General features: G+C 32.1%; 15 protein-coding genes and 1 long non-coding RNA gene across 32 annotated transcripts; 8 read left to right on the top strand and 8 right to left on the bottom strand.

Annotated features, from left to right (window-relative positions):
- Positions 1-1980: 1980 nt before the first annotated feature.
- On the top strand, positions 1981-16825 carry LOC126836447 (mucin-12). 3 transcript variants are annotated; one of them, XM_050569845.1, is made up of 8 exons: positions 1981-2405; positions 12784-14752; positions 14832-15144; positions 15217-15293; positions 15359-15552; positions 15617-15780; positions 15840-16121; positions 16373-16825. In XM_050569845.1, exons 1-8 carry the CDS (start codon positions 2348-2350, stop codon positions 16619-16621), a joined length of 3306 nt encoding a protein of 1101 aa, XP_050425802.1. In that variant the 5' UTR covers positions 1981-2347; the 3' UTR covers positions 16622-16825. The 3 variants fall into 3 exon arrangements, with proteins under 3 accessions (XP_050425802.1, XP_050425801.1, XP_050425800.1); XM_050569844.1 differs by having other exon boundaries at positions 16370-16825; XM_050569843.1 differs by having other exon boundaries at positions 1982-2405; positions 16352-16825.
- Positions 16826-25129: 8304 nt separating this feature from the next.
- LOC126836606 (uncharacterized) lies at positions 25130-29870 on the top strand. The gene is made up of 3 exons (XM_050570164.1): positions 25130-25275; positions 28020-28141; positions 28210-29870. The coding sequence occupies exons 2-3, from the start codon at positions 28030-28032 to the stop codon at positions 29556-29558; spliced, it is 1461 nt and encodes a 486-aa protein (XP_050426121.1). The 5' UTR covers positions 25130-25275; positions 28020-28029; the 3' UTR covers positions 29559-29870.
- A 3189-nt stretch (positions 29871-33059) lies between these two features.
- Positions 33060-34262, top strand: LOC126837180 (uncharacterized). The gene has a single exon (XM_050571006.1). It carries the CDS (start codon positions 33060-33062, stop codon positions 34260-34262), a length of 1203 nt encoding a protein of 400 aa, XP_050426963.1.
- Positions 34263-34838: 576 nt separating this feature from the next.
- LOC126837178 (uncharacterized) lies at positions 34839-38117 on the bottom strand. Its single transcript, XM_050571005.1, has 3 exons — positions 37888-38117; positions 36533-37664; positions 34839-34916 (listed from the first exon to the last, which is right to left on the bottom strand). The coding sequence occupies exons 1-3, from the start codon at positions 37905-37907 to the stop codon at positions 34839-34841; spliced, it is 1230 nt and encodes a 409-aa protein (XP_050426962.1). The 5' UTR covers positions 37908-38117.
- Positions 38118-41551: 3434 nt separating this feature from the next.
- On the bottom strand, positions 41552-46324 carry LOC126836492 (cyclic AMP-dependent transcription factor ATF-7). Of its 2 annotated transcripts, XM_050569965.1 has the most exons (10): positions 46088-46321; positions 45220-45283; positions 44712-44845; positions 44576-44651; positions 44395-44506; positions 44127-44208; positions 43643-43726; positions 43516-43569; positions 43316-43395; positions 41554-42559 (listed from the first exon to the last, which is right to left on the bottom strand). In XM_050569965.1, the coding sequence occupies exons 2-10, from the start codon at positions 45227-45229 to the stop codon at positions 42379-42381; spliced, it is 813 nt and encodes a 270-aa protein (XP_050425922.1). In that variant the 5' UTR covers positions 45230-45283; positions 46088-46321; the 3' UTR covers positions 41554-42378. The 2 variants fall into 2 exon arrangements, with proteins under 2 accessions (XP_050425923.1, XP_050425922.1); XM_050569966.1 differs by lacking the exon at positions 43516-43569 and having other exon boundaries at positions 41552-42559; positions 46088-46324.
- A 244-nt stretch (positions 46325-46568) lies between these two features.
- LOC126836493 (uncharacterized) lies at positions 46569-47349 on the top strand. Its single transcript, XM_050569967.1, has 2 exons — positions 46569-46882; positions 46963-47349. The coding sequence occupies exons 1-2, from the start codon at positions 46744-46746 to the stop codon at positions 47211-47213; spliced, it is 390 nt and encodes a 129-aa protein (XP_050425924.1). The 5' UTR covers positions 46569-46743; the 3' UTR covers positions 47214-47349.
- Positions 47350-52250: 4901 nt separating this feature from the next.
- On the top strand, positions 52251-73880 carry LOC126837254 (rhophilin-2). Its single transcript, XM_050571092.1, has 13 exons — positions 52251-52666; positions 59034-59149; positions 59320-59448; positions 64032-64107; positions 68123-68200; positions 68272-68396; positions 68925-69183; positions 69754-69852; positions 69946-70225; positions 71039-71251; positions 71583-71866; positions 72765-72917; positions 73496-73880. The coding sequence occupies exons 1-13, from the start codon at positions 52619-52621 to the stop codon at positions 73625-73627; spliced, it is 1992 nt and encodes a 663-aa protein (XP_050427049.1). The 5' UTR covers positions 52251-52618; the 3' UTR covers positions 73628-73880.
- On the bottom strand, positions 73511-84373 carry LOC126837253 (Ca(2+)/calmodulin-responsive adenylate cyclase). 2 transcript variants are annotated; one of them, XM_050571090.1, is made up of 24 exons: positions 84138-84373; positions 83431-84050; positions 82641-82790; positions 82163-82521; positions 81904-82062; positions 81638-81782; positions 81375-81554; positions 80397-80582; positions 80185-80334; positions 79955-80086; positions 79324-79592; positions 79127-79247; positions 78940-79059; positions 78711-78869; positions 78402-78621; positions 78185-78309; positions 77926-78097; positions 77694-77846; positions 77032-77197; positions 75223-75951; positions 75005-75149; positions 74659-74845; positions 74368-74581; positions 73511-74288 (listed from the first exon to the last, which is right to left on the bottom strand). In XM_050571090.1, the coding sequence occupies exons 2-24, from the start codon at positions 84016-84018 to the stop codon at positions 74114-74116; spliced, it is 5004 nt and encodes a 1667-aa protein (XP_050427047.1). In that variant the 5' UTR covers positions 84019-84050; positions 84138-84373; the 3' UTR covers positions 73511-74113. The 2 variants fall into 2 exon arrangements, with proteins under 2 accessions (XP_050427047.1, XP_050427048.1); XM_050571091.1 differs by having other exon boundaries at positions 73512-74288; positions 75223-75948.
- Positions 84374-92927: 8554 nt separating this feature from the next.
- LOC126836437 (sorting nexin-9) lies at positions 92928-99037 on the top strand. Of its 3 annotated transcripts, none has more exons than XM_050569818.1 (11): positions 92928-93299; positions 94742-94903; positions 94985-95083; positions 95289-95412; positions 95557-95816; positions 96049-96167; positions 96729-96959; positions 97082-97263; positions 97408-97580; positions 97697-97900; positions 98544-99037. In XM_050569818.1, exons 1-11 carry the CDS (start codon positions 93294-93296, stop codon positions 98583-98585), a joined length of 1602 nt encoding a protein of 533 aa, XP_050425775.1. In that variant the 5' UTR covers positions 92928-93293; the 3' UTR covers positions 98586-99037. The 3 variants fall into 3 exon arrangements, with proteins under 3 accessions (XP_050425775.1, XP_050425773.1, XP_050425776.1); XM_050569816.1 differs by having other exon boundaries at positions 92931-93299; positions 96049-96163; positions 96725-96959; positions 98544-99036; XM_050569819.1 differs by lacking the exon at positions 92928-93299 and adding an exon at positions 93585-93654 and having other exon boundaries at positions 96049-96163; positions 96725-96959.
- Positions 99038-100674: 1637 nt separating this feature from the next.
- On the bottom strand, positions 100675-135613 carry LOC126837093 (uncharacterized). 4 transcript variants are annotated; one of them, XR_007685446.1, is made up of 3 exons: positions 101475-135613; positions 101008-101139; positions 100675-100944 (listed from the first exon to the last, which is right to left on the bottom strand). It is a non-coding gene; the product is annotated as an uncharacterized LOC126837093 (long non-coding RNA). The 4 variants fall into 4 exon arrangements; XR_007685447.1 differs by having other exon boundaries at positions 102334-135613; XR_007685448.1 differs by having other exon boundaries at positions 103193-135613.
- A 6432-nt stretch (positions 135614-142045) lies between these two features.
- LOC126837092 (coiled-coil domain-containing protein 22) lies at positions 142046-151075 on the bottom strand. 5 transcript variants are annotated; one of them, XR_007685444.1, is made up of 14 exons: positions 150843-151075; positions 150482-150773; positions 148749-148920; positions 146567-146696; positions 146346-146501; positions 145544-145698; positions 145294-145470; positions 144978-145211; positions 144764-144903; positions 144506-144671; positions 144304-144438; positions 143129-143315; positions 142914-142964; positions 142048-142782 (listed from the first exon to the last, which is right to left on the bottom strand). XR_007685444.1 is itself a non-coding variant. In XM_050570887.1 (11 exons), the coding sequence occupies exons 1-11, from the start codon at positions 150529-150531 to the stop codon at positions 143190-143192; spliced, it is 1641 nt and encodes a 546-aa protein (XP_050426844.1). In that variant the 5' UTR covers positions 150532-151075; the 3' UTR covers positions 142999-143189. The 5 variants fall into 5 exon arrangements, 1 of the variants encoding a protein (XP_050426844.1); XR_007685443.1 differs by having other exon boundaries at positions 142047-142829; positions 150482-151075; XR_007685442.1 differs by having other exon boundaries at positions 150482-151075.
- A 1234-nt stretch (positions 151076-152309) lies between these two features.
- On the top strand, positions 152310-164152 carry LOC126837089 (ankyrin repeat domain-containing protein 50). Of its 2 annotated transcripts, none has more exons than XM_050570882.1 (17): positions 152310-152683; positions 154625-155400; positions 155521-155784; positions 155862-156142; positions 156410-156653; positions 156774-157031; positions 157382-157471; positions 157640-158046; positions 159105-159331; positions 159457-159703; positions 159791-159974; positions 160090-160306; positions 160390-160560; positions 160635-160879; positions 160950-161103; positions 161164-161257; positions 161319-164152. In XM_050570882.1, exons 2-17 carry the CDS (start codon positions 154729-154731, stop codon positions 161491-161493), a joined length of 3930 nt encoding a protein of 1309 aa, XP_050426839.1. In that variant the 5' UTR covers positions 152310-152683; positions 154625-154728; the 3' UTR covers positions 161494-164152. The 2 variants fall into 2 exon arrangements, with proteins under 2 accessions (XP_050426839.1, XP_050426840.1); XM_050570883.1 differs by lacking the exon at positions 152310-152683 and adding an exon at positions 152694-152893.
- Positions 163839-170528, bottom strand: LOC126837091 (dynamin-1-like protein). Of its 2 annotated transcripts, none has more exons than XM_050570885.1 (13): positions 170349-170528; positions 170082-170236; positions 168634-168778; positions 168299-168507; positions 168015-168225; positions 167846-167946; positions 167631-167777; positions 167379-167542; positions 166949-167315; positions 166342-166518; positions 166043-166265; positions 165746-165957; positions 163839-165150 (listed from the first exon to the last, which is right to left on the bottom strand). In XM_050570885.1, the coding sequence occupies exons 2-13, from the start codon at positions 170181-170183 to the stop codon at positions 165094-165096; spliced, it is 2115 nt and encodes a 704-aa protein (XP_050426842.1). In that variant the 5' UTR covers positions 170184-170236; positions 170349-170528; the 3' UTR covers positions 163839-165093. The 2 variants fall into 2 exon arrangements, with proteins under 2 accessions (XP_050426842.1, XP_050426841.1); XM_050570884.1 differs by having other exon boundaries at positions 170082-170225.
- A 2858-nt stretch (positions 170529-173386) lies between these two features.
- Positions 173387-174784, bottom strand: LOC126837177 (early endosome antigen 1-like). The gene has a single exon (XM_050571004.1). It carries the CDS (start codon positions 174782-174784, stop codon positions 173387-173389), a length of 1398 nt encoding a protein of 465 aa, XP_050426961.1.
- Positions 174785-187343: 12559 nt separating this feature from the next.
- Positions 187344-207900, top strand: LOC126837263 (protein PALS2). The gene is made up of 12 exons (XM_050571104.1): positions 187344-187657; positions 192077-192198; positions 203372-203521; positions 203861-204028; positions 204110-204343; positions 204432-204530; positions 204626-204784; positions 205360-205570; positions 205645-205847; positions 205926-206057; positions 206140-206214; positions 206808-207900. The coding sequence occupies exons 1-12, from the start codon at positions 187570-187572 to the stop codon at positions 206982-206984; spliced, it is 1818 nt and encodes a 605-aa protein (XP_050427061.1). The 5' UTR covers positions 187344-187569; the 3' UTR covers positions 206985-207900.
- LOC126837262 (calcium permeable stress-gated cation channel 1-like) lies at positions 197707-218113 on the bottom strand. Of its 2 annotated transcripts, XM_050571102.1 has the most exons (16): positions 217431-218113; positions 215271-215428; positions 215108-215190; positions 214906-215046; positions 214235-214426; positions 213979-214164; positions 213806-213886; positions 213520-213697; positions 213208-213422; positions 212978-213125; positions 212718-212911; positions 212466-212654; positions 211961-212097; positions 211608-211888; positions 211313-211540; positions 197707-197948 (listed from the first exon to the last, which is right to left on the bottom strand). In XM_050571102.1, the coding sequence occupies exons 2-16, from the start codon at positions 215409-215411 to the stop codon at positions 197871-197873; spliced, it is 2472 nt and encodes an 823-aa protein (XP_050427059.1). In that variant the 5' UTR covers positions 215412-215428; positions 217431-218113; the 3' UTR covers positions 197707-197870. The 2 variants fall into 2 exon arrangements, with proteins under 2 accessions (XP_050427059.1, XP_050427060.1); XM_050571103.1 differs by lacking the exon at positions 197707-197948 and having other exon boundaries at positions 211076-211540; positions 217431-218111.
- Between the last annotated feature and the right edge of the window lie 5671 nt (positions 218114-223784).

Raw genomic sequence — 223784 nt, 5'->3', positions numbered from 1 at the left:
TATTATTACAATATAAAGCTGTGTATCTAAGTAAATGTTCTGATAAAAATTTAAAAAAAAAAAAAGTTTATCTTCGACTAAAAATGTATGTCAGATTCCTATTTTTTGGATTTTAACAAATCCGAAATCAAAAAGCAATTCATTTTGTTGGTATTGTGTTTCATTTTTTTATTTCCATAAAAAATATTTAAATTAGATACACAGCTTTATATTGTAATAATATTTTATACTTATACGGTTTTTAAGCGACTTAAATAGCGGTTTTTTTGTAAAAATCCGGATTTTCGGATTCCCATCACTAATTTAGACACAGCACTTGGGCATGCTGTTGCTTATTATATGTAATTCTTATTTGTATCCTATATGTAGGTATTTTTTTAATAATACACTGCTGGTCTTATAATTTTTTTCTTGGCCTTAAAGTGTAGTTTTTGATGAACTTTCTTGTCTTTTAATAAGTTAGCCAACTAGTTTTTGGTACGTTTGGTATTTGTTTTTTAAAGTTTTTTCAGCTTAATCTGAATTTGGAACTAAACATTTTTCTAGCACGTATAGTGTTATTTATTTAGTCGTCTCCGAAGTTGTAAAAAATCGGTTTTATTGTATTTTCAGTGTGTTCTGTACATTTGAATAATTGTCTAAAATGTTGTTCCAAATCGAAGGCATATTTTTGTAAGACAACGAAATCAATGGATTAAAATTGTTTTAAGTCCTTTGAGCTTTCACGGTTCTTATTTATCCTTAATTATTTTATACCTGGGTATGGGCAAACATTTTTTTTCAGGTATTGTAAAATTAAATATGTACACCTATTATTACTTTAAAAAAAACCAATGATTTTCATTGGAATCATTTAAAATGAAGTTAAATAATATTGTTTGAAAAATATTTCGCTTAGTTTTTTCGATTTTAAAATTTTAAGGGGTTTTTTTAAGTATGTAATACATTTTTTTTAAATTATTGTAGATGATCGTAGAATATTGTAGACCTTTATTAATATACTATTATTGACCTTAAGGCGTACTATCGTCTGATCGTGGGCAAATTATCTATTGTATTTATAAATTTAATTTGTCAAAAAGTGCCTTGCTTTTTTTTTTATAACAATAAAATCCAAAATTTTAAATAGTTTTTTATTTATATTTTGTTAACTATAATTATCTATAAAAAAATATAATTTTACAACACACATATAATTTGCATTTTGTTTAAGAAAAATCAACGTTTTTAAAGAAATAAAAATGATCAAATGTTTAGCATACAATCTAATCCGAATGTGTAAAAATATGTCAAATGGTCAAACGGTATGCTAACAAACATTTAGAGAAGAAATTAATCAAATATTACATGCATCACGTAAATCTAATACCTATCCAAAAATGTGTGAAATATTAAAAACAATTGTTTTGACTTCAAACGAGATTACATATTTTGAAGTTTGAACACTTTGTTTTTCAATGTTACTCAATAATTTTGCAGCAAATAGTACGCAACTAAAAAAAAATAGTGCCCACTTTTTTAAAAATGCATATCTCGTAAACGGGTTGAGATAAAAATAAATCAAGGAAAGCTTCTGTAATAATAATAAAAATGTTCAGAAAATCTGAGATGCGAAAGGCCAATGGGGTACGATTTGCCATGGAAAAAGCTGTTGTACAGGGCAAAAGATATCTCGGAACTGTGACAGCGAGAAACGATACGTGCCGCAAGTGACAGAAGCCGCGCACGACATATCGGCCATCGACCCGCCGTGGTCGGTACGCCGTACGGTACTACGGTAAGTCTTGTTCTGTCGCGGAGGAACGGCTGGCGATGGCGTGCCCGAAAGATCCGGTTCGCCCCCACCACGGCGGCGGAGACCACGACACCTGACTCGCGGAGTTGCACAACCTCCTACCAGTTGACGGCCGACAACAAAGACACGGCCAAAGTGCGGAGGAGGAGGAGATTGGTGTTACGCAATGCAGCGGTCACCACGTCGCCGACGACCGACAACGCCGTTCACCGTCGCAACAACGCTTAGCAGTCCGCCACACGAACAACCGCAACGCAGACGCTTTACCTGAGCTTGATAGCTCGTCGTCCACAGGCACCGCGACTTCAACCGGACCGGTGTCTTCACAAGTACCCGCAGTGTGTCTAGTCCACAGAGTATTCCCCGGTTACAGCGTCAACGGCCGAGCAGAGTACACACTATCACGACGACTCGGTGACTCATCGTCCAAAATCGAGGTTCTCGAACGATGACCGCAGTGACCGGCCGTCGCCGCGGCCCGGACGACGCCACATCATCGACACGGTGACGCGGGTCACCTCGGTGAAGACCATCGGGACAACAGCAACGGCCATGAGAACGGCAGCGGTGGTGCTGCTGGCCGTATCTTCGTTGTTGGCGACCACCCTAGGTAAGCGGCAACGCGCCTTTTACATTACTCATTATTATTAATAGCAATAATATTATATTGTGCATTATTGGTAATATCGTCTTATTATCGCCGTACAACCCCCAGCCGACGGCTGTAGGTCGGCCTTACCACGCACAAACCCGGCTCGTCAAACGTGTACGCGACGTCCTTGACGGCGGAGGCGGCCGCGACATACCATTCACCCGTTCTGCCGTTGCGGCAGCGGCAACGTTGCCGGTTCTGCCATCAAACGACATAATACTAATACTTATAATAACAACAATAACAACAACAACAACATATTTTCTCTAAACGCCAGATTTCACTTTCTCTCTGTCGGCTCGCTCATAAAAGCCGTACTGGAATTGGTAATACACATAGGTACAATACAATAACAAATAATAAATCATATAATATTTGCGAGTGCCCGTATCGTGTCGTGTATGCAATCTAATACGCGGACAATAAGCAATAACGTTTTTTTGATGTCTGCGTTGACGGCTTAACTCGGAAAAATTAACCGGCTGTTACGTGCCGAATAATATGTGTACCTGTACCTATTCCATAATAATGATAATAATAATACATTTAACGCACTTACGTTACCTATCGAGTAACCGTGGAAAATGCGACGGATATTACGCGGATTTCCCGCTGCGTCCGCAATACTATATACTAAAATGTAATAATCTTAATAGTAACAATATCTCATAATAATAATAATAATAATAATGTCATTGCACTGCCCCGGGCGGGTTACGTTTTCGGGCAAACGCTTTATTGCGGCTCGCGTGTGGGCTACGACGGCCACACGCGCGAGGCATGCTCCCCTCGGCGTATAGACATGGGTCGCCGGATAATTACAATTATTTATTTTCTTTATTTGTGATCTCGTTTTCGCTAATTTTCAATAAGTATCCCGGTGTCACGTGGCGATATTAAAATCCAGCTATTATCAAGTCGCGCATCATCGTAGCGTCTATTGTTTTCGGTAGAACAAAACCTCACAAAATGCCGTTTAATAACCCTAACCGCCCGTCGGTTGTTGACGTGAAAAACAAATTACCAAACACACATAGGTACAATATACCGCCGGTTCACCGCGGGGTTGCGGCCCGCATAAGCGACGATTTAGCCTCTATCTCAGCCACACTTAAGTTTTCGGTTTAATACATTTTGTAACTTCGGCGGTACCTGTAATTAGAGCATTCAGCTTTTACATCTTCTTCGACTTAACGCCATATTTTTGAGAAAGAAATCTCTTGATTCGAGGTACGTACGTTATTCCACAGTAGATCAAAATTTCTCTATAAATCTCTCTTACCTGGTATACCTATCACTCTCTCCCCCTACGACTAAGTATTTCAACCAAATTATCCCAATCAAGTCTGTCTTTTTTTCTGTTAACTTGTTTTATGTTTATTTTTGCTCTATCTAACCTTGTCACTCCTAACATTCATGCCAGCATTTCCATTTCAGCTACTTCCATTTTCATTCCATCTCTCTTATTAAATGTTAAACAAGCACATCGACTGGTTTTTAGAAATTGCCATTCATTATAAATTCCACATAACACGTCAGTGGTGGCTTATCGTACTTGATGCTAATCGCTACATCTTTTTCGCGGTTTTTCTATCCTCTTAACTCTTGCATAATTGATCCAAAACATTTAAATTTCTCAACATAATTTTACCACTTTCTCTCCGAGCGCAATTGCCAACAGGTTCTCTAATCTCCTCTTTCTGATAAATTCGGTATGTACACATATTATTGTAATTTTATTAAAGTACAAAGGTGTTTGAAAAACGAGAGCGCTAAAAGAATAATGAATAGCAATCAATAGTTGAAATTTAGACAGTTTCGATTAAGTAGAGTTCGTAAGTAGATACACTTTCAACCATTTTTTTTTTGTCACAGGCCTATAAAATCATCACATCTATAACCCTCTCCTTTATTATATAATATCCTCAAAACCTGGTTTGATGAGCGAAACAACGGCGCTGTTGACAAATACCGAACGACATAACATTGTTATCTCATTCCTCACCAATTGTATGGTGTATCCCAAACGTGTAACATCTAAAAAGCCATAATGTATTCAAGCGTTACATAGGCCTGTATCCTGGCACTCAACTGGGTAATTTTTGGCATAGCCGGAAATCAGGGAAAGGTTCGTGATGGTTATTACTCTCTTAAATAGTCCTCTTCAACAAAAATCGGTTGAAAAAAATTCAGTTTAGCTCCAAGTGACTTTTTAAAATCTTTTAAATATTTAAGATAATTTAATTACTCTAAGCAACCCCACCCCCCGCCACCATGATCCCTCTTCACGATCCTAGAACAGGTACTGCGGCTTATGTAGAATGTAATACCTGTAGGTGCATTTGTAATTTTCAAGTAAACCGCATTGGCTGGATAAATGCATAAGGCACAAAGAATCCGGTCGGGTCGAGGATGATTACATTATATTATTTGTATCATAAATCGCTACTAACGTTCGGATTAGTTTTAAATGGGAAAATATATCGTTATCGTTGAGTCACGCAGTATGCGATGCCATTAGAGACCTTGTGCCATAGTCAACTAATATTTTATATTATGATTGTAATAACTGTTATGAGTCTCCCGAGTGTGTTTGATTTTTTAATGTAGGTTTGAATAAGATAAAGTGTTGATGACTGCAACTGTATTACAGAAAACCACTAGAATCTGGCATTGTGAAATATAGAAAACCGGTGAATCACAAATTTTTTTCTTTGCTGTTTTTACATTGTTAGGGAAAGAGGAGCTCAGTTCTCTAGCAAGAAACATTATTCAGAAACTGTTTTATATCTTTAGTTTAATGACAAAACTCGGAACTCTAAATTAAATTAGCCAAAATAAACGATAAGGTTAGGTGTTGTAAATTTAACCAAATTATCTATATTTTTTTCGGACAACACCTAATTATTTACTATCTCTAATTATAGGACTATCATACTTATACACCTTTGTAATAACTATTTTTTCTGACTAAATAGGCTCGAGTCATGATTTTAAAGGTCCGGGAAGACGGAATGGGTTTATATAATGACTATCTGTAGATGTCCACTGTCATAGTAGTTGTACAGCTTTTTTTGTAAATTATTAAATACCGATACCAATGGCACCGTTAGGGAGCTGCATCAGAGAGTAGGAAAAAATATATTCTAGTAAATCAGTCATAACAGAGAAATTATTGATAGGTATTGAGGGGGTTTTTGCTTTTAAAAATTTTTAACTTTTATGTAGCAAAAATTGTTTTCCGGCTTACTCGCGATGGCTTTCGAGTTTCTTCGACGATTTTTGGTACTCGATGAAAATAACACGATTAAAATGATTTTGACACGCTAAAATTAAACTGGAATCAACTCTATGTAATTGTATTAATCATAGCTTGTTGGTGTAGTTATTAGTGTTTGCTTGATAGTTAAACGGCGTCACTAAACGCTGACAAGTACAACAATATTTAATCAGTGTCAAAGCTCAAAACTTAATTATTATCCGAGTCGCACTGATTAGTGCAAACTAAAAGGTCGCGCGTTTTGCGAATTTGCTCGTGGAAATGTAATTTGCACGTTACTTTAGTTTACTTATTCGGACCCGACTAAGTCAATTATTAATGACAAACACGTTAATTAGAGCAGACGGACCGTGCAAAAGCCATGTACATTTCTGCCGGCGTTTTCTCGCAGGACTGTCTTTCACCGAGAACGACATTGGTAATTATTATTAATTTTTATTTTTTTATTTAAACGTTTTATGTTTGTCTCGTTCGAGTCGGCTGACTTTCCAGTGAAACATTTTGGCGGTGAAAACCGTCGTGTCGCGTTTAGGAATGCGTGGCGAGAGGTCTCGCACGGCGGCATAACAACAACTCTTCGGCGGTTTCTAATCTAGAGGTAATAACTGCTGCTGTTGGTGTAGCTGATGCTTGTAGTACCAATGTTGTACCTGTATAGTTTCTCTGCGGTCGCCCATACGGAATATCATTATCAGTCCACACGACTGCCGTGTCTCGGGCCTGAATAATAATAATAATTCACGATTATAATACTATTACAATACGTTGTGTTATTCACGCTAGAAAACATTATATACCTGTATTTAGCTGCGCACACACACGGGTTATAATATTATGCATACCACCGTCCATGGTGATATCATAATAATAATAATAATAACAGTAATATATGGCTGGTATTTTTTATACACCTTACCTCCAAAAAACGGTATAATGTGTGTATACAGCTACACCCGCGGAGTCGTTTAACGGGTGAGGTGGTCGGCACGATTTTTATAAGATATACGAAATATATTGTACGAAAAATATTATTGTTGTGTAAAAAATTTAATCTATTTCCCATAGAAAACGCGCCCAAGCTAAAAAAAAAAAAAACACTTAAGGAATTCGCACGATATTGACGTGTAATTCGGCCGCTGCCGCTCGAAGGCCGCACAAGCAGACGACTTTCACTTGGTGGCTGTAGTGGCCGCCAACAGTCGACAACAATTATTATAGTAGTGAAGTGTATAATATATATAATATTATATATAATAATTATATTATGTACAATAAAGCGGGCACGGCGGTATAGTAATTATATATCCATTAAATGTAGGTCGCCGTTCACGAATTTGTTATTATATATATATATTTTTTTTTTAATGCGACCAAACGGGCATGCAATGGCCACGGCCGATCTAGAAGGATGAACAGTAATAATAATCTTGGCCAAAAAAAAGTGAAAAAGTGTACTTAGGCTATAGTCAAGAACATATTATTAACGATCGTCCGCACCAGCTATACACTTAAACTGTGTAAAGCAAACGTTTTACGATATATTGCGAAGCTAAACTTAATTTTAAGTATAATATTGATGCAATCGAACGTTAAGATTTTTTTTTTACCTTTTTAATTTTTTTTTTAACTAAAAGACTGTTCAAGTATAAGAAAATTACAGTCATACACTGAAATGGGTTTTCTGAATCGCTGTACTTAAAAACATCTCACATACAGTAAATTCACAATATATCAGTAAATACGGCCTGTTATAATAAATATATGTATATATACAATACAGGACATGGTGTGACACAGTGGTTACCTCACTTGGTATCTAAGGTCAATAGCTGTTGACCACCCGGGATTTTTAACAGCGGCCCATGTCATGTTCTCACCGCACATGTGTTACGCCTACACAAACCTAACCTAACCTGTCAGGTCCTTAATACTAAACACGTGCACAAAAAAAAGAAAAAAAACTTTCTTCTTCCAGGATGTAGTAGGAGGTTCCGTACCTAATGTTAGACATCGTTTGATATTCATCAACAATACACAAACGGATTTCGGAATTCTAGTAGTGACAGTGAAAACTATAAAGAATAGTTTTTGTTTAATTTGTTGTATGCTTTCATTATTTACATTAGTTATTAAGTCGCAACAATCGTATTCACCATATGATATTTTGACGTTACAATTTTGTCTTCCTAAAAATATTTTTTAAAAAAAAAACACTTTTATTTATTATTAGTTACAACGTATACTGTATATTCACATACCAGTCTTTAAATCTCTGAATCAATCTCGTTTAATTTTTGTAAAGCTCTCGATAGTAAAGTTGTAATGAACTTTGAATAAACAATTTAGTTTTAGATTTCATTTAAATTACCTCATATAAAATGTAATTTTATTAAATTTCAAAAAGGATTCTGACTTAATTTCAATTTTTTTTTCTCGTAAAAAACGGCTAGGCTTTTTCAACTTTATAACACACGAGTTACATTTCTCGAGCAGTTTCAGGCATATTATTGTTCAATAAAAACAGATGTATTCACATAAAACCAACAACTAGATTTTATACTCCACGTAAGAACGTCGAGGTTTTTTTTTTACTCGAGAACATTTAATTTATGATAACTGCTTTTCAATTCAAAACGTCGTCGAATAAGTTAAAGACCTTGTATAATTGTAAATATTTCATATCAAACAGTCTTGTGTCGCATACGGTCGATTACAAGGACTAATCATTTCATAAACGTCTTAAATATTGCACGATTGTAGTTTGGCAAGATTCAATGACCGGAAAATAGGTATAATTGACCCAAACGCTCGGTTAGAGCTCCTGGCTCGAAATGATCGGACGAATGAATTAATACTAGTTTAAAGCTGTCTTGTAATACTTAAGCTTTTTAAAATATTAAACGAACCAAAAATTCATATAATCCCCTACGGCCGCTCACGTAATAGTCGACGGTATTGGTTTTATAAGATTATTAAAATGTATTTGCCAAGTTTCTGGTTTCTAATTTTGCATTATCCGATATGCAAATAAACGTTTGAGGAAGTCGAGTGCAGAAAAAAACAAAGTACAAAATCCTTTTCATAGTTTTTTTTTTATAACTAGTTGTATAACTCCGGCGAATGGTTGTTAAATATTTTTTTCCTAGCTTCTATGGTTAAATTAATTATCGATTAATTACTCAACGCGAGTATACATAACGTTTTCGGATTGTCTTTGTTCAATTAAGATTATTATAATAATATATGCGTTGACCAGCCCGGTTGATCTCCTATCGATGCGGTTCGTTGGATGCAAACGATTAAAAAGCGTGTAATGCAATTATTCGTGTGGTTTTATTTTTTATTGTCTTGACCGATTACTCTCGTTGGGTTTTTTTATTTCTCCGGCTAGGTTAATTAGCATGCGATCTGACAAAAACCATAGACCACTGCCGTCTAAATTGCGGAGGAGCGATAAAACGCTGTTGTATTATATTATAGCTGTTATGTAACAATACACGTTGTGTCACAGGATTAGGCATACAGTGTCTAAACTCGCAGTACCTCGGGCAAAATCTTTAATGGGTCCGGTCGATATGTACAGCTGATATCATTGTCGAAGCCCTAACCGACCGCATGTTTGGGTTGGCCGAGATAACGTTGAGTGTGTACTTAAAAACCTATACTATATAGGTCGCCTGAGGGGGCTTTTATGATAAAACTGAAAATTAGTTTGTCACTACAGCAACTGATAAAGTCCAATACAGACTAGTGTGTTGATTGGACGACTGTAGACAACAATGTCAAAACATTACCAATATGCACCTAAAATTATAATTGGTACTATATTGTTGATAATATCACGTAGAAAGTGTTATGCAAATGATTACAAATCAATTGACGTCCGACCAGATAATAATATTTTAATAATATATCTATGTATATACCTGTTACGATACATGTATAGGTAATGTTAATATTATGCCGAAGACAAAATGTATAACGAGCTCTTATTATGCAGGCAGAAGCTTTGATAATTTGTCAATTTTGAACGTGCCCCGAGCTCTAGTTATTATACGCATTGTTGACGTCACAACAATTCATTTTTTAACTGATAGCCAACTACAGATGACAAAAGATTATATTGTTACCAATAACAGTGAATCGAAACTTATGTAACGTTTCTAGTTTTAAAAAACCTCTAATTGTATCACACATGCGGGGCTGACCCCATCTTATGCTATATGCAATACACAAAGCCATTGTCTACCTCTTACACACTGTACGTATAGTACACAATATATTATACTCTGTAATCTAAACTATTATATTTATAATTTTAACGACGTTTTTAAGTAATTTTTGATTAAAAAATTTAGCAACTGGCGGAAAAATGTTGCAATAGCCCGTCAGCTTGTTATTACATTGATCAAGTTATTACCCTAGCCAATAAATTTCTTGTTTAGCACCATTATAAACAGAGTTTGGGTCAAGCACAAAATGGTATTCAATTACTCGTTTTAAAAAATACACGTATATTTTCCGTTAAAGGTTTCAAAATAAAAAAGGCTAATTTTTTTACTTCAAATCTGGTTGTTACGTTTATTATTGAACGAGTTTGCCAGAAACCGAAAATTCCAATCAATAAAAATTCACCGTTCAAAAAAGTACAGGTAATCATTTATATACCAGTTAGTCTAAAAATGAGAAATAAATAAAAAACGGTTTAGTCAAATTATTTTTCTTGATTTCGGAAGGTGTGACTTTAAACTTATGACTATATAAAGTTCTTTCAATGATTGATTTGTTTTTCTATATTCTATGTAGACAAATAAATCGGTGTAGTTAGTGGTTTAACAATGAACCTGAGAAAAAATATATAATTTTAAAACCAATACTTTCTCGGTTCCAAAGGTGTAACGAGGACTAAATTATTGTTTTTATTTAAAGAGCATTTCCTCTTTAATGTACACACAGTTGAAGTTCATTGATTTTGATAAACAATCTATAATAACATATTTATCTACATAGGTTTTTACTGAGGATAAAACAATTATTGTAAAAGATAATTAATGTTAGTTTAAAATTATGAAAATATAGTCAAAATATAGTGCAAAATGTCTCAAAAATAATTTATAGAGGTAAAATAGTGTTGTAGAATATTCTAAACCGATTAAAAATAATTGAAGTGGCGGTACCCAAAAGAGTACAAGTAATATTTTATTATTTTCGGATAAACAAAAACCGTTCATATCAAATTATAAAATAACGTAATTAATTTTGTTTCTTTAAAAGGTTATTATGAATAGGAAAATACATAAAATAAGAATACAAAATATTTATAAAATTTAAATTGACAAATATTTTGTTAAACAAAAAGAGTAAAAATAAACTTGATCGTATACTAAAAAATAAATGAAAAATAAGTTTATTAATACATGATTTATACTCATATAGTCATATATTATACTTATATTTTATATTTACTTTCTGAATAATTAATGAGATATTATTTTTACGTATTATAGAGTTGTAATAATACTAATTTTATAGTAGAATTTAAAAACAATTTTAGAAAATAAATTCACTTTACCCTTTTGGTTTTTTTACTAATACAATACTTGTTAGTAAGAACAACTAAACTACATAATAATTGTACTTACAAAATCATACTATGATGTATGAACCTAAGAATTTTGAAATACATTTATACTAATTTGGTTAAATCCAATGGTAATGAACTATATTATTTTTTATAATTAAGTGATGAAATGAATAAATTTAATTTTTAAATGATGTATAAAAATAGATAGATATGACTTCTATATCACAATAACTACTCGAAAATGATTACAAATAAACCAATGTTGTTTAGCTATTTAAAAAAATTAAATTTATATTTATAGCATCTTACGAGATACAAATAAACATTTTCAATGCAAATTGTAATAATCGTTGATTGTTTTATTAAAATATAGAATACACAAATTCTTCTTATAATATGTTATAGGACACCCTATAGTCCCCTGTTGATCTTATATAGAACATAGAGATAAAAATAAGTTTCATTGACGAATATTTTAGTATTTAAAAAAAATAAGCTTTTTAAAAGTTGAAAAATAAATTATTTAAATAGACCTCTATGCTATATTTATACATGAGTTTACAAATTATACATTAATGTTAAGCTTTATTTAAAAATGATGTATAGACATACACTAAAACTTGATAAATACTGATATAGATATCATTTAATTATTATTAAATTTATTTATTTCACATTATTTGTTATATTATAAAAGTATTTTTAAAATAATAACATTGCAAAAAGTCATTTCAGTGGGGTCGGGAAAAGACCTGTAGACAGATCTATAGGAATTATTATAGCTGAAAGGGGGAAAATCACTTTTAAATAAACGCTTCGGTGCGAATGTGTGGTCTAATAAGTTGAAAAATGTTTAAATTTGTTGTGTGTTGTTCTCGATTTTAAAAGTAAAGGGATGAGATTTTTTAATTTCTGGCCCAATATTGTTCTCTACAAGCACGATTTCTGATTTATAGAGTTACTACTTACTACACGAAGAATTCGGTTCAGCGAAGATATCTTGGGTACAGACACAAAAATATAAAAATAAAAGCACATCATTTTAAATACAATACCCTCTCAGCTCCGCATCGAAGGTAAAATTTCCTAACAAATTTGGAACTAATTCGACTATTTTTAAATAAGTTATAGAGCATCGTAATTTGACGTTGAAAAATGTGTACATTTTTTGGATGTTTTTCCCGATTTTGAAGGGGCAGAGGTGAATTTTTTTATATGTTTGTTCCAATAAAGTACCTTACAGGTACGCTTTCTGATCTATAGAAATAATACTAATACAAAGAAAAAAAAATAATAAAACCAAATCATTGTAAAAACAAGATCTTCTCAGCTACGTAATATTTTAATATTAAATTATTAATCAGCTAAATAATATTTTAGTTACATTTTTTAAACTATTATAACCAAAAAAACATTTCCTCTGAATATTGTCAACATTTGCTATATTAAACCTCGGTTCACCTTGTCCACAGGTCAACAACAGCGAGGCGGTTCAATCGTCGGATCGTGGCCATCGACATCCAGTGATGATTACACGGACGAGTCAGAGTTATTTTCTCAGCCCCAACAGACTTTCGTCACCAACTCTGGGCCGTTCCGACATCAGTATTTGTTGCAGCAACAACCACAACTGTCCACCGCGGTGTCTACCGCATCTGCGCCGTTCCAACAACAGGAACAGCAGGACGACCGGCAGAGGCAACAACGACAACAGTTTACCGGATTCTTTCCCGAGCAGCAACCTCAGTTCCAACAGTCAACCCGCTTTTTGAGGCCCTCGGCGCAGACCGCCTCACCCGGATGGCGATGGCAACCGGCTGGCCCCGAAATTGTCGAAAACCAATCGGCGGAACAGCTTGGCAGTGGCCGTAGACAGCAACAGCAACCGCAACAACAGCCTCTGGTCGGCTTTACGGCTCTCGTGCGGCACGATGAGCCGGCTCCGGCGGTGACCACTCACCGGCCGCAACAACCGTGGAGAAATGCGGCTTCCTCGACGTCCGGACCGTCGAACACCAACTGGAGACCGACCACGTTTAGTCCACCGATCGCCCATCGGTTTACTACCGTGACCAACATTAGATCCACGCCAGCTGCCGCACAACCTTCCCGACCAGGTAGATTACAAGCGTCGTCCACTTCGGTCGAAGAACAGTTTCCGACAAGACCGTCTCAACAGCAACAACCACCGCGACGCAGACGACCCAACGATAGCGTCCAATCGACACAACCTCCGGTCACTACATTGAGACCGTCACGTGCTCGAAGCCAGGTCCACCCGGTATCCACTAACAGGCCCACCACGACCACTACTAAACGACCAACACAATCGGTGCCCCTAGACACAGACTACGAGTACGTGTATGAGATTGATGACGACTCTACTACCGAAAGCACGGCTACTACAAGTCGTAGCACAACAGCAGCACCGTCGAGGAAACCTCCGACGTTGGCCGAAAAGAAAAAGATCAACGGACCGTCTACAGAGAGCGGACGGACGGTAACCGTCGTGCAGAGTAGCCGATCGTCAGTTTCGTCGTCTGTGCCAAAACAGTCAACTACGATCACCACTACTACAGCGTCACCCGCGACGGCTGAAAGTATAGTCGATAAACTTGACAGAGTACAATCTGGACTTGCCGACGGCGTTTTGTTAAACCGATTATATCAACAACAACACGAAGTTGACGCTTCAACGGTCGCCACGTCCACTACTACTAGCACTACCACTGCCCTTCCAATAACGACTTCTTCTACTACTACTACCACTACTACCCCGTCTACTACAACGACCACAACAACCACAACTACATTACCACCGCCAAAGAGCACTACGCGAAGAAACGATGACGACGACGATGATGACGATGATGGAGGAAGCGATGATGATAGTGGTACTAAGTTTGTCCGCAAGTTTGTGCCATCCAAGCCCCGAACGTCGACCGCCGGTATCACAGGTAGCACGACCGCTAAGCCCGCTAAAAAGAAGAGTTTACTTGACTCCGTCATCTTCAACGAAGAACCGTTGTCGGCCGGTCTCCTTCCGCCCGGTTTCGACGTCCGTCCAGCTCCGGCCTATAGAGCTAAGGCTACCACGACCACCACCAGCACTACTACGGCGACACCGTCTACGGCCGCAGTGACTACGGAAAAAGCAATTAAGATCAAATTTGTTGACGCGGCCGAAGCTTTGCCGCCAGGCTTGCTACCTCCGGGTTACAAGCCACTAGAAGAAGAACCAGAGAAAGAGTCTAGCGCATCGACCAGTACCACCACTACCACTACAACAACGACCACGACAGTCGCGCCATCGACGACAGCAGTTAGCAGTGGAGTAGTTTTCCCCGGCGGACCAGCCACCAGGAAGCCGCTCCCTCCGCCGAAGAAGCATGGTGCTCCGCAACCCGCAGCGGTCGCCATCCAAAAAGGCTGGCCAGTCAGGTGAGAAAATCAATACAGTCGAATATCGTTAATTTTTTTTATTTTATTGATAAGTAACATTAACGCTCAATATTTGCAGGGCAACGACAGAATTTTCGGGATGGCCATCTTCAGCGCCCACGGAAGAAGCAAGTACCACCGCCACGGTCACTTCTAGTACCACCACGACTGCGGCCACAACTACTACCACAACGACCACGACTACGACGACCCCGCGACCGCAGTCGACGACGCCGGGCGTGTGCCGTGGAGGTGAGGTCGAAAACAACGGTAAAACTGGCTGCGAGCTTGTCGGCACAGTGAGACTAACAGCAGGGACTCAATGGTCTCCAGATCTGTGGGATCACAACTCGCCTGGTTGGAGACGCCTAGCGCGAGACGTTGAAGCACAGGTATGTACTCTACGCTTAACGTACTCAAATTATCAATATTATTCTTAAATCGTTTACTGTTTTGCGTTACAGTTGGACTCCGCGTACGCCGCGTCACCGGCGTTAGGACGGTGGTACCGTCAAAATGGAGTGACCGTCGACTCATTCAGGTATACAAACGAACTACACGACTTGTTTAGTATTCATAGTAATCATGTAATATTTTTCATGACAGTCCTGGCGGCGGTGCCGATGAGGGAAGCGTGCTCGTCGACTATTTTGTCAAACTGGACACGGGCGGCAGAGGCGAGGTGAGCACGGCCGAGCTGCGGCGCATGCTGAATGAGGCATTGGCGACTAACGGCGGAGAAGGCGATTCTCTTAAGTTGGGCACGTTCGCAATAGATCCGGCAAGGACGGACTTTGTCGGTAAGTAGAACTATGAGGTGCATTATAATTTCAACAACCCTAATTTGGTTGTATTCCGACGTAGTGTTGCCGCCGGGTAGTGGCGGATTTGGTGGATCAGCCGGAGCCGGAGGCAATAGCGAGGATCCCACCACCGCGTCGTGGCTACCCCGATGGGCGGCCGCTGTGGCCGTAGTGGGTGCATTGGCCACCGGTCTGTCAGCTCTGGTATACTTTGGAGTTCATGTGGTATGTGCAACGTGACAACATACCTACGGTGTTATTTCTAATATTTATTTTGTCTACAGCTTGTTGGCCGCAGAAACCGCCGGGCTACCGGCAAGAAACAGGTCGACGACGACGGATGGCGGCACCACGGTACCATGGGCACCGGGTACACGGGTACCACTAAAACGGCAGGTAGAGCTCCTGCACCACTGCCAGCCCCGCAACACAGGCCACCGCCGTACAATTACGGGTATGACGATTTCGACGACGGTGACACAGTAACGCTGGACGCCGATGATCTATTGGACGACGACGACCACCCCAACATCCGCGGATGGGAAGCAGTGTCCACCCAGAAAAAGGTAAAACAATACCCAAGTGCACAATATCGTAGTGACGGGATAAAGGTCTTGTGTCTAAAATTGATCAAAATAATATTAATTAAAAAACAAAACATTAGGTTTATCGCGTGAGGCTTAACGAAACCTCGTCTTACTCTATAATTCAAAATAATTGTCGTTTAAAAGAGCCCCTTTTATCCAAGCCCCTCATTATTGTTATTATATTATAATATGTAATTAATTTACTAAAGCTCGGTGCAAATTACCAGCAGTACCGAAGTGGTGGAGGAGGAGGATACGGAGGAGGAAACGGAGGATACGACAGCTGGAGGTCAGTGGTTGCACCGCCGATGACCGTGGCTCCTGCGCCGCCACCGCCGGCCTACGGCTATGAGACTGGCACCAGCTCTAGGTACTACAGATCGGACCCTTACCATCATCACCAACAGTCCCAGCGGTACGAAGGCACTAGTAGAAAACCGCCATACCAGAGTACTGCCGACTATGACACAGACTTCTAGTGGCCACGGACAATACAAACCGCTCACACTACCTTTATTTTTAAATTATAAATAATTATACCCCCACGTTTTTATACCATATTTTTTATTATTATTATTATCATTAATGATTTATAATTTTTTTTTAATATTACTTTTAGTCGTTTATATATATATATATATTATACAATTACATATTAAGTATATTATATTACTCGTTTTTTACATTGCTTTTAAACCTTCTTAAGTCCTACAAGAATAATGGATTATTAGTAGTGTAACTATATCAGCTAATCACTAACCAGTGCAGCATGATCTCTTTTCTATAAAACCACTTATGACTAATAAGTTATACATGTATGAACTTAAACACGTTCACTGCGATTGCGAGAATGGAAATGTTTTATGTCATGGGTTTGACATGTTTAAGAGGCGTATTTGAAAGTTTAAGATATCATAACATTTTGTTCTCTACTACTTTTCATCAAAGCAATAATGTTAGAAAGTAACAATACAAAAAATTATTATTTTTATTGGTTATAATATTATATGGAGAACCTTTTCAACAAAAAAAAACTCAATGAAATAGAACCTTATCGAAGTGAATTCTTCAAAATATACGGTTCGTGATAGAAACTTTAAATACCGAAGATTACCTCTATAGATTGTATTGTTTCTGTGTCAAATTTTAGCTTAACAACAATAATTGACAAAAAGTTTTTTTTCGAAACATTACTATATAGCAAATTTGTATTTTCAGGTTACAATCACGTGTCTAAATACATAATAATAACATGTTCTTAATGTTTTTATTTAAATAAGTATTCTGCCTATGGCGTTCTTTAGTTTTCTCAACATTCTCTAAATTGATATACCAACATACGTACTACTGCTTATTGGAGTTTTTGTCTAGCTGACATGGTCTTCTACTCTATTTATATCTTATAGGTACCTATCTACTACTATTATACTATACCCTAATATGCCTACCCTATAAATGTGGGTTAAGCAACTGAAAGCTCAATACTTCTGTATCTTTGTTTAAAATTTTTAACCACTTTTCCTTGGCCTATCTTAACCTTATTATTATTAATTTTAATTACAATAATGTATCGCTCTTCATTTTCAACATAATTAAATTTTGATTAATGAATATTACATTGATAAAAATTCACCCAGGTGTAATATGAAAAAACCTATTTGAATTTATATGCATGCATATGATTATTAGCTTATGATTTGGCAAATCTAATGATTTTAATTTGTAATATTTATTTTTATCGCATTTCATAAATTTTAAAATTATTGTTCTCATTATAGTATAGTTTAAGTTCTAGTGCAAGAAAAAATGTATTTCAGTATTAATGGATTTATTAATAGTTCAATATTTATTTAAATTATTTTTTTTTTTTGGATTCGTTCATAAGTCTATAAGTTTAAATTAAATTACTAAATTATTATACTCTATTCAACTAAAAAACATAGTTAGTGGTAATATATCGCAATATATAACACGGATGTCGTGGTCTATTAGCGTGGCCACTGTCTTTATCTCTTATCTTGTTTAGAGTATATTATAGTTCGGTCAAAATAGACAAGAAAACGGCAAAGTATGGGAAAAATTACCGAAAGCTGAATTTTGTTACACAAATAGATTGTACCTAACCAATGAACATACTAAACAAATCTTGACGCCCACCCCTTATGTATAGTCTCCCATCCCTCATAAGGGTTATATTGATCTTCCCACCGTTTCACTTATAACTCGTCGACCGTTTATTTTCGACTAAAATGTATAAAACCAAAATGAATGGCCGTCAAATTTAACATCAATAAATAAATAATGAATTGGATATGCGTATTCCTATGAAATATGTAAAAAAAAGCCAGAGCACTAATGAGTAGTGGGGAGAGGTCTACAGGAATTATTATAACTGAAAGTGATAAAATTACTTTCAAATAAACGCGTTCATGCGAATGATGAATGATGAAAGATGGTTGAAATACAAATATCGACAAAAGAATTGTAATGACTATAATTTGCTTGAAATTGTAATTTTTGTATTAGAGTTAGTTTTGGTTAGCGATAGAGTAAGTTGCTATAAAAACTATGTACTACAAAGAGACTGAAATGGACTCATTTACCGCTGATTTCACATTCGAAGAGCTTAGATCCAACACCTGGCATTTAAACGGTAGACGTTTGCACTTAACTTAAGATACTAAAAGAAAACCGTCTTCCGATAGAAAAGTGGAAGAAATTAAACGTATTCGACCTTCTAAAACCTGTGAAAGACCCAAGCGACCCGAAAAACTTCCGAACCCTACCCTTACTTAGCCAAATGTATAAGTTCTTAGAAAGACTGCTGCTAAATAGAATTATGCTAACAAAACATAATTTGCTGATCATTGGATAGTGATCCATTATCCATATTGAAATTTATGATGGGAGGAAGGGTGAAGTATAGTATTATTTTTCAGTCAACAGCAAATTATTCTTATTCTAAAAAGTGAATTAAATATATTGGTTAACATTTAAGTTTCATAAGTTGATATCGCTATTGAAATGACTAAAAAAGGTAAATATTTGGCAGTTGTATAATATTGTACAATAACATAAATGAAAGTTTTAAAAAATTGTAATTATTTTCCGAAAAAATAAATGTCTAATCCTTAATGAATTACCTTGTATATCGACATTATCGTTTTTTAATTTTAGTTTTTATATGCTAGTATAGTTTCAACACAGTTATTGTTTGAAATATTTTATTATTTTATTTTATTTTAGCTATTTACATTTTTTTTTATTATAAAACTATGAAAAACACTTTAAATTTTACTTTGAACAACACGTTGATCATTATTATAATTCAAGAATTAAAATTAATAGTGAGTACATTGACTCAAGGCCGACCAAAAGTATAAAACCCAATTAGAAAATTGAAAGAGGTAATTTCGATTTCCTCAAGTGTTGTAGGCGATGACAAAATTAATTGTTACAAAGCCCAAGAAGTGGGTTTTCAAACTATGATATAATTTATGGACATTTCAATGAGGTCAAGCTAAGGCGAATGAATCAAGTTGTAACTTTAGAAAGTGCTAAAAAAACAACAATCCCGATTAGACATGATGTTATTCCAATAAATCCATTATTACTTTTCCAGAGAATAATGCTGTAAGTGAAGACAGGTGAAGAAATAAAGGCATATTTTGAAATATAAATTGTCACCTATTATACTATCATTGATCGACTAATCAGGTTATATGAAAGAAACAACAATATCAATTTGTATACAATGTGTTCCGAATTACTTAGAGTTCTTACGATGTCCTGGATGAAACTGAGTTTAATTTTATGATAAAGAATGACAGTGGCGTTATTGCCCTCGACGTTTTTGGTATTTTCATACTAGAGATCATTTATTTTATCACACATTATTAAACATTTTTAAGAGGCAGTATTAGCTCATGCTCAAATTAAATTTAGGTAGAGCAACTTACCAGGTAGTAGTAAACATAGGTTTCCAATCTGGACTATAAATTATTTGCTTATTTTTCGCTATTCTACCAAAATATATTATTATACTAGTTTTGAAATGGAAGGATTGTCTGTGTGACATTGTTATAACATACTATGACAAATTTAGAGCTAGGCACCTTATTTTACCTATTAAGTTATTTAGAGATAGAAATAAAATACAATAAAAAAAAAAGCTTCGATGCGAATCTGTAGATAATGGACCCCACTTGGGTAATTTCTCACCGTTCTAGTTTGGACTGTTCTGGTTTTTACTATACTTGGTTTTACTGATCTAGTTTTTATTACTTCACTTTTTTTCATAACTAGCTCTTTTATATAAAATATTATTTATTATGCCGATTTTTTTCTTCTATTATTATTATTATTTTCTGTATAAGTATTTAGACTGTTTTGATTTTGAAATATACTTGGTTCAAACTGAGCTAAGTTTTATCTGTATTCAAATACATTTTAACCTACGTATGCTAGGTTTAACTTGTAGTTTATGTTAAATGCTTTTACTATCTGTACTTTAAGATTTATTGACTGCTTTGACTATTTTTTTTATTGCTTCCTGAGCTAGTTTATTAGTTATTACTGTTATTTTTAACGGTTTTGAATATTATAAATATAAAATATCTAAAGAAATGAATTTAAGATGTTAGGTTACCGTAATAAATTCTTAAACATTACTGTGGTTTGATTTGTTATATTATTGTACTTTTAAAAATAAAAATTCTAACCATATTTGTTGATAAATTTTAAATATTGTTTTACCTTATTATTAATTAGATTCGTTCCTAGTAAAACGTATATTTAAGATATAAGGTAGGACGAGGATGGCTAGTAAAAGGAGTCTACATATATAGGCATAATATTATCATCTTTCACCCAGGTTCTTTTTTATCCATAGCTATATTGAATAGTAAAATTGATTAATTTTCCCAAAATAATGATATAACTTAATAATATAAGAAAAATTATTATAATATTGATTTTGCAACCTTAAATTTTATTAATTTTTTGACGTCCATGTCCATGTCCACGTCAGTTTTTTGTTTGATACATACAAAGTACTGATAACCATCAGTTCATAAAAAATAATATGTATGTTAATATTTTGGTTTGGATGCGGTTATTCAATTTTCAGTGATTGGACGATTACACTCTCCACTTCCTGCTTATCTATGTACATGCATACATGCATTTTTTAATAATCGTTTCCAGTTATTACAGCACAGTCATTGTCGTGTTAGATCATTCACCCTATACCTAACTTAAATTGTTTTTGTAACCAAACTATAAACATAATGACCTGTGCATAGAAACGGTGTTCTATCTAAAATCAAATTAAAGTTATAATAAAAAACAAAATTTTATTATATTTACAGTTATCTATTGTGGTTTTGAAAAATGGTGCAAACTATATGGAGCAACTTGTTAATTTGCACAATCTCATGATTATTTACTAGAGTGTTTTAATAGAGATTAAGGCGCTCTAGGTATTATTTACTAAATTACTACCTATTAGTATAATAGGAAAAAAGTTGTTTAATATTTATTTTGTTATTAACTTAATTTATTTTTTGCTTACTCTTAAAAATAACGCTACAGGTTATTTATAATGAAATAAATATTACAACACTCGATTGTCAGACGCATTAGCGACTACAAGGTGATAATTTGATCGTGAACCACTCAATATATGATAGGGCTTAATAAGAAATTTAATTTGTGTTTTTGTAGAATGTAATATCAATTTTTGACATTTTTTTTTTGTTTTTACCCCTTACCCACTTTAGTTTTTTGATAGCAGCTTTTAAAACTTAAATGGTAACGCATACATTGGGAAGGGAATTGCGGTTGGGAAGTGCACGCAGATAAAAATAATACTACACTCCACCTTCCTCCTGCCCTAAACTTGAAACTTTAATTACTTCAAAAATAGTTAGCTAAAACTGGTTATCGACCTGTCAACATTTTTAGTACATTTTTCTCAATTTAAAAAGTTAATAAAATGTATGCGTTACCTTTTAAGTTTTAAAAACTGCTATTAAAAAAATTAAGTTGGAAGGGGGTAAAAAAAAAAAAATTGATAACACATAATCTAAAAAATTATGAAATAAAGTTTAATTTCTTATTAAACCCTATGAAATATTGAGTGGTTCACGATAAAACGATGTATATGTAATTATTACTTTTTAATTATAATTTTTGAGTTAGATCAGTAGTTATACTTGAGAAATTAGGGACTATATTAGAAATGAAAAGTTAGTTTCTTCATAGGCTATATTCATAATGAAAACCGTAGCACAATTTATTAACATAAATAAACAAGGTTATGTCTTTAAACTACCAAATTGACTCAATTTATGTATTTAAAAAAATACAACCCGTCTAATGCCTCATCGAAGGCCTAAAAAATCCCCTCTCATACTGATAAACATTTTTTTAATTCGTATAAATATGTCTAAACCTAATAATTACTAATGTTGTAGCTATATAAAAATTGCAAAATTATATTTTAAAGGAAGAATGTTACAATATAATATTTTACAACTTTTTATGCTTATCGCCTAGTGTTATAACTTATTAAACTATACTTATTTATCTCAAAATGACAATATTTACATGTACACCTATATCCCGTATATAATAATAATTAAAAAATAAAATAAGTTTAACATGCTAAATACATTCCAACAAATGTATCTAACATATCAATGCTATCATAAAATGATCAATTGAATATTTTAAATATATTTTGAGTTTAGAGAAAGTTGTTAAATGTTTTTTCTTGTCAAAAACAATTTTATTTGTAGGCTTAAAAGTATTCTATCAGCGAAACCTCGATGGCTCATTTTTATTTATTATACCCTTATAGCACCGGGAATTGGGAAGCTAATGGGAAATTTTCGTGAACATCTCAAAATAAAATAGGAAACCAACAGGACTACACCAAGTATGGAAATGTATATGGAAAAGTAGTCCTATCAGCTATAGTAATATAAAGTAATATAGACCATATTATATTATGTTTTAAAGTTCAATTTGAAGAGAAAATAGTAACTACTGACTGATGTTACGTTGGGCATATCAACGAATAACGAGAAATAACTGTATTATTATATTTAGATTTAAAGCATAAAATATATCAGATTTTTATGACACAATTTATTTTCACAAAACAAAAACATACAATGCAAAAAAAAAAATATATAATGACAATAAAAATTGATGCATCACAATTTGTCACAAGTTCCTCTAATCTGATTATCTGGTGGTCGGAAACGATTGTACGGTTACACCGACCGTCTGCCTGGGGGACAATTCCGGTACTTGGGCCAAACAATGAGGGCATCTGCTTCATCATAATCATAGGCATACTCTATTATTTTTCTCGTTGTCGTTGTTTTTTAATGTTAATAATATTATTATTATTATTATTACTATCGTCGTTATAACGCACAGCCAGCGCTCAAACAATGAATATTAAAATACATATTATTCCACCGTCGGACGACGGTGCTATGAAGAAATCTCACTCCGCGGTCTGATAACCATCGTGCAATAGCTTCGCGCATCGCACAGTATATTACTGGCCGAGCCGTTGTCCTACTAATAGTATTTAGACAGGGCCAGCAGTAGACGTCCAGGAGTAGTGGCACTTTGTGCAGGTATAGTTGTAGTATTTTGCAGCTAATAAGGTTGCGATGGGGCAAGTGCGAGCACGCCAGGTAATTAGCGCGTGACCGACAACAACATCAGTAATTATCGAAACGGAGAGATAATTTTGGGTCCGCGTGAAAAGTGGACGATGCATTACTATAAGTTGATTAGGCCATGCTAGAGTTTTCATAATCGTAGTCTGAATTCCCAGTAGTAGTAGACGTGTTACAATATTTAAACACAGCAGCAGCAATAAAAAAAAAAAAACGATCGAGCTCTGCTTGATTTTCAGCCGATTAGGTACGCCTCGCCCGAATCATACACTAAACAGTATAAAAACTTCGAATCTAAATAAGTACACGGAGTCACAAATTGTAGCAAACATCCCTCGACCCGAGATTGTGCACAAAAAAGCACATCAGTATTTACCTAATCTAACGGCCAGGGACGAAGCGGCACTTGACCGTGGGTTATATTTAAAGCTTTAAAATGAGTGTCATTAACATTCTCAACACCATGATAAAGAACCATTTCATTATCAGGTGACGAGTTCTTGAAATCGATAAAGTATTTTTGTAAAGTGCTGTTTTGAAGATGGAAATGGGAGAGCTTTACTATTTGATTAAAGCGTTCAATTTTTTGTTAGGAAAGATGTAAAACTTATACACGAAAATTTCACACTACGGTTATGTATTTTGAGTATACGTCTACATGAAATCAATTAAAAGCCAATTTAATAACAATAATGTATACTAGTAATTGTAAAAAAGCTTTTATGCTAAAAATAACGCTTTACAGGAGATCCTTGACATCACAAAGTTAACCTTACCGTGTAAAGTTTAATAAACTCGCAAGTGTATGTGCTGAGGCCATGTAAGTACAAAACAAAATATAAAATGTGACTCTTGTCCAACTGACTTTATCCAAGTCGCCGTCATCAGCCCATTGCGATTGTTAGGCATTATGGCCCAATGGGAAAGACATTATGAGAAATGATCAACGCAGTTAGGTAATGCATGCGAGTGGTAATCTGAGTGGCGGAAAAGTCCATTGAGGTAACCGAAAGGCGACCGAGGAGTTTCGCGTTTGCATTGTGCGCGGTCTAGGTCCGGAAAACTACCTAGGACGAAGAGGACGGACATCCTTCGACGTGCCGCCTTCGTGACGACACCGGACACAATGCATGTGCGTAAAACAATAAACGAGGATGCGACAAACAATGGTACAGTGTCATGTGTATGCGCTCGAGTTCACTGGACCGCCTCGTTTTCACTACCAATGGTTGGTTTTTTTTTTCAAAAACGATTATCGTTTATCGTGCAATTACTATCTCCAAACGACTCGGCACGCGCCCCGCAACCTAGAACATTCTACATGCCGTTACGACCGCGATACAATATAATATTACAGTGTTGGCGTTCAGTCAGATCACCGTAGAGCAGAGACCGGACAACACTAAAAAATAGTGCTTAAAATAAACAATCAGGTACGTAACTATTATACTTTTTTATTAGTTTTTTTTTTTTTGCTTTTTTTTTTAGTGAAACTATATTTTAAATGAAAAAAGGAATGTAAGCCGTCAAAACATGTTCAACGAAATGTCCGTTTTACACCTAACTATTATGCCAATAAATAATCTATACCATATATTATGTAAATACAATTATATGGTTATAAGAATTGAGGCGTTTATTTCATCTTCTTTTAAAAAATTTACCAATTTTTGTGCCGAGTCGTTTATTATAAGGTCAGTCGTGTTAACTAATTTTAAACGAATGGATGAACTCACGAGTGGGGCGAATGTAAACGCTAAAATTTTAAAAGCAATAATTTTAATTCAAACCTAACGTTACATACATTTTTAATTTTCGGATATACTTTAATCCGTAAACTAAATGTTTTTGCAAGAGATAATTTTTAAGAGATATTGATAGTCACCAAAATTCGTTTACGCCATAGTATAACACAAAACTGCTTACACCAAGCAATTTGTTGATAGATCTGGAATAAAGGAATGATATATTATAACGCAAATGTATACATAACATGTTGTACATATTACGTTGCTATATTATTCTTTGTGTGCAAAACTCGTCCCGGATGTTTATGGGATGAAATTTTCAGTAGATTAATAGCGGCCGACACATGTTTTTTTTAGTACAGCGACTTGGTTAGATTAGGTCAGAATAAAATATATCAGTTAAATTGGTAAATTTTAATTAAGTTGTGTACCCTAAGACCTAAATGATTTAAATGACATGAAGGATGACAGACAATACTGTCGTATTGTAAAAAAATACATTTTTTTCTTAAAAAGCATAATATTAAAATTAATTTTAAATATTATATTTGCTTTTTTGTTTGTCATACTTACTCTCACTGATTTACAAGTAACATTTCTTATACTCGTGTACACCACGGGTGTAGCATATTAAAAATGCTACAAATACATTATTACAAAATATCTATTAACTAATGCACTACAAAAATCGACTTGATTTGTGTTATTTTGCTCTGAGATCAATTGCATTTCTTCTTGAAAAAATGCACCATTTTTCTCGTGTTCTAACCATTAATATTCTTAATACAAGTCTAGTAAAGAAAATTAATGGTGTGTTTCATTTTAAAAGTAATCTTTGAAATAATTCTCTGGGCGACTTCTTATTTTTGCACATTATTCTCTTCTTACCGACTATATTTTTTTTTTTTTTACTGGAAGCCTAACAAAAGTTAAAACAAAACAGGCATAATGAAATCTCGATAAGTATCAAACTATAAAATATTTTACTATTTTATACTATTTATTAAAATGTTGGAACATGGTGTTGTGATGTAGATACTATTATCGTAATGGGTTAGTTTAGTACTAAAAAGAAAAATCCACTGAAGTCATAATTATTAAAATCAGTATCACAATAACGGTTTATCCGGTTTTGATTTGCGATGAACTGGTAGGTGTTTAAAGTGGGAAGCCGGATAGGTTGAGAGCAAAACATAACCATTTAGAAATTTGGATTCAAATCGATAACGTTCATTTCGTTAAAAGTTTATAATGAGCTGAGTAGGTAGTGGTTGTAATGTGAAAAAAATCCATTGCACATTATATACTATGTAGTATAACATAATTGAATATCCGATAATGTGGGTTCGCGCACTTGCTAATTTTCGTCCATCCATTAATATCATCTTTACTTAATAATTTAAATTTCTTTAATCGACTGCACTGTTTTACATTCTCCTCTTCACTTCACCGACCCGAAATGTAGTTGTCATCAAGTGTTGTACTGTGTTGACACAGCTACATCTCTTTCCTTTTGAGCTTTGACCATAGTGCGAAGCGGCTTTGTATTATTTGGAAAGCTTTTTGATGCCCATAATGGAAAAGTATAGGTAAACCTTCTGATAAACCATCTCAGGTGTTTATAGGCCGAGTGAATATTATATTATGATATGTTACATAATTATGTTGAGAGCCGAATCGTTTTAGTTTGTTGCTTTAAAGCAACCAATTTATAGTTAAATTACTGTATTTTCTATAGGCCGTTAAGGCATTACCTTCCATAACATAAACCTATTCTACTCGGGTAATATATGTTTACCATCTTACTTTGTATAATAAACATAAGTTAGATAAAATTGTACAATAACCATTAATATTATAAAGTCGCCGATCATTGTTCTAAATAATTTTTCGTCCACCTCTAAACACAATGTATATAACCGCGATTGTATATTACCGTAGAAATTTACTTCAATTGTTAACGTTAACGTTTATATTTACCATTTAATTCAGTACTTACATTAAATAAATATTTAACAATTTTTTTTATGCAGAACTGGACTACTTTTTAGTGTGGTATCCGTAATTTTAAGTCATAAAACGTAAGTTAGATTGGCGGTCTAATATACTTGCTTTAATGAATCTTCTAGACGAAGATGTTGTACTTTTTTTTTTTAACAGTGAACTTGTATAATACAATATAATATATATTATTATTTTAATTAAAGAATCAAAAACATTTTTTTCTAGTTGGGTTTTGACCAACTTGGCTACATTCTTACACATTATTATTTATTTTAATTATTAGTTATATTATAATAAAACCATTTTTAAAATTTGACTTTAATGCTTTATAAATATTCAGAAAACTCTTTTTTACAAGCTGTATTATATTAAAGAGTAGGTCACTGCTTAGATGACTTCATTATACATAATATTATGATTTGTAGGCGTACATGAATGGCTTTGATAGGAAAACTTTGGACGTATCTTTTGGCCATGTCACTTCCGGCTGCCACGGACCGCTGGATCGCCGAGGCCGTTGTACTCAAGCGTACCGAGACCACAACAAGTACGTACACGGTACGAAGCTCTATGCTAGAAACGCCGGACTAACCTCTTTGAATTGTTTGTTTGTAGTGCTACCAGCGAATGTTGGAGAATCTAGAATAACGGGACAATCGTCGGCAGTGGCAGCCGATCATCGGTGTGCGGCTCGTGTACAAGAAGCGTTGGCTGCTGTCATGGACTCGGCGGGTAACCGGAGACATACGGGACAAGGACAAGGAGCGGCCGGACCGCCGGTTATGGATCTATCTGGGTATGCGCTACACCAGCGACTCAGGGCTGCGGGAGGTGCCGAGATGTACGTGACGGGACTACGGGCCAAAGTAATGGACGGTGGAGGCCTGTGGGCACGGGTGGATCCATCGGCTGGTTGTCGGTACCGGCCAGACATTGGCATCTTGGAAGCCCGGATGCGGTTCGGAAGGCCGTTACAGGTCACAGGTACCGTACGTATAGTGCATCCGGACGGCAGGCGGATCGGCAACGGTATCGATGGACCAACGGCGGGCTGTGACATGGCGGTGAGGCTGAGACCCGGCGGCCGTCGAATGGGACTCGGGTTCACCGCAGCACCGGTCGGCGGAGGCGGTGGTGTGCAAGGCAACAATCGACTCGGTTCCAGTAGCACAGCAGGTACCATGACTATACGGACGACAGCGGCGTTTGTAGACGATGCTGCCGAAGACGACCCTGGCGACGATCTAGGTACAGCCGCAACAGACGATGGGTCTGGGATGCCTATGTTGAGCGTACACGCGTACAACTGCGTCGGCATGGGACACGGTGGCAGGGAACAGATGCAAGTGGCGGCCACGGATGATGGCGACCGCTATCAGCATATACTAGATGGCAGCGAAGAGTTGTTGTCGTCCAACGAAGATGAAGACCGCTTCGGCATAGACGTTGGATTCAATTCGGCGGAAGATGACCACTATTCAGCTGAGGCGGACAGCGGTCGTGGCAATCGAGGAAAACCGGTAAGTCCACCGAAGCAGCCCCCACAGGCTACGACGCCTCCTCCACAGGTGTCGACCGAGTCGCCGCCAAAGGGCACTGCGGGCTTTGTAACGGTCGGCGCAGGACTGGGCGGCCCAGAACCGCGCCTGCGACACGTACAGATAAACCGACCACGACCTTTGCTGCCGGCTCAACAACACTTTCAACAACAACAACAACAATATCCTCAACACGTCCCACAAATACATCAAATACATCAATTACCACAACCTCAACAGCCCCAGCAACAGCAACTTTACAATCAACCTACACCTATGGCCGACGACCGTCTTATGATGGAAATGGAAGAGGCGTTTGTAAAAGGCGTACGTCGCCTGTTAGCCAGGCACTTGGAACGGGCTGTCCAACCAGCTCTGAGGGACTCGCTTATGAGGCGTATGGGATACGCTGCTTCTTATGGATAGGCTCATAAACAACCAATACCCATGTAGTGGGTGTATAATCAAACATGATTTCGACATGACTTCAAATTGGCAAAGGTCTAAATGAACGAAATAATGTATATTTTATAAGCCAGTCGACAAAATAGTCATTTTGTATTAAACGCCACATTTCAAAAATACATAAATATATTATTTATACTGTACGTAAATTATTTTTAGCTTCGATGCGTAGCTAAAAAAATATTGTTTTTTAATAATGTTAATATTATTATTACTCCTTTTGTCAGTGGTAATTCATATATTTCAGATTACTTGCCTACTAGGAGTTGTAGACACATTTTCATTGTAATGTCTCGTATTATATTGTTGTAATTTCAAAATAATACATTATTAAAATATTTTTTTATAAGTGAAATATTGTTGTGTTAGTTGTAGCTACAAGAACTGAGTACTACCCAAAATAATTGTATAAAACAAAAAAAAATATCGCAGTTTGTAAATATAAATAAACAAGCTTTGACTATAGTTAAGTACTACAAAAAGCAGAAGAGTTTATAAAAAATGAATTATATTTCGAAAAAAGACCACTCTTGTTGAAAAAGACAAGAGTGGGTGTACTACAGATTTAACACCTATAGTGTAACTCAGTAACCACATTTGTTCACTTTGTAAATCCAAAATAACTGCTCATTCTTTATAGAATTTATTAAGTCCCCCAAAACTAACTTAGTTTTTTATTACATATATTGCCTTAAATTATTAATTTATTAATGTATTTATGTAAAATGTATTACATAAATCAGTTTTAAACAACCTCACTCAATTTTTTGCATAGTTGTTTTTTATACATTTTCTTCAGCTTGAACTATTTCAATAGAATGTGCTGTGTATGACTTTGTTACAACCACAATTAAACCTAACCTAACCACAACGTCGGTAACGTCGTTTAAAAATTGCTGGTCGCATTATCTCCAAGGTAACATATAAGCTCGAGAAATCTAAATTAAATAATTTGTTTACACAATTAATTAAACTTGATACTAAAACATATAACACATTATAACAAATTAACACAAAATTACTAAATATTTAAGCAAATAGCTAAATAATGACCGAAATCCAAGAAGAGTTAAATTGCAAACTAAACAAAGCCGAAAACCGTATCAGGGAATTGGAGCATATGATCTGCGACTACGACAAAGTTAAAGCCGATAAACAATTTCTGGAAACTAAAATGAAACAAATAAATGCGTGGGTAGACTGGGTTAGCCGTAAACAGGGGGAACGTATGAATGAACTCGTACAAGTAACACAAGAAGGTGTTTTCTGTGAATTGGAATCGCATAAGCAACTAGTATGCATTAGTCAGAAGGAAAACGTCGGGCTTCAGAATGAACTGACAAACTTCGAAGTTAAGTGCCAGGAACAAGATAACGTTATCGTGGTGTTGAAAAACTCCATTTCAGATATTAAAAAAGAAACGTGTAGGCTTACTGAGAGGATAGCGGATCTAGTCGAGAACAGCCAACAAATGTGTACAAGAACGGAACGGGCAGACAAATCGTTACAGAAAGCCATGGCGGAAAACAAAGCCGAGCGCGTTGAAACCGAAAAGAAAATCGGCCAAGCCGAAGCGCAAAACATGTGTTTGAAGTCTTCGTTAACGGAACTGGGCGAAAAAAAGAAAAACACTATTGGCAAATTACAGGATGAATTGACCGAAATCTGGTGCCAGCTGGACGCGAAAGGCGAAAAAGAAACCGAAGCGATCAAATTGTTGGAAGAACGTCAACGGAAATTTGATGCGCAGGCCGTGGAAATGGACCGCCTGAACAGAATGATGGACGAGCTCCGGGACTCGAGTTCACAGGAGAAAAGCAAGGCCGACGAGGAGATCAAGGAACTTAAAGCCCAAGTCGAGAAATGCAGCGACGAGCTGATGGCGATCAACCGTCAGTATTGTGACGCGCACACCGAAGGGGAAAGGCTCAAGGGACAGGTGGACGCCCAATCCATGGTGATTAAACGGTTGGAATTGACGATGGCTCAACAGCGACAGGCGGCCAAGTGCTTGGTGCAGTCAGCAAAGTTGGCAGCCCAAAAGTACGCGATCGAACGGGAAGACCTCACTGACCAATTGAACCAGCGTGACAAGCAGATAAGGTGGATGATGCAAGAGATGTGCGAGTTGAAACGTGTGGTCCAAGAAGGTTCGCAGCGAGTGAAACGTCTGCAAATGCAACTAGCCGAGTTCAAGTGTTCAGCTATCCAGGACGCGTGCGAACAAGCAGACTCCTTCATGACTGTGCTGATCAAGTATGCGGAGGAGCTGAAGGACGACGAAGAATTGTCTTGTGACACTAGAGACAGTGGATATTGTGCGGCAACAGAAACTGATAGCAATCGAGATTTGGATTATGCGGCTTATACCATGAAAGCGCAAATGGAAGAATTCAACGAGACGTTCGGCGAAATTAACACACTAATGAAAACGAAATTCGATTAACACGTCCTTTGGAACTGTATCGCCTAAACCGTCCGTCACATGTTTGTGATAATCGTCATTGGGTGATCTGTGTCTATCATAGGCCATCTCTGATTCTGTACACTAATTTTTCTTCTTCGATCAATATTACCACATCAAAAGTGTACTAAAATACTTTTAAAATAGATCTTATATTGTTATATTGTTACTGGACACGCGAGTATATTTAAACCGTACCACATATTTTAATAGTAGAATAAAATATTGCAAATATAAAAGTTTGCTGCATTTTTAAGCTTTACTTTATTGAATTCTTAATATTTTGCCTTATTCATTTTTCAAAATTTGTACATTAATATGTATAATTAATTTATTGAGTATCTATTCAAAATCACTTGCAGACATTTAGCATGTTAAAATGTTTGTACAATTTGCTATTCGTAAAACGTATAGCTGTACTGCATTCTAATTTTTTATTTTTATTATTAGAGTATTCGAGAATTACCATAAAAACAATTACTTGTCTAAAGTGAATCTAATAACTTGTCGAAACACAAAACTAAATTTATTTTATTTATTTATTTATTCATAATAATATGGCGATTACAATATTATTTATCTCGATCGACTAAAAAAAGCTTGGTTGAAATACAAGCATACTCGAGTATCTCCATAGAAATTACATTATAATAAAACAGATTTGCGGTTATCTTAGGTTGTATTTTGATCTTTAGAAATATACTGGCCAATTACCTATTGCCATAATAACCGATGTTGGCCAAATAGACCAGTCGTTTGGGGCCGGCTCAGTCGGTAGGAGTAGCCACAAAATAGTGTTAAATGTGCAATGAAACAAATATATAACAGCCGGCAAACCGGTAGATAAATATATACAGTTCTACATAGATTGATTTTGTATAATACATACATGTATACCAAACAGTTATTTTAAAATATAAGTCTGTGTAGTGACAGAATACAATATTATTTGAGTTTTTATTCGTCTCCGGCGTTTGGTATACTACTTGACCCAAAAAATGTCCAATATCATGTACAACAAGACCAACCATGCCAAATACGTCCACGAGTACTACAATAAACTGAGCAAAGAACCGGACAGATTAATCGACAACTACAGCAACGAGTCGACCTTCCTGCACGGAAATGTATACGATGGCCAGATGAACGCAGTGATCGGTCGAGAAAACGTCCAGAGACGCCTGGCCGAGCTCGACTACCGGGGCTGCGAGGTGAACATACACATGCTCGATATGCAGCAGCTCGACGATCAGTGGTGCATGGTCGGCAGGGTGTTCGGCGACATCGTCAAAGCGAACGCGTCCAAGAGCAATTTTTCGCATTCGTTAATGTTCCGGCTGAGCGTGGACAACGAGTTCATCATCATTAATGACTTAATGATCAGCTATTACTTCACGCAGCAGAACGACGCCACCGTCAAGCAGTTGACGGCGGCCACGGACGACCGGTGGACCGTTGAGCGATGGCTGCGCAGTGGCGACGAGGGTCCCTCTGAGGGTGGTGGCGGAGGCGGCAATGGCAGCAAGGCGGGCGTGAAATCGCCATCGGCGTTGCGTATCTTCGGCGACTCGTGTCCGCCAATCAGCCACCAGCTGTACATATCCAACATACCGTCTGGCACCAAGTACAACGAGCTGAAAAAGTTCTTCGAGCAACACGGCCCGCTGTACAGTTTGCGCATCATGAAGATCAACAAGAATTTCGGGTTCATCACTTACGCGGACGAAAGCTCGGCCAAGGAGGTACTCAACAACCGGCCCATATCGTTTTCGGCCGAGGACGGTGTGTGGCTGACGGTCAAAGAAAAAAGATCCCGGTCGGACAACTACAAAAAACTCAAGATCAACCTGCCCGAGAGTCATCAGCTGTTCATCGGCGATATACCGGACAACGTAACCGTCGAAGACCTGCGCGCATTTTTCGGCACATACGGCACGATCGTGTGCGCTCGCATATTACGCTACTCCAAGGCAGACGTGCCGCAGAGCACGCACGGGTTCGTCACATTCCATACCCGGGAATCGGCTAATCGAGTATTGAACATGACGCCGATCTGGTATCCCGACACCGATGGCGTCCTGCTGTCCGTCATGGAAAAGCGCATAGTGCCAAAGGCGGCCGCCGTCACCTGCAACAAGCATCCAAGGAGCCAACCGGGTGGTGATCACGTCGACCACGACGACATTACCGGAGACGTTTAAACGCAAAATGGAGGCAAAATAAGTTCTTAACGTCAAAAATTACTGCTACGCGTTTTAAAAAATAAATGATAAAAAATATGAGGTGTTCTATGCAGAACGTTTTCGTTGCTAACCCGAAATAAACACTTTGTTTGTAACCATGGTAACCACGGTACTCGAGCGAATGGTAGGTGATGATTAAAGGAACAGGCCGATTCTGGGGACGCTATTAAACATTGGAACTGAATCTGGGACTGGGACCCTTGAGTAAGAAGGGGACATAACCAATATAATGTAACGTACATAATATGTAGATCCAAAAAAGCCGAGTTAGACAATGTTTAAGCTTTACAATATCTGGAGAACCGACTTTTTTTTTTCTTTGTAATTATTTTACTCAGCCCTGGCAAACTAAATCCCAGGCAACGCCGGTTCCGGACAGCTTGTATTTTCATAAAAAACAAACAATTTAGGATATAATATTATGTTTAATTAATTGAATAACAAAAAAATATTTCATATTATCTACAAATTATATATACATTACAATTTTAAATCAAATTAATAATAACTCTTTGGCGTCTTCAGTGAAAAAATTCATGAGGTTTTGGGCGTCTTTTTGTTTTTTGGCTTGATTACATATTTTGTGCTATTCTGTGTATTGAGCTGTGGTTCCTAAAAATAATGAAATGTTTTTACTTATTATAGCATTAGTTCTTAGTTATAAATATTTATGAACTATAGATATTTTTATTAATACATTGGTAGGAAATGGGTTTCTAAATAAAACAATTAAATTTATAAAACAAAAAACAGTTAGGGTTTTATGAAATGAGTTACGTATAACAATTATTGGTCCATAAGACGTATTAAACAGGTTTATGAAACTTAATAAAAGCATATTTTATTTTCTAGTATGAATTAAAAAATTGATAAAATTCAAATAAAGTACTTACGTATAATACAAGTAAGTAAGTTTAACATCAATCGAGCTTGTCTCTTCGATGTCATAATATCAGTAGGTACACATTAAAATAATAACGTAAAATATAATAAATAAAAATGAATAAATTATTTCACTACATCAGAAATTTAACAATATATCCGTAGCATTTTGAACCACTTTATCTGTTTATTATATTAAGAGGATTCGCGGTAAAATGTATTGTATAGTACCTATATTGTCATCATTTAAATATAAATTTAATAAAATACAATTTTAATTTTTTCTTTAAATAAATGGAAATAATATGTTTTATATAAAGCAAATAGGCCTCCTTTACAATTTGTACATGAAATGACACGTTTTAAAGCAAAAGCGGAAATAATACGTTTTGGTAAAAAAAAACTAAATTCCCTATACTTAGTTAACAGGAAATGATACCTTTTTTGTTTAAATGAAAATATAACGTAACTCGTTTTTGTAAAAAAATAGCTATAATACGTTTTACATAGAAACACACACACATATATATAATACATACAGCCAAACATACATATTGTATATAATATATAGATATATGTAAATTGTAAATACACATAGTTATTTTTCAAAATTGGCAATATTTGTTATTAACAGTTATTTTATTAATAACAATTATTATTTTACTAAAATTATTTTTATTTTTATTTTTATACTGCTAGTAAAATAAAATAAGAGTTAAGGAAAAAATTGATCCTCCCAAATACGCCACTGTGCACTGTGGTTTTTATCGTTTATAAAGAAAAACAGTATCCTGATAAATATAATTATACAGGCACGCAGAGCGTACCATTATTGCAGCATACTGGTACGACAGAAACACTATTCACCGCGACATGATGCTGCTCACAATACTAGAAGTCAAGAAGTTTGCCCAAAAATACGTGATAAGACTGAAGCTCCACATCAACCCAGCTACACTACTGTTGGATAATTCCTATAGATAGCTGAAGGTGACTCCTTCGCACCTGTGTTCGGTATACTTGTATTGATAAAGATATGTTTTTCTGTCGTTTTAATAAAAAAAAAACATAGGCAATATAATGTATTAAATTAAAAAACCATAATATTTATCATAGTAAACCAACATTACCAAAGTCAACAAAAATGAAGAATATGAGCCTGAAAAAAGATGATATAAATGATGTGTTGTGAGACAGGTCAATAATTAATTTGTTTCATAGTATGATGTTATAAAACAATTATATGGCATGTACAATTATTTTTTTTTAATTATTTTTCCAATAGATATTTTAAAATTTTGTAAAGAATTTGCAAAAATATACTGTATAACTTTGCCACAATCAACCAGCTTCGAATTGAAAGATGTTTCCAACGTCTGCTGCTCGGCATCCCGTTTGTGACTTTTTAGTATAACTTTGCTACAATCAACCACCTTCGAATTGGTAGGTGTTTTCGACGTCTGCTGCTTGGCATCCTGTTTGTGACTTTTTAGTATATCTTTGCTATAATCAACCAGCTTCGAATAGTTGGAAGGTGTTTCCGATGTCTGCTGCTCGGCATCCCGTTTGTGACTTTTTAATTTATCTTTGCTACAATCAACCACCTTCGAATTGGTAGGTGTTTCCGACGTCTGCTGCTTGGCATCCTGTTTGTGACTTTTTAGTATATCTTTGCTACAATCAACCAGCTTCGAATTGGAAGGTGTTTCCGACGTCTGCTGCTCGGCATCCCGTTTGTGACTTTTTTCGTGGTTATCCTCTCGGTCAATCTCTTTACTGTCCTTCTTGTTAACTTTTTTCCGTTTATTCTTAGCGTTCTTGTTAGACTTCCTCCTCAGTGTCATTTTTCTTTCGGATTCCTCTGACGACGGAGATTCAACGCCCGTCTTATATCTTTTGGGCTTTGGTTGTTCTGGCGGAGTCGTTTTATCACTCGGCCGACTCTGAACTTTCGCATCTACATCACTCAAAGGACACTGTGACTTCTTTACTCTGTCGTGTTTAAAGTCCAAAGATTTCAAGCGATATTTCTTTGCACACGCATGTGTGATTTGGAAATAATTAATCGGTCCGCCTTCTATGACTCGGTGAGAAAAATCATAAGCGACATTGTACGTCGGAGTGGCCAGGCCAGCGTAGCCGCCTATAGTTTCCATGAATAATGCGTTCGCTTTATTTACCCACGAGTCCAACGCGTTGTTGATTATCTCGTAAATGGGTGCCCCACTACAGGGTGGTTTAGGTTTTTTAGTTTTCTCGACTACCGTACCGCACTGCTGTTCCATGCCAAACTTGGGGGTAGCTCTAGACTTGAACATGGGCAGATTCCGCACAGACTGACGCAAGGATTTGGGATTGTACAGACTGGGCTTCCTCGGACAAAAAACCGTCGGTGGTTTTTTAAAAGAACTGTAGCGTAGCTGAACCTTTGTCGGATACAAACAGTTTCGGTTCAGGGACATCGCCATCTTGGTTACACTGCAAATACACAAGCAAGTTTATTGTACAACTAATTTAGGGACTAAACGAACGTGCAATCGGTGACTTCGTTCACTAGACATAGCCTAGTATTTAGAACTGGACTTTTAAGGAAATTCCAAAGTCATCGAAAATTGGCAGGCGGCAAAATCACCAACCGGTTCGTTTAGCCTCGACCATAAAACAATCTAACAACGTTTCAAACAAAGAACGCGTGTTTTACCTTTGTTGAATTTTCAACATTGTCAACCGCTCGATGCATTTATCGGTGACTCGAAGTCTCTTAAAATTTTGTGGAAACTTAAATTATCAGCTGAGTGTATTAGGCGTTCATGTAATTTTGTTTTGTAGGTATCTCGTTTCGATGGAAAAATATTAAAATTATTCAGCCAGTATAGCGTTTTAGTTGCTATAACTGTATTATGTACTATAATTTGTTCATAGTAAAATGACCAGTACATTTATTTTTTTGCCAAATTCATTGATTGGCCTCAACTCACACTCTATTGACCCTAAATCCACGCTTTGTAGTGTAATTGAGAGAGTGTGACCAGTTTGTGTTAGATGTATTTTCTTTAATACTTGATAAATATTAAAAAAAATGTAAAAGAAAACGTGATACGAGGATGACCTTAAAATACTTTCTTTAATATTTCTAAAAATATTACAATTTATAATAATGAACAGCTAAAGGTAAATAGATAACTAAATTGTGAACTTTTTTTCACTAAGCACACAGATAAATTTACTTTCTTTAAAGTAGGGGGAGGCTAACCCACCAATTTAGCGTTTAGCTCCTTAATTACTTGACGAGTATATAACACCTAAAACGTATTTCTTATAAACGTAAACTTTAAATTTTGTAAAATGTTATATTGATCTTGTAAAAAACACTATTTTTAGTTTCGATGAGATAGGTATGAGTTTTATTATGATTTTTTGTTTAAAGTAACGATTAGGGGCATAATAAATGTATAGTTAATTAACTAAATAAATAGTTAGGCTAATCAAACGTATGTAGTTGGTTTAACTATAATGAACTTTAATTATGAACAGTTGGCGGTAATCAGTTACTAGCTTTCAAAATGCATTAGCTAAGAAATCGATATATATATATATTAATCTCCGAGGAAACTCATTAGCTACAGTGTTTATTGTGAGTGCCAACAATTTTTATTTTTATAAAATTAATTAATTTATAATTAACCTGTATCAAAATTCGTGAGTAAAATAATATAAAATGACCGGAAAACGGGTACAAGAGATTTTATGGAGTCAGCTGGTGGAGGGCGAAACTAGAATACGGGAGCTGGAGAATAAGTTATGCGATTATGACGACGTAGTGGCCGAGAGGGATTACTTAAAGAAAAAAGAATCTTCCGTTGGCTCCTGGATGAAATCGATCATTGAAAAACAAAAAATGCTTTTCGATGAGTTGATATCGAGTTACGACGAACTGTGTGGTAAATACCAAGCGCAGCAAGAGCAAATTCAAAAAGGTCGGAACGAAAACGACTGTTTGAGATGCGAGTTGGCAGATCTGAGCAACCGATGTCAAATACAAGAACACATTATCATCGAGTTGGAAACCGCCAAGTCGGATCTTGAAGCCGAAACGTGTAAACTGCGTAAAAACGTGACGGAAGCGGTGGAACAGAGCAAACAGCTGCGCGTCAAGTTGAACCAAGAGACGGTTGCACTAGAAGGTAACGCCCGGCAATTGGCCATGGTACAGAGGGAAGTGGCTGATAAGAAAGCCAAACGAGAAGAAATCGAAAACAAAATCGCCGAGGCCCAGGAGAAGAATGCGAGTTTGAGGTCTGCAATGACAGAGTTGAAAATAGCCACAGATAATACCATTGTCAAGTTACAAACGGATCTGACTGGTCTGCAGTGCCAGTTGAACGCAAGAACGGCGGACTTATCCGAAGCAAAAAAGACGCTGGAAGAACGACAACAGAAATTGGACGCTCAGACCGACCGGGTGGCCAAGATGAAGAAAACGATCGAAGAGCTTCGCGAGGAGCACACGCAAGAGAAGTGCAAGATCAATGACGAGGTGTACAGTCTAAAGGTCGAACTCGATGCGACCGGCAAAGAACTGATAATGGTCAACAAACAGCTTTGCGACGCGCAGGACAATGGCGAAAAACTCAAGTGTCAAGTAGACGAGCAAGTGAAAGAGGTAAGGCGGTTGGAATCGACGTTGGCTCAACAACGACAAGACGCTCAGAAGTGCATGCAAACTGTGGAGTTGGCAGCACAGAAGCACGCGGCCGAACGGGAACAGCTTGTTAACGAACTGAATCTCAGGGATAAGACTATAGGATCGATTACACAAGATATCTGCGACCTAAAACGAACGGTCGAGGAACGTTCGAGGCAGATAAGACTTCTGAAATCGCAGTTGGCCGATTTCAAATGTTCTGCTACCCAAAAAGTTAGTGAAATTTTAAACACTATTGTGCCAAACAAGTGTGCAGAAGAACTGACCGAAAAGAAACAAGCTATGTGCAATAGCCAAAACGAGGGCGATTGCGTACAGTTAGAAATCGACGAGTCCCAATTTAAAGCAGTGGCCGATTCTCTAAAAGAACATCTCGACAACTTTGACGAGTCGTTAAACGAAATGAAAAAAATGTTGAATATCAATTGCAACTAAATCAATTCATTCATTATTTTCGCTTTTATTTCACTGTACTCTTCGTACAGGGAATAATGTATGATTATCTTCTTTAAATTTCGTTCTGAAATTTTCGTGAATTACTGAAAATTGTAACTGGTCGACAATAAATTTTGAGTCTTTATTTTTACAGTTTAAAATTTCGGGCGGGACAAAGAAATAGAGTTAAGTGGATTGCGTGCGCTCTGATTTTTTGACGTTTTAGACAAAAAGCCAAACAAACTTTCGATTACTTAGGATGGTCCAATTTCAAATTTGTAATGATATGCGAGTTCTTTGGATACTTATGTAGGAAACAGATTTTTGATTTTTTGCTTTTTTATGTAAAAAAAAACATATTGTATTTTATTTTTAAATAAAAATCTGCTTCCCTAAATAACATACCTAGTAAATTAGCCAAAGAACTGAAAACTCTTTAAAACATTTAAATTGGACCATCCTATGTAGCCGAAATTTTGTCTGGCTTTTTGTCTAAAATAAACCAAAATGACCTTTACTCATAGATAAAATTATTTAAACTAAAAATGATATCTTAAAGCTTATACAAATTATTCGGTAAATTAATTGACATGGTCGAAATATATTAAATCCTCATTTTTCTTAAATGTGGCCTATACAAAATGTTTAAAAACAGACCGCATGCAATCCCTTTAAGAGGGCCCCGCACCGGTGATTTTCAGTGGTAAAAACATGTTTACGCCAACTGAAAATAACTTGCTTAATTTTGGTTTTAGAGTAAAAGCACCCATTATAAAATTAAAAGAGAACAATATTTCGGAGGGCAAGACGGTGCGTTTTTGAAAAAAAATTCATTTTTTTAAAAAGTTACAGTCATTTAAAAATATTAAAATAGTCGTTATTTCTAAACCAAGAATTGAATATACCATAACCTAGTATCTTACTTAACAGAGCCCGATCCTTATCGATCACCTACCATTGGCAGTTTGCTTTAAACTTTAGATCATAATAAACTATGGTAGAGTATTCTGTATAAAGCCTCCAGCATCTTCGAGGTTAATAAGGTATATAAAAATAAAAATTTAATCTGTGTAATAAATAATTATGACAACATTACCGTTATAAATAATGAATAATAAATTATGTTTGACATTTTTTTTGTGTTTATTTAATTTTTATTTCTGCAATATGTTGCAATGTAGAACAATAAGCATAATAGATGTACAATTTACAAATTGCAGATTGATAAAGCAAAGAGGCCCCAGTGGAGGATCTTCAACAGAATAAATTAATATTATTTTCACTTTTTTTATATTAAACTAACAGGTCACGACAACACCACCTTATTTTTTGAGGGTTGCCAGGAATATTTATTGATGATTCAGTAATTTCAGTCACAGAAGAAATGTATAGGTCTTTGTTCATAGAACGATTAAAATATAATATGGGGCTTTACAAATAGTACGTTGGAGACTTTGACAGTTCCCAACAACTATATTCTGTATAATCAGATGTGTCTTAACAGTAATTTTTGAGTAACAGGTTGGTAGATAGTTTTATATGTTTCTATGTTAGTAGTTAATATAAAGGCTAATATAGGGTCAGAATTACTGGCTATTATTGCAGTTTTAAAGATTACAGTTCTTACCCTGTGCCAGACGCTATCGAAGACTTAGCAGAATCGAGAAAGGCAACAGTGCAGTATAGCTTTTCATCTAAAGCAAAATAAATATTTTACCTTTTGGAATGGTTGTTACGAAAACCAAATACAGAGTTGGGCAATATTTTGTGTCATAGACTATTGATAAGTTTAAAACTAGGATGTCAATAAAATGTTGACTACAAATTATAAAAATAAAATAACCATTCTGTTTTGTACAATTTAAAAAAAAAGTAAAACTGATTTAGATAAAAATACATTTATATCTTAAAACAATTGTAGGTAACATTAAAAAAAAGAAATGGCTATGTAAAAGCTTTGGTATAAAAAAATGAGCTTTGTGTGTTCAAATACACTTTGAATTGTAATAATTTGTCAACAAAAACAACATTTTTAAACAAAATAAAAATAACTTATCTAATTTTTTTAGTTAACAGGCCTGGAGGTATTTTGACTGAAATATTTTCGTGTTTCGTGATGATATCAAGCAATATATTTTGTAGCAAGATATTTTGACGTGTAAGTTTTTGATTATCCAAAATGAGTTGCTCAATTTTCTCTTTACGTTTTTGTCTACATCTTTTTGCTGCTGATCTAAAGAAAAAAATATGTAATGTTTATTATTATTAATGTCATTTACATAGTTTTAAATAAATAATATTTTAAATGGTAAAAAACAAACAGAGCTAAAGTACATTTTTTCCAAAAACTAATACTTCATTTTACATAATAAATATAAAAAATGAATATATTTCCTTTTTTCATCCCTCCAAAAAATATATAAATCTCATGGTTTATTATATAATAGTAACACTTAAAGAAGAAACTTTAAAATACATTTTTTTTTATAAAGAGCAAATTTAATTTCTCATTTTTGTACAAATCTAACATACTTTTAAACAAAAGGGACAAGAATAAGCTTTATGTGTTATGCATTAAAAAATAAATAAAATTGTTATTAACAAAAATTTGTAACGACTTAAATTTGAACACATATTCTAAACAAAGGGCTAAATATGAATGGTTTTGATAACATAATATACTAAATGTAGGACAAAAAAACAATGTAATTCATCAAGAGAAAGTCATATTTTAACTTGGAATAGAGGATGGAGGAATTTAAATTAAACAAATTAGTATTGATTTTAATTCTTAAAAATTTAAACAAAAAAGTGGAAAAGATCCGTCATCCCTCACTGAAGCAACACACAAATGGCCTGTCCCGTATGTACAAATATGTTATACTTATATATATTTACAGTCCTGATTTATTACATTAACATTTACTGTCTCAGACAACACTGTAATTTATCATTTCAGGTATGTCATATCATACCTGAAATTACATACCTATTTCTTTCTAGCAACATTTGTTTTTGAGCGTCCATAACAGTTGAAGAGCCAGATTCTATAAAGGTTTTGCTGGATTCCTATTTAGAAAAAAAACACGCATTAATATAAAATTATTAAATTTTTTAACATTTCTATGTTATTAATTAAAAAAAAACATCTAATTTGTTTGTAATGTAAGTAGGTATTTACCGACTTACTTTTAAACTTGTAATTGTATTCCCATGTTTTTTTATGAGATTTTGTTTTAACGCCTTAAACATTATTATTATAGTTATTTTACATTATTAGTTTTATAATACTGGTACATAATTCCAAAATATTTACCTGTTTCACAGCAACTACATTATTTGATGGTATGCTGGCTATATTGGAGGCTAGTTGAGTTTCTGGAACTACCATAGGTAAAATCTATAACAATAAATTGTTTTTGTTATAATAAAAGAATATAATACCACAAATTAGCAAGTAGTCTTAACAATTCTCAACAATTTCAAACAACATTATGGGTTTACAGCAAAGATCTTCAAAATACTAGAGTATTCGACTTATATTAAATTTTTAAACTAAGTTATTATTTTAGATGTTATTATATAAATAAAGCCCAAGAAGTATTATGAAACGCCATTAATCTACTTTTAGGGATTACTAATTTTAAATTTAATGAAGGATTTTACAGTTTCTAACATTTTTTAACAAAACATTTCTATAACTTAATTCTTTTTCGAAAATCGTGTTAGAATCTAACAAACCGATTAAGTATTTGTAATGGAAATATGTACTTATGAATTAAATATTTATAACTTCTTACTTTTGGCAATGTGATGATTGGTACCAATGGTGGAGGAGTATTTCCATGAGCTACTGAAATATTTTCCACAAACCTCGAAGGACTAAATAATTATAGTTAAATACTATTATAAACATAATCCGTTTCGATTGGGCATATTATAAAATTAAGAATACATTGATCCGTAACTGGTACAGTGCGGTTTCAGAAAACGCTCAATGTAAATTTATATGAGGCTTCTTATTACTGTATCAGGAATGGGCTAAGTTAAACAAAATGCAATACTCACTCAATAGGATGTATAACATTAAAATTCGGAACAATGTCAACAGGTTTTTTCTCTAGTAATAGAGACTCATCAGTATGATTCCCCAGGCTAAGATTTTTGAAACTTATCCTTCCTGGAAATAAATATTGGAAAATCATGCCAAAATTAATACAGCTAAATAACTGTAAAGAGTTTTTATTACCTTTCAATGCAGATGTGATAGGCACAATGAAGGGTGTGTTCAGTTCACTACTATTTGAACTTGAAGTTTTAACCCTCTAAAGATAAACATTTATTTATAACAGGACACATTGTTCACTATTTTTTTTAATACTTACATAACCAACTATTTCATCACACTCAACTGCTTTTTTGAATGTTTCATCAAACGGGTTAACTTTTTGCAACTCTTGAAATAAACCAACATCTTCACAGTGTTTGATAAAAGTGTTAGGGGTTGGCATTTGATCTTCTATAAACAAAAAAGTGTTAAATTAAATACATGAATATAATTAACAGTTAATGGAACCCTGCATTTATATAGTCTTTATGTAATTGCAATAATAGGCAAGTACTACTGTCAATTAACAATTATATGTTATTATAAATGAATAAATATATTACACTAGAAAAAACTTAAGCAACTTATGGATATATGTAATAAAATAATATTAAAAACCCTTTACCATAAAAGTTATATATTTCGGCAAATATGACGTATTTCTCAGTCTGTCGTGAGCGCTGAAAATGACAACATTGTTGCCAAAATACGTCATTATATACGCGGAGAGTATATAATTTTTATGGTTGAGGGTTTTTAAGTATATTACAGTTATATTATCTTACCAAAAGCCATTTTAATGAATTAACTGATACCACTCAATTGGAAATACTTTTGTTTGTCATCTATCTGTAACAATATGTATAATGTAACAATCAAATTTTTTAAAACTAAAATATAAGTTAAAATAATATTATGTTTATAATATAATATTTATGTACATAAAAATATTAAGTGTTAACATATATTTAACATAATATATGTTTAAGACAATTATATATTGATGAATGTATCATCCTAACCATATTTTTTTCTTTCAATTTAATGTTGTATATATATTTTTTGTTTTGATATCCAGTCAATGATTTATAGTCAATATAATAAATTATTTATTATCTTCATAAAATGTAAAACATATTATTGAATTAGTTATTAACTTATAAATTTACTTTATATTTTTTGTTTTATTTATTTATTTAGGTACTTATTTTTTTTTAATACTTAATTATTATGTTTTTATACTATTTTTAAATCTGTAAAAAAAACATTGCAACAGACGTTGCTAGTTAGTATACAATATTATATGTGCAAGTAAATTTTACTCATCTTTATGATTGTTTTATTTTATGGCTATCATGTAATTCCAGAAACAACTAATAAGCATTTTAAAAATGATCATATTACTTTAAATATTTGTCATATAACGTTTAATTATTCCTATACAAAAATATTTATTGCCTAACTTTAACTTGCACAAAATGTGCTGCAATTTGTGAATTTCTAGTTTCAGATTAGTGGTCAGCCTAAACAAAATTATTTATTAATAAACAATGGATAAAAAAGAATTCAATATCCAATAAAATATATTATATAATTGAGTTCAGTTACCTAGAACATACTATTCTCTTAAGTTAATATTTATTATTTACTTACATATTTTGTTTTAATACAAATTAACACTTCGAGACATTTTAACGCGAGTAAGCCGAATGGCAAAATACTAGTTAATTACGAAAAAAATGTCTTAAATATGAATTACCAATAATAACTAAACACCATTAAACATAAAGAACTTGCACAAAAAAATAATAAACACGACATGATTGAAAATAAAATAAAATAAAATAATAAAATACCTACACCTTCTAAAATCTTTAATCTAATGTAATAATTTGCCAACTTTCGTATTTTGTTTCGTAAAAATTATTATCACAGATCTCTGAACATCATTTTTGATAACATCAACTCTTACTTTTATGTTTCTTCCAAGAGTCTACAATTTACCATAGACGTTATAAGATTAAGAAATTGCAATTTAAAAACGTTGGTTTCTTCCAAGAATAAAGGTGATTGTATTATTTTTTGGCGGTAAATTTACTGCAATAATATTTGATAACCATACTATCCAACTCTCTAGTGATATCACTCAAGTATCAAATGTGAACTAAACAATCATAACTAATAAGTATTAATTTTAATTCTCATTTAAACAAAATATTACTGTAAAACGCTTTGAACATTACTGTCGAAGGCATTTGTTTTTACTTTTCAGATTTTTATTAACCGATTAAAGTAATTATTTATTGACAATGAATTTTGTTGTTCCTTCAGAATTAGAAAATATTTCGGAGGACCAACTTCACTTTTTGCCATGCAAAATACACACTAAAAGTCGTGCGAACGTCACTAACTACTTCCGACCTTACAATCCGAAAAATAAAAACTCTGGTTTGTTTTATAATATCATATTAATATAATGTAATCACATTACAACTGTTATGATATATTTTGTATTATCTATTCCACAGATAATGTGGACATCACTTATTGCTCGTTTCGTGGAAAGCCATTAATCGGTACCCAATTAGAAATTCCGAATGGCTACAAGGGCGTGTTCTGTGAGATAGCTCAAAGTGATCATGAAGAAAAACAGACTTTGACTGCCAAATGTAGTTTTGAAAAATTAACATACTGGAATTGGGACAAAGAACCAACAAAAGAAGATAATTTTTTATCAGCATTAGATTGGATCGGTATTTCTGAAGCATTACATAACTAATATTTTAATTTTATAACCAGTTACTACTGGCTTTAGGTTTTTTTAATGCTTAGTTCATATTTTTTTTCTTAATCAATGAGGTTATTTCAATAATTTTTAATATGTAACAGATAAAACAAAATATATAAATTTGTATACCTATGTAAATATTTTGTACTTTTCATTATATAATTAGTCACCAAAATGTTGTATAAGCTATTGGTTGTTAATTTTTCTATTTCTATTAATTGTAGTATACATATTTTTAGATAAGCAAACTATAACATTTGCACACACACTATCTAAGTTACCCTGACTAGCCTGACATAGGGCATACTTTAGGTGTTTCAAAATATGTCTGGCCAGCAAACTTCTAATCTTTAGGGATTACACCACAACCATCTAGTACTAACCCACACTTGTATTATAATTAACCAGCGACTCCTAGTTCAACTATTTTTTATCTATATATAATTGTTAAACTTAAAAGATTAAGGACTTCCAGAGATTATCCAATTAAGAAATAATAGAGGCTGTCCTAGTGACTGTATTCAGATGTAGTGTGTAGACTGTAAAACAATTAATACAATTTACAAAACTATATACTTAAACACTTACAAAAATAAACGTAACTTTATAAAACACGCTATACCCAACAGATTATAAGTCTTAAGTAGTAACCCTGATATAATATTTTCGGCGTCCTTTAATAACATGATATTGGTTAAGAAAAATATTAGTTTGAATATCCATTTTTCAAAAATCCAAAGGAACATCATTTTGAATTATTATAAATTTTAATTAATAAATAATTTCTACTATAATAAATAGGTTAATCTTTTTTAATAAAGATATGTGGCCGAGTCAGTAAGGATGCAGTGTGTTTATGCTCACTGTCACCGGCTAGACACTTGGTTACAGGCGCTCCATTTTCTGATCGAGAAATCGACCAGTGAAAATGAGCCGCCATCCTCATCTCTGGCGATGGCCTGACAATCCGTCACAGATAGCGAATTCGTCTAGAAACCGTCTCATGATCGCAGCGTTAGGCCACCAAAGCTTGATAAGCTTACATGATGATGAATCTTATATGATCTGTAAAATTATTTAACAATTGTTACCATTTAGTATTTTATGGTATTGTTAAAAATATTAATTACAAATTCCTGCTATATTAAATTTCCTTAGGGACCTATATTGTGTATATTAAATATTAGCTATCACTAGTTTATTCATTTGAAAATCAACAAAAATTAAAATACCAAAAACATCTTACCTAAAATTTGTATTAATAATAATCCAACTGATACATGCATTAGTTTTAACAAATTCTGTAAGGTTACCTATATGAAAATTAATATGTTGAATTTAAGGAGGCCAAATGTTGAAATTTATTTATTATGTTACTAAGTGTTCTTCACTGATTATTCAAACGATAATAGTAAAATAAGCTCAACTCGAAGTAGTAGGAGATCTGAAACATATTTGTCTAGATGTACCTAAGTATTGTACTTGATACGGACCCTTATAATTATTAATGAGAGAAAATTTAATCAGATTATTATAACTAATTGGTACCGGTATCTAATATAATATATACAATGCTCGAAAGTAAACCCTAAAAAATAATTGGTAACAATCCAACTGGTGACCAATTTACTTGTATAGGTACAGTTATTGGATAATCGTGAAAGTGGAATGTTGAATGGGAACGCTAATGTCCATTAGTGTGTAAAATTATAATACATGTTTGATTATACCGCATTCTATAGAATATAACATAGCCTATTCGTCTTATTTACATGTATTTGTTTTAGTATATCCAATATACTTTTCTTTTTTTTAACTGCAACGCAGAGCAAAGATTTGGATTAAAGTCGTGTGTGTATTCTTAATGATATATCCGTGACACTTTTCTCCTTTGATACAACCTGTTATCATTGGGTTGTTTCAGATCTTTCCATCATAAATTAGTTAACAATTTCAAATTTAAAGAAGAAAATAAACTCAAAAATCATTTTAGTAAACAAGACGTATTGAAACATCAGTGAACAAGTATTTTAAAATAAATTTTTTTAGCCTGAAGTCAATCTTTGAAAATCTACTAGAACCCAAAAATACCTTGTCATCGATTAGCTCAAGGTTCAGCTTTGATCATAGGTGTGAAGAAAATGCTGATTGGGAAAAGAGAAAATTGATAATCTCTAAATAACTGATAAAAACATTTTCATAATTCAATGTTTTAAGCTTTAGCTAAAGAAAAAAGAAATAACGATTTCTCGACCACCTTAAAAATGTTTGATGTTATTAAAAATAAAATATTTTAACATTTTGTAAATAACATTTAAAAAAAGTTTAAACTAACATGAAGATGCTTAATGTTACCTAAAATTGTTTTATTTGATTGTATTACAAATAAATACTAAACAAAAAGTATTTAAATATATTTTGTAGAATGAGGTACCTATTCAAATACTTTACTCAACACTACTGTTTACTGCGCTGTTACAAGTTGAATGTTATTTAAAAAAATACGATCTGACTTTTAGTATCATTTTTTAATTCGTTTTACCTATTATGATCATAAACTTTCAGTAGTATTTAAAATCATTGAGCTGATATTTTACTTTTCAGTACTTACTACTTTTAGTATCTATGCGCCTAACACGTATAATAGGTAGGTTTCCCAGTTGATATTAACTGTTTCATGTTTGTATATTATAATTTCCATGGAAAATATTGTATAAGTACACAGAGCTCTGTTATGAACGCTTTATGTTTACCAAACATCTACAAATTAATCTACACACGAACGCAAAAGTTGTACTCAATGCGCCAAAATAAGACCAAAACAAATCATTCAAACGAGCAACATTTGTCGGATCCGTACCTACCTGCGGCTTATCTAGGAATAGGTATAAACATAATTTTGAAAAAATGATATTAGGGCTCATAGCGTTTGCAATGGAAATGGCCCTCATGATGTTTGAACCTTTGTATCGGACGTACAAAATCATCAAGTTGGGCACGGCGCCACCGCCAGAAGACAGCCGAGCACTGTTCATCCATTGGTCTGTGTACGCGCTATTTCGGGCTGTCGACTGGTTGCTCAGCCCCATGCCTTTGTTCGGTTTGCTCAAGATCGGTGCCATCGTATGGCTTCGGAACGGCGACGGTGCCGAAATGGTGTACAATTCGTTTATTCAACCTATTTTCACGCAAAACCAGCCGGCCATCGACATGTGGTTGGAACGGTGGGACAAAGCCAAAAATACGGTTACCGCCATAGGGTCCAACTAGACCACTAATTAATAAAATAATATTTGATTTAAAAAAAAACATTTAATAAAGTTGTTCCGGTGGTTGTTCATTAATGAACACTTGCCTACGTATTTACTATTCACAGTTCATTTATTTAATAATCATTCTGATTGTGAGCTGTTAGAAACGTAGTTGGTCAATTACAATTTCCTATGGGCAACTATAGTCGAGTTAATTTGTTTAAACAAAAGCAATTTAGTTAAAACCTAAGTTTAGTTCATTGTCTTATTTCAAAATTTATTTTATACTTATTACCAAATTTTTATTTAAATTTCCAATGTTTTTGCTAACAATAACCAAAATTACAAAATAAAAAATCATACTGAAATTCCATTCTTGTTGTATTTCATAAATTTATATTTTACAAGTCTTTAGAATTTCATTCAGAATTTTACCTAACCTGGTTTTTCTATGAAATAATTGTCTTAAATAAAGTTTCAGTAATATTATATACTACTTACTATAATACTATATGTGTACTTCCTATATTTCATAAAAGTTACATAATATTACATAGGTATAGCAAATATGTAAGTTGATATTTTACTTTTTCAAGTTACTCTCTAAAACTACCATTTGAATAAATATTCCTTACACAAACAATATAAATTAATTTTCAATAAAAATGTATTATAAATTATACTAAAGAGTTTGGAAAAATAATTTTAGTTAAAACAAATATTTTATAGAAAAAAAAATACTGTATCATAAAATTCTGTAGATTTATGTGGCTGTACGTATTTAATTTTATGCTTAGTTTCTTTGGCACTAAACGTTTTCGAGGGTAAGAATCATGTTGAGAAAAATTAAATTAAAATCTTATGGTTTGAGTGAATATAAAAACTAAGATAAGACAATTTTCTACATTTTTATTTTTAAAATCAGTATTATACCGCTGTTATTAATTGTTTATTATTTACCCTTACCTATCTTACGTGTAAAAAGTAGTATTTCTATTAAATACCAACTTAAAAATAAAATAATTAAATAGGTAATTTCGAAAACCGTGTATACCGATCCCGCTGTCAGCAAGGGGGCAAATTCCCATCCTGCCCTCCTCCCCCCGCCAAATGACGCCACTAGTCTAGACTATTTGAAAAATTCCTACTTCAAGACCAGCCACTGGGCCACAGGCTTCTGATCTATTATAGTGTTATACATAATATTTTCAAAAAACAGCCTACTGCCTAACCCGTGCCTGTTAACGTTGGTTTTAGGAACGGACGTACGCCACTAACAATTGATATTCGCTTCGTTAAAACATTGCTATTTTGTAATAATCGGGCAGCTGGCTTTTTGGTAATTTTTAAAAGAGGACGAACCGCTGCGGTTCACACCCAGGAAATATCGAGTGGACACTTTATGATGGCTTCAAATATACGTAGTAGGCCGTAGCAGTCGATGAATTACGTTGCTGTAATTTTTGGATCATTCATAAGTGTAATATGCAGAATAGGTATACTACCTGTTAGACGGCCACAAGCAGAGCAAGTATACCGCCTCCTCTTGTATTATGTGTGTACAGGTATTCGCTTCCCGTGTACCTACCTCGCCCGCGAGTGTACCCATATAGGTAGTGTCGAGAGGCGGTGGCGGAACCGCTTTTTAGGTTTTACACATGGCATGACGTCTACCTATATAGTGATACACCTGTACTGTATAATGGTACTTAATACCGACGACAGAGAGCAGGTGCATTTGGGCTGGTTCTCACGGGTAAACGCGCGCCGCGCAACACAATCTCTTCGGATACCAACCTGAATACTATCTTGGCTGGCGAAGGCAGGCCGAACGCTAGACAGTAACCTTAGTAATGCAGTATCACGCGAGCTGTGAATACGCATCATTGCCGCGGTGAGGTCTTCCGATTAAACGTTGGTTTTGTCTTAAACATTAATAATAATTATTCGCGTAAAACGTTCAACTAAACCGACTGTTTTACCGCAACGACAAAAAAATACTATGCGCTGTTGCGAAATTGTCGGCTCCATAGTGAATTTTACGTTTTAATCAAGTGCCTCTTTTTGCGCAATAACCTATGCAGACCCTCGTGTAAGACCGCCGGAAGTATCTAATTAGAAAACAATACAAGCATAAAAACCATTATGGCTCACACCGCCGTGCTAAGATCTCAAAACCGAGCAATCTCGAAGGTATGGCATTTAACGTTTTTATTTGATTTTCATTTAAAAAAAATTTACATTATACTATACTTTTGTATGTACATACTTGACCGGAGGAGTAGAGCCGATAGTATAGGCCGGTTAGGTTTTTCATTGTTTATGTTGGTAGGAAGTGGCTGCGGCTGTGGCGGCGACGGCGGCGGCCACGGCACATAATTATCATCGTGAAGACGGAATAAAAAAATTATATATATATATGTATAGGTATAGTACCTATAATATACTTGAATAGGTGCCTGAAGTAGGTAGGTACGGACCGTTACAGTTACTTACTTATTTTTTTCATCCTCCACTCCGAATAATAATAATAATATATTTTAAATAGCCGCGACATTATAACACCAATATTTGTTGTTACTCATATTACTATTACCTATTGATATACATCCGCAATGTATACGAATGATAAAAAAATATTTATCATATATATTATATTGTATATATTACATTATATACAGCGTTAAATCGCCCAAAATGCTTTCACGTCAGCATCCGTTTAATTGGACGGCGTCGTTAAACAATGTGCATCGATGACCCAAATCGGTCGACAACTCTGGTGTTTGCACGCTTGACCGCCAAATAATAATAACAATGCACTTAAAATACTATCAAAACGCGTATAAATTGATCATAAAAATGTTTTTAATGTAGTTTTGGTTGTCTGTACAAGTCCCAAAGTTTTCGTTAGGCTTGGTTGACGCTAGCTAATAGATATCTATACTTACTAATCGGCTAGGTAGGTATCTGCGGTATGTAATCATAATTAACATGTGTTACGAAAGACAATAATGATATTACTTTTATTACATACAGGATATACCTAAATTACAATGTATTATTATTATTAGGTATTATAATAATATGCGATACGGATTATTAATCGTGGGGTGCGAGCCCAAGCGTTTCGACACAGCGTTACAAAATCTTGTCTAAAGCTAATTTTAAAAATATACATTTAAGTACGGCCAACGTAATCGTTTTTATAAAAACCAAGCGAATATTACCTATTACATAGGTACCTATTTATAATATTATTGATGCGCCAGCTGATGCCGATGCTGTACACATAAGCAGGTCAAGCAATATCGAATTATTACCAGCCCGTCCGCGGTTATCTAGCAATTTAGGCGGTGTTTGATTTCCCGTGACTAACACATAGATATGCACTGTAGTAATATTATTTTAATTTTACACTTGTACTCCCAAATTTATATAGGTTAACTGTTAAGCGGTCTCTCTGGCAAGGAGCGGCGATTAAGAAATTTTATTTTCAAATTAAATCGTTTAGTTAGTTATATGTAATAAAAGTGAAAACCGCCCGACCCTAGGAGAATCCCAAAATTACAACTTATGTTATGTTGCAGCAGCTATTGCGTTTCATTTCAGAAAAACTAAAAGTCGAAAGACTCGAAATTGTGTTGATACTTCCATAATTTATAGTAGCGTAAGTAGGAAAAAACCCGATAGGAGCTGGGGTGTTTAAGTCTCTGACTGTGTGTACATTTGTGGCTTGGTTCACAAAAGGCTAATACCACTTTTTGTCGAAAATAAGTTGAACAACTAAAAATATAAATTTAATTACCCTTTACAGTGTATACAAAAATAACACTCCTTGGACAAAAAATAAAACGAGTTGTACTAATTTTTTTTTTACGACATTAACACAGAACCTAACAAAATATAAAAACTTTAAATCACATTTGCCAAAAGGACAGAGATTGGCTTACTTTCAACCAAATTGTAGAAATATATTATTTATTATATATTTTAATCTTTTTTGAAGTTCGCACTCATGTTTTAACATTTCTTGTATTTAAAGATTGACCTCATACGAGGTCATGGCCTTGCCTACTGGGAAAGTGATGGCGATTTTTAATCATTAAAAAAAGTTAAAACTTTTCATCTTATAATTAATAAATGATATAATATCGTATTATTAATAATAAATTCATTTTGTATACGTAGTACAATGATTTTTATTCAAAATTTTTTGAAACAAAATTGTCCAACCAAATTAACTTTAAAACAGACTTCCCTTGTTCAATGCATTTTAAACAGACAAAAATAATCAAAAACTATTAAAACTTGTCTATAAATATAGTTTGTTTTTACTCTTTATTCTAATTCATTATTATGCAAACGCAATTTTAATGTTTCTCTAAATTTAATATTTTATCATTTAAAGAAAGTAAAATCAGTATTAAATACCTAATAAAATATTTCTTAGGAGGCTTATACAAATTGTAGGGAGGCTAAACTCTCCGAATGCTTCTTCTAATTTTGTCTATCGATTCCAAACTAAGTATGTGAAATGTAATTTCAGTTTTCGACAACTAAATTAAAAAAACTCGTTTTAGTGTGTTTACTTACATATGAAATAAAAACACGTTTAAAAACATTCTCATTATGCTGTTGTAGATTTTTAATATGTTAATTAAGCGACCAAAGACAAACACGTTTATTATTTTGCTAATATTAATTTAAGAAACCAAAATGTAGTAAACTTAACTCGAGGTTTTAAAAAAACCAATTTCTCAGTTACCAGTGTAGGTCTACAAAATAATACGTATTCCCCCTGTCGTCACACTTATATTCTATAGATGTGTTGACATAGTTAAAGCAGTTTGTACATACCTATATATCAGAGCCGTTTGGTGGCCGCGGAGAGTGAAATGTCCAGCGAATGGCAAGTGTATTCATGTGAAATTTTATTGACCAGACCATGCAACGAATACAAAATGGTCCATTAATATTACGGTCTTTGTAGGTTAAGAAATGATTTTAGGCAATTACAAATAGCCGGCGATCCTGTATTGTGTACCTAGGCTCGATCTATTATGTGTACCTACTCTTCTAGAAAATCGAGCGCGTCAAAGTGGCTATTATTGAACAGATTCAGCCAGTAGGGCGGCCGTTTAGGTAAATGATTCTACTGTAACATCTCTATGCATTCTAAATTTTTGTATGGTGTATAAGCTTAGACCTCAAAAATATTGTCTAAACAAAAATATCTATGTGTATTTTGGTTATAATTAAATTATAATGCTCTTCGATCGTAATACTCGTTTAATACTTAATTAATACAAGTATCGTTATTCGTGAAGCACGTTTCAGTCAACAACACCTTATAATAATATAATAATAATAATATATTCACATAATATACGTACAAGATGATAATTATTATTATACTGTGCTACGATTTAGACTATTTGTTTGATTTTAATTGTTTACTCCCGTGTAAAGTAGTCAATCGTGTTTGCTTACAAAAACACGTTAATATGTAAAGTAATTCTACCGCAGATATTGATTACGGGCTAATTTTGCATTGGACACTCAAATTTCCAAAACAATTTTACTGAGAAGGTATCGGTTTTAATTATTATGCGTTTTAATATGTTTGTTATGACTCGATCACGATAATATTTTCTAACTGCTGGACCATTATGCTGAATTAATCTGAATAATAACCCTAGTTTCCTTTATTTTTACTTTGTCCTTGGAAAAAAAAAATGTAGTTTATAGTGTAGTTTTTTATGAAAGATTATATGGGTATTACTAATTTGGTTAGCTTAATCTGTTTTTGATTAAAATTAAGCTCAACATTTGGACGAGAGGAAGGATAGAGTGTAGTATTATGTGTATCTGCTTTCCTTATCAATCGCGCTCCAAGATGAAGTTACCTTTAGGCTATGTTATTGAAAAATATAGGACGTAGGCGTAAAGGCTACGTGAAATAGGACTTTGGTGTGAGGTTGTGCACAATGGAGCTACAAGTCTGAGAACATGGGCACTTCTTGAGCCCACCCACTAACAAATAAAACTAAAACTATTCAAAAATATATCAAATTTGATAAATGGCTAACTAATAACTATTAAAGTACGAAAAAAGAACAATTTAAAAAATCTTAAATCTTTTAAAATAGGGTGTGTGTCATGTTTGGCCAATCACCCTGTACGACTAACAACTTGAAGGTAGGAGAAGGATCTTTATTATTACAGTGTTAATTGTTTGTACAGTGTACCGCAGGTATATAATTTTATTAAAATTCTGAGGTTTTAAAATATTTATTGAGAAATAAGCAAAAAAAAAAGCTAGCAACGCAATTATTATTAATTTTATACTGCGTATTTAATTTTTGATACTTTAATTTTTACCACTTACAGATTCATTTGGAAGCGTTTTCTTGAGTGTGATTTTATCACTTTCAAAAAAAATAATTGCTACATACATATGACCGTCCCGACCTCATCTAACTGTAATACACTCTTCCTTGTGCTGGATTTTTTTCTATTAGACGGTGTAAAAAAAATACATATATATAAAATGCAATGTTGTACGTGCTTTATTAATTACGTATTATTATCTCATGCGTTGCGTTGTAAAGTCAATCGACTCCATAATTACCCAATGTCTATTGCAGGAGTTTCCAAACTGTGCACCACAATGACCTAGGGACATGACTAGTATAATCCATACGAAAATAAAAAATATATAATACAACTTATTGTAATTATTTTTTGTTGAATTTAATTTGAATTTTATAATAATAATATTCCTGGCGGTATTCATGAATACAACTATTATAGATTATATTAATTAGTCAGTCAATAGTCTGAATAGGGAACAAAGGCACTGAAGCTGGTTTTGGCCCGAAAAAACGACACCACCGGCTAAAAAGTTTAGGAATCCTTGGTTTATACCAGCTATGACGTGCCGACATTCGATTATTTCATTTTTATCCTTTATGTGTACATAAAATATGATATGGCTATCATTATTGTAGGTATTAATTATGTTTTTTTAATAAACTGGTTTGCAATATTGCTCGATGCGCAGACGCTATTGCCTATTATAAATATGAGTTTTTTTTTCTATTTGCTAATAATTACCTAGATAATACTACGAAAATAATATAAACAGCATTTTTACAGCAAAATAAATCATTACTGCTGTCGGTGTTACTATAACCATAGATTATAAATATATGATACAAATAAGCTATAACACTATCGGTACACTATTTTTTCGAAAGAATGTTTGTTCAAAATTTGTATTATGATATTTATAAAAAGGAGCAAAAAGCATAATACCGTCTAGAATATAGCTCTAGATTACATACATTTTTATTATATAAATTTCAATCCATAAATGGTTGTATTCTCAACAAGGTCGTCCTACTTTGCGAGGCTCATATACTTACGGGCGAGTGTTAAGTAATAGTATTTTTGAGAGCTCATAGGTCATAATTTGAACATTAAAATTTTGCGCTATGAAAAATAATTTTTGGCAATGTTGGAAAATTATAGATTTAAAAATAATGTTTTTTTTAAACCATTATGTCACATTTACATTTAATAATTTCAACGTAACATTTTTAGCTAGTAAAAAATCGTTTTCAACAAAATATTTAAAAAAAATTAGTCATCTAAATACATTTCATTATGCCTTAAGTGTTTAAATATTACACTGATAGAAATTCTTAAAATAAATCCTGAATATAAAGTCTTGAGGCCTGAGCTCTGATTTTTGTTTTCAAATGATAGTAAGACATATTGCATTTGTAAGTAACATCTATCAAGAATAGAAATTCGAGCTAGGATAAAGAAATCCAAATTCGATATAGTTTTGGTCGTAAGTAGTATAGTTCTACAGATTTCTTTTGCCCAATAAGAATTCGTGCTTATTAAATTGATAAAGTACTTAATAAGGATTGTTACGTAATTATGGGAAAAAGTGAGAGAAATTGTTTTTAAGAGATGAGTGTCGAAAAATATTTTAATTAATTTTAATAATTAGTTTTATCGACTGTCTTAATTTAATACATTCCTGCATCCTAATAAAAGTATCTACTGCTGTAATGGCTATCCTTATAATTTTTTTTTTTTTTGAGCATAAGTTTTTTTTGAGGACAAGAAAATTACATTAGTATGTTTTTATTAAACTAATGATCGATCAATAACTAGTCTTCTTGGGCAATTAGCTTTTATGATTCATAAAATGATAAAAACGGATATAAGTTAATAAATAGAATATTCTACTGAAAATCAAGAAATATACCTAAATTTCTCAAGCATTTTCTCCTAACAATATAATAATCTGTGTCGGTATACTTTGACAGTAATTTATTATTTTTGGTGCATCTACGGACTACCAAAATCTTCCACTAACTGTAATTTACTTAATACCCATAATCTAAGTTTTCAGCTAAGAAGTCGTTAAAAAATCATTATTAAACCAACAAGCCGTTCAATATTGGATAATAACTTTGTTGCTGTTATAATATCATTTAAAGTTTGATTGTATAATACTCATCAATCGTAATGCATTTTCCAGGGAACAGATCCAAAAGTTGCCACTTGTCGAGGAAAATTACAAAACAAACGTTCAGTATTGAACCAGGAAATTAACAAAGAACTTAAACTTCGAGCTGGAGCTGAAAATCTATTAAGGTTAATTACTTATATTTTTTATCTATAATATTTCATAGTATTTTAAATATAATTTAATTATTTATTTTTATTGAAAATTCAACGTTCATTAATTATTAATTAGGCATCGATGGATGACTAATTTACATGAAAAATTATAAAACTTACCTATAGATCGTTTATAATTACAGAGCTACAAAAAATCGAAAGTTAAAAGAAACTGTAGCTTTAGAGTTAAGTTTTATGAACTCCAATTTGCAGCTCCTCAAAGACGAGATGGCACAGTTGAACAGTTCGGTGGAAATTTACCAAGACGACAGGTGAGTCGATTGTCAATTAAGTAACCATTTCGATTAATTAGTCAAACAAAGTAGTATAGTAGTAAATGATAACGGAAATAATTATTAGTTGATATTTGGTGGGCATTTTTTTCGTTGTTGCAAGCTGTTAACCTATAATAAACCTATTTGGTACAATCTATATAAAAATACTACCGCGCATATGGTAGAGGTTTAATCGACCAAGTGTATGCGGATCATCCAACAAGTTAATATAATATTGTGGAGCAATGACTTCTAGTACGATTCATAATTAGTAATTATAACGTAAAGACATTTAAATTGAAATTCCTAAGTCCAATAACTTTATTTTTTAATTTATTTATTAATTTGTATTCAACTTTGTAATTACTCTGTATTATTTTTAATTATTCGGGTAGGTATAAACCAAGCTATACAGTAAAAATTATACTTGTAAGTTTTTTCGCATAAGTAGTTTTGAAAATATCGACTGTCGTTATCTATTCAAGACAAAAATTAAATTATATAAAAGTAAAACAATAGAATATTATAAAATTCTTAATGAGTTGTAATTATAACAATTAATACGTTTCCTTGAAAAAGCGTAATGCGGAACTAATTTGATTTTCGTTTGCCTTCGAGTCGGTTGTTGAACTTAACATAGTATGTAAATGTAAATACGGTTGACCACCGATAAAAAACAGCCAAAATACTTATCTAGTGCAATTATCTAATACGGACAACGAACTGATGAAGACCTAGAAGTGCGATTCCTTCAAATAAAAGTTATCTGAGGTCGTAAAATATGTTTAACTTGTATTGGTAAATGGTATACAAAGGAGAGAGGCATTTGACACGACACTACGAATCATACTTAAATCATAAAGTCTTAAACACTTTTTATGTTATGACTTATTTCAATTAATTACAAATCGAGATACACATTCATTAAATTATGTTATTAAACACTAACCAGAATTTTTTTTTTTACTGCAAAATAATATAGGATTTAAGATTTAGCTGGCTGATTTTATTTTTCAATCTTTGTTAAAATTCAAATTCAATTTAAAAAAACTAAAATTTCAATACCTAGCTATGAATATGTTTTATTGTAATCTAATCATTGAAGAAAAAGTAATGAATCCAGAAACAGTTTTATGTTAATAATTTTCGGATCTATTAATTTTGTTATTTTGTCAGCAAACGTTTCAGAAGTAGTTAAGGTAAATAATCTCTTCATTTATTAACATTTCAAAGACCTCTAATACCATATCGTGAATCGGTTGAAGGAAGAATAGTAATAAATTATAAAACCTAGATGACAAACTCGAAACTCAGAAAATAAAGAGTTAGGTTAGGTATAAATAACTATATATTTTTTACCAAGTATCAAAAAAACGACAGACGTTATGAATCTCATTCAACAGGAGTTGAAAGAATGGAAGCCTCTTATATAATAAGTATCTTATTTTTAATACCAGTTTATGTATTTTATTCCAGTTAGAAATGGTGGTAGAACCAAATACATACCGTATGTAAAAGATATTTGTAGGTATACCGTTATAAAATGTTAAGTGAACTAAACTAGTAATTTAAAACTATATATAAATAAATATTAATATAGATAGATAGTAAAAATAAAGGGCGAATATCTCTCAGATTCCGGCTTTATAGTTTTACATTTTTTATTACACTTCTAATACTTGAATACTTAACACGTTATAAAGTCGTAATTCCAAATAGTCAGGTACCTGCGCTGTTTTACTTGTTCATCGTTATTATGTATATCGAAAAGCTGGATAACGGCTCTCTATTAGGTACATATTTCGTTGAGCGAGTTTATTAGCATTTATCACCGTTGTCAGACAGTACACCGAAAGTCAGAATGTCCATAAATAAACAAACTTGTAACTATAAAATGTAGGCGAGTTAAGTTACAGTTAAGATCAAAAGTACCCTCGTACTATTTTCTGCTCGTAATTAATAATAAAGTAGACCCGAAATTAGTTAGGTTATGATTAGTGATTAGGGAGTTTGAGATATTGCTCTTTCTAGTCTCTAATAAAATTCACAACTCCAAACATGTGTTGATAATAATTGGTAACTATCAATGTGTTGCCAGTTGCCACTTTATGTTTCTTATTTCCTAAGACTGCATTTTAGTTCTAATATTCTAATCAACTTCTATGTTATACTTATTGATAGTTCTTATTTTGTAGTTTTCACCTATTTAAGTCTAATCTGATGTGTGTAATTATTTAAATTGTTTTTTTTTAAACTAATTACAGTAAATATTTATACACAGCGTATCATATATTACTCACTAGTTTTGTTATTTTATTACTGTTCCCTTTGCAAAGTCGTCCTACCTATAGCTCTTAAAAAAATGTTTTATATTTTATTAGCAGATAGTTGGAATAAAATACCTAAGAAACTTGACAAATTTTTAAAAAATGGCAATTTTTTCTTTCGTTTTACTACACCCACGATATTTTCTAAGCCACTGACCAGATTTCTTCGTGTAGCAACTCTATAGATAAAAAATCGTACATTTAAGGTACTTAATTGGTCCAAAAATTAAAAAAAATTCTCCCCTTCTCTTTTAAAATCGATAAAACACTAAAAAAATGTATACACTTTTCAACTTAAAATTACGATGCTCGATAAATAATCGAATTAGTCCCAAATTTGTAGGAAATATTCTTTAAACTAGTACTACTGATAAACATTGACAAAGCAAAAATATATCATAAGCCCTTTCCCCTAGAAGGGATTAACATTTTTTCTTTATTTCACTTTTTCAAGTAATGTTTTAGGGATTTAGGTCTGAAAATCACTAATAAAAGACTGGGTTTTTAAACTTCTATCTTGACAACTAATTCGTTTTTGAATTTTTACGTATCAAGTTTTGGCTTTTGTATAAAAAAAACTATACCTAGGATTCATCTACAGCGGCGTTTCCCCTCCCATTGATTTAGAAAAATTAATACATTTATAATAGCTATTTTGGCAAAAAGTAGACAAGATGAATAACCGGTATATTTTATTAGAGTTCATATTTAAGTAGTTTTAAGTATCAAAATCTAGTGAACTACCCTGCGATCGGTAGCGTTGTTTTCTTTTTTTTTTGTATTGAATACATTATTGTTATATAGAAATTAATTGTAATTAAATTGGCGTACAGAACCGTATTCGCAATGGCCAGAACGTTTTCCTCTGCTATACATAGTTACTGGCCGAGCAGCAGAAAGTTGGATGACCGGGATAATATGCTCTGCGATAAAATAGCCGTGCGCATAACTAGAACATTATTGTTGTAAATGTTTACATTTTATAGCTTCGTGACTTTCACTCAAGCGCAAACCCAGATGATCACCGTGTGGCGTGCTGTATTCTAGCAACCTGTATGCAATATTATGCTCCTCGTCTTCGTTTTATGGAGCCGTTGTTCTTGCCATGCGGTCATGCACTCCGGTCGAAACATTTTCTCGTCGATCTCCAAACGGTTTTTTATGATCAATTAACAAAACCGCGAACGAACATTTTTCGTGCATCGACTCCGGTGTGATTTTCAAAAATCCACCGCAGTGAGACTATCTTGTATACACTACAATATATACATAGGGATCGGCGGTCGGTGTCATAATTATTAGGTATACAATAGTATTATACTATGCTGATTTCAACCGAGACCATTAAACCGACTAATTAGCATGTAAAACCGCCGTGGATTAAAAACACAACCGATTGTACTGGGTCGTTTTACTGCCGTTGAAAACGACATTGTTGCGATTTAAGTACAAAAGGAATCACTAATTACCTACAAAAACCACTTACACAGTTTAAATAATATTGAATTGTTTTACCTTGAATTGTGCACTGCTTACTTTGCGCTGATCGGTCTTGAGTCAAATTAATAGACACATTTGAAACAAGATGAAATTTGTTTAATTTAAAACAAAACAATTACTTTTGACCGTTTAGCAAATAACAGCATTATTAATAAGAATCACAGTTATATAATATGTAAAAATATTTTGAGACTTTCGAGTAATTTTAATTTACCAATAAAATAGGAAATCTTAAATTCATTAATACTTAATTTAATTTTTTTTTAATATTATGCTGACTTTAAAAAGTATGTAGGTAGTTGAAATCTAAAACATGTATTTTATAGAATTAGAAAAAAATCCATTTTATAGGAGATCTTATGGGAGACCCCATCAGACACTATAGGCTACGTGTAGGTAGTATTATGATTATAATCAGATATATTCTGGACCTGATATGTGTTATGTTGAACGGAAAAAAGGTAAAACGAATATTAATTATACAGGTTACTTGAAGTCGTTCATTTAAGCGATAATATTTTAACAATATATACCAGACACTAGTGATAATTATTGGGTAGGTATATACTTACCTAATAAAGAATTGTAATTTGCTATAAACAAGTTAACGTTATGTAGAACCTGAAGGTATTAATTGTAGAACATCAGCTATATTAAACATTTTATATTATTATGTTTTAATGTGAATTTATTATGATTTATGATAGAACGATAACCCTTATATTACTATAATGTGTACTTTTTTTTTTCTAGTGCCGAACACATCATGCCTATGATTCCGTTGGGCCTAAAGGAAACCAAAGACATCGATTTTAAGGACGCTTTTCAAGTAAGCCGTTAGAATTGTGTACACTAAATCAACAACAACAATAATTATAACTGTACTCGAGATTAGTTTCAAATCTGGTTTGTGATCAATAATGTAACATTTAATAGTACACAAACTCTAATGTATTATACTATACCTACTGTTGACGTCTCAATACTCGTTTTGAATCGGTACGAGGTCAGGATGTTTTAAATAATTCAGCTCTTTAGCGGATTTATAAATAAAATATTCGTTTAACGGTTCAATAATGGACTACAGATTTTTTTTTTTACCTGGTTAGCCTTTCGCAGTTATTTTACAATATATACTAGACCATTCGGCTTATGAATAAAAAAAATCTAAAGATAACAACTTTATAAATATCAATAGTAATATAAACATGTTAAAAAAACAACTCTCGAGCTATATAATAACATAATGGGTATAAACCTACTGACTACTCGAACATCCGTACCGGATTTAGTTAAATACCTTTATTGGTCGGAATAGTATAATACTGTCATTAATTTACATACATTCGTACTCTTGGCCCAAGACAGTGCGTCGTCGGAACAGGTTCTTTTTTATGTCACATACAGTTTTCTCCGGCTAGAAACCGTACATACATTATATATATATATATATATATGTGACTGTATACTTCAGAAGTGTGTCCCGGTGTTTTCCAAGTACACATTTTTGATTTGACAATCGCAAAGTCCCAGTTAACCGTATGGAAGTCTTTTACAGTTCAATAAACACAGGCTCGTGCGTTTTCGTATGCCTACTATATTAAAGTGTCTTTAAGCCAATATAAAAATTGTCTACACTTTAGTTTTAACCTTGAAGCGTTTTTAAACTCGGTGGTTTCGCTAACTATGACTCAAATAGTGCTCTTTTAATATTTGCTTTTTGGAAGAATTTCGGTGCTAAAACATTTTCCGGTATTTTCGTATTGAATACCCCTTCTTTTTAACTGATTATTTTGTCACCTACTTTTGATTTATATTTGTCAATCTACATGTTATAATCAAATTATAATTATATATAATCATGTGACAGTCAAACAGTCTTATTAGTACAAGTATTTTCTAATAAAAACAGTGACCAAATTAGATTGTTAGAGAATTCCAGTTAGTTTAGGCTATGTCAATTTTTTTTTAGGTAATTATTTTATTGATATCATTTAATATGCAAGGTATTTTTCTACTGTCAATTAAGGGTTCCTGTTATTGAATGTAGTCCTTTTAGTAGATAATTAATCATATACTTTTTCAAATATGAACAGCAAATAAACAAACAAATAAAACTACTATATTTTTTTGTTGCCAAACGAACAGTTTGATTCGGTTAAAAAATTATTCGAAATAATATTATTTATAATAAAACTCGGAGTGAGTGAGTATACATTTATTTAATGCATATTTATTTAAATTTAGTTTACCAATATAATTGCGTCATGTTTATTACATACAACCCTACAGAAAGTGATTCGGCTTACTTAACCCTGGTAGACTTAGATGAGAGTTTAATAGGTACTTGTTGAATAAAAGTTTATTTAGATACGTGAGAAAGATGTGCCTGGTAAAAAGCAATATTACTGTGTTTTTTTTTGCAAAACTATAAATTCGATTATTCGTGTTTTCCATTCCATTGGTCCTGAACAGACCTCGATGTTTGTTATATAGTCATACTTCCTCCGTCATTGTATACCAAGTAGTATAAATCTGTGCGATACTTTTAGGTCTCGCACATCAAAGCGTTAACAAAGTTTCCACACTAAAAGCGTTAAATCGTGCCGATTCAAGGCGCAATTTCATGGTTAAAGAAATCGGAACAAATCATGATAATTGTATTTTATACGCGGCTTGTCGGGTTTAATGAATTTCCTTAATTACAATAACGTTAATTGATAACGATGACTGTTTGTTGTTGCGCGTTATAAATTCGAATCCAACCATTTTATAAAAGGTGAAAGAACCATTCCGGCTGACGGACACATCCAGAGTTTATCCGCGGTCATTTCAAATTTATTCAAATTCTTTGTTATATTAAACGAACAGCTAGTGCATAAAAAAGAAAGAGTATGCTGTGTAGGTACGTTTATGATATTAATCTATGAACAAATTTAACCTTTTCACAAATTAAAAATATGAATATCGTGTGGAACAAATGTATAATAATATATTTTTTAGTTACGTAGCCAGGATTTTGTCACAGAGATAGGACTTAAGTATACACAAATACTCCTGCGATATATTAAGCACCAATAATTAAGTTTGGTATTAAAGGATAAAAAATTTAAAAAAAGTTTAAACTTAATTTACGAAACACTAGTTTAAAAAAAAATTATCGTTTAAATAGTCCAATTTTTCAGATGTCATTTACGTTTAATTTTATAAAATACATAAATTGATAAAGAAAACAATTGTACTCAATCATTTATTAAAAATTAAAAACAATGGCTTCCGATTACGAAGGAATCATCACTTACTTAGTCAAAATTTAGGTTGCAATCTCATTTCTAGTTAAATTATGTATTATTAAATTATTTTTATATCTATTAAAAAAAAAAAAAATACGAAGAAAAATCCTTCTTAATTTATTTTTGATGTATGGACATCCTATACGGCTATAAAATTAATATTTCAAAAATATGGTGAAAATATTTTTTGGTCATAAATAGCTTAAATATTTTTAAGACAATTTTAAACTATATTTAAAAATTATAAATATTTATAGCTTCCTAGTTTTGTGCTGTTGTTAACTATATATATACATAATATACTGGTTTACCGGTATACCTGTAACTAGGCCTAGTTCAGAATGTTAATAAAACAAATTATATTGATATTATTTATTTATTTGCTATTTGCTATTCATTATAAAGACAAGTTTTATAGTAAACATAAATTTAAATTATTTAAATTGATTACTTAATGGTATTTCATTATCTGGTGTCATTATAAAAACAGGATATTCAATTACATAATTTACACCTACGATTTATTAGATATATTAAATTAATTAATTATTTGTATTAGTATTCCTTCTTAATTAGTGTCATTATTATTACTATTGAGTGTTGGTTTTATGATTAATTAGTTAATTGGTTGCACCTTATACAAATTTCTAATTTAATAATCATTCCAATTCTGCTAGGCTCAACCTAAGTTTTGGTGGTTTTATAGGTGTGTGTGTGTTTATTTTATTTACGACCATAATTAACAATACACATGTGTTTTTAAGAATGTATATTTGTTTAGTACATACAACTTTGGTAAGCAAATACGCGCTTAAAAAGTCTCTATTCTTAAAAGCTGACAACGTTAATACACAGCTGTACTTGGAACAAAGGTCTTGACAGTTTCCTGCTCAATAATCGATTAAACCAAAGACTTAAAAGTTGTATCGGCCGATAAATGTTGAATATTTATAAATTAAATATATTGTAACTTCCTATATTGACATAATTTAGCCTAATATAAGCCTAATTATACTGACTTGCAATCCTTGACGACTTAATTATTCTGCGCAGTTATATTCTGAAATAAAATAATTTAATAAATAACACTATTCACTATATACTAAGTAACGCGATTTGACCTTGCATTTGATTAAAACTATTAGTTTAAATTTGGCCTTATGCTTTGTCGCGAAGCTAAATACGTAGTTATTTTACTATATTACATAATTACTATTAATGTATTAATAATACCTATACAATATGTATTGACGTGTCCAATAAAGAAAGACGTAACTAGGTTTTTAAAAAAAAAAAATTATTTTCTTAAACTAATAACACTTGTTTTCTGTACTACCAACTAAAAAGGTAGTACCCAACTCAATTCTGTTATTCAGAATTTCTTTGGTCGCGTGTTCTGTTAAAACATTTTTTTTTTTTTTTTAAATCTAGTTACGTCCTTTTTTGTAGTTTGTTGAACACGTCGATATATATTATGTATTATCTATTATATAAAAGAGTAAAAATGATTTTAGTCTGTATTGATTTTTTATTTATTGCTATATTTTACAGGATTTTATTTCCGAACACTACAGCGAAGACTGTAGACTTTACGAAGAAGCCATTTCCGATTTCACCAAACTCAGACAGGTACTTAACTTTTAACTAAACGATTACTAGTGCAGCCAATAACATGTAATGAATTTTATATTATTTAACAGGACATTCAGTTTCCCAGAAGGGATAGTTCGGGAATATCACTTTTGATTCATTATTTCAATCAACTCTACTATGTGGAAAGAAGGTTTTTTCCGCCCGATCGGAGCATGGGAATTTACTTCGAATGGTACATACTCTTTATATACTTTGGCACATTTCCACATTTGAATAGTTAATAAAAAATATTGTTTTTATTAATTGGTTTATGTCTAATATATGTTAAAAGGAAACGTGTTATTTTCTACTTTGAAAAACTCGTTCGATGATATTTTGCCGGCTCTGTTTATAATACTTCACAAGTTTTATATTTAAATTTAGAATAATAATGTTATACTTTTAAATAAAGCTTAAAAATATTACGCGATAAGTATTCCTATATTATTATACTTGTGCGTTATATATATTGGCATAACTATGAGGAACTGTATACAAATATTGATAGAACGGGTCCTCATATCTACCACGAACATTAACGTTAACTAACAACATATTATTTTTAAATACCCAATTGATTCGGCCAATGAACTCGGTCTTTACCTCGGTATACCAATGTGCGGTTACTGAAAGTTAAGTTTATGATCTATCGGACATGCAAAAAATATTCCTATCTACAGCATGACAATAATACATATTATTCTATTGTAACTTATCTAAGGTATGACTCTCTGACCGGAGTGCCGAGCTGCCAAAAGACCGTGGCTTTTGAAAAAGCCTGTGTCCTGTTCAATGTGGCTGCCATACACACACAGATAGGCGCCAAGCAAAACCGATTGTCCGAAAAAGGGTTGGACCAAGCCATAGGATGCTTCCTGCGGGCCGCCGGCACTTATACTTACATCCAGGAAACGTTCGTTAACGCTCCTAGCATGGACTTGTCGTCGAACATGATGACATTGCTGGCCAAGATCATGATGGTCAGTATATGCCTCTAACTAAATCACTGTCGGTTAGATATAATGCATCTATGAGCATTGTCAGTGGCATGGTGAAATAATCTTCAAGTGGTTGATAGATTCTTCCCCCATAGATTTTTTTTAGTGGGCGTTAATCTCTCTCTTAAATCATTGTAGGAAATAGTGGAATTTGTTTATAGTGGTAATTGACTTAGCTAAATATTTTTACTAAAAATGTTTGAGAGAATCGTAGGAGAGTTTACCACACCACTGATAATTTTAAAGAGCCTTAGCTATAAATGGTAATCAGGTGACTGATTGCTTGATGAGTATAATGCCTCCCATACACGGTTTTGAATGACAATCAACGTGATTTACATTCATGACTGACCGTGTATGTGTATGACTGATAATGACTGACAATCAAATTTTTTGACTGATGAAATTTAAACATGTTTGAATTTTTATCATCAGTCAAGATTGATCACATTGATTGACATTCAAGACTGACCGTGTATGGGGGCTTAACTTCAAATGTATGCTTTCTAACGGCTAAAGTGACAATTGTTTTTCTTTGTGTATATGGTTCAGGCTCAAGCGCAAGAATGTCTGTTTGAGAAACTAGAACTGCAAGTGCACAACAAGACGGACTATGACTTATCTATGGATCTCGGTCAAGAAGCCGCTCAAGTGAGTGCAGTAAAATAAAATAATTGAATTTTCCTTGGAAGTAAATGCATGATTTTGAACGGCAACCGCCCACCGTTTTGTCTGTTGCCGCAGGTGTCCGAAATCTATGCAAACATCTACTCGCTAACGTCTCTGGAAGGGATAGCCGGCTACATACCGGACACGTGGGTGTCGTTGATCCAAGTTAAAAAGGAACATTACGCGGCATTATCGTACCATTACACCGGCATAGGCGTTTGGGAAGTTCCGACTAGCAATGACAAGCACAACAACAGCTGTAGCACCAGCAATAGCAGTAATCGACGACGATCAATGCACTCTGCCGGTTCTTCTTCGCCGGCCACCATTACCGACGAAAACCGTAAACAATTGGGTAAGCGAATGATCGTGAGCCACTTAAGAGCTCGCCATATCGATTCCATTTTGAAATTATAATTCCCTGGATTCAACTTCAATTGTTTTATACAATACAAGTAGAATTAACCAACCCTAATACCCTCACACCGCATTTATCTATCTACTCCGTGTACTTTCATAATATTCTGTCTTTATGACATCCACTCACTTACCCGTAGTCCTACCTCTACCCTCGAAATCTCTCTGATCTACCTCTTATTCACTTGATAGGCTTTATTTTATTAACATCCTCTTTCACAACGTGTCCAAACTGTTACAACATCTGTACTATGGTCATACTATCATGTCATTGAGGCAAATCTCAAACTACCACTTACGTACTCATTTCCTGTCGTGTGTATTACCTAGTCACTTATACTTTTTTTTACTTCTATTTTCCTATCATTCGTCTTCTTCTTCTCTAGCTCAAAACTCGCCTTAACATATCAATCCTCACAGTAAATAATATGTACCCCCCGATCACAAAATGCATTAAATCATACATCAAATATGTACCTACCATTGCTTTTTCCTTGAAGAACTGATTCATCTGCATTACAACTAACAGCTGTTTTAAACTGGCATTAATCGTTGTTATCCGTTTGGAAATCCAAAAATGTTCAAAAAGTTAACCCAATTATGAATAGATATTTCTACATTTTTATCGGTTAGGTTCGAGTCTGTTGTCGAACCCTCTTAAAACCCCTGAGAAACCCCAATCGGCTTTAATCCTTTTTCCCCAAGTCTTCTTTTATGTGTTTAATTTTTATTATTTTTGTCTGACCCACAGGCAAAGCTCTTTTGAAACTATCGATATTGTTTCACGAAGAAGCGTTGAGGATACAGAGACTGTGCAGAGAACTTCGTTCGAAAAACTCTCTGGCCGAAGTACTAAAATCGGCCATGAACATCACTATAGACGTGCTGAACGACGAGGGAGGTCTAGAAGAGATTGGCGACGATGACTTCTATTGTGATACTATAGAACCGCCCGTCATCGAACGTGAGTTTATTGATATTAATTATTTAACATACATAATAAATAATAATATATAAATTTAAATAACTGCCAAGCAGCAACCTTCGCCATTTTTTAGACTCAAGTCCAAAGCTGGACAGTTTTTTAGTTAGTTACAATATTATTATGCTACGCGAAAAAATTTTAAAATCACCAGCTTATCTTGAAATATAATTAAACAATACTCAAATTGTGGGCTAAACGAATTTTTTACTGTGTTTTGTTTTGTGGTAGTTTTGGATTTGACGTTAAATTCTTAAATTTGGACTTATCTAAATTCTGATTTATAAATTGAGATTTACTCGCATTATTACAGCTTGCAGTAAATTTCAATTGTCGTTGACTCCGCCCGACTTTGGCAGTCTGCCAGCCGAAGATCTGTTCGCCAAATTGGGACCCGTGGCCGTGTTTTCCGCGAAACACCACTGGACGGCACCCAAGACACTGAAACTGAAAAAGACTGGTCAACGCGGTAGTTCACACAACGGAGGTGTTGGAAGTGGAGGAGGAGGTACTGGCAATGGCGGCAGCTTTGGGTTCAGCGTCCGCGGCGACGCTCCTGTCACCATCAGGGACGTGGAATCCGGATCAATAGCTCAGGTAAGAAGAAGGCGTTTTCTTATCTCAAAATAGGCGTTTGTATATTCTAGGTAATGCTTGTAGTACCTTATGGCATGAGCCCTAAGCCATTGGGCTTAGGGCTCATGCCGGATATAACCTATAGGCTATGTACCAAACGATAATCAAAGTTTCGATCGCGTTTAGCAATGCCCAACATAGACCTTATATGACGTATCTAAGGTAGGTACAACAGAAGTGTAAGTTCCATATAAGGTCAAAGTATAAAAGGTCTAGACCGCGTACTAATATAGTGTCATAAAAACATAACTTGTGATTTAGTGAAATTAACAAACCTCATCAAATACCTAGCCTTTAAAAAAAAATACATTTTAATTACCATGCTTTCGCATTGCCTTATATTCTATCACGAAAAATGACTGCCTTATAAATATTAACTAGCGAATAATTACAATAAAAATAATAAATACGATATAATAAATTGTAATAATATTTACGAGATTGCAGAAGATATTATTTATAGATACATTTTTTAATTAGTAACAATAGCGCACAGTATCTGTGGCCTAACTCCTTATTATGTCGGTTAAAAAGCCATTTAGAATTAGTATTTTTATAACTATAAACTAATAACAGGTTATAGGTATAAGAATTTAGAATGTATAGCCCAATTAGTTAATTATACAATCATACAATAACGTAGGTAAATGTATAACTCAAAATTTGTTAAAGTGAAAAAACTGTAAGAGGGCAACGAAGCTCCCAACTGTTTAGGTTTATGTGAAAAAAAGTAGCCTCCCCCCCTAACGTTTTCAATGGATTTCCGTCTATGCTTGAATAAAAATCCAAATAATGCCCAATACTAATGCGAACAAAAATCAGATGACCTATTTATATGAACTCGAATTGTTACTTACAGTATGCCGGCATGAAAGAAGGCGACGTCATCGTCGGAATTGGCGACGAAGATGTGAAGTGGGCCAATTCGGATCATGTGGCGAAGCTCATAAAACATTTCCAAGACTCTTTGGTAATGAAAGTTGTGACACCAATCAACCGCGACAGTAATAGGGTAAGTCGTTGAGGTTCATTAGTTCTAAATAAATAAGAAAATATAACAAATGACATAATATTATACAGCTACCGTTTTACACATTACAAAATAAAAACCGTCTACTAAAACAGTTACCGTGACGCGGTTTTATCTACCAGGAACGGTCTCTTTATGGTATTTTTTTTTCAATCGAATACGGTTTTTGTATTATACTATGTTCTTAAGATGTTTTTTTTTTCCAAAACACGAAGTCGATTAGTTGGAAGGTATATATATTTTTTAACCGTTTGTTGACGTTAGCCAAACAGTATATACACTTGGTTCGATTTTATGTTTGATATAATGTTCTCATTTAAATTGATACATCAGAGATGTTGTAGGTACAACTTGTGAGACTGGGATGACTTACTTATTGATGTTTTTTTCTCGTATGTTTATCAAAAAACAAAAACAAAAATAGTAATGAAAATCTTAACAAAGAAAAATAATGATACATTATTATAAATATAAAAAAAGAAAATTTACAATTCGAAACTTAGCTATCACAAATACAAAAATGTCTTAATACAAAATTAACATTTATATTTTTTTTACAGTATTTGCACAACCGACAACATATAGTAGATTCGAAAAACATGATGAATAATAAACTAAGTACGCCACACGATAAGTTAAGCCCGAGGAGTTCGATACTGAGGAAGAAAATATGGAATCCGTTCAGAAAATAACAGCTGTTCAATTATTTTTACTCATCAGCATAAGTATTATATTTTTGCTCATAAAAAATATTACAATTTTTTTTTTTTCAATTATATATACGTTGTTTAATGCATCTATTTTAATAAATTGCTGCTGTTAACACTAATAGGCTCTACCTAGCTTTATATTATATTCATTGTAAATAATATAATAGCGTTTTAATTCTATGTACAGACTATATACTTTATACATGATATGAAAAGTTCAGGTTAGTAACGGTAAATTTGCTTATGTTATTGTCTTTTTTTTTTTTTTTGTCACCGATCTTTAAGAGTTACTATTTTTCTGTTAATTTATTATTGTTGTACAATAAAATAATTTTTTACATTTCTATTGTGATGTATTATTTACTTTATTTTTTTAAGTATAAATCTATTACATTTATTAAAAATATTATATAAAATAAAAACATTAAATAAATAAACATTATTAAACAATTTCACAATAAATGTCATCTACACATCGCTATCTGTATCGTGAGCACGAGTTGGCGGTTTTTCGTAGTTGTCGGAATAACCATCTGACATTTCCGACACAGACATGATGTTCAACAGCTCTGGTTCTGTGAAAATATCTGAACCACCGCTCTGCCCGTGATGTCCGATTGCGTTAAAGGGTAATCCGTTATACCTGTTAAGTGTAATATTTGAGTTTAGAATAGTGTAATGAGAAAAATATAAGTTTATTAAATTAATTTGACTGCAAGTACTTTTTGCAATTATGAGCGTTGTGCGGGTACTGTGAATAATAAGCAATGCCATCGTTGTCTTGGAAAAAACAGCCTTCAGAATCGAAATTCCTGCTAGAAGCTCTAGAAGATAAACTAGTATGATCGTCTTCATCATCGCCTCTGTATCCGCTACGATGATGTCTATTGCAATCAACTACGCCTTCAAACATCGAATTTACATCGCTTAAAGCACCTAAAAAATATATATAGTCAATTTTAGTAATGCAAACAATGCAAAAAATTTAAATAAATAAATAAAACACAAATCACCTTCTGCATCCGTCAGACCAGTGTCGTTCATAATAGAAATATTTTCCAAAGCTGGATCGTCCGTCGTATACCCCGTACTATCCTTATCTAAAAGCGGTTCAGACACTTCCTCTTCATCACTCCATTCAGACTCTGAAATTCCTAGTTGACAAGCACTTTCTTCTAATATCCGCCTTACTTCCGCTTCCTACGACACAAAACGTTTTGCATATAATAAATTATTACATACTAATAAATATATAATGATAATTTCCAAAATAATCGACAGTATATAGGCAAGAATAGTTAATGTTGAGTTGTATATAACACACAATTTACAGTAATAATAATACTGTTAAATGATCACCTGTCGTTTGACTTCTTCCATCATTTCCCTTTCTTTCTTTTCAAACATTTTAGATTTCATAGCCTCTTCATTGAGATCACTATCAATTTGTTCATTTTCATTAGAAACGTCATTGTTGACTTGATTATCATTTCCTTGTTGCTCTCTGGGAAAAAAATAAGATAATATATCATAAGTTATAAAGCAACATATTGATAAAAATATGTATAAAAACATACTCTGTAATTGTCGTATCTAAATCACTGGCGTTAGAATTATTGTTATTATTAATGGGTTGACATGGCTGGTCTGCTAATATTTGTTGTATTTTATTGGTGAAATCAGACTGAGGGGTTTCATTGTCAACAGAAATGGAATTCAAATTGCCATCTTGACGGTTGTGATTTTTCCTTATCTGTTTAATACAAACGGAATTTGAATCCATAATAGGATGATCCGTATTAGTGGTTTCATCCTTTTTAGACAATGGCGCTTTTCTGCTGTGTTTACGACTACTGCTGTCATGGAATGATTGGCTTCTACATGTTTTTTTATTGGTATTGCTTAAGCTGCCAGATTCGATATTTTCTATTCCGTGTAAGCTGTTGTTGCAATCTTGTTCTGGTTCTGATAAATCTAAATTAATATCTGAAGAAAAAAGCCATTTGCTCGGTGTAGGAACTGATGTGGGTGGTGGTGAAGGTGACGGAGACGCGTCAGTGGTTGTACGACTATAGCTTTCATCAGAAGACGAACTAGAAGTCAGAGATCGGTTTAGAGAGCTTAATGAAGACCATGGTACACCACCGTGTGATGTTCCATGTGGAGCTGCTTGATTATATCCTTTAATTTTTTTCTTAGAGGCAAATAAAGGATTAGTACCATGGCTGTTGATATTATTACTTGGTGGTGGCTTTGGTAATGGTTTCATGTAGGGCTTTATGTTTTGCTGCCAATGATTATCACTGCTTTGGTTTAACAAAAAAAAAAAAAAAACATATTTAATTAAAACAACTTAAACTTTATAATAATGTTTAAATATAATATATACTACAAATTATACTATTATTATTGTCTAACGATAAAAAAATGATATTATGCTAATTTCTCTTGTTGTGGCTAAATGCAAACACACTTTGAGTTACTACTTTTGTGAGCTAATAGTCAATTTTACAACAATTTTTCATTTAACGACAATAATAAAGCTGATACAAATCCAGGGGAAATATTTGTATACAATTTTGTTTTAAACTGTTAAAAATATATTATGCTTTAGTTTTTATTAAAATTATTATTAATTTTTTTAATTTGTTTAAAATTGGTTTAAGCGAGGTCAAATTACATATAATGAAATTTAGTACAAAAAAAAATGTTTTATGGTTAAATCAATAAATCCTTCAACAGAGGATAAAATCACTGTACAATTAAAACTGAAAATTAAATATATATACATAGTATATATTGTTGACACCTATTTCTTTTTTTTGCGAGAGTATTAAGTAAAATACTTAAATTTCATACGCTATCTAGTAAGAATAAAAAAATGCGTCAGGTGACAAGTACGTAAGTAAACCAACGTAAAGGAAAAAGTTTAAAACGCTCTCCTGTAAAACTATTTTGTATTTTTGCAACATTTTTTTTACTAAAATCAATTAATATGTATTATCTATATCTGTGCAGTTAACTTATTACCACTCCAATAAACAATTAATATATATTTATTATTTTCATGTTAAACATATTAATATATTTAAAAAAAAAAAGTATTTACCCTTCATCTATATGAGGGATTGCTTTAATACAATTATTTACTAAAAAGTTAATTATTATTTCTTTGTCTTAAATAACATAAACCACCTATGTTATTTGATAGAGAATTTACTGTCAACTAAAAAGAGTAACAATCATATTGTGTTATATTTTTACGAATAATCGACCCAGTTTTTATTTGGTTTATTCCAAAGCTAAGTTAACCCTAGTTCATACAAACCAAACAAATGTATTGACATACAGTACAAACAATTAGAAAGAAATGTACAACATTTTACCCATTAGGTGGTGGTGGTTTCCACGTAGAGTATTGTGCAGATGATGGAGGAAAAACTTTAGTTAATCCTTTATGTGGAGGTAGTTTAGGAGCTGCCATTACTGGTGTTACATGATGATAACTGTACGAGTTGTTGCTTTTTTTAGTGATACTGCTATTGTTGCTACCTAAATTAAAAAAATATATATATATTTAATTCAATTGTCAACTTTATACCATATACATTTCAAACATTTTTTTATTTAACTTAATTATATATAATATACAACAATATTCTTCATATTATGTTACGTAATATGTATTGCCTACTAATTGAGGCTCAGACGACGGTTTATAAATTTGGTAGTTTAGGGGTTTACAGCTAGCTGTCGACCTAATGCTTAACAAACAAGTTTACCACCTAAGAGTTAGGGGTGGCTATTTCCCTACCAGACAGTCACACGCCCAAACGAACAAACCAGTGGCTGAGATTTGAACCAGCAACTGTGCGTTTTACACTGTCTTCTTATCTCACTCAGCCACGAGTCTGCCCTATATAACAATATTTCAAAAAACACATTCGATTTTGTTGACAAATAATTTTTATATAGCAATGTCTTAGAAGAAATATCAACAAGATTGAACAGATGGTACAAATTATATAATTGTATGAAATAAAGTTACCCGAAGGAAGCAATAAATGACATTCTGTGGGTGAAGTTTCGATGTCATTTGTTAATGAACGCAGTCGATTCACTGTTGGTCTGAGCATTCTGTAAGGCCTAGGTGGAACACCTAAGCAAGATAACGGAGTTGGTACGCCACCATACACGTTTTCTAAAAAGGAATACATGTTATATTAAAAAAAAAAAATAATTAGGTAAGTAATAAATCATAACGAAAATTAAAAGCTTACCAGTCGTTTCTTTTCTACTACTAGAAGACTGAATGGAGTTTAAGCCAGAAACTTTTTTTCGATCTGTCAAAAAATAAGTAGTCATATCGCCTTTTCCTTTGACTTTGACATTTCCCCGACATTGAAAAACATACGGTTCGTTTTTCAGCAATTGGTATACCTCTTCAGTAACCTAAATCAAACAGATCATATTTTTTTAATCACTAAGCTAAATAGTAATAACAACAGACACATTCATAGTGCAACGTTCATATCTCACTTGAGTATAATTTGGAAGACCCGTCGAATCCATACGACTGGCTACATTTACTGTGTTTCCCCAAATATCATACTGAGGCTTACGTGCACCAATTACTCCGGCAACAACTGGTCCAATGTTAATACCTAAAAATTACAATTACCAATTGGTAAAATAAAACTTAATGAATGCAATATGTAATAATTGTTTTAATTAATCATTTTCTTAATGAACGTACCAACTCTAAGCATGAAGTTGTTATAGGAATTATCGTTAATATATACAAGTTTTTCCCTCATCGCAAATACAAATTCTATTAAAACAGTCATGTAATGGATAGCCGACATAGGGTCATTGTCTGAAATACTGTGTTCCGGCATCAATCCGACAGCTGCCATGTATGTTGACCCAACAGTTTTGATCTTATCAATCGGTAAGAAGTTACTGTCCTCCAAAAGCTACAACAATTTATACACAAGAATGAATATAGTTACCTAATTAAAACACATAACATTTTAAGTTGTGCCAATATCAGCTATACTCTAACCTCGTCAAAATCAGCAATAATTTCGTTTAATAATCTTAAGCATTCCACTCCTTGATTGTTACCGTCTAGTTCGATATAGAACTCATGATAATTTGTAATTGATGCAAACATAACGCCAACTTTATTGTAACTATGGTGGTAGAGGTCGTGTATTCCATGCTGTTAAAGTAAAAATAATCAAAACTAGAATTTTGTAGATTTTTACCAATGTTTATAATTTCAAACTTACAATATTGTTTTTAAACTGGTTCTCTAAAAAGTGTGCAGCAACGTGTCCAGGCAACAAGTTGAACAATATTCGTCTATTACTGTTTTGTAATACTTCCATTTCTTTCTTTTCTTCTTTAGCCTGTTACATAAATTTTAATTTATCACAGTTAGTTATTGTTTAACCTAAAATATTCCAAAATACTTACCTGGACTTTCCATAAAAAGTCTAAACGTGTAGTCCACTCTACTTGTCTACCGTGAATGATAATAGCCAACATAAACATTATGACAAATACTATGCTTGTTATATGCAATGGGACTGCATTCCTAAAATAAAAATATATATACATTTATTTTGACGTGTCAAGACGTGTTAAGAAGAAATGTTAAGTGTTTAATTTACTTGATCGTGATGTCGTAACACAAAAATAAATGTCGATGGGTAAACTGAATGAAAATAATGTACATGAGTGCCATTACAGAAACGAGGAAGCATTTGATCAGTATTGGCAGGCGTAAAAACACGGCCACTGACAAAAATCCTAAGCAGCATGATAAAACCACATATTGCGGTAATGGACAGGCACGGTGATCAGACGTATTAAGTAACATGGCTTCTGTTGACGAGACATTTACTGCACCATTGCAAGAAGTATCCAGACGGCATGTAAACTAAATTTGATTTTAATATTGTTATTTTACAACATTTTACCAAACAACATTATTAAGTAGCTCTCACACAAGATTTGTTTCCAGTGTCTAGTTTTAAGTGTTGGTATGAGTGAAAAATAACATTGTGGTTTCATAAATATTTCGTTTGTTAGTTTAAAACGAATCATTAGGTAATTTTATGTTATAATAAATTAATATAAAAAAAACATTATTTGTGATAGTTATAATGAATACTTTCGGATAGTAAACTGGTTACGAAAAAAATCTTCTTTGTTTAACTGTATACATTAACACTTGTTATGTGTTAATTCTTCACAATAATTAATGACGTAAGTCGTACGTGATAGATTGTAAATACATACCACGTTAACTTGTGCAACTATATACACGAGTAACACTGTGAAGACATTAATGGCTAGTCGCAATAAAAAGCATTGTGATATATCCCATATAATCCATCTTAATCGAACAGCTAAGACAACCATCAAAACAACCTAAATTAAAGAAATTTTTGTTTAAATTTTGTTGAAAAAATGAATTCATTATTTATATTATTTATTACTAAGTTTATATCGTAAACTAATAAACTTACGGCATTCCAAACAAAAGCGGTTAGGAATAGAAGTAACAATATTACTGTTCTCGGCAGTATAGTCGCGTGCAGACAAGCAATAATGATGACAATCAATAAATTAATTACCAACGAACTAGTAAATCCAATGTCAGATCCATCTAATTGAAACTAAAAAACCAAATAGTAAAATTAATAATTACATTTATAATAATAAAACAAAATCAATTTACCGTAGTTTCCTTGTGACTATCCTTAAAACATAGCGTTACTAAACTAACTTGAGCTTCTTTTTCTCTATCAATACTACGGGCTTCAATAGCTTGATTTAAGTATTTATTGATTCGGTTTGTCGGTTGATGATATACACTAGAATGACGTTTCTTAAATGGCCTTTTGAGTTTGTCAGTCACCTTGTGCTAAAATTGATGTTTAATAAGTACAATATAAGTAATAAGTAATAAGTAAATAATAATACTCAGGAGAAAACTTAGTATAATGGGTCGGGTCATAGAGGGGAAAGAGAATATTGGGATGATGAAGGTCTAGGAATAATTATTATAACTGAAAGTGAAAAAAACATTTTCAAGTAAACGCTTCGCTGCAAATTTGTATATGGTAGAAATGCAAATATCGATAAAAGTATTGTAATGACAATGATGTGCTTAAAATTGTATTTTTAGTAAAGGGTGGAATACAATTGGGGTTAGTAACAACATAATGAAACTATTTTACAGATACATGTTGACTGATGATTGATTTTTACAGTGACCTAGAAATGTACCACGGCTTAAGTGTAAATTCTCCCATTTTTGGTTTTTCCTTAATAAAAAAAAAAATTGACTACAGATTTTTGAGAAAATTGTACATGTACATCCCTACTTTAAATATATTCAATCTAATTTACACTATTAGCCTTTAAACTACACCTTTAGATAAAAATAAAGAAAAAGTCTCCACCCCATCTGGGGGAAAAGGTTTTTGATATTTTTTTTTTTATCAAGGAAGGAGGAGTGAACTTTTTAAGTTTTAGCATAATAATAATATACCTTTAAAGCGAGATTTCTTATCTATAGAGTTGCTACACAAAGAAATCATGCAAAAAAATATAATAATATAACACATCATTGTTAAAACATCATCTTAGATCCGCTATAAGCTATAAGTTTTTTTTTTAAATAATAGGTACTATGTTAAAATAAAGCTAATACTTTTGCTGACGCCACTATATTTGTTTCAGATGACATGGGAGTTGTCATGTTGCTAAAAGGTGCTTCAACGGAATATTTGATCGAATGAAGTAGTTGAATAACAACATTTGAGACATTTTTAAATGTTATTTTCTTCCCTTCTCTAGCAGAGAAATTGCATTGCGGGTTCATCAAAAGTGGCTAGAAAGACATTATTAATAAGTCACAAAATAACAATGATAACCCTTTAGTTGAATTTTGTATTAAGTTTTCTTAATAAATACCTTTCTTCTACGAGCAGGAGGAACTATGAAATATGTTGTCACGTTATTATCCCTTAAATACTTATTACGGGTACTGCCATGGCCAGGTTCAACTTCATATTCTCCTCCAAGACAATCTAAAGTAGTTTGTGTAATATGAACACGCCTAAAAAGAAATATTGTATTTCTTTTTTTTAGAATGCTCAAGATAACAGTGATTTCTACTTAATAAGTACATTAATGACTTAATATACTATTCAAAATCATTAAAATACAAATTGTCTTACCCTGGCTCTCCGCCAGCTTCCATATTATTTGCTAATGTTACGTCATTCGACCAAACATCATACTGCCATTTTTTAAGACCGAGTACTCCACATAATACTCGTCCAGAATGAATTCCAACTCTCATGTTTAAAACTACATCGGTAGCTTCTACAACTCGACTAGAATGGAAATTTAAAACCACAGATATTATGTAATAATTATGTACAAACAAACAATATCAAAATGGTATAAATATTGTCTTATAATTACAATACTTACGATATAGCATCAATCATATCAAGTCCCATGTTAACAGCGCACTTTGCATGGTCTGATCGCGATTCTGGCAAACCAGACACACAATAATAACAGTCTCCAAGAATTCGTATACGAAGACAATGATTATGACTAGCCAACTGATCAAATCTACCAAACAGTTCGTTGAGAAGCCGAACCAACTGTTGGGCACAGCATTGTGAAGCGAGCACTGTAAATCCGACTATATCTGCAAAAAGTATGCTAACATTGTCATGGCGTTGAATGTAAATTTTATGGAATTGCCCCTCGACAGGACACATTATATCATTCTTCATCTCTAAAGCTACATGTTGAGGAAGTACTGACAGTAAAAGTCTCTCCTAAAAAAAAAATATTAAAAAAACATTAGTAACCAAAAAAAATTGTGCAATACGATTAGAATTAAATAAAAAAATATTTCTCAGGTTTAAAATAAGAAGAAATCGACATTTTAATTTACCAATTTTTCATTTTCATCTTCCATATCTAGTCTCGCAGCTATACAGTTCCTTGTATCTAGAAATACACGTCGTTGGGCTTGTTCCATAAGTATATGTAATACTAGACCTATTATATTTATACAAGCCAAAACTATGATGTTTGAAATTGTCTGAAAAAAAAACAAAATTATTTTGAAACAAAAATTAAAGTATATAAGTAAAAAAGTTAAAATAATATCAAAAGTTGTATAATAATAATTTAATGTATTACAGCCATTTTTATGTAATTTTCAAAGTTTTAGAAAGAATTACTGTCAGAATAAGATTTTTACATTTTATGCTATGTTAATACTACAATTTAATAAAAATAAAAATAAATATCATGTCAATAGTTATTTTTAAAAATAAATATGCAATATGACAGTGGCGTAAAAAGGATTTTATTTTGGTTAGGGCTACCCTTTAATATACCAAAATTAAATATATGACATAGGCACTACATTTTAATTAATAATTTATATTTCCTGAAATTTCAGGGAGGGCTGTAGCTCCTCAGCCCCTTCCCAAAAACGCCATTTTAATATGTTTATGAAATAATAACAAAATAAATTTGATATTACATAAACAATGATTATTAACAAAATTTGATTACCAAGTTGAATAAAATACCGCAATAAATAAGCTTGTGTTAATATGTATATCGTACCCATAAAACTAACTAGGACATAAACATGTGAGGAATTGAACTCAATGTTGTGCATAATTAACATTGAAATAATTATTCAAGTAACTTAAAAATATAATAATTACCTGTTGTATTGTGTATCTTTGAAAAGTGTGAGCAAATATTACTGATATGGTAAGATGTATGATGGGCAACGCCAATCCAAATGAGAAAACAATAGTCGTCTTTAACGGAATCATTGTATATGTGAGGAACGTTACAAAGGAAATTTGCCAAACACCTTCGGCGATTACTTGATGAGATTCAAATTTAATAAACGGTAAGATCTTATAAAAAGGATTTCCAATAGGAAATGAGACTAGACAAAACATTATGAAAAACCATAATAGAATGCAGCAGATCCAATACAAATAAGATTCGTGCATGTACTTGGTGTTTAGAAAGATCATTAATAAAATAAATACAAAAGTGTGGAAAAAATAGTAAACATTGTTAATGGTCAGAGTTTGATTATATATTGCACTGATGATGGCGAGGACGAGGGTGAGGATGGCCATGAGTGCGATTACATTGGTAACGCACGACTGATGGAGTTTGGACACATATTGTTGATAGAGCGCCTCAAGCTCAGGATTTTCAAAACGACAGTCCCTCGGCGTCCACCACGGCAGCCTATGACGCTGTCTGCTCATTGCTTTGACCCTGTGATCCATGGCTTCAACAATACAACGTATTTTTCACGTACCTGCGACAAAACGATTGGATAAAGTTTGTCAGAGGCCAATCATCTAATACGACCAACGCACAACACCAACTACAATAATACACTCACTTGACATTTCAGAACTGATAATAATAAATTTCGGATAATACTGATTCCGTACTGGCACCGGACATATCTGGCACCGACACTAGATGAGGCACGCGACAACGGACACCACGAGCTGTTTGACCGTTTTGTTTTCAGTCGACGACAAACTGGACATTGTTCGCTCGACAAATATTGAAAACAACAACAAAACTGAACGGGGATCGTGAACGACGTCCGGACTTTATCAAACATAAATATTTATATGATATATATCGCACTCACGCTCCGCCTGCCTTCTGGAAGTAAACGGGTGGACGACGTTTGTCCCGCATTACAATTCGGTCCAATCGACGGACAACGCGCGATGCCGTTCCTTTGTTCCTGCGACGACGTGTTAGATAATATAGATTTTTTTTTAAATAAATTGTTATATAATTATATTTTATATTAAAATTGTAAATGTACGAATATACATAAAACAACTTTTAAAAATGGAGTTTGTTTTCAACAATGACAGTTATTTTCATAGCCGATTTGAATAATATTAAAACGTCGATAATAAAGGATGATTAGATAAAATCAATGTGATTACTGCGAGTTAGGTAGGTACCGTTATCGTGCCCGATAACTCCAAGAAAGAAGCCTTCCGAAACGAAAATGATTTTGTAACTTAACCACAGCTGTCCATACTCCATAGTGAATAGTCTAAAAGGTCAGATTGAAGTCCAACGAATCGAAAATCAGCTCGATTACGTCATCATCGGCAGGGCCAGATTACTTATACCCATTAGGCAAAATAGGCACGTGCCTATGACCCCCAAATAGCAGCCTTGCGTTGCGTTTTATAATATGTAGGGATGCAAGTTGTAAGTATCCCATCCTAACACCATATTATTTAAAATTTCAAGTTGCAATTTTCCTTATTCTTTTATTTTACTACACTTGAATTAATTTAGTATTTATTATTGAATTATTATTTAGTTAATTGAAATATTTTACAACACTGCCCATTGCTCAACACTTATAAAACATTATAAATTTCAAGGGGCCTTGGTCAAGCATCTATTAAGGAGTTATATGATAATTAAATAATAATAATTTAGGCAATTTCTTAATCACATGCGGATGAGCTGTGTAAACAAGTACATTCCTTTCATAAATTTTTAGAATTCATGTCTATATAATTGAACTCAACGCATTGTGGAGTTCTATTGGAATTAAAATGAGTCGTTTTTTTACCAAATAAAACTTTAGTAGGTACCATATTTTTGGCCCATTAATTAAAAAAATAAGCAAGTAGGGTCGGGCATAATGATAACAGAACATATAATATAAATATATAATATAATAATTTATATATAATATACATAAATGATTCGATGTACCTACTCTGTTGATAGTAGAAGTATTAAAAATCGAGAAAAAACATAAAATCAAATATTTGCTTAAAATTGTATTTTTATTGTCTTTCTATAATAATTTTTTATCGTTGTTACTCATATACATCATATTCAACAATATAATGAAAATATTTTCCCAATACATGCTGATTAATTCACAAATAGCAATCTGTAAAAATATGCCGCCAGTGTGATTGTTTTTGGCTTAATAAAAAAAAAAATTGACAACTTAATTTTGAAAAAATATTATGTTATAGCCCTACTCTAGGTCTACCTGCAATCCACATTACCGATTTAAAGTCCTAAAACTACGTCCAACAAAGTAAAGTAAAGAAAAAGGTGTGAGTTGACTTCGTCCGAAGCGACAGCCTAGCTAATGTCCGTTGCATATTTTTCTTTGGAGGGGGGTTCAACCCAATTTGAAAAGTGTAGTGTCAGCTCAGGCACCGTAGTCACGTCTATGACCTCTTCTAGGGGAAAAGGCTCTTGATAAAATGGAAAAAGTAAGTAATTAGTATTACTCATTATTAAGCAGTTTAAGCGGAGGAAAATAGTATGTTTTCTGTTCTAAATTATTTATTATAATAATACGTCAATAGTCAATATTATTGTACAATATGATTTTATAATATTTCAAGCAACTTACCTCTGAAAACTTTGCTGATGAAATATATTATCCGGAATAGCACATAAATTCGAATAAAAATGGCATATCCGTTATTCTATTTATAAAAGCAGATACAAGAGCAGTGACTTAAGTTTCTTGATAATACAGAATAAGCAAAAATGTGTGAGCAATGTCAGATAAAAATTATGTTGGACTTTGGTTTTTGATGACTAACAAACATCGTAAATATTTAGATTTTAAACAAGGAGTAAACATTTCAATTGGACCAATGCCTTCCTCAGCTAGGTATTTTTTTTTAACAAAATTATCTTATACAGTCTATCAATAGTATTCACTAATAGTCCATTATTCATTACTATTTACTAAGCTAGTGTCGATACAAGCTGCAACTATACTGCAGACGTAGCAGCCGATATACGGTTACCTATAAAAATAACAAATATATATACAGTAAAAATATTTGAATATTTAATGCAGGCAATGGAATACAAAAAAAAAATACAGATACCGAATTATTTAATGTTATTTTTATTTATTTTTTTTTTTATTGATCAAAAGCCTCGGTTACAAAGACCATTGACTATAAATTACAGTCATCTTACATGCTATATTTACAAGTTATCTTAAATATTATTATTTAATGTTATTAAAAATTATGAATAACCCATAAATATACTACTTTACGTAATATAACCAAACCTATCCCCGGCCAACAGCCCCTTTCTCCTAGTCAAGGCCCACGCCCGACCTCGCTCACGGCTTCGGTCTACTCTTGGCACTATTTGGCCGGCCAATCGGGAAAATTTCCAATCTGCCAGTCCACCAGTCTACATCTGATTTCTAGTAGGAGTAATACAGTAGTAAATGGGGGGGGGAGAGAAATTATATATCGCATTAGACTGTGTGCCAACATATGCTAACTCATTAATACGATAGTTATTAAAATAATTAATATGAGTATGATAAGTATGATTTATAATCAAAATGAATTTGTTCACTACTATTTAATAACAAATAATGAACACCTAATCGTCAATATTGATAGAACCGTAATTTGTTAATCAATACAAACTTAATGTAGTCGGTACTGATAAAACAATTTTTTATTTTTGTGTTTTATTTTAAAATTAAAAAAATAATAAAACTGTTGCACACATTTTTCATATTGACAAGGAGTTACTTTAAAGTAAAAAGGAGGAGCTAACTGTTTACAGCTATAAAAAAAAATGTTTACTGTGTATAAGACGAAATTAAAATTAATAGAACTCATAAAACGGTATGTTAAGTTTAAATGTTTTTTTCAGAGTTCAGAAATTCAACCTTTTCCTCACGTATACGCTTAAGTGCATTTTTCTCTTAATGGTCATTGCCATTCATTATTTGTGTATTCTGATAACACATAATATAACGACAAATAGGTACAGTGACGCCATTGTCAAGTTCAGAGCTGACTGTTAAAATATGTTAGTATTATTATGTACAAAATAATACACACATCATCATTTTCGCGAGAGAGCATACTTGCGCAGAAACCAACAGCTCTTATGCGCCTGCTCGTATTTTCTCTTGGGGTACAGCTCATACAATATATGTACATAATATTGTCGTTTATTGAGCGCAGCTCAAGTGGTGCCTAAAATCGAAGGAACCAAAATAATATTGGTTATTTTTTAATTGACAATCCAAACAATCGACCACAAAACATCTAAAACACCATCAAATTCATCGAAATGTGTATTGTATTTTTTTTACAGTAGTTATCTACTACACAACAGAGTTAGTAAGCAAACATAATTTATACGAATCGTATTCCTTTAAGTTTTTTAGATTTACATGAATTATGGTCCGAATACGACACAATGACCTGAGTACAGAGTAGATTACCATAAATTATACCAAACTAAACTTGGGGAGGGTGATCACTAACTACACATACACATGAAATATTTTAGTAATATAATGGAAGGGTTATTTAAGAGGCTTATTGCGTCTTTAGGCCTAAACGATCCCAGAGTGTTTTAAAACCCAAGAGTGATACATGAGTTATTTCTTTTTTCCTTGGATTTTCCTTGGCCTAACTCCAAACCGCTATTTTAAGACTATATTTGCTTTACTATATTATAAGCTTCGGAGTTCGGTGCAAATCCGATCGAGCATTATAGAAAAAAAAAATACAATAGTATTAGAATACGATATGGTTAAAGTATATGACTTCTGTCTTCTATATTATAATAGGCGTCTATAGTTGATATGATGATCGAGGAGAATGTAGGTGTAACTTATTCCTGGAGGTCCTTAAGTATTTTGTGCATTCCATGGTCAAGCCAAGCTAAGGCTTACTTGTCCTACCGATGGTAATTTTTAAAAGGCTTCCCGTTAATGTAAAAATAGGGGTATCCCTACTAATATTTTTTATTTCTAAACAATTATTTCCAAAATGATTAATGGCCGAATTTTATGAACGCACTTATGATGATTATGATATTAATAGTGAATAATATAACGCAGATAAAAATGCATAGTAAGTGTGTTTTAATTTTCAACTCTTTGTAGTTAACTACATAAAAACCTTCAGCAATAATTTATTACTGTGAGCCTTTGTAATATTTTTTACGACGTTGAACGTGTTTGTAAAATTAAAAATTTTCAAGACATATTTTCAAAAAAAATTATTACCTCGCTGTTAAAATATTCTTTAGACCAGAGTATTCGAAGAACCAGATGTCCAAAGCTGACCTCAATATCAATAATAGCAACAAAACAACAACAAAATATAATGATATCTGTCTATCTGTATAAATATAATATAATATATTGTTTACATTTTTTTTTTATGCTTGAGTGAGTGAGTTGCGGGTAGTAATGGGTGCACATGTTGGCTCGTTGGATTCATTATAGTCTAATAATACCCGATTTTTACTATAATATACTATTGACTCGTACGGTAAATCGTGTAAGTTTACACAGTGTAAACTGTAAACCAAGTACGTACCCTCGCCATGTGTTCTGAACGTTTCTATTTTTCAGTACTAGAAACATGAAAAAAAATTAAAAAGAAAATCCAATCCTTAATAGATCCACGCCCGTTTATGTACTTTGGTATTATTTCTATCAAGCATTGTACTAATATTTATAGTATGTTGTGTTTACGGTCTAAGAGGATAAGAAACAACGTCTGGTGGACGGAAATATCGATCGACTGTATATGAGCTTGTCGTCCGTAAATATTATTATAAAAACACGAAATACCTACGCTTAAAAAGTTTGCATGGGCGTGACCCCAAATAAGAATATTTTTTTTTGTGTGAAAGGTAACACGCTAAATGTTTGGCTCGTTGAAAGACAAAACTCGGAGAACACAATTTTATGTCAACATACTTACAAATAACTATTCGAATATAAAAAAAAATTACGGTTTTTTATTTTTATCATTAAAATAGTATACGCATACAGGGTGATTCATTAAGGATACTACTACAACACTACTTTTTTCTTAAAAGAATTGCAATTTTTTTCTTTTTTTAAACATTTTTGCTTATGTTATTTTCAAAACTATAAAATTACTAAATATTTCCTTTTTTTTTTAGTATTTTCCACAGCTCTATCTATACTTTTAAAACTTAAATTAGGTACTTACATTTAATTAACTTTTTAAATCAAGAATAATTTGTTGTTTGCTGGACTTTTCGACTGCTCAAAACCCAGTTTTTGGATAATTACTTTTAAAGTTATTAAAGTTTAAAGTAATTATCCAAAACTGGTTATCGACCAGTCGACTTGTAAAGCAAAATATTCTTAATTCAAAAAGTTACATAAACATATATGTTCATTTTACGATAAATATGTACGTTCCACACATACGAAAATCTACAATATTAAATCCATTTGAGAGAAAAATAAGTGTTTTATCCTGAATAAATCACCCGTATAGAATAATTCGTTTATTATTTTTGTAGAAAAGTATAGTCTTGCATTAAATAGATCATTCTGTATGACTTTGTTTGTGGGCAACACTTACAATTTTGCAACGAGGGTATAAAAACGTAAAAGTAAACAAATAAATTACTTTGTAACTTAGCTATATGAGTTTTTTTAAAGTATCTAACAATAAAACGTAAATAGTTAGAAAAAAAACAATCGTACGATTTTAACGTTTTTAGTTATAGTTTTTTGTTCTTGCTCCGACTAACTTATTTGAACGGCTATAAGTCTCACATTAAATATCGTTTAGTTGCCTATTAATAAGAAATCCAGGCGCTTACGGCGAAGTTTATAGTAAAAACCAAAAATACTATTTATTTTAACCACCCATTTTATTTTGTTTTTTTTTATATATTTGTTGGTAAAAATAAATATAAAATAATTGTTTTTAAATTAATTAATAATGGTAAATTTAAAATTATATTAATTCATTTGCTATTAAATTATATAATTACATAGTTTTTTCTTTCTGCCAAGAAGTTTTATCTTGATAGAGCGCATATATTAAACATCCTAAAAAAGTAAGTCCCGGTTTCTTTTTTTGAAAAATGGACGTATAACAATATTAGGTCCTTTCTGAAATAAATGATACTATTTCTGTTTCATAAAACTTTTATTTTATGATAAAAGTAAAAGAGGTAATTAGTAGTACTGATTTGGTGACAACTTTTAAATAATATACATTTTTAAATATAATAATATTAACGAACATAGAGCGTCTATACGTTTTACACATTAACAGCTATACTTTTAGGATAGTAAATTCTTAAGTCCATAGAAGCAAAAAGCCCACATTTTGGGGAGACTGAAGCTCTCTATAATATTGATTAAAAACGTAAGGTGATCAAAGTACTCCCTCGGTGAGGATTTTATTTTGAGTAGGACTTAGTTGAATTTTAAGGCAGTCTAAGTCCCCCAAACCATCTCTATTTTCACCAATGTTTAACTCTATATCTAGATTAGAATATTACAATATTAAGAATGATTATATTTTATTTTATTTAGGTAGTTAAAAAATATTACTGAATCTCTTTGAATCCTATAAAAAGAGATGTTTACATAATTATTAATGATAAGGATGTAGTAAAAAAAATGATTACATATTATACATTTAACATTATACTTAGTACTAAACAAATGCCCAAACCGATTAATAATAATCTAATATTTTACTTTGTCAAATCTTGGTATATGAATCATTGAAAAAACTATTTCGTATAATGAGCAGCTATATTTTACCAAAACGACAGATAAGCTATCAATAATAATAATAATTGGTTATTAGTCACATTACTTTTATCTTAGTTATTCTTTAATGTAAAAGAGAAATAATAATTAATACTAACAAACAACATTATTATAATAACACACGAGTTTGATAAACCTTAAATCAAAATTAGAAGTCAATATTCATACTCTAGTGAACGTCCTAGGCTTTTTATCATTCTTATTTCTAATTTTATATACTGCGTTCACCGTTGTTGATGTATAAACATGATAATATAAATAAAACATTTTCGAGGACTTTTTCTAATTTTCACTCATAGGTATGTTAACGCAATATTTATTAATTAGAATGCATTTTTGTATTAATTAATGGCTATTGTGGATAAAAAAAAATTATTTTTCTCATTAGATATTGTTAAAATGAACTTCATTAGGTTTTATTAACTGTAAAAACTTACCTATTGTCAGATCTATTGTGTAAACAATAATGCTGTATAAAACGTGAAGGCTTATATGGAAATCTTTTTTTTTTATAGCCTTTATTCTATAATATGTTATATCGAAATCTTATAATTTCATTAACCACATTATGTATATTGTAGAACATCCATAAAAATAAATCTAAGCTAGTGTAATGGCCTGGGGCAAACAATTGATTTCAACATATTTCGACCTCATACTAATGCTGTTGGGGGGGTACATAATAATGTCAAAGCTATTAATTCACTACCAAGGTTAAAAAGAAACTTGAAATCTACCGAATCTGGTGGGGTATGTGTATTGTATAATAATTAGATATATAATACTATGACTATGGAAAAGTTTTCACAGTTTATAAAAAACTAAGAATTCAAAACAAATTACAATTTCAATACATTAACGAGGCCTGGCTTATCTAAAACTATAAAATGTAAACATTGTTTACAGTATAAATCAAATAAGAGTTAAGACTTTTAAATAGACAAATTAAAAACACTGTTTATGCATTGTTACATTATTTAAAAATTGTAAGCCATATAAGTCAAGTTGTTTCATTTGTTGGTTTTTATAACATTGCGATTTTTTAAAAAAAATACTGTAATATTATTACATATTAGATAAATACTTAGGTAATTGTAATCATAAAAACTAATAGGAATCTAAATTATTTTTTTACAAAAACAATTTACAACGTGTTAAAAACCGTACACCCATTAACCGAATTATCAAGTCTGAAGTCTCTGGTTAACACACATAAAATAATATACGGAACGGTAGTTTCGCTAACATTTATATTGTTATACACTTATATATAGTGTTATACACTCAATTCTCAAATAATATATAAACCAATTATTATACTGTTACAATGTCCATTAAATAGGATTTCCAAGTACCGTTAAAACTTAAATCATTGTTTTTTTTTTTTTAATAATAATTCTGTTTTCCCAAGAAATAATGGTATTACATTTTACTTACGGTACTTTTTTTTTGTGCATACAAAATTTAAAACGTTGGCAGCGCTGCGCGCAGTCTCAGTTGGGGATACGGTGCGGTGGTCCATAGAGCGTGTGGGCAATAACTGATAACGCAACACATTGTTATTATTGTTATTTTGATTACATCTCCGAGTGATACTGTTAACTGTAACAACTATCTAGGTACAATAATGTAATGAACGTCGTGAATCATCATAGATGCTCGCCAGTATAAAAATCGTTTTGCACGAAACTGAATTGTTTGATTTTATTTTTCGGCAATCCTTAAGTAATGTGAACGGTGTGGATAAAATTTAAGCACAGCTGTTGCACAAGAAAATATTTTTTGCCAAACCTATCATTAGAAAAATTCGAGTTCGGTTATTGCGTTAAGAAAAACAAAACCCGTCTTCGAAATCTTCACGTTTATTCACCTAGCTAGGCGTGTATGTAATTATTTGTCATCGGTTTGGTTCGTATTATCATGAAGGTAAGATATATCAATGTCTTATATCGACATTGGAACAGTTAAATATCATAAGCAATTTCAATCAAATCATTTGGTTCAAATAACTGTTTATGGACTATTGTAAGACTACTCTATTCTATCTACTCTAGTATTTACACAGATGTTATTCAACTACAATTTTTTAGTTTACCATATTGTGGTGTTTTTTCCATAATACATTTTGCTGTTCTTGTCTTTTAATGATTTTGACATTTGGTTTTGTGTGATAGGTATGGAAACATTTAGTTTGATTTTTTGAAAAATCAGTGTTAACAGCAATACACATTTGTTTTTATCAAAAGTTGTATACAATAGAAAAAGTTATTCTAAAATGAATGTGAGTTTCATATGATTCATAAATATTACTCTTTATACTTAAATAGTTATGAAATTGGTAATAATCATTAGATTTTGAGGTGTGTATTCAAATGAGTACAAAAACTTAAAAATAATTTCTTGTATAAAAACTAATTATACCAGAAATTATAACGGCATAGGTTTAAAATATTGAATCATTATTGTTTGTAATGAGCAGAATGTATAAAATGTCATAATGATAATAACAGTGTGTTAAAGCTTATATGGATTGAAATATTAATTATTTGATAATCTTCGAATGTAATCATATCTTTGATTTGTTGTTGACGTTTCGAACTCATTTCCAAGTCCATTTTCAAAGCGATAGTAATCGATCCTCTGCTGTGACTATACTAACTTCTAAGCTTGTTTTCTACAGCTATTTGTGTGTCCTAGCGTGTTTTCTTGACTAAGTGATGTCGTACAGGATCTAGGGTGTCATAACATGTTGTAATGTTTTTTCTGTGTTTTCCCTGTTTGTTGTATCTTGGAAACTTAGATAAAGATGTTAATGAAGTATTATATATTGTAAAATACCTATAAAACTTTAATAGAGGAGAAGGTTAGAAAATTAGCGATACATAAAACCAATTATTCATCAGGATAAAAAAAAAACAAATCAAACCTAACTGATTAATGCTAAATAATAGCAACATCCGGTGTCGATATAACTAAAATTTGTAGATACAAAGAGGTAAGAGCAAAATGCAATGAATGCAAAAAAAGTATAATGATAAATCTGAAATGTCAGCACCAAATCAAATATTTGGATACATCCTAAGATTATCAAGTTATGATAACAAATAAATTTTTATACTTTCTTACTTTTAAATAATCAACTAAATTAGTACAAATATATTTTTAAAATCCCATTATAAGAAAAAATGCTTTTAGTTTTTTTTTTTTTGATAATGCATACAATTTTGATAGCTAATAGCGATAAAATATAAAATGTAATATCTAGGTATTGTGTAGTATTTTAATAATATTTAATGTATTATTGTTTTAAAATGTAATAATTAACATCCATACTTATTTCACATGTGAATACTATTTTTTTTTTTTAGGTTCTTGTTTTGTATGATTTTATTGGAGAACCAGGGTCATCAGAGTTATCAGTTGTCGCTGGTGAAACGTTGACAGTAACCAGAAACGATGTTGGCGAAGGATGGTGGGAAGGAACGAATAGTAAAGGTCAAACTGGTTTATTCCCAGCTGCCTATGTTGAGGTGAATTTTGTAAAATAATTTTACATATTTTAAATTAAAATAATTTATGTAATATATTCTATAACTTTTTTGTCATTTTAGGAAGTAAAAGCTAGTAAACCACCTGGTATACCACCCCCGCCTTTACCAACAAATTGGGATGAGCAGCAAGCGGGGGAATACTATGCACAAGTACCTCAGGTTAGTTTCTCTAATAAAATAATTTTATTACACTCCTAGTAAACGTTTTTAGACCCGATTATAATATATAATACAGCTAATGAAATTAGTTAGTTAATCAAATATATTAAACGTATTGAAAACAATTTAAATGTAATTTGAATGTTTATATTATTTTGGAGTAATCACTTTAATTAGTCATAAACATTTTTTTTTTTTTTTGCAGACTGAAAATGTTGACTTTTATGATGATGAATGGGAAGACGATTCTGAAAGTGGAACTGTATCAAACTCTTATTCTTCTATGGGAGTCAACCAAATCAATAATTCTGCACAATCTAGATCAGAAAGTGAGTTTAATCTACTATTGGGTGTAATGCAGTTATAATTGTTTTTTACAAAAGTGGTTGATTTGTAGTTATTGAGGCTATAAGTATTATTAATTAAAATTACGTTATAATTACGTTATATGAACATATATTACCTTGTTTTAGTGAAAACTGCTGTTGCTTCAGGCATGAAAAAAAATGTTAATCGATTTTCAACCTTTTCTAAATCTGGAGGAGAAAGCTACATTATGGGTACAGTAACGATCCCTGTACCAGATGTTGAACGTGTGACGATTATAAAAAGTGAAATTGGCGTTGAATGGAATGCACCTAATGAATATTACCAGTGTATTGTAGCGTCGCCAAAAAAAGAAACTAAACTAAAAGGCTTAAAAAGTTTTATTGCTTACCAAATTACTCCTACAGTAAGTAATTCTTTTATCAACATATCAATTTTTTCATAATTTTTTAAAGGTCTCTTCGTGTGACAAAGTTAAAACATTTTTTTAGTTTTAATTATCTTTTTTCAACTATAGACAAATTATAAACTAAAGTCTTGTTTAAACTTTTGTATGCAATTATCTTTAAAGTTTGTTTTTATGATTAATTAAATTAAAAACAATTGTTCAGTTTTCATTAGCATTTTTATTGTTTCAGTTCAACAATATTCAAGTTTCAAGAAGATATAAACATTTTGACTGGCTTCATGAACGGTTAGAAGAAAAATTCAGTCTCATTCCAATTCCGCCTCTGCCAGACAAACAAATTTCAGGCATGTATCATTAGGAATTGACAGTACTATAAATGTAGTAGTATTGGCATTGTGTAAACGAAATAGTACAATATTATGTGGTACGCCATAGTAGACTATTGCGATCGTGAAACAAAATTTTAGTGTATTAACAGTGTATTAGTCAGAACATTAGTGTATTAACTCAAAAAACCATGTTTGTAGATAATCGTGTTAAATGATTATATGTACCATATAGTTAAAATGATAAAATAATTTTCTTATAATGCTTAATTCGTTCATTTTTAATAGTATGACTTTCTAACTGACTAGTTTATCATAAAACATGTTTTTTTACCATAAGAATTTATGTGCAACTCAAAATCGACAAATTTTTAGAAGCTATACTAATGATCTGATATTGCGTTATGTGATATTACACTTAATAACCCAAATAAACTTGCACTCTAATTATTCCCATTTATCTGTCATGTTCAATTTTCATAATGTGGTTTTCATTAAATGCTAGGAAAAAATATGCAGTGTTATGTTATAGTATTTTGTTTTAATAAGTTGTTAAACTTGTTCATTGTCCTTTTTTAGGAAGGTATGAGGAAAATTTCATAGAACATCGGAAAAATCAGTTGCAAGCATTTGTTGATGCAGTTTGTCGACATCCTGTATTGTCACAATGTTCTGTCTGGCAACATTTTATTACTTGTACCGATGAAAAAAGATGGAAACTTGGTAAACGAAAAGCTGAAAAATCTGAATTAACAGGGGCCAATTATTTTTTTGCAATTCAAGCGCCTGAAGAACCTTTAAGTCAAATGTTACTGTAAGTAAATTATTATAAAATTGTATTAGATCATTTAAGAAGTAGCCTTAGTTTATATTTCTAAAAAAATTAATTTTTTTAAAATTACATAACTGAAATTCTAAAAAAAAAAATTTTTACAGAGAACATGACACGGAAAGCTTTTCCAAATTTATAAGTGGCCTTGACAGTGCTGTGAAAAACATGTCATTAGTGGTTAATGATCAATCAAAGAAAATGCAGACATTTTACAAACGTGAATATCAAAAAATAGGACAGTCTTTTTATGCTCTTGGTCATGCCTATGGAAAAGAAGAACACATTGGTATGCTTTAAGCTATTAAATATTATTTCATCGATATAGCATCTGCGATGCATTTCAGACATCAGTGTCAGCCCAGTCTTATTTTTCTCATAAATTTTAATATTTAAAAATAAAAACAACAGTAGTATATTTGTATAATTTTAGGTTTTTCAAGAGCTAATTTGACCAATGCTTTAAAGAAAACAGGAGATGTTTACAACGAAATTGGCAAACTGATGGAGGAACAGCCCAAATTAGATTGGGAGCCTTTTGGTGATATGTTGCATATTTATAAAGGAATAATAACGTCGTTTCCTGACATATTAACAGTGCACAAAGTAATTAATTTTGATAATATTTAAAAAAAAAACTAGTAATATAAACAGGTTATATTGGTTTTAAAAATTATTATAATTATGTGAACTAACATTAATTATGGGTGTGCTGTTTACAGGGTGCCTTACAAAAGTATAAAGATTGCGAGAAACTTCAAGATAATAAGATGACGCATCAAGATGTGCAAAGTGTAAAACAGAGGACCGACGTTGTTTCGTATGCGCTGTTAGCAGAAATCAATCATTTTCACTTGGAGCAAAATATTCAACTTAACCACAATATAAAATTATTTCTCAAACATCAAATTGATTTTTACCATAAGGTAAATAAATCATTAATTGCTTAAAACCATATTAATTTAACACGTTAACTGTCATGGGTAGTGCGGGCTTGGAGCTCAGTTATTTATCTTGGCAGTTAAAGTGTTAATATCGTTGAAATACCCAATATCGAATAAGATACAAAATAAAAGTATCCATCATTAGTTATCATAAATAACTAAAAAAAAAACCTAATACTTTCAACTAAAAATGGGTAATAAAAGTAGTGTTGTCACAGTTAATGTGGGATAATTAAAGACATAGACTATGACAGAACAACTTATACTTCAGACATAAAAAAATTAACCAAAACTTCAAGAAGAGAGCATGTTTGAAATTAAGTTATTTATAAATTTAAATTCAACCTGTATTAATTAAAGACGTCAAAATGTTGTATTTAAATAATTTACTAGTGACTATTACACCATAAGAATACAAAATTAGTTAATAATCATTTTATGAGTTTTAACAGATTTATTTAGAACAATTTTTTGTAGTTATACTTCTTTAAATTACCTATATTATCTAAAAAATTAAAAACCGGTGTTAAATATTTACTGATTCAGCCCTAATGTAAAATTATTATTTCTGAAATAAGTTATCTGTTAACTAAATTGTAATGATTTGACAATGTATTTTTTTCAGATTGCTGCCAACTTAGAAAATGTCTTACAACTGTACGAATAAGCAAAATGTGTTGTACAGACTATTATATTTTAACATTTATATCTGTGATAAGCAGAAATATTATAATGCGATTATACTGGCTTGGAAACATTCGAATTTATTTATTATTGTACTAATCTTAAAACTTGATTAATTTCTATTAAAATACTTTGTTATCCATTTTATTTTTTTTTTTAACTAAACATTTTTATTTATATTTATTTATTTTGTTAGTTGATTTTAGTAATTTGTATGTGTCGATGATGAAATAATTTCAATGCTCACTAAAAACACGTCATTTAATGTTTTCAAATGTATCATTATTGCATAATAAATATAAATGACAAAATAATATTATTTTGTTTCAATGTTTTTACTTACAGTTAATTGTGTAATTGTAATATTATCGAATTACTATTTATTTATTTAGCCATTATAATCTAATTGACTCGTGTATTTTTCTATCATTATTTATATTTTATAAAAGTATGCTTATTTAAATACATATCTGTACCTCAGAGCAAAAGTGTATTAAGTAAAAAATTTCTATTTCTCGTTTTTTTGGTTCACTTAAATTTCAATTTCTCTTTACTTTGTACAAAGTTTGGAGACTCTTAAATAAATCCATCTAAGTTCTTCCATTTTAATTAACTAAATCAATTCAATAAATTAAGTAATTGAAAGATTTATTAAATTTAATTAAATCAAGTAATCTAATAAATAAATAATTTTAATTTCCTCTCCTGTAAAATGTACATTTGATGACAATACATTTTTGCTCGGGGTTACGGATATATATCTATATAAATGTATTATGTATGTGTAAATGTTTATTTTATTAAAAAAAATTAAGTTCAATATTAAATTAGTTATTATTGCGTTAAAATACCATAAAATTGACCACAAAAACTATGTTTCCATATAATTTAAAACTTATATTTTATTGTTAAAAATATGTTCTTAATTAATTCAAAATGAAATTTTGATGTTGCAAATATCTTAAATAGCTAAAGGGGACGGATAGCGTCAATTTTATTTTACAAATAAAGACTTGAAGGCTCTGTCACTTTCTAAAGTGCCTAACGAACCGATTTCAACACTTTTTTTTTTGTTATTTTATTTATGGTGGATTAAAGAACGATTTTTTATTTTTGTTTTCAAACAATTTTTTTAGCATTTATTTTTTTACGTTGACATAATTTTTCTTCTAATTATATATAAGCTAACTATATTTCTAATTGCTAAATCAAAAATTGGCCTTTTAGTCCCCATAGAAAAAAATAGTCTTACATAAAAAAATTGAAATCCGTCCAGTAGATACGCCAGAAAATGACTTCTACGAAGTTATATCTGGGAGAAAATTAGCTTTAAAAGTATTATAACTAGAAAATCTATATAATAATTGTTTGCATTAGAATTAATCGGCATTTTAAACATGAATATCTTTATGAACATAGAAAAATATTTTATTACGAATATATGTATTATACAGTATAATTTATACTATACTTGTCCATTAATAAATAGCGACTTCAGTTCCCCTTATGAATCATTTTACATATTAGTAGCTTAATTAAAATTCATATGCATTCCAAAAATATATTATATGATTCGTATATGGCCTCTACTATTAATAAGTACTAAAGTTAAACGTTTAAATTAAAATTCGGTGAAATATTGTCTATGGTTTACAGAACTCTTCAATAGATTAGTTGTGTGGCAAATAAGTGGTTGAGTATTTGTTAAGTAGTCAATTTATTATTCTATAATACTATTTTGTTATTAATGACGTAAAGTACTATATGACATTTATCAACTTTTTCTTTGGTTTACTTTTTACCTTTTGTTAAATTTCTCTCATCCGTTTCACCGTCTCTTTTATGTTTATAGGTTTAAACATTAATTTCTTTAAAATAGACTTTTATAGTAAATAGAAACAATCTTATTTGCCCATACATTTATTTTATTAAATTGACAGCGTTCTAACATTAGTAAAATAGATTCTCATGAATTTCATTTTTTACAATATTATAATATTATGCTAACATATTTGAATAACAAACGATTATTTAACAAAAAAAAAAATCAAATTAAAAACACATAATTATATACAAATAAAATATTTTATACTCCCGGTCAAAATATTAGAATTTGATCAATGTAAAACATGTATTATTAAATAAATTCTACAATTAAAAATATATTTATATAAAGTCCAAATAAACTAAAATATACAAATACAATTGTTAGTAGGTAGTTTATACATATCAGAATAAATATACATAAAATAAATTTATTGTATTTTTTTGCACAGAAGATGTTGTCTCAAAAAATGTGTATTTGTTTTATGAAGTAAAGCACATGCAATATATCTAAACGCCTAAAATATATTGTTAAAATAAATTAGAAACAATGAATAGTTAAATTAAAAACTTCATCATACCAAAAGAAATAATTAAAACTATTCGTGACTGCAAAACATGATGCAGAAATATTGCTAAAGGTGAAGTTGTGCAGTTGGAAATCTATTGGCATAGAACTTAAATTTACTATGTGTATTGGGCCATTATAAGAGCTGAAAAGAAAATATAAACACAACAATTTAGAAATTTAATCAATACAATTTATACAACATAAGATCTGAAAAAAGTGAAATAGAATCGGTCAATATGTTCATGATAATTATTAATGCAAAAAACCAAATTGAGAACTCAAAAAAGGTATGACTAATTACGTTACTCAACCAAATTGAGAACTCCTCATTATAGCGTGAACCCAGTTTTAAGTTTTTTTAGATATATTTTAATGCGTTATTCTACCACTTTTGGTTATCTGCTCTCGTGATTTTGATCAGCCGTAAATTAACTAGAAACAACAAGACGAAACCTAGTGAATTGTTAGACTGCATACCTGTGACCATCATCTCAGTGTGCAGGCGATGAGTTAGGTAACGTTTTTGTGCTTCGATACTGAATGCTCGGTGGATACTCCCAAACAGACTTTTTCAGCTTGTTTCTTTTTCTTGTGATCCAGCGGCCGTAGTATAAATGATATGCAAAAAAATATTGAACTCGAACAGGAAGGTATTTATTTATTTAAAAAAAAAAAAAATTATGTAAAGATACTTCTACATAAGTTAATCGTTCCGCAATACTCAACCAGTCAGATGTAGTTGTCACACCGTATGGCGTATTGATTTCCACCCAGTTACCCTAATACGATTTAATATAATATGGACAGGTCAGTATCGAGTAGCCCGAATGATGAACCGCGATCACACAATGTAGATTAAATTCGAATAGAGCTTTTCTAATATTCCTGTACTGTAATCTATCTGACAAACAATTCTAACGTCGCATTAGTCACGGAGAACATACCTGTGGCCGATTTGTATTGTTCTCGATTTCGGGGTACATAAAGATTGTCAGATAGGTTTTTCAATATCATCAGCAACTTTGTACTCGATTTCAGGGGCGCCATGTGTTCAAACTCGGATGCAAAATTTTCAAATTGTTTATGCAAAAAAAATTATCAAGAAAAAACAAGTGATAAAAAATATTTTTTTTTTCAAATAAAAAGGTATGACTAATTACGTTACTCAACCAAATTGAGAACTCCTCATTATAGCGTGAACCCAGTTTTAAGTTTTTTTAGATATATTTTAATGCGTTATTCTACCACTTTTGGTTATCTGCTCTCGTGATTTTGATCAGCCGTAAATTAACTAGAAACAACAAGACGAAACCTAGTGAATTGTTAGACTGCATACCTGTGACCATCATCTCAGTGTGCAGGCGATGAGTTAGGTAACGTTTTTGTGCTTCGATACTGAATGCTCGGTGGATACTCCCAAACAGACTTTTTCAGCTTGTTTCTTTTTCTTGTGATCCAGCGGCCGTAGTATAAATGATATGCAAAAAAATATTGAACTCGAACAGGAAGGTATTTATTTATTTAAAAAAAAAAAAAATTATGTAAAGATACTTCTACATAAGTTAATCGTTCCGCAATACTCAACCAGTCAGATGTAGTTGTCACACCGTATGGCGTATTGATTTCCACCCAGTTACCCTAATACGATTTAATATAATATGGACAGGTCAGTATCGAGTAGCCCGAATGATGAACCGCGATCACACAATGTAGATTAAATTCGAATAGAGCTTTTCTAATATTCCTGTACTGTAATCTATCTGACAAACAATTCTAACGTCGCATTAGTCACGGAGAACATACCTGTGGCCGATTTGTATTGTTCTCGATTTCGGGGTACATAAAGATTGTCAGATAGGTTTTTCAATATCATCAGCAACTTTGTACTCGATTTCAGGGGCGCCATGTGTTCAAACTCGGATGCAAAATTTTCAAATTGTTTATGCAAAAAAAATTATCAAGAAAAAACAAGTGATATAAAATATTTTTTTTTTCAAATAAAAAGGTATGACTAATTACGTTACTCAACCAAATTGAGAACTCCTCATTATAGCGTGAACCCAGTTTTAAGTTTTTTTAGATATATTTTAATGCGTTATTCTACCACTTTTGGTTATCTGCTCTCGTGATTTTGATCAGCCGTAAATTAACTAGAAACAACAAGACGAAACCTAGTGAATTGTTAGACTGCATACCTGTGACCATCATCTCAGTGTGCAGGCGATGAGTTAGGTAACGTTTTTGTGCTTCGATACTGAATGCTCGGTGGATACTCCCAAACAGACTTTTTCAGCTTGTTTCTTTTTCTTGTGATCCAGCGGCCGTAGTATAAATGATATGCAAAAAAATATTGAACTCGAACAGGAAGGTATTTATTTATTTAAAAAAAAAAAAAATTATGTAAAGATACTTCTACATAAGTTAATCGTTCCGCAATACTCAACCAGTCAGATGTAGTTGTCACACCGTATGGCGTATTGATTTCCACCCAGTTACCCTAATACGATTTAATATAATATGGACAGGTCAGTATCGAGTAGCCCGAATGATGAACCGCGATCACACAATGTAGATTAAATTCGAATAGAGCTTTTCTAATATTCCTGTACTGTAATCTATCTGACAAACAATTCTAACGTCGCATTAGTCACGGAGAACATACCTGTGGCCGATTTGTATTGTTCTCGATTTCGGGGTACATAAAGATTGTCAGATAGGTTTTTCAATATCATCAGCAACTTTGTACTCGATTTCAGGGGCGCCATGTGTTCAAACTCGGATGCAAAATTTTCAAATTGTTTATGCAAAAAAAATTATCAAGAAAAAACAAGTGATAAAAAATATTTTTTTTTTCAAATAAAAAGGTATGACTAATTACGTTACTCAACCAAATTGAGAACTCCTCATTATAGCGTGAACCCAGTTTTAAGTTTTTTTAGATATATTTTAATGCGTTATTCTACCACTTTTGGTTATCTGCTCTCGTGATTTTGATCAGCCGTAAATTAACTAGAAACAACAAGACGAAACCTAGTGAATTGTTAGACTGCATACCTGTGACCATCATCTCAGTGTGCAGGCGATGAGTTAGGTAACGTTTTTGTGCTTCGATACTGAATGCTCGGTGGATACTCCCAAACAGACTTTTTCAGCTTGTTTCTTTTTCTTGTGATCCAGCGGCCGTAGTATAAATGATATGCAAAAAAATATTGAACTCGAACAGGAAGGTATTTATTTATTTAAAAAAAAAAAAAATTATGTAAAGATACTTCTACATAAGTTAATCGTTCCGCAATACTCAACCAGTCAGATGTAGTTGTCACACCGTATGGCGTATTGATTTCCACCCAGTTACCCTAATACGATTTAATATAATATGGACAGGTCAGTATCGAGTAGCCCGAATGATGAACCGCGATCACACAATGTAGATTAAATTCGAATAGAGCTTTTCTAATATTCCTGTACTGTAATCTATCTGACAAACAATTCTAACGTCGCATTAGTCACGGAGAACATACCTGTGGCCGATTTGTATTGTTCTCGATTTCGGGGTACATAAAGATTGTCAGATAGGTTTTTCAATATCATCAGCAACTTTGTACTCGATTTCAGGGGCGCCATGTGTTCAAACTCGGATGCAAAATTTTCAAATTGTTTATGCAAAAAAAATTATCAAGAAAAAACAAGTGATAAAAAATATTTTTTTTTTCAAATAAAAAGGTATGACTAATTACGTTACTCAACCAAATTGAGAACTCCTCATTATAGCGTGAACCCAGTTTTAAGTTTTTTTAGATATATTTTAATGCGTTATTCTACCACTTTTGGTTATCTGCTCTCGTGATTTTGATCAGCCGTAAATTAACTAGAAACAACAAGACGAAACCTAGTGAATTGTTAGACTGCATACCTGTGACCATCATCTCAGTGTGCAGGCGATGAGTTAGGTAACGTTTTTGTGCTTCGATACTGAATGCTCGGTGGATACTCCCAAACAGACTTTTTCAGCTTGTTTCTTTTTCTTGTGATCCAGCGGCCGTAGTATAAATGATATGCAAAAAAATATTGAACTCGAACAGGAAGGTATTTATTTATTTAAAAAAAAAAAAAATTATGTAAAGATACTTCTACATAAGTTAATCGTTCCGCAATACTCAACCAGTCAGATGTAGTTGTCACACCGTATGGCGTATTGATTTCCACCCAGTTACCCTAATACGATTTAATATAATATGGACAGGTCAGTATCGAGTAGCCCGAATGATGAACCGCGATCACACAATGTAGATTAAATTCGAATAGAGCTTTTCTAATATTCCTGTACTGTAATCTATCTGACAAACAATTCTAACGTCGCATTAGTCACGGAGAACATACCTGTGGCCGATTTGTATTGTTCTCGATTTCGGGGTACATAAAGATTGTCAGATAGGTTTTTCAATATCATCAGCAACTTTGTACTCGATTTCAGGGGCGCCATGTGTTCAAACTCGGATGCAAAATTTTCAAATTGTTTATGCAAAAAAAATTATCAAGAAAAAACAAGTGATATAAAATATTTTTTTTTTCAAATAAAAAGGTATGACTAATTACGTTACTCAACCAAATTGAGAACTCCTCATTATAGCGTGAACCCAGTTTTAAGTTTTTTTAGATATATTTTAATGCGTTATTCTACCACTTTTGGTTATCTGCTCTCGTGATTTTGATCAGCCGTAAATTAACTAGAAACAACAAGACGAAACCTAGTGAATTGTTAGACTGCATACCTGTGACCATCATCTCAGTGTGCAGGCGATGAGTTAGGTAACGTTTTTGTGCTTCGATACTGAATGCTCGGTGGATACTCCCAAACAGACTTTTTCAGCTTGTTTCTTTTTCTTGTGATCCAGCGGCCGTAGTATAAATGATATGCAAAAAAATATTGAACTCGAACAGGAAGGTATTTATTTATTTAAAAAAAAAAAAAATTATGTAAAGATACTTCTACATAAGTTAATCGTTCCGCAATACTCAACCAGTCAGATGTAGTTGTCACACCGTATGGCGTATTGATTTCCACCCAGTTACCCTAATACGATTTAATATAATATGGACAGGTCAGTATCGAGTAGCCCGAATGATGAACCGCGATCACACAATGTAGATTAAATTCGAATAGAGCTTTTCTAATATTCCTGTACTGTAATCTATCTGACAAACAATTCTAACGTCGCATTAGTCACGGAGAACATACCTGTGGCCGATTTGTATTGTTCTCGATTTCGGGGTACATAAAGATTGTCAGATAGGTTTTTCAATATCATCAGCAACTTTGTACTCGATTTCAGGGGCGCCATGTGTTCAAACTCGGATGCAAAATTTTCAAATTGTTTATGCAAAAAAAATTATCAAGAAAAAACAAGTGATATAAAATATTTTTTTTTTCAAATAAAAAGGTATGACTAATTACGTTACTCAACCAAATTGAGAACTCCTCATTATAGCGTGAACCCAGTTTTAAGTTTTTTTAGATATATTTTAATGCGTTATTCTACCACTTTTGGTTATCTGCTCTCGTGATTTTGATCAGCCGTAAATTAACTAGAAACAACAAGACGAAACCTAGTGAATTGTTAGACTGCATACCTGTGACCATCATCTCAGTGTGCAGGCGATGAGTTAGGTAACGTTTTTGTGCTTCGATACTGAATGCTCGGTGGATACTCCCAAACAGACTTTTTCAGCTTGTTTCTTTTTCTTGTGATCCAGCGGCCGTAGTATAAATGATATGCAAAAAAATATTGAACTCGAACAGGAAGGTATTTATTTATTTAAAAAAAAAAAAATTATGTAAAGATACTTCTACATAAGTTAATCGTTCCGCAATACTCAACCAGTCAGATGTAGTTGTCACACCGTATGGCGTATTGATTTCCACCCAGTTACCCTAATACGATTTAATATAATATGGACAGGTCAGTATCGAGTAGCCCGAATGATGAACCGCGATCACACAATGTAGATTAAATTCGAATAGAGCTTTTCTAATATTCCTGTACTGTAATCTATCTGACAAACAATTCTAACGTCGCATTAGTCACGGAGAACATACCTGTGGCCGATTTGTATTGTTCTCGATTTCGGGGTACATAAAGATTGTCAGATAGGTTTTTCAATATCATCAGCAACTTTGTACTCGATTTCAGGGGCGCCATGTGTTCAAACTCGGATGCAAAATTTTCAAATTGTTTATGCAAAAAAAATTATCAAGAAAAAACAAGTGATATAAAATATTTTTTTTTTCAAATAAAAAGGTATGACTAATTACGTTACTCAACCAAATTGAGAACTCCTCATTATAGCGTGAACCCAGTTTTAAGTTTTTTTAGATATATTTTAATGCGTTATTCTACCACTTTTGGTTATCTGCTCTCGTGATTTTGATCAGCCGTAAATTAACTAGAAACAACAAGACGAAACCTAGTGAATTGTTAGACTGCATACCTGTGACCATCATCTCAGTGTGCAGGCGATGAGTTAGGTAACGTTTTTGTGCTTCGATACTGAATGCTCGGTGGATACTCCCAAACAGACTTTTTCAGCTTGTTTCTTTTTCTTGTGATCCAGCGGCCGTAGTATAAATGATATGCAAAAAAATATTGAACTCGAACAGGAAGGTATTTATTTATTTAAAAAAAAAAAAAATTATGTAAAGATACTTCTACATAAGTTAATCGTTCCGCAATACTCAACCAGTCAGATGTAGTTGTCACACCGTATGGCGTATTGATTTCCACCCAGTTACCCTAATACGATTTAATATAATATGGACAGGTCAGTATCGAGTAGCCCGAATGATGAACCGCGATCACACAATGTAGATTAAATTCGAATAGAGCTTTTCTAATATTCCTGTACTGTAATCTATCTGACAAACAATTCTAACGTCGCATTAGTCACGGAGAACATACCTGTGGCCGATTTGTATTGTTCTCGATTTCGGGGTACATAAAGATTGTCAGATAGGTTTTTCAATATCATCAGCAACTTTGTACTCGATTTCAGGGGCGCCATGTGTTCAAACTCGGATGCAAAATTTTCAAATTGTTTATGCAAAAAAAATTATCAAGAAAAAACAAGTGATAAAAAATATTTTTTTTTTCAAATAAAAAGGTATGACTAATTACGTTACTCAACCAAATTGAGAACTCCTCATTATAGCGTGAACCCAGTTTTAAGTTTTTTTAGATATATTTTAATGCGTTATTCTACCACTTTTGGTTATCTGCTCTCGTGATTTTGATCAGCCGTAAATTAACTAGAAACAACAAGACGAAACCTAGTGAATTGTTAGACTGCATACCTGTGACCATCATCTCAGTGTGCAGGCGATGAGTTAGGTAACGTTTTTGTGCTTCGATACTGAATGCTCGGTGGATACTCCCAAACAGACTTTTTCAGCTTGTTTCTTTTTCTTGTGATCCAGCGGCCGTAGTATAAATGATATGCAAAAAAATATTGAACTCGAACAGGAAGGTATTTATTTATTTAAAAAAAAAAAAAATTATGTAAAGATACTTCTACATAAGTTAATCGTTCCGCAATACTCAACCAGTCAGATGTAGTTGTCACACCGTATGGCGTATTGATTTCCACCCAGTTACCCTAATACGATTTAATATAATATGGACAGGTCAGTATCGAGTAGCCCGAATGATGAACCGCGATCACACAATGTAGATTAAATTCGAATAGAGCTTTTCTAATATTCCTGTACTGTAATCTATCTGACAAACAATTCTAACGTCGCATTAGTCACGGAGAACATACCTGTGGCCGATTTGTATTGTTCTCGATTTCGGGGTACATAAAGATTGTCAGATAGGTTTTTCAATATCATCAGCAACTTTGTACTCGATTTCAGGGGCGCCATGTGTTCAAACTCGGATGCAAAATTTTCAAATTGTTTATGCAAAAAAAATTATCAAGAAAAAACAAGTGATATAAAATATTTTTTTTTTCAAATAAAAAGGTATGACTAATTACGTTACTCAACCAAATTGAGAACTCCTCATTATAGCGTGAACCCAGTTTTAAGTTTTTTTAGATATATTTTAATGCGTTATTCTACCACTTTTGGTTATCTGCTCTCGTGATTTTGATCAGCCGTAAATTAACTAGAAACAACAAGACGAAACCTAGTGAATTGTTAGACTGCATACCTGTGACCATCATCTCAGTGTGCAGGCGATGAGTTAGGTAACGTTTTTGTGCTTCGATACTGAATGCTCGGTGGATACTCCCAAACAGACTTTTTCAGCTTGTTTCTTTTTCTTGTGATCCAGCGGCCGTAGTATAAATGATATGCAAAAAAATATTGAACTCGAACAGGAAGGTATTTATTTATTTAAAAAAAAAAAAAATTATGTAAAGATACTTCTACATAAGTTAATCGTTCCGCAATACTCAACCAGTCAGATGTAGTTGTCACACCGTATGGCGTATTGATTTCCACCCAGTTACCCTAATACGATTTAATATAATATGGACAGGTCAGTATCGAGTAGCCCGAATGATGAACCGCGATCACACAATGTAGATTAAATTCGAATAGAGCTTTTCTAATATTCCTGTACTGTAATCTATCTGACAAACAATTCTAACGTCGCATTAGTCACGGAGAACATACCTGTGGCCGATTTGTATTGTTCTCGATTTCGGGGTACATAAAGATTGTCAGATAGGTTTTTCAATATCATCAGCAACTTTGTACTCGATTTCAGGGGCGCCATGTGTTCAAACTCGGATGCAAAATTTTCAAATTGTTTATGCAAAAAAAATTATCAAGAAAAAACAAGTGATAAAAAATATTTTTTTTTTCAAATAAAAAGGTATGACTAATTACGTTACTCAACCAAATTGAGAACTCCTCATTATAGCGTGAACCCAGTTTTAAGTTTTTTTAGATATATTTTAATGCGTTATTCTACCACTTTTGGTTATCTGCTCTCGTGATTTTGATCAGCCGTAAATTAACTAGAAACAACAAGACGAAACCTAGTGAATTGTTAGACTGCATACCTGTGACCATCATCTCAGTGTGCAGGCGATGAGTTAGGTAACGTTTTTGTGCTTCGATACTGAATGCTCGGTGGATACTCCCAAACAGACTTTTTCAGCTTGTTTCTTTTTCTTGTGATCCAGCGGCCGTAGTATAAATGATATGCAAAAAAATATTGAACTCGAACAGGAAGGTATTTATTTATTTAAAAAAAAAAAAAATTATGTAAAGATACTTCTACATAAGTTAATCGTTCCGCAATACTCAACCAGTCAGATGTAGTTGTCACACCGTATGGCGTATTGATTTCCACCCAGTTACCCTAATACGATTTAATATAATATGGACAGGTCAGTATCGAGTAGCCCGAATGATGAACCGCGATCACACAATGTAGATTAAATTCGAATAGAGCTTTTCTAATATTCCTGTACTGTAATCTATCTGACAAACAATTCTAACGTCGCATTAGTCACGGAGAACATACCTGTGGCCGATTTGTATTGTTCTCGATTTCGGGGTACATAAAGATTGTCAGATAGGTTTTTCAATATCATCAGCAACTTTGTACTCGATTTCAGGGGCGCCATGTGTTCAAACTCGGATGCAAAATTTTCAAATTGTTTATGCAAAAAAAATTATCAAGAAAAAACAAGTGATAAAAAATATTTTTTTTTTCAAATAAAAAGGTATGACTAATTACGTTACTCAACCAAATTGAGAACTCCTCATTATAGCGTGAACCCAGTTTTAAGTTTTTTTAGATATATTTTAATGCGTTATTCTACCACTTTTGGTTATCTGCTCTCGTGATTTTGATCAGCCGTAAATTAACTAGAAACAACAAGACGAAACCTAGTGAATTGTTAGACTGCATACCTGTGACCATCATCTCAGTGTGCAGGCGATGAGTTAGGTAACGTTTTTGTGCTTCGATACTGAATGCTCGGTGGATACTCCCAAACAGACTTTTTCAGCTTGTTTCTTTTTCTTGTGATCCAGCGGCCGTAGTATAAATGATATGCAAAAAAATATTGAACTCGAACAGGAAGGTATTTATTTATTTAAAAAAAAAAAAAATTATGTAAAGATACTTCTACATAAGTTAATCGTTCCGCAATACTCAACCAGTCAGATGTAGTTGTCACACCGTATGGCGTATTGATTTCCACCCAGTTACCCTAATACGATTTAATATAATATGGACAGGTCAGTATCGAGTAGCCCGAATGATGAACCGCGATCACACAATGTAGATTAAATTCGAATAGAGCTTTTCTAATATTCCTGTACTGTAATCTATCTGACAAACAATTCTAACGTCGCATTAGTCACGGAGAACATACCTGTGGCCGATTTGTATTGTTCTCGATTTCGGGGTACATAAAGATTGTCAGATAGGTTTTTCAATATCATCAGCAACTTTGTACTCGATTTCAGGGGCGCCATGTGTTCAAACTCGGATGCAAAATTTTCAAATTGTTTATGCAAAAAAAATTATCAAGAAAAAACAAGTGATATAAAATATTTTTTTTTTCAAATAAAAAGGTATGACTAATTACGTTACTCAACCAAATTGAGAACTCCTCATTATAGCGTGAACCCAGTTTTAAGTTTTTTTAGATATATTTTAATGCGTTATTCTACCACTTTTGGTTATCTGCTCTCGTGATTTTGATCAGCCGTAAATTAACTAGAAACAACAAGACGAAACCTAGTGAATTGTTAGACTGCATACCTGTGACCATCATCTCAGTGTGCAGGCGATGAGTTAGGTAACGTTTTTGTGCTTCGATACTGAATGCTCGGTGGATACTCCCAAACAGACTTTTTCAGCTTGTTTCTTTTTCTTGTGATCCAGCGGCCGTAGTATAAATGATATGCAAAAAAATATTGAACTCGAACAGGAAGGTATTTATTTATTTAAAAAAAAAAAAAATTATGTAAAGATACTTCTACATAAGTTAATCGTTCCGCAATACTCAACCAGTCAGATGTAGTTGTCACACCGTATGGCGTATTGATTTCCACCCAGTTACCCTAATACGATTTAATATAATATGGACAGGTCAGTATCGAGTAGCCCGAATGATGAACCGCGATCACACAATGTAGATTAAATTCGAATAGAGCTTTTCTAATATTCCTGTACTGTAATCTATCTGACAAACAATTCTAACGTCGCATTAGTCACGGAGAACATACCTGTGGCCGATTTGTATTGTTCTCGATTTCGGGGTACATAAAGATTGTCAGATAGGTTTTTCAATATCATCAGCAACTTTGTACTCGATTTCAGGGGCGCCATGTGTTCAAACTCGGATGCAAAATTTTCAAATTGTTTATGCAAAAAAAATTATCAAGAAAAAACAAGTGATAAAAAATATTTTTTTTTTCAAATAAAAAGGTATGACTAATTACGTTACTCAACCAAATTGAGAACTCCTCATTATAGCGTGAACCCAGTTTTAAGTTTTTTTAGATATATTTTAATGCGTTATTCTACCACTTTTGGTTATCTGCTCTCGTGATTTTGATCAGCCGTAAATTAACTAGAAACAACAAGACGAAACCTAGTGAATTGTTAGACTGCATACCTGTGACCATCATCTCAGTGTGCAGGCGATGAGTTAGGTAACGTTTTTGTGCTTCGATACTGAATGCTCGGTGGATACTCCCAAACAGACTTTTTCAGCTTGTTTCTTTTTCTTGTGATCCAGCGGCCGTAGTATAAATGATATGCAAAAAAATATTGAACTCGAACAGGAAGGTATTTATTTATTTAAAAAAAAAAAAAATTATGTAAAGATACTTCTACATAAGTTAATCGTTCCGCAATACTCAACCAGTCAGATGTAGTTGTCACACCGTATGGCGTATTGATTTCCACCCAGTTACCCTAATACGATTTAATATAATATGGACAGGTCAGTATCGAGTAGCCCGAATGATGAACCGCGATCACACAATGTAGATTAAATTCGAATAGAGCTTTTCTAATATTCCTGTACTGTAATCTATCTGACAAACAATTCTAACGTCGCATTAGTCACGGAGAACATACCTGTGGCCGATTTGTATTGTTCTCGATTTCGGGGTACATAAAGATTGTCAGATAGGTTTTTCAATATCATCAGCAACTTTGTACTCGATTTCAGGGGCGCCATGTGTTCAAACTCGGATGCAAAATTTTCAAATTGTTTATGCAAAAAAAATTATCAAGAAAAAACAAGTGATATAAAATATTTTTTTTTTCAAATAAAAAGGTATGACTAATTACGTTACTCAACCAAATTGAGAACTCCTCATTATAGCGTGAACCCAGTTTTAAGTTTTTTTAGATATATTTTAATGCGTTATTCTACCACTTTTGGTTATCTGCTCTCGTGATTTTGATCAGCCGTAAATTAACTAGAAACAACAAGACGAAACCTAGTGAATTGTTAGACTGCATACCTGTGACCATCATCTCAGTGTGCAGGCGATGAGTTAGGTAACGTTTTTGTGCTTCGATACTGAATGCTCGGTGGATACTCCCAAACAGACTTTTTCAGCTTGTTTCTTTTTCTTGTGATCCAGCGGCCGTAGTATAAATGATATGCAAAAAAATATTGAACTCGAACAGGAAGGTATTTATTTATTTAAAAAAAAAAAAAATTATGTAAAGATACTTCTACATAAGTTAATCGTTCCGCAATACTCAACCAGTCAGATGTAGTTGTCACACCGTATGGCGTATTGATTTCCACCCAGTTACCCTAATACGATTTAATATAATATGGACAGGTCAGTATCGAGTAGCCCGAATGATGAACCGCGATCACACAATGTAGATTAAATTCGAATAGAGCTTTTCTAATATTCCTGTACTGTAATCTATCTGACAAACAATTCTAACGTCGCATTAGTCACGGAGAACATACCTGTGGCCGATTTGTATTGTTCTCGATTTCGGGGTACATAAAGATTGTCAGATAGGTTTTTCAATATCATCAGCAACTTTGTACTCGATTTCAGGGGCGCCATGTGTTCAAACTCGGATGCAAAATTTTCAAATTGTTTATGCAAAAAAAATTATCAAGAAAAAACAAGTGATAAAAAATATTTTTTTTTTCAAATAAAAAGGTATGACTAATTACGTTACTCAACCAAATTGAGAACTCCTCATTATAGCGTGAACCCAGTTTTAAGTTTTTTTAGATATATTTTAATGCGTTATTCTACCACTTTTGGTTATCTGCTCTCGTGATTTTGATCAGCCGTAAATTAACTAGAAACAACAAGACGAAACCTAGTGAATTGTTAGACTGCATACCTGTGACCATCATCTCAGTGTGCAGGCGATGAGTTAGGTAACGTTTTTGTGCTTCGATACTGAATGCTCGGTGGATACTCCCAAACAGACTTTTTCAGCTTGTTTCTTTTTCTTGTGATCCAGCGGCCGTAGTATAAATGATATGCAAAAAAATATTGAACTCGAACAGGAAGGTATTTATTTATTTAAAAAAAAAAAAAATTATGTAAAGATACTTCTACATAAGTTAATCGTTCCGCAATACTCAACCAGTCAGATGTAGTTGTCACACCGTATGGCGTATTGATTTCCACCCAGTTACCCTAATACGATTTAATATAATATGGACAGGTCAGTATCGAGTAGCCCGAATGATGAACCGCGATCACACAATGTAGATTAAATTCGAATAGAGCTTTTCTAATATTCCTGTACTGTAATCTATCTGACAAACAATTCTAACGTCGCATTAGTCACGGAGAACATACCTGTGGCCGATTTGTATTGTTCTCGATTTCGGGGTACATAAAGATTGTCAGATAGGTTTTTCAATATCATCAGCAACTTTGTACTCGATTTCAGGGGCGCCATGTGTTCAAACTCGGATGCAAAATTTTCAAATTGTTTATGCAAAAAAAATTATCAAGAAAAAACAAGTGATATAAAATATTTTTTTTTTCAAATAAAAAGGTATGACTAATTACGTTACTCAACCAAATTGAGAACTCCTCATTATAGCGTGAACCCAGTTTTAAGTTTTTTTAGATATATTTTAATGCGTTATTCTACCACTTTTGGTTATCTGCTCTCGTGATTTTGATCAGCCGTAAATTAACTAGAAACAACAAGACGAAACCTAGTGAATTGTTAGACTGCATACCTGTGACCATCATCTCAGTGTGCAGGCGATGAGTTAGGTAACGTTTTTGTGCTTCGATACTGAATGCTCGGTGGATACTCCCAAACAGACTTTTTCAGCTTGTTTCTTTTTCTTGTGATCCAGCGGCCGTAGTATAAATGATATGCAAAAAAATATTGAACTCGAACAGGAAGGTATTTATTTATTTAAAAAAAAAAAAAATTATGTAAAGATACTTCTACATAAGTTAATCGTTCCGCAATACTCAACCAGTCAGATGTAGTTGTCACACCGTATGGCGTATTGATTTCCACCCAGTTACCCTAATACGATTTAATATAATATGGACAGGTCAGTATCGAGTAGCCCGAATGATGAACCGCGATCACACAATGTAGATTAAATTCGAATAGAGCTTTTCTAATATTCCTGTACTGTAATCTATCTGACAAACAATTCTAACGTCGCATTAGTCACGGAGAACATACCTGTGGCCGATTTGTATTGTTCTCGATTTCGGGGTACATAAAGATTGTCAGATAGGTTTTTCAATATCATCAGCAACTTTGTACTCGATTTCAGGGGCGCCATGTGTTCAAACTCGGATGCAAAATTTTCAAATTGTTTATGCAAAAAAAATTATCAAGAAAAAACAAGTGATATAAAATATTTTTTTTTTCAAATAAAAAGGTATGACTAATTACGTTACTCAACCAAATTGAGAACTCCTCATTATAGCGTGAACCCAGTTTTAAGTTTTTTTAGATATATTTTAATGCGTTATTCTACCACTTTTGGTTATCTGCTCTCGTGATTTTGATCAGCCGTAAATTAACTAGAAACAACAAGACGAAACCTAGTGAATTGTTAGACTGCATACCTGTGACCATCATCTCAGTGTGCAGGCGATGAGTTAGGTAACGTTTTTGTGCTTCGATACTGAATGCTCGGTGGATACTCCCAAACAGACTTTTTCAGCTTGTTTCTTTTTCTTGTGATCCAGCGGCCGTAGTATAAATGATATGCAAAAAAATATTGAACTCGAACAGGAAGGTATTTATTTATTTAAAAAAAAAAAAAATTATGTAAAGATACTTCTACATAAGTTAATCGTTCCGCAATACTCAACCAGTCAGATGTAGTTGTCACACCGTATGGCGTATTGATTTCCACCCAGTTACCCTAATACGATTTAATATAATATGGACAGGTCAGTATCGAGTAGCCCGAATGATGAACCGCGATCACACAATGTAGATTAAATTCGAATAGAGCTTTTCTAATATTCCTGTACTGTAATCTATCTGACAAACAATTCTAACGTCGCATTAGTCACGGAGAACATACCTGTGGCCGATTTGTATTGTTCTCGATTTCGGGGTACATAAAGATTGTCAGATAGGTTTTTCAATATCATCAGCAACTTTGTACTCGATTTCAGGGGCGCCATGTGTTCAAACTCGGATGCAAAATTTTCAAATTGTTTATGCAAAAAAAATTATCAAGAAAAAACAAGTGATATAAAATATTTTTTTTTTCAAATAAAAAGGTATGACTAATTACGTTACTCAACCAAATTGAGAACTCCTCATTATAGCGTGAACCCAGTTTTAAGTTTTTTTAGATATATTTTAATGCGTTATTCTACCACTTTTGGTTATCTGCTCTCGTGATTTTGATCAGCCGTAAATTAACTAGAAACAACAAGACGAAACCTAGTGAATTGTTAGACTGCATACCTGTGACCATCATCTCAGTGTGCAGGCGATGAGTTAGGTAACGTTTTTGTGCTTCGATACTGAATGCTCGGTGGATACTCCCAAACAGACTTTTTCAGCTTGTTTCTTTTTCTTGTGATCCAGCGGCCGTAGTATAAATGATATGCAAAAAAATATTGAACTCGAACAGGAAGGTATTTATTTATTTAAAAAAAAAAAAAATTATGTAAAGATACTTCTACATAAGTTAATCGTTCCGCAATACTCAACCAGTCAGATGTAGTTGTCACACCGTATGGCGTATTGATTTCCACCCAGTTACCCTAATACGATTTAATATAATATGGACAGGTCAGTATCGAGTAGCCCGAATGATGAACCGCGATCACACAATGTAGATTAAATTCGAATAGAGCTTTTCTAATATTCCTGTACTGTAATCTATCTGACAAACAATTCTAACGTCGCATTAGTCACGGAGAACATACCTGTGGCCGATTTGTATTGTTCTCGATTTCGGGGTACATAAAGATTGTCAGATAGGTTTTTCAATATCATCAGCAACTTTGTACTCGATTTCAGGGGCGCCATGTGTTCAAACTCGGATGCAAAATTTTCAAATTGTTTATGCAAAAAAAATTATCAAGAAAAAACAAGTGATATAAAATATTTTTTTTTTCAAATAAAAAGGTATGACTAATTACGTTACTCAACCAAATTGAGAACTCCTCATTATAGCGTGAACCCAGTTTTAAGTTTTTTTAGATATATTTTAATGCGTTATTCTACCACTTTTGGTTATCTGCTCTCGTGATTTTGATCAGCCGTAAATTAACTAGAAACAACAAGACGAAACCTAGTGAATTGTTAGACTGCATACCTGTGACCATCATCTCAGTGTGCAGGCGATGAGTTAGGTAACGTTTTTGTGCTTCGATACTGAATGCTCGGTGGATACTCCCAAACAGACTTTTTCAGCTTGTTTCTTTTTCTTGTGATCCAGCGGCCGTAGTATAAATGATATGCAAAAAAATATTGAACTCGAACAGGAAGGTATTTATTTATTTAAAAAAAAAAAAAATTATGTAAAGATACTTCTACATAAGTTAATCGTTCCGCAATACTCAACCAGTCAGATGTAGTTGTCACACCGTATGGCGTATTGATTTCCACCCAGTTACCCTAATACGATTTAATATAATATGGACAGGTCAGTATCGAGTAGCCCGAATGATGAACCGCGATCACACAATGTAGATTAAATTCGAATAGAGCTTTTCTAATATTCCTGTACTGTAATCTATCTGACAAACAATTCTAACGTCGCATTAGTCACGGAGAACATACCTGTGGCCGATTTGTATTGTTCTCGATTTCGGGGTACATAAAGATTGTCAGATAGGTTTTTCAATATCATCAGCAACTTTGTACTCGATTTCAGGGGCGCCATGTGTTCAAACTCGGATGCAAAATTTTCAAATTGTTTATGCAAAAAAAATTATCAAGAAAAAACAAGTGATAAAAAATATTTTTTTTTTCAAATAAAAAGGTATGACTAATTACGTTACTCAACCAAATTGAGAACTCCTCATTATAGCGTGAACCCAGTTTTAAGTTTTTTTAGATATATTTTAATGCGTTATTCTACCACTTTTGGTTATCTGCTCTCGTGATTTTGATCAGCCGTAAATTAACTAGAAACAACAAGACGAAACCTAGTGAATTGTTAGACTGCATACCTGTGACCATCATCTCAGTGTGCAGGCGATGAGTTAGGTAACGTTTTTGTGCTTCGATACTGAATGCTCGGTGGATACTCCCAAACAGACTTTTTCAGCTTGTTTCTTTTTCTTGTGATCCAGCGGCCGTAGTATAAATGATATGCAAAAAAATATTGAACTCGAACAGGAAGGTATTTATTTATTTAAAAAAAAAAAAAATTATGTAAAGATACTTCTACATAAGTTAATCGTTCCGCAATACTCAACCAGTCAGATGTAGTTGTCACACCGTATGGCGTATTGATTTCCACCCAGTTACCCTAATACGATTTAATATAATATGGACAGGTCAGTATCGAGTAGCCCGAATGATGAACCGCGATCACACAATGTAGATTAAATTCGAATAGAGCTTTTCTAATATTCCTGTACTGTAATCTATCTGACAAACAATTCTAACGTCGCATTAGTCACGGAGAACATACCTGTGGCCGATTTGTATTGTTCTCGATTTCGGGGTACATAAAGATTGTCAGATAGGTTTTTCAATATCATCAGCAACTTTGTACTCGATTTCAGGGGCGCCATGTGTTCAAACTCGGATGCAAAATTTTCAAATTGTTTATGCAAAAAAAATTATCAAGAAAAAACAAGTGATAAAAAATATTTTTTTTTTCAAATAAAAAGGTATGACTAATTACGTTACTCAACCAAATTGAGAACTCCTCATTATAGCGTGAACCCAGTTTTAAGTTTTTTTAGATATATTTTAATGCGTTATTCTACCACTTTTGGTTATCTGCTCTCGTGATTTTGATCAGCCGTAAATTAACTAGAAACAACAAGACGAAACCTAGTGAATTGTTAGACTGCATACCTGTGACCATCATCTCAGTGTGCAGGCGATGAGTTAGGTAACGTTTTTGTGCTTCGATACTGAATGCTCGGTGGATACTCCCAAACAGACTTTTTCAGCTTGTTTCTTTTTCTTGTGATCCAGCGGCCGTAGTATAAATGATATGCAAAAAAATATTGAACTCGAACAGGAAGGTATTTATTTATTTAAAAAAAAAAAAAATTATGTAAAGATACTTCTACATAAGTTAATCGTTCCGCAATACTCAACCAGTCAGATGTAGTTGTCACACCGTATGGCGTATTGATTTCCACCCAGTTACCCTAATACGATTTAATATAATATGGACAGGTCAGTATCGAGTAGCCCGAATGATGAACCGCGATCACACAATGTAGATTAAATTCGAATAGAGCTTTTCTAATATTCCTGTACTGTAATCTATCTGACAAACAATTCTAACGTCGCATTAGTCACGGAGAACATACCTGTGGCCGATTTGTATTGTTCTCGATTTCGGGGTACATAAAGATTGTCAGATAGGTTTTTCAATATCATCAGCAACTTTGTACTCGATTTCAGGGGCGCCATGTGTTCAAACTCGGATGCAAAATTTTCAAATTGTTTATGCAAAAAAAATTATCAAGAAAAAACAAGTGATATAAAATATTTTTTTTTTCAAATAAAAAGGTATGACTAATTACGTTACTCAACCAAATTGAGAACTCCTCATTATAGCGTGAACCCAGTTTTAAGTTTTTTTAGATATATTTTAATGCGTTATTCTACCACTTTTGGTTATCTGCTCTCGTGATTTTGATCAGCCGTAAATTAACTAGAAACAACAAGACGAAACCTAGTGAATTGTTAGACTGCATACCTGTGACCATCATCTCAGTGTGCAGGCGATGAGTTAGGTAACGTTTTTGTGCTTCGATACTGAATGCTCGGTGGATACTCCCAAACAGACTTTTTCAGCTTGTTTCTTTTTCTTGTGATCCAGCGGCCGTAGTATAAATGATATGCAAAAAAATATTGAACTCGAACAGGAAGGTATTTATTTATTTAAAAAAAAAAAAAATTATGTAAAGATACTTCTACATAAGTTAATCGTTCCGCAATACTCAACCAGTCAGATGTAGTTGTCACACCGTATGGCGTATTGATTTCCACCCAGTTACCCTAATACGATTTAATATAATATGGACAGGTCAGTATCGAGTAGCCCGAATGATGAACCGCGATCACACAATGTAGATTAAATTCGAATAGAGCTTTTCTAATATTCCTGTACTGTAATCTATCTGACAAACAATTCTAACGTCGCATTAGTCACGGAGAACATACCTGTGGCCGATTTGTATTGTTCTCGATTTCGGGGTACATAAAGATTGTCAGATAGGTTTTTCAATATCATCAGCAACTTTGTACTCGATTTCAGGGGCGCCATGTGTTCAAACTCGGATGCAAAATTTTCAAATTGTTTATGCAAAAAAAATTATCAAGAAAAAACAAGTGATATAAAATATTTTTTTTTTCAAATAAAAAGGTATGACTAATTACGTTACTCAACCAAATTGAGAACTCCTCATTATAGCGTGAACCCAGTTTTAAGTTTTTTTAGATATATTTTAATGCGTTATTCTACCACTTTTGGTTATCTGCTCTCGTGATTTTGATCAGCCGTAAATTAACTAGAAACAACAAGACGAAACCTAGTGAATTGTTAGACTGCATACCTGTGACCATCATCTCAGTGTGCAGGCGATGAGTTAGGTAACGTTTTTGTGCTTCGATACTGAATGCTCGGTGGATACTCCCAAACAGACTTTTTCAGCTTGTTTCTTTTTCTTGTGATCCAGCGGCCGTAGTATAAATGATATGCAAAAAAATATTGAACTCGAACAGGAAGGTATTTATTTATTTAAAAAAAAAAAAAATTATGTAAAGATACTTCTACATAAGTTAATCGTTCCGCAATACTCAACCAGTCAGATGTAGTTGTCACACCGTATGGCGTATTGATTTCCACCCAGTTACCCTAATACGATTTAATATAATATGGACAGGTCAGTATCGAGTAGCCCGAATGATGAACCGCGATCACACAATGTAGATTAAATTCGAATAGAGCTTTTCTAATATTCCTGTACTGTAATCTATCTGACAAACAATTCTAACGTCGCATTAGTCACGGAGAACATACCTGTGGCCGATTTGTATTGTTCTCGATTTCGGGGTACATAAAGATTGTCAGATAGGTTTTTCAATATCATCAGCAACTTTGTACTCGATTTCAGGGGCGCCATGTGTTCAAACTCGGATGCAAAATTTTCAAATTGTTTATGCAAAAAAAATTATCAAGAAAAAACAAGTGATAAAAAATATTTTTTTTTTCAAATAAAAAGGTATGACTAATTACGTTACTCAACCAAATTGAGAACTCCTCATTATAGCGTGAACCCAGTTTTAAGTTTTTTTAGATATATTTTAATGCGTTATTCTACCACTTTTGGTTATCTGCTCTCGTGATTTTGATCAGCCGTAAATTAACTAGAAACAACAAGACGAAACCTAGTGAATTGTTAGACTGCATACCTGTGACCATCATCTCAGTGTGCAGGCGATGAGTTAGGTAACGTTTTTGTGCTTCGATACTGAATGCTCGGTGGATACTCCCAAACAGACTTTTTCAGCTTGTTTCTTTTTCTTGTGATCCAGCGGCCGTAGTATAAATGATATGCAAAAAAATATTGAACTCGAACAGGAAGGTATTTATTTATTTAAAAAAAAAAAAAATTATGTAAAGATACTTCTACATAAGTTAATCGTTCCGCAATACTCAACCAGTCAGATGTAGTTGTCACACCGTATGGCGTATTGATTTCCACCCAGTTACCCTAATACGATTTAATATAATATGGACAGGTCAGTATCGAGTAGCCCGAATGATGAACCGCGATCACACAATGTAGATTAAATTCGAATAGAGCTTTTCTAATATTCCTGTACTGTAATCTATCTGACAAACAATTCTAACGTCGCATTAGTCACGGAGAACATACCTGTGGCCGATTTGTATTGTTCTCGATTTCGGGGTACATAAAGATTGTCAGATAGGTTTTTCAATATCATCAGCAACTTTGTACTCGATTTCAGGGGCGCCATGTGTTCAAACTCGGATGCAAAATTTTCAAATTGTTTATGCAAAAAAAATTATCAAGAAAAAACAAGTGATAAAAAATATTTTTTTTTTCAAATAAAAAGGTATGACTAATTACGTTACTCAACCAAATTGAGAACTCCTCATTATAGCGTGAACCCAGTTTTAAGTTTTTTTAGATATATTTTAATGCGTTATTCTACCACTTTTGGTTATCTGCTCTCGTGATTTTGATCAGCCGTAAATTAACTAGAAACAACAAGACGAAACCTAGTGAATTGTTAGACTGCATACCTGTGACCATCATCTCAGTGTGCAGGCGATGAGTTAGGTAACGTTTTTGTGCTTCGATACTGAATGCTCGGTGGATACTCCCAAACAGACTTTTTCAGCTTGTTTCTTTTTCTTGTGATCCAGCGGCCGTAGTATAAATGATATGCAAAAAAATATTGAACTCGAACAGGAAGGTATTTATTTATTTAAAAAAAAAAAAAATTATGTAAAGATACTTCTACATAAGTTAATCGTTCCGCAATACTCAACCAGTCAGATGTAGTTGTCACACCGTATGGCGTATTGATTTCCACCCAGTTACCCTAATACGATTTAATATAATATGGACAGGTCAGTATCGAGTAGCCCGAATGATGAACCGCGATCACACAATGTAGATTAAATTCGAATAGAGCTTTTCTAATATTCCTGTACTGTAATCTATCTGACAAACAATTCTAACGTCGCATTAGTCACGGAGAACATACCTGTGGCCGATTTGTATTGTTCTCGATTTCGGGGTACATAAAGATTGTCAGATAGGTTTTTCAATATCATCAGCAACTTTGTACTCGATTTCAGGGGCGCCATGTGTTCAAACTCGGATGCAAAATTTTCAAATTGTTTATGCAAAAAAAATTATCAAGAAAAAACAAGTGATATAAAATATTTTTTTTTTCAAATAAAAAGGTATGACTAATTACGTTACTCAACCAAATTGAGAACTCCTCATTATAGCGTGAACCCAGTTTTAAGTTTTTTTAGATATATTTTAATGCGTTATTCTACCACTTTTGGTTATCTGCTCTCGTGATTTTGATCAGCCGTAAATTAACTAGAAACAACAAGACGAAACCTAGTGAATTGTTAGACTGCATACCTGTGACCATCATCTCAGTGTGCAGGCGATGAGTTAGGTAACGTTTTTGTGCTTCGATACTGAATGCTCGGTGGATACTCCCAAACAGACTTTTTCAGCTTGTTTCTTTTTCTTGTGATCCAGCGGCCGTAGTATAAATGATATGCAAAAAAATATTGAACTCGAACAGGAAGGTATTTATTTATTTAAAAAAAAAAAAAATTATGTAAAGATACTTCTACATAAGTTAATCGTTCCGCAATACTCAACCAGTCAGATGTAGTTGTCACACCGTATGGCGTATTGATTTCCACCCAGTTACCCTAATACGATTTAATATAATATGGACAGGTCAGTATCGAGTAGCCCGAATGATGAACCGCGATCACACAATGTAGATTAAATTCGAATAGAGCTTTTCTAATATTCCTGTACTGTAATCTATCTGACAAACAATTCTAACGTCGCATTAGTCACGGAGAACATACCTGTGGCCGATTTGTATTGTTCTCGATTTCGGGGTACATAAAGATTGTCAGATAGGTTTTTCAATATCATCAGCAACTTTGTACTCGATTTCAGGGGCGCCATGTGTTCAAACTCGGATGCAAAATTTTCAAATTGTTTATGCAAAAAAAATTATCAAGAAAAAACAAGTGATAAAAAATATTTTTTTTTTCAAATAAAAAGGTATGACTAATTACGTTACTCAACCAAATTGAGAACTCCTCATTATAGCGTGAACCCAGTTTTAAGTTTTTTTAGATATATTTTAATGCGTTATTCTACCACTTTTGGTTATCTGCTCTCGTGATTTTGATCAGCCGTAAATTAACTAGAAACAACAAGACGAAACCTAGTGAATTGTTAGACTGCATACCTGTGACCATCATCTCAGTGTGCAGGCGATGAGTTAGGTAACGTTTTTGTGCTTCGATACTGAATGCTCGGTGGATACTCCCAAACAGACTTTTTCAGCTTGTTTCTTTTTCTTGTGATCCAGCGGCCGTAGTATAAATGATATGCAAAAAAATATTGAACTCGAACAGGAAGGTATTTATTTATTTAAAAAAAAAAAAAATTATGTAAAGATACTTCTACATAAGTTAATCGTTCCGCAATACTCAACCAGTCAGATGTAGTTGTCACACCGTATGGCGTATTGATTTCCACCCAGTTACCCTAATACGATTTAATATAATATGGACAGGTCAGTATCGAGTAGCCCGAATGATGAACCGCGATCACACAATGTAGATTAAATTCGAATAGAGCTTTTCTAATATTCCTGTACTGTAATCTATCTGACAAACAATTCTAACGTCGCATTAGTCACGGAGAACATACCTGTGGCCGATTTGTATTGTTCTCGATTTCGGGGTACATAAAGATTGTCAGATAGGTTTTTCAATATCATCAGCAACTTTGTACTCGATTTCAGGGGCGCCATGTGTTCAAACTCGGATGCAAAATTTTCAAATTGTTTATGCAAAAAAAATTATCAAGAAAAAACAAGTGATAAAAAATATTTTTTTTTTCAAATAAAAAGGTATGACTAATTACGTTACTCAACCAAATTGAGAACTCCTCATTATAGCGTGAACCCAGTTTTAAGTTTTTTTAGATATATTTTAATGCGTTATTCTACCACTTTTGGTTATCTGCTCTCGTGATTTTGATCAGCCGTAAATTAACTAGAAACAACAAGACGAAACCTAGTGAATTGTTAGACTGCATACCTGTGACCATCATCTCAGTGTGCAGGCGATGAGTTAGGTAACGTTTTTGTGCTTCGATACTGAATGCTCGGTGGATACTCCCAAACAGACTTTTTCAGCTTGTTTCTTTTTCTTGTGATCCAGCGGCCGTAGTATAAATGATATGCAAAAAAATATTGAACTCGAACAGGAAGGTATTTATTTATTTAAAAAAAAAAAAAATTATGTAAAGATACTTCTACATAAGTTAATCGTTCCGCAATACTCAACCAGTCAGATGTAGTTGTCACACCGTATGGCGTATTGATTTCCACCCAGTTACCCTAATACGATTTAATATAATATGGACAGGTCAGTATCGAGTAGCCCGAATGATGAACCGCGATCACACAATGTAGATTAAATTCGAATAGAGCTTTTCTAATATTCCTGTACTGTAATCTATCTGACAAACAATTCTAACGTCGCATTAGTCACGGAGAACATACCTGTGGCCGATTTGTATTGTTCTCGATTTCGGGGTACATAAAGATTGTCAGATAGGTTTTTCAATATCATCAGCAACTTTGTACTCGATTTCAGGGGCGCCATGTGTTCAAACTCGGATGCAAAATTTTCAAATTGTTTATGCAAAAAAAATTATCAAGAAAAAACAAGTGATAAAAAATATTTTTTTTTTCAAATAAAAAGGTATGACTAATTACGTTACTCAACCAAATTGAGAACTCCTCATTATAGCGTGAACCCAGTTTTAAGTTTTTTTAGATATATTTTAATGCGTTATTCTACCACTTTTGGTTATCTGCTCTCGTGATTTTGATCAGCCGTAAATTAACTAGAAACAACAAGACGAAACCTAGTGAATTGTTAGACTGCATACCTGTGACCATCATCTCAGTGTGCAGGCGATGAGTTAGGTAACGTTTTTGTGCTTCGATACTGAATGCTCGGTGGATACTCCCAAACAGACTTTTTCAGCTTGTTTCTTTTTCTTGTGATCCAGCGGCCGTAGTATAAATGATATGCAAAAAAATATTGAACTCGAACAGGAAGGTATTTATTTATTTAAAAAAAAAAAAAATTATGTAAAGATACTTCTACATAAGTTAATCGTTCCGCAATACTCAACCAGTCAGATGTAGTTGTCACACCGTATGGCGTATTGATTTCCACCCAGTTACCCTAATACGATTTAATATAATATGGACAGGTCAGTATCGAGTAGCCCGAATGATGAACCGCGATCACACAATGTAGATTAAATTCGAATAGAGCTTTTCTAATATTCCTGTACTGTAATCTATCTGACAAACAATTCTAACGTCGCATTAGTCACGGAGAACATACCTGTGGCCGATTTGTATTGTTCTCGATTTCGGGGTACATAAAGATTGTCAGATAGGTTTTTCAATATCATCAGCAACTTTGTACTCGATTTCAGGGGCGCCATGTGTTCAAACTCGGATGCAAAATTTTCAAATTGTTTATGCAAAAAAAATTATCAAGAAAAAACAAGTGATAAAAAATATTTTTTTTTTCAAATAAAAAGGTATGACTAATTACGTTACTCAACCAAATTGAGAACTCCTCATTATAGCGTGAACCCAGTTTTAAGTTTTTTTAGATATATTTTAATGCGTTATTCTACCACTTTTGGTTATCTGCTCTCGTGATTTTGATCAGCCGTAAATTAACTAGAAACAACAAGACGAAACCTAGTGAATTGTTAGACTGCATACCTGTGACCATCATCTCAGTGTGCAGGCGATGAGTTAGGTAACGTTTTTGTGCTTCGATACTGAATGCTCGGTGGATACTCCCAAACAGACTTTTTCAGCTTGTTTCTTTTTCTTGTGATCCAGCGGCCGTAGTATAAATGATATGCAAAAAAATATTGAACTCGAACAGGAAGGTATTTATTTATTTAAAAAAAAAAAAAATTATGTAAAGATACTTCTACATAAGTTAATCGTTCCGCAATACTCAACCAGTCAGATGTAGTTGTCACACCGTATGGCGTATTGATTTCCACCCAGTTACCCTAATACGATTTAATATAATATGGACAGGTCAGTATCGAGTAGCCCGAATGATGAACCGCGATCACACAATGTAGATTAAATTCGAATAGAGCTTTTCTAATATTCCTGTACTGTAATCTATCTGACAAACAATTCTAACGTCGCATTAGTCACGGAGAACATACCTGTGGCCGATTTGTATTGTTCTCGATTTCGGGGTACATAAAGATTGTCAGATAGGTTTTTCAATATCATCAGCAACTTTGTACTCGATTTCAGGGGCGCCATGTGTTCAAACTCGGATGCAAAATTTTCAAATTGTTTATGCAAAAAAAATTATCAAGAAAAAACAAGTGATAAAAAATATTTTTTTTTTCAAATAAAAAGGTATGACTAATTACGTTACTCAACCAAATTGAGAACTCCTCATTATAGCGTGAACCCAGTTTTAAGTTTTTTTAGATATATTTTAATGCGTTATTCTACCACTTTTGGTTATCTGCTCTCGTGATTTTGATCAGCCGTAAATTAACTAGAAACAACAAGACGAAACCTAGTGAATTGTTAGACTGCATACCTGTGACCATCATCTCAGTGTGCAGGCGATGAGTTAGGTAACGTTTTTGTGCTTCGATACTGAATGCTCGGTGGATACTCCCAAACAGACTTTTTCAGCTTGTTTCTTTTTCTTGTGATCCAGCGGCCGTAGTATAAATGATATGCAAAAAAATATTGAACTCGAACAGGAAGGTATTTATTTATTTAAAAAAAAAAAAAATTATGTAAAGATACTTCTACATAAGTTAATCGTTCCGCAATACTCAACCAGTCAGATGTAGTTGTCACACCGTATGGCGTATTGATTTCCACCCAGTTACCCTAATACGATTTAATATAATATGGACAGGTCAGTATCGAGTAGCCCGAATGATGAACCGCGATCACACAATGTAGATTAAATTCGAATAGAGCTTTTCTAATATTCCTGTACTGTAATCTATCTGACAAACAATTCTAACGTCGCATTAGTCACGGAGAACATACCTGTGGCCGATTTGTATTGTTCTCGATTTCGGGGTACATAAAGATTGTCAGATAGGTTTTTCAATATCATCAGCAACTTTGTACTCGATTTCAGGGGCGCCATGTGTTCAAACTCGGATGCAAAATTTTCAAATTGTTTATGCAAAAAAAATTATCAAGAAAAAACAAGTGATAAAAAATATTTTTTTTTTCAAATAAAAAGGTATGACTAATTACGTTACTCAACCAAATTGAGAACTCCTCATTATAGCGTGAACCCAGTTTTAAGTTTTTTTAGATATATTTTAATGCGTTATTCTACCACTTTTGGTTATCTGCTCTCGTGATTTTGATCAGCCGTAAATTAACTAGAAACAACAAGACGAAACCTAGTGAATTGTTAGACTGCATACCTGTGACCATCATCTCAGTGTGCAGGCGATGAGTTAGGTAACGTTTTTGTGCTTCGATACTGAATGCTCGGTGGATACTCCCAAACAGACTTTTTCAGCTTGTTTCTTTTTCTTGTGATCCAGCGGCCGTAGTATAAATGATATGCAAAAAAATATTGAACTCGAACAGGAAGGTATTTATTTATTTAAAAAAAAAAAAAATTATGTAAAGATACTTCTACATAAGTTAATCGTTCCGCAATACTCAACCAGTCAGATGTAGTTGTCACACCGTATGGCGTATTGATTTCCACCCAGTTACCCTAATACGATTTAATATAATATGGACAGGTCAGTATCGAGTAGCCCGAATGATGAACCGCGATCACACAATGTAGATTAAATTCGAATAGAGCTTTTCTAATATTCCTGTACTGTAATCTATCTGACAAACAATTCTAACGTCGCATTAGTCACGGAGAACATACCTGTGGCCGATTTGTATTGTTCTCGATTTCGGGGTACATAAAGATTGTCAGATAGGTTTTTCAATATCATCAGCAACTTTGTACTCGATTTCAGGGGCGCCATGTGTTCAAACTCGGATGCAAAATTTTCAAATTGTTTATGCAAAAAAAATTATCAAGAAAAAACAAGTGATAAAAAATATTTTTTTTTTCAAATAAAAAGGTATGACTAATTACGTTACTCAACCAAATTGAGAACTCCTCATTATAGCGTGAACCCAGTTTTAAGTTTTTTTAGATATATTTTAATGCGTTATTCTACCACTTTTGGTTATCTGCTCTCGTGATTTTGATCAGCCGTAAATTAACTAGAAACAACAAGACGAAACCTAGTGAATTGTTAGACTGCATACCTGTGACCATCATCTCAGTGTGCAGGCGATGAGTTAGGTAACGTTTTTGTGCTTCGATACTGAATGCTCGGTGGATACTCCCAAACAGACTTTTTCAGCTTGTTTCTTTTTCTTGTGATCCAGCGGCCGTAGTATAAATGATATGCAAAAAAATATTGAACTCGAACAGGAAGGTATTTATTTATTTAAAAAAAAAAAAAATTATGTAAAGATACTTCTACATAAGTTAATCGTTCCGCAATACTCAACCAGTCAGATGTAGTTGTCACACCGTATGGCGTATTGATTTCCACCCAGTTACCCTAATACGATTTAATATAATATGGACAGGTCAGTATCGAGTAGCCCGAATGATGAACCGCGATCACACAATGTAGATTAAATTCGAATAGAGCTTTTCTAATATTCCTGTACTGTAATCTATCTGACAAACAATTCTAACGTCGCATTAGTCACGGAGAACATACCTGTGGCCGATTTGTATTGTTCTCGATTTCGGGGTACATAAAGATTGTCAGATAGGTTTTTCAATATCATCAGCAACTTTGTACTCGATTTCAGGGGCGCCATGTGTTCAAACTCGGATGCAAAATTTTCAAATTGTTTATGCAAAAAAAATTATCAAGAAAAAACAAGTGATAAAAAATATTTTTTTTTTCAAATAAAAAGGTATGACTAATTACGTTACTCAACCAAATTGAGAACTCCTCATTATAGCGTGAACCCAGTTTTAAGTTTTTTTAGATATATTTTAATGCGTTATTCTACCACTTTTGGTTATCTGCTCTCGTGATTTTGATCAGCCGTAAATTAACTAGAAACAACAAGACGAAACCTAGTGAATTGTTAGACTGCATACCTGTGACCATCATCTCAGTGTGCAGGCGATGAGTTAGGTAACGTTTTTGTGCTTCGATACTGAATGCTCGGTGGATACTCCCAAACAGACTTTTTCAGCTTGTTTCTTTTTCTTGTGATCCAGCGGCCGTAGTATAAATGATATGCAAAAAAATATTGAACTCGAACAGGAAGGTATTTATTTATTTAAAAAAAAAAAAAATTATGTAAAGATACTTCTACATAAGTTAATCGTTCCGCAATACTCAACCAGTCAGATGTAGTTGTCACACCGTATGGCGTATTGATTTCCACCCAGTTACCCTAATACGATTTAATATAATATGGACAGGTCAGTATCGAGTAGCCCGAATGATGAACCGCGATCACACAATGTAGATTAAATTCGAATAGAGCTTTTCTAATATTCCTGTACTGTAATCTATCTGACAAACAATTCTAACGTCGCATTAGTCACGGAGAACATACCTGTGGCCGATTTGTATTGTTCTCGATTTCGGGGTACATAAAGATTGTCAGATAGGTTTTTCAATATCATCAGCAACTTTGTACTCGATTTCAGGGGCGCCATGTGTTCAAACTCGGATGCAAAATTTTCAAATTGTTTATGCAAAAAAAATTATCAAGAAAAAACAAGTGATAAAAAATATTTTTTTTTTCAAATAAAAAGGTATGACTAATTACGTTACTCAACCAAATTGAGAACTCCTCATTATAGCGTGAACCCAGTTTTAAGTTTTTTTAGATATATTTTAATGCGTTATTCTACCACTTTTGGTTATCTGCTCTCGTGATTTTGATCAGCCGTAAATTAACTAGAAACAACAAGACGAAACCTAGTGAATTGTTAGACTGCATACCTGTGACCATCATCTCAGTGTGCAGGCGATGAGTTAGGTAACGTTTTTGTGCTTCGATACTGAATGCTCGGTGGATACTCCCAAACAGACTTTTTCAGCTTGTTTCTTTTTCTTGTGATCCAGCGGCCGTAGTATAAATGATATGCAAAAAAATATTGAACTCGAACAGGAAGGTATTTATTTATTTAAAAAAAAAAAAAATTATGTAAAGATACTTCTACATAAGTTAATCGTTCCGCAATACTCAACCAGTCAGATGTAGTTGTCACACCGTATGGCGTATTGATTTCCACCCAGTTACCCTAATACGATTTAATATAATATGGACAGGTCAGTATCGAGTAGCCCGAATGATGAACCGCGATCACACAATGTAGATTAAATTCGAATAGAGCTTTTCTAATATTCCTGTACTGTAATCTATCTGACAAACAATTCTAACGTCGCATTAGTCACGGAGAACATACCTGTGGCCGATTTGTATTGTTCTCGATTTCGGGGTACATAAAGATTGTCAGATAGGTTTTTCAATATCATCAGCAACTTTGTACTCGATTTCAGGGGCGCCATGTGTTCAAACTCGGATGCAAAATTTTCAAATTGTTTATGCAAAAAAAATTATCAAGAAAAAACAAGTGATAAAAAATATTTTTTTTTTCAAATAAAAAGGTATGACTAATTACGTTACTCAACCAAATTGAGAACTCCTCATTATAGCGTGAACCCAGTTTTAAGTTTTTTTAGATATATTTTAATGCGTTATTCTACCACTTTTGGTTATCTGCTCTCGTGATTTTGATCAGCCGTAAATTAACTAGAAACAACAAGACGAAACCTAGTGAATTGTTAGACTGCATACCTGTGACCATCATCTCAGTGTGCAGGCGATGAGTTAGGTAACGTTTTTGTGCTTCGATACTGAATGCTCGGTGGATACTCCCAAACAGACTTTTTCAGCTTGTTTCTTTTTCTTGTGATCCAGCGGCCGTAGTATAAATGATATGCAAAAAAATATTGAACTCGAACAGGAAGGTATTTATTTATTTAAAAAAAAAAAAAATTATGTAAAGATACTTCTACATAAGTTAATCGTTCCGCAATACTCAACCAGTCAGATGTAGTTGTCACACCGTATGGCGTATTGATTTCCACCCAGTTACCCTAATACGATTTAATATAATATGGACAGGTCAGTATCGAGTAGCCCGAATGATGAACCGCGATCACACAATGTAGATTAAATTCGAATAGAGCTTTTCTAATATTCCTGTACTGTAATCTATCTGACAAACAATTCTAACGTCGCATTAGTCACGGAGAACATACCTGTGGCCGATTTGTATTGTTCTCGATTTCGGGGTACATAAAGATTGTCAGATAGGTTTTTCAATATCATCAGCAACTTTGTACTCGATTTCAGGGGCGCCATGTGTTCAAACTCGGATGCAAAATTTTCAAATTGTTTATGCAAAAAAAATTATCAAGAAAAAACAAGTGATAAAAAATATTTTTTTTTTCAAATAAAAAGGTATGACTAATTACGTTACTCAACCAAATTGAGAACTCCTCATTATAGCGTGAACCCAGTTTTAAGTTTTTTTAGATATATTTTAATGCGTTATTCTACCACTTTTGGTTATCTGCTCTCGTGATTTTGATCAGCCGTAAATTAACTAGAAACAACAAGACGAAACCTAGTGAATTGTTAGACTGCATACCTGTGACCATCATCTCAGTGTGCAGGCGATGAGTTAGGTAACGTTTTTGTGCTTCGATACTGAATGCTCGGTGGATACTCCCAAACAGACTTTTTCAGCTTGTTTCTTTTTCTTGTGATCCAGCGGCCGTAGTATAAATGATATGCAAAAAAATATTGAACTCGAACAGGAAGGTATTTATTTATTTAAAAAAAAAAAAAATTATGTAAAGATACTTCTACATAAGTTAATCGTTCCGCAATACTCAACCAGTCAGATGTAGTTGTCACACCGTATGGCGTATTGATTTCCACCCAGTTACCCTAATACGATTTAATATAATATGGACAGGTCAGTATCGAGTAGCCCGAATGATGAACCGCGATCACACAATGTAGATTAAATTCGAATAGAGCTTTTCTAATATTCCTGTACTGTAATCTATCTGACAAACAATTCTAACGTCGCATTAGTCACGGAGAACATACCTGTGGCCGATTTGTATTGTTCTCGATTTCGGGGTACATAAAGATTGTCAGATAGGTTTTTCAATATCATCAGCAACTTTGTACTCGATTTCAGGGGCGCCATGTGTTCAAACTCGGATGCAAAATTTTCAAATTGTTTATGCAAAAAAAATTATCAAGAAAAAACAAGTGATAAAAAATATTTTTTTTTTCAAATAAAAAGGTATGACTAATTACGTTACTCAACCAAATTGAGAACTCCTCATTATAGCGTGAACCCAGTTTTAAGTTTTTTTAGATATATTTTAATGCGTTATTCTACCACTTTTGGTTATCTGCTCTCGTGATTTTGATCAGCCGTAAATTAACTAGAAACAACAAGACGAAACCTAGTGAATTGTTAGACTGCATACCTGTGACCATCATCTCAGTGTGCAGGCGATGAGTTAGGTAACGTTTTTGTGCTTCGATACTGAATGCTCGGTGGATACTCCCAAACAGACTTTTTCAGCTTGTTTCTTTTTCTTGTGATCCAGCGGCCGTAGTATAAATGATATGCAAAAAAATATTGAACTCGAACAGGAAGGTATTTATTTATTTAAAAAAAAAAAAAATTATGTAAAGATACTTCTACATAAGTTAATCGTTCCGCAATACTCAACCAGTCAGATGTAGTTGTCACACCGTATGGCGTATTGATTTCCACCCAGTTACCCTAATACGATTTAATATAATATGGACAGGTCAGTATCGAGTAGCCCGAATGATGAACCGCGATCACACAATGTAGATTAAATTCGAATAGAGCTTTTCTAATATTCCTGTACTGTAATCTATCTGACAAACAATTCTAACGTCGCATTAGTCACGGAGAACATACCTGTGGCCGATTTGTATTGTTCTCGATTTCGGGGTACATAAAGATTGTCAGATAGGTTTTTCAATATCATCAGCAACTTTGTACTCGATTTCAGGGGCGCCATGTGTTCAAACTCGGATGCAAAATTTTCAAATTGTTTATGCAAAAAAAATTATCAAGAAAAAACAAGTGATAAAAAATATTTTTTTTTTCAAATAAAAAGGTATGACTAATTACGTTACTCAACCAAATTGAGAACTCCTCATTATAGCGTGAACCCAGTTTTAAGTTTTTTTAGATATATTTTAATGCGTTATTCTACCACTTTTGGTTATCTGCTCTCGTGATTTTGATCAGCCGTAAATTAACTAGAAACAACAAGACGAAACCTAGTGAATTGTTAGACTGCATACCTGTGACCATCATCTCAGTGTGCAGGCGATGAGTTAGGTAACGTTTTTGTGCTTCGATACTGAATGCTCGGTGGATACTCCCAAACAGACTTTTTCAGCTTGTTTCTTTTTCTTGTGATCCAGCGGCCGTAGTATAAATGATATGCAAAAAAATATTGAACTCGAACAGGAAGGTATTTATTTATTTAAAAAAAAAAAAAATTATGTAAAGATACTTCTACATAAGTTAATCGTTCCGCAATACTCAACCAGTCAGATGTAGTTGTCACACCGTATGGCGTATTGATTTCCACCCAGTTACCCTAATACGATTTAATATAATATGGACAGGTCAGTATCGAGTAGCCCGAATGATGAACCGCGATCACACAATGTAGATTAAATTCGAATAGAGCTTTTCTAATATTCCTGTACTGTAATCTATCTGACAAACAATTCTAACGTCGCATTAGTCACGGAGAACATACCTGTGGCCGATTTGTATTGTTCTCGATTTCGGGGTACATAAAGATTGTCAGATAGGTTTTTCAATATCATCAGCAACTTTGTACTCGATTTCAGGGGCGCCATGTGTTCAAACTCGGATGCAAAATTTTCAAATTGTTTATGCAAAAAAAATTATCAAGAAAAAACAAGTGATAAAAATATTTTTTTTTTCAAATAAAAAGGTATGACTAATTACGTTACTCAACCAAATTGAGAACTCCTCATTATAGCGTGAACCCAGTTTTAAGTTTTTTTAGATATATTTTAATGCGTTATTCTACCACTTTTGGTTATCTGCTCTCGTGATTTTGATCAGCCGTAAATTAACTAGAAACAACAAGACGAAACCTAGTGAATTGTTAGACTGCATACCTGTGACCATCATCTCAGTGTGCAGGCGATGAGTTAGGTAACGTTTTTGTGCTTCGATACTGAATGCTCGGTGGATACTCCCAAACAGACTTTTTCAGCTTGTTTCTTTTTCTTGTGATCCAGCGGCCGTAGTATAAATGATATGCAAAAAAATATTGAACTCGAACAGGAAGGTATTTATTTATTTAAAAAAAAAAAAAATTATGTAAAGATACTTCTACATAAGTTAATCGTTCCGCAATACTCAACCAGTCAGATGTAGTTGTCACACCGTATGGCGTATTGATTTCCACCCAGTTACCCTAATACGATTTAATATAATATGGACAGGTCAGTATCGAGTAGCCCGAATGATGAACCGCGATCACACAATGTAGATTAAATTCGAATAGAGCTTTTCTAATATTCCTGTACTGTAATCTATCTGACAAACAATTCTAACGTCGCATTAGTCACGGAGAACATACCTGTGGCCGATTTGTATTGTTCTCGATTTCGGGGTACATAAAGATTGTCAGATAGGTTTTTCAATATCATCAGCAACTTTGTACTCGATTTCAGGGGCGCCATGTGTTCAAACTCGGATGCAAAATTTTCAAATTGTTTATGCAAAAAAAATTATCAAGAAAAAACAAGTGATAAAAAATATTTTTTTTTTCAAATAAAAAGGTATGACTAATTACGTTACTCAACCAAATTGAGAACTCCTCATTATAGCGTGAACCCAGTTTTAAGTTTTTTTAGATATATTTTAATGCGTTATTCTACCACTTTTGGTTATCTGCTCTCGTGATTTTGATCAGCCGTAAATTAACTAGAAACAACAAGACGAAACCTAGTGAATTGTTAGACTGCATACCTGTGACCATCATCTCAGTGTGCAGGCGATGAGTTAGGTAACGTTTTTGTGCTTCGATACTGAATGCTCGGTGGATACTCCCAAACAGACTTTTTCAGCTTGTTTCTTTTTCTTGTGATCCAGCGGCCGTAGTATAAATGATATGCAAAAAAATATTGAACTCGAACAGGAAGGTATTTATTTATTTAAAAAAAAAAAAAATTATGTAAAGATACTTCTACATAAGTTAATCGTTCCGCAATACTCAACCAGTCAGATGTAGTTGTCACACCGTATGGCGTATTGATTTCCACCCAGTTACCCTAATACGATTTAATATAATATGGACAGGTCAGTATCGAGTAGCCCGAATGATGAACCGCGATCACACAATGTAGATTAAATTCGAATAGAGCTTTTCTAATATTCCTGTACTGTAATCTATCTGACAAACAATTCTAACGTCGCATTAGTCACGGAGAACATACCTGTGGCCGATTTGTATTGTTCTCGATTTCGGGGTACATAAAGATTGTCAGATAGGTTTTTCAATATCATCAGCAACTTTGTACTCGATTTCAGGGGCGCCATGTGTTCAAACTCGGATGCAAAATTTTCAAATTGTTTATGCAAAAAAAATTATCAAGAAAAAACAAGTGATAAAAAATATTTTTTTTTTCAAATAAAAAGGTATGACTAATTACGTTACTCAACCAAATTGAGAACTCCTCATTATAGCGTGAACCCAGTTTTAAGTTTTTTTAGATATATTTTAATGCGTTATTCTACCACTTTTGGTTATCTGCTCTCGTGATTTTGATCAGCCGTAAATTAACTAGAAACAACAAGACGAAACCTAGTGAATTGTTAGACTGCATACCTGTGACCATCATCTCAGTGTGCAGGCGATGAGTTAGGTAACGTTTTTGTGCTTCGATACTGAATGCTCGGTGGATACTCCCAAACAGACTTTTTCAGCTTGTTTCTTTTTCTTGTGATCCAGCGGCCGTAGTATAAATGATATGCAAAAAAATATTGAACTCGAACAGGAAGGTATTTATTTATTTAAAAAAAAAAAAAATTATGTAAAGATACTTCTACATAAGTTAATCGTTCCGCAATACTCAACCAGTCAGATGTAGTTGTCACACCGTATGGCGTATTGATTTCCACCCAGTTACCCTAATACGATTTAATATAATATGGACAGGTCAGTATCGAGTAGCCCGAATGATGAACCGCGATCACACAATGTAGATTAAATTCGAATAGAGCTTTTCTAATATTCCTGTACTGTAATCTATCTGACAAACAATTCTAACGTCGCATTAGTCACGGAGAACATACCTGTGGCCGATTTGTATTGTTCTCGATTTCGGGGTACATAAAGATTGTCAGATAGGTTTTTCAATATCATCAGCAACTTTGTACTCGATTTCAGGGGCGCCATGTGTTCAAACTCGGATGCAAAATTTTCAAATTGTTTATGCAAAAAAAATTATCAAGAAAAAACAAGTGATAAAAAATATTTTTTTTTTCAAATAAAAAGGTATGACTAATTACGTTACTCAACCAAATTGAGAACTCCTCATTATAGCGTGAACCCAGTTTTAAGTTTTTTTAGATATATTTTAATGCGTTATTCTACCACTTTTGGTTATCTGCTCTCGTGATTTTGATCAGCCGTAAATTAACTAGAAACAACAAGACGAAACCTAGTGAATTGTTAGACTGCATACCTGTGACCATCATCTCAGTGTGCAGGCGATGAGTTAGGTAACGTTTTTGTGCTTCGATACTGAATGCTCGGTGGATACTCCCAAACAGACTTTTTCAGCTTGTTTCTTTTTCTTGTGATCCAGCGGCCGTAGTATAAATGATATGCAAAAAAATATTGAACTCGAACAGGAAGGTATTTATTTATTTAAAAAAAAAAAAAAATTATGTAAAGATACTTCTACATAAGTTAATCGTTCCGCAATACTCAACCAGTCAGATGTAGTTGTCACACCGTATGGCGTATTGATTTCCACCCAGTTACCCTAATACGATTTAATATAATATGGACAGGTCAGTATCGAGTAGCCCGAATGATGAACCGCGATCACACAATGTAGATTAAATTCGAATAGAGCTTTTCTAATATTCCTGTACTGTAATCTATCTGACAAACAATTCTAACGTCGCATTAGTCACGGAGAACATACCTGTGGCCGATTTGTATTGTTCTCGATTTCGGGGTACATAAAGATTGTCAGATAGGTTTTTCAATATCATCAGCAACTTTGTACTCGATTTCAGGGGCGCCATGTGTTCAAACTCGGATGCAAAATTTTCAAATTGTTTATGCAAAAAAAATTATCAAGAAAAAACAAGTGATAAAAAATATTTTTTTTTTCAAATAAAAAGGTATGACTAATTACGTTACTCAACCAAATTGAGAACTCCTCATTATAGCGTGAACCCAGTTTTAAGTTTTTTTAGATATATTTTAATGCGTTATTCTACCACTTTTGGTTATCTGCTCTCGTGATTTTGATCAGCCGTAAATTAACTAGAAACAACAAGACGAAACCTAGTGAATTGTTAGACTGCATACCTGTGACCATCATCTCAGTGTGCAGGCGATGAGTTAGGTAACGTTTTTGTGCTTCGATACTGAATGCTCGGTGGATACTCCCAAACAGACTTTTTCAGCTTGTTTCTTTTTCTTGTGATCCAGCGGCCGTAGTATAAATGATATGCAAAAAAATATTGAACTCGAACAGGAAGGTATTTATTTATTTAAAAAAAAAAAAATTATGTAAAGATACTTCTACATAAGTTAATCGTTCCGCAATACTCAACCAGTCAGATGTAGTTGTCACACCGTATGGCGTATTGATTTCCACCCAGTTACCCTAATACGATTTAATATAATATGGACAGGTCAGTATCGAGTAGCCCGAATGATGAACCGCGATCACACAATGTAGATTAAATTCGAATAGAGCTTTTCTAATATTCCTGTACTGTAATCTATCTGACAAACAATTCTAACGTCGCATTAGTCACGGAGAACATACCTGTGGCCGATTTGTATTGTTCTCGATTTCGGGGTACATAAAGATTGTCAGATAGGTTTTTCAATATCATCAGCAACTTTGTACTCGATTTCAGGGGCGCCATGTGTTCAAACTCGGATGCAAAATTTTCAAATTGTTTATGCAAAAAAAATTATCAAGAAAAAACAAGTGATAAAAAATATTTTTTTTTTCAAATAAAAAGGTATGACTAATTACGTTACTCAACCAAATTGAGAACTCCTCATTATAGCGTGAACCCAGTTTTAAGTTTTTTTAGATATATTTTAATGCGTTATTCTACCACTTTTGGTTATCTGCTCTCGTGATTTTGATCAGCCGTAAATTAACTAGAAACAACAAGACGAAACCTAGTGAATTGTTAGACTGCATACCTGTGACCATCATCTCAGTGTGCAGGCGATGAGTTAGGTAACGTTTTTGTGCTTCGATACTGAATGCTCGGTGGATACTCCCAAACAGACTTTTTCAGCTTGTTTCTTTTTCTTGTGATCCAGCGGCCGTAGTATAAATGATATGCAAAAAAATATTGAACTCGAACAGGAAGGTATTTATTTATTTAAAAAAAAAAAAATTATGTAAAGATACTTCTACATAAGTTAATCGTTCCGCAATACTCAACCAGTCAGATGTAGTTGTCACACCGTATGGCGTATTGATTTCCACCCAGTTACCCTAATACGATTTAATATAATATGGACAGGTCAGTATCGAGTAGCCCGAATGATGAACCGCGATCACACAATGTAGATTAAATTCGAATAGAGCTTTTCTAATATTCCTGTACTGTAATCTATCTGACAAACAATTCTAACGTCGCATTAGTCACGGAGAACATACCTGTGGCCGATTTGTATTGTTCTCGATTTCGGGGTACATAAAGATTGTCAGATAGGTTTTTCAATATCATCAGCAACTTTGTACTCGATTTCAGGGGCGCCATGTGTTCAAACTCGGATGCAAAATTTTCAAATTGTTTATGCAAAAAAAATTATCAAGAAAAAACAAGTGATAAAAAATATTTTTTTTTTCAAATAAAAAGGTATGACTAATTACGTTACTCAACCAAATTGAGAACTCCTCATTATAGCGTGAACCCAGTTTTAAGTTTTTTTAGATATATTTTAATGCGTTATTCTACCACTTTTGGTTATCTGCTCTCGTGATTTTGATCAGCCGTAAATTAACTAGAAACAACAAGACGAAACCTAGTGAATTGTTAGACTGCATACCTGTGACCATCATCTCAGTGTGCAGGCGATGAGTTAGGTAACGTTTTTGTGCTTCGATACTGAATGCTCGGTGGATACTCCCAAACAGACTTTTTCAGCTTGTTTCTTTTTCTTGTGATCCAGCGGCCGTAGTATAAATGATATGCAAAAAAATATTGAACTCGAACAGGAAGGTATTTATTTATTTAAAAAAAAAAAAAATTATGTAAAGATACTTCTACATAAGTTAATCGTTCCGCAATACTCAACCAGTCAGATGTAGTTGTCACACCGTATGGCGTATTGATTTCCACCCAGTTACCCTAATACGATTTAATATAATATGGACAGGTCAGTATCGAGTAGCCCGAATGATGAACCGCGATCACACAATGTAGATTAAATTCGAATAGAGCTTTTCTAATATTCCTGTACTGTAATCTATCTGACAAACAATTCTAACGTCGCATTAGTCACGGAGAACATACCTGTGGCCGATTTGTATTGTTCTCGATTTCGGGGTACATAAAGATTGTCAGATAGGTTTTTCAATATCATCAGCAACTTTGTACTCGATTTCAGGGGCGCCATGTGTTCAAACTCGGATGCAAAATTTTCAAATTGTTTATGCAAAAAAAATTATCAAGAAAAAACAAGTGATATAAAATATTTTTTTTTTCAAATAAAAAGGTATGACTAATTACGTTACTCAACCAAATTGAGAACTCCTCATTATAGCGTGAACCCAGTTTTAAGTTTTTTTAGATATATTTTAATGCGTTATTCTACCACTTTTGGTTATCTGCTCTCGTGATTTTGATCAGCCGTAAATTAACTAGAAACAACAAGACGAAACCTAGTGAATTGTTAGACTGCATACCTGTGACCATCATCTCAGTGTGCAGGCGATGAGTTAGGTAACGTTTTTGTGCTTCGATACTGAATGCTCGGTGGATACTCCCAAACAGACTTTTTCAGCTTGTTTCTTTTTCTTGTGATCCAGCGGCCGTAGTATAAATGATATGCAAAAAAATATTGAACTCGAACAGGAAGGTATTTATTTATTTAAAAAAAAAAAAAATTATGTAAAGATACTTCTACATAAGTTAATCGTTCCGCAATACTTAACCAGACAGATATAGTTATTAAGAAAAAACAAGCGATATTTAATATAAGATAATTAAGTAGAACTTTTAAAATGGTTTATTAATACTTTTATTGCGTTACTTAAAAGAAGTTATACGACGTTTTTCCCATAAAGTGTAACTATTATATTCTACCATTTTTGTAATCTGCGTTAGGTATCGTTTTTGAGTTCCGATACTGAATGAGCAGTGGATACTCTTAATTCGATAATTGTCAGCCATTGTCTTTTTTGGTTGATTCAGCGGCCGATATTTTATGTAGTATTAATGATTTGCAACAATTTTTTAAAAATATATTTTACTAATATTCGTTATAATATTAATACTTGATTTGTGTTCTAGTTCAGGATACGTTAAAGTTTTGAAGGTGTAAAGTGTTAAAATATTATTAGCAATATTGTACTCAAATTCAGGGACGCCATGTGTTCAAACTCAGATGTAAAATTTTGAATTTGTTTTTGCGAAAAACATTCATTCAAGATTAACAAGTCATATTAAAAAAAAATATAAATTAGGGTATGTATGAGTTATAAATATTTTTATTGCGTTACTCGCCCAAAGGGTTTGAACCCAGTTTGAAATCTATTTAAAGAATATCTTTGTCATTCATTTGGTATTTTTTATCTGCTTTCGTGTCATTATCAGTCGATCAGTCGGGTGTCATCATCATATCCTAAATATATATAAATCCATACAGAAACATTCTTTTTGTCATGCTACCTAAGTTATATTATTTTGAACCACATAAATATTCATACATTTTTAAAAACTTTTGTTATTCGATTATTACTTTAATTAACTTACTATTCATGCTGTCCACTCGGACTGGAATATGGTTCATGATAATTTAATTCACTAATTTTACAGAACAAAATAAAAATACGACGTGAATATTTAGCAAGTGTAATTTTTCTTGAGTGTATTTTTAAATATAATCTTATTATTTATATTGTTAAAAATACTAAAACATTTATGGTTTAATTTTTAAGTTTAGCTTTTTTGGTTTGAAAAATACTTACAGTTAACAAACATAAATTTAACCTATCATTGATATAGTTTGTGAATTTTGGTGTATGCTATTCAGCAACATGATTTTAAACTTTCTAGTTTTTTAATCATCATTGTTTGTTCGTTTTGGACCAACTCCATATCTTTTTTTAGTTTTTGTATATTTGTAGTTGCATGCCTCGCGTTTTCACATTCAATCTAAAAACACAGAATAAAATATTTAGAACTGTAATGGACTGCTAATGAAGTACACACGCAGCAATGGACAGCAGCGAATATATAGCATATGAAGAGAACAAATTAGTGTGACCATGCTTAAACTAAAATCGCTCATTTGTTCTGCTACACTGAAAAATATTGTATCATGGATGACCATAGAGTAATAAAAAGACGACGTTTGATTATTACATAGAAGCGGAAAATGACACGGAGCAGTAAACGGTAAATGTATACGTATTTTATCTATCTACAGTCCAAGTACTAAAGTGACCTTAATTCAATGACCTACGGTTTGGCTTTAAATCAGTTCCAATACCTTAGTATAAGTAAGATAGGAAACGTCGTCTCTACATTACTCTATGGTTGCTACATGGCTTATTATTAAAATAAAATGGCTAAATAAACCTTATGTTATCTGCAATCCACATTTAATGTTGTTAGTATTGATAAGAGATCATTTTATAAATCAAGAATAACCAGTCGAAAAAAGTGCAAACACTAGATTTACAATTGGGGATTAAACTGTGACCTTACGTTAATCACACTTGACGCGTCGCAAACTACGGTTTTGCATCAAGCCCAAAATCATATCCAAATTGTCATACGTATGAAAATAATTACTAATTTACAATAACATTTATACATTATCCTTTTTTTAACTTTTGTCACACACATTAAAAAGACACGTTTAAATTAACTGTTTGGTATATTATTAAAATAAATTTTTCTCATATTTAAGCAGTTTACCTTTTAATTTTTTAACGAAAAACCTATGAAAAAAGTTGAGAAAACAATCTTGTGATGGCAAAATTGTTATGTAACATTATGATGACTCTTTTATTTATAAAACCGTTTTCATTTATCACTTCATAGTAGTCTATATAAACTACTCTTCATCACTATTATTTTTTTATTTCTCTAAATAATTTTATGTTTCCCACATTATTTATAATTTAATTATATTTGCCTGTTCTTCTAAGTCCTTAATCTCTCGTCTGATGGCTCCAGTTTGTTTCACTGATTGCACAATACTTGAACTGTTGGCGTGTATAGCTGCTAATAGTTTGTAACATTTTCTAATTGTTTCATCTTTTTTAGCTACCTAAATACATTTTTTGTTTTTTTTAGTTGAAGTTAATTTTTTATAGACGGATTTTGGTTATGGATACCTTAAACATAAGTTCATCAATTAAGATGAAACATCGCTCTACTTTTCCATCTAATGAATTAATGTCTTTTTGAACTAATCTTGTATCACTCAAATTCTTATTTATCTCTTTTTTTTGTTTTTCAATATTTGAAATTATTTCTAATATTCTTAGCGTGTAACTAGATCTATAAACGAAATAAATTAATATATTTTAAACATTAAATAATTTAAATATATTTTACAATTTTTTCATTTTACTGACTTCTAGAAATATTACCTTGAATTATAATTGGATTTAGACTCCAAATCATTTCTGCATAATTTTATTAAATTTTCTTTTTTCTTAATTTCATCGAATATGGTTTGAAGTTTTAACTTTTCATTTGTGTACACTGATTCTAACCTATTGTTGTTGGCCTAAATCATGAATTTCAAACATTTAACTTTCAAAAAAACAATGTTTTAACGAAATATGTATTGGTATGCCTTACATTTTTTTTATTCAGTTCTTCTTTTAACTCCGATATTACTGATTTCTGTTCAACTGCATAAAGATTCCATTTATTTTTCATTTTTTCTAATTTTTCTGGTGATGCCTTGATTTTATTTTTTAATTTATCAATTATAACAGGATTATTTACTATATTCAAGCTCTTTTCATGAACAGAGTATTTTTTTTTTAACATTTCTAGGTCAGTCTTGCGGTTTTTATTATTGGAATTTTCCTACACAAATATTCAATATTTTAAGCACAAAGTACTGTTTTAAATATAATAATCACAACAAGTTATATATAACAAAACACACTTGAACAATTAATTGTTTTAAATTTTGTTTTTCAGCTATTAGTTTCTCGATAATTGATGACTTGGAATCTTGTTTTGGTGTTACATTTTTAAAAATACTAGAGTCTTTTGCAATTGAAATTTCACTATTTTTTCTTGATACATTATTTACATTTGTATTGCTGCTTGTTTCTTCATACTAAAATAATTTAAAAAATTTAATTAAATATTAAATTTAAATATGTATAATCAAATGTATCCATTATTATTACCTGAGATAAGGAGGCACATGGATTGGCTTTCTTAAATTCATAAATGTTTAGTAATCGACTAACATTGAGAGTTATTATTGAAGGAACCAAACATTTTAGATCTGATGGTTGTTCGGTGATAAATTTTAAATTATTGACACAAAAATTTTTCCATTCTAAAAAGTTAAAACAAAAAAAAATATTTATTTAAATTAAAACATTTTAATAGTATTTTTATTTTATAAGTAAATAGAGGAACTAAAAAAATGTACTCATTCATATATTTTTAACTTCGATAAATTGATTATTTATTAACTTTTTTTCTTGTAAATAAGATTTTAAAAAATGGATACATTTTTTTATTCCAAATTCAAGTTCATATTTTGTTGTATACAACAGAACTGGTTTAAAATACTTTGTAAATAATACCTAGGTATTTTAAATTTCAGGCTAGTAATAAATTATTAACTTTTTCGAAATAAAACAAACCACATCTAAATGTGTGAGTCATTTTGGAGGTACTGTCAAAATATATTCTCAAATTTTTAAAACAAATTGCAAGAAATTACAAAATTTTCAAATGCAAGCTTGAGAGCAGTATAAATACCACCATAGGAGTAATGGTGTAACTTCCAAACAAACGAGCGCAAAAGGTTAAATGTGACAAATTATAGTATAGTCAAATCCTTTATAATCTTGTTTAATTGTTAAGTTATACAGGTACAATACATGGATGGTATACATAATAAATCGAAGTACATAAATCTGTAATGTATTTCAATTATATACATATTAATTGTTATAAAATATGTAATCACTATACCTGCTGGGGTACATTTTCGAGTGTACCCAGGTATGCTTATACCAGTTTCTAATGGAACAGAAACAAATGGGTGTTGTGGAGAATACAAAATATTTGTTTTGACCCTCTCAGAAGATAAACTTTCTTTCAATGTTTTTAGTATTGCAAATCGTCGACCTAAATGAAAATGTCGAATATAATAATGAATGGAGAAACAAATTACTCTAAATATTATGCTATACTTTTCAACTCTACAATATTTTCAGTGTCTTTTGGTAATTTTTCTATCAAAAACATTAAGATCCTCCTCATATCAACTATATTACCATATAGAATTGTTTGATATCCAATATCAGATTTGTAACCAACTTTCTAAAAGAAAAAATTGTAGATGTTAAATGGGATTGCTATTATTATTTAAATTAAAACTTGGGATTTGAAAAGCAAAAAGGGACCACTTTACAACATTATCCATAATTGAGTAAGTGCTCTTTTCTGAACCTTGATTATTTTCAAACAATATGTGACATCAGTAAACAAAGTTTGCAACTGTAGTTTGCCTACAATAGGTACCTTCCCCCGAGATCAATTTATACTTAGGCTTGATTATCTCAAGTGGATTTTCTTAAGTTGTTCTCAAAATAAATTCTGCCTTCAAGAGGTCCCTTTTCCCATATAAGCATGTGCATTTACCTATTCTTGATTATTGGATAAACTGAATCAATAATTGCAGAAACGACAAGTCGGTTTTTTTTTTTTTAATTGAGTTTTTAGTAAAAACACATTCTAGTATGTGTTACTGTCCGTTGTGTATAAACAAATTTATACTTAAAAAATTGACACATGTGGTTTCTGCAATCAACGATTAAGCTATAATAATATACCTAACCCTTAATACGGTTTTTTCAAGTAACAATAATATATAGATTTGTATTAATACATTAATGTCTTTACCAAAATTCAAATGCTAAAGATTTACTTACTCTTTTTAAGTTGAAAAATAATGAACTAAATCGTTAAATAGATAACAATAATGGAATTTTAAAAAATGATCATAAAAAATAAAGGTAATAAAAATTAATATTTTAAGTATAACTAAGCAAGGCAATGCTTTTTTATGTTCATAATCTTATAGATAACCTTTAGTGATACGTGCATTACTTATCCAGCCACTGAGTTACATCAGCAATTAATTATTTTCCAGTCAAATAAAAATATATATATATTTTTTTTTTAATTTTTAATTAAACATGTCATTTGAGAAACGCCTTCAGTCACAACATCTAAATTTTACAGAAGGAAAAATCTTCCGTTAACACAGGGATGGAGAAAGCATTTGAAAACCCAATTTTCAATCCTTTAAATCACTGTAGCCGACATGACAGGCCAATTTTTATTTCATTAAAATTTAAATTTAAATAGGCTGAAATAACTTAAATAGGTCTTACAGTATTTTTCAAGTAATGCCATGTTTACAGAAATACCATAAGGTGGGACTAATGATGTTTTTTTCTATGAACGGCAAATCCAAATCCTTATTTAGAACGAAAAAAAAACCTTGGGACAAGAGGTGTTTCACCATAGAATGTGTGTCTCAAAAACAGATTCAATTATTTTCGATTATATTATAAATTACAAATTATTTTTCTAAAAATATATTGAGGCAGGGCTGGAAGTGATTAAGTGATCAATATGATCAAAAAGTAATCTTTCACAATTTTGTTAAAAATAAAAAAGTTTTTTTTGCAACTGTAATATAAATTAAAACTTGTTTATTTAATTAAAAAAAATTGTTATTTGTTAAACTTTTAGCAATGTACACTATAATATACTATCTCTCACAAAGTGGTGCATTGCTTAATATAAATCGGCGGTTTTGAATCAGAAGGACATATCAATAAAAACCCATTTAATTTATTTGTGTGTAAAGAATTTAGTATTAAAATGACATAATTCTTAAAGCATAGGACCAAAGTGGTATAAGTGATACTAATGTAATACATATATTTTTATTATCAAGTTGACAGATTTGTGTTACTTTTGTTTTCTTTTATTTGTAAGGTTTCTTATATACTAACAAACATCACAATTTCGAAACTAATTTGTGATCGTTTCATAGTGACAAAAGATAGCATGACCTTCATGAGTGTATAAAATTAACAGAAAATTTAAAGCAGATTAAAATTAGACTGGGATAAACAATTACCTCGCGCACTTCATGGAAAATTTACTAGAATTTGCCTATAAATTCTATACAATAGTTATAGCCAAATCGGGTTACAATATAATAATGCCTACCTATAATAAATTAATTTTAGATAAAATGTATGTACCTATTACCTATGACTTAAGATAATTATAAACATCTAATACAAACTAAATTATTATTTAATAACTAATTATTTCAAAATAATTGTTATTTACTTTGCAAGCTTCGGCTACAGTGATGCCATATTGATATCGAGCAGACATAGATCTAGGAATTGTATTTGATATTTTTATCGATGGCTGTATTTTTTGTAAACATTTTATGACGGATTTTATAAAATTTTCTTGAGTCATGTTGGCCAAAGAAGTTTCATTTTCTGAGAACTCACTAAAAACAAATAAATGTTCTAACTTAAAATTGTTTAAACCTAAAACGTCTTAGGTTGATATTTAAAAACAAAATTTAGTTAAGTTATAGCATTTATACTAAATTTATTAATAGTTTAACTATTCGCATGTACCTAATAATAATTACTTAATATTACATTAGCTATGTGCAATTAATATACTTAAAAAACTTCTATACATTCAATATAACTAATAATGTGAACTAACCACAAAATGTTAGGATAATGCTTTCAAAAAATGAAAGATAATTTTTAAAACAAAATTCAATAAATTTGAGTTACCAACTAATTTTTAAAGAAGCCAAAAAATATTATTATTTTGTAATCGGTTTAACCTGTTGTTGGTTAACCTATATTACGAAACACAATGGCTAAACTGTGAGCGCTGCACTCACACATTACTTTTTTCATTATTTTTAATTACTCCATAAACTCAGAACATTGAATCATCTGATAGAAAGAAGTATCTTTTTACTCACTACCAATAGTTAATATATTTTTTGTAATTTCTATTATTGAAAAATAAATTAAAATTAAAAACTGCATTTTTTTTTTTTAAATTGTGTAGTACAAAATAATAAAAATTGATGAAATAAATGTAAAAAACCTCATAATTTAAATTTAATGATTATAAATGATTTAAAATAATTAACTGAATCACTTTCTGAGGATATTATTATGTTGCTACAGGATACACAATAATATGTAAAATACAATTGATAAACTGCTCACTTTATCGGTACAGTCAACTTAGTTCACTGATAACTCCCGAGGAAATAGTTGCGGCTTCTTTTTTTTTTTATAATTATTTGTAAACTTATTATTTGAAGGTAATAATAGAATCAAGCCAATTGACAAACATTTATATGACTGACGTTCAAAAAGTTATCTGTATGAGCGCCGCGCTCAGATGTTTACCAACGACGGGTTAATATAATTTATTGTTTTTAATTGAACAAACATATAAATACATTTTTCTTAGATCTCTCAATCTGTTAAGCTTGTTTTCTGTAATTTCAACAGTTTATGTTTACTCGTACTATTTTGGTAGTTAGGTACACCACTTCATCTCACGTCTTAAAACAATTAAAAAACCTATTTTAATATTAGAAATTTACACCAGTTACTTGGTACCATGGACTTCAATTTATCTATTATTTTTAAAAATGTTGCTTACACTAGATATAAACTAAAACATTATTAATTACAATTGAAATGATAATTGGGCAATAGTTATTAATGTACAATGTCACTTACGACATTTTTCCTTTGTACCGTCTATATAGTTTTATATACTTATCAAAGATAGAAAATGAATATAAACCGTTCATCGTTGATTAATAAAGTAGAAACATACCATAAGGATATAAGTAAAATGACGTTTTACACATAGCAGTAGGTGCACAAGCTGGATATTTTGATAATTAGTTCATATCGCTATGAACCAATATCACATTCTCATTAATTAAAATGTATAACCCTAACGTTGTAAATAACTCATTGCCTATTCATAATAATAATTAGATACAGAGATGTACATACCATCCGATTCCTTTGAGAGTGAAAAAAATAATTCCGTCTATTTCTTCCATTGTGGATCCAGCGAAATCACGGGAATTACTTGGTACTATACTCTGTTGAGATCTACAAAACCGTATCTAAACTGACAGATGGCCATACACAAAATGCACGAAAATATGTTCACATGACGCAACAGACGAGAAGACATGATAAACTCAAACGAGGTCACGTAACGACTATCGAGCAACGACACGTATACAAGTGAAGTCGCCTAATATCCCTTCGAACGTAACTTGTAGGTAGGTAGAATATTCTAGAACCGAAACCAGAAAAGTGATCGTAAACTGTATATATATAGTTATGAATCATGAACTATAATTACTTAGGTGTGTATTATATAAATAAATAAATAAATAGACTGTAAGGCGTAAGCGATCACGATTCACGTTTTGCGTACGCGTTTTAAGAATTTAGATCACCACATTCCACAATAATACTAGACACAGAGTGAAAAGTGAATTGTGATCTATGTGAACATCGCAGCCTCCAGGACATGACGCATCCCGATTCCCGTCGCGGACATATGTTTATTTTGTTTGCTATGGATTGAAAAATGGCGTCGTTCGTTTTGCCCATTGGCCTAAAAAGAAACGGATTCATAGTAGAGGGAGAAATCCGAAGGTCAACCATGTATTCTATAGAAAGAGATAGAGAACGTTGGGAATTTCGTGGGAGAAACAGTTCTATATCATGGAATAATACTATGTAATATTATTTTCATAGATAATAATTATTATGATAACATGGTACCGCGGTCGATAGGCATGGAAGAACCGAGGGTGGTGGAGGTAAAGTCCAGCGCGCAGTACGACATAGGTATGCCGGCAACTAAACCTGCACAATGGCCGTCGTTGTTTTCGGGCGGCCAGGACATTGACAGGGAGATAAACGGCGGCCATGTTCAGAAAATCATCAACGCCCGTCGCAAGAGACAGGCATACCTGTTGCATTGATAAACGTAACCGCCGGCGTTTTCAGTCTTTGGATAATGGTAGTTTAACGTTACATCGCCAAAATCATAGAGTAATAATCACGGAACATATTATCACAGAATAACATATTCAAGGTGGATTTATGATGGTGATAAATCCACCTTGAACATATTATTACAAAATGAATCCGTGATAATATGATACTCTACGGCCATAGTACAGAAGCAGCAAAGTGACGTCACCTGATACAACAATCAGACACTGATAACAAATTACACGGGCATCATGTGCCCCCCACGAAATCAGTTGACAATATTCTCGGAGCACAAATCAGTGTATATATGTGTAGTTTTTCATATATACATAATAGGATAACACAGATATATATAATAAAATAGATTGCTAACTAGCGATAAGAATTGAAGCCGACGGTCCGCCATTCTGGTGGGATTTATGTGTGTTATCAATGCATATAATATATATCTGTAATTGTTATAAACATATATTATTCTCGCGTGATAAAGTTCTAATTCCCACCGAAATGGCGGAAAGTGGCTGCTTCAATCTTCTCTATTGGTGGCATCATAGACCTATAAAGATGGGTCTATGTATGATTTCTTTATAGGTATATGGGTGGCATGTACAGTTAGCGATCTAGTTTATTATATATATATCTATGACAATAATAGATATTGTCCTCCGAAAACATGGAGTGTTGATTCCGTGATATCACAGAAATGTCCGTGGCCTAGTGACGTCATCACTGCCGTGGTTGCGACAAAGAATTGGTGGTACCTCTTGCTCTCCAGCCGGTGCCAATGCCAATACCTTTATACACCTTACCGCTGTGGTTAAGCTAACACCGAGTCGACTCAATTCTACATCTCTGCGGGGACATCATCGGCCTATCGTGCGTTTATTATTTTTTTTTTTACATTTGTTTTTGTTTATTCGGTCGACACGTTTATTGTTTTTGCCTATACCTATCCCGCATGCCGGTCGAACGTTTCGGGTCATCGTTTAGTAATTCTAGTCCACGCCCAAGTTGTCAGATATTAAAAAAAAAAAAATTATAATAATAATAACACGAATAATAATACTTTGTGGTTTGTAGTTGAGATACGGTTATACACTACTTAGTATAATGTTTCGTACGAGACTTCGAGCAAGACCCTTTGTTATTGTCACACGCAGAGATAAGAGCTGAAAACTTATATTATACTTATTTAGAGTAAGTCGCTTGATTTCATACCTATACGGTTTAATTTCTTTCTCAGTTCCCATCAATTATTACACCCGTTTTTTATTCTCATTATCGTTGCAACAGTTCGGTGTATCGACACAGTTCACAGCCATTATAATTCTTAACTGTAACTGTATTATTAAATTAACATGATTGAACCAATGTCTTAAAATTTGTCTATTATAAATTATATTCTTGGTACGTTTTATTGTCTAATTATCTAATTAGGATTATTATTTGTTTGTAATTAATTGTAGTCGTTTAGTGTAACTGTAATGATTATACTTATTAAAACTGTACCTAGTATAGAGTGTTGATAGGTAACAATAAAATAATACATTTGTACAAAGTCATTGTAAAGTAACAATTTCATATTTTATTGATTATACAATTTTAGTTAAAAATAATAATTTAATATGTTCGAAAAACAAATTTTTAAACTTGGATATGTTACAGTGTTTTATCACGTCTTAATAATAATATTTGAGATTATAATTTACCACTAAATGCAATTTCTTAATAATACTACACTTGCTTTTGGTATGTAAGTACATTCAAACTCGTCATCACAGTATGTATAAATGACAATAAGAATCAAGTTAAACTAACATTTGTTTAAGTAATACTATTACAGTTTCTATGTCAATGTAAATTTTACAATTTAGTATATTGGCCTTGCTGTAATACATATCATATTTCAAGCCACAATATTATTTTTCTTATTTTTATATTTTCTGTGTGATTTGATATCCCAAATATTTTTATGTTCTTACCTTAGTGTTGCTTTAGTAGGTAAATAAATATAATAACTTATTAAATAGATATAGTAATAAACGTACATGAAAAAAAAAATGTTTTACAGACTGTTGCGTGACATTATAGTGCTGATAATAATTATCTAATGCTTTAATCGGTACAAAATATAGTATTACACTGGTATCACTATTTTGTGCAGGAAGTTATGAACAGGCTTATCTGTTTTTAGACTTGGGATACAAGAGTTTGATAAATAGCTGATTATAATTGTTATTATTATTTAAAAATATAATGTAAAAAATGTTTTTATTTTTTTAAGAAAAAAGTGAATAAGTGGCAATTTACCTCTTGAACATATACTATAGGTCTCTTGGTAAAGTTATCTAATGTTATGTTACAAATAAGAACATTTTTACTATTTATCATTTAATATATTTATTTTCATTTATACCATAGAAATTGCTTTATAAAGTAAGAGTTCAAGGAAATTATGTTTCATCAGTGTAATTATTTAAAGTTTTTTATGGTACAAATCGCTCGTATAAATAAATAATTTGTGTTATTATACCAAACACTATTGATAAATTTAAATACATTGGTTATTAAATTATAAATTGAAGAAAACTATAGACAACAAGTTAACCACTTAATAAAAAATGTGTTTTTTATAAGTAGCTATAAATTAATCTATATGGTTTAATAGACATTGATAGTTTATTTGTATGTTGGAAAGAAAGATTGTAAACTCATGGCTGGCCCTTGGCAGTATATTCTTTATAAGAACTACAAAAATAGTTTTATTACACTGCTTACATTGACAGTAGTGAAAAAAAACTCAAATAGTGGCTCACATCCTGTAGATTCTTTTTATATTTTTATGATTTCACTGGTTGTTAAACTGTTTAATACTATAATTATATTATTACTATAATATAATTAATAATATTACTAATATTCATCCTTTGAATTATACTTGGAATTTTCATTATTTTTTTTTAAATTTAAATATATAGGACATAAATAGGAGATAATGTATTCCATTAAGTAGAAATTCATATTACCATATTATTTATAAAATCTAAAAATAATATTATATTTTTATAATATTTATGTAAATAATTTAATGATGTGTAACATATGCAAATTTAAATTTGTTGTATATATTTTTTTTAGATTATGTGATATGCGAATCAATCTGAGATGAAATTATCATTGGATTCAAAGGAATAATAAAATAAAATTACTTTAATCATGTAATTATCAACAAATTATAAAAAATGACGTCATGCGATTTAGCTCATAAGCGTTTCTACTGTCGAGAATGGGTGTTTCAAAAACTACAACATTGTTTTGATATAAGAAGCACTTGGAAAACATGTGGAGTACTATTAGTTGGTGGGGCCGGTTGTGGGAAAACGGCAATATGCTGTGAAATTGTTTGGCCAACAAATAGACAACAACGGTCATTGAACAGAAGACTTCTAGCTTATCATTTCTGCCAGGCTCAAGATATCAATACATTATCGGTGACACATTTCATTCAAAATTTGGTCTCTCAACTATCTAATTCATTGCCAAAGTCATACAAAGAAAGACTGAAAAATGACTCTATCATACAAGAAGCTTTATTGCCAATCAACATAGTTAAAGATGCAGATGATACATTCAAGAAAGCTATTATTTTTCCATTGTTAGAACTTGAGTTACCAAAACATACAATGTTTCTGTTAGTTGATTCAATAGACGAAGGGTTGTGTGTAAATGAAAGATCTGATTCGTTTTTGAAAAATAGTACTAGCAAAACCATAACAGAACTTTTGGCTACACACCATCACTTATTTCCCCAGTGGCTGATGCTTATTTGCACAACACGTCGACAAAACAAAAGTGTTGCTCGGATGTTTTCTGGTTTCCGAAAAATTAGTTTAGATGATCTCCGTAAATCACAAGTATGTCATTTTTTTATTTTATGAAAACTTCTAATTAAGTTCTCTTAGTCTGAAGCAAAATTCTAATCTACATATTTTATCGTACCTTAAGAAATAACATGATTTGTTTAATTCATACAGGTTGTTACTGACATACAACAGTACATATTAAGCCGTTTAGAGTCTGAAGAAACGCTGAGGCAACACATGAGTAGAGATACAGCAGATATGTTAAATCAGTTACATATTAAAAGCAATGGATGTTTCCTTTATTTGGAAAGAGTTTTGGATGGCATATCCGATGGATGTGTCGTGTTAAGAGAAATCAAGGATATACCCGGTACACTCAATGGGTTATATTTATGGTTTTGTCAAAGGCTGTTAAATTCAAAACATTTTTCAAAAGTAATACTATTTGACAAAGAGTAACTGTCAATATTTTTTAAATTCAATCTTGACGTATTTTATAAATGTGCTTATAGGTACGTCCTTTATTAAACGTGATTTTGGCATCTCCCGAACCTTTATCAGAAGAGCAGTTGAACAGTATTATGTGTTCTGTGTATCGGTCAATGTCTGTTGAAGAATTCCGTAAACGATTTAATTTATTAAGAAGGATATTTTCAATCTCAAGAGATTCTAAGCTAATACAGTTCCATCACAGTTTTGGTGAATGGTTTTTGGACGTCAAACATTGCACTAGAAGATTCTTGTGCTCTTCTAATGAAGGCCATGCAATGATAGCAATACATACCGCAATTGAGTAAGTCAATTTTTTTTTTTATTACTTTTTTAACTTGCATATATTTAAACTTGATATTACAAAAAAACTATTTACATTGAATTCTTACTATTTTGGTACTTTTAAACTACTATTTTTTCCTGTGTGAATATAAGTCATACCAGAGTTGTTATATTTTCATCACACTTGATTTATAACATATCTTAACACAATTTATTTTTTTTAAAAATGACCTTAAATCTTTTTATCTATAGATGGCAAATTACTAATACTGATAAATTTTTTTAGTTGTACATCAATGCTTAAGTTTGAAGATGCACACAAGTTAGCTTATCACTTATCGAGAATAAATCCATTGCCGGGTTGGTCAGATTTCTCTGATCCCAATCTTTTACCTTTATTGTGGTTAATAGATAGTGGAGCTCAAATCTCTGACAGTATGACAGTTCCATGTTATGATTTGAAGTCTGTTAAGTTTATAGAAGATGCCAACAGTTGTTTAAAATCGGACAACAGCATACTACCTTGTGAAGTAATTATAAATTTAAATAAAATATAAAGATTACTTTTGTTTTAATAGTTTGTAAATTTACAAATTTTTCTTGTATTTTACTTCTCTAATTATTATTTATTTGGTTTTTTTTTTTTTTAGCATAAAACAAACATAGAAAAAGTTGTTTGTTCCAAAGAAGAAGTGAGCACTGCTGAAAGTAATAAGTTAGTAACAAATTTAAATGAAATTGATGTCAATGGAAGAAATGTTTTGCACTTACTTGCAATGGATGGTAATTTAAGTGTACTCGAAGAGCTATTAAACACGCATCCTAATGTCGACTTGGAAATTAGTGATAACAATGGACAAACTCCACTTAATATAGCTGCACGCCATGGCTACTTAGAAATAGTAGAGGTAGGAGTATAAGTAACTTATTAAAATATATTCAAACTTCACCACTATTAACTCAAATTTCAAGGGTGATAAAAGTTAATTTGACTAATGCTATTTACTAAAGTTTATATATCTAGAATTTTTTTTCAAAAATAAAAAAACATTCGAGTTGGCAGTTTATTATGTTTTTATTAATCATTACAATCATGACCGGATTAGATAATTATACATTAGTTTATGATGTCAAATATTGTATTGAAGGTTTAGGATTTTTCATGAGTTCAGAAAGAAATTTTAGACTTTCGAATTATTGAGACTTAATTGTATATACCTATTTCTATGTAATCATTTTGAAATAAAAACATTTTTAGCTTCTCTTAAAACACAAATGCAAAGTTGACCATGCAGATGTTGAAGGATGGACAGCACTCAGAGCTGCTGCATGGGGAGGCCATTCACAAGTAATAATCAAATTCAAATTATTTTGTTCAATATAATTTCCTTAATCTTTATAGGTTGATATATATATATATATCAATTTTTCATTGCTGGCAGGTCCGCTCACCCCTCAACGCTCTCCATACCAAAAACGTTAATGATATACTACAATTTGAAAAAAAAAATTTCAGGTGCTTGAGGTGTTGTTGAAACACGGAGCGGATGTAGAATGCTGTGATAGTGAAGGTCGTGGAGCCCTAAGAGCAGCTGCCTGGGGTGGTCACGATGATGTTGTAGCAAAATTACTTGAAGCTGGTGCAAATGCCAACACAAAAGATGGAGACGGTAGGACTCCTTTAATCGCTGCAGCGTATATGGGACACGCTCATATTGTAACTAGGTTGTTGGATAATGGAGCAAATATTAATCATCACGACAGCGATGGCCGTACTGCTTTAAGTGTTGCTGCCTTGTGTGCACCAACTAACGAGGGATACGCAAAGGTCGTTACCATATTATTGGATTATGGGGCATTTGTTGACCATGAAGACAAAGACGGAATGACTCCATTACTTGTCGCAGCATTTGAAGGCCATAGGTATATATGTTTCTCTTAGAAAATAACCCCAGCAATTTAATTTCCTAGAAACTAAACTTAGAAAATAAACTGTACAAATAAATAAACCTCAAGTTATTAACCACTCTTGGTAATATTGTAGTTTTTTGTTGATAAAATATAATATAGATTAAAAATATTATATAGTATAGAAGAACAACGCTCGTGTATGGATTTGTTGCTGGGTTTTTTTTTTTTATTTCGTAAGAGTTTTGCTGTGAACTCTAGAAATGCAGATAATATTATTCTATACTTTACCTAACTATGGTTTAAGAGTAAAATGTATATTTTGATATCTATGGTTAAGCTAAAACCCAATTTCAATAGGTATATGTTTTACGCTGTTTTTACCTATTAGACATGATCAAATGATTAAGTATTCCTTATTTTAAGAAGACGCTACCCATCCATTTATTAAGTAGTGAAGTATATGCAAATTTTCGCAAAATCTTAATTTCGATTTTGGAGCATAAACTTTAGGATATACTTTATTAATACAGTACCTAATGAGAATTCTTTATTGATTATTACTTTTTTTGACTGACTTCACAGTCATTTCTATAGACAAAATTAGAATTATTTTCTATCAAAATAAATTTGTGTGAATCAAAACCAAATTGTTTGGGATTGTTGTTAAATTACTAAATTTTCACTAACTACTATAAATTTAGAGGAAAACATTATCTGTGTTTAGACGTTTTTAAATATTCAATTGAATAATCCTTCTAATTTTTCTGATTTAAGAAAATGAGTAACATGTTTCAGTAAAATACTCTGGTAACATTAATTCATTCACATCAGCAGCTTTACCATTCTTCAAGAAATTCAAAGCAGTTGAAGGCATTTTCAACAGAGATATTGAGTATTCTTTTTAATTGTTTTGTTTTGTGTAATAAATAAAAATAAAATAAAGAGCTTATCGAATAGTCATAGTTTACTTCACGGTATTTTTTCTTAATAACCCAGTTTGGTATGAAATAAAATTGAACAATATACTCGCAAATGCAAAATATTATTAACTTTATTGTTTTGATTTTCAGAGATGTTTGCGAAATTTTACTTGAAGCTGAAGCCGATGTAGACCATTGTGACAAGTTAGGTAGAACGCCATTATGGGCGGCTGCCTCGATGGGTCATCCTGATTGTGTTTCACTGCTATTGTTTTGGGGCTGTTATGTAGACAGCATAGATAATGAAGGGCGTACTGTTCTTAGTGTATCAGCCGCACAGGGAAACAATGTTGTCGTATCTCAGCTACTTGATAGAGGTAACCTCTTGCAAAATAACTATTATCTAGTATCCTTTTTAAGTTATATGTTATACAACACCAATTCTTTTTCTAAATAAAACATTTTTGTATAAAATTGTTAAATTATTTGTGTTTATTTATAGGGTTGGATGAACAGCATAGAGATAATTCTGGGTGGACCCCATTGCATTATGCTGCCTTTGAAGGGCATCAAGTTGTTTGTAGATCATTATTGGAGAGTGGAGCTAAAATTGACCAAACAGACAATGATGGAAAAACGCCATTGATGTTGGCATCTGAAGAGGGGCATTCAATACTTGTTAATGAGTTTTTAAAAGATTATGGAGCTCCCCCTGATCAAAAAGCTCATGATGGCCGCACCGCTATAAGGTATTTTGCTACTATTTTTAACCTTATTAACAACTCGTAGTTACCCTATATACCACTAATTATTTGATAAATAATTTTCATAAACAGATTAGCTGCATTAGAAGGCCATATTGAGGTAGTCAGGAGTTTATTGGAGTATGGTGCTGATGTAAACAAAAAAGATGCAGATGGACGAAGTACTCTTTATGTACTTTCGCTAGAAAATCATTTAGTCATGGCAAAATTTTTTGTTGATCCTGGTGGTGCAGATATTGAAAGTACAGATTTGGAGGTATATCATTTTTATACAATATTATGCTACAAACAATATTTATTCTCAAATCATTTAAATCTAATTATTAACATTTGAATAGTGTTTGTATAACCTTGGGACTAAATGTTTATAGGGTCGCACAGCATTACATGTGAGTTGTTGGCAAGGCCATTGTGAAATGGTTTCCTTACTGTTGACTCTTGGAAAAGCGAATTTAAACGCTTCAGACAATGAAAATAGGACTCCATTACATTTGGCTGCATGGCAAGGACATTCTGCTATCGTTAGACTATTGCTTGAGCGAGGAGCCAATATAGATCACGCTTGTAATCAAGGAGCAACTGCATTAGGTGTGTACAACAAAACTTCAAGAGGGGAAAAAAAAGCAATAAATATTGACCCAAAGATGTAATTAATAAAAATTATTATTTAGGCATAGCGTCTCAAGAAGGTAATGAGACATGTGTTCGATTGTTGTTGATGCAAGGAGCCAATCCATTAATTTCAGACCACTGTGGCCGCAATGCTATTAAAATTGCAGCCAAAAGTGGCCATGATAATATCGTTAAGCTATTGGAACAGTTTTGCCCTGTTAAAAATGAAAGTATGGATAATAGTTAAAATTTTTAAATAAAAAAAAAATGCACATTTATTAATTATTTTAAAAATTGAATTTAGACAATGGATGCAGTACTGTGAATACATCTTGCGGATCTGTCTCTACAACTGAAACAAAACCTTCCTCTGCAATATTAGCTAATTCATTATTGTCATGTGCATCTACAGCACCTATTCGTGAATCGTCTTCTCTCGAATCACCCGACTCTACAGCTAAACGAACATCATTTGTTTCCAACTACAGCAAATCAAGTTCTAATTTAACTGGCAGTACAAAAAGTTCCCATCAAGATCTACCAGCGCAAGTAAACAGTGAAAGCCTTTCTGGTTACTTATTGTATACATTTATTCATGCATGCTTTGTTTCAATTTTAGTTAGCACCGCTGACTTTCACACAAAAGTTGCAACAGTGTAGCCGTGGCTTAAAATCGAGACCTACATCTAAAGTTTTGAGTCCATTACAAAGTCCTATTTACGCTACACCGCCACATAGTCCCGAAGAAGAAGCTACAGCTCCTAGTCTTCAAGGTGAGAATAAAAGTTTTTTATTATGTATAGAAAACTTAAATGAATTACAAATCGTTTCAGTGTTGACCAATGACCATTTTTCACGAGACACTCACATGCGAATCATTCTTGGAAATAATGCAGTGTCAAAGAAAACCACAGGATCCAATTCAAAGTATGTTAAAAAAAATTTTGTTTTTAATATCTATAGTCTTAACAAAACAATTTTTTTACAGTAATAGTAAAAGTGCAGGAAATAATAAACAGAAACGTAATGGTATTGTGACTAATCCAGCGTCGAGGATAATACCAGCTATACGCAGCGGACTCGAAATGGCTGCCGGACGCAGAAATAAAACTCCTCATTTGCCAACAGATAGTTTTAAATGGCGTAAGGAAACGCCTTTGTAAATGTATTTATAAATGATATGTTAAGTGAGTTGTTTATTTTCGTTGTATATTTATTTGTATTATTCAAAAATAGTTTATGTCAAAAGGAAATTGGCGGTACATCTTTCTTATTTTGTTAAAAAAAAAAGGTTACACATATAAAATCAATCTCCTTACAGAGTATGAACGTTAATTTTAAATATATATTTAGTTTCTAAAACTGTGTTATATTTCACGGAACGTAGAAAAGTCAAGAGGTATTGTAAAGTCAATTTGATATAAATCAAAGAGAAAAATATATATTTTTATATTATTAAACTTTCCTTTATTAAAAATTCAATTTTAATACATAATAACATACTTCATAAACTGATTCTAAAATATTGTCGGCTTAAAATAGTTTAAACTGACTTAAGGCTAATCATTTTAAATTAAGCATTGAAACATATTTTTAACAAATTAATTAATTATACTAATCTTAGTTTCCAACAGAATTTAATTGTATCAAATTATGATCAAAATCATTAGGAATTAATGATAATGATGGATAGTAAAATTTTAGGTTATTTACTTTTTAGTTTGTAATTTATACAATAGCTCAAAAAATATTTGTTTGGATGATTTCATTGTCAAAATGATACTATTGTCTTTACTTTATTGTAAGTCTCGGTTATGACTGTCCAACTATAACTATTTCCAACTATATACTATTTTTTTGTAAACTGTTACCAACAAAGAGTTCGAATTATTCTGTATTGAAGCTTGTTAACTGGAATAATTTAATTTTGTTAGCGTTTATTTGATACACTTTTGTTTGCAGTTCACATAACAGTTGTTTGTACATCCAACGCGTAATGATTGTCAACCGAGGTAGTTAAATAATTGGTTTCTATATTATGAGGCTGATGATGTGTAATTTTATATGACTATAGGTATACTGAAATAGGTATAATATATTATCTTTGGTACAAATATTCTCGTATTAGCAATATCTACTTATGCAATATTATGCAAACAAAACAATATTTTTTTAGAAATTAGAATTTTTAACAAAAAACTAAAAACAAGTTTAGTATCGACAAATTACTATTAATTAATAAATTATTTGTTTTTGTATTAAGTATAAAAAAAAATATTAGAGAATATTTGTAATCATAGTTGTTTATTGTATCTTACAAGTAGGTATGTTTGTACTGATCCGAGTTAGAAAAAAGTTGATACAAAGAGTTATCAAAGCTATATACTTTTGTTGTAAGGCCAAATTTGTCTAAGGGCATTGTTTATAAATAATGTACATAAATTTGTTAATTTGTAGCAATAATTTAAAGGCTAAGCGAATGTTTGAAATAATTAGTATGAGTATAACCCAATTATACGCCTTCACTTAACATAATTAATGCACGAAATTTAATATTTATTTCCGTTTGAAAAGCAACCCATTTTTTTTTTACCTTGTAACATTTTCTTAAATTTAGTCTGCGACTAAAAAGCAATTCGATTTATACAATTGGAAATTGTTGTTTTATGTTTTACTTGGTATTTCCATGGCATATTTGACTCGTTTACAAAAAAAAAAAATTACTACCTCAAAAAAATGTTCTGCTAATGTACAATTTACCGTCTATTCTGTGATAACGGTACCGAATCTTTAATAAATTATTTTTATAAAATGTCTCATCAAAATGAAATTGCAATTTTTAAAAAAATGTTTAATCTACACGATCAGTTAGATTTTCCAACACTACAGGCAAGTGATGGGTATAGTTCTAATACACTCTCTTTTTGTGATAGCAAATAATCGAGCCACATATTACTGTAATTAAATCAATAATAGTATTATTCTAGTGGCCAATGAATCGCGAGTGCATTTTTTTTTACTTTTTATTAAACACGTTTGTCAATTTTGATGTAGTTATGTACTTTTCTATATTATATATGAATTGTAGGAGTAAGTTTTTTGTAGAACTTTTATTTTATTAAATGTGTATACCTTTTTTTTAATCTCATACATGTTAATAATGAACTCTATGAAGTATACTTCCATTTTTTATTTTTATTATTATTTAATTATAATAGAATAAACTATATGACCCAGTGTGGTGGTGTTCTGTTACAAAAACACAATTTTTATTACTTTTATACTATGACTAAACTACAGTGGCCCTGGTCCCTTAAAGTTATACTTTTTTATTTCTGATTAGAACACTAATTATAACTCTAGACAATAGTGTATACATCACATTGGTAGACCTTAATCATTATTTTTATATAATATATACAATAATCTAGTCTTTTTTTTTTTTTATAAAATACATGTGTCCTACCTAATTTTAAACTGATCCATTTCTTTGTTGTTTTTATGTATAATGTATAACTACAACATGACACTAACATACAAAACATTTTGAAGATTTTTTTTTTTTTCATGTAACTACTTTAAGTTTCTAGTCAACTAATTTGTACAATTCACAAAGGCGTGCATATTTATTATATCATATGTATAATTATCATTTATACCCAAGTATTGTACTGAGGCTCTCAAAGACCACCAACACTATTATTTTTTTTTTTTTAACGTATGTAAGTAATCATAAGAATGTTCAATCTGTGAAGTAGACTGATAGAATATAATATAGAAAGCAGGAACGCTAATATTGCTAAATTACAGAATAAAATAAATATTTTTTAAAAAAACATCTCTTAGTTTTGTTTTTTTTTCATTACCGATTTTGTCAGTTTATTTTGTTATAGCACAAAAGGAGTACACCAACTAGGTACTGGATATTAAAACGTTAATTTAGTAAACTAAAACGATTTACTGAGAAAAGATTATAGAATTATATTAAAAATCAAAACAATAATCAACCTTCTAATATTCTATATTCTTTATTGAACCGTAAGCACTAGTTAAAAAAGGAAAGTAAAAAATTGTTTACACAAACTTAAGCTTCCGATTTCCAACAAAAAACAAACAAACAGATATTTCAAATTTTTCTTATATGCTAAACTATCTTTAAGGTAATGTCATTTCTTAATCAACCTAAAAAATATTACAAAGGCGACGATCATCAGACCTTAATATTTTTTCTTCCAACTATGTTTTGTAAGATAAGTGTAAAACATTATACTATTTGTTGCCAATTAAATAATACATACTACGGGCTAATTTTTTTTTCTCAAAAAAAAAAACATTTGAATCTAAAATTTAATAAATATTTTATAAAGTAAGTTATCGTGTAGTATTTTTCATTTTGTTAAAAAAAGATGAATTTCAAGTGTTTGTTAAGCACTCGCATATACTTTTTTACATGACATATGTATATATATATTTCCGGAAACATTTAGGAAACCATCATATTTACCTGAAGGATTTAAAACTATCAAAAATGTAGTATTTGTTTGTAATAAATTAAAAACAGAACAAGAAGTTATGTGATAAACCCAATTAAGTGTGGATTTCTTTGGAAAATTTAAATAAATGCATTATTGAAACTAATAAAAATGCATCAGTGGTCGTACGACCAGCAATTAAATAATAAGTATGACTTTACAACACAAGACAGGGAATTTTAATGTAAAAACTAAACTATAAAAGCATCATTGGAGGATCTTCCAAGATCATCACCAAACGTGCACCTCACGAATTTCACTGATGATGTTATTTGCATTTTGTAAAGCCTAAAATCAGAAAATAAAAATAAAAGAATTTTTTTTGATTTAGTATTATACATTTTTTTAAGGAAAACGCAGAGCACTATTTATTAAGGGGCAAAAGATAGGCAATATATGACAAAAATTTATCTAGTAGCCATTTTAAATATGCCGACTAAATAAGTCGAAAAAATATAATGTTTTTCTAGTTATAAAGCTTTTAAAGTTATTATTCTTCGATTATGACGAAAGATTAATAAAAAATAAGTCATTTTCTGGCATATCGATAGATTTCAATTTTTTTTTTTTTTTATATATATATATATATATATATATATGAAGCTTACTATTTTCTCTATAGGAGCTAAAAGGTCGATTTTTAAATTAGCTATTAAAAAATTAGTTGGATTTACTAAAAAAAAACTATGGAAAATTAAAAATACGAACGCTTATAATAAAATTTTAAAAACAAAAATAAAAACCGACATTTCAGCCCCATAGAGAAAATATTTATAACAAACAATTTTGAAATCGGTTCGGTAGTCACTTCACGTTTTAGTCTTTATTTGTATATAATTTTGCGCTTTCCGTTTCCCTTAATACTAGATGGTAAGATACATACCTTGAGCATATCGACAGCGTCTTTTCGACGTTTAGATATATGTTCAGACTCATTGAGTAGTTCTTCTACTTGTTCGGATTTGTACAGATGTGTGACTAGCTCTGATTGTAAATTATTTTTAACAAAGTTCACTAAAAAGTGCATTATTGCCTTGGGCACGCTGTCTTGAATTGATTTTCTCACTATGTAGAAATATGATTTGATCAATCGCTCTAAAAACATTTTAAAAAAGAAAACAATTTAATTAAATTGAATTTACATATTATACATATATTTAGTTGAATTGAAAATTCTGACCTATAACATCGCAGTCACGCAATTCTTTCTCGGAAAGATTTCTATTAGAAGGGCTCTGTATATCCAAATTGTGGAAGCTATTTGCCACAGACGTAGTCAATAGCTCATTATGCCCAATGTGTACAGGCGTCGTGGCGGGTGATGATTCAATAGAATTCACTTCACTGTTAAAATCTTGTTGTTGTCTTGGAGTCCTTCTCATCGAACCAGTGCTTGTTACGCTCTGACAGACAATTCAAAGTGTTACACACAAGTCAGATAGTTTTTTATTCATTAAAAATTATTTTAGATTAACTTACATCTCGATCACAACCATTTACTGAAGCAGCGGCATTAAATTTTTTCAATGCTCGTTGTCTAGAAACTTCGTCTTCTTCTGCACTTTTCATCATTAACGATACCAATTCAGCATCCCTATGGAAATCTGGATGCTTAGTATTGATGTAGGCTAGTTCAATAGCAACCAAGTTTTCGACCTGAAATAGTTACAATAACATAGGAGTCAAAACAGGATAACCCGTAAAAAATGTAAATAATTTTCAGATAATAAAACCGAAATATGAAACCAAAAAAAACCTTTCCAGACACATGAACTAACCCAAAAATTAAAAATGCATAAAAACACCAGAATCTGTTGACCCATTATATTTTGACTTAAAGATTAAACCGTGTATTTTGTACGATCAACAAATGATATTATATTTGTAGACGGAACATGTATACAGTTTCAGCGGTATGTAGCACGGGGCACACTTAGATTTTACTGATACATAAGCACATTGAATTTCCATGTTGGGAAAACGGTCAAGCGGATTAAAAATAATTGATTACAGTGACCGTACTACTCAAACCTACCACCCTATGCTTTGTCCAGTAGTATAAGATCAACAAAAATATATTACTGACCATTGAGTTTGTTGTGGGTAAACGGCGGCGCAACAGTTGAGTTACAACGTCGACAATGCTTTCATGTAATTTTGGAAATCTGATCATTTCTTGTTGGGACTCTACACCGCAATGCTGAATCATGCGTTGCATTTCTTCGTGGACGAGTTCAACACATCGTAAGGAAGGCTCTTCCAGTCTGCGTATCTGCCTTTTGACCAACAGCTCAAAAGACACTTCAGGCACAAACAGAGCAGGTCTCGGACCTGTTGCATTTCGTATTGCAGTGAGGACATCCATTTTTGTAAGACCAGTCAGAGGATGGATAGAGTCCAAAACTTTTCCAAATGTCTCATGAAATATGTAACATATTCGAGCCCCACCGCACCTATATAGAAATACAATAAATGAGTATTAAACTAATTATAATTAAATGCATAAAATCACTTACAATTCAGTTGTTTCAATGTTTTTAGAAGTTCCATCAATAGTTGAACAATAAGCAGCTGCGAATTTAGTGATTATTTGCAACAAAGTCTGACTCTTATCTGACACGTCATCGCCAAATGAATACAAGAGTGATTGAAATTGTGAAACCATAACATTAACTCTAGTCTGAAATCACACATATTCAAATGTATGATTAATTTTCAACCAAAGAATACCACAGGTGTTTTTGCATTCATACAACAGGTATACTTACTTTCAAGTTCGGTAGGCAATCTCTAATATGGTGCATGAGAAGTCTGTTTAGGGTCTTGGTCAAGTAAGGTGTCCCATTACGATTAGCCAATGAAGGGTATTTTCGTTGTAAAAAAGTACCTTCATCTTTTAAAGCATTGATGATCGACTAAATCATCAAAATACAAAATATGAGTTTGGACATGATTCAATAACATTTTTACTTTTCATACACACTTTATTATCGTTAATGTCTTGTTGCGAGCGATTCACAACGCCAATTATACCAAGTTTAACTGGAATAACACGACCACATAATATATCGACAGCGTCAGTTCCTGTAAATAAATTTCAACGTAATATATAAATCAAATTAATAAGGAAAAATCTCTTCAATTATTCATACCAGCATCCATGAGATCGAGTTTTGTGATTACAGCTAATGTTCTTTTCCCTTCAGGATCGACTTCTTTGGCTAATTTAAGACTTTCACTAGTCGACATGTCTGTATTGGCAGTACTCACAGCTAAAATTATTGAATTTGGATTTTGAATGTATTTGATTACCAAATTTTTAACTTGCATTTCAATATCTTCTGGCTGATCACCCACAGGAACCTTTATAATAATGCGAATATTCAATTTACATTCTTAAAACGATTCATAATTATATTTTCAAATTTGACAGTACTTTTGTGATGCCAGGCAAGTCTACCATGGACAAGTTCAGAACGTGTATAGAGTATATTTTCAAGCTGATGGGTTCAGGGCATATTCCTTTATTGCTACCAGCTACTCTGTTCGTTTCAGCTTGGATTTCTTCGCGTATTTCGGAAAAATCCTTGAACACTTTGTTTTTACAATGGAGAAACTCGCCCCATTCTTCTAAATTTGCTGTACCTGTATGAAATACATTTTAAGTTTAAAACAACTATAGTTAATCAACTTTTTGCTACAAGAAAAATTATTTATATGTACACTTTGCTACAGTATATGTATATGTATAATAACCAACTAATATCGTACCATTTTCAGCACTTCTATGTTCCTTGTCGCTTAGTGGGCAATTAACCAACTGCAAAATCAAAGGACACCTGGTGACTATTCCAATGCCTCTGGGTAAAAATGATCTTCCGACAATACTTTCTATCACTGAACTTTTTCCAGAACTCTAAACAAATAATTTTTAACATTATTAAAACAATCATGTAAATTTAAAAAGTTTCGCACTTCATCAATCATAGAAATTAACATCTAATAAAAATGCATATTTTAGCTTATTGGTACAACAAATTTTCATTATTGTATAAAATATACGTACATATATTTTTTTTAATGCGTGTTTTTTCATAAGCATTTCATAATAATTTTTTCTACTAGTTCAGTTAAGTAATTAAGTAGTTTTGAACCATAAATACTATTTAAGGTAAGTTAATTAGACATATTGGTAGTTCAAACACATATTATAAATTGTATAACAGTTACACACTACATAAAAAAATATATATTAACAGTCAATTTGTGAACTATTTTAATGAACCAACTAGATAAAAACAGTATAAAGTCATTAACTAATTTACTTGTTAGCTTTTGTTTTGCATCTAGCTAGTTATTTTACAAAGAATTAAAAAATAGATTGACATTATAACAAAAATATGTTGTTTTTTTTTATTAATAAACTTTTAAGTTTAAAAGATCAATACGACAATCACACCTAACAAAAAAAAAAAAACGAGTTGGGTAAAGAATAGTATTTTCTGAGTAAGTACTTTGGACTTATTAGTATTATCAATTCTTTATCTAGTATTAAATAAAGTTGGTCTCTGCCTACTAATAATCAATACAATAATTGTTTATGAGTTATGTAAAGAAAAAATGTCTTACAAAAAAGAAACAGTTTTTGTAGTTAAAGTTGAAATGAAATTAAGTTATAATGTTGAATATAGAAAATTCCTAAGTAGTTAAATTTTAAATTGTTAATATAATAAATGTTGTTAAAAAAAAATATTAAATAATAAAATATTTTTAAAAAAAATCTTAACCACAAAATGAAATACACTTTAGCGTATACACGTATTTCGGCAGTAACAACAGACAAACAATGTCTGGTAACATTGTTGTTGAATTACGCATAAACACTAAAGTGTATTATTTTTTGTAGTCGAGGTTTTTTTTAATATTAAATTATTTTATTTCTTTACGATAAATAACAACGAGTGTAGCTTAAGTTTTAACCAGAATGTTTTATAATATCACCAAGTACCTTCATAAAGTTACATTCATATTCATAACATATGGACAGCCAATAAGGTTGTTAATCATTGACGCGTACACGTAATATTTCCATATTACGCATCAATTTATAGTATTGACAATGTAAATTACGACAATTTATATTTTTGTTATAAAATTAAACTCTTGTATTGTCTACAATATATATTTAATACAGAATAATTAGTGAAAGGATGACAAACCTGTGAACCAATAACCACTATTTGCGGGAGCTGTATAGCGTCATAGCCAACGGTGTTGAAGACGTCTTGTAATCGATTGATTACCGGAATCAATGCTTCCATCCTTATCGGTGTGAGTCCGCTAGCGGACGGTTTGTAACGAGTCTAAATTAAAACTGAGCTTAACGGGCTAAGTCAATATGTGCAATACAATGTGTATGTGTAATAATTTTTTTTCTTTTTTACGCCCGTTGTGAAATTAAACGGAAACCGCAATCATGCACGTACTTGTTACTAGGCCGCTAATGTAAAGCAACAACGGTGTTTGCGACAAACAGGAACTGTTTCTTTTTCTTCGGAATAATTCAAACGATGCCCAGCAATTAGATTTTGTAACAGCCAGTCGGAGGGGACAACAATGGATAAAAATTGTGCAGTTTAAGGGGAAAACAACGACTGGAGGTGCATTCTGTGATAACGATAAAGATTTTTTTTTTCTGGGCTTTTTACTCATGGCGTATTTCTCTATACTCTAGCCGCAGCTGTTTGTTACCGCGGTATAGGTGAGCTAGATGAATCGATAACCAGTCCGTGTTGATAACTCATCTGAATTCTGCTTCAGGTGATAAGAAATTATCTACCATAATATGATAATCATTATTTGTTATTACTTATTTATTATTTATTAATCGAAATTCGAATATTGATTGTTTATTTCGGTACAATTATTATATAACACTATTTTCATCAATTATTCATGTAATTTAGACTTTAGACGGACTAATAATCATTATATTGACCCGTTGTAGTATCATTCGTGGCAATGTTAGGCCTTAAAAATGACTATGATGCGGATTTGAATTTGTCCTTAAAATTTTATCAGTATGTTAGTTCGATTATCCTGATGAACTGATTAAAATTTGAAGGTAATTGGATAATATTAGGTAATTGAGTTTCATTTAATAGGAATTTTTCTCACAATGTTTTTAACCTAGCCGTCTGAAATGTACACAGTTTATGTGGTTGGCACTTAGCCAAGTTATTGCTGTTATCCATCGAAATTATCTTTTGATAGTAATGATTTTTTTTTTTGGTTATATTAACATGACCACCAATAGTCTTTAAATAATACAAATTTCTTAAAAAAATTTTTTGGGATTTTGAGAACGTTATGTGCCATTGGATTAGGCAGCGGTTTTTTCTATATTCCTCGTTTGAAATTATTTTACAAAGAAATGTAAGAAATTTAAAAGTATTTTTTAATTTGTTTAAACTGTAGGTACTAAATGTTTTATTTTCAAACAGATAACAATTTTTATAAACATATATATATTTTCTTTACAAATAATTTGTTTTTGTGACTTTTTTCCGAAAACAGATTTATAAATAAAATTGTAGTACTGACTAAAAACTACTGAAATACTAATAAAATATCATTATTTCAGAGCTGCTATAGTCTGACACTTTTTTTAATGATCAAATATCAAACTTGATAAATTAAACTATGATCAATTTACTGACATACAACCGAGTACCTAATAATTTTACGACAATATTCTTAAAATTGACTCGATTAGTAACGTTTAATACCATATTCAACTAAATTGGAAAATGGAAAGCAAAAATAATTTTTTAAGAAAGTATGAGTAAGCTTGAAGACATTTACCAGGTATAAATAACAGTAATACATATGTATAACAGGCAATAATAAAAATAATAATGATATTAGGCAAAATAATAAATATTACAAAATATTTACATAGGTTTTTAATTTAGATTATCTATCTAATTTTGATAGGTATGGTAATGTATACTATAAAGAAAGTCACGACCAACGTCTTTATTCTTAGAGACAAGTTGAAAATTATATTTTGTATAATAAAATATATAGGTGTGAGACTATATCATAAGTACTATATTATAATACTATATTTTAAGTAGGTAGTACATTTTGTGCTAGTATGTGATAAAAAACCACTAATGGATAGCATTATATCAATCATTCCGGGCTTGCAGTTCATCGGTTAGAAAAATATGTTATGTAATTATTTTATATATTATGTAAACGAGTTATTTTTTTACAAGGCATGTCGTACTAGAAATTAATATTCTCTATAATTATCCTACAACAGTAAATTTACAACAAAAAAATAAGTACTGAGTAAAATCCCTTCGTGTATAGAAATATAACATTGATAATTTGGCAAACAATTTATTTTTTACATTTTTGAATTCTTAATTATAATTTTAAGTTTATTAATTTTCAAGCACGTCACAATTACATACATTGAAAAGTACAAACACCAATTAAATCGATTATTCTATTTGTATAAGCAAATACAAGAGCAGTGACTAGTTTCTTGATATATTATAGGATAAACACAAATGCGTGAACGATGTCAGCAATCAGATAATATTATTTTAGTCATAGAATATTGTTTTTGACGACTATTTGTTTATATTTAGATTTTAAACAAGGAGTGAACATTTGAAACGGACCAATGCCTTTCTCAGCTGGATATTTTTTTTAAAACAAAAATATTATCTCATACAGTCTTTCATTAGTATTTACTAAAGGAGAATAGACATTAGTCATTACTCATTACTAGGCTAGGACCGATACAATTTTCAACTATACTGGACACATAGCGGCCCAATTTACGGTTACTTGTAAAAATAACAAATTAGCCACAATAATAAAAATTTGAGTATATAATTCATAAAACGGCATAAAAAATGATTGAGTAATCTACAATACTACTTCACATAACATAACTAAACTGATCTCCGGCCAATAGCCCCTTTAGCTTACCAAACATTTTGATCCAAAATGATCATAATGTAGTAATATTCATTTGCACATAAGGTAAAAAATAATTACAATTCTGAAAATCGAATTCTAACAAAACACGGCAAAACAACACTTTTCCAACGGTAAACAACGTATGTACTTTGTTATGTTCATTGAAAACTTCATCGCATTTGAAATACCAATGCATTATTTATGATATTATTTACATGATAAAATGTTGTATTTCTCAATTATTAACTTCATGGGGAAAAAACGGGTAAATATCGAATTTGAACTTTTAATTTTAAAAAACGGTTGAAAATTGATTATTAATTAAAATTCATAACAACGTGTATCTGAGTACAAGTATATAAACTCACAACAAATTTAAAATTTGCTTGAGGCCAACGGTGATGACCTCGGCACAGGGAACCAGTGAGTACAGTGGGATGCAATTGGACAAATAACGGGTGACGGTCAGCCGATGTGATTTCAAGCCTAAGTCCACAGGTGATCTGAGTACACTATAGACGCGTCAATCGAATTTCGTTAGCATTAGCGTTTTCATCTCGTTGAACGTCTCACTGAATTCGGTCAAGTGCGCTTTCATATTGCTGGCCGTTGAATTGAAGTCGCATCCGCCGTCATCGACAGGCGTGTGGTACCAACTATCACCAGTACTGCATTGTGTCGATTCCACTTCCTCGGTCAACACTTCCGCATGCTTGGCCAGTACCGAAGTAAACGAGTCGGTCTGTTGATCGCATGATTCCTGGTCGGTCGGCGACTTGAATTCGGCCAGCTGCTTTTTCAGCTGTTTCACTTGTCGCGCGCGCTCTTCGGCGGCGCGTCTCAGCTCGCACATCTCCTGCGCCATCGAGTGCATTTTTCTGTCGCGCTGTTTCAGCTCGCCGACGAACTGTTGCCGTTCGGCCGCGTTTTTCTGCGCCGTCATTTGGGCCGTTTGTTCGGCCCGCTTGGTCGCCTGCTGCTGCTGGGTCAACGCTGACTCCAACCGCATGATGGCCTTCGTCTGCTCGTCCGCCCGGCACCTGAGCTTTTCCCCTTCGGCGTGCGCGTCGCAGTACTGCTTGTTGACCGCTATAAGCTCTTTGCCAACCGTCTCCACTTCGGCCTTCAGCTCGCATATCTCTTCGTCGGTCTTGCATTTCTCTTGTGCACGCGTCGCCCGCAGCTCTTCGATCATCCTCTTCAGCCGGCCCATCCGCTCGGCTTGCGCGTCCAGCTTTTGTTGTCGGTCCGCCAGTAAGCACTTGGCCTCGGCCTCGTTGGCCGTTTTCGAGCTCAACTGACACCGGAGGCCGGTCAGCTCCGTCTGCATTTTTGACACGTTGCTCTCCATTTCCGTTTTTAGCTCGGCCATGGCCGACCTCAGACACGTGTTCTGCGCCTGAGCCTCCTCCACTTTCCTGTCCATTTCAGCCCGTTCCGCCTTGTTGTCGGCTAGCGCTTTTTGCAGCGACCTGTCCGCCTCCTCCAGCCGGTCACACATCCGCTTGCCGCTCTCCACCAGTTCCGCTATCTTCTTGTGCAGCTTGCACGTCTGTGCCTTGAGGTCCGATCTGGCGCCCTCCAACTCCTTGATGACGCCCTCCTGTTTCTGGAACTTGCATCTGACGGCATCCAGTTCACACCGGAGCCTGTCGGTTTCCCGCTGGCTCTTGCTCAACAGTTCCTTGTGCGATTCTAGCTCGCGGCGAGCGCTCTCGTGAGTCGATATCAGCTCGAGCATGCTCTCGGACTGCTTGCGGATAACATAATCCATCCACTCGTCGGCTTTGCTCATTTTTTCCTCCAGGCAGTCTCGGCTGGCCTTCATGTTGTCGAATTCGCACAACATCTGCTCCAGTTCCCGGATTCGTTCTTCCGCCTTGGCCAACTGACATTTCAAGTTTTCTTGGTTTTCGGTCATTATCACGTCATTTGCTTACGAATTTTTGATATTTAGAGATTCTCAATTATACTTGATGATTTCGTGTATAGTAAAAAATGATGTATTACAACTGAAATTTAAATTAACAACAAAAACCGTTTCCATGTTTTCAAGTCGCCCTGGAGTTGTTTGTAGCCAGGTGTAGGTTAAGATCGACGAATGCTGTTTTGTGATAGAATTACAACTTCAATGTGTAGAAGGAACGCGTTCATAGCAACGAAACTAGACGCTTGATCATTTTCGAATCTATCCACGAAGCCGTTAGTTAGCTGACGTTTCAAACCCATTGCAGGGTCCATCTTTAGACATAGTCACCGATTCATAGATCCGTAAATGATCAAGTTAATAGTTCAATCCATGAAAATTGTTTAATTACAGTTTGTTCATTTACAGAAATTAGACGTGTTGTGAAATTATGAAGACATCAAGTTTTTATTTGAAATAATAACATGATATTGTCTCTTATACATTATTATATATTAATACTATGATACGAGTAGGCACAATATTTTAAATTGTTTGTAAATAGTCTCACAGTGTATGCGCAGTAGCCTATAGGTCAAGGCTATAAATTACTGTGGTTCAAAGGAGAAATCGTTCATGTACTAATAAAAAAGCAATGGTGTTTGATGTTTTAAGTATGCGAGTTTAGGTCGGACGCTGTATAGATATATTTTTAGTTTATATATGTAAGCATAATAACAACCAATAAAGATCCCTCCAAAATAGAATAGCAGCTTGTGTAAAACAATACTTTTCCTACAATAATAAATTACAAAAATAGACCACAAACAAAATAATGAATATGTAGCAAGTTAAAGTAAGCTTTTTGGAAATCGTTTCAATTTTGGCCGTCACCTCGCACAACTTTTCTTCCCTCGATTCCGATTCCCTTAGCGCACACGACATCCGCTCCTCTTCTATCATGTCGAATTCGCACAACATCTGCTCCAGCTCCCGGATTCGTTCTTCCGCCTTGGCCAACTGACATTTCAAGTTTTCGGTCATTATCACGTCATTTGCTTACGAACTTTTGATAATTAGAGATTATCAATTATACTTGATGATTTCGTGTTTAGCAAAAAATAATGTATTACAACTGAAATTTAAATTAACAACAAAAACCGTTTCTATGTTTTACAAGTCACCCTGGAGTTGTTTGTAGCCAGGTGTAGGTTAAGATCGACGACTGCTGTTTTGTGATAGAATTACCACTTCAATGTGTAGAAGGAACGCGTTCATAGCAACGAAACTAGACGCTTGATCATTTTCGAATCTATCCACGAAGCCGTTAGTTGGCTCACGTTTCAAACCCATTGCAGGGTCCATTTTTAGAGACATAGTCATCGTCGATTCATAGATCCGAAAATGATCAAGTTAATAGTACAATCCATGAAAATTATTTAAAACATTTATAGAAATTAGACGTGTTGGGTTTTGCAGATGATCGGTTAACTGTTAACGGCAAAAAGGACAGTGAATTATGAAGACCATATCGGGGAAGGACGTCTGATGTATCCTGACCTACCTGATCTTAAATTAGAGAGGAGAAGTGACACCGTGTATGTGCAGTAGCCTATAGGTCAAGGCTATAAATTAATATGGTTTAAAGGAGATCCGTTCGTGTACTCATAAATTGCATCAATAAAAAAACAGTTGTGTTTTGACGTCTAAAATATGCGAATTTAGGTCAGATATATTTTTGGTTAATATATGTAAGCATAATAATAACCAATAAAGATTCTTCCAAACTAAAATAGCAGCTTGTGTAAAACAATACTTTTCCTACAAATTTACATGTACACTATAAATTAAAAACGATGTTAACTTACACTGTACTCAACTGATTATCTAAACATTGAAAACACACTGAAATTCTGAGTACCAAACCAGAATTTAGAATTTAGGTAGTAATATAAAAAATTGTGCTCCAATTATTCTCACTTAAAGTCTTACGATTAACTAATAATAATTTTACTATAATCTTACCTATTACTAACACAATTCTTAATTCTTTTTTTAAAATTTAGATTTAAAAAAAAACATTATTTAAATAAAATATCTTTGAAACAATAGGACGTGTATAATAGAAATATAAAAAATGAGAAGCGTGTTTATTGTTTTTTTCTACTTCTATTCAAATGTGTTAGAGTGGAATCAGATTCGATCGAATGCACACGCCGAATTCTAAGTTTCGGAAAAAAAAAACAATAAAAAAAGTGATTTAGTAATGCCCCAATAATTCACTATAGTGAAATGGACACACGGATTTAATTTTATGTTTCCTGAAAAACAATTGATTTTTGTGAGGGAAAGCCACTTTATATAGATAGTCTTTTACTTTATTCTAGCCAGTAACATCTTAATTTCCCACGGAACGGTAAATTAGTAGACTTTAGTCTATAACCAAGTTAAAATAAATAACAGTTGTATAAACTTTTCTTTATCGAACAGCGGACTACAGGAACGTCTTTGACTATATTTTTATTGTAGTCACAAATATTATATATTAAAAAAAACAAACCAAACTTAAAAAAAAAAAAAAGATAAAAAACGAAATTAGGTTAACGGCACCAGTACTACCCCAATTTTTGGCAATACTGGGTTTTTTTTATATCAGATAGAATATTAAGATATTTTATACCGCTGAAATGAATTTTGTATACAAAGTTCATTAAACAAAATGCAAAATATGTAAAAAAAAATTATCTGATATAAAAAAACACTGCATTGCCAAAAGTTGGATTATAGTGCCAATCACTGGTGCCGTTAACCTATTTAAGAAATTTATTTTTATTTAAATGTAAATTCTGTTAGCTGTGGTACCTGTTACAAATAAAGTAATTAGGGCCTCTGGATACCAGCCATTTTTAAGGAGTTTTGTATAGGCAATATTTAAGAAAAAAGTGGTTTTAATTAATATACCGGTTAATTTGTATAAGCTTCATGATATTATTTTTAATTTAAATCATTTTTTCTGTGAGTATAAGCCATTATTAGCCATTTTTTTATAAAAGTACATTTTTTGTTCATCGCACAGGCTGAACCAGTGATCTTGATAAGTAACTTGAAAACAAATTTGAATTCGTCATGAAGTTTAATAACAAACTTAATTATTTAGACTTCACAATAATAACAAAATAACTTCTTTTCTTACTTAGATTTTGAAAATTACTAATTTAAATCGATAATGGAAAAGTTAATATTTAATTTGTTTTTTTATGACAGTAACTAGCAATTGGCAGGACCAGTTAAATTGGCTTGGAGTAATTATTATTGTCCCTGAACCGTTTCGTTTCATAACCATGGTTCACACTCAACAGTAGAGTAGTAACAGTAGTAACCACGGATTTAAATATAATTGGAATGACCCGTGACTGCTTTCCAAACGTTTAATTTGTTCAGGTCCATACCATTGTGGAATTTGCCAACATTATTGTGAAGTCAATCGGTCGGTCGTTGCCCGTTGGTCGCCATTTCTTATACTGAGCCATCGGATGAAGTAAAATTAAACTTTGGTCAATTCTTTATGTATATTTTTGCTAAGGAAATAAAAGCTCAGAGATAGAACAAACATGTTATTGGCATGTACTTGGATTTATTATTTTATCGTTTACATGTTACTTCAATCGTTCTACTGTTCTACTACATCTTATCCATTGCCGTGGAAATATGACCGTTGACAATTCCGGTCATACCTTTTCTTACGGTCTGATATGTTTTACGAAATGAATAGGTATGACATTTCCTGTGAATTGTTTGTGTTTCGTTATTTCGAAATAAAACGTCCGCGCTTACAATTATATAGTAGGTAGCTATGCATTAAATTTAATACATGACATAATGTACTTGAGCATATTATTTTGTTTTATGTACAATATTTACTAACATGCAACTAATATTTGGACAAATTCATAACCAATTTAATAATTATTTAACAATTAAATTTTTCGAGTGTTTAGAAATCGACGCCCACTGCAAACCAAAAGTTTGAAATGAAAGAGGAACGGAAAGCGCTATTTATTAAGGGGCAAAGGATAATTTTAAGGAGAAAGGAGAAGGGCTAATTTTAAGGAGAAAAATATTAAGTTTTTCAAGTTTTTAAAGTTATTTTTTTTCGAGTTATGGTGAAAGTTTGTAAAAGTCATTTTCTGGTGTATCTGTTGGACGGATTTAAATTTTTGTCAGTTTACAAATTTGAAGGACCATACACCAGCCTAGTGATTATCAAATTATATAAATACCAACCACTAAATGAGGGGCTGGGGAAGTGGAGATCCCTTAAATCTTCTTAAAGCTCCCTCAGAATTTCAATAAAAATGTTAAACGTCCTATCCTATGTCCGATCGATTGCTGACATTTTTTAAAAGTTTAAAAGTGGTTTAGAAGGATTTTCATTCCGCCTACCTCTTCTAATGGCACCAATTTATATTTGTCTGTTATATTATATTATCTACATCTTATCTGTTTGGGTAATTTTAAAACTAAGAGAGGAAGACGTGCGAGTACGGCGACTTCTTGCTACGGGATACTGACGGTACAATAATATATCATGTCTTCTAGTGGAAATTTTTTTGATTCTTCGGCCACCATCTCATTGGTTTCGCGTTACTGTTTATTTTTCTTGGCCTCTACCACAGTCATACCGTAGGCGGAAATCTAAAAAAATACTTTTGTATTATACTCTTTTGCCGTCGATATCGGGAAATTCATTCGTCACGGCAATTCCCCATTACATCGTCGTATACACCTTTTTATAAATATATATATATATACATACACAGTAATGCATATTTTATTCTGCTACTGTAGTACACATTATTTCGGTCACCGTCGCGTCGTATAGTCGTCGTTGTCACTGCCAGGATTCGAACCTGCGCGGTTAGGTCTTCTGCAGAACACACACGCACACAAACGGTAGACTTATTATATTATTTTTTTATAAATGCACGTGTGATTATACATAACGCCTGTGTACATATTATAATGTATAGATAGAATACAACATGCTGTACGTCTATACCCGTCTGGTTCGTGCGCCGGCAACGCTGTGGTGGCTTAACCCGTAGGTAGGTGTATACGCCTAAACGAACAGAATACAAAAAGTGTCGAGTGACGGCGCCGAATCCCTATTGTACTGTGTAAGTATATACGTTGTTATTATTTTCAATGCTTGTACAATATAATATATCCGGGTAGGTATAGGTATATATTATATATCAGTATAATAGTTGGCGGGACGCGACACCGTCTTGTCCTGGTAGCCACCTAGTCCTTTGGTCGGCTGCGACTTTTACTTTTGGGTAGTCTAATTTTTCTTGATTTGATTTTGTATTGCATTTAGGCGAAGGCGTCTCACAATAAATACTACGCGTTTGCGACAACCATGGGCTTGGCGGGCAGGACGAAGGTCCTGAACAAAGTGGGTAAGTCTAGTCTTTATTTAATTACATACAGCTGTATAATATATGCAAATATAGTAGAACCTCGATAAATCGAACGAAAAACGATTGATTATTTGAACTGATTTACCGCTAAACGCTTGGAAAAACAAAAATAAAAGGTAAATTTCATAGAAAAGTCGAAAAACAGAAAAAAGACCACAGCAATAAAAATAATTACGTGTAAAAATTAAATAATTTGACTTTTCTACGAATTTTCACGTTTTTTTTTGTTTTTCCGAGCAAAAACTTCTTCAGTCGAATTTTTTTTTTAAAACCTCGATAACGTAACTACTAACTATAAACTAGTATTAATTCTATTGTAATTAATTAATGCGTATTAAGTATTTGGATAATCGAATATCAAACTAATAGCTTGAAGCTTATTGGTACTTTTAATCATTTTTGTCTATCATTGCTTATGAGCTATTGGTAAAATAATTTGATTGTTGGTGAAAATTCTAATCACCCTATAAAGACAGGATTTCCTGTACGTGTAATATAATACACAATTTTGATATCTTTGAACAAAGTAATCTACCTTCTCTAAAGCACTTAACGATTTTTTCTGATAATGTTTAATATATTCATCTATTATGTTTCCTCCCTTTTCATATATATTGTAAAGATTCTTACGTGTCCTATAATTTGCATTTTTTGTTAAATTCTCTACACAAAATTGATATTTTTATACTGTACTTGGGCTTTCTGGGCGTTTATATTATATTAAGTTTTAATATGTGTATATTATAACAATAATAACAATAAATAAATAAATACAATTTTAATTAAATCATATCTATGCCGTATGTTCATATTCTCTTTTGGATAAATTATATTTAATAATGGATGTGTTTAGTTTTTAAACTAATAAATTTGAAGCTCAAGAGCGGCATCCGTTTGTGTTTATAACAGTACAAAGTTAATTAAAAAAATGTATTGTCAAGTTTAATGCATTTGTCGCTCATTTGGGGGAGGGTTAGAAAGTTAATTAGATTAAAAAAAATGAAGAACCTTTGTAATACTTTTTATTTATTGTTAGTTGGGTTCAACTCTACCAGTAATAGTTTTTAAAAGTAATAGTATAAGACTGTCAAATCAAACATTAGTGAACCAATAAATTACTAGTTTACATAATAGTTTTAATTAAATTCAATATCATTGTAAAATTTATATTTGCGAATATGATAGTTTATGTAAGCTAAAAAGTTCAATTATTACATTCAGATTATCAATTATTATTTTATTATACAACTTAAGTTATAATAATGTTAATACGATTAGGGTCGATTCTGGATAATGGGCAAAATACTCGAATACCACCAAATTAGTTTTTACACCATTCGAGTTGTTTCAAAAATTATATTTTCGACCAACTACTGAACTCATATAAGTCGTATAGCAGTTTTTTAGCTTAGATCACCTTTAATATGTAGAAATATTTGAGAAAAATGTGATTTTTACAATGTAGTTTGTGTATGTAAAATTGTTACAAATATTTAGATATTCTGAAAAGAAAGTGATGTAGATAATGTTCAGGAGATTTCGTCTTATAAGGTATGTATCCGCCAAGAAACTCAAAGAAAGCAATCAAGACCGTTATAGAATATATAGATGGCATTATATTGTGCTCAACAATGACTAGCCTACTTCCACATCCACTAGGTGTAAAAAATGTCCTAAAATGTAAAGAAATAATATATTGTGAAGTAATGATTAATTTAGGTTATTTTAGAAAACAAAACTTGCTTTAATTATTTAATTTTTGGTTCAGTTAATTATCATAAGAGTGGCTCAAAATACATTTTAAGTAAAAAAAAAAAAGTATAAAGCCAGTACAGTGGGGTTGGGGTATAGTGGAGACGGGAAGGTCTACAGGAATCATTGTTACTGAAAGTGATAGGTGACAGGCGACAGTGTAGGTTCAACCCAGCACAGTCCAAACCAGCCACAGTAAGAAAGTATTATACATAAGTGAGTAGTAGTAGTAAGTCAGTAAGTAAGAGAAGTCCAGTATTCATAGATAAAAACAAACATATGTATAAAATCATTATACCTAATGACAATTATGTGCTTAAAAATTAAATTTAGTATTGCTGGGTGTATACGATTTAGGGTGATCGTCTGTATATTAAAATGTATTGCCATAGTTACTCGTATACCGCAATTAACAATATAATGAAAATATTTTCTTTACCTGTTGACTGTTGATTCACTCATGCATAGCAACCTGAATATTGACTACGGTCAAAGTGTAATTTTCCCCTTTTTAGTGTTTTTTCCTTAATAAAACAAAATTCTAATACACATTTTTGAGAAAATTGTATATGTTATAGTTCCATTCTAGATCTACATTTTGTCTAACTTTCAGAGTTAAATCCCTAAAACTATGTTTGAAAAAGTGAAACAAGGCAAAAAATTCTATCCCTTCCATAAGGGTTTATGATATTTTTTCGGTTTGTCAATGTTTATGGGTAGAATTGTATTTAAAAAATATTCCATATAAATTTGGAACTTATTCGACAATTTTTGAAAAAGTTATAAAGCATCGTAGTTTTAAATTTAAAAATGTGCAATTTTTTCCGACTGAAGGGAAAGTGGTTTAAAAAATATCGTGGGTCCAGACACGAAAATGAAAAAAAACATCATTGTAAATACTATACCTTCTGAGCTCCGCATCGAGTGTAGAATGCAGGCATGATATTAAAATATGAGTAACGTTTGGATAATCATTATCTAAAAATTTTAAAAATTATTCACAAATTATATCATATTTGAATTAATTCTTTACATAAAAACGCATTAATGATTACTGTTCTTTCTATCAAAACATACGCGAGTGCATGTAATATAACTTAATAATGATTATATTACAAATGTATTTTCTTTTCTTTGTGACAGTGGTGGATGTTGTGTTGCATCGTTGATATTTTTAAGGGTTTTTCTGTATAGTCGATCACTTTAACAAATTCTGAGACAACAAATAGTGGTAGACAATAAATAAGTAGGTAATTTTAATGTTTGCCCAATGCATTTTTAATTGAACCCATGTAAATTAATTAAAATGAGTTATTTTCGTTAATATATTTTATTGAGTAGTATCATTGAGTATATATTGTAACAATATATATAAAATGGTAGCATACATTCATTTTATGTCATTTATCAGTTCTTCAAAGGTCAAGTAAAGTATTATAAAATACCATACATCGCGATTAAATTATGGCTCTTTGATAATAACTATTATATTATTTTTGGAAATGGATAATAAAGATTATCTAATTAATAAGATTATCGCTAATATACGATAATATATTATTATTGATAATATATTGAATATTTTATATTATCGTATCTAAACTATGTTATTTTTTAAAAAATTAGAGTTGTATTCGTTAACGGTAATTTTGTATAGACCAAATAACTTGTAGATGATTTTTAGTTACTTATATACATTTACCCGGATATCAACGGTTTAATTAGATAATCGGATGACAGTTTCTTATAAAAAATATGTTTCATGACATTGCATTAACATTTAGACATTTAGTAGGTACCGTATACACGTGATTTTAATTTTTAAATGTCAAATTCAGTCACGCTCGGCACAGCATATTCAACTTGTATACTGTTTTTATATTCTGACCAGTTTTTACCTGTAACAACATAGATACATTCTAATACAACTAATTCTATGTATATATATATATATATTATTTTAATTATTCTAGAACCAAACGAACGGTGCAACGGAGTCCAAGTTTCGGGTTAAACGCATCTCGTTTTTTCACAAACAATAGTGTAAAAAAATACCAATTTCTTTTGTTGGAAAAACAACAGTACCTGCTAAAGTCTACTATAGTAAATGTATACGTTGTTGCTTATCCACGTGCATAACATTATGATGTACCTGCCTAATACCAGCTATGCAACACGATCTACGCATCTGATAACGTACCTATGTGTAAAATAATAAAATAAAAGGAAACGACGACGCATTGAGTTTCCGCCAAAATGTTACAACCCATGTCGGTAACCATTCCTGTCGAAAATGCCACAGGCTTCTGTCAGCCACTGCAGTCTGCACGCGATGCCCAATATAAATTACAGCACACAATGATAAACATATTTCATGCCTAGCTCCCCTCCGTTAAATTATGATAATTCTAATAAAGCGTTTCCTATGAAAAAGGATATTAATTATGTTCTCACGTGCAACGTTATAGTATTTATTTTTTTTTTTGTAGGTTAAGAGCGTACTCTAAAAAATAATTGTTTATATTTGAATAGTTCTTATAACGTTGATAATTATTGAAATTGCCATTGTCTAGCTTAAAATATTTTTTTGAGAAAATCGCCCATAAAAACTTCATGGCAAATGTTGTCAGTGACTTGTCACTTAACTCTCCCAAAGTGCGTTTGCTGCAATACTTAGCGAGCACCAAATATGGATAGAACATTTGCTATAGCGACCTCTTGAGCGGTTCCTTTAAATTCTTTAATTGTAATTCTTTCAAAGTCAGTTTTTTCTTAAAACGATTACAATTTTGTAGTTTTTCTTTCTGATAACATTTTTTGTTTATGCTATACTGCAATATTGGACAGTATTTAAATTTGTATTTTAATTGTTATTTTCTAGAGCTTTATCAATTGGATTTTTAAATTAAGAATAATTTACTGAAAGTTTTGACTGGTCAAAACTTTGGTTTATGCTATACTGCAATATTGGACAGTATTTAAATTTGTATTTTAATTGTTATTTTCTAGAGCTTTATCAGTTGGATTTTTAAATTAAAAATAATTTACTGAAAGTTTTGACTGGTCGGTAACCAGTTTTGAAGTTATTAAAGTTTAAAATTTAGGACAGGAGGTGGTGCGCGGTTGAATAATGCGCACAAATAAAATTAGCTCTACACTACACTAAAAATTATAAACTTTAATAAACTCAGGACGATCCATTTTTAGAATAATGAAAAGTATTTCAGACACTTTCCAACTTACTTTAATTATTAATAAAACAAATTTAATTATTAACAATACACTACATTTTTTTACCAATTATACATTTTATACTATTATATTTGATGATAATAACCTAGTATTACCACCCTATTACTATTGTATTCTACTACGGTGTTCGTCTCTGGTAGTAGCGATAACGGAATTGTGACACTTATTGGTAGTCCACCATATTTAGGTAGTCGCGATAACATACAAGTACCCTTTAATAACATTAAAATAATGATTTAAAACTGGTTATCGACCAATCAAATTTTTCAAAAAATTGTTCTCAATTTTTCAAGTTTAATTAAATATGTATGTTACCATTTAGGTATCAAAAGTTGATAAAGCTCTAAAAAAATACTAAAAAAGGTAAACATTTTACTATTGTCTATTAATGTAATATAATATAAACAAAAATGTTTTCAAAAAAGATGTCTACAAAATTTCAATTACTTTAAGAGTAAACTAGAGTAGAGTGTTATAAGAATGACTTAAGTGGATACTATTAGTACCGAAAACCCTAAGTAATTTATTATTAAACATAAGCGAGTGATTAGGTTATTAAGTTCCCCCATGTGACATTTCGTCTAATTTAAACACAAATGCCCGTTTGATCGTCCCTCGGAAAATAGCATAATAGACAACTACATGATGTGGGTTAAAATATATGTACCATAAAAAAAATAACGTAATTGAATAAGGTTATTCAAGAGTACAAATTAAAGTTTTAAAGTGTGTTCGTCGACTAATTTTTGTATACTCAAATTTGATTACCATTTAGTTGTTTCCGTTGAAAACAATAGTTAATTTACACTCAATTCAAAAGGAAATTCGATCGTAATCACGCTATAGTAATTAAAACTTTAGTTAAACTTGACTGTCTTGTTTGAATTGATATACAGTAAACTCTTTACTCGACTTCTGTAAAAGTTCGAGGGATCAAGCAATGAACAACAAACCAATTAGTATATTTAGCAGTTAAAAAATTACAACAAATTAAACAAAATGTCTACTTAAACCGTGACTACCGCGTTGGCTGCTATGTTTAAGGTTTAAAACTGCAGGCACATAGCTGCCCACTTAATTTGTAATTATAATAAAATATTATTGTATTGTGTATTCAACTATTCACGGAACTTAATATTTTTAATGTTGAGATTTGAAAGCGATTATTATAATTATATTTCAAATGAATACGTTTATTTTTCGTACGCTGTGTAAACTCATTCGTGGGAGTAAAAACAACTTTAAAAAAATGATTCATGGTAAAAAAAAATTCTAAGTATAAAAAGTTTAGTAGTTTTTCAAACGCTCTGTAATGTAATCTTTAGACCTAAGTGCTTATGTACAAAATTAATTAAAAACTCTACTTAAAGTTCTAAATTAGGAAATTAAAATGATAAAAATCATTATTTTGTCATTGGATTTATTTGTTTTGCAAACAAAATCACTTTTGCAACACCGCATTTTCGCCACTGGTTGTAGACTCAATTACAGAGTGACGAGAGAATAATGTTTTAATCTCGTTATCATTTTTTTTTAACAGTTGTAAACATCTACAATTTTTTTATTTTTACATCCCCGGATAAATCTATAGGCGCTTTTCTACCGATTTCAGGTATCTGCTAATCGGTAGTCAATGACGATACTCTTTCAGTTACCATATATTTTGTCCCGTCGGGGCTGTGCGGTTAATATCCTCGCCGCGAAGGGCGGGGTCAACCGAGACGTTCCACGCTGTGTTTGTGTGTGAGTGCTTATGACAACAAGTATATATATAATAAAAAAAAATATGTATATATACATATAGTTGTACAATGTTACACGATCACTGTGTGGAGAAGCAGATCCCGCTAGACCGGGTTTCCAAACGGCTACGTCCGGAGAGTCAAAGGAATTTTTTAGTTTATATGTGTGTGTGCGTTTTGTTTTCTAGACGGTTGTAAGTATATATGTGTGTGTGTGTGTGTGTGTGCCGGTCGTCTCTCCTGTGTGCCTCTCCGCGCCACTATAATACTATACCGACTACGTAGGACTCGCTTTATTGTATACCATATATTGCATGGTACATATATTATATTATTTTAAGTGCTCAGTACACGTTCGAACACGAGAGCGACATGACCACCGTCGCCGCTGCCGCAGCAGTCGGAGTATCGCGCCCGGTACGCCTCCGTCTCGTACAACACTAACTGTTTGGTTAGGTTTTTGGAGGAAAGAAATTCAAAAATTTTTTTTTTTTTACCACGGTACCTCAGACCTGTATTGCCGCACTGGTCGTTTCTGCGCTTTGCTCTGTGTACGCGTACCGACCGAACGATGGTGTTTTTCGGCAAAGACAAGACGGATCGCCGCGAACTGCTGGCCAGCATGGATCAAATCTCGTTGCACAAGATCCACGACAACGGTATAATAAAAACGAACATATTTTCATTATTACTTAATATTAACAATCTAGATTGTATACGACGAGCACACCTCATGAACCCCGATCGACCCTCCCTTAAGGGCGTTGTCGTTGGACACGAAGGTGTTGTATAGATCGTTATACATAAAATTCGAAGCACACGCGCGTGCACCCTTTGCCATTAACACATTTTTCCTCTTTGTTGGGACAAAAGCCTAAGAAAACACTCTTACTGCATTATAATGTTACGTGTTAAGTGTTTACAAGTCGCGAAACGATTTGTTTTTAAGAGATAAACAACTTTTGTTAAAATTTCAATACAAATAAACCCTATTAACTCCTTAACATTAACGACTTAAAATTTCAATAATATATTAGATTATATAATGATGAAAAGTTCAAAGCACTAGTCTGCATTCATCGCGCGTGTTAGTTGTCAATATTTTTCTACTGTAGTCATGATATATATATATATATATATACTAGCTAGGATAAACCACGATCACAACCGGTAGAAAAAATGATTTGAAAAAATAGAACCTAACCACAAAAATATATTATTATGTGCACCAATGGGAAAATAGTAACGTGAGAGAAACTGTTCAGATTTGGAGTTTTCAAATAAAATGCTTATTTGCTAAGCCCGCCTAAACGATTTCTTTGAAGAGATCTTCCTCGAGTAACACAGTAGTCTTATTGAAATACACGATGTAAAAATTAACAATGTCATAAGTATATTATATTTATACTTTTCTGGCTTAATACGCAAACAAACACGAAAAAAAAAATATAGTTACATCTACAAAAATTGGGATTAATAATCTAAAGTTGACCCAACTAAATTTTCAGTCGAAAATATTAAAGGGTGTCTTATAAAGAACACTGGATTTACAATTTAAAATCCATCAGCAGCTATTTCAGATCTGGCACTCGTTTGAAACATTTTTTGTCTATTACAATCAACTTGAAGATTTTATTTCCAATTTTTTTTCAAGCGAACATGAAGTGATAATCCACTATAGTTTATAAAAATGTGAAACGTAAATATTGTATGCAAACATAATACCTACCGACAACACAAATATAATATGATATATTCATCAGTATTAAGTTATAAGTGTCCATTTCACTTTTTTGTGGAATATAATATTTTCCCAATTATAAAGACGCTTAGGTAAATGTGATATTTTGAAAAATTCCTTAAGTTTTTAATGAAATATAATCTGCCTTGACTGGCGAACCAGTCAAGATATCCAAATGAGAGTAACCGCAAGGCGTGTAAATAGTGTAAAGAAATATAAACTATTATATTATATAAAGTTCTCAATAGAAACGTTGTGTTTTATCTTTTAACTTAAACTTTCAAACTTAACCAAAATTATCAAATTTTAAATTATTATAAATCAAATTCTGTTTCAATACCAAGCCTACTAATGGTCATGGTTCAACGAAATAATATACCTACTACAAATATACCTACTACAATATACCTACCTAATAATATCGACAACGCTGGTAATTTCCTCAATGCTATTTTCTTCTTGTTGTTTTAATACTTACAATAAAATAAAAATCCTATCACTTTCGACCTAACATGCTATTGTTAATAGAATACAGACAGTAATTAATAAGGCAGCAAATTTGTGGTATTATTGACTATTGTTCATGCAATTCTGGGAACCTCATTCTATAATGTTTGCAAATTGCAGGGTTGATCTTTAGTACCCATCCAGGTTAAAATTTTAGTTGAACATTATGATAATTAATTGTTCAAATATCTTAAATCAACACACAGTTGGATTTTAAAATCAAATCATAAAAATAGAAAAATCATATTGTATGTAAATGTAATAGAATATAAATAAATAGTATATCTTAGACGAAGTATGTTTAAATATGCGTAGTAAAACAAATTGTTTTCATTAAATTTTTTTAATATTTATAATGTTGAAAGTCGAATAATTTAATATTTAAAATTTTAAGTGCTCATAATTTGGCTCATGGGTTTTCAGAGTTTTTTTTTATATTTAATATTTTAACCACTCCTGTCAGAGTATACTCCTGTATCAAACAACAGTACATACCTACAGTTATTTGTATAGTGATTTGCATGATAAATACACACATTAAATGTTCTTCTGAGTGAAAGCGATTTGATAAAGATAAGTCTTAATAGGAACATGATTTTCGACGGCGAGAAAAATTTGTTGGTTTATACAAATGGGTATACCATTGAATGAACGTTGAATGGTAATTTGTTTTATTTGATATGTTATTTAATATATCCGTGTAGACTATCGTTTAAGAAAAGATCCTCAGTATATTTTGTGTTCTATCACAATTGACCTTAAAACCTTGAATAATAAAAATTCTTCGCATCTGAGTTTTGTATACCTATTTATTTACCAATTGCTAAATTGATTGTTTTTATTGACTAAGAATTCGTTTTATTATTCAAAGGTTCTATCTAACGTCTATAGATTACAATACGCTTAATAGCTTAAACCGTTAATTCAACTTCAGTTTCAGGAAATAATATCCAAAATATTAATATACCTAATAAATACAGCTATGGACAGTAGTATATACTATATCAGGTCTTTTCGAAGCAATCATTCATACTTAAAATGCAACTTTACGTGTGTTAGACCTATGTTTAATTTAAAACATATTTTTCTTTAGATAGCATATACTATTTATAAAACGTTTAAAACATGATACATACGTAACTATTTTAGAAGTTAACAATATAATTATTTCCAAATAGTTTATTGTCGATACTTTAAAATTTCACACTACCAGCTCCATTATAATTTGAAATTACCTACTCATGTATTATAAGCTTATGTGTAACGTTATGGTATAAATATTGAACGCATACTTATATTGTTACACAAAACAGAAGATGATACGCACAACTATAATATTATTACATTACATAATATACTTATATATAAGTTTACCAAAATATGTTGTTACATATCAAATATACAGCCATACCCTTTTCTTTCAGTGTCGTATAACAAGAAACACTTAAAGTAACCATCTAGTATTGGTGTTCAACATTGCTTCTCTCTAAATAATCGAAAAAATTCTTTGAATAGGTTTGTTATCAGCATTTTAAGCAAACTAAAATAGTAATAACGAGCGGCATATTATGTGTCGTGTCTTATGTCATACCTACTAAATAAATAAATTAAACACGCCATGTTAATCTATAATTAATCATACTGACTTATCTCCAACAACGGCTATTGCTCCGAGTTTAACGATATAAGTTGTGGTTATTTTAAATACCTTTCCGGCATATTATTTATAGTCTCTAGCAGATGTTTTTTTAATGTTACTTAAAATAAACATGTGTTTAATGCCTCTATTCAAGATCTTAAGAGCTCACCTACTGGATAACACACAAAAGTATTTCAAGCACTTTCTTAGTACAATTTTTTTTTTTTAACTTGGACTATGTAAAATTATTTGACAAATTTGTTAGGCGCGTTAAACCAGTTGTCGCTTCTACCATGAGCTTTTTGATTAAGTTTTACATTTGATAGGAACACTGTAATATAGTAACATAGTCTTATAATAAGGATTAAGAATATTCTAAATAGAACAAAGCTGTTTCAAATTGTGACAAGTTGACCTCTTTTGGAAAGTTGTTTTCAAGAAAAATAATCAGACATTCGCTATAAGATACGCAAAGTATTCCTATTCTCGAACTTAAGGTGCCCTGGAACCTGGTCGTTATTTTTGCTACAAAGATACAGTCAGTCTCAAATTGGTAAAAAAATTATCAAGATTCAGAAAATAACATTACCTTAATTTTAGAAAATGTTGACAAAAGATCTCTTTTAGCTTTCCGCATCAAACATAATCACAGTTTTATATTCAGATAAAATAATAGATAATATGAGAATTTTATTGAAAAAATGTTTAAGAACAATTATTGTTTTGTTGATTAAAACATAAGACTGTAGCTTAACACGCGCATGTGTTAGCCTGAGGGTGAAACGTCAATTCAAAATTTGCTGGGACATTTTTGCTTTGTAAAAATAAGAAACAGCAAGTTATAGCTAAACATCGAGTTAGGCATTAAAGACTCAAGATACAGATTTTATGAAGGTACAAATTACCGCCTTTTCTGTGTTATGTATTACTATTTACATTTTCTATTTCATTGGTTATTTTAGGATTAAAAAATTAAACAGAAGTAAATTTAACTCAAAAATTTAGTTAGACGCCGTAAGAGTGAAGCAATAGAAACTAATCTAAAATGCAATGTTGGAGGCACGGTTAATATATTGTACTTGAACTTTCTTATAAATAGAAGTTCGTTAAGAGTAACAGATTGGCATTAATTATTAACGGCCGTCTTGTTGATGTTTATTTATAATTTGTATTTTATTTTATGTGTTGCAGCTGCTTTTCAGCACGTTCGTGACAACATCGACGAAATCAATCATCACGTAAAGGCCAAAGAGACTGATATCATATTTCTAAAAACCCTTATGGACAACCCAACCGTGGAGTCTATAATTAAAGTAAGATCATTATAGTTAATTATGGACGTTGGAAATAGATCAAATCCACCGGATCGATACGCACTAGACACTAGTCGATATTAATTATTTGATTTTTTGCACAACTATTGAAAATTAATAGGTACTTTTACTTTAACTTGTAAACTAAATATTTAACGAGTAAACAGCGTTTCTCAATTAAAAATAGGCCATGCGTTTAAAATTACACTATACTACGAGGATTTAACCCACTTAGGCGGATTTACAGTTAATCGTTACTTATAAGTTTGAATAATACATTATAGTATAATATTATAATCAATATTGTAAACGTGAGTGTGTATAGCTGGGCGCTTACAATCATGTGATTATACCAATATGGCTTATAACACACCAACATCTATTATGTTCCTATATCATTATTGTTATTATAAATTCGGTATATTCCGTCTTCTAAGATCGTCCATGCGTGACGTTATCCCATATAATTTTGTTTACATGTTTTTCCATATAGGGATTATCAATATTAAACAGAATCACCTCGCCTGTACTAGCCATAATAGGCTTTGGTGGAAAAAGTTTAGTCGTTAAACGAAAAACGTTAAGGGTTTGATTAGACCACCCAAATGTGTAATAATAAACGATTAATACTCACTCAACTACTCGTTTCGGTAAAAAAAAAAAAAAATGTTCTGTAACTTGCAATTAATAAGATTCTTCAAGACAACTCGCACAGCTCATTTGTGAAGATCGCTTGATAATGATAAACCTGATCCTTCATTTCTTTTCCGTGTTCAAACGTTACATTTGTTTGAAATATTCTTCTATACTGTTTGAACTATTTTTAATTGTCGCTAATAGCATAGCATGTCATCTAATCGTAAATTGTTATTTTATTAAAAATATGATGGTAATTTATACTACCTAACTAACTATCCATTTTGATATTAAATTTACTCAAAGGTCATTCCATAGAATCAACTAAAGTCGTAATTGAATAAAACGTAGTTATTTTTGTTTTTTTAACTGAGTAATTTAATTGTATTTGTGGTTAAAATATTTAACACTGTCATATTTAAAATACATTGGTGATAGTTTTTCTTAAATTTCTGTAAACGGAAAAGGGTGATTTATATAGGTGTAAAATAAAATAAGTATGAGAACAAGAAACAGAAACGTAATCGTGTCATAATGTTTATGAAATTAAAGGTGGTAATATTTTAGTAAAAATATTACAACAAACTGTTCCAACATCTGAAAAGATGAAAACAGACTATAGTCTGTACGCTGTAACTTATTAAGTAGGTACAAGTATTCAGTTATTTGTGATACACAAAAAAAATGTACCTAGAGAGTAAAAATTGTGCAAATTTACTTTGAATAGTAGTAAGTTTATAATAAATATCTGAAATTAAAATAGGAAAATTCGAAATATGAGTGAAAATAATTGTTGTGTGGAATTCACATGGATTGTCCCACGCATAAAGATATATGTTGTTTCTTTAATAAAAAAACATTTCTTAGTAGAGTTTACGAAATCATAAATATATAATAACTACATATATGAATATATGATATATATATATATAGAATGAATATTATATAATATTATGCTGTAATATTATGTTTTATTTATTATTTGATCAAGATTTTACGTTTTTCAGTTTATTAATGAGTAGTACAAATTGAAAACATGCCGAGCTTACAGTATAGTATTAAATGTAAAAACTGTCATCTTATCAGTTAAAGCACAAACATATTTACCAGCGCATACCTTAAATATATAATTATAATGACAATCTTGGAATTTTTCTACTACAATCTGCAACAGTTGACACTAAACGCTAGTACCTATGTCTTTGATATATATTAGAACGAGCTTATATGATCGATGGAAATTCAAAACTATAACATTAACCCACCTGTTATTCTAGGCTGTTGGCGTTGTCTCACCAACACTAATCTCTAAAACTTGTTAATCATAAAACTGCATATCTGTTAAACTTTTGGCTTAGGTGTAATGTTGAAATATGAAAAGGTATAGATTTTATAAGGACGTGTCTTAGCTGTGATTGAAGTAATGTTTTAAATGTGTGCGGTTAGTTCTTGTATATTGTGGTAATGTGTTTACTGTATGATAACAGCTGTCTTCACTTTACTTTGCTACTTCTATATTGTGCTGTACCTGGCTTTAAATATATGGCATATGTCTTATTTCTACATTGGATTTTTTGTTATTTAACTCTGTTATTAATTTTATGATTTTTTGTAATTCATGTCTTAATTTTTGTCTTTGCAACATATCTTAATATAAATATTTCTGTAGTTTCAAAAGATTTTTGCTCGTTAAATATGATAATGCGTACAGACTCTATACTAAAACTATTCAGGTAATCTCATTACCAACACCATAACCAGTGGTGTCACTGACATTAAAATAACAGTGACGCCATATTATTTTTGTAGTGCTCTAAAAAAGTACATAAGGGGCCTTTTCCAAACTTTAACAACATTAAAAAAGCTCTAAAACCTACGAACGTGCCGACATACCCCTAAGAATCTGTGCCAAGGTAACCTTAAAATAGATTTCGGCGCCACTGAATTTTATAGAAACACTACAAATACATCATTAAGTCTTTGTAGAATGAGTTTTCATTAAATGTTTTTTTTTATTACGCTCTATACTTCAATTGTTGTTGCTGATTTACTTTTGTTAGGCACCAATCGGAGGTAGACATGTCGGCCATTATTCGTTGTACCATATCAAGTGTATTGTTTCATTGTAGACAAGACTATAAAAATAATTTTCAACTCATAATCTCTAGTGCCGGATTTATATTTTCTATTTGTTTGTTTGTTTTTTTTTTGCTGCAGGTTATTACTCTCGGTAATTATTTTTGTCTTTATTATTCTCTTATTCCATGCATCTATGCTTTTGCGTATTGTTAACCACGTCGGATTGATTGAATTTTATTGTTTTGGCTGCACAGTGCACTCTGTCGTGTCTTTTGACCGTTTGTTCGTCAAATTCGTAATCGCCAAAAATCACTTTCAACGATAAGTTTCTAACGCACCAATGAGTTTCTTTTCAATAAGAAGATTAGACTGGGTGTTGTAATTATTGATGTACAAATTAAATTATTTGGTTCAGAACATTCGAATTAGTTAGGCGATCAAGGTACAAGTACATAGTAGTCAAAAAACTGGGGTTGTTTTATATCAGTTAAAAAAAATAATAATTTTAGTACCAGTCACACCAATTGTACCCAAACGTGGTTCTTAATTACAAATAACACAGTGTCAAATACCCTCGCTCACGTCCCACTGTATATGTGTTATTTTTTTTTTTACTAAAAATATAGGATTGATTCACTTACTATTTTACTATACTCATCTATTGTGTCAATGGCTGATGTATATTATTTTTAAATGATTTACCAAATAATATGAAGTTCAAATATAAAATAGGTACATGTTGCCCATTAGTCAGCTGCCAGACTAACATGTTTAATACCATGATTTATAACTTTGTCAAACTCCATAAAATATATGGTTTTTGTGATTTCCATATAACTTGCTAAGTATGCGCCAGAGCGGATATAGATTACCGGTAGTTTCTGGACAAATTTATACCTACGGTTTGAGTGTTTTGCAGGAGGTACCTAAAATAATTGTTAACAAATCGGTTGACCTGTCATTGGCGACAGCTTTTGTTTTAGGATATTTTACTGCATTATTCAACGGGCTTTACGCAAACATTGGAGATAATACATATATATTATATCTATAATCTTATATGTGCGCGTAACGTTAAACTTCAATGGTCAAGTAACAACTGTCGCAAACCAGCATCTCGATTGCATGTGCCTACCGAGAAAACACATAATATTTATGGCTTAGACTTTTTATTTTTTACAAAACAACTTTCTGCTTCGGCTCTCGGTCAGCCGGTGAAAGTTCGTTTAAAGACATTTAAGCGCATATTGTTTTATGTTTTCTTTCGCAGTGTGTATGTAACGTTAGTCAAGTACCTACTTACATAGATAGTCTATAGAAATCGTTTGTATAAGTATTTATACCTAGAAGCTGTATATAAATGTTTTCTTCTCAATAGATACGTGTAATCGCGTGTTTTTTCAGAAGCAAACGTTATGTTTTGTCTTAACGTCACGAACAGAATGGCAACGATGAGATAAATAATCTAAACTTATAATTGCCAGCTTAAGCACGGACAGAGACAAAAACGTTTGTAGATTCAGTTTCCTCATCGAGAAGGAGGTAGTATTTTTCAAAACTTAAATCGAGTACCTAACGAAAGTGGGGCAGTTTTGGGGCACATTTTTGTCTCTCCTTATATCCGCCACTAGGCAAAAATTACAATTATAGCAGCCAAAAATTATTATCTAAAAAATGTCTATACTTCTAAATAATTTGATCAGTCGGTACGACGGTGGATGATCGAGCAAATAGCACCGAAGCTACTATTTTATAGGCTCTGTGTTACAACGGAGGTCTGATTGAACCTGTCCAACAAGTATTAAGATCATTAACCGTCCAATATATGTATCTAAGAAATTTGCATAATATTTGTATGTATGCTTTTTAATTTTTCAACGAATTAAAAATTGCTTCATTGACATGGGAACTACGTTTGGGCGTGTCCCCTTCTTCTACTCTGCCACTTAAGGCGTTTAATAATAATATACATTTTAATGTTAATCGCAAACGAATCAATGGTTTCCAAACTGCAGCAGTATGAACGTTGGCGGGTGCGTGACAAAATTCATTAAACCAGTTCTGGTAGTCGTCAAATTTAATTTGTATTAGTATTTTTTGCTTTTGCGACGGAATGTGTTCGTATGCAATTACTTACAAACGAGTTTAAAAATGTGTCCATCGGTCGTACATACATCAACTTTATTCCAAGCATATGATGCGATGCCAAAGAATTTATAGGCGTACTGATTAGTTTGCTTAATGGTATAAACATGTGAAAACATTACACAATTAATTTTAAACCGTACAAAATAAAGACAACCCGTGTTACAATTTGATATCTCTAATCGTATGACAACTGCAAGTAGATACCATTAGCAGTTTTTCTTATACATAGTAAAGTTATAACCGCAATCGCAATGTAAATAATTGATATTTTGCTACTTGTCGCTGTTCGTGCACTGCAGTACGTTCCAAATCGTCCAACTAAACTTAACCACAACGGTTAAGTATAGTCTGGCTGACTGGGATTGTGCTGTTGTGGTAAGAAAGATAAAGTCTATATTGATAATATTTTATTGACATGTCGGAAGAAACAGTAGCAAGAACACGAGAGCAGTTAGAGTTGATTTGGTGAACAGAAGTAGGTGGACGTTATACAGGGAGATTACTATCGAGGAACTTGGAGTGAAGGAATAGCTTGTGAGACTGTCTGGGATGGGCTTAGTTAAAAAAGAAAATCGTCTAACGAATCTTATAAGTTATATTATGTAAGAACAAAAAAATATAAATACAAAAATTATTTTTGGTGGAAACTGCTACTATAATTGCTATACTATTTCAATACTATGTCTATATTATTTCTGTACTATTTCTATATTATTTCTATACATTTCCATAATTTGTATATGGGATTTCTTCCATTGACGTTAATCATGAAATTCAGCGCCAATGATTTTGTTTTGATCGTTTAAGTGTTAAGGCCCAAAACTGGTCAGTTCATATAGATAAGCAGACGGTTGTTCATCGGTTCTCAGAAGTAACGGAATAGCCACCTGAAAAAGCAGAAATGTTCATGATTTGATCAGATTTATGTAAACTAATAAAATTATGTATATTTTAATTGATTGAGGCATAGTGGGTATGGAACATATTAGGGCGCATCAAGGTTAGTAATCATAGGTCTACAGAAATTAGTATAACTCAAAGTGATTAAACCACTTTCAAATAAAATCTTTAATGTGAATCTGTAGATGGTATAAATATAAATTTCGCTAAATGCATTTTCATTACAAATAAGATGCTTAAAATTATATTTTTAGTTTAAGAGTGGATACGATAAGGGTTGATAATTTGTACACAATAATTTGTTGTCGTTGTTTCCCATACATTCACTCTTATAAAGCAACCGAAAAATTTACTAGTCAAAGTGTAGTTTTTCTCTATATTTTTTTTTTTGTATTTTTTCCATAATAAAAAAAAAAATCTTGACTACAAAATTTCGAGTATGTTGTATATGATATTGTCCTACTCTAGATGTCTTAGTTTCAACCTAAATCCATTAAAACTACTAAAACTGCGCCTATAAAAATTAAAATAACTTTTTTTACCCCTTCTGGTAATAGGTTTTTTGTTATTTATATTGATAATATCTGTGTCTAAAGAATATCCCATTAAAATTTGGAACTAATTCGAGTATTTTTAAAAAAGTTATAGAGTACCGTAATTTTTAATTTTAAAAATATATATATGTTTTTTTAATGTTATTCTCAATTTAGAAGGGGATGGGGTGAACACTTGACATTTTTGGGTCAATAAAGTATCATACAGGTACGGTTTTTGATCTTTAGACTGGTACATTAGGCAAAAAAAAATAAAAATACATAATTGTCAAAACAATACCATCTTAGATCCATATCAAAGCTAAAATGGATACTGGATAGATTATAAGTATAGTACATATATATTTCATAGGAAATAGTAAAAATAAAACATATTTTAAAACCTCCCAACACAGGTAAAAATTATTGAGTACAAAAAAGGGTAATTTCTCATTGATTAAAATCATAATTGGCCTATGAGTTAATTTTCCCTGAAAAAGAAGAAGAGTTGACACAACTTGAACGACAGATAAAATGTATTTAAATTGTTATTAGTTATTACTCAGAGGTGTACAATAAAAGTAAGGAGTTTTTTACCTTTGGCTTAAAAAACTTTTTAAAGTCCTTTCGAGGGTTTGAAAGTCACATAACTTTCATTTGTTCCTCATAAAGTAATAATAAGTGCTGCTTTAAGGCATACGCGCGATAAAAATAATCGAAAAAGTATTTCATTGAGAAATACAAGTCATTCTATCTTAAGCGACCATTGAATACAAGTTTTTTTATTACATAGATTCTAGGACGTCGTACTTTGACCGTTACAGGTGTCAATGTCATGTCGCTTATGGGTTACGTCCTTATAAATACAATTTTAGACAGACTTTAGACAGATGTTAGTAGGAATAATTTCCAATAAAAAAACACATAAAAATAAACAAAACAGGTTGACTTTTCCAATCCTCTTACTGTTCTTCTCTGTCTCTTTGTTTTAATCCTTTTCACACATCACCGAGTATCAATTCGCTTCTCCTCAAGTCTGGCTTCAACTTTTTTTTCCCTTCCTTTAACTTGTCAGAACCTATTAAGATATACTATTATCTCCTATCTCTGGGTATATTACATTACGATTTCACGATAAATATGATATTAATATCACAACTACCTAAAGAAACACAATATATGGATGTATACACAAACATTTATAACAAGACTACGCGACTACTGGAATGTTAATTACACAATCGGTTAATGGTCATGATATACGTTTAAATCGTTATTATGTCTTATAACCATAACAATAACAATAGTAATTCATTTAGGTAATACACAGTAGATTATACAGATGGGCACCTAATAAATGGTTTTATAATATTGTACAGTAGGACATGGCGGTTTGCATAAACATACGACCGGTGCCATGTTAGTTTTAAAGCAATTAGGACCGTTTTGAGTATTTCAAATGCGTTTTTGTTTTGCAATTTAACTAAATTATTATTGTAAGTACATGCCAATGCGTGTTACGCGTATTCCGCACCTATGCAAACACACATATTTTGTGTTATTGCGTTTGAAACCCAATTTTTTTTTTCATTTAAATAAAACCGAAGACTTAAATACAATAGTATCGTGTGTGGGCGTACATCACTTGATATGACCTACTTTTGATATAAAATAATGTTTTATTGTCATTATATTTTACCTACATTATTATTACAATATTATATTGGTTTATATCCTTTGGTGCTAGGTATAAGCCGATTTCGGTTTTGTTAAACCCTAAATGAGTACGTCTACCTTGAAACGAAACCTATATAATAACATGAACCATATAATAGAGCTAATATATGTATCTGGTAATGTTACTTATGTTGGATCTATTGCCAGGCGCCCGTATAGACAACGAACCCTATAGCGAGTGAGGTCAACCGGTGACAATAAGAGAAACCCAACAGAACAGAAGACAACAATACAGCTATAGGTTAGTGATTTTTTAAGGACCCCGTTCGGTCTCTGCCAACACGGCCGATCGTCCTTGCACCGTACAGGGTAACAATAACTACTTAATAACAACTAAATAAAGTGTGCATATTATAAAAGGTACACCATATCAAATCACAGGCGTCATGATATCATATTTAAATGCACGAACAATAATTATAACATCACTTTAGTAACACTCATGTGTTTTCTGAAAGAAACTACTGAATATAGTTAAACGGAAAGGAGATACCCGCTAAAACGACAATTCCTTACTCGAAAAATATTAACAACTTATTAAATGATAGCAAATAGCGTTTTTCAATCCAGGAACGAATTTTAAGTATTAAAACTGAGAAAATGTTGTTATTTTGGGTACAAACCCAAAATTTAAGTTTTGATAACGCCAATATTCTGACATTGCGCTCGAGAGCATATGTCTTTTTTTTTAAATTATAGACTCTATTCTATTGTACCAATTACTGATCAACCATTATAAGGCGACTAATTTGACAGTCGCAAAATGGCCACTACCGAGTAAATAACGCGTAGGATGACCCTATGGTCGCTTTGTTTGAACAACTATTTGAGCCACGGAATAGTCTCGGTCAGGTGACAATGACACCGTCGAGGAATGTGTATACCGTCGGTTGTACAAAGAATGTATTTGTCGTCGTATATTATTGCCGGGCCTAGACCTAAGACATTTCTATTTGAAAATTTCGGACCGAAAACGTGCCTGCAGAAGCGTTCGGGCATTTTTCCTTTGGACGGCCACGAAGAAGACCACACCACCCAACCAACCCGGTCAGGTCGAAAATCCGGACACCGACAGGAACAGCATTTTTTACCTGACAGCATGTACCTGCCTGACCGAATGTTGAGAATCCTTAAAAATCCGTTAAACCACCTGTGCGCGTTGGCCTGTGTGCCCTCCCACAATGCGCTGCTGTGCATAGCTGTTGCGGTCTCTCCTCTGTATAGTAATAATAATAACCATAACAATAACGACATATTACTATAATATGCGGCTCTCTCTCTCTCCCACCTAGTCTTCGGCAGCCCCGTAACCAGTCGTTGGTGCATTACACACTACACGTCTGTCCGGTGCCAAGGCAAATAGTAGTAGTACATCGCCAGCCAAACCGACAGCGCGTGTGTGTAGTGTCGTCCGACCACTTCGAGCTGAGGTCCAAACGCGTTCCAAACGACAGAAGGAGTGAGTTGAAAACAAATTCTACAATTTTTTTTCGTTTCTTAATAAAAAGTGGTCTCTGCCCGTCTGCGAAAATCAGTTAGTCGCCGAATCAGAATCCGCCAACACACTACTCGCGCGGGTATCCACGCCCTACGCGCAAGCACCGAGGAATTCTTGAACGACGACAACAACCACACGGGTACACACCTATATTATATTATCAATAGTATTAGTATAAGTGATAAATGTCGGCATTTTGTGGGGTAATATTATAATGTGTTGTCCTACGGGATTCGCCGTCAAAGCGAATTTGTTAACCGGGTCATCATCATATTGTTTTGCCGAATGAATCCAAAACAAAAGTTCTTGTAGTAACTCGGGCGTGGTTTTATTATTATTATTATTGTTGGTAATGGTTTTTGTTTTGGTGAGTCAGTCTATACACATTACACACACACACACGTCTTGTTTGGCCTTCCGAGTTTCCGCTAAAAAACTATACTCGGCCTTGGCTTTTTTTGTTGTCATTTCGACACAAAACCGGGATAAGGTAGGACAAGTGCTCCTCCACTCGTATCGGGTTTGTTTGAAAATTTTTTTTCAAAATAAAACATTTATATAGGTCTAACAAATTAGCAAGGAAGTAAAACGTTTTTACTACCAGTCCTTTGAAAATGTCTTACGCGACACGGCGCCAATGTCGCATATAGTTTTTGGCGGTCAACTTTTCACACTCCAAAAATAAGCTTATATGCTTTTGCTTGTTGAAATTTCCCTCGGATTTCTCAAGACTAGTGCATCTTACACCGAAGGATTATACCATTAAGGAAGAAATAAACGAAGGATATCTTCATTGAGTTTGATGGTTCTGTTGTTGTTGTTGTCGTCACCGAAATCTAATTTAAGTAATATATCAGTCAACGACTTCTCTCGGGTCTCTGACGTATTTTTTGTTCTCATACGCTAACAATATAATTATTATTATTTCCATTCATTCTGTTCGTACCGCGGCGGTGAGGTCATTCGCGTTAATTGTTTCTAATTGAATACTTTTGCAATTGTCGGTCTGAGCTTAAACTCGATGATATAAACTGGCTTGTCCACACGAATTCTTTATACTTGGTCAAGTTGGCCTAAAGCAAATGCACAACGTTTTTCCAAATTGACAGTATCCAAATCGAACACAGATAACGATAATAAAAATAATGATTACAACTGCAAACTCTCGATGTTTGTTTTTTTATTAACCAAAGCCATCCCGGTCGGTTGAGCTTTGTTAATCTTCGGTTAGTTGTAAGTGTTTCGGTACATTTAATTGTGTATTTTTATTACCAGTCGAAATGCAATAAATAAACGAACATGAGTGGTATGCCAATAAAATATCTACTCCCCAATTATTATTGTGACATGTACATGTTTTTAGTCACGTTATACACAAACAAATGCGGTATTACTATGGAAACGTAATGGCCGCTATATTGCATATCATTTGGCTAATAAACTGATAACTGTATACACTAAAATAGGTATTATTTATGCTCCCTGTACACAGTACATATACGGCAGTTTTATCTTTTTTTTTTACTCTCCACTCGGTAATTAATATTTAAATACCGACTGTAAATTATTATTATTATTATTATTTTTTTATTCTGACACGACAATGTGGAAAGTTAACGTCACTACTCGTTTTGTCGTTCAGGTTCAAAACTGTTTGGAGGAGTGCAGAACTTGTGAGCCGGTCGCCAGCAACTCTAAGCAAACGCTGAACGAAGTGTGCCACCAGTGCAAAGCGTCCAAACAACCGGCGGCCAAGGATTTGCTGTCAATTTTTACCAAATTACACTTTAGGGTGAGACGAGACACTTAACAGTAATAGTCGAACACAAAAATCTAGGTATACTTTGGGTCGAAAAGGATCAACAGGGGTAAACACATTGTAAATGCAATCGCGTTTTTAAATTGTGTAAAAAAAAAAGCAAAAGACAGCATAGAAATAATATATGTTCATAATTCTGGGGCTAAAAAATGTTAAAAGAACCTTATGACACACGCTATAACAAAAGCGCATTTGTCGACGTTTACAAAAAGGGGTGGGGTCGATTATTTTAGGCTCAAAGTATAGCAGTAGATAAATTAGATTGATTTATTAGTTTTGCTAACGTCGTCTGACCGTATTATGTGTCGACAGGCCCTGTTAGAGATACACGATAAAATAGCTCTGAAGAGGTTAAAAAGAGCGTTGGACAGATCAGACTTACCGCCGACCCCGCCGACACCACCTCAGCAACAAAACGGAACAAAGATGTCCACACAGTACAAAGTAATAGGATTGCGAAAGAAGCCGGACGAACCGCTGGTGAGTTATAGTGTTAATTCATTCCTTTCTTGTTGAATGTCCGTGTGGTTTTTTTTTAATTAAAATGAATACTAATTACAGGGCTTAACGGTCGAACAAGACGAAAACGGCAACCTCATCGTGGCCAGGATATTTGCGGGCGGCGCCATCGAAAGGCAAGGGCTGTTGAAAAAAGGAGACGTCATTCTGGAAGTAAACGGCGAAAGAGTGGACAGCCCCGAAGATCTTATGAACGAAGTCAGTCGCAGCAAAGAAACGCTACAGTTGAGAATCGCACCGGGGTTTTACCACAAAAACACTACCAGAACGCAGCAAGTGAGTCATTCGGAAAGACATTAAAACCGAAGTAGTGCATTCCGTAAGTTGTTTTCCTAATGATAATATTGTGTTTTGTTTTGTTTAGTGTTACATGAGAGCACTGTTTGATTACGATCCTTCGGAAGATAATCTCATTCCGTGCCGAGAAATTGGCGTTTCGTTCAAACACGGCGATATTCTTCAGGTTTGTTTTTTTTTTTAATTTTGATAAACCGAGTATAGTATTTAAAAAAAAAAGAAATGTATTAGCTAATTTGTGTTGGTATTCGTTTTGCACAGGTACTCGATCAAAAAGATCCCAACTGGTGGCAAGCTAAGAGGGTAGGTGAAAACGAGCTACCCGGATTGATCCCGTCCCAAGAACTCGAGGAAAGACGCAAAGCTTTTGTCGCGCCGGAAGCCGATTATGTTCATAAAACAAGCATTTGTGGAACTAGGGTAAGAGTTAATAAAATAAATAGTATTTTTTTTTTTTTTAGATAAAAATCGTTCAACAAACAATTTGATTCATTTTATCATTATTTTTAGCCTTTAAAATACGCTTTTTTCTTAAAGAACATAAAAATTACCCTCGTCAACTATATCAAAAGAAAAAATATTTTTAAAAATCCATAATATTGTTTGAACTAGTGCGTCTTTAACGTTATAATTTATGGTCACTAGCATGTAGTTAACTATACATAACAAGTTCTATAAAGTTAATTATTATTACATTCATCGTCAATAAACACGATATCAATTTAACATTTCCAGTAAGTAATAGGCAATTGAAAAAATATACTATCCAATTTTGAAAAAATGTTTATGCCGTCTACGGGTTGAGGTAAAAATGGAAAACATCAGGGAAGCGTTAAAATGTTAATACTTTGAAACGACTTTACAATAAAAATTTATGTCTAACAAAAATGGTTTAAACATTGAAATTTGATTGCAGTACATAAGCTCTCCCGGGCCTGTTATCCCCCACTGCTGTACCGGTTGTGTTTACCTAAAAATGTGTTCTTTTTCTACAGATTTCCAAAAAGAAATGCAAGAAAATGTACCAATCGAAATGGAACGGTGAATTCGACAAGGCGGAATTGATACTATACGAAGAAGTCACCAAGATGCCACCGTTCAAAAGGCGTACACTGGCGTTGGTCGGCACGACCGGCGTGGGCAGAAGGACTCTGAAAGGCCGCCTGATCAACAGCGATCCTGCAAAGTTTGCCGGAGTAATACCATGTGAGTATTGAATATATTACCTACTATAGTGTGACGACTCGGAGTAACGTCAATGGCGCGTGTACCTTCCGCAGACACGACAAGACCCCAAAGGGAATTGGAAGAAAACGGCCAGAACTATTGGTTTGTCGACCGCGAACAAATGGAACACGACATCCACGAGCACAAGTTTTTGGAGTACGGCGAACACGGTGGTCATTTCTACGGTACCAACTTGGATTCCATACGGGACGTTATTAACCAGGGCAAGATGTGCGTCTTGGACTGCAGCCCAGTGGTAAGTGGTGTTTCCGACCGACCTAAGTACTATCAGAGTTATGAACGCCTTTTTTACCCTCCCCTTTTTTGGTGACAGGCGTTGAAAATTCTTCACAACTCGTCCGAATTCATGCCGTACGTGATATTCATAGCGGCTCCGGGCGTGGAAATCATGAAGAGCCTGTACGATTTCTCGAGGAACTTTGGCTATTCTAGTCGTACGCTAACTGTGAGTGTAAAAAAAAAAAATATATATATATGTGTGTATACAATCGACTGATTTACCCGTTATAATTTGTTTGTACATTTAGTTTGATCGCCAGAGTTCCATTAGATATAGTTCTAGGAGAGCTCGCACGTTAGAATCGCTCGCTTCGATTTATGAGGTAAGTAAATATTATTTTGTCATGCCGGATCGTCTGAGAAAGAGGTCACGTGTAAAAATTAGTTGAAACCGAAATACTTTTTAAAAACTATCGATTTTTGTGTTTGATGCGAAACTGAAAAAGTATATTGCCCCTCCCCCCCCCATACTTTTATATCTGCCGTCTATATAGAGCCTTTTTTAAGGGTACCACTAAGCGTGGTATAAGTTTTAAAATCCTAATGTTATTTTAAAAAAATATATATATTTCTGGATCGGTCACTTAAACTTTTGTTGTTTGTTATACGACATTAAAAAATTGTAAACATTATAAATCGACTAGTCAACATATTCTGAAAATATGCTCACCTTACTACCATTTTTTTTTTTAATTGACAATCTTTTTACCAAGACAACCCCCAAAAAACCAAATAACTCTAAATATTCTAAACACAATTATTTTCTATGTATACCATCAACAGTTTCGCATCAAAGTGAATTTTTAACTTCAATTATTCACTCACTATACAGTCGCTATGAAGACAAGCGACCCTAGGGACTAAAACCCACTGTGTTTGTAACATTATTTTAAAGTGTTTGCGTTATTAATTGTAGGACGATGATGTGAAGAAACAGTTGGAGGAAAGCGCTTGTTTACAACGAATGTACGAGAAATACATTGATCTGGTTATTGTCAACGAAGACTTTGATCAAACGTTCCGCAAAGTGATCGAAGCTTTGGAAATCATCTCGAACGAGCACCAATGGGTACCTGTCAACTGGGTCTACTAAGACATACAATACATGAGACATAATATATACCTAGTATTATGTCGTCGATACATCACCATTTTATTTTGCTGTAATTAATACGTGCTACGCTAAACCGTACACCAATTATCTTATATCATATATTGTAACTTTACACAAGCCAAAGACGACACTAATATAGTAAATTTATATTATATTTTAACGCGCAACCATATTTATTTTTTCGTTATTGCGCATGTTAAAATACAGTAAACACGCTTTTGCTTTTACATTTTTGTACTAAGAACTTTTGTTTTAAGAACTGACTAATGTGTTCATTATAATATTAGCGAGCAAATGGCCGTACTCGGATTAGTTGATTTTTGTTATTCCATAAAACATGTGTATGGTAAAAAATCGGCTAGGAAATGTGCCATTCGCAGCCTACTTGTGTAATATTATTTCGCTTCCTCCATTGTTGTAATCTCGTTTATAATATTTTAGTTTACCGAAATTATAACACAGTGCACTTTTTGATAGTTTATGGCTATAATTAATATTTAATATTATATTATTAATACGCGTGTCCCGAGACACACAACGAATCGTACCATTATAAGTATTATTATAGTATGCGTAGGCGATAAAACACCGAAAATTCATTGTAATTTTTAGCGGTGTGCCTATGCCCAAATAATGTGTAATAATAGTTGCTAGTAAGTAGTTTGTAGACGTAGTTATATTAGTTAAGTTATTATTCGTGAAAAAAACGGAACAAAAAATTATAATGATTTTTATTATATCATAATTTGTTGTTTTAGAAACGAATACGAATCCGTCCAATATATTATATATAAATAATAATAATTGTGTAATGTCATATTTTTATTAGTGAATTATTTTGTATAATCTCATTTTTTTCTCGTCGAATAAACACGATATACTTTTTATACCGTCACGAGCAAGCCTTTTTTTATTATTGTTTTTTTTTTTTTGATAATAAAAGATAATAAGTAAATAAAAATAAAATGTAAAAGTAGTTTGTTGTTGTTTAGTTTAAGTACAATTTTTTAATTTTATTTTTAATAATTTCGTTTTAATATCACCTCATTCCAAATTGATTTATTCTATTATTCTATTTTAGTTAAGTATACCTGTTGTGTTGATTGAGTTATTGAGCAGTAGTTTGACGAAATTCGTTTAGACAAATCAATATAAATATAAACAGCCTGATCAATTTAACGTAAGATACTCATTTTCTCTTAAAAATAATTGCAGTATTGTAGTTTTTCTTTTTGGAGACACTTTGATTTGAGTTATTTTACAAAATATTAGACAATATTCAAATTGTTATATTTTTATTTTGTTCCAGAGCTCAATCATCTTTTAAAACTCAAATGGTAACATATATATATTAATTAATTTTTTTAGATAATAGAAGAAAAAGTTGTTGAAAGTTTTGACTTGTTTCAATAACCAGTTTTCAATAATTACTTACAAAGCTTAAAATTTAAGACAGGAGAGTGTGATAGAGTAACGTGTCCAGATGAAAATAATACTACACTCCATCCACCCCGTTTCCCCGTCCCAAATTTTAAACTTTAAAAGTAACTATTTAAAACTGATTATCTACCAAACAACATGTTCAGCAAATTGTTATTAATTTAAAAAGTTAATTAAATATATATGATACCATTTAAGTTTCAAAAGTTGATAGAGCCCTAGAAACTACTAGGAAGGTAAGTAATATAACAACATTGTAAAATAACATACAACAAAAAGAAAAACTACAAAGTTGCAATTATTGTCCGAGGTAATAATTGTCTTATCTTAAATTAATCACCTTGTACAAGTAAAGAAAATTAAACAACGATAAATGTACGTTGAAATATTTTTCAAAAAAATGTTATGGCGGAAGACATAATACAAATAATAATAAATATTTAGGTATGTATTAATTTATTTATTGTTATATTTTTAGCTAAAGAGATTCTCAACATTAATAACATAAATCGGTTTATAAAATAAAATACATATTTTTAATAAATATTATGTTTCGCACAAATAAACGACTAAAATAATAATTATGGTAAATTGACTCGTGTCTAAATAAAACAACTGATGTACATGTAAATAGTATGTTATTATTTATCGTTTTAATATTAAATAATAAAAACAAGAATAATAGTTGTAAATATTAATTGAAATATAAAAACATACAACTGGTAGAGTAGAAATAATAACAGTCAATAACGTTTATTTGGTGTTTAAGTACTGACAAGGGCGTACAACAATAGTTTTGTCATAATAAATAGTGGCCGGTTCATTTTTCACTAAACATTTTAACTCTGTCAATATCGAATAATTAAGTTGTTAAAAGTGTTCACAATGTTATAAATCGGGTAAGCTTAAAAATTATGCTATCGACTCGCTTGATGATGAAAAACGATACATATTTGAATTGCGTAGTTACTTTTGAATTTTTTATCTTTTCAAAATAAATATAAAACAAAATAGCATTAATAAATAATGTTGAGTTATTAACACTTAACTCAATATTATTTCGTTCAGGTTTTTTTTTATATTAATATACATATATATATATAGTTTTTTTTAGACTAGATACACACAAGATATACCTATTACAAAACGCGATCACACATACTATTTATGGTAATAGTATTATTTTTTTTTTTTTATCATCAGATATTAAACATCATCAGAATATTAAAAAAAAATCAATAATGTCCTATGATAAATACTACATACCTACTTACGAGTATAAATATGTAAAAAGCGTTGACAAAATAATATAATAGATTATCACATACAAGCGTGGTGTTTACATAGTTATATTAATTATGGATTTTAATCATTTGTTATAATTATTACTAATCAATATTAACCACTACTACAACTACTACTTTGTATACTAGACATAAGGTAAATGAAAGATTGGTAAATATAGTATTGAACCTAAAAAGAAGGAATTGATGGTACGGACAAAAATTAAGACAGCAATGTCAAGCGAACGGCACAGAAGTAAAGACGATAAATAATAATATAGTTCAAAACAGGAATCGTTCATTGATTGACACTCGTTCCATGTAAAGAATGAAAAAAATTTTCAATGTTTGTTAGAAGCAAAAAAAAGTCTATTCCAGTTGTTTAGAGATCAATCACATAAAGCATTACCCTAAGATGAAAGTATTAATAATTTACCTCCTAAGATAAAACATATATGTTTTTTTATTTTTTGGAAATGGTATTGCACATGGTATATTTTCAGTAACGATAAATTGAAATTCATCACATTTAATAACATCTCCGTTTTTTATTTTTTTAATGTCAATACTTTTCCTTTTTGGTAAATTTTAATCACTTGTCTAATCATTGTTTAAAAAATATGTTAGTAAAAAATTACAAAAACGATCAAATACACAACTAGTGTTTCCAAGCGCAAACTATATCAAGAAAAAAACAAGTATTTCATTATCATAAATACAAGGTCAAATTTCAGGTTATACAATATGTCTGAAGCGATGTTCAAAAGTGTTTATTGACTTATTTTTATCGTAAGAGAAAGTTGTACTTTGGTTACTTTTTTTTATAGAATACATATCACATATAAAAAATGATATTATTATTCAAATTATAAGTATAAGACCGCCTAAATGCATTTATACGCGTTTAAAGATGAATTCGTTTCTTATTTGATAATTTTAACATTATAATTACAGTGTTAAAAATTCAAGACCTACAAATATGTATACATTTTTTTTATCACAATGTAATTTACTAAGACTAAAATATTGTGATTGTTCAGCAATAATATTTCAGAAGCATAGTTCTATAGGTACAACATAAAAAAATAATTTTGTGATTAATACTACACACAAAATCCTACTTTCGGAAACATTTTAAGCTGATCAAATTAAATTATAACAAAAATATTTCTAAACACAAACCGACAAACGTCTAACATTAGTATTATTAAATTCAAGTAAATATTTAAATGTGCAACGTTGTCAGGACAAAAATAATAAACTGAAATGTGTAATATGTGATGGTCGGTGAGTGATGTATAGTAGGACGGTAATTTCCGAACTTGGTTAAAATTAAGTCTATAGGAATCGTCAATTAATATTTATATATATACGTATATAACATGTGTAATAATACTACATAAGTTAACACAACCGAAAATACGTGTTCAGAACACGTTGTTGAAATTAAAAAAACTTAAACAGTGACTTTTGTTAGTCGGAGTTGCCTTTCAAAGAACATACTACAATTTATACAGGAACTGTCTGACTAAAGTCGTAGTTCTGGTAAAGTTGATCACAGCGGTTTTGAGATTCTATTATCACCTGAGTTTGGGATTGACCATTTGGGAATCTTTGATGGTGTTCAATATTCTTAATCCCTAAGTCCAAGTCTTCCAACGTTGTACCAGAATCGTTGGGAGTCAATGTCAATAAAGAGTTGGCCGTAGTAGAAGCTAGAGGTTGTCGTAGCACGTCGGGAATATAATCTGCAACATGGTTGAGATGATTCCGCCTGCCTGGACTGGGTTGAACGGTACGTGGATTTCTCGCCTAAATTACAAAACAAAATAAATGGTATAGGAGAGATCTATTAGAATGAATAAGACTTTCAATTTACTTGGTAAAGTATAGGACTCCATGCGGTACAATGTCGGAAGAAACATTGAGATAGTGTAAATGCCAATGTGATGAAAAGACCGGCCAAGGCAAACCATGTGATGTCGTGTAATCCGTGACGTAACATTGACAGAGATGTAAAACTCACTTGTAACAACACTAAGGACACCATTACACAATTGATGGCTGTACTATGTATACGTTTACTAATTTTAGATTTTCCGTATGCGAAATAAATATTGTATCGATCGACAAAATGTTTTGTAACCATATACAAAAGACCTAAATAAGGAAATAAACGACACTATATAACAATTTTTTTTTCCATTTTACAAACACACAATATGTTCTTACCAAAAGGTGTAATGAGTGGACAAGAAAGACTGTACACTGTTACAATTGAAAATATCAGCAACATCCAAGCATATTGGACGCCAAATGGGAATTCCCAAAGAATTAATCTTCGAGCGCTTGCGGATTCTGCTTTTGACCTAATAATATTTAACAAATTTCATTGAGAAAAAACATTGTATTATAATTTAAAACAAACAAGGAATTTTTGTATTTTAGGTAAGTAAACTTTAACCTCACTTTTTGGAAACAAGGGGTTTGAGGCATTATTTTTAACTTAACAAACTCTTGAATACTTCTATTATTGTCGAATGCAAACAGTTATTGACTTGATTATTTAATTTTAATTTTCAGAGAAAAAAATATGTACATTTTATTTAGCATATTGTTTGATAAATTTTACAATATCTACAAGATACTTTTAGTTAAATGATACTTTATTTAAGTCTAATGAATTGATATGTACGAAATCGTACATATCTTTTAAATTCAATAACAAAATGTTTACCTTGAAAGTGATAGTCGAAGAGCATACATAAATAATTCGGGAAACCTTATGAGTTCTAAGCTAGTTCCGATCAACGCAGAAGTGACAACATAGTTTACAAAAAATGCTCCTTTATCAGGTAAGAACACGCACTGCCAACGGTACGTTTGAATTCCAGCTTGAAAAGCAAATTCCAAAAACGCTTGAGCACTTAAAATTATAAATTTTCATGTTAATTGGTTGTTATAAGAAAATAAGATTATTTAATTTTACCTGGTTAGTCCTAACGATGGTAAAATCAAACCCATAAACAGAAGAAACACAAAAGTTTTACGCATTATTGAATGGTTCCGTTTTGATCTAGTCCAATGACTGAGCCACTGGTCAGATCGTATAACCAACACAGGTAAAAGAGCGGCGGCCGTCCAAAGTAATAGTGTCGGCATAAATTCTGATAAAATTGGGCTCTGAGGATAAAAAAAAAGATCAATGTTGTAAATTATTTTCAATAACAGAAACACTTGATAACTTACAGCTTTTTCAATTTCTCTAAGTTTTAGTGTGTCCATAACATTCAATACAATGACAGGAGTGGTCAAAAAAAATAAAACTACCAACAAAAATGAGTTAGTCAATACTATCTTACAATAACGGTTGTGAGAGGGTTCGGTTAAATTTTCCCTGAAATAAAACAAAAAAATAACAATAAAATAACATTATTATATTTCTAATTAAAGAGGAAACTACCGCGATATAAACGTACCAAAATATATCGTCTGGAGGCGGAGCAAACGTGACTCTCCATCGATACGGCTGGAGAAGACCAGCAACAGAACTGGTCGGTGGATTATGGCGTCCACACTTGGATAACTTGTACACATGATCTTGGTGAACCAGTCGGGCTGCATGTATCGTAGTCATTGTAACAAAAGCTATACCTAAAGGCCGTTTAAGAGCGGATTCTTTTTCTGCTTCCAACTGTAATGCAATTGAAAGACAATATAACACATTTTGGTACATTGAATCATAAATTATTAAAAAATTGGTTTCTAACTAATCTAATTTTGAGTCTTACCATGGCTTTTAATCGAGCTTCTTCTTTGGAATAATAGTCAATACCATCCAAATTGTAAGATTTGCACGCTCCACAACATATACATATGTAGCCACAAATGTGAGGCTGAACAGTCAAGCGTTCACCAACAGTTTTTAAATGATTTTCGCAATATTGTTTGGCTTGAAAAGCAGCATCTCTGTTGAAAACAAAAAGAAAATTAAATGCAACACTGTATCACCAGAGTTTTATATAAAATATATGTAAATTTGTTCGATTGTGTCGATATGTGTAAAAAAAATTTTACCTGTCTCTTTCCAATTCATTTGCTTTAGTAACGTCATAAGCCAACTGAATATTTTCGACTTCACATTCTGGATATGCCTCTCTAATAAAAAAAATATAAATTAAAAAAATTATTAGGTTAAGGTACTAATGGTTTATTATTTAATCGACAATGAAAACATCAAATCAACTCACCTAAAATGTCGATCTAAATCATTGGTGTCAGAATTGTGTCTGGGAATACTAGTAATCATAAGTGTACGAGACCATTGCTCTCCGTTCTCCTCTAATTTTAAATTAGCGGAAAACCTTCTCATTATGCATATAGTTAACGGAAAATATAGCATTGCAATTGTCACGTGTACCCACAGCCACGGTGAACTTAAAATAAAAGTTACACGCGTAAAAAAACAAATATTGTAATACATTTTTTCAAAATAAATATACTCACTTTGGATGTAGATTGCTGACTGTAGTGTGTCCAAACGATCTTTCGTCGCCTTCCAAATCGCCAGCAAAATTTATTGGCAGTACAACTCCTAACGACACTGCGGTAATAATAGCCATTAACACCATAATGTGACGTTGAAATGAAAGGTATTGCACAGCGTCATACCCGCATTTTCGTAAAATTTTCTCATCCCTAAAAAGTTTTGTAACAATTTAATAAAAATACAATTAGCGTGTAGGGACAATTGTTATAAAAAAAAAATCCCCATAACTAATTAAAAGTAAACTCTAACATAATTTTAAAAAAGCAAGCACAATGGAGGTGGGATATAGTAGAGAAGAGCACATTGTGTTCAGGAAGATCCCAGGTTTTCAGGAATTATTATCAGGGTTCAGTTGTTTATTTGTTCAATTCAAAATTATGTTCATGAACAGAAACTAGAAATAATATTACACATTTATTTATTCCCAAAACGTTATAATGATCTTTTTAAATTTTTGGCCCTATCAAGTACCTTTCAGGCACGATTTCTGATCTATACATATATTACAAGAAAAATCGGTTAAGCAGTTTAAACGATATTGTGGGTCCAAAAAAAAAAAAAATTGTAAAAACAATACCTTCTTACCGCCTCATCGAAGGTAAAACTCGTTAACAAACAATAGACTTACCTAAGCTGAATAATTGTCAAAAACCAAGAAAACATGCCCCTATCGACCGGCATGGAATTGTCCAAAGTCGTAGTGGAGTTACCGTCCTCGATATAATTGTCTGAGCTTTCGTCTGTAGTACCGTAAAATATGCGTGACCATCTAAATAATTTGAACTGTTTAAATATGTGTACATAATTATACTTGCATAAAAAACAATTACTTTTCATAATCTTTGTTGACTAGCGCTAATCGTCCATAATCCCATGCTCTTTTTCTCATGAAAGCAAAAAATATAACTAAAAACTAAAAAAATTATTTTTAATGAAAACAAATGTGTAAGTATTGATAGTGAGTTTGGTTCAGAATTACAATAACGTTCTTACTAGGCATCCTAGAATATTGAGTAACAGATTTTCAGGTATTCCTTCGTATGCAGTAATAAGAAGTCTGTTTCTTGTTCGATTGTAATAGTTACACTTATCCCTATCTGGTCCTTTAAAATCGAGAATCACGCCTTCGTTCATTTTCAAACAAACTGTACCTGTAAAACATTGTCAATCACATTATAATTTAAAAAACAAACACTCACAAATGTATTATGTAGTAATTATTTTTTCATTTAACTCGATTATTTACAATTACCTAAGTTTTCATACAATTCACCCAAATATATCCTTTTGTTTTTGTAAGATTGAAATTATAGTATAATTATTTTCAACTTATGTCGTAATATTCATATTCAATTTGCATGGTAGCCAAATAACCAGATTACATGTTTAAAGAAATTGTTAAAAACATAATATTTATATGATTTATCATTGAGTTTACTGTTGAAGTATACTTTATTAGAGCATAGGTACTATTTAAAATTTGTGGTGTAAAAAAATTACCTTATACCCAAAACTAAGTTAATTTAATACAGTTGTGACAAATTCAATTGGATATTTGATTAAGAAAGTTTTTTAATTACCTGATATTTTGTATAAATTGTTAAGTATTTTATTATTTTAATAGTTTATATTTTTACTGAAAGAGTTACATCATATAAATAAGCACTTTAAAAGAAGTATATTTATAATAAATAATACCTAAATTTCACAAGGGAAATTAATATCATAAAAATGTTAATACCTATTGCAAGAGACCATGAGTTGTCATGTTTAAATTAATTATGGCTGATGTTTGCTTTGTAAATAATTACAATTGTTTTGCACTGATAGAAGGTAATATTTTTTTTTAATATAGTAATAAATAAGTATATACCTACTCATAATACAATGTAAGCTTATATTCTGATCTATTAGAATTTATTATAACCTAAAAAGATATACTATAAAAATTTGTGGATTTAAACTTCTAAATCACTCTTCAAATACAGCATTAATTGTATTTTTCTAAGTTTTCAATTGTTATAAAAAATAAAACTTACAAATGTTAACATCGCAATTTGTACAACATTTTTAAAAAAAATAGGACTATTAAATTTAAAATTTGTAAGCACATAGCAACATAGAAATTGACTACAGTCAAAGTATAAATTTTCTTCTTTTTTTTGGTTTTCCTTATTTAAAAAAAAATTTACCTACACATTTTTGAGAAAATTGTTTATGAATATCATAAACATGGGGAATAACCCCATTCTAGATCTACCTTTGGTCTAATTTTTAGACCTTAAACCCTAAAACTTTACCTAAAAAAGCAAAATAAAAAAAAGTTTCTACCCCTTCTAGGGAAAAGAGTTAATGATATTGTTTTTGTTTATCAACGTTTATCGGTAGTACTATATAATGAATATTGATTACATATTTTTAAATAATTGGACAATTTTGAAAAATGTAATAGAACACCGTAATTTTAAGTTGAAAAATATAAATATATTTTTTTGGGTGTTCTCAATTTTAAAAAAGAAGCAGTCAACTCTTTAAATATCTGATTTATTTAAGTACTTTCAGATATGATTTCTGATGTTTAGAAATGCTACATAAAGAAATTGGTTCAGCAGTTTAGAAGACATTAAGTCAAGACAAAAAAAAAATGAAAACAATAATTTTTCAGTTCTGCATTGAAGCTGCAAATCTGCTAAAAAAAAAAACACAGGGTACCTTAAGTATGGCAGACATCTTTGTGACAGAACTTTGCCTATCTAACAGTTTCAAAGGGCATGAGTGCAATTCCTTTAACCCTTCCATTTATTATTAATAAGCTATGTTTTTGGACATTTAAAAATTAAATGAATATAGTATACCAATTATACTAATTTACACCATATTCATGTACCAAAATCGATTGAGCCATAGATGACAAACAAATATGTTAGCATATATGATAACCAGACGATAGGAATACTACAGCTACTTGTTATGTTTGCGTAAACTTAACAAGACTGTGGTGAGGTCACCCTTTAAGTTTCTGTATGACTGGAAGTCATTACAGCTGTTGTGACCAAAATGTCCATCGGACGAGATGGAAAGTATTCTTGTCCGAACGGATCAGCCTATCGCAATCACCTTATCCGTTACAAATGTTGTCGGATCGGTACTTACGGTGCTAAATATGGTCCGGAGCTGTTCTCAGCAAAGTACAGCCAACAGCATAACTTGAGCGCGAGGACTATCCAAAAAACGATTCAAAAAACTGCGACCGATCTCAAACAGTCATGGTCGATCAATCGGCGGCGTTCGATTATAACGATATTATTGGAAAAATCAAAAGACAACAACGGCCGAAACAAAACGAAAAATACAGTTTTTAACGCGACGGTAACGAAAAATAAGAAACAAATTTGACGGGAAAGTGAAAACGGTTGTTTTTTTTTTTAGTGTAAATCGGTGTGCGCGCGCGCGTTCGCGAATGTGTGTGTGCAAAATAGAAGTCACGAACGGGTGAACATTTCAACGATCTAAACTGATCGCAAAAAACAAAACAAAAAAAACCACTATAATAAAATATAAAAAAAAAATAATCGTTTGCGATTTCGTTGTCCGTAAAACGTAAACAACATACTATTGTAATATTATGTAAACTGATTTTTTAGGCAGTTATTATTATCGATTACAATACATACAGACAGACACACACACACATGCTGCGACGCGGCTCACAGACGGACATAGTCATAAACGGCCTCCGCTTAATCCGCGTCGAACACTAGCTAGTGGCAGGCGGTGGACCGGTGGCCGGTGGGTACTACAACACAGCTGCTCAAAATGCTCTATTCCACTCGACGCGGCGCGCGCAACGAAAAAGGTATGCCCGTCCGGGCGGTTGAGCGGGCGGTGGGTATCGTCATCGCGCCGTGGGCCGTTGTCTGTCTGCGTGTGTGTGTGTTGAGTCGGGCGACGAGCGAGGGCTGAGTGGGCGGAACGGTTTACGCGGGGGAAGAGGCAAAGCAGTCGTTGCCGCCGCCGCCGCTGTAGTTTGTGCGCTTCGGGTTCAGAGTCTCGGGATTGATAACGCGGCGCGGACAAAAGGAGTTGACAACAACAAAATCGATAATAGCTGATAATACGGTTAATTTGATTATGTTCTATTTTTTTCTTTCCAAACCAATCCCGTATCAAATCCAGTGTCAACGGATATTTCCATTACACGCTCAAATTCGTCTAGAACAAACAAATAAAAGTTTGAGCTATAATAATAGATTTAAATCGAATCAAAATATTAGGTTTATACATTTTTAGAATGCGATTATAACCGTGCTTTAAGCAATTGTCATTTAACTTAACGCTTCTCCCTCTATATTTAGGTAATTTGGTCACTGCCTAGTGTCAAGTGTTTATTGATTCTATTGACAAAAACTATAATTATAAATTAAAAAATAATTTGCCAATTAGGTACACATAACAAAGCATTTATATATTAGCATATTAATTTAAAACATGTCTTACTTGCTTTGCGAGCAAGTTTGATGACTGCGGCTGAAATGTATAATTTAAAAACAGTACGTTTTAACATCTTAAAAAACTATTTTTTTAAAACCAAAAATGTTACTAACTTGTAGTTGAAACCGTAACCGTTCTCATATAATTATGCTGTAAAAAGAAAATAATTTTTTTTTAAATTTTGAACTACTTAAGTAAAATAATTTGACAATTAGGTGTAGATAACAAAACATGTATACATGTATTAGCATATTAATTTTAAATATACATTTTACTCATATCTAAATCATTATTTTTCTTCGCAAGCCCGATTGCTTCATCTGTAATAATTTGAAAAATAAGTTTAAAAAATCAATGAATTTTAAAAACTTAATAAATTAATTTTTCAAACTAATAATGTTACCGACTTGTAATGACAGCATCCGTCTAATTTTCAGCTGTAAAAAAAGGGAAATATTGACTTTATTCAATTTTTTGACTGCCTTAAGTGGGTAATTGTGAAAATTAAATAATTACTTAAAACATCTGCCGAAATATTTACAATGATAAATGATATTAAAAAAAAATAATGATCTCGTTTTTTTTCTGAAAATAATAATAATCATAAAAGCAATTTATATTAGTCACAGTTGCCTCCGGTACAGAGTTGAGAAGGTGGTTTATTATGTAGTAATCATTTTTTTTTCTTAACCCATAATACATTGATTTTTATTATATAGCAAGGTAAAAATCGAACTTGTAAAGTACTTTATTTGGCCAAAATCGCAGTAAGTAGTTCACTCCGAGGAAGAAATACAAAAATCTAAAATTGGCCTGTGGTGACAATTTAAATTACTAAGTGTAAAATAGATAGGCTACTGTATTTAAAATACAAAGTAGCAAAACGTATTTACGAAAATTATTTTGATTAAAATGGCTTAAATTTAATAAAATGAATGTAACAAAAAAAAAAGCCAGTACAGTGGAATTGGGGCATAATGTTTACAGGAATTATTACAACTGAAAGTGATAAAATCTCTTTTCAATAAACGCTTCGATGCGAATCAGTACCTAGTTAGTATTTTCAAACCAGTTAAGTCCAAACCAAGCACATTATTTTTGCTATTTATTTATAGCACTATTATTATTGCAATAAAAGTTTTTGCCATGTTTCTTGTTTATTTTCGTTGCTTTTATTTTTTATTGATAATATATTTATTATTGCCATTAAATTTGATGCTATAATGCTATTTTTAGTGATATTCTTTTTGATATAATTTTTCTGTGTTAGAAACTTTATAAAGAAATTCCTATGGGTTGCAGTTAATTAGCATTATCAGGTTGAAGTGACGTCTCCTAGACCTGGTATGTTTGCATATAGCAATTAGGTGACTCGGTTCATAATTAGAAAAGTGTTTATTACTAAATTAAGTTATGATAGTTTTGAATTTGGTAAATTATGTTAAATTTAAATTTTTTATTCATGGTTCGTTAAATATACTAAGTATTAATTTATTTTTTAAAAATTGGCCAGGAGCCTCTCATGAGCGAATCAAAATAATGTTTCAAAGATCTTAAATTTGTTAAGTATTAATTATTTTATTTTTTATTTTTTTAACCGGCCTAGAGCTTTGCACAAGCGAAATCAAATAATGGTGGTATTTGTGTTATATAAAATCATTAGGACTAAGTTAAATATTGTATTGTGAAGTAATACTATGTATACAATTTTTTTTTTTTTTTTTAATAGCCTTTATTATAAATTGTGTACAAATTATATATATAAATTAAATATTTGTGTATGTGATATCTTGGAATTGTTAGGAAATTATATTAATTATTGTACTACGTTTGTATATGATATTCGTGATGAATTACACTGCATTCATAAAATTATAAAAGAGTGAATTCCAATGAAATTTAGTGATTGTAAAGTTAGTGGAATAATATTTATCAATAATTATGCTGTTTTTTTAATTAAAGTGTTAGAGAAATGTATCCTTATTACTTAATTTTGTTTTAATCAGAATTTATTTAATTGATTTGCGTTTATTTAAATAGCTAAGATAAATAAAAGCAACGAATACCGTAATTAAAAATAAAATTCGGTAATGAGTTTAATTCAGATATTAACCAAAATAATATTTCTAAAACAAATATAAACTTTATGCATATTGTATTTATATTTGTTAAAAGTTTAGACATAGTTTCCAAATATATATATTTATCATTATTATTTTTGTTATTTTTTTTTATTTGTATGAAAATCGAGCAGATGTTAAAATCGGACGAATCAAACTTTTTTTGTAAATTTACAACTTTTTAGCAAAGCCAAAAGTGTTTTTATTGTTCATAAGCTGTAAATACAAACTATAAGTATAATGAGAGGATTTGCAATGAGAAATAGATTTTGATGACTTATGGGTAGATACTTATTTGACAGACAAATCGCGGCAATGCAGCTGTTTCGAGGGCTGCGACGATCATATGACTTCGCCCAGGACTCTGTGGTGATGTGACTGATCAAAGGCCACGACTGAGTTACAAATTTTTGCTACGGTGCGGTGATGTAACTGGCTGGAAACCACAATAACTTTAAGAAAAAATGTATTAACACTAAGTATGGTTTTAAAAAATGTATAAATTCAGTTTTTTATTCAAAAAAGTAAAACATGTCTTGGTAAAATTTGATATTTTGCATATTTTTGTTTCTGATTTTATGATAACAATTTCAGAATTTAAAAACTGGTCGAAATCGATTTTTCGTGAAAAAAATACTTTAAAAACCTAAATTTGTAAATAAATGAAAAGTAGTATTTTATTATATTTATCATTGAATTATTATTTTGAATTTTTCAAAAATTATAATAATATTTTCGTATACGCAAACATTAAAAAAAAAAATTGACATTTGTTCCATGAAATCTAATTTCATTAATTTCGCGTTATAAATTTTTAGTTACGAATAATTTAGTTTAAAATATTTTATATTATCTAATTAAATAATTTTTAGAACACTATACTAAATTTAAAAATAATTTTCCTTTCTTTTACATAAGCATTAACCAACGAATACATTTTAATTAAAAAAAGTCGTTCAAGAAAAAACGAGGATATTTGATCAAGACTGCTGAACGTTACAACTTATCATCACTTAATTTATTTTTCCTACAGTACTGGCTTTTTTTAAATAACCCAGTATCATTTAAATAATACTGGTTAAATCAGTTATTGCATTTTTACAATATGATTTCAGTTTTTCAAAATGATTAATGTTTTTAACCCCCTCCCAAATTCGTTATTTTCATATCAACTTTTTAAACTTAAACGGTAACGTATATATTATGTTATCAACTTTTTTAATTGAGAATAATTTACTGAAAATGTAGACTGGTCGATAACCAGTTTTGGATAATTATTCTTAAAGTTATTAAAGTTTAACATTTAGGACGGGAGGGGAAGTGCGGTTAGGTTAATACACGCAGATAAAAAAAATTCTATGTCCACACTTTTCCCATCCTAAACATTAAACTATTTCTGAACATTAAAAATAACTTTAAAAATAATTATCCAAAACTGATTATCGACAAGTCAACATTTTCAGTAAATTATTTTCTAATTAAAATTTCAATAAAATATTTATGTTACCATTTTTGTTTCAACAGTTGATATCAAAATAACTAATTTGGGAGAGGTTTAAAAACATAAAAGTTTGTGAAAAATTGAGATGACATTGTATATTATTTACACTTCGGAAAAAATACAATAATTGATTGTACCCTATGAGATATTGAGTGGATCACTTTAATAAAATCACCCTGTATATCTACGAATTATACAATAATATTATGTTTAGAGTGTTGTTGTTAGCTTGGTTGTTTTATTATTGTGCGGGTTTCGTTTTCTTTATTCAAACGCCCACCGACGATTTCTGTTCATGATTATTATTATTATCTTTAACTACTCAGTACTCAGTGGCGAAAATAGTGGGGGCTTCAAGGTCCTCCAAGAAAATATTTAAGAATATAGTAATGATTTCTATTTACAGCAAAATTTAACATTTTTTCAGAACAAAAACCAAAACGTCGGTTGTTTGGAGGGATTATTTTCGTCGAATCTAAATCTGATCTCAAATCTTCTAACTGTATAAAATATTTTTATATTAAGAATAACTTGCTGATCATTTTGATTTATCTATAACCAGTTTTGAATAATTACTTATAACATTATTAATGTTTAAAATTTAGCACGGGAGGCCCGAGGTGGACTGCGGTTAAGAACGGGCGCAGTAAGAACAATACTACACTCCAGTCTCCAACCTTTATCCCGTCCTGAATTTAAAACTTTTACAAGTAGGTTATTGTTCGAAATTTTCAGCAAAATAGTTTTAATCTAGAAAAAACTTAAGAACACTTTTAGTACCCAATAAATAGTAAGAATAAAAGAATAACAACAGAACACAATTTGTTGTAATAATATTTGTTGGTTAAGATTTTTTTTTTAATGTTTTATTATTTTATTGTTACTAAATAATTATTCTCAATTAATACATTTTATAAAATATGTGCATGAGGGATAGCGTTATATTTTTGAAAAATGTATTAAAATTAAGCCAGTTATAAAAATATAAAAAATAATGATTTAAAAAGTGTAATATTTTCTTAGATATTGTCCGAGTCACAGTTAAACAAACAGTAATCGCCCTGTATAGTAAACAATGTATAGTAATCGATATTTTTGGGAGAAAATAGACAAATATAATTCAAATAATAAATTGTAATATTCTTATAAAATAAAATGTTGTCGAACAATAGTGTATATAACACATATAGGTACGATAAATTATGCATATATGTACATCGGCTTGAGGTGATTATAATATATCTCTGATATGTCCCCCCTCTGACATGTTTTGCCTATTTACGTCATTATGTTTCAATATAATAATATTGAAATTCCTGAAGAAAATTGACGGATGTACACATACACAAACATTTTTAGTGATAACGACGACGAAAATTTAATTTTATAATAGCT

The sequence above is a fragment of the Adelges cooleyi genome, unplaced genomic scaffold (genome assembly GCF_023614345.1).
Source record: "Adelges cooleyi isolate 19-005CV unplaced genomic scaffold, UGA_ACOO_1.1 ACOO_flye_CR_arks_rails_tigmint_CR_PRNA_247, whole genome shotgun sequence".
NCBI lineage: Eukaryota > Metazoa > Arthropoda > Insecta > Hemiptera > Adelgidae > Adelges > Adelges cooleyi.
Note: the sequence above shows the minus strand (reverse complement) of the source record. Positions and strands in the feature narration are given on the sequence as shown.

What these genes read in the sequence shown, in the direction of transcription:
- LOC126836447 (XM_050569843.1), top strand. Translation starts at nt 2,348, where the DNA reads ATGAGAACGGCAGCGGTGGTGCTGCTGGCCGTATCTTCGTTGTTGGCG. An exon ending in CAAAAAGGCTGGCCAGTCAG is followed by an intron (nt 14,753 to 14,831) that starts GTGAGAAAATCA and finishes CAATATTTGCAG; the next exon opens with GGCAACGACAGAATTTTCGG. An exon ending in TATACTTTGGAGTTCATGTG is followed by an intron (nt 15,781 to 15,839) that starts GTATGTGCAACG and finishes TTTTGTCTACAG; the next exon opens with CTTGTTGGCCGCAGAAACCG.
- LOC126836606 (XM_050570164.1), top strand. Translation starts at nt 28,030, where the DNA reads ATGGCTTTGATAGGAAAACTTTGGACGTATCTTTTGGCCATGTCACTT. An exon ending in GCGTACCGAGACCACAACAA is followed by an intron (nt 28,142 to 28,209) that starts GTACGTACACGG and finishes GTTTGTTTGTAG; the next exon opens with TGCTACCAGCGAATGTTGGA.
- LOC126837180 (XM_050571006.1), top strand. Translation starts at nt 33,060, where the DNA reads ATGTCCAATATCATGTACAACAAGACCAACCATGCCAAATACGTCCAC.
- LOC126837178 (XM_050571005.1), bottom strand. Translation starts at nt 37,907, where the DNA reads ATGTTGAAAATTCAACAAAG. An exon ending in ATGTTGAAAATTCAACAAAG is followed by an intron (nt 37,665 to 37,887) that starts GTAAAACACGCG and finishes GTGTATTTGCAG; the next exon opens with TGTAACCAAGATGGCGATGT. An exon ending in CATCTTTCAATTCGAAGCTG is followed by an intron (nt 34,917 to 36,532) that starts GTTGATTGTGGC and finishes CATTATTTTTAG; the next exon opens with GAACCACAGCTCAATACACA.
- LOC126836492 (XM_050569965.1), bottom strand. An exon ending in ATGTAGTTGCTGTGAAACAG is followed by an intron (nt 43,570 to 43,642) that starts GTAAATATTTTG and finishes ATAATGTTTAAG; the next exon opens with GCGTTAAAACAAAATCTCAT. An exon ending in ATGTTGCTAGAAAGAAATAG is followed by an intron (nt 42,560 to 43,315) that starts GTATGTAATTTC and finishes TTTTTTCTTTAG; the next exon opens with ATCAGCAGCAAAAAGATGTA.
- LOC126836493 (XM_050569967.1), top strand. Translation starts at nt 46,744, where the DNA reads ATGAATTTTGTTGTTCCTTCAGAATTAGAAAATATTTCGGAGGACCAA. An exon ending in TCCGAAAAATAAAAACTCTG is followed by an intron (nt 46,883 to 46,962) that starts GTTTGTTTTATA and finishes TCTATTCCACAG; the next exon opens with ATAATGTGGACATCACTTAT.
- LOC126837254 (XM_050571092.1), top strand. Translation starts at nt 52,619, where the DNA reads ATGGCTCACACCGCCGTGCTAAGATCTCAAAACCGAGCAATCTCGAAG. An exon ending in GGAGCTGAAAATCTATTAAG is followed by an intron (nt 59,150 to 59,319) that starts GTTAATTACTTA and finishes TTATAATTACAG; the next exon opens with AGCTACAAAAAATCGAAAGT. An exon ending in ATGGGAATTTACTTCGAATG is followed by an intron (nt 68,397 to 68,924) that starts GTACATACTCTT and finishes AACTTATCTAAG; the next exon opens with GTATGACTCTCTGACCGGAG.
- LOC126837253 (XM_050571090.1), bottom strand. Translation starts at nt 84,018, where the DNA reads ATGGATCACAGGGTCAAAGCAATGAGCAGACAGCGTCATAGGCTGCCG. An exon ending in AAGATGAAAATGAAAAATTG is followed by an intron (nt 82,522 to 82,640) that starts GTAAATTAAAAT and finishes TTTTTTTTTTAG; the next exon opens with GAGAGACTTTTACTGTCAGT. An exon ending in TAGTTGCACAAGTTAACGTG is followed by an intron (nt 79,593 to 79,954) that starts GTATGTATTTAC and finishes AATCAAATTTAG; the next exon opens with TTTACATGCCGTCTGGATAC.
- LOC126836437 (XM_050569818.1), top strand. An exon ending in ACTATGCACAAGTACCTCAG is followed by an intron (nt 95,084 to 95,288) that starts GTTAGTTTCTCT and finishes TTTTTTTTGCAG; the next exon opens with ACTGAAAATGTTGACTTTTA. An exon ending in AAATTGATTTTTACCATAAG is followed by an intron (nt 97,901 to 98,543) that starts GTAAATAAATCA and finishes TATTTTTTTCAG; the next exon opens with ATTGCTGCCAACTTAGAAAA.
- LOC126837092 (XM_050570887.1), bottom strand. Translation starts at nt 150,531, where the DNA reads ATGGAAGAAATAGACGGAATTATTTTTTTCACTCTCAAAGGAATCGGA. An exon ending in ACTCTCAAAGGAATCGGATG is followed by an intron (nt 148,921 to 150,481) that starts GTATGTACATCT and finishes ATTTGTTTTTAG; the next exon opens with TGAGTTCTCAGAAAATGAAA. An exon ending in AAATCCAATTATAATTCAAG is followed by an intron (nt 144,672 to 144,763) that starts GTAATATTTCTA and finishes TTTCGTTTATAG; the next exon opens with ATCTAGTTACACGCTAAGAA.
- LOC126837089 (XM_050570882.1), top strand. Translation starts at nt 154,729, where the DNA reads ATGACGTCATGCGATTTAGCTCATAAGCGTTTCTACTGTCGAGAATGG. An exon ending in GCAGCATTTGAAGGCCATAG is followed by an intron (nt 158,047 to 159,104) that starts GTATATATGTTT and finishes TTTGATTTTCAG; the next exon opens with AGATGTTTGCGAAATTTTAC. An exon ending in ATCTCAGCTACTTGATAGAG is followed by an intron (nt 159,332 to 159,456) that starts GTAACCTCTTGC and finishes GTTTATTTATAG; the next exon opens with GGTTGGATGAACAGCATAGA.
- LOC126837091 (XM_050570885.1), bottom strand. Translation starts at nt 170,183, where the DNA reads ATGGAAGCATTGATTCCGGTAATCAATCGATTACAAGACGTCTTCAAC. An exon ending in TAAATGGTTGTGATCGAGAT is followed by an intron (nt 166,266 to 166,341) that starts GTAAGTTAATCT and finishes ATTGTCTGTCAG; the next exon opens with AGCGTAACAAGCACTGGTTC. An exon ending in GCGTGACTGCGATGTTATAG is followed by an intron (nt 165,958 to 166,042) that starts GTCAGAATTTTC and finishes AAATGTTTTTAG; the next exon opens with AGCGATTGATCAAATCATAT.
- LOC126837177 (XM_050571004.1), bottom strand. Translation starts at nt 174,784, where the DNA reads ATGACCGAAAACCAAGAAAACTTGAAATGTCAGTTGGCCAAGGCGGAA.
- LOC126837263 (XM_050571104.1), top strand. Translation starts at nt 187,570, where the DNA reads ATGGTGTTTTTCGGCAAAGACAAGACGGATCGCCGCGAACTGCTGGCC. An exon ending in GTTTGCCGGAGTAATACCAT is followed by an intron (nt 205,571 to 205,644) that starts GTGAGTATTGAA and finishes TACCTTCCGCAG; the next exon opens with ACACGACAAGACCCCAAAGG. An exon ending in ATTCTAGTCGTACGCTAACT is followed by an intron (nt 206,058 to 206,139) that starts GTGAGTGTAAAA and finishes TTGTACATTTAG; the next exon opens with TTTGATCGCCAGAGTTCCAT.
- LOC126837262 (XM_050571102.1), bottom strand. Translation starts at nt 215,411, where the DNA reads ATGAACGAAGGCGTGATTCTCGATTTTAAAGGACCAGATAGGGATAAG. An exon ending in GATTTAGATCGACATTTTAG is followed by an intron (nt 213,887 to 213,978) that starts GTGAGTTGATTT and finishes TTTTTTTATTAG; the next exon opens with AGAGGCATATCCAGAATGTG. An exon ending in TCCACTCATTACACCTTTTG is followed by an intron (nt 211,889 to 211,960) that starts GTAAGAACATAT and finishes TTCCTTATTTAG; the next exon opens with GTCTTTTGTATATGGTTACA.